Here is a 276,714-nt window from a genome sequence, read left to right as displayed (position 1 = left end):
CTCTCTCTCTCTCTCACTTCCATCGTCACCACTACTACGTTCTCCCCTTATCTTCCTCATCATCTTTTTTCTCACTTACCTCCGCTGTTACCACCACCACCATTACAACGTTCTCCCTTCTTCTTCCTCACTTACCTCATTCGCCATCATCGTCGTCACCACTGTTACATCCTCCCCCCTCCCTTTTCCTCATCTACTTCTTCCTCTCTCCCTCCTCTCCTTCTTCTTCTTCTTTTTTCTCATATTTTTTTCATGATTTTATCCGAGTAAAATCAAACAATGGAATTTGATCTTCCAACCCTACCTATTTTTCACAATTATTTTTTCATGGATTTTAAATCCCATGGAAAATCATTTTTCATGCAATCAAACATACCATAAATAAAAAGCAATACAGACATGATGGATTTCAAAATTATAATTTTTGAACCCTATTCTAACATTTGAAAATGAGCAGTCGATAAAATCATCTTAATGATGTGGCGCATCCTCAACCGTTGGATGGAGCTATAAAGGATCCGCTAGAAGAGAGAGAGAGAGAGAGAGAGAGAGAGAGAGAGAGAGAAAAGTAAGTCCGACATTGCAACAACTTTTGTTGAACAAAAATTCCACCATATGTTTACACGTTTGGATGCAATATTTCTTGTCCCCAATCATTTTTTATCTTGGAAAATTCTTCCATGGTCCATATTAATCCATAAAAAATGAGTGGTTATCTTTTCGTCACAGCTGTTGGTTTGGACCCTTATTGACCGCTAGAAAGGTCCTCTTAATTAATTAATGAGAATCTTTTCTCTAGAGTCAAGTCAGAGTGTATGCGTATGGATTCATCAATTAAAATTGACTTGCACATAGAGCTTGGCAGTATTCTTCGAGTGGAGCATTTGCCTTTTTTCTTGTTGCAAGTGGTGATTTGATTTTTTTGTCGATCACCTTCTAAGTTCAAAGGGAGTTGGACCAATCAACGATCAGATGAGGGCCCTTTTTTTTTCTCTCTCTCTCTTTGAGGTGGGCCCTTATCAATAGTGGGTCCCACACAAAGACTTTTCCCCTATAATTACTGACAATTAATTTCGTGGATCACGAATGTAACGTATTATCGGGTGAGGGTCCTATCTCCAGCTAGCTAAGATGGGGAGATATCGATTGGCCTATCTTCTCAAATTTCTTGCTTAGAATCAGCTACATTTCTTTCTTGGAAAATATTGAAGTAACATTATTGAAATTGAGATTGATTCTCACATTGCTGACATGGATGGATGTACATAGTCGTACATGTTTTTCATTGGATAAAAGTGAAAAACATCTATGGTTATGTGTGTGAAAAAACGAAGTAGAAAAATATAACACAATCATATAAAACACAAAGACCTACATGGTTTGATTGTGTGCCTACATCCACGGAATAAAATAAAAATAATCATTAATTTATCATAAGTTTTACAGTCCTAGAAATATCTATTTACGTAATCGAGAGTTATCAAAATATATAAAATTCTTTAAAGCTAAAATTCCTAAAAATAGAAAATCCTTTAAAAAAAAATTACACAATTATCCTTTTTCGTACTCTTGAAGAAATTGGGGTCATGGACAACAAAATACAAGATATTTACACAACGATGTCTGCACCTCTACATTAGCAATGTGAGAATCACTGTCAATTCTTTTCTTTTTCTTTTTTAGAACAGAGTATCAAATGAAAGAAGAAAATTAATTGTCTACTTTATCAAATTTGGTGGTTGTAAGGCACCTTTATATAAAATTATCCATTAATAAAGGATATGTTAACAGCCATCCAAGAGAAATCTGATTTATTAATAATATTTTTTTGAAGGGTTACCGGGTGAGGTTTTTTTCTTTTTAGAGTTGTGATAATAAGACTCACCAGGTGGCCTACTCAATCGACTTCTTGATGTGACAAGTTCAAGAATCGTAGATTTGTACACCTTGTGATACATAATTGCACTTCCCCACAAAAAAAGTGCATTCTGAGACGTACAAATCTATGGTTCCCAAACTTATCCAAGTCAGGGAGTCGATTGAGTATGCCACTTGAAGAGTCATAATATCCAAACTCCTTTTTTTTTTATATTATGAGGTTAACTCTTATCCTTTTACTACGTAATCATTCAATAATGTATGAACATAAGAATGCAACATGTACGAGAAATAACAAAATGATCATCAAGTAACATAATAGATAAAGAAGAATAACCACCATGCCCACTAATGAGAGCATAATGATTATATATAGAACTTATAAAACCATCTAGAACCATGTCCTCTTTACAATCTATCAAAACAACACAGACAAATAGAATCAAATCAAAACAACCTAGGGCTGACGTGGCATAATTGACAAGTGTAGGTAGTGATCAAGTGTTTTGCCAATATACCTTTCTTACTACTAAATTAACTCATCATACTCATTTAAATCAATTACTGAATATTTGTAGATAAGTATTAAAAGATAGGAAAATGTTTTACTTCCCGTGTTGGACATTGGGTCCAACACTGAATTGACCTAGTAGTGCGTAGAGAATCATTGATTTTTTAGTTTGTATCTTGAGGAAATAAATCAATGATTATTTGTGCAGTGTCAGGTCAACTTAGTGTTAGACCCAGTGTCCAATGCAAGCAGTGTAGCACAACTCTCAAAGATATGCAACATTCACCACGATCAGATTTAATGTCTATGGATCCTTAATGAGATATCTAGCAACAAAAATACCTCATTAAAACCCAATTTACAGAATGGCCAAGTCTTCAATCCTAGGTCACGTGTCCATCTATGTTGGAAATGATGAATATTTATCTCTCGAGAGCTTGGAGGCAAGAAAGTATCTATTACCTTAAAGGGATCACATTACAAGAGTTGATCGATATAAGAATCAGAACTAAAGACTCTTAAGTCACGACTGTATTATCTACACATTCACGAAAAATGATAATTTATATCATCGAAAATTATAAAAAATAGATATGGATGCATCGGTAACAAAAGAAAGAGTAAGAATTATATATAATGTAACTTTGACTAAAGTTTTACAGTGAATCTAACTTAAGTATTAGAATTTTTTTGACAAGTACTACACCTCAAAATAAGGAATTTTAAAAGGATTGAAAGTATGCACATCTCAAGGTTAATGGAAAAATCCTCCCTAGTGACCATCAAGGTTGTCTAGGGTTTGGAATTTCAAGGTTTACAAAATAATCTAATTTATATATATATAAGAATGCTAATGTCTAATACATCAGGGGGATGTTAGCATTGTCTAACATTTTTTTTTTAATAATATCCCTCTTCGTTTTGTCTTTTAATAAAAAAGACAAAGGGTGTATTTGTCTTTTACATGATAAATCTTTGTTTACATAATAAATTATATGAGCATTTAAATATTTTGAATTAAACATTTGTTTTTAGTAAATGCTTTGATAATCAATGCCAACATAATAAATACATTTATTAATTACATAATAAATGTATTTACTCTGTAAAAAACTAATATATCATTATTTTTTTCATTAAAAAACAAAATGAGAAGGTATATTATTAAGTAAAAAAGTATTGGACAATGTTAACATCCCCATGAGATCTTGGCATTCCACATATATATATATATAGAAAATGTTGAGTCATTTTGACAAAATCCTAAGTAATATTCTATACAAAATTTTGTCTTACATGACTAACAAGTTTTGAAATTGGCTGATTTTTTGTGAGAATGATCTATATAGCAAGTAGATCATCCTCACAAAAAATCAGTCAATTCTAAAATTTCTAACCCCAAGAAAAGTGGTTACAAACTAATGGTAAAAAATTGATAGTTCACAATTTTTCCACTTATATAAACTAGGGTTGGAAATTTCAGAAGTGACTGGTTTTTTTAATCATAGAGATCATCCAAAAAAATAATAATAAATAGCCCATTCCAAAATGTTTAACCCATATACGACAAAATACTTTGTCTAGAATATTGCCTAGGATTTTGTCAAAAGAACGCTAACCATACATACATATTATTATATATATAATTTTGATACCATGAAATTGGACCAAAGAGAAGAAACATGATTTTGAAACTCATGCAAAAATTCTGTTTTTTTTTTTTTTTTTTTCCAAAGCGTTGGTAAGGAAAAGGTAGGCAACAAGAAAGAAAAGTTGGGAAGAGGTGGGAGGGATGGAGAGGTAAGAAACTTACAAGGAAAAAAATGGAGTAAGGAAGAGGACGAGGAACAAGACGATGTTTAGATCCTGACCGTCAATTATTGATGGTAACGATCCATGTGGTACTTTATTATTGGTGGTTGTTATTTATAACTACTGGACTTAGCCCATATAATTACCTTTCCCGGGCTCCCATTCTATAGGCCCAAGGAAAGTTGACTCCGTCACACACACGAAATTCAATTTTTTTTTTTTTTTTAATAAAACTTGATTATAAATCTCCCATTCTAGGGTTATTAATGGATAGTGTCTGGACTCTGGATTGGATTGATTTTGAGCCAATGATATACAAAATATAAGTAAAATATATAGTATAATTTACAAACTTTGTAACATTTTATCAGATCAGGGCTATTGGATCTGGATATGTTGATTTAAAACCAATCCAATGGGCCATCAAATCCAATCCTCATAGGAAACCAAATCCTCGATCCAAATCCAAAAATATTAGATCGGAATGGATTGGATTTGAGTTCCTTATCCAATCCCTTGACGACCCTATCCAATACTACCATGTTAAAAAAATACAAAGAAGGTAAAATAGGTATGTTTAATGGAGCCCATTTTTCAACATAATGGGCAACGTGAAGAAAAAGCCCACCTTTTCAATTAAGCGATTCTCATGTTAATTATACTTAAGAACAACATAATTAATTCGTTTGCTCTCACAAAATATTAGCCGCAAAACTCTAATAATTAAATAAAAATAGGGTATTTTAGAAATACCCCATGTTAAATTGATGATATTAGATTTACCCCCTTGCCTGTAAGGCAAGGTTGTTTTTTCTTGATGATTTAATAGGTGGATTTTGATTTAGTTATTTAAATTTTTGAAGAGCATTTAAAAAAAAAATTAAAAATTTACCATTAAATCATCAAGAAAAAATGAGGTTGACTTACTGTCATGGGGGTAAAACTAACCTTGCAGTTTGCAAGGGGTAAACCTAATATCACCAATTTAACGGGGGGTATTTCTAAAATATCCATAAAAATAATCAGCCTAAAGACTTTGGAAAAAGTAATAATACAAATAAAAATCAAATTTTCTATTTTTAACAAGAGTGCTGATTTTGTAACTCAACCTGGCATGTTTTATAGGGATATGCAGAGGTGTATCTCGAGAGAGAAAATCTACGATTCTTGTAGGGTACAAGTCAGTTGAGTTTTTGAGTTACCATGTTAGGTTGAGTTACAAAATCATTACACTTTTAACAAACATATGAGAAAGAGATCTTATCATAAAAAATCAATATTTCTAGATGGGGGTCCTGATCCAATCCTATTCAATTTAATTAAATATATATATATATATATATATATATATATATATATATATATATATATATATATATATATATATATAACATTATATATAAGTTAAAAAAAAAAAAAAAACAATACACATCATGTATATGTTTCAAACACATTACAAGATCTGATCGAAACCCAAACACTTCACCCGTAGTTATTTGATTGGAAAGGATCAGATTTCAAGTCTGCTCCATTCCATTGGTAGCCCTAGTCGTAGTGTAGTATTAAAAATAATAATAATTATTATTATTATTATTACAAGTTCCTAATTATTAACTAAACTAAAATAGTCAATTGGTCATGTCACATGACCCATTCAAGAGGATGTGCCTCCATTGCCATATGCAAGGTTCCAAGCAAAGAGCCTTATCATTTTAATGGCTATTTTGTGCTATTTCAAATGTGAAAGAAAGAAAGGATAAAGCACATTCACCTTTTCCAACTACCAATAATGGGCTTTATATAAAGTAAAAGACCTATTGCAAGAGGATTCATGAATTGGGATTTATTAAAATGTTAACTAATCTTATCCCATTTCCTTGCACCCAAACATCATAAATCACTATCATCGTCGCTAGTGCTACACTTATTTCATGTCAGTATGGACCATTTGGATGGACGTCGCCCAAGCCTTATCAATAGCATAGTAAGCAACCAGGCAGCAAGTGTAGGTAAGAATTCCTCACTTTCTGCAATGATGTGAACGATTGAGTGGGGCTGTGGGAGCAAAGGAAGGGATAGATCGACCACGTTGAGACAGAAATCCATGGATGGTGGAATTGGTTCTGGGGGACCATTTTTCGTTATAAGCTGAGGAAACCTAACCAACAAACTAGTGGACACGCACACACACCATTTATTCAAGTTTATGTTTATGTTATATGTCTGTCTCATTATTTATGTACACCCCCGGAAGCCTTCAACCACATAATGCTTGTAGTTATGAAATTATGGTGGTTTGGGCTTTAGAAAATAATAGCTATTATAATGAGAATTCCTGAGATTTTGGAAAATAATGTTAATATGTTACATGACTTTAGTATGAGTCAATCTAGTTGTATGGGCCTAACTAGGGTTGTAATTTGGACAAACTCAACCTGAAATCGGTCCATGTTTAGGGAGGTTTTTGTTGCTCAACATGGGTTTGTCCATGGAATCTGAATCCAATTTGAAACTTGGATTTGAGTCAGATTGGTCTCCATCTTGACATGAACCTCGCTCATTATTGTCGTTCTAGCCCTATGGTCAACTAGGTTAATATTAGTAGCAAACTGGGTCAGGGATAGTTAGATCAGACTCGGCCCATATAATAAATCTCAGGCCCAAGTAATGTCTGGGTCTAGAAAGGTTTAAAAGATCTGGATGTGGCCCAACCCAATGTGTGTTAGATGTCAAAGACCCGAATTAAGACATTCATGATTGAGGTGGTCCCAATTCATACTACTAATCTGATTAATATTGAAGCTGGGCCTGAACCATAGAGGCATACTGGCTTGAGGATTGGATTCAGGCTCGGACCCACCGCAAGAAGTCAAAATCCGATGCCCAGGCCCAGCCTGTTAAAAGCCCCACCATATGGTGAGTGTATGCCAGTGGACTAGTCCACGTCGACGTTTAGGCCTTTGGGGTACAGAGCCACAAGATGTCCCTGTAAACCCCTTTATCCTCTTTTGGTAGGTAAACTCCTCAAAAATGTATTTCTGTCTTTTGGTACATTGATAGACATAGATCTTGGTCTATCTTTACAATGGGATTGAACAGTCCCAGAAATCTCCTCCCTCAGCCAGGTACACATCATCATAATGGAACTATTGTCCTAAAGATTTGTGATTGAACAAGAGTCATGTCTTCTGTTATTGAAAATGTGCTCATTTTCACTTTAACTTGTAAATTCCTTCTAATTGAGAATATAAATAGTCTACTTTAAACATGCCCAACCATCTAATCGATTTTCTCTTAGTTTATTGCCTATTGGAGCGTCTCTTACATTTTTTCTAACGAGTTCATTTCTAATTTGATCCTTCTTAATATCTCCACTCATCCTTCTTAATATCCTCACTACATTACATTCAATTTATACAAGTAATAAAGCATAGTTGATCTTACTTCCAAATCATAATATGTCATGCCCATTAATCACACCATGTCCAAGTCATTCATCGCCCGTGCACATCACTAATGTACTCTATCGTGGAACAAGATTGTGACACATTGGCAAATCGGAGAAGTGGTTAAATTTGATTAATCAAGAAATTACATTAAAAAAACAAAAATTAAAGGTTTATTAAAGATAAAAATGAAAAACCATAGGAGGCCAAGCAAGATAAAAACATAGGACGAACATAGTTGAAGTTGGTTGGTAGTACTCAAGTCCCAAGACAAATAATTGACTTTTTAGCTGGGCTCACTTAAGTCACGATACTGAATAAAAAGGAGAGATACCTTTCCTCATGTGGCCTCTGCTTTATGCCTTTTTTTTGCAAGAGTCGTGGTGGGGGTGACACAAGGGTGACAAAAACTTATGGTGTTATGCACATTACCGTAGATGTTTTTCTGCGAGATATGTGTAAAAAGCATCTACGATTATGTACGTGCCACCACATCATTTTTGTCACGTCTCCGTTTGTGTCATTCCAGCATTTTCCTTTTTGCAATTCCATCCAACCTCTGTGTTTCTACTTTAAAACTTTGGCCTCATGCCCACATAAAGTGTGAGACTCAGAAATCCATGGAAAAGGTCTCACTGTTTGCACCACTTCAAAATTGTTGAGAATTGTAGTTCTGGGATCTTGGGTGTGCAGTTATTTGGGTATTGGGATTTCTTGGATTTCTAAACCTCTCATTCTACTTGGATATGATACTATAGTACACCGCACTACCATTCTCAATAATTATGCCCATTGATCCCAATACTACAAACTCTTCTACTTTTGATTTTACTAAACAAAATTGTGTTCCTACATCAAAGTGGATAGGATTTTGTCGATGTGTGTCCTAAGGGCACACATTAAAGTGCAATAAATACACCTTGAGGTCTGGATTTTGTATGAAAATGCCCTCAAAAAGGATTTTTTTTTAAAAGAACTAAAAATAGCCTCAGATAATTGTTCCCAAGGTGTATTTAATGCATTTTAATGTGTGCCCTTATTTACAAGACCCATTTTGTAAAGGGTAGGGATCTAGAACGTTCGATTCCTAGCCAAAGTCAGATAGCACCCCATTTTAAGCAACGTGGCATTTTTGGAGAGTCACTTACGGTATGGATATGTGGTCCATCCATTGGTGAACCTACGCACTAAAAATCATAGTGTTTGATAACTTGTATCCATTAGATTTAAGCTCTTGAAAATGAATTTAAATCCAACGATTAGAAATCATTCTAATGACAATGCTATTATCAATAGATGCACATCACCAATCAAACTTATCTTTTGTGTGTAGATTTAGCAAGGGATGGAGCATTTATCCATACGGTCAATGGATCACCAAAAATTCTACGTGGTATAAAATGGGGTGCCACTTGACCTTGATTGGGAGAGGGACACCGTTTTGGATCCCAACTCTTTTGTAAAACCACCTCTTGTTAACTTAATTGCGTTGATATCAATTCTGACTACATGAAGCAAAATTTTCACACCGACTACGACCTGTTGTAATTTTGTTTCCTTTACTCGGACTAAGGACCACCAATAGTATAATATAAAATACTTGATTGGTTAGAATTATTTTGCCAACAGTTTTGTTTTTTTTTGAAGTAAGCAAGACTACTTGAAGTCTTGAACTCTCAAAGCTTGATAGCGATGCATCTACCTTACCTATAACTTTGTTTGAGGTCCATTTGAGTCTGTGAGTGCCATTGAATGTTGATACCATGACTTGGATTCCAAACCCGCCTTCACGTACAAGTTACTAGCCACTAATCCGTTTGTTTATTAAAAATAATTTTTATCAAAAATAAAATACTAAGAAAAATTGCAATTTGGATGCCAAGAAATATTTCTCCATTGAAGAGGATTGATAAACATTTTATTGAGTGATGCATCTTCTTTATGCTCTGTTAATTGCTTAATTTTAATTGTTCAATTAATGATTATTGTCTTTGGTTAAAATCTGGTACTAGGAATGATTGAGTCTAATGACTTCTTTCTCTTGAGATTCTCCAATGACCTCATCTGAAATCACTCCAAAGATCAAGTCAGAAGCAAATTTATGGGAGTTTAACTTTTATATAGACGATTTTGTACCTTTCTCATACATCATACATGAAATTTTATTTCCCTACTTGAATCATAGTATCATACCCTCTCCCTCGCGTGCACTTGTGTTGTTACATCACAGGATTACCCCTTCACATGAGATCGTATCTCCTACAATTGTAAACAAAGTTGACTTACCATCAAGGTGGTAAACCTGATATCACAAATTTTACAAGGGGGCATTTCTAAAATACCATTTTTTCAAAGAAAAGTAGATTATTTTGTACAAGAAAATATTACACACATAAGGATGGTTAGGTACATGTGTGATAAACAAGGAAGAAAAGAAAACTAGACACGACAGAAGATAAGATTGAGAGTGAGTGCTGGTCTAGTGGTCCAGAGACTTGGGTTGCAACCCTACTTCCCTTTATGAATGTATGAATCCACCCACTAACCTGTTCATATATAACATGACCAAAAATACTTGAATCCACTACTTAGAAGTCACCAATCATGCAAATTTTCTCCAATTAGGCCCACTTAATTAGGATGGAGAAAAGCATACATGTTAGTGCCTTACTGGGCCTGTTAGAGTGAAACTAGTGAGTTGGATTGCTACACAACAACTCCCTAGTGTACGGGATCTACACTCATTGAGAACTAGGTACCATAATTTTCATTAGTGACACAACACTAGGCCCCATTTCCTCTCCATCAAAATAAAGTGGAGAAAAAAAAAAGGCATTAAAAAGTGTCCCTTTAAGTGACTGAGATGTAGTCCCCACAGCCCACAGCGTTCCATGAGGTACACTTCTCAAGGAGATCGATGATGATGACCACTTCATACCAGTCCAAATCAGCCAACCCAAAGAAAATGGTCGTCCCCAGCCCACTTTAGAAAAATGGAAAATTACTTAAAGGACCCTCTCAAAGAGACTTCTTTCTAATTAGTCCCTAAATTTTTTGACAGTAACTTTGTAGGACATTTAGTAAACTTTTCTTTTTTAAAATGGTCCCTAAATTTATGACAGTAACTTTGTAGGACATTTAGTAAACTTTTCTAATGGTCCCTCATTATTGGCGAACTCATTGTTTTTTTATTTATTCGACGCTTTTTATTTACTATCAAACTCACCATTATTTATTGTCAAGTTCACAATTTTTCCTATCACACTCACCACCATTTATTGTTGAACTCGACGCTTTTTATTTATTGTTGTGTTCACCACTAGTAAAATTCACCCATTTTCAATTTTTTTTAATTTTTTCAACTAAAATACATGAAAAAATCGACCAAAAACTTGAGATAAGGATTTGTTTAGATGATTTCAACTTAAAAGAACTATTCTTAATTGATTTTCATTCAAAAGCTAAAAAAATTTGAAAAAATCCTAATTTTTTTTACATACATCTTCAAACTGTTTGAAAATGACTTCTTTATTATTCTTAAATCTTTGTTGATGGAATGATGTCTCCGAAACCCAATTAAGATGTCAAAAATACAAAAAAAAATTTATGAAAATGATGAGTTTGAACAATTAAGACATTCAATCATGAAAATATGGGAGATAAAGTCCAAGGACTATTAATAAAAGAAAAGTTTACTAAATGGACTATTAAGAGATTGTCCAAAACTTAATGACTATTTAGAAAGAAGTCCCGCCGCAAGGGACCTTTAAGTAATTTTCCCTTAGGAAAAAGAGTAGAATCGTCATACCCCAATTAATTAATTTAATCACTCTCACCATGGACCCATCCTTCTTTTATCCCACAAATATCATTTTCTTATTGTTCTAAAAGTGGGATAAATTTTTTTTTCCAATTGATCTGATTGAGTCTGACTGTATCTCCATGCGATTCGACAAGATCTTTAAAATGTTGATTTAAAGAATAAGTGATTTTCCCACTCTAAAAATTTGATGGGATTCGAATCAACCATCAATGCGCTCTGAATTTTATTTCTTTACTAGGAACTCTTCTCTCACTCATTCAGTGTTATTTTAATAATTGAAAACTTAAAAAGAAGTCCCATGGCCCATGTATACCATGTTAAATTAAACTTTGATTAAAATATAAGCAATGAAGCTAACTTGAAAGTACTTGCCTTTTGCCCTACCTAACATTAGAGAATAATGTTCCTTAAGTTGGTAGCACATGTCAAGATAGGAGAGTATGAGAATGAACCATGGGGGTTAGGGGGGTGGGGTGGACCCAAATAGGTTTATGTTAAATGATTACTTCTTTCTCTTATAATTATAATATAATGGGGTTACATCTCACGTGCTTTCTACTTTATGTAATACAATAATATCCTTTTGAAGGTACAAAAGTCACTAGTTGTTCATGAATCTACTCTTAATCTTGAAAATAGTGTTTTAATGCATAGGGAATGTCCCGAGTTATTCTTGAAAAACAGGTCCTACTTGGTACATTTTAATTAAGTTTTGTAATTACGATGTCTCCGTTACAAATGCTTTGTAATACTTTAGAGAAAGCGGATCCTCTATAGTGCATCTTCCCTGTAATTTCCTGTAATGATATTAGATGATTGAAAGACAGCCACGTCACATACTCATAAAATCTGTGAGGTCGTGGACGTCCATCTTCAAAGCCTTCATCAGATTCAATAAATATTAATTTTTTCAACAAAAAAAAAAAAAAAAAAAACATTCAAATCTCATCAACACCGTGATCAATACAAGGCTAAGTTATCTGATTTTATTTTCAATATTTCAATCTCTACTAATTAAAAGGTACCACAAGGAAGATGCTCTATAGAGGATCCACTCTCACTTTTAGGGGTTTTGTTAATGCGTGCCCTCTGGGCACACATTAAAATGCAATAAATGCACATTGGAAATAAGAATACGAGGGTATTTTTGTAAAAATAAAATTTTAATGGTATTTTTTATACAAAATCCAATTTTCAAAGTGTATTTATTGCACTTTAACGTGCGGAACATGTTAACAAGACCCTATTTTTAGAAAATTCTCTCAAAATTTTGGGGTTTCTCAAATTGATAGAAACACACCAAAAAAAAAAATCTTAAATAATTTTTAAGAAAGATATTATTACTTTTTATTAAATTAATTTTGTTTTTTTAAAAAGAAAAAAATACGATAATACTAGACATGGCCTATGGAATCTACTCACCAACAAATGAACTTATTTATTCCATTATATGCAATTTCAATTGCAAAAAAAAATTACAAATAGTTGTTAAAACAGACTTTGTAGTGTAAAATCATCATACTTGGTGGTCGGTCCCATATGGATGATTTTCAGGAAAGTTTATATAAAGTAAAGCTCAACGTGATCGATGGATTCTGAAGTAGAATGCGATGGAATTTTTCTGTAGAAAAATCATGGTTTTCTAAAGAGGTGAAAGTGATATTGAAAATGATGGGTTAAAGATGAGATCAAGTAGGGTAAAATTAATTTATCATAGAATTTGGACTCCTTGAAGATATATTTTAGGGAGAAAATAGAAGATTGTTTGTCAGAGGTTGAAACAAATGGTGTTTATAGGGGTGAAACCAGTTAGAGAAGACCTAAGTCAATGGATGCAATCTCATTAGTTCAAAAACATATATTTGGATCTCAAATATTGACAAAAATGCTTATAGGGCCACCATGGCGTCGGTCTTCTCTAATTCAAAATGATCCCAATACCTTCCCCTTCAACCTAAAATAAAAATCATTTGAAATAGTAGATGAGATTATTTGAAAAAAAATAATAATTTAGAGTTTTCTACAAAGGTATTTAGGTGACAAAGGTGGAGGGATTTCTTTCTAAACAACTCCTAATTTTAAACGGTAACGCCCCCTCGCCCCACCCTTCAAGGGAGCAGATCCCCTCTATAGTACGTGATCCCTACAATTCCCTGAAGTGGTCTTGGATGGTTGATTGAAAGCCATGTCACAGATAAACATAAACCCCTTTTATTAAAAAGTTGGAGTTCATGAACCGTCCATTTTCAAAGTCTTCGTCAAGCTCAAAAAGTTGTTTTTTTTTTTTTTTTTTTTTTAAATCTGATCTACACCATATATGATTCTTACAAGGTTGAGGTGTTAGATTTTCTTTTCAACATATCAATCTCAACTACTTAAAAGCCGGAAGCTGCAGGGATCACATACCACCGAGGATCCTCTCCCACCCTTCAATTGTTAAGATTGATGTCTCAAATTGTCGAAATTGACAATTCAAACCATTGAGATCAAACTTTTATCCAGTCATCAAGATCAAACTTTTACAATTGTCGATCTCGACATTTGAACATGAATCTTTATGATCAATAATTCAAATTGTCAAGATCGATATTTGTACAATCATTGGTCTCAACATTTGAACATGAATTGTTGAGATCAACTATTCAAATCATTGATCTTGATAATCTCTATTGTTGATCTTGATGAATTATCTCTACAATTTCCATGTTTTGTGTTTGTTGTTTGATGGGGGCAAAGGGGGTGCATTTGGAAAGACGTCCCCACACTCAGGGTCTATAAAGTAATTTTCCTTTTTATTAAAATCAGGTTCTATTACTTACATTGCACGTCCCGAATAAACAAAAATGATTATCACCTTAGCAATTAGGATCCATACCATTCCTTTGTTTTAGAGATTTGTGTCATATCTCATGACCAGACTGCCACATCGTGGACAACTTGGCTTGACCGCAACGCAACACTGCCAATAAAATTAAATGGAAGAAAAAAAAAAAAAACCATCTTCCCTACACTCCAACTTTGTCCCCTCCCTCATGTGCTTGGGTAATGGTAGAGAACTCCTGACAAATCAGTAAGAAATCAAATTTTATGAATTAGAAATTTAGTGAGAAAAATTGTATTCTTCTCTTACCGACACTACAGAAAATGGTGTCCTTAGTGATTTTTTCCGCATTAAAAGAGGATATTACAATAAAGATTTTTTTAGGAAAAATTATTTAAAAGACCTTGATAGAATGGTTTCTTTTTAAATAGTCCATAAGTTTTGCACGATAACTTTATAGGACATTTAATTAACTTTTTTTTATTTCTTAATGACCCTTGTTACTGGGGAACTCATCGCTTTTTTATTTATTGTTAAGTTCATCACTTTTTATTAATGTCAAACTCGACGTTTTTTTATTTAGTGTCAAGTTCGTCAAATTTTAAACTAAAAGACCGGTAAAACACATCTATTTTTAATTTTTGAATTTTTTTGATTAAAATACATGGAAAGATTGATTAAAAACTTGAGACAACGATTTGTTTAGATGATTTCAATCCAAAAGAACCATTCTTAGTCGATTTTTATCCAAAAACTAAGAGAAAAAAAAAAAGGTGAATAAATCCTTGAAAATGATTTAATCTTCTTTCTTAAATCCTTTCCGACGGAATAAAATCTCTGAAACTCAATTGAGATGTTAAAATCTAATTTTTGAATGAAACTAATGAAGCCGAATTGTTAAGACATTCAATCATGAAAAATATGAAAGATAAAGTCTAGGGATCATTTAGAAAGAAAAAGTTTACTAAATGTCATGCCAAGCTATCGGAAAAATCTTAGAGACTATTTAGAAAGAAATCCTTATGCAAGCATCTTTTAAGTAATTTTTTCTTTTTTTAATATAAAAGTTGTCATCTATTTCTTTTTCATAAACATCGTTAAATATCATTTTTAGTTAGGTATGTATCTATTTTATTTTTAGGATTAAATATAATCTGATTTATTACTTTGTAGTTCGATTAAGGTACTGTGATTTATAAGAATCAAAATTCCTCAAGGACCCAATCTAATCATATCAACTGAATTCCAATTCCACAATATTATTTGACAGAGATCATTTGGGCCACAAAAATAAAAAAAAATTGTGCAAAGATGTAAACTAAAATAAACACCAATTTTTTAAATAATTGACAATTTTTTTGACTCATTCGATTATTCACTGATTTTTTTCACTAATCCCTTTTCAATCATTTTTTTTTTCCAAATTTTTAGAAGATTCGATAAATTTGTTAAATAGAGTCTAATATCTTATCTTATCTTATCGTACTTGATCTGATTGTCTTGAATTGATACCCCGTCCCATTTGTCCCCAATCCATTGACTTCTCTACTTGTTTGCTATTAATATTGCTATTTTGCTATGTAAATCTTACGTTAAAATTTAAATAAATTAAGTTAGGAAAATATTGATTCAACAAGTGGGGACTGGGGACCATAATATAATATATATATATATATATATATATATATATATATATATATATATATATATATATATATATAGGCAACTTCCTCTCTCTTGCATGATGTCTCCACTTGCATTTCCATCAGTCTGGTTTTAGTCTCTGTTCAAAGTTCTGGATTAATGGACCACAAATTCTTTAGGTTATTAGTTCCAGAAGGAGGGGGGACAGACAATCGAGCAACTCCACACTCTAGTGATATTGTAATATTATATTCTACAATAATAAAATAAAATAAAAAGTATTATTTATCTGTTTTAATAATTATCGAAATTTACAAACTTAATAATAATTTATGATCATTTTCTTACATTCCTAATAGAAAATAGTGACGATAAGCAGTTTGTTGCGTACGTTGGTTGAGCGAACGTTAATAATTTTGTATTAGATTTAGTATTTCTTGCTTTTGGCTTTGTTTAGTATAAAATATAATGGGGTTTTAGCCTAAACCCATTTTAATTTATATAACTAATAATTTATTATATAATTAATTAATAATACCACTTCCGCACATCACACATGGCATCTAGTTTATGGCTGAGATTCCAAATTATTCCTAGGGATTCCTTAGAAAATGAATCGATAAGAAAATCTTTACTGATCCCTAGGAAACCAAAATATGTGGAGGATATTGTGTTGTTAATGGGCTTTGGGTGGGATGGGTGCTATTAGTTGTTGTCGCATCTTATGTCTCTCTCCGAATCTTGGATTGGTCAAAGTCGACCAAATTTAAAACTTTGATTTTATAGTAAAGAAATCGGATCCAATCTCTAATTCGTCACCTACTGTTAGTAGTCGGCACCAGCTTGGGACTGACAAGGTGAATCTGGATCTACTTAAGATTAAGATTTGGGTAATCTTGATCCTCCATTAGCAAACAATTTTATAAGATCAATCTGATGATCTCTTCTAGATCACGTGATTCACACTGTGCAAACCATCGAACGATCTGATGAAACACTATCATTCTCTAACACTTTATCCGTTATATGGGTGATTCTAGTGGGCTTGGTTATGGTTTTAACATTATCCACGTCAAATCACAATATCATGAAAGATGGTCGTGTACTACTTTATAATACATCTTAGAGATTGAGGGGGCACTAGAAATTTACGTACTCAGGGGGTCTAAAGTGTTAGTATACTATGCTCGAGACACAAAAGCCATATTATTAGATCATTTAGTCCAAGACAAATACTCGATACATGATTTGAAGAATGATCATGAGTGTGACATGATTCCCAAGTAAAGAAGATTTATACCCTAACTAGATTCAAACTATACCTGATTTAATTTCTTTCACATATTCTCACTCCATATATTATTAATAAACAGAAGATAAGTTAAGATCACATCCCAAGAAATAGGGGTTTTGGATTCAAATTCTTATTAGGAGTGATAGCAAGAATTTATCCCAGAAATTACTGGGTGGGGTGGGGAGAGGGTAAGAGAATACATGTGCCCTAAGAATTAGTTGAGAGTTCAAAGAGGTCTGGATACTTGATTCAAGAAAGAAAACAAAAAACAAGAACATGTCATAAGAGAGAGAAGGAATGCAAAGCTCTTGAATCATACGGGAGAGTTTGGAGAATTTATCAAGTTTAGGTGAACACGATGGACTGACTCAGAAGAGTTGGATTGAATCTGAAACAGATGTTGTTTTTCCCGCAATATTTTAAGTTACAAAACAATGGAAAATTTGATTTTATAAAATTTGAATCTTGATCAAATAGAAAATTTTAGAACACATGTAGGACAAGTTCTCCCGCTCTTCTAAGTGAAGGCAAGTCCTTTACCCCTGGGACACCCGCACATGTGACCATAGACAACGGCAACAAAAGTACATAGACAACAACTACCAAGTACTAAACTGCAAAAATATGCAGTACAAAACTTTGCAGAAATACAATATTTTACTGGCACACTTAAAGAAGAATTTAATACATGAGCAGTATTGGTAAGATAGATTAATTACACGTGTCAATCTAAAGGAATATTTTTGGTGCCAAACATTAATATAACTAATAGAATGTGGATAGTATCGCAATTCAGAACTAATAAATGCATTGTTATAAAGTAGTAATTATTAGTAGGTAAGGTACATGGGGGGAATAATTTCGAGAGTTTTTGTTTCTATTGCTACGCCAATGTTTATTAGCGCCACACCATTCATGTGCAAATCTTTAGTAATTTATATAGGAATTGGTGTGGCAATAATAACTCTTATAATTTATTACTTCCCACCATATAATTATTTCAAATATTCCACAAATTACAATTTCATCAGATGAGATTAATCATAAGATGACAAACAGATGAATCATTTGGTGAGAGTTTACGAATCTTTCTCACTATCGACCTTTTAAGACCGTTGAAGATGCTTCTTAACGTTTTATCTAATGATGAGGAATTTAAATTATTCTAATTAATTATCTCCTTAATAAGTTATTTAATAGTTGTAGTAATGTGTCACGGTCACGTGGCTTAAAAAGGCGGAAAAAGCAATGTGGTTGTGGTGTGGAGTATCCGTCGCTCCGTCCCGTTACCGTTAACGTTTAACATCTCATATCGTAGCGCACTGTTCCGTTACTGTTACATTTATCATCTCATTTCGTGGCACGTGGCATCATCACTCATGATAGTTCCCCATCTTACCCCTCTGTCTCTCTCACAACACGCATGTAAAGCAAAAGGTAAAAACTGATAAAACTGAACATTGGGACCAATTTCGTGGAATTCAAATTACTGTATTACCCTTTCCTCTCTACACTTCAATCTTCTCGAGAGAGAGAGAGAGTTAAATCTTTATCTGTTTCTTGATAAACAGAAACTTTCTATTTTCTTTTCTAAAAGAGGTGTCTCTTACTACTCAAGTATTGCACGTGATAGGTGCAATTACTAAAATATCCCCACTCTTTAGCTTTTCTTCACACATGATGATTGTATGCCAAGTCGAAAATATTCTACCAAATGTTAAAAAATAAAAACGATTAAAGTAAAAAAAATTAGACCATAATATTTGATTTTTAAACTAAAACTTTTCATATAATAATTGCTAACATTAGTGTAATAAATTCTCGAGAGAGATGTATCTTCTGTGGATGTTAATTAATGTTACTGCTAAAAATTTGATGCTTTATAATTATGTTGGCATCTGTGATGTGAAGTTCTTATAGAAATTTATTATAATCTAAAGTTTAAGATTATATTAAATAAATACATTGCAGAGATCAAAGAAATGGAGTGGGATTTGGGGTTGACCTCGGATGGGGCAATGTAACTCCCATAAGCAATTAGTTGGCGAGTCTATCCACTTGATCGAAAGGAAACACACACGAACATATGGAATGATTTTTGGAGCTCATACCACCTACCTTTCTATGGGTTGACAAGACAATGGCCCGTAGATTACATTTGCATGTTAAAACGAGAATGTACGTGCTCTGACACAATGTGATTTTCATAAAGAAAAAAATTATGAAGTAATGTGTCAATATTTCTATGAGTTATGTTACAAAACCAACATACGTTACAATCACGTGTCTTGAATCTATAAATGGATGATGAATAAATGTAAATGTATACAATTTTCATCCATTTTGAGCAAAAACTCTACAAAACTCTCATTTGACTTGAAAGTTGAAATGCTTTGTGTAAGAAACGCAACAAGTTCAGGAGTTGGATCACCAACACCAAAAGAAAGGAATAGAAGAGGAAGGATTGAGTCCTTGAAAGAACTTACATACAGTTGTGCAAATGTATTATATTTCGTTGCACTACGCAAAGCTACGATGGTACAAGGGTCAGCGGGGCGAGGGGTGAAAGGGGCAACGTTGGAGTCCTCCAGTCCAACTTTTTTAATGGGATACGAAAAGGGCAATCAAGTAATACTTTCTTAAGGATTTTATATTTTAAGGGTTTTTATTTTGAAGAGTTCTATATATTTTGGTAACTCTCGATTTTATAAATATAAATCTCTAGGATCGTTAAATTTATGAAAAATAATGATTGTTCTTGTTCTGTTCTGTAGACGTGGCACATTATTGAGCCATGTAAATCATTGTAATTTGTGCAATTGTGTTATCTTTACTATTTTTTTTACACATACATAATAAAGAGCTTTGCTAACTCTAAATAAATCAACAAATATGTTTTATGACTATCAACCCTAATGTTTATACGTACCCTCTAATAGTTGAGTTTTTTTTATACTCTCTAAAAGATTAACAAACATTCAAGACATAGGAACGGTTATGATAATGAAGTTTCGATTTGACAATCATTCAGCAAGGTTAATTTAGTTTAATTTAGATAAATCTTGGAAGCATTTGAAAAAAATAAAATTCAAGGAATATTTGGGAAAAAAATTGTAGAGATAATAAAATGATGTTTTTCTTTATAAAAAAAAAAATACATCAATTTGAAGTCCCTAAAAGTCCCCAATTAATTTGCATATATTAAATAGTTCCCTTTTTTAGATAATGAAATTCACATAAATTTTTTTATAGCAAAGAAAATTTGATTTGATCAGGGGTGGATTTAGAGTAGAGGCACTTGCTCTCACAAGAGTTTTCAAATTCTATGGATTAATGTACTATTACGATAGATTTTAATGGTGGATAAAGAAATTTACAACTATTACCCTCACAATTATTATTTTTTTCCATTCTTAGCTGTCCCGCCAACTATTTTTTTTCACTCTTAATTGTCCCCACAATTTTTTTCTACTCTTAATATCCCCACATGAGCAAAATCCTGGCTCCACCCTTAGATTTGATGGAATCTAGAGCTGACTTGGTACAAAAACTCACAAAAAGGGTGGATTTCATCAGTTTTAAAACTTACCAAGATAATGAAATTCCACTTGAGTTAACTGGTTATATCTGTCTATTTTTCAAAAATAGTAAATAAATGTATCAGCTAGTAGACTCAACTTGATTAGATATTCCAAATCTAACTGATTTCACTATTCAATTGAGTGGACTCTAATTCATAAATATATGTCTTCAAAGATTACATGGCTACGATGATCGAAAAACAATACTTCCCTAAAGAGGGATTTCGAATATCTTTCGATCTCAGCCAAATATTCAATTTTCTCCCTCAAACATTATTTATCTTTCTTTTCTTCTACGTCTCTCTTCGCTTCTCTTGTATTAAATGAAGAATTATATTTATATATTGTAATGATGTAAAATGTTTTTTTTTTTTTTAGCTGTGATTGGTTTTTGAAGGAATTTTATTTACTTTCCCGGAGAATCTGTAATTAATGCTCACATTTGGGTTATAATTAAGCAGTAAATAACTCAAAATATTATAACAAAATTTCTAATAAAATTGACGAAAACACCCTCATCTAACCCCAACTATACCCATGAAAAAGAGCTTTAGTTGGAATCCATGTGATTTGAGCAGCTTTTCCCTTCTACAAGCAGCACCAGCTCATATTTTTGTTTTCTTTTAGCCTATTCCTCGTTTAATTACGAAAGAGGACACCCAATACTTTCCTTTGCTATTTCAACCAACAACAATTGTCGGTGGATTTCGATATTTCATGCATTCATTAGGGGTATATTTGGAACGTAATACAGAAAAGGAAGGGCAAGGAACTAAAGGAGGTGTCAAGGAGAGAGAGAGAGAGAGAGAGAGAGGGAGAGAGAGTAGCATGTTTATTCATGATGAGAGCGGGAAGGTGTTCCACAGGGTGCTAAAGTGCGCCAGATGACACGTCTCTCTCTCTCTCTCTCTCTCAAACTCTTATATGAGGAAATGTGAGAGAATGAGGAGTGAGGACTGATAGTAGAGTTTCTTTGTCTTTCATTCGCTCTCTCGTTATCTCTTTGGGTCTCTCTCTATTTTTATTAAACAAGAAAACTTAATTTCTCTAGTCGTCTCTCCATCTGATTTGTTTACTTCCTTCGATGACGTTGAGCTCGAAATTTCCTCGTCTTCTTGTGTGGGTTTTGTTTGTTTCATATCACACGGATCGAGGATTGCAGGGATTAGTGTTTTTTGACTTCCATTCAAGTTTTCTGCTCTGTAAATGAATGAAATTTCCCTTAAGGTCCATCCAATCTTTCTTTAATGCCAAACCCAATCTTCTATCCTTAATAACGTAATTTACTCTACTTAATTGTTTTTGGCTGTTATGGGTCTTGCAGAGTTCTCTCGTTTATCAGGAAGTAAAGATGAACACCAGAGTCAGAACCACGTTGCAGACAATGAAAGCTCCAATGAAACATGAAAAAGTAAGCTTCTTTGCTGAAAATCAGAAACGAGTCTTTAATTTCCCTTGAAAGGAGAAGGATTGATTGGGCAATTCTGATGAGACCCCAATAATTTATTTTTATTTTTTTTCTTGCAAAAATGTGTTCTTTATTAATGAAGAAGCTTTTGAACGTTAAGTATTCCAGAAAACTCGCTAAACTTGGTTATCTCTGATGAGCATTTGAGATAGCCTTTGTATTTATATGAAAAAAAAAAAAATCAGCTTTTGTTTTGTATGGTACATTCTCTCTCCATGATTATCTGGGTGAAAGTATTCATTTTTTCATGAAAATTAGATTTTTCTTCTTCATTTTCTTAATGTTGTGGAATGCAAATTATAAAATTTACTTTTTAACTTGAAAATTTTACAGACTTTGATCAAAACCTGGAATGGGTTCTGTATATTTTTTTTCCTGAAAAGCCTGATTGTTCTTTCTTTGAATTTTGTATTTATTGAAGAAGGAAAAGATGGAGAAGCGAGGGAGCAGATTAATGGATGCCGAGAAATCAACCACAAGTCGACGTCTCTCAAGCAGAGAGAGGAAAATTGCCTTATTACAAGATGTATTTACTTTCCTCCAATAGCCAAAGATCTTTTAGATTGAATTTATACATTTTATTTGATTTGATTTCATCATTTCTTGACGAATTGTGCCCTTCTTTGACTTCTAATTTTTGTAGGTTGATAAGCTAAAGAAGAAGCTCAGACATGAAGAAAGTGTTCACAGAGCCTTGGAGAGGGCTTTTACCAGACCTTTGGGAGCTCTACCCCGTCTACCTCCTTATCTCCCTCCACAAGTGAGTAAATTTTGCAGCCCATAAGATTCCATTTGTTCTGTAATCTCTTTCTTTGAACAAAAACCTTTAATTTTCATTAAAAAAAAGAGGAACAAATGGGAGTATGGGAATTAATTAGAGTGAAATTGTTATAGCTCTGAAAGTTATTGGAGAATAATGGATGGCTTAATTTAATGAGAAACATCCGTGAGTGCACCCATGACCCAACACTCAATTTAGGAAAACAACACAATTTTACTTATACATAATTAAGAGTCTAGCAATGATTTTGATTTTCTATATTGCAGACATTAGAGCTTCTTGCCGAAGTAGCTGTTTTGGAGGAGGAAGTCGTTCGGCTTGAAGAACAAGTGGTGAATTTCAGACAAGGCCTTTATGAGGAAGCTATCTACATCTCATCTTCCAAGAAAAACATGGAGAATCCATCGGATTTATATGAAAATTCGTGTAAAAATCCCAAAAACGAGCAACCAAAATCCTCATCTCAAGTTGGCGGCAATTCAGCAACAATGATGACAATGCCTTTACCTTCTCTTACTTGTGATCCTTCAAGTGGGAAACAATCCTCAAAAAAGACCAATTCCAATTCGCCTTTATCAGAAGATGGGCGAGGCAAAGAGAATCAATCTTGCACTAATTCCACAAAGAACAATAAGCTATCCCCGAAACAGCCTGGCCAAAGAATCAGAACCCCAGTGAAGAGAGCTCCAATGGAGCATAAATCCATGGAGAAACAGTTGAATCCTCGGAAATTACGGGTATTTATATCAATCTTCATTGTTAACAATAACTAGTCTGATTTTTTTTAAATTTATAAGAATGAATTTGAACACGGGGTTCTGAAATTCCAGCTAGAATGCAGAGCAGTAGACCAAGAAAAAGCAGAAGAGAGCTCTCCGATTATTGCAGATGAAAGAGTAGTAGGAGAAAGTAATAGCCCCAACAAATTATCCGAGGATATTCTGAAGTGCCTGATAAACATTTTCTTGAGGATGAGCACACAGAAGAGCAGGGGAATGGAGTCAGAGATGTTTCCTTCCTTAATTGGATTAGTTTCTCGTGAAAACTACGAAGAAACCGGGTTTCGAGACCCTTATGGTACCTCTAAAGAATTTGGAAATAGAGAGATTGGCCCATATAAGCATTTGTGTGCAATAGAAGCCAATTCAATTGATCCCAATCGAACAACAAATTCTTCGTTTTTAAATCGAAGACTGAAGTGAGTTTTATTTATTTTAAGTTAGATTGGTCCCTCGCACTTATGTCATAAAACTGCTAATAATTATGAAGTTGCCTGAATTTACAGACTCCTCCTTGGGAAGCTTGCCTTGGTTGACTTACAAGGTCTTACTACACATCAGGAGAAGCTAGCATTTTGGATCAACATCTATAATTCTTGCATGATGAATGTATGAGTTAGATCATGCTATGCTCTTAAATATTGAAAGATTCCATTTTATTTTATGTGAATCCAAACAATTTCCATTTACCGTACTATATTCTTTCAGGCATTCCTAGAGCACAAGATACCTGAGAATCCTCAAATGGTTGTCGCACTTATGCAGAAGGTAAAATTTATCATCCTGTCCATTTTTTTATTATTATTGTCCTATAATGGTTGATAGTGACAATTTTGATTAATATGTGTAATTTATATGCATGTTCTACTTTAGAAATCAATGAATTCGAAGCCCACTTGTTCCCTTGATTTGTATATTCTACTCTTCTGGAAATTTTGAACTGGTCTACACATAAGAGGTGATCTATAGGATGTCTTATAAAGCATAATATTATTTATCTGCGACATTACGATTCATGAGATGTCCTAGGCCTAAAGTTCAACCTGTCGGACCATTTTACATATTTTTTCTCCTCTTTAAGCAAAATACCAATCTAATCCATTAATCTGAACTCTTTCCTACAGGCAACGGTAAATGTGGGCGGGCACTCCTTGAATGCAATGACCATTGAGCACTTCATCTTGAGACTGCCTTATCACTCAAAATATGTAAGTGTTGGCCATCTCCATGTTCTATATTTTTGTGTCTTTTGAGGAAACCGGTTGAGTTGGTAGGAAACAACTTCAGCGATCTTTTTATTTTTCTCTTTTTCAGAGCTAGAAATTTCTAACTACTTACCAAGTAAAACTTTTCTTTTCTTTTCTTTTTTATTTTTTTTTTGAATTCCTACCAGACATACTCAAAAGGTGCTAAAAATGACGAGACAGTGGCACGGAGCATCCTTGGACTGGAGTGGTCTGAACCGCTAGTTACATTTGCACTCTCTTGTGGAAGCTGGTCTTCTCCCGCTGTAAGTTTGTTCAAGAAATAGATCTACTTCTTCACGTCAATGGGGAGGCATCAAATTGTTCTGTGCATCTAAATTCTTCCAACAACATCTTTAAAAGCACTTTTGATTAAAATTGTCTATGATGATTACTAATATACAAATGTTGTTAAATGAAGGTGAGAGTGTATACAGCATCTCAGGTCGAAAATGAGTTGGAAACAGCGAAGAAAGACTACCTACAGGCTGCAGTTGGCGTTCTCTCTACAGCAAATAAGTTAGCGATCCCCAAACTATTGGATTGGTATTTACTTGACTTTGCAAAGGATTTGGAGTCATTGCTCGATTGGGTCTGCTTACAGCTTCCCGATGAATTAGGGAAGGAAGCAGTTAAGTGCTTGGATAGAGGGAGAAGAGAGCCTCTTTCACAGTTGGTACAAATAATGCCATATAACTTCAGTTTCAGGTATCTTTTACACCAATAAAAGCTTCTTTGTTTTTTTTCACTCTGCACAGCTTTAAGGGCTTTGGAATTAAGGGTTTGTACACAGCTATAGTGAACATAGTGAGAGTATAAATATATAAATGTTGTGAAAGAAAAGCTTTCTTCCATTGAGGGGTTTTGGGTTTGTTGAATATTTTCTTTATTTGATTTGCTTTTGGGGAGAATTTTATGTGAAAAGGGTGATTTCATTGGGTTAATCATTGTATCTTATGGTTGTAAAATTGTTTGAGCAATTAAGCTGAAATGCTAGATTGAAGTCTTAATGCATGTTTATGAGCATTCTAAAAATTTGGGGGTTGGCTAAATGAATCCTTTTCTTCTATCAAATAATCTCAATCCATTTTCTTTCAAGTCTTCTTCTAGCCCTTTAAGAACTTCAACTTGCACTTTATTTCTAGTAAACCATAAAAATAGAAAGATAAATAGGAAAAGAGTAGGAAATGGATTACGGTTGTTGTCGAGTGTGATCCCAATGAGTTATATAGGCGCTAAAAGGGTATGGGTGCATCTTGAATATAAATGTGAATGGCAATTCGCATCAAATTACATTTAGATCTTTATGCCTTGGCCAAGCCAACAGACCAGAATTGCATTGTCAAATGTGAGTTAAGAGAGCATGCACCAGAGAGTTCCATTAAGAAATTTTTGGTGCCCATAATGACAACCCAGTATTGTTTATTTGAATGATTTTGTTGTTAGCAATCTGCATGGACTACTATCACAATTAGAGTGTATAAATAGGCTCATGGATACAATTGGTGCCTGTGAAAGCAATTTGTCCTTTTTGTGAAATGAGTGAAGCCATGTCTTGCTTCTTAAACCGCCAAGAAATCAAAGAACCTCCAAGACAGTGGTATATCATCCTAAAAGAAGAGTCGTGATAATATGACGCCCCCATCACAGAACCGTCGATAATTTGCCTCAGAATATGCAGAATCACAAATCTTTTTCTTGTGTATCCCAAGGCATTTGATCTACGGTTCTGTGATGGGGGCGAGCGTCATATTACCACTGTTCTTAAAAGAAAACTCGGAAAAACAGAAACAAAAATTATTAAGGGATCCAAAACGGTTAGCCCAGACCCACTTACATATATATTAAAAAAGAAGAAGAGGAAGATAGCCCTGCTGGGATATCTCAAGTATTCTTATTAGGCCTAGGCTTCAAGAGGCAAATCAAAATTAAAGAGCCCATTTCCAAGCGTATGGGATTGTATCTTTTTTATTTACTATTGTTACGTTTCCACAAACCAGGCCCAGATCCAAAGATTTGGGTCAATCCGAGTGGTAACAAATTGAGTCGACCCATTTGCACCACTTGATAGTAATAGTAGTAGTATGTAAAGGGGACACATACTTGTGACAAGATCCTAATAGTCCTTGGATTCGAATTCTATACAAAGCAGAGTCTGGACCCAAATGGGTCAGTCAAAGGACCTGGCCCATTTACAGCCATAAAGAACATCATGAGGGCTTGGCAACTTTTCTTTTGAGAGGGAATATGCATTGCTTGTTTGGAGAGCATTATGGGAAGTGGTAGCACGTGGAGATATGAACTGGGAGATAAAGGCCAGCTCTCATTTCATGATAAAAAATGAAATTGATTAATTCTCTTAGATTCTTGGAGGAATATTACATAAGCCCCAGTAGAGTATCTATAGAGATTACATCAACCTAGATATATGGAAACTAGTCTAATATAATATTTTAGAATATTTTAATTGATATATTCTAAATATCAATAAATATTCTAGAATATCCTCCATCACAACCTTCCATTTGTGATGAGATACACTGACAATGGTACAGTGTATCTTATGTACCTTAATACAATGCATCTTGTTCTCTAACAGTCTTGACTCATGATGGAGAACTTTTGGATTGAACTTTTGGATTATCTCCTCCTTCTTCACACGTCAGTGTAAGTGTTTCTTTCAAGCAATCCATGTTATGGCCTCAATCCCATTTTTAGGATGAATTGAATCTCAAAATGATCAGATTTGAGTAAAGAAAGTCATTTTGTTCTAAAGCAAAAGATTGTAGAGAGAGAGAGAGAGAGAGAGGATAACATATTGCCCATACTTGGAATCTAACTTTATTTTATTCACAAAGAGCAAAAATAAGCAGAAGCATATATTGAAGCAAGGAACAAAGGTTCTTTCAATGTAGGACAAAGAACAAGTATTCTCTTGTGACTTTTTGATAGTTTCCATCATATTGAGATCTCATACATGCCCCCACCTCCTATTTAAGGAAATATGGATTTATTCTCTCTTGATGGATTTACAATGGATCTTAATCATCGTAGTAACAAAATCCTCCAAATTCTTTTAACAAATTTGTAAAGTTTCCCAAATAAGGGACTACCCGATTAAACCAGATTATTAATTTGTGATTTATCCATTAAGAATATGATAACATTTTTAAATTTTACCCTCAGAATTTTATTTTCTTCAATATTGAGTTTCTAGGGATCGAGGACAAGGATGATGGGTTTTAAATCACTTTTGCTAAGAAACTTTGAAACATCATTGGTAGTATATTTTCCAAAAATAGAGTAATGATTTTTTGACAACCTCCTTTAACACACAACCCCATCACAGAACAGTAGACCATTTGCCTTGGGATACGCAAAACCATAAATTCTTTTCCTATGTATCCCAAGGCAAATGATCTACAGTTCTGTGATGGGGGCGTGTTTCAGAGTAGGGGTGTCATATTGTCACGATTCTTTCAAAAATTCTCTCTCTCTCTCTCAATTTATCCAAATTAAACAAACTGAACCCTCCCCTTAGTATATATTTATCGAATCCGAACTTTATTAATACGAGACTAATATGATTTATATAGAAAATGAGGAGCATTTACAAAGCTTTGATAGGATGTATCACAATGCATCACATTGTAATAATCTAATACTATTTATCCAAGTTATCATAAAGGCATTAACATATAATGGGAGGGACCTAGTGATCACCAGTGACCCAATTGAAACTCAAATTGGGACTTTCAAATCCTATGTATTTCCCTAACCTAATGAAGAACAGATGGCCAAGATCCTAGAACACGGAGATTGGACTCCCTTTTGACAAGTGGATTGTCCAGATCGTTCACCCAACTGAATTTCAAGTTTGGAGAGACAACAATCCTATTGTGTATGAGCCGATTAGTCCTAACAGGCCAGGCCCAAAAAATCACAGAAAACTTAAAAATTATTTCTTTTTAAAACAAGATATTATATAAGGGAAATGTTCAGCACCCAACCATTTACCCAACAATTTACCCAACATATTTTGTCCTACATGGGTTATAAGTTTTGGAATGGGCTGACTTTTGATGAGGATGATCTCTACGGTTAGAAGATCATCCTCACTAAAAATCAGCCCATTCCAAAACTTCTAACCCCATGTTTACAAGTTGAAAAATTGCGGACCGTCCATTTTTTGTAAATCATTTTTGATGGAGTTAGAAGTTTTGGAATGGACTGATTTTTGGTGAGGATGATCTCCTCACCATAGAGATCGTCCTCACAAAAAATCAGCCGATTCCAAAACTTCTAACCCATGTTGGGCAAATTGTTGGGTAAATGGTTGGGTGCCCAACAGGACCCATTATATAATTAAATTCATATAAATATCATTCATACAAGTAACCCTAGATCCATGGCATATTCAAGGTTGTGTAAGTTAGAAATTGTCCAGGTTGACATATCCCAAGTTATGAAAACAATGTCAAAATGCCCCATTTTCAATTTTTTTTTTTTCCGATATAATTGTGAAGTTCCTGCTTTAATTGGAAAGTTTATAAAAATCACAATTTAGTGGGTAAGTCAAGATTAAATCATGATTTAATTGGTGAAGGAAAAAAAAAAGTAAGGATTTAATCCCCATTTTTTTCAATAAGTTGCAGAAATTGATGATTATGAGGAGTGGGTGAAAATGTCTTGGGATGGGCCTGCCACGATCTGGTTTACCAGATAATGAGGATATAATAAACAATTGAGATTAGAGTTGGATGAGAACATATTCCATAAATAAACCACAAATATGCCTAACCACTAGGGGTGCATTTGCATTGATTTGGGGCCATATCGAAACCAAATCGATTCGCTAAACAAGAATCAAAACCCAATCGACCTAGATCGGTTTCACTATCAAGAACCAAAATTGAACCAAATTGCCCATGGTTTGGTTTGGTTTGATTCTATAGGTTGCCAATATCTTATAAACTTACTTGTAAGCAACATATATTTTGATGAAAAAAATGAAAAATAAACTTGAAATATTTCATATAATAAGCTATTAATCTATGTCATAATTCCTAAGCATTCAACACAATAAATAAAAAACAATCATCCTCCACCTTTCTTCATGCTTAAGAATTCAACTCCCCATTTGGTTTGGTTCTTTACAAGCCTTGAACCTAGAACAGAACCAAATTGATTGGTTCTACATTCACTTAACCCAAAACCAAAGTGCAACCGCTTCCGCTTCCAAACCAAATCGAATAAGTCCAAAGCTATCGGTTTGAATGGTTCTTGGTTTGAACTGGACCAAGTTGCACCCACACTCAATACCCATTTTAAATTGAGCAATGATTTTCTGACGTATGTGCTAGAACCGTAGATTCTTTTTCTCGGGATACACAGCTGCACATATTTATGTGAATGTACAGTTGTGTATCCATAGGGAAAAAAATCTATGGTTCTAACCCATGCCACGTCAGGAGGCGTAAAAAAATCACGACTCTTTTAAATTTTACCATTGATGTGTCATAAGTAAAAAAAAAAAATTTCCTTATTCTTGTTTTTATTTCTATTATTATTGGGATTTCTAAAACTGGGTTCAGAAGATAATGTGTTATTTTCTGCAGACGGAGATGCAATTGCAAAGCTTGGTGAGGAGGGCCTTTTAAATAAACCAAAAACCCCTAGAAAAATCCTAATGTTCACATACGTATACCATTGCATCACCAAGAGCTCACCTGCCAATAAAACTCGACTTCATCGTGTTTGTATGTAAGAATTCTACCACGTGTTTAGCTCATTAAAAAAAAAAAAAAAAGATAAAAATATTGATTAATCTTAGAGTGCCGATAATATGACAGACTTTTGGTGGATGGACTTGATGCATGCTGACTGGACTTGATGCATGTTGACGTGAAGCACCTAACTTGTTAAAAAAAAAAGAGTTTCTCCCTCCTATCCATAGTGAAAAAAAGAAAATTTCAAATCTAATCATCTTATAACTTTCAAAATTATGATTCAAAGAAAAGAGATTGTAGAGGATAAAATTATATAAAGTTTTTATAATAAAAAAATAACAGTTATTTTTCACGATTAAATTTTACTTTCAAATGTGGGTGCTGGGTAGCCATCCATTTTTATACACCATGAATCTAGTTCCAAAAACAATTATTTTTAGTTTTTAATTTATTTTATTTTATTTTTAAATATGAATATTTTCATGAAATCTAGATGTCTCGGTCGTTGGATTGTCAATGTGGCCCAAACAATCCTTTTTAAGATTTGAAATCTAAAAAATAAATATATGAGCAGAGAAAAACGTTTTCTTCAATTTTTAAAAAATTATATATTTCCACGTCAGCCAGCATCAAGTCTGTCCACGAAGAGTCCGTCATATTATAAACACTCTTATCAAGGAGAATATATGAATTATTTAATCAAATTTGTATTGTGATGAGACCAAAGATGTTTAGTTTTTATTAAGGGGTCATATCCAAATCATTGACTCACTATGCGTCCTTCTAGATGTTCATCAATAACAAACCAATTAAATTTACAAATCCATTTCGGACAGTTGTGATTGGTTGACCAGGAACGATACTTAACTAATGGCGTTGCTTAGCTTGTAGAGGAGTTTGATGGAAAATGAGACTGTAAGAATATTTAAATAAAATAAAAACAGAGACAAATTGTTGAGAATTGAAACGTGGGCATTAGTTTTGTTGGTTGAGTGAAGTTCACGATTAGAACGATGTGTTTGTGTTCTTTTGTTGATTGGTTTATTTGTTTGTTAGTGAGCATCATGAGGAGTATAGTTTCTAACTCGTTGAGTAAACTCAAAAATGGACCGTTTTGACTCGACCCGAAAATTTTGGCAGAACCAACTCACTAAGTTACTCAGTAATTCATCGATCTTAACTCAGATGATTCACCTTGAAGATGCATTGGGTCATATCAGTAACTCCATCGACTTATTTATTTAAAATACTAAAAGATAATTTAACCAAATTTTTTATCTTTTATTTGACTCATCTGAAACAACTCACTAAGTGTCAACTTGACTCACATCATTGGAATTCAAGTCGAGCCGAGTCGAGTTCTCTAAGTTTTGAAACTATATATGAAAAGAAATATTAGGTGTTTGTTTTCTTCTCAATCATGGTTTGAAGTCCATGTTTTCCAGTCAATTAAATGGGGAGTGATAATGACAAAAGGGAATGCTTTTGTAAGGGATTTGGTAAAAGAAATGACTAAAATATTTTGTTTTTAAATAATAAATAGGGTTACGGGATAAGTGTGCCTAATCTTTACCAAAATTGGACTGTTCCCGCGTTGTCTCACGTACACTCCATCGACTAATCATAATGGAGAAAAGTACATACAAATTTTTTTTTTTTTTTTTTTTTTTTTATTATTCGAGGTGCTCTAAGCTTCTTAAAACACCTCGAGAACTATTCCTTGGGCATGTCTAGTCCCTTAGTCCCACACTTTTCAAACAATTTTGGGGATAAATCCTTGATGGCATCTCTCAAGGAGCAATTTGAACTCAACACCCCCGACTTCTTGAGGTGTGGTTTTGGTCATCTTCATTCTTTTTGGGTTCGAAATATTTCTTTTATGTCAGAAGACTGCATCTGATAATAAACACAATAGAATTGTGTCGGACTGACCTCAAGATTGGATTTTATATCGCACATCTTCACGTGAAAGTGGATAGGAATCATAGATGTTTTTCACTCATATTATGAGGAAAGGCATCTATGGTTCCCATACACTTTAACATCCCGTTGTGTGATGAGAGGTCCAATTTTGAGGTCACTTAGCATTCTTCAACACAATATTAATAACAAATACAACATCGTCACTAATGGGGAGAATTATTTTGTCAAACTATTTCCAATAATATTATGGATATATGTGTTTGTACACTTGTAATTTGTAAAGTCACATATATCTCTATTTCGCTAACATTTCTAAGAAAGATTTTCAAAGTAGATATCTTTGATGACACACGTGCCTTTTACACATTCTATATTGTTGTTAATTAAACAGAAATTTTGTTTAATACGAAATGCGTATCTTCCATGTGTTGAAAGCTTTGACACCATCCACGTACTTTCCATGATGTAATTTCGGAGAAAGTATAACTTTCGAGTGATATGGAAAGGGGTAAATATATTAAAATAATTTTAATTAATATATATGTCATTATTTTAGAAAATGCAAACCTCAAACCCACATTGAAGGTCTCCATCAAACAAATGGAAGGATATTTGCTAGGAAATTTCAAATGAGATCTCTCTCTAGATAAAACACCCACCAACCATATCTTTCATGCTATAAACACACTTTTGAAATTGGATTTTGTATTACAAATATCCTTAAAAAATACTTTTTTACCGATAGACCTTTGGATTCCAATTTCCAAAGTTTATTTATTGCACTTTAACGTGTGCCCTTAGCAAAACACTTATTTTTATTATTATTTTCATTGATATAATGTTTTACGTAAAACGATGAAAAAATCGCTTTACCCTCAAAATCACCATGTGATAGAATATAATGAATCCAATATTGACCAAAGAAACCTCTTGGTGAACCTACCTAAACACCAATGGAGTACTGATTGGGATGGATTTAGATTCATGCCCATCCAAGATGTGAGTGTTCTTTCATGTGAGTGATTGTAAAATTGAAATTGGTGCAGTTACAAGACACACTTGAACCCCAGGAGCTAGCTGAGATGGTAAAGGCGATTGAGTTTTCTCCCCAGGGTACACCTTCAAGTTTCTATATGCCCCTCTTCATAAAGTGATATATTTAACCACTGTTGTACACGTGCAGATGGATGGTACGTGCATTCTCTTCCTTACTCTAGTAAAAATAAGAGTAGGTGGGGAAAAAGAAAGTAATAAAGAGAAAAAGAATTATAAGCAAAAACAAAATTTACGTGGTTCGAAAGTGTGTCTACATCCATGGATCATAACAAGAATAATCACTATTTTCTTTGCTTAATTTTTATAGTGCTAGAGATCTCTATTTATAAAATCAAGAGTTGTTAAATGCGTTTATCTCTTCAAAAATAAAAAATCCCAACAAAACACAAATCCCTTAAAAAAATATTATATAATTTCCCTTTAATAACCCTAAAAAAAATTGGCCCGAAAGTGCTATGTGACGCCCGAAAATTCGAGTCCACGATCTGACCTATAACCTATGAGTCAAGATATATATTGGAATATTGAAGGTCAAAAAATTATAAATTATTTAATATATATAAAAAATATGTATGATTTTGATAAAAGAAATTTCACGGTTAACACTTAATTTTTTTTTATAACAAGTAATACTAGAAGTAAACATCGGTAACCTAAAATATATGATTTTATTCGATTATCGAGTTACATCGATATGGTGCATTATCTATACCGTTAGATCTTCAACTCAATTTACTTTTCATAAAAAATACAATAGTTACAAGTTATAATAGAAAATATGAGAAGATTTTAGAAAAAAAAAATTAACAAATGTGTGTTGTCCCATTGTGGATATAATAGACTTATTTTAAATAAATGGTTGATACAAATTACACGTTCAATATTTTTGCGAAAGATCGGTGGGATTGGAAAATAACACATAAACTTAAAAGTTTCGTGTTTTGACAATTTCTAAATAAAGAATATTTCTAAATGAAAAATAGGTCGAAACAGAACCCATTTGCAAAAATAACAGAAATTTAGATTCCAAGGATTTATTTTAAATATATATATATATAGGGGGCGGTTCAAGGGACGTCTTCAAAACCAAATAAGAAGCCCATGTACGAGGGGCGCTAGATTTTGCCAAAATAACGGCTGAGATGCACTCAAACGTCTCTTCCAATTCAGAAATGGAATTTTAAGATTTTATAAAAAAAAAGTCCCTCTTTTCTTTTTCATTTTTTTTAAACTCACTTTCTACTTCAAACGAATTTCTCTCACAGAAACAAAACACCCTTCTCTCTCTCTCTCTCTAGTCTCGACAGAAAATCCAATCCATTCATCTCGACAGAAAACGGAGCCAAGAAATTCTTCCTTTTAGAGTTTCATAGTGTTGGAATATCTTGGGTGGCATCGGAATGTGATGGTGGAAGTCCATCGGGTATGGTTTCAAATCGAAAATTGTTCAAATCCTTATTGAACTCGAAACCTTGAGAACTTAGTAGGCGTCTGTGATTGAACTCGGTGTTCACATAGGTGATGTGAAAGCCTCTAAGATGAAGGAATTTTGCTAGTTTGAGCATGGGAGTTATGTGCCCCTGCACTGGGTATGGGATGATAACTACGTGAGGCTTCTCAGCCAATACAGATCGCATTTTTTACTATTTGAGGGAAGTGTAATATGGTTGTGGAAAGTCCCTTGGCAAAAATGACTCCTATTTATAGTGATGAAGAGCTTTGGTGCCGGCTTATTTAATTGCTAAAAGTTAATTGAAGAGCGTGCATGGGTATGGGCATCACAGTTAAGTTTAAGTACTTGTACAGTCAAGTTGAAACTAGACTAGCCCAATTGGGTACTTATGGGAGTTTGTTTTATGTAGTCGATGATACTAACAATTTTTTGGGTTTTCTGTTGAAGGGTTCCCACCAAATCTGGGTTTTCTATCGAAATGAATGGGTTGGATTTTCTGTCGAGACTTGAGAGAGACAGAGAGAGAACTAGTTCGTTTTCGATTGATGGAGACGAAAACGAAGGGTGTTTTATTTCTATGAGTTTCTGTAAGAGAAACTCGTTTGAAATAGAGAGTGAATTTAAATATAAAAAAAAAAAAGAAAAAGAAAAGGTGGAGTTTTTTTATAAAATCCTAAAACTCTGTTTCTGAATTGGAAGAGACGTTTGAGTGCATCAGCCGTTGTTTCGGCAAATCTAACGCCCCTCATACATGGGCTTCTTAACTGGTTTTGAAGACGTCCCTTCAACCGCCCCCATATATATATATGGATGGCGTTATTACGACCCTTATTACGACTCATATTACGACACACCGTTTGTCTTATATGGGCAAAAATGTTAGGAATGAGCTGATTTTTTGTGAGGATAATCTCTGTGATGAGGGGATCATCCTGGCAAAAAAATCATCCCATTCCAAAATTTCTAACCCCATCAAAATTGATTTACAAAAATTGGACGGTCTAAAATTTTTCAACTTGTAAACATGGGGCTAGAAGTTTGATAATGAGCTGATTTTTGGCAAGGATGATCTCCTCACCATAGAGATCATCATCACAAAGAATCAGCCCATTCCAAACATTTTTGCCCATATAAGACAAAACGGTGTGTCGCAATGTGAGTCGTAATAGGGGTATACGGAACCCAACCCTATATATATATATATATATATATATCCATCCGATTTTGATGATTTTTTCCATTTTAGAAAGATATTTTCGACCTCAATAAAACCACAATGGTAGAATATTCTAAAATTAAGAAATTATTTATTAAAATTTAATTTATACCTGATCTACTCTAAACTCGAAAATAAATAGTAAATAAACACAATATCAATCCATTATTTAACGAAATTAATAAGATCAACTTAACATTCTTCTTGAATGACTCATCACATAGTATTCACAAATAAAATAAAATAAAATAAATCATCACAAGTTTATCAATGTTTCCACCATATATTTCAACATAAAACAAAATTAAAATAAGAAGATATAAAGATAAAATTTCTGAAATCTGAATAAGACACCTTCTTGAATATTTTCAAGCGTCTTTTAACTTTTAAAATTTTCAGAAAAAACCCTCCTCATTGGACTTTGCGTAAAAATAAGAAAATACCATTTGTTCAAAAATTTCTCAACTTTTAACCAATTAGGTAGTCAATATCATAATATTATTTTTAAAACGTTATTATATAATATATCATGATAAAATATAATATTATCTCAAAGTAAATCATGTAGAAAACAATGAAGACAAAAATATGTGAAGGGCAAAATAATCCAAAAATCTTCTACCTCAAAAAATTTAGAAAATCTAACATGTTTTATAAAATTATATTCTAAGAATATTTTTATATTTTTGTCAAAGTGAAATTTTGACATTTGAGAGTCTAAAAATATAAATCACTCAAATAAAAATAACAATTACGTCATAATATAAAGAAATTCTTATTTTTCAATTAGATTATGATTTTTCAGATTCAAGAGTTCATCAAACTCATGTAAAATGATAAATATTTTTTTGATAACGATATTTTTAAAGTAACTAATTTACAAAAAATAAAATTATCTTTTTACTCCTAGAGAAAAAATATATATTATAAGTTCAGAAAATGATAGAATAAAGTTTATATCTATATTTTATCAATTATATTTAATCAAACACACATATAATATTATATTTATGCACTTAATCATTTTTTAGGGTATTACATGTTATCTTTACACCCTGGTACCGTCAAATGAATATAAGAAATTACACAATAATAGGTCCAATTTTATATAATTTTCAATATAGTAAAAATCTTATAATTACCTTTTCAATGAAGTTATTTGTACTAGACAATCAATGGTGTTCGATATTTTGGGTCCAACGCCATTGAATATTTACTAAAAATATCTTAAGATTAAAGCATTTCTACCAAAAATTGTGCTCATTAATGTAGGACGCTGGCAATAATGATTTTTCTAAATAATGATTCTCCTACACCCATCAAATAGTGAAAAAACATATTTTTTTATTTTTATCATTTCCCCTAATCTAGGATGAGAATCAATTCTTTCTAGTTAATCATTTTCAATCAAACATTTTACTATTTTTTAAAAGAATAAATTATTATGGAAAAATATGCAACCTCTTGAAAAAATAATGTCTTCGAGAGAGTAAGCTTTCTAAACTTGAGGGAAGAAAATGTAAATAGTACCTGAATTTAGGAGTGTATCTTAAAAGAAAATTTAAAAAAGAACTTCTATTCCCACCCAATTTTTACTAAGAGCACATAAAAATGTGTGTAATTTTTTCGTTGATCTTATATTAGGACTGTCAATGGATTGGATCAGACTTGAAATCTGATCCCTTTTGATCCGATAACTTTGGGTCTGGATTGATGGTTTGGATTTCGATAAGGATCCGATTCGATATCTTATTAGATCAGATTTGAGTCAACCATGTCCCGATTTGATAATATATTAAAATATATATAAATTATATTATATATTTATTGAGATGCATGAAGTGTATTTAGATTTTATACATAAAATTGGATTTGACTCGAATCCGGACCTGATCTAGTTGTTAATGGATTTGGATTTTAATATTGACTTTCAATAAAATTCGATCTGATATTTATCGAATCAGTCCCGGATCCAATCTGATCCTTATTGTATCAGTATAAAGTCAAGCCAGATCCAATCCGGACCCGTTCCATTGACAGCCCTATTTTCTCATTTCCCTAATGGAAACAGCAAATCTCTGCTCTAGAAAAAGTTGGTGTGGCAATAGAATCCCTCAAAAATAAATTACGGTGCAATCATGCAAATGTAATCTACCGAAGATTTTCTTCCTTTGACTTTATAAATGACGTAACCAGATTATAACACCTCATGTTTTTTTTTTTAAATCACAATAATTATTTTAAAAAAAATTAATAAAAGACGGCTATCCATTCCTGACTCATACCGGTCAATCATCTCTGCTGCTGCTGCGCCTTCTGTCCTGTTTCCTCTCTCTTTCTTCCTCTATATTTAAAACCCTAACCACCCAATCTATCCCATCTTCCCTAATTCAGAAACACAGAAAAACTTCAAAAGCCCACGGCCGATATGGAGTTGGTGATACCAACACCCTCCATGGATTTCAACTTCGACAGCGCTTGCTCTTCCCCATACATTCCTTCCAGCCCGAAACGTTTCGGCGATTTCTACTTCAGCGCTCCTACAAGTCCCACACGTGCTTCTGCAATCTACAACGATTTTCACAACCTCTCTTCTTTGAACAATGGAAGTATCAGTAACAGAGGTGGTTCTTCTTCTGTGATCCCATTTGATTGGGAAGAAAAGCCCGGGACACCCAAATCCAACGACACCCAGAACGATGATGACGATGGAGATGAAGATTTCGAGTTCGGTTTCAATGGGCAGTTCGATAAAGTTACTCTCACAGCTGATGAGCTCTTCGATGGTGGAAAGATCCGACCTTTGAAGCCACCGCCTGGGTTACAACTCGGTAGCCGACTCGTCAACGAGTCTACGACTGGGAAGAGTCCTGTTTCGTCTCCTAGATCTCCTAGATCGCCCAGATCACCGATTGCGCAGGGGAAGAAGATGTTTCGTGATGCGTTCTCGCCGCGACAGAGGAAAGAAATCGACCCATTTGCGGTCGCAATCGAACAATCACGTATAGGAGCAGAGCAAGCACGAGGGAGAGAAAGATCTTCGAATTCGAACCGTAGAGTATCCAGATCTCTCTCACCTTTTAGGGTTTCTGAGTTCGCGTGGGAAGAACAACAACAGCAACAACAACAACAGCCACCAGAACAACAGCTACAGATCTCAAAACCGGCTTCTTTAATTACAAAAACCTCTTCATCTTCATCTTCGTCTTCAACTTCTTCTTCGTCTTTCATGGGGTACAGAAAATGGAAATTGAAGGATTTTCTGTTGTTTCGAAGCGCATCAGAAGGTCGAGCGAGCGACAAAGACCCATTCAGAAAATTTGCTGTTTTGTCGAAGAAAAATGAAGATTCGAAAAACACAAGCTTTCGGTCTACCAACAGTAACGGTTCGAGAAGAAAAGAATCGGTTTCACCTCACGAGTTGCATTACACAGCGAATCGGGCTGTTTCAGAGGATTTGAAGAAGAAAACTTTCTTGCCGTATAAACAAGGATTATTGGGGGTGTTTGGGATTCAATCCAGCCGTCCAAGGCCTCGTTAAGGGCTTTAATATGACACGTTGATACTTCAGATCTATCCATCTTATATTTCTTCGTTAATTTGTATTTTTTATTATGTACTAAAAGCTGTTTAATCTGTAAAGAACTAAAGATAATATAAATCTTCACAAAGTGAGAGTTTTGAATTTGAATTTCTTCATCTCTTATGAGCAACGGTTAGAAAAAAACTGCCTTGTTTTTATTCTATTAACTGGTTCTTTGATCTCTGTGATTTTGAGCTTTGAATCATGAAGAGAATATGGGGTCCTCGTCTCCTTGATGTTGAATTCAATCAATTACTGTGTGCTACAACTGCAACGTCATCATCAAAGAAAGATTTTCGGCTTTTTAGTCTTTTTTTTTTTTTTTTCCTTCCCTTGGTTAGTGGCTGGTGAAAGATAATTGTCTTTTTCAAATATTTGGTGATGTGAGAAAAGCAGTTGTAGGCATAATCCTCGTTTCAAAACATACTTTATGGCTGGTGAAAAAGATAGTTTCTATTGTTACACCAACTTTTTCTAACGTCACCTCAAATCTGTTGCAATTCTTTAATGATCTACATATGAATTGGGCTGGAGTTAGCAAAAGTTAGTGTGGCAGTAAAATCTCTCTAGAAAAATGGGTAAAGAGAATGTTAAAAGACTTTTTTCTTTTCATAACAAGGCATTCTTTCAAATGAGGATGGATGGTAGTAGTGGTGTTTTGATTATCTCAATTAAAATTAGTGCACTTGATGGATAGTATGGATGTTTTTTAGGACTCCACTCTTCAAGATGTGCAAGATTCTTAAATAAATCGATTCATAAGTGATCCTCCAACTTTGTTCTTGGGACTTTTGATCTTTCAATCTTTCTCCCTAGATGTGATTGACAAGGTGTATTCCTAATTTTTTAGAAGTTGAAGACAAAAGGATGAAGTTCTGGTGTACTGTCTACTAAAGATTCTTCGAAGATTAAGTTAATAAAAGATATGAAAAGTAGAAGAAATGATGGAGATTGAAGATGGATAAGATGATGAATATGAGTTGCAGGATGATTTTTTATTTCGTGTGTGTGAAAAATAATTTTTTTGAATCCTCTCTCAATCTTTGAGAAAGGGTTTTATAGTTTCAAGTCTGGGATATGTGTTACCACACTATCATTCTTAGTTCTTGTTACATGGAGTTTGAGGCAGATGGGGTTGTTGTCTCTATATTTGATTGTTGTGTCCTATCCCTCGTAAATACTAATACTTGAGTTCCTCAAGTAGTATCTCAACACATTAATTATTGAGTTGATTTAATTTTACTGTTTAGGGTTTGATGAGTCAGGAAAAATCATTGTCAATACTATTTTATTAAGTACTTGCAGATATTGCATTTAATACAAAGATTTTGGTGCATAATCTAGTTTTGACCGTTATGAATTCTTTATTTTGAAACGTTCTCTCCGTTGATCGGACTTACTGACTTCAAAGGTTTGTTATCTATTTTGGCTCAGATTATATGATTTCTAGGCTCACTCTGTGATTCTTTTGAGTTCTATAGCTTGCTCAACTAATGCTATAATACCCGTTCCATGACAATCTTCTGATCCCATTAGTTTATGTCTAATATTTGGATTAGGTCCACTGGATTAAGGACACGTGTCCTTATCCCGAAACGTGATAGAAATAGGTTCCCTAGATATTGTATAGGGTAAATTGTGGAATGAATTCATGGGTGGAAATTATAGGTCAAATGGTCGTGGAGCCTCTTTGTGAATATTTCCACACTTGATAGGACACTCGGGAGTCCTATCCGAGATCATAGATCCTAGATGGGAGTAGTCGGCATCCCAACGAGAAGTGACTTGAACACACAACCCTTTAAAAAAATTCTGAATTTGATAATAAAAAATTCTTAAGATCATGAAGAAGATCTCTATGAAGATGGGAAGGAGATGTGGTACCAGCTAATTATCACATTGAGGGAAGAGTTGAAGTGGGGAGTTATCCATGTAATGGCAAATGTGATGGACACTTGAATTTGACACTTTTAACAAGAGAGGCAATACTAAGTACCAGCTATTAAGGACTCCGTCTTTTGCAAGACTTCTTCCTTTTATTTCTCTTACTTGCTTTGGCATCAGAGGCTATTCGGCAAGTATCATAGTTCCTTAGGGATATGATAACAAGCAAGCGTGGAAGTGTAAGGTGATCTAATTGCCCAGTTAGTGACCTCGTGGTACATGTGATTAAGGGGTAAGAAATCACCACCACAATTGTCTCTTCTTCTTTTTTATTTATTACTGTAAAGATCATATTAAAAAAGAAGAGATTGAGATAGCCCCCGTATAAGAGAGGAGAGAACAAACTAAAGCAAACACAAAAAAACAACAGTTCAATGGAAACTTGTGTTACAAATAGTATCCCATTATAAACAAAGTCCTGGAAGGAGACATCTAAAAAATACCACCACAATTATCTTGATTGGGGTGAGGCTGAAAAAGTTGACATTTTAGCTATTCAACTGGAATCAGAGCCAATTGTCCTGATGGTGGGCCTGCATGTTCGGCCTTGGTCCTACATAGTTTTTAATGTATCAGAACTTGAACCCTTAAGAAATAAAACCATATAAGTATGATTTGTTTCAATTTTTAGTAACTTAAAACTTATTCTAAACATATATTATCAAATAGAATATAGTATCGCCTACATCCTATCTAAATTATTTGGTTGGCAACTTAAATCATTTAATTAACTTTTTCGTGAAGCTTCTTTTCGTTAATGGGTACTTGCATATTTTATTACTACCTCTATAAATAATAAAAAATTGTGCAGTGGTGACATAGGATTTATTGCGATTCTCACAATTCTGATGTGGAGATGCGCACATAACCATAGATGATTTGTAATCGTATCATGAGGAAAAAATCTACAGTTACGAGTGCACCTCAGGTCAGAATTGTGAGAATGGCAATAAATCTTGTGTCACCTCAGCATTAGTGACATAGATATGTACAAACATACAGAGTTGTGTGTTGGAGTAACATTAAAATTGACATCAATTCTCACATTGGTGCTGTGGAGGTGCACACATAGCCACGTACACTTTTCACTCGTATCTCGATGAAAAGCATCTATGGTTCTGTGCATACATCCACATCAATAATGTGAGAATCAATGTCGATTTAATATTAATTTAGTATTTTTCAAATATATATTAATGGGAAATATGACTCACAACAATGTTAAATGAACAAATAAAATCCACAATAATAGGATAAAGGATGGATGATGAACATGATGAATCTGATAGATTAAATAATGATTGGTCATAATTGTTTGTTTCATATGCTAAATTATTATAATAATACCCAAAGTCATAAGGATAATGTCAACCCTCTATTGTGCCACTACAATAACTAAATGTTGTTTTAATATCTATTATATAACACCTCTAAAACACTTATCCTCGTTATGGCATGATAATGCTTACATGTTGCTTATTTTCACATAATTATCTTGTTAATAGTCCAGATTTTTTTTTTGTTTTAAGCTCATTATACAATAATTCTCTTAATTGTAAGATAATCTCAAGCATGAAATTTAGTATTGGAGACTATGAGCATGATAAAGCCTAATTTGAGAGTGTGGGTGATTGTTTGGAGAGATCTCAAAGTTTATTTATCGATTATAGGATTTTAAGAGAGATATAGGGGTCCATATCTTAAAACTTCTTTAATTAGACTTATAAAGGCTCTTTAGTACTTCGTCACCATCTAATTGGAGACGGGTTATAGTACTAGATGGGTCACCAAATCCTACTTATAGACCTCTTTTAGATGTTGAGCTTATTCTCCTTCAAAAATTACAAAGAACCTATAGATTTCCTCGAGTACGACACTCTTATCAAAACAAAGAGAATGCATCTACACCATTGATCTTGGAGCTATCACATGGTAAGATGTATATATTGCACTTTAATGTGTGATCTTTAGGGCATATGTTAACAAGACCCATTTAAAAATGATTTTGGTGGAACTAATAGAGGTGTAATAAAACTTTGCTTAAATATACAAATAAAACCAATAAGAGATATGATTGTACCATAATATCTAAATCATTCAATTATACTTGAGATTCATATGAAGAACAATTTGATTTCATAAAACTAGGTAGGTCAATCCACAACCCGAAGATTATTTGATAAATCCATGAGCACTTGACCTCCAATTGTAAAATAACTCAATCCCAAGTTAGTCCCTTACTCGGTGAACTGTACAAATTTTTGAAAACTTATATATAAAAAAAAAAAGGATTACTCAATCCCAAATCTAAAGATTTCTCAGAAGAAATCAAATACACCTAATGGTGAGACACATCTCAAGTGCGTATACAATATATTACATTTTTTGATAAATATTTAACATGACTGACAAAACAACAACTAAATTAGCAAGGTACAAAACATGATTTGAGTCAAACAAGACACCCATCACTTTAGTAAGCATAATAAAATAAACTTGATTACACCTCACTTATAACCTAACCATGATATAGTAACAGGGACGGATTTACAGTGGGGGCAATTGCCCCCCATAAGAATTTCTAAAATTCATAGGGAGGTATTAATAATTTTAATTTTTTTTTTAACATTCTACTGTTTTGTCCCCACAGAAGTTTTGAAAATTTTTTTACTTGTAATTTGCCCCCACAAATTTTTTTAATAGAAAATCAGAAAATTTTTCTATTTGTAATTTGCCCCCACGAAAACAAAATCCTGGCTCCATCCTGTATAGTAATACATGATTATTGAGAAAAAAACAAAATAGTAAGAATAACAAAATATCACACAAAACACAAAAATTTACGTGATTGAATAATGTACCGACATTCATGAATCATATAAAGAATAATTACTATTTTCTCTAGAATTTTATAATCCTAAACTTCTTTATTTATAAAATTGAGGGTTATTAAATTATGTTTATCTCCCAAAAACAACCCCCTCCCTCCAAAATAAAAAAATCCTTAAAAAAAAATTACTACCCTCCACAACTTTACGTGGCACCAGCAAAATACAAGACATTTACACCAAAAATATGATGCCAACTTACAAACTTCGTTAGAGTCTACTAAGAGTCGATGTCAGGACGTGGGTTCAAATATTACTTCACCTACTAATTACTAATTAGTAACACTCTTTCAAAGATTTGATTGTGAAGTAAGATTAACAAGAGCAAGAGAGAGACAATCACGTGGGTCAATTTAATTCTCTTGAACCAACGACAGATACATAAGTGAACATGACATCTTTTTCTGCCTTGCCGTTTTCTTTGACTAAGGAGTTCACACGAGGACTCAAAAAGTCAATTTTGGCGGAGGCGGTCAATATTAATATTTGAGAGACAGAGACCGAGAGGACAATAGGCCACTCCACTTGCCCCGCCCCACATCTTTGAGAAAGACACATCCATGCAAGATTGTCATTTTACCAGTTTAAATTGATTGACAAATCACAACTGATGCTAACACTGCCATTTCATTTTTGGGGCTGTTTATTTTTCAACATTTAATATTTTAAAAAAATTAATTCAGTATATATATATTTTTTTTCATATTAACGTGTTTGTTTACTTTATATTTTCAGTATTTATGACTAAAAAAATAAGTGAAAAAAATTAAATGAAATTACATCACTTGATTCTTTTTTTTTTTTTTATAAATATCGTTCTTTTTTATATGGATAAATATATTTTTATATTTAAAAAAATATTACCTCTTGTATCCCATGAATAATTATATAAACACCCTACAAATTAATAAGACAACCCATATCATAAGCTGAATTTTTTTGTCTTATATTGATTAAAAGTTTCGAAATGAACTGATTTTTTATGAGAATTATCTCTACAATGAGAAGATCATCCTCACCAAAAATCAGCTCATCCCGAAACATTAAACCTCATCAAAACAAGTTCAAAAATCATAACTCATTTATTTTTTTTTTGGAAACCATTTCTAATGTGGTTAGAAATTTCAGAATGTGTTGATTTTTGGTGAGGATGATCTCCAGATTGTATAGATCATCCTCACTAAAAATTGGCTCATTCCAAAAAATTTAACCCATCTAAGATAAAAAATTGTTATGGTGTGGGTTGCCCTTATCACTTCGTGGAGTATTTTTATAATTACCCATTCTTTATTTCCTTTGAAAATTATTCATCTAAAATTAAATTCTTTCATCTTTGAAATAAGATGATGGGAAGCTTCAACTGTTATTATGAGATAGAAGATCGTGCGTGTTGTATAAACATATTTAAATTTGGATGAGAAAGTTATTATCTTGTAATTTAAAATTTGGATACAATGAATTGCGTACGTAATTTAGAATATCAAAACATATTATCTTTTACATTTATGTTTTATTTTTATTTTTATGTGAAATGTGAATTAACAGTTAAAATAGTCAAATAAAATATATTGTAATTGAAAATGGTAGTTATTTTATCAGCTTTCAATAGTAACTAATAAATAATATTCTATGATTACAATGCTTAATTTGAATCAATTTAGCACAATTCAAATTAGTAAACAGATAACATATTTAACACTTAAATTCAATGTTTATATAGTTTCAACAATTATAGTCTTTCAGCACTTATTTGCTCAGTTTACCAAACAGTCCCTTAATGTATAAAAATGACACTCATCAAACAAAAACAAATCACTTATTCACTCGAATTAATTATATACATATATATATATATATATATATATATATATATAAGGTAGCGTTCAATGGCAAACTTTTTAACAAACTTTTTAGCAAAACATTTTTCAAAACATGAGTTAGAGGTTTTGGAATGGGCTGATTTTTGGTGACGATGATCTCTACGGTGAGGAGATCATCATCACCAAAAATCAGCCCATTCCAAAACTTCTAACTCATGTTTTGAAAAATGTTTTGCCAAAAAGTTGGCCATTGAACGCTACCCTATATATATATATATATATAAACATGCATTTGATATCTCGATAAATAAGGTAGACAAAACCACTCTCCAATTACCTAGAAATAAGTATTTTACAACGACTTAATTCCATCAGTCATGCACACATAAAAAAACATATATATTAATTAATTAAATTAAACCCTATCGTCAACATTTTCTGATAAGAAAAGTTAGGTATAGCGAAATCATCCAATCACATAAACATTAAACCCTTGAAAAAATGGGAATCACGATTCATCTTCTTCTTTAACTTTTTCTTGTAAAATGTTGTTTAAGATTGCTCGACCAACCTTTTCAACTACTCTAGCAAGCAACTCCCTAATGACATGGGTCGTGATTTTCTAACTCAAAATTTTTCACTTCATTTGTACGTGGTAAGAGCAGAGAGCAATAGACCTGTTTTTTTTTTCAGGATACACAAGGAAAAAGATCAACGGCTCTGTCCCTTTACCACATCGATGAAAATTTCCGAGTCTGAAAATCAATAGCATAATGATCTAGCTCATCTGCCACTCCACTACAATACAAAAGTAACGGCTACCCACGATTTATTTTATTTTAATTACATTTAAAAGTTAAAAAAATTAAAAGTCTTGATTACTTCCTCTACAAATCAGTGTAAATTGCCAACCACTTCGAGTCATCCAAGATCACTCTCAATATTTTGAAAATTTCATCTGAGTCGACAGGTTTTCACATTAAACAATCAATTTTTAGTAATTTAAATGAAATGAGTGATCAATATAAAATAAGATTTTGTGATTAAACATCATTAATTGGCTTATAATAAAAATAAAATAAATTAATTTAAATCTTATCCTGGACAAGAACTCGTGTTGATACCAACCAAGGGGGTCTGAACACTATGTCAGCCCTTCAACCTCTCTAGCCACATACAAGGCGTCTACGATGCAAAACTGACAACATACCCTAATTTTTAGATTTCACCATTTCTGTTTTCTTCGTCATCAACCTTGATCCACACCTTTTTTATGGTCAAGAATCAAGATCGATCCATTTTCATTCCTTCAAAACGCTAACAGACCCACACTACCGATCTCCGGATTCCACCATCACCTTGGAAGATCCATTCCAAACCCCACCTCGCCCCTCTCTGTCTCTCTATCATTCCTTCTTTCGCTCCCACTCCCAAATTGTTCAAGAAATCCTACCCCGAGCACTACGAATCGATCAGAAAATCAACAATGATGAATAATCTCACGGGTAAAGACCAAGAAATTGATGATTCATTTGAAATAACTTCACCATCAATGCAGAATATTTTCTCAAATCGACCCAATTTGTTTTAGTTGTTGTGCGAGCCTCAGGTGTGGAGCCAGGATTTTCTTGTAGTGGGGGCAAACTATGGTTAATCGTATAGTTGAATAACTTGAAGATGAATGGTTTTACGGAGAAATTCAGAGGTTTATGATTAGAAGTTGAAGAAAAGGATATTTAGGTCATTTCCAATTAATATATAAGAAGGCCTTGTCAAGAGGCAATGTCATCATCAAAAAATTTGAGAGGAGGGGGCAGGGGGGCGCAAAAGTTGGGGGGGGGGGGGGCAAATGTGAAGAGAGGTGAACGAAGTGAGAACAAATGGGGCATGTAATTAGTTGAAAATGTAGGGCTGTCTCAAAGTTCTGTGGGGGAACTGCCCCCATCAGCTCCTTACTATTTACTGGATGTGGACACAGATTTAACATAGTTACCAGTAGGATTTACTCTTTCTTTCAAAGGAATATTTTTTTCATAATAACAAAGAGAAGAGCAAAGGGTTCGAGAAAACAAAAAATCATCTTGTGATTTCTAGCAGAATATCCTTGCTACTTAAGAAGGGAAGACATTTTATACATATTCATGTAGGTGACATGCTCGACAGACGGGGGGAATATGTGATCAAGAAAAGTATGTAAAGTATGTAAAGATTCTCTAAACAGCTTTAAAATCAACAATTTTGGTGCCCAGTTTGGATAAGAGTCGTCCCAAGAATGTAGAAGGAATGTTTTACTAATGAAAAGTTTCAGAATTAAGACATCTAGCATGCAGTGGACCATTCCATAAACAGCAGAGTTGTGCACCAACCACAAACATTTGAATCAAGGACAGCACTTATGACATTAATATACTGCAAGTATTACCTCTGATGCTAATGGAGTAGCTCCAGAATCCTTAGATATCAATAAGATTTGTAAAGACCAAGCATTGGTTTCTCTCTATCTTCCATTCTTTTCTTTGCAGCCTCCCTTGCTTTAAGTGCAGCTGCTTCCTCCTTAGACACAACCTTCCGCTTCTCGTCTTCCCTCTTTCTTTTACCGACAGCAATCGACGAGGGAGCACCTTTAACTGATCTCATAGGGTTAAGAGACGTCGGAACAACCAAACCTGGTGGGGGGCCACTTTGACATTTGATGGCACCTCTATCTTCCGCACTGGGCCCTGATTCTGAAGCTGACAATGGCTTCTGAACTGGCCCTTTTTGTTTGGGTTTTGATGAACAATGGGGTGTGATTAATGCCTCCTCTTGAGTTACCCACTTACCTGGTTCACCCCACCACGCAAATTAAAATACCAAACAAAAAGGAAATCAATAAGTAAATACAAATGTGGAGCTAGATACCTAAAATGTCAGAATAGTAGAAGCCTGAATTTGGGTCATAGTAATAGCCATTAGTTCGATTGTGGTAATACCCGGTAGTACTGTCATGCTCCCACTCTGCAATCATCTGAAGCTGTTTCAGTTTAAATAGCACCACCAATTACCACAAAACAAAGAGGATTTGTAGCCACCTAAAAAGTCAATAAAACAGGGCTATTTTAAACAATCAACCTAACATGGTAACCTCTGATAAGCAGATACAGAATACAAATAACATGGATTGAAAGTTTGATAGTTCCCCAAGTCGATCTATTCCCACATGACTACTTAACCCTCCTTTTTTATTATTTTTTTTTATAGGTAAAATAAATTTTATTAAGCATTCGAGACGAGTCACTGACAAGAAAGATGACGTACTAGAGAACCATAAAAGACAATACAAAAGCCATACTTGAAGCAAAATTCAAATAAACTACACACCCAATCCCATCTACCTCAGAGGTCCTCAAAGGACACCCTACGGGAACTCCTTAAACACCTTACACCAAGAGAACATGAAACCCAAAATCGAAATTATAATCTTACGCATAGGATGCTCCCAATCCTCAAAGATAACCAACCCTCGAACAGTGCTTGAAGCGACTTCAGAAAGCATCCATAGAGATTCCAAACAAATAAGTAAACTGAAACCAGATCTGAGAAGCGAATTTGCAATGTCTGAGCACATGGTCAACAGATTCCACGGCCTCCATGCACAAAGGGCAACAGTTAAAAGCAATAATATCCCTCTGAACTACACCATCCATCATAAGAATCTTTCTCAACACAGCGGACCAAATGAAAAAAGAGACCTTAGAAGGAACATTAGACACCCAAGCAACTACAACAGGAAATAACGACATTTGCCTCTTCTTTACCCACTTTCCATACTCTGGTATCCTTACTTTCCATGTTAAATTCTACAGAGGAAACACAACTAACCAACCTAGCAATAGACTCCACCTCCCAGTCATTAAGCACTCTTCTAAAACCAACATAGTTTCATAAAAACTAAAGAAAATTACAATGTATGAGATACCTAGACCATAGTCTACAGGACGTACCTTACCTGTCCAGTGGAGTAAAAATCAATTAATGGGCCAAAACTATTATGGCATTTTGGACCAGAAATTAATATAGTGGATATAACCATTGCAACCATCCAAGGTACAAAATTTGGGCTTTTTCGACCACTCAAAAAAAAATGTGATCAGTTGGATGGTTACAGTTATCTGTTGATAAAAGACATCTGCTAGGTAGGCCCACATGATGGGGTTCCTTGATGTCTGCTTGTGTGCTACATATTACTTTTGACATCTGGAACAATAAACAATAAATACAAGAGCTATGAATATTACCATCTTTGGAAGCCAAAGAAAAACTAGCAGTGCCTGGATTCTCCTTGTGGTCTTCTACTCTATGAGAATTTGAATCCCTGACCTCACGAACAGCTGCTAAATCCTTTTGATAGCTCCGCTTTGCTTTCTGGCCAATAGTTTAGTATGAAAGACAAAAATCAATATAAATAACATTTGAACAACAAAGTATCATTAAAATGCCATTTTTTAACATGTTCCCTCAAAATGTTCTAATAACTAGTAAGACATGTCTGCATTGACTATCATCATAAAATATGTGATCAACAACTACTAATACAATTCTCACTCAAACAAAAAAAATCTTCCCATGCAAGTGAGAAGACACCAAAACTTGTATTGGTCCACATTCTTTGACTAATGGTGAGGACCAAAACATGGTCAGTGTAGTATTTCACTCAAGCAAGAGGATCATGTGGATCACACAGACTCATGTAAAATTCATGTACAAACCTGCTCCTATGTGTATAATTAAAATAAGGTAGTCTTGTTACATATATAAGATTAAAATATGGTAGTAGCTAGACTTTTTTTTTTTTCCTCTAGATTGTCCTACTTGTACATGTGACTTTCCAAAAACAAGTACTTTCTTGGGAGATTAGAATCATCTGATGGAATTCAGTTCTTGTTTAGCATATCTCCTAGATGGAGAATGGGTTAGTTTTAGAAGTGGACCCTTGGCTTGCTCCCATTGTATGTTAGAGGTACATAGTACTATTAAAAGTATAGTGCAACCGTACTACACTGTGTCCCCGTGTACATATGAGGTACTGCAAAATTTAGCATATTACTCAGTATTTAGTAGTGTTTTACTATCTTAATATTGTAATAATTTTCTGGGCATATTATGAAAATACTGCTACCCATATAAAAAATAAAGAACAAAGAATAAAAAAAATTATAAAAAGCAGCTTATGTTTTGCTATGTTCTGTCTAAAGACTATTCATCATACTTGTATAAGTACCACCATAGAAGTGGATGCATTGGCGAAAGAAAGTAAGACTAGATAATATTAGAGCATAAGCACCCCATAACTTTCCCTAATCAAACTTCCTAATCCCATAAAAGAAAAAGTCACTCCTGAAATTAGAAAGGAGAAAAATAGGTGTAATATTCATATTGAGAAAAGATAATTACAATTTAGTTTGTTTATTCCAACCAACTAGATATTAGTTATAAATTTATAATCTGTAGATGAGTTATCCCACCAAAATATTTTGAGATTATAGAAAATCATTTAAGAACGTATAAGCCTATTACTTGAGCACCATAATTAGTAATATATATGTGGATTGGCTAAATAAGCTGTGTAGCTAGATTGTTGAACATAGGAAAAGCCCCTAGATTCCTTCCCCTTTTCTTCATAGAAATCTCTTACTTATCCCGGAAATATGGGGGGGAGGGGGAGCAAACTTAGGTGAAAATTTGTAATATGCATGGTGAAGATAGATACTTTAATTCTGGTCAACAAGGAAAGAACTTACTGCTTCAATTTGTTCAAGGGCACGAGCTGCTTCCTTTTGTTCCTTCTCCTTGGCAGCATTCTCCTTCCGCATAGAAGCAAGCCTCTTAGCAACACTATCCTTGTGACGCTGACCAAGCTCATGAGTTCTAATACTCAAAGGATTGTTGGCTATGTAGATCTTGCAAAAGTCGCACCATTTATTTCCCTGGCTAACCCAATACTGAGAACAATACACAACCAATGGGAACACTTTTTAGAAGAATGATTATTTCTTTATAGTCAACATGCATAAAAGGAAGAGAATGGGATTTTGGACTTCACAAAACTAGCCTAACCCAAATCTTAAGAAATCAACAAAAATACGTATACAAATAAATGTCAAGAACTTGACATACTAGATAAACAAAAGATTAAACAAAATGTTCAGCAACTATAATATCATGGTTTAAAATATCGGAATGTATAGGTCAATACAGATATTGGTATCACCCAAGACCAATACGAAACATTGAATGTATCGGCCGATACCGTATCAGTTTTTTCATTAACCAAAACATTCAATCGAACAACATTTTAAACCTTGTATGACATAATCTTTATAACACAATAATCAAAAGTTTACAATTATTTGTCCACAAATATGGTATAATCTTTGTAACATATTACTAATATATTATTATTGAAGAATTGTTATTAGTTCAGGGTTACGTTTTAGCTTAAGAATAAGAAAGTTGAACATATCAATTTAGCAACTTTGAACAAGAAGCTGCTTTATTCTCATAGGTGCACATGGGCCATTGCCCTAATTTAAACTTAGTATTCAAATTCTTATAACTAATTACAAGACTAGGAACACCTTGTTCAAGTTCTCCAGCATTTTCAACACAAAAATGCCATTAACTGATTTTGAAGAACTAGCTAAGGAATTAAGCTTTTCCTACAACAATTTATATCATCCCAAAACCGAGTCAATTAATGAAATAGCATCAGAAGACGAATCTTCGAATAGCAAGCAATTCCAGTTACAAGGGGCCTTGCCGCTGTGACTAATGGTGTGTAAAGTTAAGTCCTTCACCGCTTCGTGATTCTGGCATCTGGGTTTTCAAGGGTTTCATCGTTTAAGGTGGATTTGTGATTCTGGGTTTTCTTGTTTCGGGTGAAATTCAGGTATTTTTGCATCAGTTCTTTTTATCAACCAATCCAAATAACAAAAGTAGGAAAAACAACATATTTGACGAAACACTAATTACATTAAATAGGTTCAAAGAAAACAATAGAGGATTTTGAAAAGCTGTGCAACTAATAGAGATTGAGAGAGAGAGAGAGAGATGTCACCTCAGTCATATTTGCAAATTGAGGCTTCTCGAGAGGGGGAATTGCAAGACCTAATTCTTCAGAGGGCAGGACGGGAGGAGAGATTTTAGGGTAATTAAAACTTCTGTTGATCAGATCTCGAGCAATAAACCCTAACTGTTAGGGCAGAGAAGAGCTTTATGTATAAAAAAAATTCACTTCCTGGAATCCAGTCTCCGGCTTTTCTTACACTTTTTGGCCGCTGCTTTTACGAAGAAAGCAAATCAGAGTCAGACCCCCTTGTATTTTAGGAGTTGGAGCTTGGAAATTAGCAACTTGGGTGGGCCTAACCCGGATCTGGCAGGTTCAACCCGGCCTTGGTTGGGTTTTGGTTGATTATTTTTTTTATTTAGACGTGCCCCCCTCACTTTTCACTTTTTGGTAAATATTAGAGATATCCCCCTTACATGCCTCCCTTGACCTTAATCTACTTTATAGACTAGTGAGAAAAGACCCAAATGCCCTTATCTTCAATCTTTAGCCAAAAGCCCTTGTTTTCTCTTCCTTCAAACCTCGAGGAAAGAAATGATTTTTGTTGAAGTATAAAACAATGGAATTTGATATAGAAAAACTAGGATTTTCTACAATGGATTAGTTAAGACAAGGTGGAAAATTATGGATTGGAGACAAGGTTGAATAGATTAAAGTAACCATAGAGGTTGAAACTCATGAAGATAACCAGTTCAGAAAAAATAATAAAATAGGATATTTTGGGGAAGATTAAAATTATGGAATTTGTTTTATAGAAAACTCTAGGATTTTCTTCAAAGGGTTGAATGCTAAGTTGTGAATGATGAATTGAAGAGAAGGTTGAGTAGATTTCAAAAAAGGTACCATAGATATTGAAGAGTTAAAAGATGACTGGTTTTAAGAAGAAAAATCAAGGATTTTTTTTCCTAGAAATCGAAGACAATGTGACATTTAGGTATTTTCCCATTAGTTAAAGAAAAAGGCTAAGGTCAAGAGAGGCATATCATTAGTTTCAAAATATAGGAGGTATCTCTAATATTCATAAAAAAAGTGGGGGCATGTCTAAATCACCTTTTTTTTCTTTTACTTGGATTTAAGTTCATAGTGAGATCTAGGCTCTTGATGAGGTTGAGTCAACCACGCTTATGGTCGTCCGAACCAAGGCAATCAATCAATCAACAATTTTGGGCCAAGTTTGGTTGAGAACCCTAAGGAAGTGGATATACTTAGACTAGCCCTATACTCCTATTGAACTTAAATTTGCTATACTCAAAGTTGACTTTAACAGGCCTAAATCGACATCCCATCTTTTCTCTCCTTCCTCACCATCAAACAAGTTGATGAGTCGGGCATCCCTAGCTACCAGGGAAATCGATGATTTCTTTGTCATGACAAACTAGAGTTAAAGTTTCATCAAAGAGTATTTCCACGAGGTAAAACCTCCTTAGGGAATATAGATTAGGACTGCAACTTAATTCGGATTGATTCAGTTTAGGGCAAAATCAGAATCAAATCAACCTAAATCAATTCCATTAAATGAGAATCAAAACCGAAGCAAATTGCCATAGAACCGAACCAAGTCAAATTGAGCTAAGGTCAATTTGGCTTAATTCAATTCAATTCAATTCAATTCAATTCTATGGGTTGCAAATATCCTAAAAAACACCTAGTTGAAACAACAGACTTCTAAGAAAATAAAGGGGCATTAGTTATTTTCATAGAGACAAAAGATAAAGGATTATTGAAATTAAAAAACATTTTGAAGATGTTTTCGTGAAGAAAGTTACATCAATAAAAAAAAGGATACAAAGCTAAACCAATCTGTTGAGAAATGGCATCATGTGAAACTTTGGAATCAAAGTTGCTGCAACACCAGTGAAGAACGAAGTCAACCTTACTCTCAAATGAAAAGTCATATGAGCCAAGCCAACTCTGTTTAGAGAGATCAGATCACACGTGTTTTTGTTAAAAGTCTCTAACCAAAAATCAACGTGGAGTTGCTTGAGTTTAATCAAGAAAAAAGGCATGGGGCTTGAAAACAGATGAAGGGTAGAGAGAGAGAGAGAGAGAGAGAGAGATACCAAAAAGTCTATAATAAGAGGTTTAGAAGTCATAAAAGGTTTGGTTTGGTAATAACAAAATCATTAATATTAATATATGAGGTTTGATTCCATACAAGGTCTGAACTAAAAATCGAATGAAATTGATCGATTCTCCGTTTTCTTGAACCTAGAACCAAGCAGAAATTAATTCCAAACCAGTCCAACACTCTCAGTTTGGCTCAGTCCTCATCTAAATTATAAACACATGAAGATAGTGGTATTTTTGGTCATTTTTCATTAGTCAATAAAGAAGACCGAGGTCAAGCTGCATGCCTAAATTACCCAAAATATAACTTGAGGAGACGAAGACTTGAGGGAGAGATCCTCCACAGCCCATTTCTCCTGTAGCTGTTGTTAACAAACACAGACTATTCATGATTTTGATCAGCTTTTTAAAAAAAAATTATCAAAAAAACTTTTTTTTTTCCATTAATCAATCAAGTGTTTGAAAGTGGACGGTCACTGTACTCCTATATTAAAATGATTGGATGCAATCATCTTGATGACGTGGCTCATCCTCAAACGTTGATATGCACAGGAGAATCGCGATCTGCTCCCAATCAGCCGATGAAGCTTTATGGTTCGATCTTGTGTGTGAGAGATGATGGAGAAACCATTATATCCCTAATAAGTCCCACTCCCACCAAACCAACTACTACTCCATCCCATTCCCACCTTTTTTTTTTCTCTTGATCTGCAACTCCAATAATGGAAAAAACCCAATCCTCCTTTTCTTCCCAACAGTGTAAAAACAGAGAGAACTTAAAACAAAAAATTTAATCTTACAGAGAGAGAGAGAGAGAGATGGACCCATCATTCCTTGTGATGCTATCAAACCTCCTCCACCTTCACAGCCACTTGGACCCAACCACATCTCTCTTATCAGACTCTCATGCCTCCAGCACCACCTCTGCCTCCGCCACCCTCTCTTCCACCTCCGCCGCCCCTCTCCTCTTCTTCACCATAGCCTCTGTCATCTCCTACGCTGCCTCCCTCCGCTCATCCAACCCCTCCTCCTCTTCCTCCACTTCCACCTCTAACCCCAAACGTCACCACCACCAAAACCACACCACCACCACCACCACTCACACCAACAACGAATCCTCTGACCTAAGTGTCTCTGCCTTCCGCGCTCTCTCCACCGAACACATATGGGCCATGGAACCCCCTGTTCGTGACGCCCAATGGCGTTCCTCTTACGGCCTCTCCTACCCTGTCTTCGCCAGCCTCGTCGATCAACTCAAACCCCACATCCTCCAATCCAAGCTCTCCCTCCCATCCGATTACGCGGTAGCCATGGTCCTATCCCGCCTCGCCCACGGCCATTCCGCTAAAACCCTAGCCGTCCGATACTCCATCGAACCCTATCTAGTCTCCAAGATCACCAACATGGTTACCCGTCTCCTTGCCACCAAGCTTTACCCCGAATTCATCAAAATCCCAGTCGGTCACCGCCTCCTTCAGATAATTCATGCCTTCAAAGAACTCACATCGCTCCCCAACATGTGTGGTGCCATCGATGGTAGCCCCATCAAGCTTAATGTCAATCGAGTCCCTGATGATCAGGCTTATAACCCTTCTACCTACCGCTGTCGATATGGGTACCCCGCTGTTCTTCTCCAGGTTGTCGCAGACCATCGAAAAATTTTCTGGGATGTTTGTGTTAAGTCCCCTGGTGGCACGGACGATGCCACCCATTTCAGGGATAGTCTCTTGTATAATAGGTTAACTTCGGCTGACATTCTGAGAGACTCTGTGATCACTGTCCGAGGCCACCATGTCCGCCCCTATATTGTTGGTGATTGGTGCTATCCTTTGATGTCGTTTCTACTCACGCCTTTCTCTTCAAATACGACTGGAACGTTGGTTCAGAATTCATTTGATGCTGCTCTGATGAGGGGGCGGTCGATGGTGGAGCAAGCTATTGGGTTGCTCAAGGGGAGGTGGCAGATTCTGCAAGATTTGAATGTAGGGCTTAATCATGTGCCACAGACAATCGTCGCATGCTGTGTGTTGCATAATATATGTCAGATTGCAGGCGAACCTGAGCCCACATTGTGGAAGGACCCAAAGGAGACTGGTCCTCCAGCAAGGATACTTGAGAGTGAGAAGTCATTTTATTATTTTGGGGAGAGTTTGAGGCAAGCCATGGCTGATGATTTACAAGAGAAGCAGCAGCAGCAGCGAGTGAGGTAAGGGAAGGGTTATTTGGTGTTCCTTCTTATTAGAATTGTACCTTTGTTATTACTGTACTCTAACCAGATTTAGGTTACTAGTAAGGTTTCTTTTCTTTTTCGCTTACATCAATACTCTGAAGGTAATTTCTGTGGATCTATTGTAATGGGTTCTTCTTAGAATCACTGGAAAAGCTAACATTGAGGATAAGTGATTGAAATAAGAAGTCTTAAATTGGATTGACTAGTCTTGCTCATGTGATCTTAGTTAGGATATTTTTCATCAATTTATTTTTCATTGTGTTTGACCAATGTCTTTGGATTTGTGGTGTGTTCAAGATCTCAGAGTGTGATCCTTTGAGGTGAATCCTTGGACTTGGTCCGGTGGATTGATGATTTTATTATACAAATATGAGCCTATTGCATTTGCTTAGATGAATCCAATGCAATACTTGTTTGACACTGTTGTTAGACAAACTGATGATTTACTTATAAACTTTGCTAGGCTGTACATGTTCCGTAGATGTAACTCGTATAAGATTTATTTATGAAATAAAAATAGGGGGTTGAGAAGACCTATCAAATACAAAGGGAAGCAACAGAAGAAGGAAGCTACAATATAGGAAAAGTGAAACCGCAAATTTACATGCTCTCTTTACTCCAAAGGTCCCAATTAAAAAAGAAGCCTTAAAATCCTCAAAACACTTGTATCATAAGAAAATGAGACCCAAATGAAAAATAAAGACATCTTGGATGGAGAGTTCATGCTCGAGAACATCACAACTATTTCTCTCCTTCTGGATGCCCCAGCAAGCAGAGGGGATCAAACTTCATAAAATCCCAGAATTGCCAACTTTGAAAAAGAGAGAGAATCATTGCAGGGAAAGACCATTGTATGTGAACTAGAGACAAGAAGTGAGATAAAATGGTATGAGCAAATGAGCAATGAATAAGATGATTGACAGATTTGTTCCTAGATTTACACTTGGAACAAAAATAATAGAGAACACCTTGAGCCATGATATTGTTAGCAACCATAATCCTCTGTAAGAAGAACAACCTAATGAAGAAAAATTCCACATTGGAGGGAATTTTGGGACCTAAAATAGCCGAAGTTAGAAACATGAATGTTCAAAAATGAGCAAGGGATTTATAAAATGATTTAACCTAGAAAACATTACCTTGACTCAATCAAATTCGGCAATCTTCCTCCTTAGGAGAGATGGAGATGTCAGATGTTGGCTAATCAGGCTATTGATAAGTCCAAGCTCTCAATAATTGAAGTTCTCATTCTAAAATTGAAATTTCGGGAAGCCTCTCCCCCAGTTCAGACCATGAGGTTTTGACTTTTGAATAAAAGAATTCTTCTTAGATGAAATAGAAATATAAAATAAAGATTTGCAAATTGCATTTTGAAGGAAGAATTACCGCACCAACAATTCTCCCAAAATTGAATTATGTTTATTTTTCCTACTCCAAATGCAATCCAATTGTGAAACTTGGGAAGTTCTTTGAGAATGCCTTCTCAAATACCACACTAGTATGATGAATTCAGGTCCCCATTTTCCCAACCCAGGTTAGTAGAATCTTTCTTCGCCTTGATGACTCTCTCCATTGGTAGTCTTGGTCAGCAATGAACTTCCACAAGTATTCACCAAGTAGAGCTAAGTTCATAACCTGAAGCTTTTAAAAATGAAGTGGGACTAATCCTTGCTTCATGTCCATTATGAAAATTTAAGCTGAAACTAAAGAACTCTTGCTATTTTATGTTAACCTTCCGCAATATATATTGTTTATTTTTTCTACTTTGTTCATGTTTTGGTTTCCAATGGGTTGTGGCTTGGGAGGATACATTGTTTTCTGGAACTCTTCTGAGGGTGTCTCGCAGACGAACCACCCTGTTTTTCTTGACCTAGAAGTAATACTATAAATCTGGTCCTCGCTCTTCCTTTTTCTCCGAGGTTGTAAATGTTGTGTTCTAGATCTTTAGGTCTTCTTATGGGACCTTATTCCAAGTGTTACGCAGATTGGATTGATGTGTGCAGACAACACATCATTCATGGTATGCACTATGGACTATTTGATACTATGCTTATAGCTAATCTGCCTAATTTGAGATTCCTATGTCATAGGGCGTCGATGGTCTGTGTAAAATAGGCCCCAGTCTCAACTTTGGAGTTGGGCTTCTCTTGTTGGAGTGTAATTATCAATGGAAGAGGCAGTATGTGCTGCTGTAAAGGGCCCTTGGTTAAGCATTGGGACATCCTGTTGCCAGAGAGCTGGTGTGAGGGTTCTTCTAGTACTAGGTCCTTGACAAAAATTCTATTGTGGCATTTGGTTGAACTTCTGAAAGAATGAGAACTTTTCTAGCATTTCTTTTAGGTAGAGAGGGGACTTTTTAGAGTTGTGTCTTAAACCACCTCCCGAAGAAGACTATAATTTACAAGTATAGGTTAAGATGTATGTTTCATTTTGGAACTATGCAGTCAATTGATATGTGTAGATAGAGAGAGAGAGAGAGAGTGGGGTGAACCCAACGATCATTCTCGTGAAATAATGGATGGGTGAGGATTGTCTATGCATCGGAAGATGAGCTATGAATGGGATCACATGTAATTTTAAAATGACTATTTACTACATCTTGACTCGATACTTTTGCAAATTATGTTATTCTAGGATAAGGGTGTTTAAGAGCCAGCTTACTGGTTTTCTAGCATTAGGGTTTGTATAGGGTTATTCAGAGGATCTATTGTTCTCACGATGGGCAGAATAAGGTGAGGGTATCAATGGATTTTGGTATTGCTCTTGTGAAGGATAACGCAAAATTGGTTATCTAGAAATGAATGCCGAAAAAAAACAATTGGATGAGTGTGATACTTGGTAATATAATCACAACCATCATTCTTGTTGTGTTCATTGTTCCCAACCAATTCCAAGGTGGTTCCTTGGCCCTTGCAGTAACTTATTGAGGATGAAGCGAAGCCAACAAACGAGGCAATATGATTGCTTAACATCAAACTTGCCTGAGCAGAAAAAAGAAAAAAAGAAAAAAAATAAAGTTGGTCAAGTCAAAGTATTTTCAGAAGTCTCAAAATGCATTCCTTAACCAACAACTGCCCACAATAGTTGAAAGCAGGCAATTACCTCTTCTCCTAGACCATCAAACCTACATGGATGGGTGGATACATGGCACCAAAATCATCTCCAATAATCACCATGTAAGGTGGTAATCTGTGCTCAACGACTTGTTTCTATCTTGATCAATGCTACTCGATCTGAAAAAAGAAAGAGTGTTGATTTCATGAATCTTGAGATATATGCAGTTTTCTACTACTATGGACAATAGTTGAAAGCAAAGAAACTTTTAACTAGGTTACAGCTTCTACTTTACTGCTGAGGTACGGTATCCACCAATATCAACTTTGTTGCAAGAGCCATCGTAACTCCCTAACAATGATAATTTAAAAGCAGTTACTCCATAGATTAGGGATTGAGTATTAGAGCTTTCTGACTTATCGATCACTCATAATCGTGAGGCTGCTTGGCAGCCTGAGTCTTCTGGCTGCTAGGTTGTCTTCCATTGCTTTTTTACCACGGAAATTATTATATTCTGTCCTACGTTCAAATTTATCGTTTTGGAATTTTCCATATTTCGTGGATGGCAGGAGGGACCATCAAACCCTGGTTTGCAATGTATTGTAAGCATGGTTGCAGGGCTACTTCGCTATAAATAATTTATGGATGCCTTAGTTTTGCGAAGGTAATTTTTATCCCTTTGTATCCAATGTTTCTTAGTGAATTAGGTGGTTTCTTTTTGCCATCAACAATAAGGAGATGGGTGTTAAAAAAATAAAAGAAAATAAATAAAGATCAAGATTTCATCAAGCTAGTCTAACTGAAAAAATTGTTTGTATATCAATCAAAGCAACACTATTATCTCAAATATTTACAATCACTTTTCTTATTTGGCGTCATCCACCTTGATGCCCAATAAATAAAAATTGCTCTCATCATCTCAATTACTACAGGAGCCATGCCAAAATTATTAAAAATGAGAATTTAACATCTTTCATTCATAGAAATGCTTCAGTAGCTAACTCAGGTTTAGTCCCCAAAAAATAACCCTTCAAACCTCTTTCAGAGCAATTCATTTGTATCCAGGTTTCTTGCTCGTCCCAATGAAGTTCCACAACTCTCCCAGTACCACCAATGAACCGGAGTTGTCCCATGTATGTTCCCGTATTTCACCATGATTTCCTCAGTAAGCCTGGGAAACGGTTTTAGAGCCATCACCATTTACTTCTGGCACAGACATGTTTAGCCGGTGAAGAACCATTAACTTCACAAATTAAAGTCATCAAGTAACTTCAATCTTCCATCCATTCCCTCCATTGTATTGTCTTTATCTTCTATTGTGTATGAAAAATGTGCTTGGTGAATCCTTACCCCAAGAATTAAATTTTAAGATGCTCGACAAACAGCAACACTATAAGTGGCACACATTGAATTAGTGATCCGCCGTACTGTTTATCCCCCTGAAATGATTGGTTTCCCACTATTTGGAAGGAGACCATTGTAGGCCATTTCAGTAAGGACATTAAAAACAGCATCCATGTTCCCTTCTTTATGGTTTATCTCCACAAGAACTTTTTCGATCTCAGCATCATCAAGTCTACAGCTCCTCAAAACATCCCATATGACATGACTCAGTTCCTCACTCATTGCCTCGTTGAAAAGTGCTTTAGTTAGAGCAATAACAGTTACGGTATTGGGAACGAAACCAGAATGAACCATTTCCTTATACAAAGCAAATGCCTTCCGCACATTTCCACCTCTACAATGACCATGTATTATCACATTATAAGCAGCTTCGTCAGGCTTCCAATTTCTTTGAACTATTGACTCAAAGACTCGATCTGCTTCGTTCATCAGTCCTTTCATGCAAAAACCCTTTATAAGAGCCACCATGCTCTTGAATTCTGCATTGCTGCAATGTTCCATCAGTGTATCATATGTGACATCATCTGGAACAGACCCATCATAAAGCAACTTAAACAGAAGCTGTTTCGCTTCCCTTGTACGGGCTTGTTTACTCAACCCATTTATAAGCACACTGTAAGTGACAACATCAGGAAGGAATCCTTTTTGTATCATCTTGTCGTGCAGAGCGAGAGCTTTATTTACATCTCCTTCTAAGCAATACCCATTGATCATGGTCGTGTAAGTAAACTCATCGGGAGATAGACCCAGACTCAACATATCCTGGAAAAGTTCATAAGCTTCAGAAAATCTCCTCTGCTCTGAGAGACCTTGAATGAGAGACGAGTAAGTAACAATGTCAGGTAAAACACCCTTCTCAACCATCTCTTGCTTCAATTGGAATGCCTTCTCTAGATTACAATTTCTGCAAAACCCAGTTATAAGTGTGCTATAACTTACTACATCTGGTTTGAACCCTTTCAACACCATATCTTGTAGGATCCTCAGAGCTTCGTCCATTCTTCCCAAGATGCAATGTCCATTGATAAGGGCATTATATGTCACAATCGAAGGGGAGAAGCCACAATCGATCATTTCCGTCAAAACCTCCTGAGCTTCACTCAAGAATCCTTGCTTGGAGAAGCCATCAATCAACGTAGTATATGTAATTTCATTGGGATGAAGTCCCCTTACGTGCATCTGATCCATGAATTCGATGGCCCGATTTAAATTCCCACCCCTACACATGCTATTAATCAATGTAGTGTACGTTACGACATTTGGACCCACACCCTTACGAACCATTTCGGCATGTAAAACAAGAGCCTGATGAACATTTCCTTCCTTGCAGTACCCATTTATGAGTGTGTTGTAGGTCACCTTATCGGGAACTAAACCCCTACTTGTCATCTTCTCCAGTACTTGTTCTGTATCCTTCATCCGACCCTCTCGGCACAATCCATTGATGATTGCATTATAAGTTATCAAATTTGGCTCCAAATTTCTCCGTGACATTAATTCAAACAATTGGAAGGCCTTGTCAATATTCCCCACTTTACAATAAGAATCGATCAAGGTGTTGAAAGTGACTACATTTGGGGAACACCCCGTTCTTTCCATCTCATTAAAAAAACCCAAAGCCTTGTCTAATTTCGCTTCTCTGCAAAATCCTCGAATCAGAATATTATAAGAATATACATTTGGACAAACCCTAGACCTAATCATATCTCCATATAATTCCTCTGGTGTTGCAATCGAATCGCCAAACCTGAATATTGCATCCAAAACGGAATTATACGACAACACCCCTGGCATAAAACCAGAAGATTTAGCCAAATTTATAGTAATTAAAGCTTTCTTGATCATGTTCAAGTGAGTATAAGACTTGACTAGGAGATCGAAAACAGAGGAACTGGAATTGCAGAGATTGTAAGTAGATTTCAGGCACTCGAAGATTGAAGAACTGGCGACAGTGTCATCTTCATTATTGTGATTGGAGATGAGATCCTCGGCGAAGGTTTGAGCGGTCTTGTAGAGCTTAAATCTGGTGAGGATATGGAGGGCGACGCATTTGGGTTCGAAGTCAAAGAAAGGGCGTTTTTGAGCCCAATTTAGGAATTTTAGGGTTAGGGTTTGGTCGAATTGGGATTTGATGAGGAGATGAGAAGTCAGTTGTGGAGTGAAATGAGAAGATAAGGAGTCGAGTTGTTGTATTGGGTAGCGTCTGAGAAGAGTGTAGGCTTTATCTGCGAGCATAGCCAACGAGGGAGAAATGCGAGAAGTAGTGGTGGAGCTAGTGGAGAAGAGGCGTCGCAGCGATGAGTGGTGCTTCAAGGAGCTCATGCTGCTAAGTGTGTGTTCCGGAACACTTCAAAAGTCTTAAAGGAGATCAACTGTGTTTAAAATTCAGACTTAAAAAGTTTTATTTCCGTTTGTTTGATTTCATATTCCAAGTTTAAAATCGAAATTCAAAAATTTTAGAATCAGTAATAGAAGATACCGGATGAAAATTTTAAAATCTGATTTCTAATTTCCAGACTTCAGAAGTGTTACCAAACATAATCTTAGCTTGAGGGATAAATAACAATTTCAATAAGATCTCTTTTCAAAATTGAGAGATAATCTTAAATGATTTAAAATTATCTAAATTAATTAATTTGATCAGATGGAATCCGGATATAATTTTAATGAAAGTAAGATAGTTTGGATATGATCTTAATTAGTATGATCTGAGTTGAATCAGGATAAAAAAAAATTCGGCTATAAAGATAGATACACTCATATAAATGATTTGACACTATCCGACCCGAATCAATTGATTCGATCGGATCCAATTTAGATATAATTTTAATGATAGTAAAATAGTTCAGATATGATCTTAATTAGTATGATTCGAATCGGATAGAAAAAAATTGGATATAGATATAGACACATTCGTATCCAACCCAAACCTATTGGCATCATGGGACAGCAGCCTAAGAGAGGAGACTGCCATTTACAGTAAATCAAAGAAGGAAGTACGAGGAGGATGAGAAGTACAATAAATCAAAGACACAGTAGTGGTGTTGGGGCGTACAAAATGAACTTTTGAGTTTATTACTCTTAAGTCAGGACTTCTAGGGCCTGTTTGGATACCAGGAGCAGAACTACTCTTCCAAAGAACAGGAGTTGAAGTACTCTATGGAGGAGCTGGAAAAGTAATTCTGTACAGAAAGGGCGTTTGACAATCAACTCTATGAAGTACTGGCAGAAGTACTTTTGTGCTGGAAGTCTGTTTGGGAAATACTGACTTCTTATGACTTCTAGAAAAAAGACCAGAATACCCTTATATTATACTAGTTACTGTTTTTTATCTTTTAGTATCATAATATGCCTTCAAACTATACTGTTTTTGACATTTTAATTATAAATATTCATATAATATAATATAATAAATTTAATATAATATAATATAATATTTTAAATATTAAATATTATATAATGTTTAATCTATTATAAATCCTATACGCAAATTTTAAAAAAAAAATTGACAAACTGTTTTAGTGTCATAATATGCTTCAAACTATACTCTTTTGGACATTTTAACTATAAATATTAATATAGATAATATGATAATATTCTAGATCCAATAATATAATCTATATTTAACTATGAAATATTAATATAATATTTTAATATTCAATATTAAGATGTGTTACAATCTATTATACTCAAAATTTAAAAAAAAAATTGACTGACTGTCTTTTAGTGTCATAATATGCCTTCAAACTATATTGTTTTTAACATTTTAATATAAATATTATATAATATAATATAATAAATATTAATATAATATAATATAATATAATATTTTAAATATTAAAAATATAATATAATGTGTTTAAATCCATTATACTCAAAATTTAAAAAAAAAATTGACTGACTGTCTTTTAGTGTCATAATATGCCTTCAAACTATATGTTTTTGACATTTTAACTATAACTATTAATATAATTAATATAATAATTTTAAATATTAAATATTAATATAATGGTTTAACTATAAATATTAATATAATATAATATAATAAATATTAATATAATATTTTAAATATTAAATATTAATATAATGTGTTTAAATCCATTATACTCAAAATAAAAATAAAATTAATATTAATAAATGTTTCTTCATTTGATTTAAGGGCAAATGAATTAGGAATATTTCACATAGAAAATTAATAAAGTTAAGGGTATTTTGGTAAAACGAACCATTAAATTTTGACTCCCCGCAAGATGAGTTTTGAAAATAGGTTTTCTCGACTTCTTTACAAAGAGTAATTTCTTGCTCTTACGCGGAGTAACTCTTCGAAGGAGTTGTTTTATCCAAACGCATCAAAATGACTTCTAACTCCCCGCAGAGTCAGAAGTAGCTAGGAGTCCTATCCAACGCCTACCTAACTTCTTGCATTCTATATATAGAAATAGCAATTAATTTCAATAGTGAAATAAATCTCATTAGAATGCAACATAATGTGATTTCTCACATAACAAGTATGAATGGGAAAATGATAAACGTGTGGATAAAGACTCGTAAAATACTGTGGGCTTCTGTTGTTACTTCAGGATTTTTGTACATAAAAATACTGTTTTATTTATATTATTATTATTATTACATAGAGAGACGATTTTAAATGAACAAGTTTACAATTGAGAAATATTAATTAATATGGATTGGATTTATTTATATTTTGGACTCTATCGATGACGACAATTATGTTTTTAGTAAGTTTGATGAATTTTTTTTGTAAAAAAAAGGCCTGCAAAAGTTTTGTTGCTGGAAGTTTGCAAAACATCAAGGTTAGGTAAAATATAAAATGTAAAATTTATAAGGTACTGACTAGTTGTAGATAACTTAGTATCAATTGCACTCGAACAAACGGGAAAAAAAAAGAAGAGAGCTTATTTTTTAAAATTTTCATATATCCTTACTAATTGCACCTCAAGAGAGAATTTTACATCAAAGAGGGTGCTCTTGCAAATTTTACATCAAATCTATCATTAGTGGGAGCTTCAATAGATATTTACCCTACTTGGATGTTGAATCTTGTGCCATGGTTCCTCTCATTTTCAGAAAGAAGAAAAGAATAGTACAACATTTGTTTGGAGTGCAAGAGTTCTTTTTTAAGTGATGGAGTGCAACAGGCATCAGATGTGCTACTGTTTAGTCTGAGGACTGACTAGTTGCAGATCACCTACCATCACTTGGAATCCAGCCTATTAATGATAGGGGCAATTTTACCATTTTCTTCAAATATTGGATGACGTAGTAAGAAACGATCTATCCATCCTTGCAAAGGGCCAACCACCTAATGCTAGCTACATCATCATCATCATCAAAACCATATGAAAAAGACCTAAGCCTTAGAATTTGGACCATAAAAAATCTATACAAGGCATATTAAAAATAAATATAATTAACAGATGGTTAAGATCACCTAACCAGTCTAATTTTTGGTCTAAGAAGCCGTTCAATAATTATGCCCTTTGGGTTAAGGGGAGTTTTTACCCACTCTCATGGTTGATGACTTCTAATTAATTGATATTAAACATATTCTTTCTCTGTCTTACAAAGATATTCTAGGTCCAAGTTCTCTTTTACCTAAGTAAACTTAACCCATGGAACCAAATGTTGATCATTGGCATAAAATAACCATTATGACTTCAGCATTTAGGATGAAAGGATAAAAAATAAAATAAAAATGAAACAAGCTTGGGGAAATGGAATTCTTAATTCCACTTTCAAGGCATTGCAGTGGACAATAAAAAACAAGGGACTGCAATCGTGTTGGAAGTATAACAAGTACAGTAGATTCTCACCTCAATCATCCATACACACTGAACTAAAATTTGACAAGAATAACACCAAGTGGACAACAATTTTGTGGCTCTAACACATTAAAAAGGACCTCATCTGTGATACTGGATGGCTCCACTTCCATGATACTTGGCCAAACTTGTGACCATAAGCTTCTGCCACACCTGAATTTTGAGCCCAGTGGGATGTGGTTGGCCCGTGCCTAACAAAGAGCCAGTCATGTAGAACAGCATTGACAGGGACACAAGGGAGTCTAATCAGCAATAATCCGTGTTGTCTTGGACAAACAGTATAGAACAACTGGTACTTATAGGAGTTCCCACTAACTTATTGAGCCTTTGCTAGGGTCCGGCTAGACACACCATGCAACAATTTGACAAATCCAAGAAAGCTCAACTTCCCATCTGTGTGTCTTATCCAGTCATGAAGAACAGCATGAACAGGGACAGAAGGTCCAAGTCCAAGTTCCTGAAAGAAAATTATTACAAAAAAGAAAACTGTCTACGTTAGTTGTGTTTTGAAAATCAAATTCAAGTTTCCTATTTGGCCAGCTGAAAAGATATAACTAGAGTAGAAAGAAGAAACGATTGTTTAAAGATATACCCATTTTGAATAAAAATCATAAGTCACTGGAGGTTTGCACAACTTGGTTAAAAAGGAAACTAAGACATTTATGCTGAATTAATAAAAAGCGGTAATAGAGCCACTAGAGCCACTACAGAAGAAGGAAGAAAAGAACAAAATAATTTTGGTCCCACGAAATAATATGGACTCCATGGTGGGTTCTTATATGCTATGCCCTCCAGATCATTAGGATCAAAATAAAGGAATCTTGTAAGATGACATTAAGATCAGCCATGCTCTATGTATAGCGTAATGATGGGCATCATGAAACAACTTAGTAGAGATGAGGATGTTAAGATGAATGGGTAGCAAAGCTAAGAATAACAATTGGGACTGAATACATGTGAGAAAATTAGGAATAGACTCTATAGGAGATTTTTGCTTTTTTTAATAAAGTCAACTGAGATCATAGTAGGCAAGTACAACAAGCCAAAATAGGCATAGGGGAAGAGTGCTTGGATGCAAGTCAAAGGGTCCGAAAAAGGTGAGGCTGGAGATGATGTAGATGGAGGTATTAAGAATGGATATGATGATAATGATACACACACTCTTTTGTAACCCTAAGAAATAGGTTTTTGTTGACATTCATTTTGTCCAGCAATGCTTTTCTTAACCTACACCATGTGACATATCTGCAAAAAGCATCTGAAGTCATTGTAAGAAATCATAACTCCTAGGGTGCTATATGGAAAAGTGCTCATTGAGAAGAAGCAGATTGCCTAAGTGGAGAGAACCCGAAGCCTGAAAAACTTTCTCCTAAGTGTAGCCCATGCAGTGTCATTGTGTTCCTTGCGTTGCTCTCTCTGCCTCGTGATTTTGCTTACTTGTGAGAGTTTCACCTCATTTGGTGTGCATTGCTATCTTTGTATTTTCTTAGGTTGACCAGCAAGCCATCAAGATGGGGTTGTTACAAGGTGAGCCAGATAAAAGGTTTGGACAATTGGCCATGGAATGCATAATTGAAACAACTAAGCATGCCCCCCTTTAAAGAATAGCAATGATGAAAGACTTGACGTTTTTTACAATTGTCAATCTCCTATAAGAACCAATGAATATTCAAGATTCTTGTGAGCATTGCACATATTGTACCTTTAAATCTAAACGGAGGAGTTGTGATCCTCTTTTAGTTCAATCCAAATCCAATGAAGCACTATAACTCTTGTTATGTCATGAGTCCCAAAATAAAAATGCTAAATAGTGGACCCCCCGAAATGTGTTGGTACCAACAATAGTAGAACTAGAGTTCCAACCCCAGACTAGACCCCAGATTTTGTCTTTTTCCAACAAATAGAATCCAAATCATGATGATCTCTATATAATTCAGTAGTTCTTCTACAATGCCAATCAAAAAGATATGTAAACGACCAAAGGGGAATATGGAGTCACGGATTTTAAGACTATCGGGCAGTCAATGTTGGATCAAGTATGCTTTTTTTTTTTTATATCAAGTATGCTTAATCATAAAGGGGGAAAAAAATCCAACTTACAGAAGCAAGTTCTTCAATCATAATAGCTCTATTCCCATCTTTTTCAAAAAGTTCATAGGCACAACGAGCATGTTGTTCCCACCGATCAAGTGCTTCAAGCTGATGGACACTTAATGCGGCAGCGCAGAATTCTTCAAAATCCATCCTTCTGTACTGAAGAGCATTTAGCTGTCATAGAAAGGAGGCAGATAGTGAAACCATTTTCCAGTTAGAAACCAAACAAGATTGACCACACAAAACATAGTAAAGTACAGATTCGGTTAGCAGTCAAGTATCTACCGAAGCAAGAAAATCATGAACACGGGACTCCTTCATTGCATCTGTTGCATTTTTCATCAAAGCCTGTCCAGAAATAAATGGTTGAAAACATCCTTCATAATAATCCGGTAAAGAAATTTAAACAAACTACTTGAAAAAGCTAACCATCCTGATATTATCTAAGGTTATGCAATCATTTTTGTTTGGCTCCAATAGTGCATACTGTTCCTTCAAGTAAAAGAGTTCTTCCACAGTCAACGTTTTTGACAGAGCCTGCCACCCAAATGCAAATGAAACAAAATTTAATGAGAATGTAATCAATCAGTTTATCCTTCATGACAATCCAATAAATAGGTAGGAAGTTGCAGAAAGGTGTCAACGGGAATGTCATACAGCATACTCTCTTACACACAATAGAAATGTAGATATATATTTTCTTCATGAATATCACCAGATACACACCCTTAAAGCAGCCTTACGCAGAGATGATGAGCGCATGTATGCCTTCATGAGTTTGAATATTAGAATGTCGAGTGGTACTTTTACATCATTATAACTTCTAATCCAAGGATGACCTGCAAAAAAGAGGGGGGGGGGGGTTTTGCACAATTTCAGAAATATAACACCAGAAAACCAACATTTCTCTACTGAGGATGAGAGCACTCACTAAGAGCTTGAGCAGCAGTCATTCTTTTGCGTGGATCTTTATTCAATAGACGCTTGACAAAATCCTTCGCCTCAGAAGATAGTTCAGGCCAAGGTGATTCATCAAAACTTGGCTCGGCTTTTAAAACTGCCCGGAAGATCCCAGATTCAGTTCGAGCCCAAAACGGACGGCTCCCACATAGAAGAATATATGCTATTACGCCAATACTCCATACATCAGCTTCTGTGCTATAAGATCTATGTAAAACTTCAGGTGCAACATAGTATGCACTTCCAACAATGTCATTGAGCCTTTCATCTGCAAAGCACCAGAGGCATTAGAAACCCATTTATGACTCTCAGAACTGAAACTAGTCTAAAACCAACTAGCACTTGAAGTGGATACTTATCACTCAGGAATCAGGAATGACCTGGTTTCACAAAATCCGATAAGCCGAAATCTATAGCCTTCAACTGGGAGTTCTCATCCTTTGAAGAAAACAGGAAATTCTGACCCATTCAAATAGCTACTTTAAGTAACAATACAAGAAATAAACAAACAAAACAATAATAATAATATTTATCGAGCAATCCGCTGCACCCCAAAATATGCAATAACTTCTAAGATGGAAAGTCTTATTTTCCAAAAATAGAAGCAAATAAACAAGGGAATTGATCCCCTCATTTGAGTCTATATCATCATCATCTAAGCTTATCTAACACCATAGTTGATCTTCAATTGCCTCACTTCCTAAGCCAAAGCCCTTGGAATGTGGCAAGTCATTCCCAAGAGACAATGCCTTTTATGCAGGATTCACTTTCCTTGGATCTTTGCATGTTGTACAAGATTAGGACAGGATCTTCAGCCGAGACATGTCATCTTATGCAGTTATGCGGGCTCCACGTTTTGTTTGATGTGAAACCCTTGCATCAAACTTGGTTTCTTTAAAACTGTTGCCTTCTTTAGGATGCTTGGAAAAAAAGTACAAAATGTGTATTACTGTACTTTCGGAGAAATGACTAAAAATACACACATATAATAAGAAAAAAGAAAAAGCCAAAACATTATCATCATGACCACCATGAAAGCCTTATCCCAAATTTCTGGGGACAAAATACCCAAAAGCATATACTTATTTATCAAGCTTGGCAAAACAAAACATATCAATCTTCACAAGAAGAACCCGAACAAGCCATTCTTTTCTCATTAGACGAGTGATAATATCAACAAAATTCATTATATAAGAAACTGGCAAGTTTCCCTCTCTCTATTTCCCTTCTTAAAGGCCATTTAAAAATTCATAAGACAAAAGTAAAGTGCAAAATGTCTATCTTTTCCAGTTGATTAGAAAACTAAACTCAATAATAATATAAGGTAATGAACAAAATTGATTTTTCAAGGGACAAAAGGAGGGTTGGACCTGAAACTCGAACAAGTGGCTAGATGCATAAAAGGGCTTAAAAAGGGTTGGATAATTTGGCCTGCAATAAGATTTAGGTTGTGTATATGTAGTCATGTATACCAAAGTTTCAGCCTTAAGCAAATTTTTTACCCTACTTTTTTTTTTTTATAAGTAATTTTTTACCCTACTTATAAATGGGAACTCAAAATTTTCCATACGCCGAATCATTGCCTAGGGTTAAAATCATAAATCAATTTAATTAGGGCAGTAATATTACCACACTATTATAATGTGAAATCAACACCATAAGTGAATAGATGCTATACTGACAAAACCCCATTTTAGATATAGTGATTTTATAATAAAATCACTTATGGTGTGAATTCATATTATAATGGTGTAGTAATATCACAGCCCTTTAGTTATAGGTATGAGAAAAGTAATCATGGGAATGTGCTCTACCTCTGGCTTAAGATCCCGATGAACCACACCCTGTAGGTGGCAAAATGCAACAACATTCAATATTTGCACCATGACAGCCTTTGCATCATCTTCCGTGTACTTCCCACCCCTGTTCAAGGAAAGTAAGACTATCTAATTATAAATTATAGACTACTCCGAACTAAAGTGGTATCCATTCTCCAAATTAACATTTGAAAGCCTCACGAAACAAAGTTGAACTTGAACATCATTATTAAGACGAAGAAAAAATACCTTGAAAGTATTTTATCTAAAAGCTCACCTCCTTTGCATAACCTGAAATATGCATAATGAATCCATCAAACTCTGTATGCCTGATACAAGGTAAAAGGAGAAGTAATATAACACCCTTTGAAGAATGTCCATATATTCACCTATTGGGATGCCAATACATAGAACAAAGAGGTTTATTTAGGTAACATTATACACTAAACGGAATTTCTTACTTTCCTCTTTATTATCTCCCCTTTCTAGGTCTGTGTTCAATTGACCAATCCACAAAAGATGTAAATGATCCATTCTTTGTTAATTCGATCATATAAAATATCTGCATTTCTTATCTACTTGAGTACTGGATTGAACGCCTAAAACTCAAGATAGTATGTTATATGTACATCTACATCAGCTACTAACACAATTGTGGACCATGGAATTAAATTCCACCAAACTGGTGGATGCTAGCCATAAAAAAGTCATATAACAACTCGTTACTCATGTCTCCTTCAAATCATCCCCATCACTAGTGAGTGAGAACATGTTAATGTCACTTCAACATGTTAATTCAATTGTATAAAATATCTGCATTTCTTATCTACTTTACTGGATTGAACGCTTGAAACTCAAGATAGTGTTTTATATGTACATCTACATCAGCTACTAACACAATTGTGGACCATGGAATTAAATTCCATCATAATGGTGGATGCTAGCCATAAAACAAATTTCATATAACAACCAATTACACACGTCTTCTTCCAATCATCCCCATCACTAGTGAGTGAGAACATGTTAATGTCACTTTAACCTGAACATTGATATGAATAAGGGATCTGACATTACGTGGCTATTATCACCCAAAAGAAGAAGTAGCAACAGCACATGCCATTCATGCTTACGAGGACTAATTTCAAATAGCAGGATCTTATTTCAAGCTTACTCCATTACTATGTAGACATTGATGGTGTCTTCGTATGCATCATAAAATTGCACTAGATTATCATGTCCTGTCAAAGCTCTCAATATTTTCACCTCCCTTCGCACATCCTCAATGGCAATAGCCGTGGTCATCTGCCAACACAGGAATATATTTATGTTATTAGATAGGGAACCTTCAAATATATTCCACAATAAAGTAAGAAAAAAAGAAATGTCATGTACCTAGGATGCCCGAAAAAATCGACATGCCCAATATATCCATCTCAGCAGAAATAACATCTACTACATATGTACTTCCACATCACAATGTTCTCATTTCATAATTATTATTAGTTAGTTTCTTAACTCCGAACAATCGTTTTTTTAATCAACAAAACCGTGTAAAAAACAGTTATAACAATTATTTCGATAGAAACTTTGTGATATTAAAAGTTTCAAGCATTTTTTATGATGTTAACCCCAAAGGAAAACCTTTCCAATATCTAGATAAAGCAAGTCCTCAAAATGTATGATGGGATACCAATTCCAATACCTGCGATATTATCAATACTAATATCAAGTGCCATTAGTTCCCTACTCTAGGGACCTTTTAACAAGTCCAAAATGAGAAATAATATAACAGTCAAAACTCAGATCAAAAAGAAATCTAACAATAGAAATGGATTGAAAATGTAAAATAATTTGTCAAACTAGAATATCCAACCTAAATTTGAAGTAACTTTCTACCCCAGGTATCACTCCAGCTCCCGCGCCAACTTGTGCTTCATGCCACTAAAATTAAGCCTCTAACTTTGTCATTCTATCCACCAAAATATGGCCTTTCGTTTTCCTTTTTTACTTTTTAAAGGCATTTCTAGGTAAAAAGGAATTAAATAAGAATAAAAAAAGATAAGTCCTTGTTCACGCACATTCTAAACAAAAAATCTTCAACCCCCCCTTCTCCTGGACTTTCTCAAAGGCTTTACATCAAAAGAACGGAAGACCTAGAATGCCAATAATGACTTCTTGCAAAGAGTTATATCAACAAGAAATGTACAACTTAGAGGAAAGAGAAAGAGAAGATGCTAGACAATAACCAGCCATGAGAAGAATGGACTTCCCCATAAGGCACATGATAGGTTCTTAGTTTATACTACCACATTGCGCACAAGAAATAACTTGAGCCTGTTTTCTATTGCCCATTGCTACTCTCTGATGTGTTCATGCTCCCAAACAAGTGCATAAAAGGGAAATATTGTATCACCATCCACATTAAAGTATACCCATCAAACCTAGCCTCCCTTTGGTAAGCATGATTTTAGTTACCCCTATGTAGAAACTCCAATGCAACTCTCTGCCTATTCAAGCAGGAAGCTCCAAGAAAACCTTATCCAGTAAAACAATGATCTAACTAACATCAACCTTCTCCAATAATGAACCTTGTGACGATATAGGATTCATGTTGCCAACGCAGTAATTGGGATGAGGTGCAGACGATGATGCCACCATTTCCATTATTTTCCTCCTGATATAGCCAAAAGGTAAATATAAATTTCCAAGACCACTCGTTTCAGAAGGGAAACGAACTAGTGTGATCCTGATGAAGACAGTCAAAATGAAACTAACTCTGTTGTGCACAAAGAGTTTTACCGAACAACCTCTATGCTGTATCACAAAAAAGTGTCTGTTTTGACGCTTAAGTTATCCATTTTCTTTTCTTTTTTATCAATTAGAAGAATTAGAAGGAACTTTATTTATTTATTTTAAAAAGTGACTTGACTTATAACTCACATATCAAAGATCATCATATATGCTGTCTCAGTTCCCTCAATTCCTCCCCATATGGAAGTCAACTCAGTAAAATTGGACCTCCCGTATCATAAAGGCTAATTATGACCACCTCCAACTACAATTGTATTTGATAATCAATAAAACACTATTCCCTCCAAATTAAGCCAATCCACTTGAAGATATTGAGAACTTTCTTTTCCCATTACATCAGAACCCTCATGCAACAATCAATTTTACAACACAGAGTTATAGGCAACAATCACAAGCAACTCATTGCATGGTATAAAAATACGGGCACAATAATATTCATACATTTTCATCACCGGAACATGCATTCTGTAGAGAAAAACCAAATCCATTTTACAAAATTAAATTCAAACAATGGGCGCCAATAATTCACAACATATTAACCCCATGACATTCAAATTAACCCATGAATCAGTTCCAACAGACCAAGATCGAATTTTCAGACCAATCTTAACCAAGAAATCATTAATTCATAAAATAAATAAAAAATACATAGAGAAAGATCAAACCTTGGCCTTGGGGATGACCTTAACAGCAACCTGTTGTCCCTTGAGGTCCCCTTTCTTGAGCGTTGCAGCACAAGTATACCCAAAATGCCCTCGCCCCACTTCATCCCCAATCTCATACTTGTTCACAAAGTTCTTAGAAAACCCAAAACTCTTATCAAGCCCTGAAACAGCTTCAGCTTCATTCCCCTCAGGAATCGCCGCCTCATTTGGCTTCACCGATCCATGCCGCCTCGCCAAAAGCGCCCGAATGTGCTTAGCTGGAGAAGGAGGTGGGAACGGTCGTTTAAAGAACCTTCGTGGCGTAGAGTTAGAGCTCGGAGCAGGAGATTTCTTGGAAAATAAATAGTGAGCTGGACTTGGACTGTAAAAAGGGAAGAATGGAGACCGTTTTCCAACCTCCACGTCATCTTTTTGTTGCTGTTGTTGTTGCTGCTGATTCTGAGAGTGATTTTCGCTTCCGACATTAATGGGAGATGCAGAAGGCTTAGGGTTTTGGTTCCGTTGGTCTGTGGGAGTGGAAAGATTGGTCTTGGGCGAGGGTTTCGAGTTGCAGACCCCCATTTCGTCCCAACGAACACAATTGAGAAACCCTAATTCTTACAACATTTATCTTCTTTGGAACTCATCGTGTGGTTTGATCGAACATCTGGGAGTTTTTTTTTCTCTGGTTTGTCGACTCACTCGTCTTTTCTGTCTTCGGCTTCTTCATACCCGGTTAAAGTTGGAGATAAAGTTGGAATTGTAGGAATGGAAGGAGATTTGGGTAATTTAGATATACCCCCTCCCGTTTAAGTGAATATTTTCAATACCCCTAGTGTTTTCGAACTTATGACATGTGCCCCTTGACAATGAGCTTCGGTCATAAAAATAATAAAATGATCGAAATACCCTCGTTTTTTAGTTCTAGAAAAAAGAAAATCTAGATTTATTATTATTTATTTATAGAAACTCTTCATCTTCAATCTTAGATTTTGACAGCTACATCAACTTTTTCTACCCTACAAATTGATCAATTACTCATCAATCTTTAATAATTTCAATTAGAAGAAAGGGTTAGGTTTCGGTGAAAAAAAAAAAAAAAAACATGATATTAATAGTGTAAACATGAAATTCAATAATTAGGATTTATCTTTAATTTAAATATCTTTCAGATAACTAACAAATGTTGGGCACAGTGGCTAGGGTTTTAGGCAAAAGTTTGATAGTACGGGGGATTTAATAATTTTACGCTAGATCATCATAGAAGATCACAATTAATTGTTTGATAGGATTAGACCTATAACTTAGTTGGTTTGACACGTTGCAAAAAACAACTTTGAGGTTATAGGTTGAAATCCAGCTTACTCAAAAAATAAAATCAAAAGAAAGAGATTTACTGGACAAAGTTGTAATTTTATTACAAAAACTCTCTTTATCAAGTTTGTTACCGAGTCAATGTTACTTATGAATCAAATTAGCATTAACTACATCTTACTATGGGTCGTTTGGCCCACATGAACTATCAAATTCACAATCCAACATTACAATTTTCTTGATTTCATTAAAAAACTCTAATTAAAAAAAATAAAAATAAAAATCAATTTTGAGCTTGATAAGGGTGAAGCCAGGATTTTCTTGTAGTGGGGGCAAACTATGATTAGTTGTATAGTTGAAAATTTTGAAGATGAATGATTTTATGGAGAAATTCAAAAGTCTTTTGTTAGAAGTTGAAGAAAATGATGTTTACGTCATTTCCAATTAATATATGAAAAGGTCCCGTCAAGAGGCAATGTCATCAACAAAAAATTGAGAGGGGGCCGGGGGGGAGGGGCAAAACTTGGAGGGAGGTGAGAGTAGGGGCAAATGGGGAGAGAGGTAAGGGAGTGGGGACAAATGGGACATGTAATTAATTGAAAATATAGGGATGTCTCAAAGTTCTGTGGGGGACAATTGCCCCTACTAACTTCTTACTAGCTCCACTCGTGAGGTTGATCAAAGTTGTTGAAAATATATGACCATCTAACTCTCAAATTTAAAATTGAAATTCAATAATGAAAATTAATTATTATTATTATTTTTTTAATTCTTCAAATTTTATCCTTTATTACTCTGCAACATTAAATCATGTTTTTGGATATCATAAATTGATATGGTTAGGATCCACTCAAACATATGTTTAATAACAAATTAATGGCATCAATTTGAATTTTATGACGTGGAACTCCATTCCATGGTTTGTTAGGTAGCAAACTTGTTAAAGTAAGGTTTCTTTGAAGTAGTCACAATTTCAAGGGAGTTTTTGAAATAAAAATGAAACAGTAAGGTCCTCTTGGTACTCTATAAAATAAAATCACAGTCAAGAGAGTATGTAATTAGTTTGAAAATGTAGGGGCATATTAAATATTTGAAAAAACATGAAGGGGTCATCTAAATCATACTCATGAAAAAGGTGAACCGTACAGATTTAGTTCGGTTTTGCTGATACGAATTGAGTGAGACTCCAGTTAGACAAACTTTGTTCCCACGTCAAAATAGGATTTAGGATAAGAAAAGAATAGGTTTCGTAGGCAAAGAAGTCTGTTGTGTCCACTCAGAGAACCCACATTTTTTTTTATATATAATAATTTATTTAATAAATACTACATAATAATAGTTTATTTAATAACGTGAAGCGCGGGATTCACAAGAATTGGAAACAGAGCAGTCAATATCTGCATTTTATTTTTTCAATTAAGTTAATAATAAAAAATAATATAATATATTTTGTGAAAAAACAAACTTAACGACTAATTAATAAAGTTTGACGATGATGCCTTACTTGATTGATGGTGTCAAACCCAACCACAATATTTTAGTCAAAAAAAAAAAAAAAAAACAATGACGATTTCAAATGGACCACAGCCCAAGAAACCATGAAACCCACGTCATCCTACCTCATCAATCGGTATATTATGTTTGGAGACAAGGATAAAGTTGCCTTTATCAAAATTTTCAGTCTGAAATGTGGTTCATAGGTCTTAAAATTTTCATGTGGCATTGATTTTGAACTCGTTGAGATAACCAATGTTTGGCCTTACATATATGATTTTTGGAGTTTTTCATTTTTAGTGTAGGGATCTTGTGGTCAATGTGGGTTCTGTATCTTAATTGATCCCTACTAGTGGATCTTTTTCTTAGGTCAATGTTGATAATAAAAAAAATAAAAATTGGGATGCTTGATTGAACTTATACATTCCAACAATCAAATCAATTTTAAATTTAATAAGATATAGGATAATTCAATCAAGATCGTATAATTTTACTTTTATTGATTATTTATTTATAAATTCCTAACTCCTTGGTTCTAATGTATGAAACCCTAATTATAGTATTCTGAGAGATGATGACACGTGTGGAGGAAAAATTATAAGTGTCGCAGTATGAACATGTGACAGAATAGTCATCTAATCCATTGAAGAAAACACAAAGAAAGAGAGCGCAAGTCTTAAGGTTGGGGGAAGCGTCTAAGTCTAAGATTCCTAAAAATATAGGATCCTATGTTAAGTTGAACAATTTCATTTCGATTGGAGAACATTCAAGAGAAAATCAAGAAAATATATGATTTTAGATCAAATAAGGAATTTGTGGTTAGTCTATAAATAAGAGCTCAACATCATAAAGAAGGTACATAATTCTTTCTATTTAATTAGATTCTCATAACTTAAAGTTCTTACTGACTTAAGCATCAAGGTCTTTGTGGAACAGGAGAAGAAAGAAGAATTTCGAGAATCCAAGGATCAAACGATCGGTACATCACATGGTCCGGGGGCATTCATAAAAATTGCTTCTACAACACATAGCAATCGCTCAAATCTCATGCACTGTTGTATTTGATGTGGTAGTATGGTTTCATGACCCTTCAGACACAAGTTGTGTGTATTTATTGAGATGTGTAAATGTAGTTATTTGTGAAACTATCAACTCAGAGGTTGTACCCATAGTCGATTTTGGATCACGAGTTCTCGATCCCACTCCCACCTTAATTTGAGTGATGTTGGCTTGCAACTAACGGTCTCTTGGCCTGGATGTGTGGCCTACAAATAATTTAGTATGCTACCAGAATTACATATCACAACCGTATTAATTTTTGGTGTGTAACTAAAAATATCTGTCATTTAGCATTTTTAGAATCGGTGACTTTCTGGTCTTTATGCTCATGGGGGTCCCTCAAACTTACAAAGTTTCGAATGTGCTTTTCAATTGTGTTCCCTCAATAGGCCTGCGTAGTACCCACATACAAAAGCTCCGTACGTGTCTACGATCCAGCGAAGATAGCACGTGTGAAATAATACAGAGACAAGGACACATCGCACAAGCTTCCAACCCAAAGCTTTGTGGAATGGATCCAAAATCTACTAATCCGAGAGCATAGTTCTAGCACTTGCGCCACTAAAAATGCCCTGATAAGATGCAAAGAAATATATCATGTCTGGCCCAGCCTAAGCCTACACATTACCACTATGTTGAAATTCCAATCATACCCCTGTAACTTCATGATTAATTTTTAAAAGTCAACTCAACTGGGTCCCATTTTTTTTTTCCCATATACTTAATTACAAGCATGGTTTTTAAACTTGTCCGCGACCGACGTATTGCCCGAGTTAACTCAGTATCGAAGTTGAACAAAACCAACTCACAAAGTCATTTTTTTTTTTTATCGAGTTTTATGACTCATGTGCAATTTTTTGATTTGTCTCACGAGACGTCTCAAACGTATCGAAAAACTCATTCGAGACAACTCGATATCGGAGCTGAACGAGACGAGATACCGAGTTTAAAAACCATGATTACAAGGTTAAATGACTTTCAAATGTGAGTCGTGATAAGCTGACCCTCCCCCCCGCCCCCGTCCCCGTCCTCCTCTTTGATATACACTCCCAAGAACTTAAATCATTTGCTTCGGGATACATAATAAAATACATGATTTTATGTATCTTGAGATAAATAATTTACGATTCTGTGATGGGGGGGCATATGTCTGAGGGGGGAGGGGGTAGAAAATCATTATTGCCTCTCTTTACTCGATTATTTTTGCTTTTAAGTGGATTCCCCACCAAATGAGAATGAGTAAATGTGATGGCTCTCTCCCATCACGTCGAGTGGATACCAAATTTGGCCACTATCAATGAGCTTTTACGATTCGAAATCAATATTTTTTTTCTTTCTCCTATTAAATAAGTACTATTGTAAAAAAAAAAGTTAAAAAAACACCAAGAAAAGTTGAAGGTGAAATGATGTGGTTGTAAGTCATAGTTGTGGCTGCAACGCCCATGACATTTTATTCTCATCGATTGTTTTAGGGTGAATTACCAAAACATGTGAGAATTCATCTTATTTACCAAGATGGTACTCATTTCAAACTATTTATAAAGTCAGTAGAAGGGTTATTTATTTATTTATAAAAAAATTGTCAAAAGATCATCAATGAGTATCATAAATGACCAACATGATTTTGGAAATATTTTGGAATGTAAATTATAACTGTGAACTTTGATAAATTTCTCTAATGGGGGTACTCTCTTGAGTTGCAAAACCTCAATTCCAATTTTTAAACTTGGTAGAATTGAGATTTCACCCGCTCACCCACGCATGCCCCTCACGCTGACCATGCCCCTGATACTAGTGGGCACTTTCATGCCATCTTGTGATGGCCAAAGCAAACATTCCGTATCAAACACTATGATAACTCCAACTAACATGAACAACAAAAACTCGAAAAGTAAAAGTAAATTTTAGGAGTTCTGTTTAACTCTCAACTTCAATTAGACTTCAACTGCATCTTCGAAACATCAAAAATGCCCTTAAACTTGAAAACAACTACTATAAATACAGCTTGTCCACAACCCTCTGCATGCCACAAGTTACAACTTTTAATAGGACCCATGTAAAATGTCCATTTGTGCCGACATGATAAAGCTACCAAACTTTCAATGTATAATGGGTCCACCATGATGCATTTGGATATAAAGCAGTTGGTGAGTTACCTTGAACAAAACTTGTTTCTTCTTAGAGAAAGCTGTGTTGAGTAAAGATCATGGATGAAATACAGAGACCAACTTCATACGTTCGGATGTCTCATTCTTGAGCCTTGGACTATTTGAATCCTTTGATTGCAAGTATTGCATTTAGAGCAGTTTCTGGCCTAATATTTTTATTTGGCCACCAAGAACTTGCAACTAGAAAATTAAAAGGAGACATCTTTGCCTAATGTCTGCTGTATAACGCAGATTACCTCCACATCTCGACCGTATATAACCAACCAAAACCATAAAAATCATTTTTGGGTGTTAAACGAGGGGTAGTTTTGCCCAAATTGCCCGCCCAGAAAGGGGCATAAACCCATTTGAATGATCATATTTTTGCCAAAAAAGGTATCCATGTGATTTTTCTTTTATACCCTCCTTTGGAACCTCAAATAAAAGACCATTTGTACGAAATTATAAACAAGGCTATAAATAAAAGCATTCAGCTGATTTTGATTATAAAAAAAATACCAAAATGAATACACACCCTTTCTGATAAGTATTTCAAAAACATGTCACGAGACAGTACATGGAAATCTGTGTGCCCATTTTTGTACTTTATATTTGTCATTGGCTCTCACCCACAACCAACCCTCTTTACGATATAAGCTCTATTCGAATAGAGTGTTATCATTTGAAACATGTATTCAAGGATAATTTTCTAATTTTATTTTGAGGGAAGTCTGGTACACTCAATGCAGGACACTACACACTGACTGCTTAGTCAAAGTTGTCGATTCTAATTGGAGAAATTTCATCAGCCACCTTGAAATGCCCAACCAAACGAGCAAAGAACATCAACTGTTGTTCCAGTGTGAACTTTATGTTCTCAGCCTGTGTATAATACATTGGCTCAGTGCTGACAATCAGAAAATAAACAAATTTGAGAAGAATAATATGAAAAATGGCTCTACCTTACGAAATCCATGCTGTTCTCCTTCATACTCGACAAGAGCGACAGGCAGCCCTTTTTGCTTCAAGGCTGTATAAATTTTACGGGCTTGATTTGGTGTTACAATCTGAACCATGTAAAGCAATCGTTAATTTTGGAACTTATTAAAATGATGTATTGTTTTTTAATATATTAGACATTGTTGAGTTAGATGTTGCACAATATATCAAGTCAGTACATCTAAATCTAAAATCTGATAATAAATCTGAACACGCCCCTTCATTTACTTGGAGGTCCTTGTAAAAGTGGATACATCATATAAGTTTCCATAGATTTGAAGTACACCTTTGAAAGAATGGATTATCTTTAAAATTTCCAGGCTAGAGCCTCTACTTCTGGAATTTGTCATGGTAAGAGATTACCATTTTAATGTGTAAAAACGATATCCACATAAAAATCACATCTGATAGACCTTGTTTATATTCTAAGATCACTGCATGAGTTTCTAAGAAGACACAATTCATGTATGCATTCCTTTGGTTTCGCGACGAATCCCAATTACTAATCAATCTGATATTATTCCTCTTCAAATAAAAGTTTATTTGAATATTTAGCCGAATGAAACACCTTATCATACATGAAAATAGAAAAGACTAAAAATCAAAAGAACATTGAGCTGTATACCTTGTCTTCCAATCCTTGGAATAGAATCACTGGGCAAGAAAATTTATCAACAAAATTGATGGGTGACCTCTCATAAAAATCCTTTTCGGTCCCTGCAATCCAAGGAAAGTATGAATCTCACAAACAGACAAATCAAAGGATTTCAACTAAACATATGAACATTTTAGTCATTACCAACAAGATTGTTGATATAATGAGATTCGAATTTAGGCATTTCTGCTTCCAAGGAATTCAAGTCAGCTATCTGTTCATCAAACAATAAAATGATGGTTAGTTTTCTATTTCATAATGGATAAATCAAAATGTTAATCTTTTTCACTAAAAAACATTTCTATGGTATTATTAAGCAAAGGTGTCAAAACGAAGCATTTTACACAGCACGTCCTATCTATAAGTTGCTATGTAACCAAAAGTAACATACTTGACCATGAAAACTTAAAAAGAGGTTGGTTTCAACCACCTCTTAATAGATAAAATCTATTCCAAATTTAAATTTCACAAGCATTCTATTCAAATTTGAACTTCTGCTCCATATAAAACCTTCATGCCGGTTCAATGTATCAGGGAAAAAAAAAAAAAAAAAACTTCATGTTGGATGATTTGTAATTTAAGAAAGCTTCCTCTTAAAAAGGGTAAGATACATACTACAAGAAGTATAGAAGAACATTGACTACCAATGCATTGCCTAAAACTTGAAGAGTTGATTAACAGGAATGCCATGCAACATTTGCTTTAAAAAAAGAAAAAGAAGTTTGATTGTGGAAGATTAAGCAATGTACTAGTGTTGTCCAACACTGTCATAATACTGGGCTGAACGTCTGTCCCATATCAACTCTGCTATTACTATTACTACATTATAAATTGATTTTTGAATTATACAGAGAAATTATCCTAGTACAATATTGGACTCAAAAGAAAATCTTTTAATAACAAATATTAGAGAAGTTTCTTGATTCTTAATCAATCAATTAGTAGCAGGGACGGGTGAGTGTGTGACAACAGGCTCCATTCATCACTGGAAAAGCTAAGGAGAAAATCTCAAGGTTGATATAAAAAATAAAAAATAAGCATGAATTCAAGCCATTTTGAGACTATGTATCATATTTCACAAAAATGCAGGATGGGCCACTTACACCAAACAAGGAAGCCCCAGCCTTGAATGTTTGTCTGAAAGCAAGAGAAGCTAATGTCGTGTAACCACCAGCAGACTTTCCAGTAATACAGAGACGTTCCCCATCTACTTTTCCACTTTCCACCTTTAAAAAACCAACTCTTTCTTATTAAGCGAATAATTGCATTAGCATGCCTCTCTATTACAAACTTGGAAGGAGAGAGAAATTTCCAAATAGTACCAAAAATCTAGCACAACTGCAACAGTCATCAACGTCAACAATACCCCAATGTCCCAGAAGTCGTTCTCGATATTCCCTGCCATAACCTTCAATTTACATTCAAGACACTTTCAGTACAAGATGCAATTCATGAATGCTGATGAAACTGGTCATTCAATGTGTCTGGGTGAATTAAGAACCCAAATTATTTGTCAGCAAGGCTGCCACTTGCACCAACATGAACTCTTGTTGGTACTCGAACACTGCATAATTGTTATATCAACCTAACCATGAAACAAATAGTCTAAGAGTCAGGATCCAGAACAGTGTCCCATTCCCATAGCATAAGAACCGTGTGTACGTGGCATGTTTTGGTAAGAGTTTAACACATTGTGCTCCTAACCAAGCCGTTTTTCTGCATGGCACACAGCCCAATGTGTTTTTTTCCAATAAACACGTGCCACGTAGACACAGTATTTTGCTACAGGAACGGGACACCGTTCCGGATTGTGACTTATAATTGAGTCTTATAAACCTGGAAGCTAACAAGTAAAACCACATAAACTAAGTTTGAGAACAGACCGGTACTTCCTCCATAATTAACATCCACAAACGCCCAACCTCGACTAGTCCAATACTGAATATTAAGATCTAATATCCCACGAGATTCAGCTGTAGGCCCTCCTGCACCATTTGCCCAAAATAATGATATTAATCTGATTGTGGTACTGAAGTTAGACGTTCATTTCATTCATAGAACGCTATTAAACTGAAGCCCTTAATATATGGTTGATGAATGGATTACAGCCCACAGTTCGAGTCCCAAGTACACTACAAACACAAACTCAGATCATAGGATGACTTTATCAATGAGGTGCCAGATATGATAGAAAAGCTACCAAACAGGGAAGCACCCATTAAAACATTACTAGCTACGCAAGGATAGAACAGTCCATATTTTTCAATAGCTCTTCATCAGGTTAAGAAACTCATAATGGATAGAAATTTTGTAAGGTCTCCAAGATATGTCCAATTCACTCAAAGGTTGGATCATATAAAATGATGTTCACATGGCCATACAACAGGAGTAAGTATAGACTAACTTGAATATGCCATATGAATATTGAACAATCTAACAGTACAATGGATCCTTGAAAAAGATCAATTCATATTGACAGTCCTAACCTCACAAACAGTCGATTTGAACCTTAACAATTTTCTCTCAATAAATTTCTTTGTGTAAAAGAAAGAGGTAAGACCAAAAGGCTGCTGCTATGTTTGTGCTATTGATTACATGTTGGAATTTATGGTCAAATATAACATTAAAAGAAATTATTATCTTGAACATTGTCTTATTTTAAGTAAATCCAATAGCTTAGAAAAGTTTCGCACAAGACAAATACTAAGCATCATAAAGGGAAAAAACTAAGCTAATTCTGAAAATATTTCAGGAAAATAGTAATTCTTAATTAACCGAAAAAAGGGTCATGCTTGACATATGGAAATAATCATCCAGTACCATGGCTTTTTAATAGTAAGGGAGGCTTTTCTTCCAGACTAGCTTCATATATGGGGTTGGACGGTGGATAGAAATATGCATAAGCAGTCTGACCAGCGAACTTTGTTGGGAATTCAATTAATTCCGGCACACTAATATATGATCTGTACTTCACAGCGTCATGAGAGGAAGACCAAATAATTGAGAAATCAACTGCATTTAATTTGCTATCGTCTAAAGGAACCTGCTTGCACAGAAAGTGGAATGTCACAAAGCATGAGAGACTAACCAAAGATTATTCTCTACAGTATCTAACAGTTCTCAGAACTCTGCTACTAAAAGATTTAAAATATACAGAAAATTGACGTGGTAACACCTTTGCTACTGATAATGGATGAATTGCTGATGCTCCTTCAATGAACAGGCAAGAACATCCAGAGATCTGTGCACGAAAATATATAGATTAAACCAAAAAAATCACAAACCTTTGTGTGATTTGTGCTGCTATATGATTTCAAGTGACTACTTGAAAATAATTAACCGACCAATAAAAAAGATTTTGAACCTACAATGTTATTTATATCTGTGAAAGGAACATCAAGCACAGATAAAGAGTTCTGACAATCATCAAGGATTCCGAGATATGATCTACCATTCTGCCTGCATGCCATCATCCAGAATCTTAATTACAAGCAACATATGAAAAGCAGGATTGATTTGGAGATGAGTATCTCAGAAAGACCTATAGTTGCATGCAATTAAGTCGTTCCCATTTCTCTGAATAAAATCATAAGAGCTCACGCCAAAAACCCATAGTGGTTTTGTGAACTCAGCATCCAAGGAATAAATTGCCACGACCTCATTGTTGTGTTCAATCTGTGTTGAATAAAAAAGAAGACAATATGAACAGAAAGACGAGCTGAATATGCATGGGTATTTTTTTTAGTAAAACGGAAGTCTCATAAGTATAAATCACCTCGTCATCCACTGATTTTTTTTTGCCAGTCATATTTGGAATGCCTTTTTCACCCAATTTGATATCTTCTTGATTTTCGCTAATCACATTTTGGAGCTTATTGCATGTTGGCTGATTAAATCCTCTTCTCTAACAAGGGAAGTTCTCTTTGGCAACAAAAAAATGAGGTGATATTGAGAATTAAATTTCTTCCGTATGACTGAATCTCCAAATCCGATGAGTTCAAAAGCATCTGCTTTGATGGGTTTTTTTTTTCATTGAGAAAATATTGTCCAAGGGTTATTGTTTTTTTTTCCCAGGTATTTTTGGTTGTTTTTTCCTAGTTCCCCTTTCCTTCACTGGTACCATGTATCCTTTAGGTCTTTGCAAGTCCCTCTCTCACTAAACCTCCCCTTTGGGTCCTGTAGGCCCTTTTTCTTTGATAAATTATCTATAACCAAAAAAAGAAACATATTGTTTCAATTCAAGATAAAACAGATAAATGTAGAATATGAATGTACCCATTTATAAAGATTCCAAAATCCATTATTCCTATCCGTAACGAAAAACAATTCTCCTGCATAACAGCAAACAAAATAATTTTAAGTCTGGCCCCTGAGATCACTAAATCTACAAAGTGTTTACTAAAACTCATAACCAAGCCACCATAGTAGCATTTTGACATTGTAATAAATAAATAATATATGCTCCCTGAAAACAGTAACGCCAACACTTTCATATAAGTATCTAAGGAATGATTAATCAATTGAAGAAACAGAATACCACAGAGAAGAAGCCCAAGAGTAACAAACATGAGCAATACCATAACACACACTAGGGGCTGGCATCTACAAGGAATTGTCTCTCAATCCATGTTTGTCAAATAGGCTATAGGTATTGAGTATGGAAATGTTTTAGTTAGATACATCTGTTGCCTCCTAAGGATGTTAAGCATTTTAGTTTGACTCTTGTCAAGAACTGTCAATGGAAAGCATCCTTCATGCATGGGAAGGTTCAAAATCCGATTTGTCGGGTTGCCCACCCTTCTTGCATGCTTGTCCTCAATTATTAGTGCTGACACACACTCATGCTCGTGTTCTAAACATAAAGCCAAACAAGCATAGCTAGGGAAATAGGATGTCTACAATGTTGGTATCTTCTTTTACAATTTTGTAGTGCAAGTATGTGAATGTGTATGGGGGTAGCTATAGGGTCAACCATGTTAGGCTCATTCAATCTTCATGTTTGGTATAAACAATAAATCAAGTTACATTTCCACATCTTAGTTCAGAAGAAATAAGAAAACAAATATTTAAGGCGGGAAATGGAAACACTGATGTACACTACTTTTGGAGCAATTGAAGATTGGTTGATATCTAAGAGACCCTATTGTATATCTAAGTCAACAATTTCACGGACTTTTTATCACTTTGACCATAATGACTATATTCAACATTATAGGAAACAAACCAAATATTACATTTACAATGCATTAACGATTGCAGAAATGGTCCTTCAAGTAGTAATGGAAACAAAACAAGTACCTTTGGAGGACCACTTGGGCTCAGTTGGAGACTCTATTAGTTTAAGATCACCACCAGCAACGCAGATGCGTTTGTCGACATCTCTGCACAAAAGCTTATATTAACATAACTTACCAAAAAAAGAAATTGGTAATGCAAGATGTGGTTCAGTGGAACATAATTTTCATATGGGATCGACTAGTTGCAAACCACTAATTGTTGGTTGCACACCAACCGTTAAAAAATTCCTTATTTTTTTGTTTTTTATGACCACTTTTTTAACCTAGTGATTGCACTTCAATACATAACCTCTTAGGGTTTATTCATCTTCTCGCAGCTTTGTATTCTCTACTCATGCTCTACTTTGTTTGCAATCTCTACTCGTGCTCTATTTTCTCATGATTTATTTCGCTCATGTTCTCTTTGGAACCAAAGTATTTCTCGGAAAATGTTTCGAAACACGCAACTTTGTAAACATGGTTTAGAAATGGCCAAGTATTCCTTGCAAAAATTACCAAACGAACAAAAACTTCTACGAACATGGTTGAGGAAGAAGAAAAATTGGGGCGAAAAAAAAGAGTGCAACATTTTTTAATTAATTTTGGAGTGTAAGCATCCAAATGGAGTGCAAAGGACAATTTTTAAGTGATGGGGTGCAATTGGTAATGGATGGTGTGCAACTAGGCGGTCCCTTTCATATAAGCATAAAAGGGAAGATTACATTTTAGAGAAAGCATTGAGCAAATAATCTAAAAAGATTGTAGTCAATGAAATTAAATGGAGTCAACTCACTCAGTCAAGATTCAAGACTTACAGTTTAAGAAAATTTTCCAAACAGTTGGTCAAGATCAAGTAATAAACGGGAACTTGGAAAAGAGGGTTAACTAGTAAAATATTATTTTCTTTTTGATAATAATAATAAAAGTAGGAATATTATTATTATTATTATTTTTAGTTATCAAAAAGAAAAGTAAGAATCTTTTAAATAACACCTTGACTACTGGCCTAAAACTACATAAAAAAAATCAAAACTCAATTATTAAAATAAAATAAAATTGAATGACACTCAATAGACCCAGCACAGTTGACCATGGCTCAGACAAATAACTTGATCCGTGGCCAATCAACTCAATCAAGTATGTGGTACATTATGTTAACAATCACTAAAAATGCACATAAAAGTAAAATAAAAAATGAATAATAACAATAAGAATGATGATGATGATGAACTATAACGTTAAATTGTGTCCCATGCACACCAATATTTTCCTCTAATAATTTATACCTAATTATGTACTATAAAAATTTCTTGAGGATAGAAAACCCAATCATAAACCATAACAAAAAAATTAACTTCTCCATCATTACTGTACAAATAAGAATATAGGAGAGCCCGATAACATGTAGCATAAACAAGAAATCATACCCACCCATTCTCAGAAATATAACCAACCCAAAGTTCTGCTTTGTCCCAGTGCATGTTGGGGTGACCCCATTCTACCCATGCAAGTCGCTCTCCCTTTGGATCCACGCGTGGGAAGGCATAGAAGTCATTGCCACCAACTAATACTTTTGGTTCTAAATGTTACAACATCCAAAATGAACAAACAGATGAACAACAGAATCCCCCATTATCTCTAGAATTATAAATACCTTTAGAAACTAAGCAATTAAGTAAATTATTTGTCTAGAAATATTTACCCTGAATATTTTCACATTTGAGACTCACGGCTACAATTGTTGTGGTTGGATTTAAGCTACTTTCACGGTGATCTACCAAAAACGATGGGGAGAATGATTAATGAGAAGCACAAAATACAACAAACAACTAATTAAGATCAGAATAGTATGCACTGAAGAGGTTCAACAGTTCATAAATAGCTTACCTTCTCTTACAGTGATGTAACAATTAAAGCGTGAATCAAACACTCCATCTGCGTATCGAAGTACAGGTCCACCGTAATCTGGCGTGAGTGGAATTGGAGAGGGATCTGCTAATCAACACACACACACACACAAAGTACTTGGATATTAGACGAAAATAACGAAAATTGGGGATGAAAAATATAAGGAATAAGAAGTAAACCTCCAATTAATTGTTTGTAGAGTCTCTGATCATTGTAATTTGAGAAAACGATCGTATCTCCGGAAACTGCAAATGCCTGACCTCCATATTCTTGGGCTAGTGTCCGTACAGCGAAATCTTTGGGTGTGATATCTATATGTTCATCACCTGGTTTCTCTCCTTCCCTAACAAGAACTGCTCGTCTGAACTAGTTGTATCGAATCATAAATATCAGTAAATCAAAATAATTATTACCACCAAAAATAAATTTAATTCACAATTTCACATTGAGTGATTGATGAATCATATAAACTAATAAAAGTATTGTTGTAATTGGGGTTTAGGGTTTAAAGTGTACCCTGCTTCGTTGGGGCGAGACTCGACCCAAAGGAGGCGGCCATGACCATCGAGAGAGATGCCTCCCAAGCGTTTCTCTGCACTGGTCACGACATCAGCAGTGATGGACGATTTCCAAGACCCATAAGGAGCTGTTATCTTCTCCTCTTTCACTACTTCAGTTGAACTTGATGATACTGTTGATGCCATCCTCTTCAGGCACAGTTGCTTCTGCTGCCGTTGATTGCGTTTGATGGAGAAACTACGGAGATAGTTGTTTATCTTTAAGCCACTTAAGATGTACGAGATCGAAGACGCAGACGAAGCACACCTGCTCAGTTGCGTACTTATGACCCATATAATAGCCATTTTGATTTAACTTAAATTTAGGTCCCAACCTTTTTAACGAGCCAAAATTATAGGTTTACTATTGGCACCCCAATTCCTTAAATTATTTATCACACCCCCAATTAAAGATTAAAATACACCGTTCAAACACTAAAGCTTGATATTGAAGTTGTTACCTCGACATTTCAAAGCGTTAGAACAGTTGTCTACAATAACGATTAGGCTCATTAAAAATCCTAATTTTAACAAATGGATATCTAATCTAAACTAAAAAGAGAGAACGTTTTAATTGAAATGTAATAAGTAAAACTTAGGGTGACAATAGCTCTAAAAAATTATCCATTTTTGGTACGAATGGTGTCTATGGTAGGACCTTTAAAGTGACTTCACTCTTACTAGTAGGTGGCTTGTGAAAACCAATAGCTTTGGATTGGTTTTTGAATAAGTTGTGGTTGGATTTTGAGTTGAAAAAATCAAGAATTAATCAATTTGATTCAATTCTCGATTCAAGGCTTCTATAGAACCAAATCTTAACTGACTTGCTACTTTTTAGGTATTAGGACATTGGATTAAAGACTCTTTTTATGGATAAATTAAAAGATTTTTTTTATATTATTGATAGATTAATGACTTATTTTATGTTCATTATTTATTTATTTTTCATTCAAAATATATTACTTGCAAGGAAGTTTATAAAATATTGACAATCCAACGAACCAAGCCGACTTCAGTTTCATTCTGATTTGGTTTGGTTCGGGTGCTATTACATTATAATAGTATTAAACAGCTCAAATATTAAGTAAGATGATTTTATAGATAAAATAATAAAAAATTATATTTTTATAATTTAAAAAAATTAAAAGTAACTAAAGTGGTTACAGGAGACCATGGGATTAGAAGTCATCCCTTTGAACGAAGAAAAGGTTAAAAATGTAAAAGTGGGGCATTTTGGGTATTTAAAATTTTGGTGTGAACAAATACCAATTCAGCCTTCTCTTATTATAATAGCAAAGATGTCATTATTTTATTTTAAAAAAAAGATGTATTTATTTTGAAACTCCTACAAAAATGAAATGAGTCGTGATAATATGACCCCATCTCTAACATACGCCACCGTCACAGAACCGTAGATCAATTGCCTCGGGACACACAAGAAAAAGATTATGATTATGCATATCCCGAAACAAATGACCCACGGTTCTGTAAGGGAGGCATGTATGATATATATACATAAGGAACGGATCAAGGGACATATGTAAAAACAATGTAACATTAATAAGTTTTTAAAATATGGGTTAGAAGTTTCTATGATGGGAAGATCATCTGGAAAAAAAAAAAAAATCAGTCCAATCCAAAACTTCTAATCCCATTAAAAGTGATTTAGAATGTGGACCATTGATTTTTTGCCAATAATTTGTAAATCACTTTTGAAGTTTCAGATTGAGCTGATTTTTTGTGAGGATGATCTTCTTATCATAATGACCATCCTCGCAAAAAATCAGCTCAATCCAAAACCTCTAACCCATATTTTAAAAAATCATTGTTTTTACATATGTCCCATGAATCACCCCCTATATATATATGGGAAAACGTTCGGAGGCCCTGAAGAGAACCAAACATTTTTCAAAATAAGGGTTAGAAATTTCTGAATGAACTGATTTTTTGTGAGGATGATCTTTATGACGAGGAGATCATCCTTACCAAAAATAACCCATTCCGAAACTTCCAACCCATATATTGAAAAAAATGCTTGGCTCTCTTTAGGGCCTCCGAACGACACCCATATATATATATATAACTTTGATGTTAAATTGTAAATGTGATTGTGGCAAATACTCATTTAAGAAAAATAGATAAATACAACAATGAGTAGAGTTAAAGATTTTATTTTACCAATGAATGCTCATGAAGTCGTGAACATCTCCATGTTTTTTTCCTATTGTGGCATTGGTGGCAGTTTAGTTGTACCAACAGGTCAGGAACCAGTATAACCCAGCCCCAACCCAATTACCAGTCCAGAAGATGGTCCTGAACCCAGCCAAAAGAACTGGTTCATCTCACATTTGAGTCAATGGAACCTAAAAGAAAGAATGGGGACCCAAATCATTAGGTTGTAGACTGTCAGATAATCAGGTAGCCTGATACCCCTTTATACAGCAAAGCAAACAATGGTTCAATATGATGCGTCTTTCACAGAACAATTCTCACTATCCAGAATTTAGTGCAAGCAACAAACCAGACAAGAAAGTTGAGAACCAAGAAAAAAAAAAAAAAAAAAAAGATGATTTATTTGCACTAAAGAACCCGATTAATAATCCCGTTAGCTCTCAAGGTCATGGTAATAATAATTGACCATTAATTTCTCTTAGAAAATATGAATCAATTTGCCATTGAAAATATCAATTTTATTATTCCAGAATAGTTGATTATAGTTTTATTAATAAACCTGGTTCCTACCCAGGCCAATGCAATTAGCTGCCAGAATGTTTATACCGCCAATCATTAGAAATGAACTTCATCACACCAATTTGAATCAAATCCTTGCAGACTTCCGGAGGCATACTATATGAACTAACCAGAATTCTTGTCACCTCCAAATGCATTCTTGAGAAACCCAGTTTCACTCAGATGGCTCACATCACCTCTCACCTTTACAACCCAGTTCTCATCTGACAAGTGAAATATGTTTACTGATGTATTCAATATCTTTCCCAGAGTTTTTCCCCTTGGTTCAGCTCGCTTGTAGAGCACTCTCACAACACCCCCATGCGTAACCACCACAACACGTTCTCCTGCAATGAAATAAACCACACCAAAGAAGAAATTGAGGTTGTCAGTATTATTCTCTATGTAACCAGCAGCAACAACCAAACACATGTATTAATACACAGACAATGTAAACTTCCTAATCTTCGAGACAAAGAAGCAATGGTTTGCTGCTGCCCTCTATTTTGAAGAATGTAGTAGAGAATTCGATTAGAACCAGAAACTTGATAGGCTTTTCAATTAAGAAAAATTACTTTTTATGAGATGAAAGGAAACATGCAATCATGCATGATAGATTTGGTTGGTTGCATTGCAATAAAGTAGCTTGGCAACATTATAAGTTTGGGTAACTTGAGGAATGATTCTAAGGGTGCCCTATATAAACTAAAAAACTAGCAAAATAATAGTATACTAATAAGTTCACGGTATAGGGGGTGACATTTTTGAAAGATTAAAAAAAGGTGGTAAAATGATAAAATTTCACAAAGGGTCTGTTTCTCTATATATAGTAGAGATGTGTAATAAAAATTGAGTACGAGGATACTATGTTAACACATGTAGTAAAGAAATGTTTTCCAACAGTGTAGTCATCAGCTAGATGACCATAAAATTCCAAATGCAGGCACTGGTGCAATGGGCACACAATCATGGAAGGATAATCTGCAGTGACTTTATGATCAACAAGATGATTTTCGACCAACTAAATGATATTCTGTTCTATTACATTTATAATACCTTTATGCTTCCTGCCAATTCTTTGTAACGAAGATGTGCATCGCTGATAAAGTTGGGCACGACTTTCTCCTCCACCCTGAATGTCAGAAAAAAAAGGACTTGGGATGATTAGCCATAATTATGGTAACTGGTTACTAACATAAGGAAAACTGTAAAAGCTATTTCCAGTACACAGAATGGTTCCCAGAAAATATTCAATACATAAGATTCTGAGTTTTAACTAAACTAGAAGAAAATCCAAGAAAGATTTCTGGAATGTGACATTTGAACTCAATAGAGGAGCAATTATATACTTGGCTACTCTGGGCTTGTGCAATGGCCTAGGGATCACATGCCATCCAAGCATCAACATATTATAGCAGGTATATCTTAATGCATCTAGTAAAGCCTCTTGGAGAATTAAGGAATATATATATTATATTGCTGAACCAGTCATCAGTGATCTGATAAAAAGCAACTTGTTGAATGTAAGTAAATGTTTGAACTATTTTAAGACACTCATTGGAGACATGTCAACTTCTCAACAAAGTATTTGACAATGCACCCAGGTCCAAAACTAAGAATTCAAATCCGGAAAGAAGACAATAACAAAGACCTACATTGATCAATTCTGGTGTGCGATGGCATACTACCCAACGCTCAGAAATATGACCGTTGTACACAGATTTTCATTTTTTTGTGAGCTTAAATCAATATTCTCTTATAAATATCTCACTTCTACCCCCCATACTCCTTTTAAAACATCTCTTCTACCTTCTAATCTCATTCTTACTCTCACAAAGCCTCCAACTCTTAAATCTCACTACATTTTCTACTACATTTTTACATAATTATAAATATTCTCTAATCTCTACTCTACACTATTACTCTCAAAGTTCAAGTCTCAACTCAAGTCACTCTCTCACTCTAAACTCTCGAGACTAAAAAGAAAAAAGAAAGCTACTCAGGAATCAAGATTTAAACATTTTATGCATTTTTTTCCTTCTTGCAGCATATGCCACCGCATATGCTATTTGCGAACAGCACGTGCTGGTTGCATATACTATTTAACAACATTGACTGTATAGCATATGTGACCGCATTTGACAACACTGCTAGTATTTCACCTTCTTCCCTCACCGTTCTGCATTAGAAGTTCTTATTTAGGAAAACTAAATTAGCTGGAAATGTACAAGGTTGCCAATATAAATAAAATATTCCAGGAACATCTCTTTCACTCCATGAGAATATGTAAAAATCTAATACCGTACCTTCCACAACCCCACTCCAAAACTAAAGACTTTCATACTCATCTAACCCCTAGCACCCTTCTCCACACCTCGACACAATAATCCCCCTCAAAAGTCTACTCTTGCCGAAAATTTCCACAACCATTTCCTGAAGAGAGCAATATATAATAGCTAAGAACTTTAATCTCCATATCTGCTTTTTCTTTAGATAAGCAAGCCACCTTCCAAGTAACAAGATGGATAATGCCAATATTGTTTTTTTTTTTCAAGTATAAAAAGTTTTTTTTGATCGATAGTATAAAAAGTAACATTCATTCGTGGCTAATTGTTCAACCTATCAAACTAAAATGGCCCAAGTGTTCAAAGAACGTGAAATTAAAGTGGGTAGAAAAGAAGTAGAATGGGGATGACTTACTGGGATTTCTTGATCTGTTTTGGGAGATATAAATGCTTGATGAGCATTAGGCTTAAGTTTGGCTGCTTCATGCAATACTAGACCTTGAAGATCCCCAAGATGTCTTTCCCTCAGCTCTGGATCTTGTATAACCTGAAATAATAATAAACTCACTACTGTGAAGAAATAGAATAAATAAACAAATGGCTCCAGATGCCCCCTTAAAAAGAAGAAGAAGATGAAGAAGTTAAGGTTAAATCTTTTTCTTCTTCTTCTTCTTCTTTTTTAAGGAGGGCTCAGGTGACATAAGATCTGGATCCTTTCCATCTTTCTGTCAAAGAAAATAAAAGTAGAAGAGTAGCTCTAAATCACAAAAACATTCACAAAAGCATACCAAGAAACTTCCAAAGATAACAGTTCTTCCACATTACCCAAGTGACTTACGTTCTTTAATTCTAAATAAAAAACCCACACTCTTCAGAAACTCAACAAGACACTTTCAAGTTATAAAACAAAATATTTATTGGACCATGCCACAACCAACTTGTATTCATGTGAGAACTGATAGCTGGTCTGATAATTTTGTTTTTTCTTGGCTTTTAGGATTTAGGAAATGCCTTAGATTGAGAAATAAGGTGACACTATATGGAGGTTAACAAAGGAAAGGTAAGAAATTTTCTTCACGTTTCTTTGATCTCATTTTCCACCCCTTCAAAAGTTCTTGAAGTACTCTTTGATCTCATTTTCCACTGAATGTCTACATCACCTTTTCTCATCCCAACTTCCACGTTCACGTAACTTTCTTATTGATTCTTTATTTATTTATTTATTTATTTTTTTTTTTTTTGGGGGGGGGGGGGGGGGGGATAAGTATAATTTTATTAAAAAGAGAATAGAAGAAACAAAAGGACGAGCTGACCCCCATACAAAGCAAAGAAGAAAAAGAGAAAACAAGAACAACAAAGAAATCCCCAAAAAAGAAAAAAACAACAACGCCCGACCCAAATTACAAAAGACATAACTCTTCCCACTTGAACACAAATCTTTGAAAAACTTAAAACTCTTTGTTCAACTTGCTCCAATAAACTCCTTGAAACTATTTCCATTTTACTTGGCCACATTGATTCAGAAAATCCTCGTCTGAAAGTCAATATTAAACTTTTCATATACTAGGGATAGCAAAACCAATTAGCAAATGAAATATAAGTGTAGCTAACAAGTTACACAAAACGTTGAATGATAAACTATTGAACTCAGTGGGCTGCATTTGAGTAGGAAATGCAAATATTAAGAATCAAACTGAACCATCGATACTGCATGAGAAATCAAACATAATCAAGAAAAGTATACCAAAGATCTGACCAAGATATTTTTCTGATCTTTTAGATCTGATCAGGATCATCATAGTTAATAAATAAAAGAAATATAGAATTTAGTTTAAGTATAGAAGAAAAAGGTAAGACTAAGACGAATCCTATTTTTATACCTCATTACTTTTGCAGTAAAAAAACACTATAAACATCTATTTAGTTCGCATATAATTGTGCCCATCAATAATAAACCAGAAATAGTAGCTCAAGCAAACTCCTTCATGATTCATACCTTAGGAATACCACAACTGCTTGCTATTATCTGTGCAGTCTCATGAGCCCGCTTTAAATCAGATGAGTATACGGCTGAAATTTTAGTTTCTTTGGACAGCCGATCAGCCACCTTTAAGAAAATGAGAGCATTAATCAAACACTCAAGCATTAGAAAAGAAAAAAGTATACCAAGAAAAATCTAAACCTACCGCGGCTGCTTGTTGTCTTCCAATCTCATTTAGGTCAACATCCAGATGTCCCTAATAAATGAAAGGAAGTTATTGGAAAACCAATGTGCATACCAAAAAAACGTAATTGAAATATACAATATGAGATGAACAATTAATTACAAAATATAGAAGAGGAATGGGTATGAATGTTTGAATCTAAGGGCATACAATATAGTACCCAACAAACTGCAAAAGATAGAATATGGACGCGGCAGTTTACTTGATATTTGTTTTTTGTTGGAAATGAGAACTGAATAGTATCAATATAAGATTTCATTACCTAAAATAAATATGTGTTGATCTGTAGGATTAAGAGCTGCCTATCAAAAAAATTATAGGATTATGAATTATATTACATCTATTAATCTATATAATAAAACACAATGGTGGATCCTACTCCTTTGTCTCAAGATTTATTTCCCATAAACAATATATCTCGAGGACGGTTGTCTCTCCTCTGTCTTCTCTTCTTCCCCTTCCCAAGAATACTCTCAACTTTATTGTCTTTTCTCTTCTACACCTTTTCAAAAACTCCTCTACAACTTTCTATATTGCTTTTCTTGTTTTCCTCTTTTCCAATAATACCCTTCCAAATTTATTGTTTTTCCTCTTTCACCCCCTAAACCCCAAGAGGGTGCCAGTGCCACATCTAGTATTATAATAGTTTAGAGCAATTGGTGCACATTGGATAGTCTTTGTATGGTTATATACTTAATTGTTATAGGTATCTCACAAACAAGGGGTGCATATTTTTTCAATCAAAGAATGTAAGACATAGCAACACCAATATTCATACATAGTTAAGAGAATTTGGCGAAGTAATCGTGTGTCATGGAATTTCCCAAATAATGCAATTAAGCTGACCAAATTAGTCATCATAAATAGATCATTATTGGCACTCTATATAATCCCAACTTCACCCATTCGATCTTGAAACAGTTACTATCATCAAATCCCAAGCAAACCACATCACATTGGATTAAATTGAATTGGAATCAGGTTTAATTGTAATAGTTAACACATAAAATTCGACAAGAATGGATGCAAATTACAAAAACAATCAACAGAAAAATCAAACCTGAATTCTTCCATCAGCATTCCACGATGTTTCCCCATGGCGCACAACAATAATCTCCGCATAATCAGAACCAATAGAATCGCATGCAACATCACCATTGCAATCAGATTGAGAACACATGCTAATCAGAAGAAATACAAAGTTCATTCAATCAGGTCCAAGGCTAACATTCAATAACAATAAAACCCTAATTTCGGGATATGAGATCGTACCTGGAATCGGAAATTTTAACAGTAGAATCGGCCATTTTGAGAGCGTGAGTTGTGCGATGGAGCAGACAGAATCGCTTTTTTACCTCTCTGTTGCACTCGATATTTGCTTTTTTACCGAATAAGTTAAAGCATAGTGGATTTTGTGCCGAAGAGACCGAAGAAATGCAGGGTTTTACACTACGCATGGTGCGTACTGCGCATACATCCTTATTCCTTGTGGTCTTTCACTTGCTGTGAAATCGCTACACAGCGATTTGACTCGTCCGATTCATCTTGTTCTTAGACGAGTTGAATCATTTTAAAATTATTTATTGTTATATATTTATGTTTAAATATTTATAATTTTTCCGGCTTGGAGGTAGATTTGTAGATGCTTAGTCAAATCTTAGTTTTATACCTAACAAACATTTAACTCACTAAAAATTAATTATGTTACATCAAAAACATAAATTAAATTGACTCAATCGAATTTTCATTGACTCGATTGATGTTTTCATAATATCAAACAATTCATTTTGGATCTCAGACGAGTAAACATGATTGGTGATTCATAATTTCATATCAATTATCTCTGAAGGTGGCCTCAATTTTGGGATGACTCACCCAAGTTATTTCTGAGCGAGTTTTAAAATTGTGGCAATTACTTATGAAAATGTTGAAGTAATATTAAAATGCACATCAATTCTCACATTGTTGATGTGGATGTATGTACGAAACCATAAATGCTTTTTCATCGAGATACGAGTGAAAAGCATCTATAGTTATGTGTGCACCTTCACATCAACAATGTGAGTATCGATGTACATTTCAATGTTACTCTATCACGACTCCTACTCTATACATCAAGGACATTAGAGATTGCTTGAAAATTATGAAAAATGCTAAATTGACAATTTAGGACACTGCGTTGACATGTCACATGGCATTGTATAGAACTGCATAAGTTTTTTGGTTGAGATATGAGTGAAAGCATCTATGATTTTGTGCACTTCGCCACGTCAACGTAGTGCACTAGGATGTCAGTTTAGAACAACTCCTAATATGATAGCTAAAGATCAAGAGAAGATCTTTTTACACCAACTTTCATTTATAACACACCAATATTTATAATGCACCTACCAAGAATATGATCCATTAGAGCCAAGAGTTCATTAAATCTCAGCACAATAGAGAAGAGAGAAGCTAAGACAAAAAACTCCATCCCTTTAAAGTAATAAAAATTGCCACCACAAAATCCAAATGATATGATTAAGTATGTGTGAACACTTAAGAGTTCATGTGATTGTACATAAAACATTTTCAAGGAAAATTGAATTTCAATGTTTGATTGTGCGAAAATGTCAAAAGGAGGGTTTTTTAGTTTGCAAGGTGAGGATAACCATGAGAGAATATATCGTTTGGAAAAATCATCTTCTTTAGAAAAATATCATTTGAAAAAGAAATGAATTCCCCAATTAAATTCTCAATTATACACATATAGGCTCTATATGTCAAACCCTGATTTTCATCTCAATGATGATGTCGACGACATCTTTATCAATTTTGACAAAGGTTCATAGGATACAACTCATGATTTGATGGGCTCTATTGGAATTGTCATTTTGGAGGAATGAAGTGGCATTGGTTTAGGTTTAAGTAGCTTCTTTTGCTTTGTAAGTTGTTGCCATCTTGTCCTCTTTCTTCCTTGCTAATAAATTTATACTTATTAGGAAAAAATAAATAATAGGCTTTGACATATTTACCCTCATTTTCACTTCAAGCTAAAGACCTTTGATTTTTCTCGTAAGTATCTCATCTTGAAAAATTCTTCAACATCTGACAATTATTTTTAATCAATTTGATCTCGATCTATCCATTATATTCAACCCCACCTTAATCCCCCGTAGAAAACCCTTGATTTGTCTATCCAAAATTTTAGTATCTTTTGACTTCTCAAAAAAGCATATATAACTTTTGATATTTGAATGTTGACATGACGATAAGATAGAATCTCTAGATTGGGGAGTTGCAGAAAAACATCAAAATAATTTTACTACAAGTTTTAGACAAAGGTAGTTAACGTATAACATATTTTCTCTCAATTTATTAGGGGTAGATAAGGGTTTTTAACATATTTTTTTATTATTCTATTAGGGTAGACTGAAGTCAAGAGTCCACATCATCTATTCGAAAACAAAGTGGTATCTCAAATATTCACTTAGGACATAAGATTACGTCTGAATCACCTTAGGGATTAATTTCATTTGAAAACATATTTTTCTTTGGCTACCTTCATGTGACAGGCATGTTCTTGTCGTGACAGTGCAACGTGTAGGTCACGATGATTTGACATCAGACATAAAAGAATCAGCAAATATTTGCAACACATGGAGGACCCTACTCCAGTGCACGAATCGCATTTTCTTACCACTAATTGATTTGTGGGGTCCATCCACTAGGAAATGCCACGTGTACTGAAAATACCACTTTTGTACACGAGGGATAGGGCTACCCGTAGAAATCATCTATCCATTTTTACCTTCAATAAATTTTGAACATAATAATTTTTTATTTTTTATATATAAGATCAGGATCCTGTGTACATACATATTTACTCATATATTTACAAAGTGTTTTGTCCTATGTGGGCTAAAAATTTCAGTTTGACCTGATTTTTGGTGAAGAAGATCTCAATGATGAGGAGATCATCCTCATCAAAAATCAGTTCAACCTAAAACTTTTAACCTTGTATTTATGAGTTGAAAAATTGTGGACCGTCCATTTTTTATAAATCACTTTTGATGAGGTTAAAAGTTTCAGATTGAATTGATTTTTGGTGAGGATGACCTCATCATCATAATGTACACATATACCTACTCATATAGTTACAACGTGTTTTGTCTTATGTGGTTAAAAATTTCAAATTGAGCTAATTTTTGGTGAGGATGACCAAAAGTGATTTACATGAGAATGGATCAAAGGATATATGAGAAAACATATGTAAAAACAATGTAACATTAATAAATTTTCAAAATATGGGTTAGAAGTTTTCGATTGAATTGATTTTTTTGAGGATGATCTCTACGATGGGAAGATCATCTGAAAAAAAAAAAAATCAATCCAATCTAAAACTTCTAACCCCATTAAAAGTGATTTAGAATGTGGACCGTTGATTTTTTGCCAATTTTTTATTAATAATTTGTAAATCACTTTTGATAGATTTAGAACTCTCAGATTAAGTTGATCATTTGTGAGGATGATCTTCTCATCATAGTGACTATCCTTGCAAAAAATCAGCTCAATCCAAAACCTCTAACCCATATTTTGAAAAATCATTATTTTTACATATGTCCCATGAACCGTCTCGTGTATATATATATATATAAAAAGTCAATCAGAAATTTTACAGAATTTTTTATAATCAAGCACACAAAATCTAATGAGAGTAATTTATAATTTAGGATGCCTTACTACATACGGGTTTATGTGATTATTTGAATCCAGATTTCATAAAATCCCAGATTAACTTTTCAGTGAGTAAAAAAATTTTACTTGAAAAAAAGAGTTAAAACTCTATAAATGATTAATTCACTTTTTGCAAGACCATGGGGCATGGTCACCCACAATTCAATCAAAGGTGATAAGATCTATTTTGCCTTAATAAACACGCAAGGAATGTTGGTAACAAAGTATTATGCTATAAATAGAAACATTGAATAGTGCCGGAATTGGGCCAACTGGTAGGGCTGATGTAGAGCTACCATGTAAGATTGTCTTTTAGGCTCACTTACTCACTAATATCTTTCCCACTTTTTGGTGGACCCACACCAAATCATATGTGTTATTAATGATTTTTAGCTGTGGTTTCAATCATGTTTTGTAATGGAATTTATGAACAAGTGCATAGAAAGATTCTAAACTCAGATTAGAAAATACTTAAGTCCAAGAAGAAAGGGAGGAGGGGCAAATAGGGAGAGAGGTGAGGGAATGAGGGCAAATGGGGAATGTAATTAGTTGAAAATATAGGAGTGTTTTAAAGTTCTGTGGGGACAATAGCCCCTACCAGTTCCTTACTAGCTCCACCCTTGATTCCCTCAAGATTGAAATACGTTCACGAAACACATTGATTCCTCCATTAAGAGAAAATTTGTAGTTACAGATTACATATTTTCACTATATATATATATATATATCCCAAGAAAATCTAACTAGGTTTTACATAATACCGATGAAATTACAAAAATAACCTCGAAAGCTTCTTTTGCAGACTTGTGTTGAATGATGAACAATACTCTTTCCTAGCCATTATCATCAGGCTCCACAAACCATAACATTAATAAGACTTGATAAATTCTTGTATGGAGTCCTTTTTGCTAAAAAAATATCAATTATGAACACTTGCTTCAAATCCCATGTAAAACAGTTGGATGAGAAATTATATGTTTGTCGAAGACTCCAATTAAACATTAACAACCTCCAAAAATAGTTTTTTTACATTTTCACTAATTTCTTTTATACAAAATTGCCATTTTTATACTTATCATAGAATCTTTACTTTTTATGAATTAAAAAATAAAAATTATTTTTTAATTACAAATGTGGAAAATACATGTTTGTAGAGATTACTAAGCTCCCATTAATTAAAATATATTAGAACATCAACTCTCCCCATGCATGCGCATGGGTTTGTCCATGCTTCTGACATGTAACTTATTTAATTTTATCTAACAAAGATCAGTTAACAAAAGTTGATCTAAAATAATCATTCAAATAAATGTTTTGGATTGTGAAACTCAAATCAATTTTTCATGATTTTGAAAATTGTGAGAATCCCTTATCAAACATGATATTCATATAGGCCTTGGTATAAATAGAAAGCAAAATATTATGAATCTAACCATGAATCTTATCAAGGACATCTCCATCCATGACTCAAATTTTAGTAAAAATTTCATTTGATATATAAAGAGTACTCTAGTGGCAAACCAAATTTTTTACTAAAATCTTTTTTAAAAACTTCCATTTCCTCCCAAACATCTATTTTTTTTTTCCACCAAATTGTTACTCAAATGTGATCATTGAGAATTTGGGTAAAGATGTGAGTCTCCTCTGATTTGGTATCAGTTTGGATAAAGGAGTGGAGCTCCTTTTTTTAACTCTTTCAATTCAAATTAAAATTTGAATATGAATGTGAGTAAGGGCTGAAGATGCTCAATCTACGGAATTCTTGTAGGGACCTTCTTTACAAAACCAATGTAAGGTTGGGAGCCGAAAGAAGTGCTTGAAAGATGACATGTGGATAATACGACGCTAAAGTTGGATTATTTGACAACAACGAAGACTGAAGGTTCGTTCTCCTTCACATATACTTCTTCGAGGAGTCTCTTTCGTTGCTTAAACTAAAGCATGAAAGGAACATGCCATGATAGGTGATCATCCTCAGCTCCTTCAAGACTTTCTAGAGGAGTTTAGATTAAATTATTAGGTGAAGTGGTGCTCTCTTACCACCTCCACTCATGACGCTTCATGATTTATCATCCATCACATTGTTGGAAGGTTGGCCCATGCAAATACGCTCTATTATTGGAGAAAGATCAATCTCAACCTTTGACAAATCAATGTGTTATCTATTATCAATTTTCGTGATGTTATCCACATATAAAAGCAAAATATATGCCGGGAATTTATAAAATAATTTGTAAATCACTTCTTTTTTTGGGTCTTGAAACATTATGTTATATTTGTGTCGTTAAATGGGATCTTAATCCAATGGTTAGGAATTAGGATAGACACTTTGCATGCACCCACAAAAGGGTGTATTGAAGTCTTTGTAATGTAGGCTGTGGGATGGGTCAAGCAACCACAAAGATTGAAAATTATGTATTAATCTAAGTGTGTAATATTTCAATTTCAGTTTTCTAAAACTATGCCCAATTTTGAGGATTTCTATCCATCCTTTTTTCTTTTTTGATCTTTTGCAACTGTGTATAAGTTCGATAAATTATTTGATTTGCAACCAAACTCCATTACATCTTGGAGTCAAAATTGCTACGTAATTTAATTGTTGTACAAAAGAGGTAAATATGCTCTTAAAGACAACATTAATGCGCATGATAACTTAAAACCATTACCAGATGGACTTTGCTTATGTTAACTTCTTTTAATATAAGTTGTTTTGATTCCGAGCATACATACATCAATAATTCAGTTGTATGAAAATGATAGTGAGACTATTACTACCCATTTGCTTTATAATAAAGCTATATTTATGGGTCAGGATCCCTTTACTAATGAAAAAAAGCACACATGATCCCAACAATTTAAACACAAAATCGAATGATTGAGATTTATGCTTGGGATAAGTATCTCCAAGTTTTGTATCTCCAATGGACCCCAACCCTTTACGGGCATAAAGATAAATTCACCAAATTGTTCGGCAGTGTCCATGGATCAGATAACCATTTTAATAATATAAAATTATGAATTTTGGTAGATGAGATTTTTGCAAATATTTAAAAAGCATAACTGGAAAAAAAGAAAAAGAAAAAAAAAAAGAAAGGAGGATCACCAACTTGCTAATGGTGGTCCCGATCACACCACTACTTAAAAGTCCTTTTTCTGGGATTAATATTTTTCAAACTTCAAACGTGATTTGCTGCACGACACCAGACATAAGAATGAGATAGGAGGAAAACCATAGTTTACCCAGTGACCGATCGGTACATGTTTCGTATGATCCATTTCATTTGGGCATCCCCAGGGAACATCGTCTTACGTACACTTGTATATAAAAAATGATCCCTATCATTGAAACGGACCCGTTATCGCCCTGACCTAATTGCTTTTTCCAAATTGACAAATGGGGCAATTTATTGATGTGACCATCTAAGTATAAAGGAAAAGTAAAATACTAATCTCGAATAATTTTAGAGACATAATATCAAACATACAGTTGGGATGGAAAACCATTCATAGGGATTTCAATGGAAAACATCCCTACGAAATCCGTAGCAGATCCGTTTCATTTTTAAGGGTAATTGGGGATTAAGGCAGATCCCCAATCTTTCCTTAGTATAGAGATCGAAAAATTGGCTATCCTGTTAAACTCTATATAAATAAATATGAGTTGGGCACCATCCAACATAATCATAAGCCTCTACAAATACTTGACCCATCTCAGTGGAATAATTGATGCTCGGTCTCAACATCATGTGAGGTAAGAAAACTCAAAATTATTAACCTTACACATTTGCTCGCCTTGTTTGGTGCGCCTGTGAATCATACAGATCGAATTAAATAAAAAATTTGAAGTAGTTCAATACTTGATTGCTTATTTGCAAATCCACACGTTTTTGTCGGTGCATAGTGCTTCAAATGTTGAAAAACATCATAATTAGTTTTTTCCATTAGCCCACATTGTTTTCCCCTAAGACCTCCCATAAAATTGTGCCTCATGACTGAAAATATTGTAGAACTTTGTGGAATTGAAGAGATTTTCAATGAAAAACAAGATTCCAAAGATGGGTCAGTGAGATCTCTCATACATTTTTTTAAATTTTTTTTGAGGTATGGGGTGTACAGATGAGCTGCACCCCAATAATTAGTGAGTGAGTTTGGGATGAGATGGGGAAAGCATAATGTATGTGATGTTGTTTTCCCATGTAATGATCAGAGAGGCACATGCCAAACTAAGAAAGCAGATTTCTCCTTTTTTACCATCTTTTTCTTCTCTCCTTCCCCACAACTTGTGGTCCAATGTCCCAAACCTCTCCCTTTCTCATCTTATCTCATTCACTCACCTTTCTTTCCAACACCAAACTTGGTCACATCAAACTTTAGCTTTCTCTCTGTTAACCAACTTGAGGCCATCTACCTTCCCCGACTTCAAAGATTCCAAACACCCAATCAATTCTCTCTATTTTTCCACCTCAACCCCATATCTCTCTTTATATACAGCATATGCTCTTAACAATCTTTTACAACAAGAAGCCTTTCTTTGCCATTCACTTAGCACCAACTTTCACCGAGCAAACCCAGTAAACACAACAAACCATCTCATTCATGCCGTATCCGCAATCTAGCCCATTCAAGCCAATGGAGAATCAAGCGTTGATGTCGTTGCTCACACAAACTTCAGGTAAGAAAAGGTCGAAGATTACGGGTGGGATCTTTGGCATGTTCAAGCTATTCCCTCTATTGAGCTCAGGGTGCAAGATGGTGGCACTATTGGGTCGCCCACGCAAGGCATTACTCGATAGCAAGGCCACGACGGGAACTATTTATGGTTATCGCAAAGGTAGGGTGAGCTTAGCCATACAAGAGGATCCTCGGTGTGTGCCCACATTTGTTATAGAACTACCAATGCTCGCCAATGCATTGCATAAGGAGATGGCCACGGGCTTAGTAAGGATCGCTCTAGAGAGTGAAACAAAGACTTCAAAGAAGAAACTCCTTGAGGAATATGTGTGGGCTGTTTTTTGTAATGGTCGTAAGACGGGGTATTCTATTAGAAGGAAGCAAATGTCGGATGATGAGCTTCATGTTATGCAACTGTTGCATGGAGTCTCGATGGGGGCCGGAGTTCTTCCTCCCCCATCCGAGAAGGACGCAATGGATGGGGAGTTGACATATATGAGGGGTCGATTCGAGAGGGTGATTGGATCGAAGGACTCTGAAGCATTCTACATGATAAATCCCGATGGAACAAGTGGGCCTGAATTGAGTATTTTCATTGTGAGGGTCCAGTGAAGTTCATATGCCACTTTTTTGTATATAAATTATATGTAACCTCATTAAGTGCCATTGAAAATCATCCCTTTTTTTTCTTTCTTTCTTGTTAATTTTGATCAGACATACACTTTCTGAATACTCGTCTTCATACAACAAATCTTCAGCGTTGGTCACATATATAGAATTACATTTATTGTTAATTGGAAGTAATTGATGTTAATAGGTGACGAAATTTTTACACCGACTGCCAACCTAACGTAACAACCCTACTCCTTTATATGGGTTTGGGACCAGCTGACCAGATGAAAAACTATTACTCATGCAGATTCTTTTTCTTTTTGCTTATAGTGGGTATTCCCGCCCTTCAAGTGCGACTAGTCCCACGGACACAAGAACCACCCCCTCGGAAAGTCCTACATGCAACTGGTTGAGTCGAGTGTCATTACTTCATGGGGTTTCGAACTCTTGACCTACTCTTCCTGAAGAGCTTATCAAGGCTCGGCTTGCCACTAGGCCAACCCCTTGGGGACATGTGGAATATTTATTTGAAGGTAATTAACAATTAATTAATTTTTTTAAAAAAATTATCATTCTCATCCACATAGCTCTATTTTTGGAAGGGATATCCCAGCTTGCCCACTCATAACTAAAGGAGAAAATGGAAAAAAATATCATTACTACATAAATTTATACTTATATATATATATATGCCTACTTCTTGTTTCTACTATCACTTGTGGGGGTCCAGATGAATAACATTTTGAGTGATCCAACCTGACATTGAGTTATTGTCAACACGATATGATTATTGTCGGCAAACTGTCAAAAAATTTGAACTTCAAGGCAGGCTTTCATGAGGCTAATAATGTACAAATAGATTGTACTAATTTTGTGATGATGGTCTACTAGGCACGGAAACTTCACGCATGGATTTACCTTTATAAATGTATAGAAAAAAAAAAAAAAATCTAGATTCCCAACATTTCAAGAACAAATTCCGTTATATTGGAAACTAGAAATGGAGGATCAACTCAATAGTAGAGATGTAAAGCCTTTCCTAGGGGCTTTCATAGAAAGTTGATCTTTATGATGCTATGTACTAAAACCTAGGAAATCTGTTTTTCTCTTCCCTTTAGTATGTGTAAAGAAAATAAGTGTTTTATCTCGACCATTGGATTTTATGTTTTATTGATGGGTTGCGATACGTAGACTTATGGAAATGAAGTCATGTTCACACACAATCTGTGTAAATGTGAAAGAATAATGATTTTCTGACTCCCCCCTCTAACATACTCTCCCATATTCCCTTGACATAGCATGTGCATAGATATTTTTCCTCAGGATGCACAAGTGCACATATTTATGGGGATGTGCACTTGCATATCCCAAGGACAACATGCCACGACAGGAGAGTATGGGGGAGCATGTCGGGGAGGGGGGAGGGGGGGGGGTGTCAGATTATCACGACCTGGAATATCTTTTATCAGGAGCATTGAATTTCACATTTAGTACATGACTAGGATTGTGCGTGAACATTTGAGTTCCTTTTTTATGAGTCTAGGGATCCCAATCCTTTATTGATTGGGATTGTATGTTTCTTTATGATTTTTTTTTTCATAAGTACAAAACTTGATCCATCTTCCGTAGGTTAATTTGTATTTTTATTTATTGTAAAATTGTAACTTGACCATTCTTGCAAGGATTACAAACATTCTCAGGAATATTTAATTATTCCTAACAGTCACAAACTAGGAAAATGACCATGTAAACGTCAAGAGTAATGAAATTTTAATGATTATTTGATGAGTATGACATGGACCCTTACGTGGTTTTAATACGACTCATGCTAAACCTAACACTTTTTATCAAAATATGATGTTTGTAACACAATGCATCTCATCTCTAGCAGTACTTACTGCTTACCCTCAATTCCATGGTTAATAGACGAAGTAACAATGGATGGTTGAAATCATTAATTTGATTGTGCTTTTTGGTGCTTGTCTGTAAAATTCATTATTGTCGCATTCTGATTTTTTTCGCCCTCATTTAAATTGTTAAGAGTCAGTAATATTCTACTAGATCAAGATGTACCATGTGCTCTGGTATAAGTTCAACAAGCACTCAAATTTCTTTTCACACTATGCTTGATCTTGGTTAGTGTTGGGCTGTTTAGTTACTTGGCCTAGGTAAGATACCTATTTTTTTTTATATATTTTTTTTAATTTGAGAAAACAGCTTGATCAGAACCAATCTCGAGACTCTCATTCTTTTATTTCTAGTCGTTCAAAAAGAATCCACAAATGGACACTTGAGATTTTTAGAGTTATCTGAAACATAAATCATGGAACGACTAACTTCTCTCAGGGTTTACGAATAAGAATCTGATACAAAAATGTTATTATTATTTTGGATTTATTAATACATTTGAAATAATCTAATTATAATAATATAAATTAGAAAAATATTTTTATCTTGTAAAATTTTCTTAGTTAGTAACAAATTATGTAATGTAACAAATCCACAATTTTGAGGACTTAACCATCACAACTGACGCTCCATAGATTCTGACACAAACCAAATGTTGGCAATTGGTTCCTCCTTGTGTTGTTATGTATGTATAAACTACATAAAGAATTAGCGTGGATTATATGCAAATCTCTCTCATTTAATGATCAAATGTCTCTTTGAAGCTTAGCAACCATATACAGTCTGGGTGCTTGGACGTAAGAGTACCAAGTCCAATGATATCTTAAGGTTTATGATTGTTTAATTTTCATTTTTTTAATTATGGGTTTCGACTTGTTGCCCCAATTAATAGGGGTGAGACAACTAACCTTTTAGAGTACCATATCTCGCTCAAATCCCTTGAGTACATGCAATACCCCACAAACCACACCCACACATATAAGGTAAACCGGGAAAAATCCGTATGGGTGGTCAACGACTATTTCTATATATATATATGGGTCAGGTTCAAGGGCCATGTGAGAAAACATGTAAGAAAACTTTCGTTTTTCAAAATAAGGGTTAGAGGTTTTGGATTGAGCTGATTTTTTGCAAGGATGGTCACTATGATGAGAAGATCATCCTCACAAAAAATCAGCTCAATCAGAAACCTCTATATCCATCAAAAGTGATTTACAAATTAGTCATAAAAATTGAAAAAAAATCGACGGTCCACATTCTAAATCACTTTTAATGGGGTTAGAAGTTTCAGATTGGGCTGATTTTTTTTTTTTGGATGATCTTCCCATCATAGAGATCATCCTCACAAAAAATCAGCTCAATCTAAAATTTCTAACCCATATTTTAAAATTTTATTTACCGCCGAAAGTTTTCTTACATGTTTTCTCACATGGCCCTTGAACCTGACCCTATATATATATATATATATGGATCAGGATCTAATGACTCATGAAGAATGAGTCCTGAAAAAACACATGATCCCAACCGTGCAAACACAAAATTGGGATTTATATGTATCCCAACAATACACATCTCGGAGATACTTACCTCGACGATAAATCTCAACTGTTGAATTTTGTGGTCCAATGATTGGGATCATGTCTTTTCCATCAGTCATTGAATCACGGGCCGTTGACATTATGTGTATAAAAGCTTTTCATTTATATCTTAAAGAAGATAAGTTGTATGTTCTTTGTTTGGTTCCCGAACCCAATGACAAAACTCTACAATCCGAAATAATTGAATTTGCAGGCAAATTGGCTAGTACAAGTTTGTTGTATTCTATGAGCCCAATACCTATTTTACTGGAAACTTATTAATTTCATACTGGTTCATGATTCAAAGAGTAGAAACTACTCTAGTAAGATAGAAAAAAGTGGGATTCTTCATGGAGAGAGGATTCCCAACATTTCAAGAACAAATTCCATTATATTGGAAACTAGAAGTGGAGGATCAACTCAAAAAATGCCAGGTTACCCCATCATTAAACTCAAAAGTTGGGACGAAAGTGACAACAAAAAAAAAAAAGGAAAAAAAATTACGCATATGATTGAAATATCGTCTCAACATCTAAAATAGTACTCTCATTTATTTATTTTATATAGTTTTTGTGAATATGGATCGTATGCACACAGGATGAGGATCGAAACCCTCCTCTCACATCCAATACACGCCACATAAGTGGTAATCCAAGGAAATTTTTAAAAAGAGATATTTTAAGATCTAATTCCATAGATTATGGCTTACGTGATGTGTATTGAGGTGTGGGAGGAGGGTCTCAATCTTCCATCTTGGGTGCATGTGATGTGGACTCATTTTGTAAAGCATATCTAAAATGATACCTAAAATGCAAGTTTTTAACATAGGATACCTCATTTAATTGCATAAATCATTGAAATTATCTAATTTTATATATGAGTCATGAGGCACTAAATCAACTCTCTTGACGTGACAAATTTGGGAATCGTAGATCTATATATCTCTTGATACTTGATTCATTTGGGATACACATTTTTATGGGCAAGTGCAGTTTTGAATCCCAAGGCATATAGAGATCCTCAGCTCCTAGACTTGTCATGTCAGGAGAGTCAATCGAATGTGCCACATTTAGATTATCACAATTCTTTATATATTTATCTCCACATCAATATGATTAGAAGACATTAGGCCACCACTTGTTGGAGTTGATCATTGGCGTCGGCTGCCTGTGCAAATCACGACCAAGAAATTGAAATTTTAATTTTATAGGGGCCAATTTTGTACACCAGGCCGTTGGGTCGCTACCTAACTCCAGGCTTCTTATGTGCCACTTGGTGCATTTCGAGGGGAGGAGCTGAGGGGATCTAATATTTTGACTACTGTTTTGTCGACCAAAAAATGATTGTTGATCTATGGTGTGTACATCCACCAAATGCTGCACCAAATATTAAAAAACTAAAAAAAAAAAAATGATATAAATACCTTATTTTTATAAATCATTTGTGGGAAACCCTTGTTTTTTCTCCTTCAAACCAAATCTGGATTGTACCCTTGTCTTCAAAATCCTAATTCTATGTCCTTCAACTTTTAAACATCATGGATTTTGGGGAAAAAAAATTAATAATTTTCTACAAAAAGTTAATAATAAGATTGAGTACGATGGATTGAAAATGAGATCGATCAAATAGGTTTAAAATTATTTACAGAAAAGATCAACGATCTTGATCAAGACAATGCGTTTTTTGGGAGAATAAAGGTTGCTTGGTTAGAGGTAGTATAAGAGGGCATTTAATATATATATATATATTTTAATTACTCTCCGGGAAGATCATGGTCAAATGAGTAAGTAAACATGGTGGTATCTTAAATATTCACCAAAACCTAAGGGGTATTTCTAAATTACCCCCGAAATAAAGCACTTACACTAACAACAATCAGAGAATCAGGCCCAATGTGCTTTACGGCCATAAACTTACTCTTTGGACCGGATCTTCTTAGCTGTCGGTCCCACTTGGTTGACGCTAATAGTCTTTGGACAGATCTCGATGATCATCCATTGGTCTAGAATTTGGAAAAGACTTGCAAGGATAACGTATCCTTACTTTATCTAAAGTGAAAATAATGGCATCGGGACATAAAGAGGAAGAGACGTCCGTAGGCCCAGCCCAGTCCATTGTGGGACGTGTATTCTCGAGAACCATTCAATAGTCTTTATCCCAATCGCATAAAGTGAGTGTGACGTCACAGTAGCTTACATCACATGGTGATAGAAAAATACTTTCCCCACCAAGAAAGGGCCGTTGAAGGCAAATGGATTGCCAAATTGGCAAATCCGAAACTGTGCCCTTTAGATTTCTTGGAAAAACTCAGATTCAGAATTTTTTTTGGGTTTGATCTAATGTTTTGAAAATGAGAAATTACAAAACTCTCAAATTTAATATTAAAATTTAATGATAAAAAATAAATTTTATTTTTTAAGGTTCGTAAAACTTTTTCCTCTATATTCTTGTGGCATGAGATCATTTTTTTTTTTTTTGATGTCACAAGTTGAGCTAGGCATTAATAAGTTTTGAAATCTTACTAAATTAGTAAGGCAAGCCTTACTCTTCTTATTAATTGGATATTTTATATATTTTTTTTCTTAACTCCTATGACTTGGATAATGAAATGTATTTCATATACCTCACTTACTTAATAATTGGATTTACTTGCTTAAACTTTTGTCCTTGAACCAATAAATTTTTTTGGACCATCTTATCTTGAATGATACTCAAAATTCAAATGACAGAACATTAGACACTAAGTTAAGATGGGAAGAACAATGTAGGTCGTCGTTCGAGGAAGAGAAAGATCCCGACGAACTTGATTCTGCAGGTTTCATCTCTAAGTTAGAGGAACATCCTCAACTTGATATGAAAATAGAGTTGTGATAATGTGAAGCTCTTTTTCTCATATGCCCCCATCACAGAATTGTAGATCCTTTGCTTCGGGATGCACAAGAAAAAGATTTATAATTATATAACTGTCCTGTCAAAGAGTATAAGGGGCGTATGAAAAAAGAACGCCAAATTGTCATTGTACACGATAGATAAACAGATCAATGCTTATAAAATGAAGTTGAACGAAAGGAAGAAAAGTGGAATGGGATTTCTCAGGTCTACCTAATGATGGGACAAACATCTATGATTAAGTGAACTAAAGAGTATTCATGTGTGATTTTTTATGATAGATTGATAAGGAGTAAACTAGTTATCCAACTTTTAGGCGTACAAGATTGAGAACTTCGGTTGTGGTGGAATATTTCAGTTTCATGGGGTCACTCAAAAGTTTTTAAACATGTCACTTATATTATTATTATTTTTTAGTAGAAAAAAAAAAACATAACTTCTCTACTTACATTATAATTGCCAAATATAATATGGTTCAAAAGAAATGCAGCCCTTAAGCTACTTTTAAAAGAAAGATACCAAGAAAAAGAATAAAAAAAAACCGTGATTTACACAAGATGCTTTAGGGATAAACATGATGAGTAGCAAATCAAACATAAGGCCTCTATTATTATCGACATGAACTTTCCAATTATAAATAATCCGCTCTAAAGGTCATTTTATTGCACATTATCAACTACTATACCACATTTCTTCCCTCTTCTGTGTTCTAAGTTCATTAATACTTCCTCAATTAAGTTAAGCTGTTCCTTCACATCAATGGCAACTCCAAATCTTCCACCTACAGCAGGTAGGATCATTACAGTGTTGAGCATCGATGGAGGTGGCGTAAAAGGCATAATTCCGGGAACCATTCTCGACTTCCTCGAATCCAAGCTTCAGGTACTATATCTTATCAATTAATTAATTAAACTTTTTCTCAACTGCATGCCAATATCCATGCATATAAGGTTTTATATTAGTTAAGGAGGCTAAATTAACATGTTTTTGGGTTATAGGAACTTGATGGACCAGATGTGAGAATTGCCGACTACTTTGGTGTCATCACGGGGACAAGTACAGGGGGACTGATGACTACTATGCTTACGGCTCCTGATAAGATTAATAATCGCCCGCTTTATGCTGCCAAAGACATCAATGATTTCTATTTGGAGCATTGCCCCAAAATTTTTCCCCAAAATGGGTAAGTGAAAGTAGTTGTCATTCTTTATCCTATATAGGTTTGTACTATTTCAAAAAGAGTAATGATCCAAAACGGTGTCCCTATATCAACAAACGGTGTCTATGCAGCGCTTGTAGGTTGGAGATATGTTTAATGCTCAATGTGTCTCAAAGTCCAACCAAAACTTGCCACTAGACCAATCTGGATCTTGATCCTTTCAAAAATATTGGGTTGACACCATCAACTTGGAATGATGACTTTATGGTTTAATTGGAGACACACCTCCAACTCATGGTTTTAAAACTCGTCCAAGACCGAGATATATTGCCCGAGTTAACTCAGTATCGGAGTTAAACGAGATCAACTCACAAAGTCACTTTTTGACAGTGATTTAGGACTTATGTTCAATTTTTTGATTTGTCTCACGAGACGTCTCAAATGTATCGGAAAACTCGTCCGAAACGACTCGGTATTGGGCTTGGATGAGACAAGACGCGAAACCGAGTTTTATAGCCATGCCTCCAACATACAATTGAGATGGAAGGAAAAAAAAATAAAAAGATTCCCTGGGGATCAATATAGGATTTTTAGGATCTATTTTTTTTAGAAATCCCTAGGATATGATTATCCTTCCATCTCACTCATTCATTAGTGTGAGGCCCCTTTGGACACTAGAATTTGCTATTGAGTCGTGATAATCTGATTATCTCACTTGGCATACTCAATCGACTCTCCTGACATGACATGTGCGAGTATCGTACATCTGTACACCTTGGAATGTACAACTGCACATCCTCATAAGGTGCAGTTGTGTATTCCGAGGAGTACAGATCTTCAGTTCTTGGACATGTCACCTTAGGGGAGTCGATTGAGTATGCTATGTGGGTAGTTAGATTATCACGATTCTTTGCTATTTTTATCATAGCCTACAAAGGTCCAAGTTTTATAATATTTTTTTTTGGGAGTGATGGATATATGAATTGGTGTTCCCCCTCAAAGCAGCACAGGTTTGTTGGGTTGGACAAAGAACTTGTTGAGTGTGGCTACAGGACCCAAGTATGATGGGAAGTATTTGCGGTCCTTAGTACAAAACCTGCTAGATGACACCACCATCAAAGAAACACTGACAAACATTCTCATTCCAGCTTTCGACATCAAACTCCTTCAGCCCACAATCTTCACAACCTTAGAGGTATTCTTTCTTTCTATAATACAAAATATCTATTAATTTTTTAATTCCTAAAATTTTCAATCCAACAACAATTTGATGTCACAAATTTAAACAGGCAAAAGCCAATGTCTCCAAAAATGCTAAATTATCAGATATCTGCATCAGCACCTCTGCAGCTCCCACTTATCTCCCAGCCCATTATTTTGAGACCAAAGACTCCGATGGAAGCCCTCGGAGCTTCGACCTCATTGATGGTGGGGTTGCAGCGAATAATCCGGTAGGTCTCATGAAATCATACGATTTAATCATCAAGAACAATATTATAATTTTATTCCACAATGACTGAAATTATGATAAGGTATAAATTATTTTCCTCCACCACAAGATTTGTGGCACAAACAATAAGGAACTTTGTGTCATTTTCTCCGTACTATTGATAAATTCTTTTAAGATGCCACAAATTTTACTAGAAGACCCAACGTAGTTCACAATCAGTAAAAGCTTAGTGTTAAAGTAATTGCATACACAGTAAATCAGTACCTATCTCTAAAGATCACTATGTGAAAATTGGAAAATTTGACTAGAAAATTCGACGGGCCAGCACCCACGAATTTTATGAACCGAATTTTGACGGTCCAAGGCCGTTGAAACTTTTTATGCTCCCCGATTCGATGGCTTAAAGCAATCAAATTTCTCTCATCCTCCATTAATTTGACGGTTTCAACTTGCTGGAAAAAAAAAATTCTACAACGAAAAATTCGATGTCTTGGTCAGTCAAATTTTATGAAATTCAACGGCCTTGGACTGTCGAATATGGGCTTTTTTCACGTTGTGGATTAATGCTGGAGTGACCTCAGTGGGGGACATTTTGATGTGGTGCCACGTGTATGCTTGTAGATGGGTTTTATCCGAGATACAAGTAAAACACATCTACGGACATGCGCAAGTCACCACGTCAAGGTGTCCCCCACTGAGATTACTCCAACATGACTCATCTGTAAAATATTTAGGGTTTACCTCTCATCACACCCATTCGTCCAAGGAAGAGTCTCAAACTTTTTTTTTTACGTAAGAAACTAATGTCCCTCTTTCTATTAGTCCCCACCCGTCGAGCCCTTAATCAATTCAATTATGCTCGGTAGTTACCATGATTTCAGAGATTTGATATAATCCTTCTCCATTAAGATTTAGGGGTCGTACTGATGTCACAGATTCAATCTGCACTATGCATGTGTGACTATTCAATGCTCGGGTCTCAATCCCACACCCGACATAGAGTTGGATTAAACTTCATTGAGATGCACAACATAAAAAAGCCCATATTCGATGGCCCTAGGCCATCGAATTTCATAAAGACTAGAACCGTCAAATTAATGGAGGATATATGGGAGAAATTTGATGGCTCTAAGCTGTCGGATCTGGGGAATATAAAAAATTTCAACGGTCCTGGGCCATTGAATTTTGATTTTTAAAATTTGTGGGTCTTGACATGGCGAATTTGCCAATTTTTACATAGTGGTGGATTTAGACTCGAGAGATTAAGATTGGAGATTTCAATGTAACACATGTCCTTGGGGATTATTGATCCTCACAATAACTATGTATGTTCTTCGGCTTGTCCAAACATCGAAACGAAATTTGTTGATTTTCGAAGTAGACAATTAACATATGGGGCAAAATGTTGGCACACAGTTTTCAATTTGGTCTCATATAATCAACTAAAATTAACCAAAACTGCAGACGCTATTGGCCATGGGCCATGTTGCCGAGGAGATTTTGAAGAAAAACTTAGATTTCTCCTGTATTAAGCCAATGGATTACACCAATTACCTAATCATTTCCTTGGGGACGGGGACAGCTAAGCGTGAGGTGAAATATAGTGCGGCTGCAGCCTCCAAGTGGGGTTTGCTTGGATGGTTGTACAATAAAGGTAGCACACCATTGATCGATGCTTTCAGCGATGCTAGCTCAGATGTCGTAGACATTCATGCTTCTGTTCTCTTTCAAGCCAATCATGCCAAGAAGAGGTATCTTCGCATTCAGGTACCTTTGACAGATCTACATTTTTTTAAAATTGAAGTAATTGTTGAACCAATTTTTTTTTCAAATTCATTGGATTAATTTATAAGTACTTAACATTTATAAAAACAGGAAATAATCTATTTCCAATAGAAAGTCCCCACTCTTTTCATTAAGAGAGGCTAAATAAGTCCTCTAAAAGAATAGAGACAAAGCATGAGGAACATTAATCAGTTCTATAGCAATAAACTTCTATCAAATTTGTTGTTAAGTAATTGTCTTGTAGTTCTTGACACGATTCCTTGTGATGGATTTAATAGGATGACACATTGACGGGAGACGCCTCATCGGTGGACATTGCAACGAGGGAGAACCTACTAAATCTCGTGCAAATTGGGAAGGATCTCCTGAAAAAGCCAGTGTCAAGGGTAAATTTGGCGACAGGCAAGTTTGAGGAGGTTAAGGGAGAGGGCACCAATGCGGAAGCCCTTGAATTCTTTGCCAAGCAACTCTCTGGGGAACGAAAATATAGGAAGGACAATGTATCTCCCCCTTGACAAATTTGCTGATGTAAAATAAACCAAGTGTGCAAATTTTATTTGAGCTTATAATTTGTCTCTCAATTAAGCTTAATAGTTTGTGTGAGTTGATTTGTACTATTTGCCGATTGGGATACTATAAGCAATCTAGCTGATAGATACTACTTAAGATGTTCTTTCACATCTTTTCGATTTGTACAATTTTCTCAAGCCTCTATGCCTGTATTGATGTGCAACCACAATCAAAAAATTCTCTAAATTTATACAAAAAGTGGGAAAATTCCCCAAATAAGGGACTAAGCAATTAAAACGATAAATTGGCAAAAGTCTACTATTACCAGATGTCTAGCTAGTATTCCTAAGTTGGGTTTCAAGAGGCTAAATGAAGAAAGGGATCTTTTTCATAGCGTCGGGCCTCAGCTCGTAGAAGGAGGAAAAGGACCAAATCATGCAACCCGATTGGCCCATGTGGGGGGTTCGAGGGCAATGCCCCCAAGACGAAAATTCCTAGGTATTTATGTATATACTTTTGGGATAGGATTTTGTAAGGACTTTTGATTTATCTATGAGGTTTTTTATGGCAAAAAGAATTGCAAAGATTTGATGGCTTGTAACCAATCATTATCTTTAATAGTAGATTAATCTCCTCTTTTTCATGGACGTAGACAATTTTTCAAATCACGTAAATCCTTGTGTTCTCTCTGCATGTACATGTGTGTGTTTTCAGTCTAATTCTTGTTCTTATTTTGCTTTCCCAAATGTGCAATATTTCTAAAATTAACTCTTTACTTTATCAAATTATCGACGGACTTAATCATTGGAGTGTCATCATAGGTACACCAATGAGGATTGAATGAGAAGCTTGATCTTGTTGGAGTAAAATCTCTAAGTTTAATGGTGGAACAAGATACAACGTACAGGTCTACCTAAGGATGGGCCACACATGTGAGAGTGGACTGAAGAGTGTTCGATGTGCTTATTATAGATAGGAAGTAAACTAGCTATTCAACTCTTGGTTTTACAAGATCAAACAATTTTGTAGGCACATTGGTATAGATCAGTATGATGGAGTCAACTCAAAAAGTCTTTAAAGATGTCACTTTTAAATCATTAAAAAAAGGTCCTATTTCTCAACCAACTTGTATTTGAATGCAATTCCAAAACTTTTATATTGCTTGAGTGACCTTAAGATTGTACCTCATAACGCACTTTTCTGACGTGGAAGTATATAAAAATCGTAGATGCTTTTCATAAAGATACAAGTCAAAAAGCATCTATTATTCCTATACACTTTTACACAATTTCAGATCAAGATGTGCGATATGAATAAGGTACAATCTTGAGGTCACTCCAGCACGACTCCTTAATTAAAGCATGATGAGCACCTCAACCGTAAGGCCTCTTATTACATGGACGTGAACATTCAATCATAAATAATTGTACCATCAAGTGTTAACTACCACACAAATAATTCTTCCCTCCCCTTTGTTCTAAGTTGATATTACTTCCTCAATTTAGTTAATTTGCATCAATGGCAACTCCAAATCCTCCACCTGCAGCAGGTAGAATCATCACAGTGTTGAGCATTGATGGAGGCGGCGTAAAAGGCTTAATTCCTGGAACAATTCTCGCCTTCCTTGAATCCAAGCTTCAGGTACCATATATATATATGGGAGCGGTTCAGCAGCCCTAAAGTTTGCTAAACATTGTGATCTCCTCACCAAAAATCAGCTTATTCCAAAACTTCTAACCCCATCAAAAGTGATTTAAAAAATTGGACGGTCCACGATTCTTCAATTTGTAAACTAGGGTTAGAAATTTCAAAATGAGCTGATTTTTGGAGAGGATGATCTCTTCACTGTAGAGATCATCCTCACAAAAAATCAGCGCATTCCAAAGCTTCTAACCCATGTTTTGAAAAATGTTTGGTACAATGTTTGGCAAACGTTAGGGCTGCTGAACCACTCCCTCTCTCTCTCTCTCTCTCTCTCTCTCTCTCTCTCTCTCTATCTATATATATATATATATATATATATATATATATATTTATTGACTATGTTAATCAAGGAGGCTAAAACCGTTTCTTGGGTTGCAGGAATTGGATGGACCGGATATGAGGATCGCAGACTACTTTGATGTCATAGCAGGAACAAGCACAGGGGGACTGGTGACTATCATGCTTACGGCTCCCAATAAGAAAAATCGCCCACTTTATTCTGCCAAGGACATCAATGATTTCTATTTGAAGCACTGCCCCAAGATTTTTCCTCAACATGGGTAAGTTAAAAGTTGTCATCATGGTTTAGAACTTGTATTAACTCTCATCTTGTGACCCACTGATACCGAGTTTACTCGTGTATAGAGTAATATATATATATATTTTTTTATATAGTTCTAATTTTCATATAAAAAAATTGATTCAATAGACAGAGTTTTATTAAATCGTCCCACAAGTTATCCCGAATCTTGGATGAGTCGATATGAAGGACGAATCACACTGATTTTCTCCTTAATCAAGAAGGATATCAAGATTGGTTTCGGACGAATTTAAAACCATAGCTGTCACTCATATTTTTCTAATTTGAGGAATTTGGCGAACATGAAATGTATCTCCAAATGTTTTACTTTGAGGACTTCTTTTATCCTTCCATGTTTGAGGCACAACCTCCAATGTACGGCTGTGATGAATGGGAAAAATGTGGGTTCTCTAGGGATCAATATATATTTCTTGGGAGTTCATTTTCTTTTTATAAAAAAATTAATTCCTAATAATATCTTCCCATCTCAACTGTACATTCGAGGCTGTGCGTCCACCATCATTGGAAGTTAGAATTTACCTTTTAAACTGTAACCAAAAGTCCCAATTTTTATTAAAATTCTTGGGAGTGATGGATAAATTTATGTTCCCCCCATAGCAGCACAGGTTTGTGTGGTTCGATAAAGAACTTGTTGAGTGTGGTCAAAGGACCTAAGTATGATGGGAAATACTTGCGATCCTTGGTACAAAAGAAGCTTGGTGACACCACCATCCAACAAACGCTGACGAACATTCTCATCCCATCTTTCGACATCAAACTCCTTCAGCCCACAATCTTCACAACCTTAGAGGTGTTCTTTCTTTCTATGACACATAATGTTTATTAATTTCTTATTTCTTTCAATTTGCAGTTCAATTAACGTTTGCTGTCACAAATTTATATAGGCAAAAACCAATGTCTCCAAAAATGCTAAATTATCAGATATCTGCGTCGCCACCTCTGCTGCTCCCACTTATCTCCCAGCCCATTATTTCGAGACCAAAAACTCTTATGGAAGCCCTCGGAGCTTCAACCTCATAGATGGTGGGGTTGCGGCGAATAATCCGGTAGGTCTCATGAAATCGTATGATTTAAACATCAAGAACGATATCATAATTTTATTCCACAATGACTGAAATTATAATAAGGTATAAATTATTTTCCTCCACCACAAGATTTGTGGCAAAAAACAATAAGGATCTTCGTGTCATTTTCTCCGTACTCTTGATAAATTCTTTTAAGATGCCACAAATTTTACTAGAAGACCCAATGTAGTGCACAATAAGTAAAAGCTTAGTATTAAAGTAATTGCATACATAGTAAATCAGTACCCATCTCTAAAGATTGCCGCTGGAGTGACCTCAGTGGGGGACACATGGGGGACATCTTCATGTGGTGCCGCGCATATGCCTGTAGATGGGTTTTATCCAAGATATGAGTAAAACACATTTACAGACATGCGCATGTCACCACATCAAGGTGTCCCCCGCTGAGGTCATTCCAGCACAACTCATCTCTAAAATATTAATGTTTTTCCTCTCATGGCAACCATTGATCCAAGGAAGAGTCTCAAACTTTCTTTTTACGTAAGAAATTAATGTCCCTCTTTCTATGAGTCCCCACTAGTCACTTGAACCTACACATTATCCGTCGTGCTCTTAATCAATTCAATTATGTTCAGTAGTTACCATGATTTCAGAGATTTGATATTATCCTTCTCCATTAAAGTTTAGGGGTCATATAGATGTCACAGATTCAATCTGCACTATGCATGTGAGATTATTCAATGCTCGGGTCTCAATCCCACACCCAACATAGAGTTGGATTAAACTACATAGAGATGCACAACATGAAAAAATCCCATATTCGACAGCTCAAGGCCATTGAATTTCATAAAGGCCGAAACCGTCAAATTAATGGAGGATATATGGGAGAAATTTGATGGCTCTAAGCCGTCAAATCTGGGGAATATAAAAAATTTCAATGGTCCTGCGCCGTCGAAATTTGATTTTTAAAATTTGTGGGCCTTGACCCGTCGAATTTGCTAATTTTCACATAGTGATGCATCTAGACTCGGGAGATTAAGATTGGAGATTTCAATGTAACAGGCCCTTGGGGATTATTGATCCTCACAATAACTTTGTATGTTCTTTGGCTTGTCCAAACATCGAAATGAACTTTGTTGATTTTCGAAGTAGACAATTAACATATGGGACAAAATGTTGGCGCCCAGTGCACATAGTATTGCTGTTTTCAATTTGGTCTCATACAATCAACTGAAATTAACCAAAACTGCAGACGTTATTGGCCATGGGCCATGTTGCCAAGGAGATTTTGAAGCAAAGCTCAGATTTCTCCCGTATTAAGCCAATGGATTACACCAATTATCTCATCATTTCCTTGGGGACGGGGACAGCTAAGCGTGAGGCGAAATATAGTGCGGCTGCAGCCTCCAAGTGGGGTTTGCTTGGATGGTTGTACAATAAAGGTAGCACACCATTGATCGATGCTTTCAGCGATGCTAGCTCAGATGTCGTAGACATACATGCTTCTGTTCTCTTTCAAGCCAATCATGCCAAGAAGAGGTATCTTCGCATTCAGGTACCTTCGACAGACCTACATTTTTTTTTTTTTTAAATCGAAGTAATTGTTGAACCAAATTTTTTTTTTTTTTTTTTTAATTTGTTGGATTAATTTATAAGTGCTTCACATTTATAAAAATAGGAAATAGTCTTTTACCAATAGAAAAAAAAAAGGTGCAATAGATCATGCGTAAGGGCTATTTAGGCCCCACTCTTTTCATTAAGAGAGGCTAGTCAAGTCGTCTAAAAGAATTGCAGACAAAGCATGAGGAACATTAATCAGTTCTATAGCAATAACCTTCTATCAAATTTGTTGTTAAGTAATTGTCTTGTTGTTCTTGACACGATTCCTTGTGATGGATTTAATAGGATGACACATTGATGGGAGACGCCTCATTGATGGACATTGCAACAAAGGAGAACCTACGAAATCTCGTGCAAATTGGGAAGGATCTCCTGAAAAAGCCAGTGTCAAGGGTAAATTTGGAGACCGGCAAGTTCGAGGAGGTTCAGGGAGAGGGCACCAATGCAGAAGCCCTTGAATTCTTTGCCAAGCAACTCTCTGTGGAACGAAAATATAGGAAGGACAATGTATCTGCCCCTTGACAAATTTGCTAATGTAAAGTAAACCATAAGTGTGTAAATGCCATTTGAAATTATAATTTGTCTCTCAATTAAGCTTACTGGTTTGTGTGAGTTGATTTGTACTGTTTGGTGATTGGGATACTATAAGCAATCTAGTTAATAGATAATACTTACGGTGTTCTTTCACATCTTTTCAATTTGTACAATTTTCTCAAGCCTCTATGCCTGTATTGATGTGCAACCACTGTCACATGTCTAGCTAGTATTCCTGAGTTGGGTTTCAAGAGGCTAAATCAAGAAAGGGATCTTTTTCATAGCGTCGGGTCTCAGCTCGTAGAAGGAGGAAAAGGACCAATTCGTACAACCCGATTGGCCCTGTGTGGGGGGTTCAAGGGCAATGCTCCCAAGACAAAAATTCCTAGGTATTTATGTATATACTTTTGGGATAGGATTTTGTAACAAGTTTTCATTTATCTATGAGGCTTTCGATGGCAAAAAGAGTTGCAAAGATTTGATGGCTTGCAGGGGCAGATTCAGAGTGGGGGCACTTGCCCCCACAAGAGTTTTCAAATTCTATAGATTAATGTGCTTTTGTAATAGGTTCTAACAGCGGAGAAAGAAATCTGTCACTATTGCCCCACAAATTTTTTTTCACCCTTAGTTGCCCCCACAACTATGTTTTTAACTCTTGGCTGCACCCACATGAGCAAAATCTTGACTCCGCCGCTGACGGCTTGTAACCAATCATTATCTTTAATAGTAGATTAATCTCCTCTTTTTCCTGGATGTAGACAATTTTTCAAATCACGTAAATCCTTGTGTTCTCTCTGCTTGTACATGTGTGTGTTTTCAGTCTAATTCTTGTTCTTATTTTGCTTTCCCAAATGTGCAATCTTTCTAAAATTAACTCTTTACTTCATCAAATTATCGATGGACTTAATCATTGGAGTGTCATCATAGGTACACCAGTGAATATTGAAAGAGAAGCTTGATCTTGTCAGGAGTGTAAAATCTCTAAGCTTAATGGTGGAGCAGATACAACGTACAGGTCTACCTAAGGATGGGCCACACGTGTAAGTGGACTGAAGAGTGTTCAATGTGCTTGTTATAAATAGGAAGTAAACTAGCCATTCAACTCTTGGTTTTACAAGATCAAACAATTTTGTAGGTACATTGGTATAGATCAGTATGATGGAGTCAACTCAAAAAGTCTTTAAAGATGTCACTGTTAAATAATTAAAAAAAGGTCCAATTTCTCTACCAACTTGTACTTGAAATGCAATTCCAAAACTTTTATATTGCTAGAGTGACCTCAAGACTGTACTTCATAACGCACTTTTCTGACTTGGAAGTATGGAGGAATCATAAATGCTTTTCATTGAATTAGAAGTCAAAAAGCATCTATGGTTCGTATACACTTTTACACAATTTCAGATCAAGATGTGCAATATGAATGAGGTACAATCATTCCAGCAAAACTCTTTAATTAAAGCATGATGAGCACCTCAATCATAAGGCCTCTTATTATATGGACGTGAACAGTCAACATAAATATTTGTACCATCAAGTGTTAACTACCACACAAATAATACTTCCCTCCCCTTTGTTCTAAGTTGATATTGCCTCCTCAATTTAGTCAATTTGCATCAATGGCAATTCCAAAACCTCCACCTGCAGTAGGTAGAGTTAAGGGTGCACATTGGATTGGGTAAATTCGAGAACTGATCCAATCCATAGTCTTTTGGATTGGATTGATTCGGATTGAGTTTTATTTGGTTAAGGTACGGATTGTATATAAAAAAATTCAATAGATTTAGTTTGATTTCGGATTCGGGGTATAATAGAACCAAACCAATCCAAGAATCGAACTAATCCGAAGTATATATATATATATATAAAACTCTCTTCTTCAAGTTTGAAAAAAATTTAATCACGTTCGTCTCCCTCACCTCGCCACGTCGTTGAAAAACGAAAAGATAACCCATCTCTTTCTCTCAACTATGTTAGTATGTTATGAAGAGGTAACTCATCAAAGTCTTCAACTTTATCTCCTTTATTTTTTTCGAACAAAAACTCATAAAAAAAATGTACACAAATCTTTCTCTCGCAACTCTCAAATTGATCAATTTATTTATGGAATTTTTTTTTCAAAGAGTTTGATTCCTTATTTTTTTACGAAAACTTTTATGTTGTGTTTGTTAGATGAAATATACTATATGAACCTAGGCTTGGATTCATTAATCTACCATTTATGGATTAGTTTCCTCGCTAATCCATCCAAAAGACCAATTTTAAAATTGTAATTTTTTTTTAGTTTCATTGAGCTTCCTCTAATTTTCAATTTATAAAGATTTCAATCAAAATTTAATCATAAAATCATTTTTATTTTTAAAATAGGCATTATTTATGATCTGATCCAAATGGTTCTTTTTTTGAAAGAAAAAATACTAGTTTTTCTATTTTGAAAATATGAGAACCGATCCGAACCAAGGTTAGTTTGGATTGGTTCGATTCTATAGGGTAATTGGATTGGTTCGATTCCAAATTTGTAGAACCAATCATGTTTGGTTCGGTTCCAATTTTGCCAAAATCCGAACCAATCCGAACCATGTGCACCCCTAGGTAGAGTCATCACAGTGTTGAGCATTGACGGAGGCGGCGTAAAAGACTTAATTCCTAGAACAATTATCGCCTTCTTTGAATCCAAGCTTCAAGTATTATATATATCGACTATATTAATCATGGACCGGATATGAGAATCGCAGACTACTTTGATGTCATAGCGGGAGCAAGCATAGGGGGCTGGTGACTATCATGCTTACGGCTCCCGATAAGAATAATCGCCCACTTTAGTATGCCAAGGACATCAATGATTTCTATTTCGAACGGTGCCCCAAGATTTTTCCTCAAAATGGGTAAGTTAAAAGTTGTCATCATGGTTTAGAAATCTCATCTTGTGACCAACTGACACCGAGTTTATTAGTATGGATTAATATATATTTTTATATAGTTATAATTTTCATATATAAAAAAATTGATTCAATAGACAGAGTTTTATTAAATCATCCCACGAGTTATCCCGAATCTTGGATGAGTCGATATGAAGGACGAATCACACTGATTTTCTCCTTAATCAAGAAGGATACCAAGATTGGTTTCGGACAAATTTAAAACCATAGTTATCACTCATATTTTTCTAATTTGAGGAATTTGGCAAACATGAAATGTATCTCCAAATGGTTTACTTTGAGGACTTCTTTTATCCTTCCATGTTTGAGGCACAACCTCTAATGTACGGCTGTGATTAAAGGGGAAAATGTGGGTTCTCTAGGGATCAGTATATATTTCTTAGGAGTTCATTTTTTTTTTCAATAAAAAAATTAATTCCTAATAATATCTTCCCATCTCAGCTGTACATTCGAGGCTGTGCGTCCACCATCATTGGAAGTTATAATTTACCTTTTAAACTGTAACCAAAAGTCCCAATTTTTATTAAAATTCTTGGGAGTGATGGATAAATTTATGTTCCCTCCAAAGCAGCACAGGTTTGTGTGGTTCGATAAAGAACTTGTTGAGTGTGGTCACAGGATCCAAGTATGATGGGAAATACTTGCGATCCTTGGTACAAAAGTTGCTAGGTGACACCACCATCCAACAAACGCGGACGAACATTCTCATCCCATCTTTCGACATCAAACTCCTTCAGCCCACAATCTTCACAACCTTAGAGGTATTCTTTTTTTCTATGACACATAATGTTTATTAATTTCTTATTTCTTTCAATTTGCAGTTCAATTAACATTTGTTGTCACAAATTTATATAGGCAAAAAACCAATGTCTCCAAAAATGCTAAATTATCAGATATCTTCGTCACCACCTCTGCAGCTCCCACGTATCTCCCAGCCCATTATTTTGAGACCAAAGACTCTAATGGAAACATTTGGAGCTTCGACCTCATTGATGGTGGGGTTGCAGCAAATAAGTACCTTAATTCAACAGACCTGTGTCTTAAAAATCAAATTAATTGTTGAATTGATTTTATTTTTTAAAATCAGGGGAATTAATTATGGGTGCAATAAATCACGATTGTTGTTATGTAATTGTAAAGTTGTAGTTTGTTGTTTTTTACATGATTCCTTGTGATGGATTTTATTAGATGACACATTGATGGGTGATGCCTGATCGGTTGACATTACGATGAAAGAGAACCTGCTAAATCTAGTACAAATTGGGAAGGATCTCTCTAAGTAGCCAGTGTCAAGGGTAAATTTGGCGATGGGGAAGTTTGGGGAGGTTGAGGGAGAGGGCACCAATGAAGAAGCTCTTACTCCCTTCGCCAAGCAACTCTCTGATGAACGCAAGCTTCGGAAGGCCAATGTGTTTGCTCCTTCACTAATTTGCTTATATAATATACCCTATGAGTGTGCAAATTCCATTCAAACTCTATGTCTCTTAAGCTAAATGGTCAGTGTGAGTTGATCTATACAAACTTTACTATTTGTTGATTGGCATACTCGGAGCAATCTAGCTAATAGCAAAGACAGTAGTTATGATGTTCTTTTACATATTTTCGCTCTAAATCATTATCACATATTCTCCAAAAAAAAAATTTCAAAAATTTGAAGAAATTTCCCGAATAAAGAACCAATTGATTAAATTGGTGAATCCACGAATTAATCACTGAATAGGGGAGAAAATTCCCTTCAACCTCAACATTTTATTTTTTCCAACCTTCAAGGAGGTTGAAGATGAAGATTATTCTTACTCCGAGGAGGGGGGAACAAACCCAAAAACATCATTTGTATAATCCTTAGAAATTTCTCGATATATTTTTTTAAACTTTTACAAATTAACTGAATTTATCCTCGTCGAATAATTGTCGAGTCCAAACTTGGTTACTGTCCTCTGAACATTGGCAAGAATGGGCCAACACGGTGTGCACAATGAAATTTTGGGCTTGCATCATACATACATACAAGCTCACACATGCATGTTCATAGACTGGGCCCTCCATACGGCCATTTGGTAAACTAGTGTGGATTAAGTGCACATTTATCTCCTTATTTAATGGTCAAATGAGTCTCAAAAACTTAGGGTAGTTAGAGTGTGTATGGGTGCGATAGCGTCAAGTTCTAAAATTTCTCAAGGTGCATGTATAGTACTTTCAGAACACTACTCACAAACTACAACCATCTTATCAATCGATACATATAACAAAATATAATTGTACATCCTACTCTGCTACAGTTTTGTAAGGGATAAATGTCCCATTTTGATACAATGGAGTGGGTTTACACTATATATTTTACTTTATTGTTTTTCCTCTTCTTTCCTTCCTCTTTTTCAATAATATCCCTATAATTTTACCATCTTTCCTCTCTTTACCTTCTTTTTCAGTGATGCGTCCTTTAACTAAACTATTTTTTCTCTTTTACGACTTTAACCCTAAAGATGATTATTATAACCACTCAAACTCTACCATCTTATTCTTTACTCTCCTTCCCTCTAAGCATCCTCTAGTATTATTATAAATTACAAAAATTTAATTTACTTCAACAATTTAAATTTCTTCTTACTTCGAAAGTTTTTACGAAATTTTATAATTGTAACAAAATATTAATTTTCTCCATCATGCACTATTATGGTATTTTAATTGTAATAATCAACCATCTTTCATTACAATCATTGCTTTTGAAGATACAAATAATCAATATATGTTAGTAAAAAAAAAAAACTTAATATGATGAATAAAGGAGATTTAACGGAGAAAGGGTACCAATATTTTAATGATAATGGTTCCATTATTTTGGAAGTGAGAAATGGATAAGGATCAGCTTCTCACTAAACTCACAAGTTGAGAAGAAAGAGACAAAATAAAATAGTAAAAAAAACATATTTTATTAATGAAATGTGATCAACAAAACATCTAAAATATATCGTACTTATTTTCTAAGCTAAACATATAAAAAACAGTATTTAAATTAAATAGAATATATTTAACATAGGATATATATTTATTGAATTATCTGATGTCAGAACTAGTGTGATTATCTAAATTAAGAATTATATATGAATAATGATGAAGTTTTGGTACACGGTTGACGTGACAAGGGCACAGAACCACACATCTTTTTCTTGTGTATCTCAATGGAAAAGATCTATGGTTCTATGCACTAACCACGTCAGCCGCTTACCTAATCATGTATCAAAATTGTGTGCATTTGTCACGACTCTTTATATATTTGTTTCCACCTCAACATCATTGGAAGCCTTGTGGAAAGGCACAGCGATGTTCATGGATCCGAGGCTCTCCTGAGAAATAGTAAGACCAAGAAATCAAAATTTTAGATCTGTACTCCAGACAGTTGGCACGCTGCCTAATTCAACTCCCAAATTTTATTTTATTATTTATTTATTTAATGAGTCTTTCCAAGGAAACGTGGGGGCAAACAATATTTAAATCTCTTTCATAAGAAGAAATTTGTATAAAATAAAAAGGTGATTTGGAGATACCTCTCTGCGCTTTTGTAAATATTTGAGATACCACCTTTTGTTTTCATTCAGATGACGTATCTCTGAGACCACGGTCTTGTCTAAAGGACAAACAGAAAATTACTTAAATGTCCATTTCTTCAATCTCTTGCAAAAGCCCTTGGTTTTTCTCCCAAAAATTGTTGGCATTTTTTACCTTCTCTTCAACATCTAGACTCTCTCTCTTTCAAATCTAGTGAGTCCGACTTTCAAGTGGGCAGCCTGCTTCAAAATTTTGAAGGAACCATCTTTGCACTATGTGACACGTGGATTTTCATATTTAATTCACATCCCTATTTTTTCATCAATATTTGGGATGATATATGCATTTTTGGTATTTTGTGAAGATCTATCTGATAGTGTATTGTTCTTCGTTTGTCATTCATTGTCACAAATTGTTGGAATGGACCAAAAGTTGAGCTTAATTTTCAAAATTTCAAGTATTTTATTGTTTGTTTGTCATCCTTCTGTCCTCACTTTAGAACAAAAACTCTGAACCATCTAGGATCAAGTCGGATTCAAGGCCTTGGTTCCCGACAATTTGGAGTTAGGACAAGATTATGTGTGCCTAGAAATCCCTGCCAAGATGGTTGTAGATTAACGATAATAAATAGATCACTAACGGTAAATGAGACTAGAACCAAAGGAAAAATATGCATATAATCTTTTCTAAAATTACGACATCACTCTGTCGGATTGTCTATTGAATTGATCTTCAAACCGTCAATGCAAGTACATGGTTGAAGGTCAGATGAAAAGCTTGATCTTGATGTCCAAGGATATAATCTCAAGGTTCCTAAGCAAAAAAAAAAAGATTAGATAAAATAAAAATCAAGAAATATATACTGGGGGCATACCCCCTATAGACTAAGGATGGAGCAAACATCTTTGGGTAATTAACTAGCTATCCAACTCTTAGGCGTACAAGATTGAACAATTTTGGAGTCAACCAAAAGCTTTTAAAACTCAACCCACTTGTATTATATTAATAAAATTAAATCTCATAACTTATCTACCAACCTGTTTATTCTAACGTTATCCTGAATTTAAGAGAACTGCAATTTATAATCTTTCAAATTATTTAATAATATGAAGAAATTTTAAATATATATATATATATATATATATACCATGATTTAAATGAGATGCTTTAATAATTTAATTAAGAATGATGAGCACCTCAACCGTAAGGCCTCCATTATTATCGACATGGACTTTCAATTATAAATGACCGCCTATACAAGGCTCTTTTATCATACAAACTTGATATCACTTCCTCAATTAAGGAGTCCCTTTGCATCAAATGGCAACTCCAACTCTTCCATCTGCAGCAGGTAGGATGATTACAGTGTTGAGCATCGATGGAGGCGGCATAAAAGGCTTAATTCCAGGAACCCTTCTCGCCTCCCTCGAATCCAAGCTTCAGGTACGTACTATCTTAATTACCCCATATGCATGCATATATAAAGTTTACGACGACGCTAAAACAACTTCTTGGGTTACAGGAATTGGATGGACCGGATATGAGGATTGTGGACTACTTTGACGTCATAGCGGGGACGAGCACAGGAGGATTGGTAACTACTATGCTTACTGCTCCCAATAAGAATAATCGCCCACTTTACGCTGCCAAGGACATCAACGATTTCTATTTGGAGCACTGCCCCAAAATTTTTCCTCAAAATGGGTAAGTTGAAGAGTTAATTTTCTTTAGAATCTGTAAGAATATTTCTTAGTGATGGATATATTCGTCGGTGTTCCCTGAAGCAGAACAGGTTTGATGAGTTCGGTAAAGAGCTTGTTCAATGTAGCCACCGGACCCAAGTATGATGGGAAGTACTTGAGGTCCTTGGTACAAAGGATTCTAGGTGATACCACCATCCAACAAACATTGACAAATATCGTCGTCCCAGCTTATGACATCAAACTGTCTCAGCTCACAGTCTTCACAACCTTAGAGGTTTTATTCTTTATCCATAACACACAATGTCTACTAATTTCTTATTTCTTTCAATTTTTCAATCCAACAATGGTTCATGTTTACAGGCAAAAGCCAATGCCTTCAAAAATGCGAAATTATCAGATGTCTGCATCAGCACCTCTGCAGCTCCCACTTATCTCCCAGCCCATTACTTCGAGACCAATGACTCCAATGGGAACACTCGGAGTTTCGACCTCATAGATGGTGGGGTTGCAGCCAATAACCCGGTAAGTCTCATGAAATGCGATTTATAAATCAAGATTAATAATCTGATCATAAGTTTTTCACTCCCCAAAGACCATATTTAAGGTATAACTATATATATTTTTTGGATAGATTTCAGAGTAGATGATCTAACATATATGGGTCGGATTCTGTGGACTAATTTCTAGACTAATTGTTTTGTCCTATTTAAAAAGTTCGGAATGACCTGATATTTTCTGAGGGTAGTCTCTCTGGTGAAGAAAAAACCATCCTCATAAAAAATCCGCCCCCTCTGAAAATTTTAACCCTAGTTTATAAGTTGAAGAATCGTGGACCAACAATTTTTTACTGTTGGTTTGTAATCACTTTTCATGGTGTTAGAATTTTTGGAATGGGCTGATTATTTTGTAAGGATGATTTCCTCACCATAGAGATCATCCTCACAAAAAAATCAGCTCATTCTGAAACTTTTTAGTCATATAAAACAAAACTTTGATTAGAACGTTGTCTACAATTGATCAAACGTGCAACTATCTTCAGCATTAGCCTCTTTAATAATATAAGGGTGGGGCCCTCTAAAGCTCCAACTTACCGATAAAAAAAAACATTGTCTACAATTTTATTTTCAGACAATATATATATGAGAAGCGTTCGAAGGCGCTAAAGAGAACTAAACATTTTTCTAAATAGGGGTTAGAAGTTTTGGAATGAGCTGAAATTTTTTTTTTTTTTTTTTTTTTTGTGAGGTTGATATCTATGGTAAAGAGATCATCCTCATCAAAAATCAGCTCATTCCGAAACTTCTTGTTTACAAGTTGAAGAATTGTGGATCGTCTAAACTTTGTAAATCATTTTTGAGGGAGTCAGGAGTTCCGGAACGAGGAGATCATTCTCATAAAAAAATTAGCTCATTCCAAAACTTCTAACCCACACATTAAAAAAATGTTTGGCACAATGTTTGACTCTCTTTAGGGCCTTTAAACGCCACCATATATATATATATATATATATATATATATATATATATATATATATGGGTTGGGATCTGTTGACTCCTAAGCATGACTCATGAAAAAAGCACATGATCCTAACCCTTTAAATACAAAATCCAACAGTTGAGATCTATGAGTATCTTGATAACACAAATCTTGAAGATATTTATCCCAAGGATAAATCTCAACCATTCGATTTTGCTTTAAAGAGTTGGAATCATGTGTTTTTTTTTTTTTTTTGGTGAGTCATTATTAAGAGTCAAGGAATCATAATATATATATATACTCACAAGGTTCACAAAACATTTGTCCTATGTGGCTTAGAAATTTCAGATTGGACTGATTTTTTGTGAGGATGATCTCGATGGTGAGAAGATCACCCTCACCAAAAATCAGTTGAATCTGGAATTTTTAAGTCCATCAAAAGTGGTAGAATTGTGAACCGTCGATTGTTTACTGAAAATTTGTAAACCATTTTTGATGGACTTAGAAGTTTCAGATTCGATTGAATTTTGGTGAGAATGATCTCATCCCACAAATATTATCCTCACAAAAAATCATCATAATCCAAAACTTTTAAGCCACATAGGATAAAACTTTTGTGTACCTAAGATAACTATCATTTTTCAAAATATGGGTTAGAAATTTCAGATTCAGCTGATTTTTTGTGAGGATGATCTCTATGATAAGAAGATCATCCTAAAGAAAATCAGCCGAATCTAAAACTTCTAACCCCATCAAAAGTGATTTAGAATGTGGACCGTCAATTTTTTACCAATAATTTGTAAACCACTTTTGATGGATTCAGAAGTTTAAGATTCGACTGATTTTTTTGTGAGGATGATCTTCTCATCATAGAGATCATCCTCACAAAAAATCAACTCAATCTGAAACTTCTACCCATATTTTAAAAAATCATTGTTTTTACCTATGTCCCATGATCCACCCCCCATATATACACATTTATGTGTGAGAGAGAAATTTTAGGTGTGCAGTTAGCATAGTGATGGTGTTTTTCAATTTGGACTCCGTAGAACTAATTAAATAAAATTAACTGCCATTGCAGACACTATTGGCCATGGGCCACGTAGCCAACCATATTGACCAGGGCGATTCAAATTTCCTTTCGATTAAGCCAATGGATTACAGCAGCTACCTAGTCATGTCTCTAGGGACGGGTGCAGCTAAGCAAGAGGAGAGATACACCGCGGCTGCCGCCTCTAAGTGGGGTTTGCTTGGATGGTTATACAATAATGGTAGCGCACCCATGATCGATATTTTCTCTGATGCTAGCTCAGATGTGGTAGACATCCATACATCTGTTCTCTTTCGAGCCAATCAATGCATGAAGAACTATCTCCGCATTCAGGTACCTTCGATTTACCCTCTTTTATAAAAAAAAAAAATCAAATTAATTGTTGACAAATTGGTTGGATTAATCAAGCAATACTATAAAAATTTGTTAAATAAGAAAATTTGGTATAATCTCAATAAAAATATGAGAATTATTTTGGCCAAAAACGTTGTACCTCAAAATCAATATGCAAACCAAGATTTGAATGACATATAATGTAACCCCAAGGTCATAATATCGATGTTAGGACTGTTGAATGAGTCCAATATTCATGGGGCTATGGCATCAGTCTTGCATCATTAATTAGTGTTGATTGTAATTGTAAAATTGTAGCTTATAGTTTTAGACATATATGATGGATTTGATAGGATGACACATTAACGGGAGACACCTCATCAGTGGACATTGCAACAAGGGAAAATTTGCTAAATCTAGTGCAGATTGGAAAGGATCTCCTTAAGAAGCCAGTGTCGAGAATAAATTTGGTGACAGGCAAGTTGGAGGAGGTTAAGGGTGAGGTCACCAATGAAGAAGCCATTGCTTGCTTTGCTAAGAAACTCTCTGATGAGCGCAAGTTTCGAAAGGCCAATGTGTCTACTCGTTGACTAATTTGCTTATGTAAAATACATCTTAAGTGTGCAAATTTCATTCAAACTCTCTTCCTCTCTAAAGTTTAATAAACAGTGTGAGTTAATAAAATCAGTATTATTTTACCACTTTTCGAAAACATCATTTGTATAATCCTTGAAAATTTTACATTTGTTTTGAAACTTATCTGAATTTATCCAAATTAATCAAACAAGCCCCAAAACCAAACTTGGTTACCATACTCTAAACCTTGGCACCACACATGATATTTTGGGTCTCCATTATACCACATCTTAGGCCTCTAGGCTGTCTCATGAATTAATCTGAATTTTGATGAGGGTTTGAGATGGAATAAACCAATGCCAAGGTTGTCAATGGATCAGATCAAACCAAAAATCCAATCCAAATTTGGATTGAGGATCTGGGTTTCGATAATGATCAAATCTGATACTATCAGATCGGTTATGGATCAACAATGTCTCACATCAATAGGGGACCCAATTTGATAAAATATGAGGAACCATGTAAATTATATTATATATTTTGTTTACATATATGAAAAAATATGTGGATTTTGTATATCTAATTGGATTTGATCCAATCCAGACCATTGATTGGATTTGAAACCTAATATTGAGATAAACCTAACTAGTTAGGGTCCAATCCAATCTTTATTGGATTAAGGATTGGTCCCAGATCAACCCTAACTGATGCAAACCCAATCCATTGACAGTCATCCTAGCCACTATCAACCAATCCTAAAATCCAATTCTTAAAACCATGTCAATAATCCGGATACCTTAATGTTGAGGGTCATAGGGATTCATACCACACAAAAACATAAAAGACTATGGTCAGTATCTAAGATTGCCTATGCTTATATATGGGCCAAGCTTTGGTTTAGCCCTAACGTAACCCTAAAGAGGTGGGCTATACCTTAGACAAAACTTATACCCCTGTCAGCCCTAGGTCATTTAAGCTCAAACTTGACCTTAATAGACCCGAGTCGTGCTCTTTGATTTTTGAATTGTAAAAAACAAATAAATTCATGCACCTTTCAAGATCAATGCCACCCTTGTTTTATTCATGCGGGTTGGATTGGGTTAGCCTAACCAATTAACATCAAATCTTGCTTGGCTAAAATACATTCATCTAGGGAAGGTTCTTTTGTGTACGACTTGAATGATTTTAGGGCCACCTTAATACAAGTCGAGGCCCCTAAGTCTAAAAACAATTAAATAAGACGTCTTTTATATTTAATATATTAATATAAATAATATTAATTAACTCTCTATATAATAATGAAAATTTATTTAAAATCTATTCTTCTTATCTTTGGAGATGGAAATGTACTAATTAAATTTTTATATTCAAGTTTTCAAATATATTATTTTTAATAGGTGATATAATTAACATACTTAATCTTTTTTGCGACATAGTCAATCTTAGGTAGGATGTCATAGCCAACCTTCAAAGAAACTCTTACTAAAAATATTTTAGAAGAAAATTCAATTTTGAATTAAAAACTCAACACCAAAAATAATAATAACATAAATGGAAATTAATGACATGCTCACACATGTTTTAGTAAATATTAGAGATGCCGACATTTGTTTTGAAACCGACAACATGCCTCTCTTGACTTTAGTATTCTTAATAGACTAACAAAAAAAGATCCAAATTCCCTCGTCTTCAACCTCTATTAAAAAATCATTGATTTTTCTTTTCAAAATCAATCATCTACTTCAACCTCAAGTCAAGATATAATTCTCTACTGTAGTATAAAATGATGAAATTTTAAATAGAAAAATCTAGGATTTTATACAATGGACTAAGGTAAGGTAGAAAATGATGGGCTAATTGCTTTTGGATTTTTGGAGAAGTAGTAAATAATATAATTTGGGTAGAATAATCTAGGGCTTTTGATAGAAAAATCTAGGATTTTTTTTGCGAGTAGTTGTTGCTAGTTTGAAAACGATGAACTAAAGATAAAACTGATGAGATTAAAAAAATATACAATAAAGATTTAAGAGCTTGAAGATGCTTGGTGTTAAGAAAAAAAATCAAGAATTTTGACCCAAGGTTGAAGATTAAGTTATTTAGGTTTTTTTCCATTAGTTTATTAAGAAGACTAAGGTTAAGGGAAATGTGCCACAAGTTTCAAATTACAAGGGTGTCTTTAATACTCATCAAAACTGTCTAAATAATTTATTTTCTTTAGATTATTTTCAACGCTTCGAAATTTATTAGGAGAATCTCATATGGATTTGAATATGAGATATTTATCTAGAGGATTTTTTTTTTCTGAAGTTGTGTTGGATTGACCTTGTAGACACCCAAATTTGAGCGGGCCCTCGACGCAAAATGCCCCAAAAATTGAAAAAAATTGGAATGGGCTTTGAAGTCCAAACCTACAAAAATCCAATAAATTTTGTCATCTTAATTTCAATAAGCGGCCCAAGGCTTCTCACGTGGCCCACGAACTAAAATTCCTCACTACCTTCTCAACCCAATATAAGCCCAAATTTATTATTATCCTACACTTCTTAACCCAAACTAAACCCATCACCTAAGCCCATTTAAATTAACCCTACTCATCAAAACACCAAAACCCAACTTACAACCTAAAACTCAACCATCATTTAATCCAATCCATTACCAAAGCCCAAAGCCCAACTCAATACCCAAATTCAACTCAACCCAATCCAACATCACAACCAATCACCACAATCATCAAGGTGTGACACATGTCATTACCCCCTTCCACCTCCCTCATCTAATCAACCAACCAACTCCATTACTTCTCTCCAAAAATTAATTCAACCCATAACCCTACCCTAACATATCCTACCCATTCTCTCAAATCAAACACTTATAACCTATCACCCTCCCCTAATCTACCCCCATTATTCCCTACAAAGCCTATCTCTACAACCTAAACCTACACCTATCCTCTCAAATCAAACATTCATCCTTTCCTATCAACTCATCTCAACCTTTCATTTCCACCCACTTTGACACATGTCATCATCTCCCTCACCCTCCCAAAATATCATCAACCACCTCATTAAATCCTCTATTCTCTTAAACCAAACATCATTTAATCACAACCACCATCTTAAACTCACTTCACCAAACACTCAACCCAAATGGATTGGGTTGGATCCAAACCATTTGGGTCAAAACTCACCCATTTAACCCTCATTCCCTAAATACCCTCCAATCTCCTCTAAATTACACTTACTTCTCTCTCAAACTCATAATCATTCTATCTTTTTTCTTCACTTCACCCCATTATACCCTTAAAATAACCCCACAACCTCTATAAAAACCCCATCACTCTCAACTCTCAATCACTAATGAAAAATCCCATATCTAACCCTCTAAAAGATTAAAAAAAAATCACTCTCAACCTTTCTCTCTTAACCCATTCTACTACCTCTACTCTCAACTCATCTCAACTCTCAACCTTCTCTCAAACAAGTCAAGCAAAGAAAAAGAAGACTCATCAAAGGAAGTCAAAGGAAGTCAAGGAAGGTCAAGGTGGGTTTCACAAAAAGACACCCCCCAACTTCCCTCTTCTACTCACCAATTTCCTACACATTTGCACACACCACTATGGTTTAAATCACCAAAGGGCCCCTTCTTCATAAGGGTGCCCTCAATGATTTGAACCAACATCGAAGCCCCTCACACTTGAGGGCACATATCGAATCTTTTTTCAATTTTATTTTCTTTTTATTTCAAAAAATCGAATCCGAGGTTACCACATTACGTGGATTGAGTAGGGTGCCTAACACCTTCCCTACTCCATAAACGGACCCCCTTACCTTTGAATCAAAGGTTGGACCATGCATCTTATCCTATGAGAGTCATCAAAAAATGTCAAAATGACATATTTTTCAAAAATACAACTTCGAGTGACCATTCACACCCATTTCCAAAAATGAATGGTGGCGACTCCAAAACACCCTAAAGTGGAGGGATGTTTCAAAAAATAATGCAAATCTCATGTCCACAGACCTCATTTCATACTTTCCTGACGTGGAGGTGTGCATAAAACCATAGATACTTTGCAAACATATCTCAATAAAAATAAAAACATTTATCGTTCATACACCCCTCCACAAAAGTGCGAAATGAGGTAAATCTTTGAGGTCACTTCATTATTATTCTTTTTTTTATAACATACATTGTGTTCGATTCTTAAGAAGGACCTATTTTAAAAAAAGAAAAAAAAATTAAGGGTTTCCCATTATGTCATATATTAATAATCTTTCCATGGATGGACGAGGACAAGCACAGTTAAGTAACGGTCGTTAACGACCGTAACAATAGCAATTTTGGCTGGCCACATGTTTCTCGTGGAGCAGTCCCACAGATCGCGACATATCGGATGGCTATAATCACAAACTAGTGGGTGGGTCCCACGTATACTCATTAAGAAAAAGTGAAGCCTTATGCCTTGTTTCCTTGGTTGAGTGAAAAAGAGGAAAGTCGGTTGTGGGGACAGAATGGAGTGATTGCTAGCTGTCGTAGCTGGTACGAAGAAGCGACAAATCGGTTTCTTCTGCCCAACTGCCCAACTGCTTCCGGTTTTTAGGAAAATATTGAATCTTGAAAAAGACCCAAAAATTTGCAATTTCAACAAAATATATATATAATACAACGTTGAGCCTTAGATTGTCGTCATGAGATTTATAAAATCACGTGAGATTCTTCCAGCTTGATGTGGGCCCATCTGTCGTGGAACTTTTGTTCCGCTTAAATAAAAAAGTGTATTTCTATAATTCTATGGGGCTACGGTTGATTTCAGCCGTTGATTAGGACGACCGAAAGTATGGATTTGGAGCAACAGCTGTAACTCTGAAAGATAGTCAAAAAGGATAGGCCCTAAGATCCCCACTTGTTGATTTTATAAACGTTTGTTAAACAACTACTCTAAATACCACCGAGAGTATCAAAATATTATTTTTATTTAAAATAAGTAAGTATCCTTCTTAGATGGTTACAACTTACAACTGTGAGTTCTTCTGCTATATGTTGAGGTTCCCTTGTCATTGAGATGTTGGTGGGCCCAACGAAGTATTATAATCAAATTCATGGAAATTTTAATTTTAATAGTGTGTTAATTAACTTAGAGTAGCAAAGATTGCATATCATTTGTATTTGTTTATTACTTATTTATAGAATTGAGATTTCTAACTGTAATACATGATAATATATATGAAGTGATATTAGGATAAAGAGCATAGATTTTTATTTTATTATTATTATTATTTTTAAGTGGTATAAAGAGCATAGTTAATTCACATAAAATCACAAAACTATGCGCGAGCAATCAAATGGTGGGCTAAGGTCTTGTCATTTTGCAAAGGATTAGGGAGAATTAGCTCAAAAAGGCACTTTCGTGTGTAGGGTGTTGAGTTTCTTAAGGCTTCGTACCAATCACTCTAGTAGATAGGTATTCAAGACTTCCCTTGCTGTATGTTTTTCCCACAATAACTATTTGATAATTGATACACCACGTTTATCACAAGGTTAGGAGAAAGAATGTCAAATTATAATAGACAATTAAGATAATGCAAAATGGTTTATCTTAAAATCATTAAATTAAAGAGTCACGATCCCATGCCAAAAAAAAAAACACTCTAAATTCACTCCATTTAAATTGAAAAGAGAGAAATTTTTTTTTTAAATTTTTAATAAGTTATGTGCTTTCACGTCAGCGTACGTCAAGTCCTTCCACAAAAAATCCATCATGTTACCAGCACTCTTATAAAAAGTAACATTTACAAATTGGAGCAACTCGTTTCCAAGTTGTAAAAACAAATACAGGGTGCGCATTTAGCCACCCGTTCTATTTAGAAGGAATTAGAAAATAGAAACTCGTCCAGCTCATAGGACGCTAACCTCATGTCTCTACTCTATATATGTATAGTGCGCTGAGACTATGCTATCAAACGCCTATAGGTTCACTTCACTCACACACACATACCACCGAACGAAACGAACCTCTCAGTCTCATCTCATGGAACCAACTAAAGCGTTTCCTTCTTCGTCTTCTTGTACATCGTCTTCTGAGTCTGACTCTTCTTTGTCTCGTAAACTAACAAGAAACATACTGAACATGAAGCCCATGAAAGGGCCTTGGAGTGCCAAAGAAGACCAGATCCTGACTCAATTCGTTGACCGATACGGTGCCCGAAACTGGACCTTGATAAGCCGTTACATACCGGGTCGATCTGGTAAATCGTGTCGGCTTAGGTGGTGCAACCAGCTAAGTCCAACTGTCGAGCACCGTCCATTCTCTTCTGAAGAGGATGAAAAAATCTTGGCCGCTCAAGCAAGATATGGTAACAGGTGGGCCACCATAGCTAGGCTACTTCATGGTCGGACTGATAACGCTGTGAAGAATCATTGGAACTCTACACTTAAGAGGAAACAAAGAGAAGATATATTGGAAGGTCAAAATATGGGGTCTCTTGGAGCATCTTTGACATCGTCGGAATCTGACCCACTTACTAATTTGACACTTGCAACGCCGGGTGGAAGTTGCTCGGAGAAATTCCCTGTTGGATTTTTGGATATGTTGAGAGATGTTGTTAAGAGAGAAGTTAGAAATTACGTATCGTCGGTTGCGTTATCTGAAATGGAAGAGGTTTTACCATAGTTAAAGACTAATGAATCGTTAGTCTCTCTCACTCAACTCAACAGGCTTTTGTTTCATCAGTTGTTTATAATAGGGAAGATTCTCAAGAAGAAAAGAAAGAAAGACAGAAGCAAATTTTGTGTGAGTGTGTGGGTGTGTGTTATTTTCTGTCGAAATTAGTGGAAACTTTTTAAATTAGAAAAGTAGATTTCAGGTTTCAAAATATAAAAAATAAAAAAATTGTTGTGTAGTTTGTGGTTCAAACTGTTCTAGTGTTCTTGAAGCAAGTGATCATTTGAATTTTAACTGGTATTCTAAAAAATTTATGAGTTTTATATTTGCCACACCAAATTTTGTTTATAACACATCGAAATATAAAATTAAGCATGGTGTTTGTGGGTGTTGATAACCACTTCATTTCTATTCTCCAAGAGGCTCGTGGATTTCAACATGTGAGAAAACCTCTTCAAGTTTTAGAAGGATTAGTTATGCTGGTGGGAGAGTGATCTAGTAAGAAATCGAAGATTGATATTGTTATTGGATTAATGTCGCATCTGCCCATGTCATCTTTATTTTTCTGCGTTTCTCTTGTAATTCTTCTATCATGATATGTTTATATTCTTAGTTATTAATTTGATATGTTATATTTAATTTCATTAGATAGTTTTTTATAAGAAAAAGTTGGAATGAGAATATAAGCTCTTAAAATTTGTTTAATCTTTTATATATATATATATATATATATATATATATATATATATATATAAGAACAAACCCTTGATATTATGATATAAGTAGGATAATTACCCTCACATCTTTTGGGTGAGAGTCATGCCAAGTAGCTGTGAATGAATTTTCTTTTCTTTAGCAGCACACCCGGATATACACGTGCCAATTATTTTTGGTCAACCAACTTATCGATCTTTTGCCCATGGATTTACACAGCAAAATTCAATCTGATGGTTCATTTGTAATTGTTGAGTGTTAGCATTTATATATTTTGAACGTTTTTCATGCTTGGGGATGGGAATGCCAACATTCCTTAGGATTCCCCCAATAAACAACTATACTCCTCTCAATCAATCACATAAATATATAAAACACAAAAGGAGGAAGAAGAGAAAGAGATAATAACTCAGAGAATTTATTAATAAGGTTGGTCGCAAATCCGACTATTACATCCCCAGCTGAGACCTGAGAGCCAATCCATTATTTTTCACACTTATACAATGATTACTCTTTAGGTATTTTTCTTGATCCTTTTGTCCTCTTCTACATGTAGCAGAAAATATCTTTTAATAGCCCCTTGAAGAGACTCAAGAACTCTCTTCGATAGAGATTTGTTACTTGATTGAGAGAAGTAATTGACGGCATTTTATTATCCCATATGGTTTCTGGATGCATTCCAATCTGACTGAGATTTACAATAGAAGAACGATAAGATTCGATCTCAAGATACATGTAATTTATAAGTGCCATGTGTTTGACTTAAATTAATAAAGCAAAATATTTTGCATCTTAGATCAAAGAAAATCACCCCCGCACAATGTGAAAAAGGCTCAAATTTGATGGCCTCGGGCCGTCAAATTTCATAAAATTCGACGGACCAAAAGGTCGAATTTTTCATTGTCAATTTTTTTTTTTTTTCAACAGGCTGAAACTGTCAAATTAATGAAGGATTGGAGAAATTTGACAGTTTTAAACCATCAAATCTGGGAATATCAAGAATTTCGACGGTCCTAAACCGTCAAAATTCAGTTTCTAAAAATTGTAGGCCTTGGCCCATCAATTTTTTTTGTCGAATTTTCCAATTTTCACGTAGTGCTGGCCCATAACTGTCCCCTCTATGGGTTGGATCAAGATTGGTCTAAGTGAGATCCTCCTTTAAGAATATTAAATATCTTGGTCAAATAGTACATTGGTTTCTTTGGGCAGCAATTTATACATCACTTATAACAAATTGATCACATGTGTATGAGGAGTGCCATTCAATCTTTAACGAGTTAATCATTTGTGTAGGAAAGGAGTGTCCTTTAATTGTTTGATCGTTCCTGCTTACTTGGATAGGAAAGAGCATTCTTCGACCTTGAGCAGGGTTTGTTTTTCTTCGTTCTCCCATGTATCAACTTTTAATGGGTTGATCATTTTTGGCACACAAAGAGAGAGTCAGGGATCCCTTGATTCTTATCATACGCATTCCCAGTCCACAAACTACTTTGCACTAGCAACAGTAAATGTCTTGAAAAACACTAAATGGTGCATACATCTATGGCATGATATTGACATGATCCAATCAAGTTGATCTTTTATTAGATTATCAAAAAAATTAGATATATCAAGATGGGGAGCTAGCAAAAAAAATTAAATTAAAGGAACCATTTTATTCCCAGAAATTGTTCTTTTATCATTATTGAAACAGATTCGATGATTCTTTACAGTATCTGGATAGGTGTCTGATTTCCTTGGAAAATTGAGTGTTGGATGAATGGAACAAGATGAAAGCAGAATCATATAAATTGGAAGGTAACACACCATTGCTGTCATATTAACGGAGCATTGAGTTTTTGGAACGTATCATAGTTGCCTATAAGGAGTTCAAAAATGTTATTTTGGAGAACTCATGAAACTTCCTGATTTTCATTTTATTTAAAAGTATGTGTAAAGAGTTGGGGGGTGGGGAGCAAAATTCTGGAACAAAAATGACAGGATGATATAAAATTGAACTGTGATAAACTGAAGCTCTCAAACTTGATGCCCTTTGTATGCTCCCTAACGTGGTAGTGCATAGAACCATAGATCTTTTTCCTTGAGATACACAGAAATTATCTATGGTTCTATGCACTGCCACATCAGGGAGTGTACAAAGAGTGTGATCAGGTTTGAGAGCATCAGTTTATCATTATTCCATAAGATTCCTACTTTATTTTGTTGATCCGTAAGCCTGTTTTTAATGAGATCAATAATTCAATAATGGTCACAATTGAATCCAGGTCCACAGTATCATCATCCATAGACTTTACCAATAAGCCAACTAGCCAACACTTTTTTTATGGAAGATTCCTTCAACTACGCAAGGACCGTTAAAAGGATGATATAAGATTGAGCCATGATAAATTGAATCTCTCAAGCCCGATACCCCTTGTATGCTCCTTGACGTGGCAGTGCATAAAACCATATATATTTTCCTTGTGATAAACATATATGGTTTTATGCACTGCCACGTCAGGGAGTGTACAAAGAGCGTGATCAGGTTTGAGAGCATTAGTTTATCATTAATCCATAAGATTCCTACTATCACAAGGAAAATATATATGGTTTTATGCACTGCCACGTCGGGGAGTGTACAAAGAACGTGATCAGGTTTGAAAGCATTAGTTTATCATTAATCCATAAGATTCCTACTTTATTTTGTTGATTCAATCCAAGTTCAAAGTATCATCATCCATAGACTTTACCAATAAGTCAAATAGTCAACACTTTTTTATGGAAGATTCCTTCAACTAAGCAAGGACTGTTAAAAGGAAGTGAGATTTAAAATGATATAGAGCTTTATATAAGAAAATAGAAACTGGACTTCTTATTACATAAAACTATACGCCACCAATACATTTATTCAGATATCAGCCTCTCAAATCTCTCTCTAAAACCTATATATATATGTAGTACCCCAAATAAAATAGAAACAAACATATAGATATCTTATTGTGTGTGTGTGTGTGTGTGTGTGTGTGAGAGAGAGGAGAGAGAGAGAGAAAGAGAGAGAGGGGCTAATAAGCAGCAGCACGACATCTTCCCTGGCCTGCCTTTCTAATCACGGGAAAAAGGAATAGGCATCACAACAAACTTCATTAATCCGGCCTTGCAATGAGTCCCATCACGCTCGGCGCAAACAAAGTAGTAAGGCTGCCACTTATCCAACACAAACTTGAACCCTTCGCCACCTCCTTGCGTCACATCAGCCACCAGCTTCGCTCTCCTCATGTCACACCTCAGGTAGCTCAAGAAGTTTGGCAGCAAGTAAACGCTGTGAGGAAAGGTGGTGCTGTTGGGTGGATCATATTTAAAGACTGTAACAGCATCACAAACAATTTATTACTTCATTAAGATCTTATATATCTACAAGATTCTTGCACAAATGTAGCACATAGTGCCATGGGTTTCTTTCCAAGTTGGTCGGTGTAGTATATGTCATGTACTACATGGTTTAAAGTTTTGTATGGTCTTGAAATATTTCGATCAAAATAAAACATTAGAAAGTTTCAAATTATCTTGGAATACCTCAATTGAAGCGGTCTATCTAGATTTAACTTACTCCTAAATGAAGCATTACTTTGGGACAAGATTTCAAGTCCTGATGTAGTGCTTAATGAATCAAGTTGAAGTTAGTAGTACTGACCTAGAGTGTCATTCAGGTAAAATGGACCATTTCGAAAAGCCCAATCAGTGTAATTGAAGCCGAAGCGCCAGTTTTCAGACCCTCCGACATTGATAGTGTCTGCGAGGCTAACTGTCAACAATATGGAGACAGTTACAAGAAGGATGAGTCCTTGTGCATAATTAATCCCACATCTGAAAGCCATAATCTGCTGTTAGAATACCAAAATAGAGCTCAATTAGGAGTAAGATGTGAAATGAGATGGTGAGAAGGCAAGACTATACTGGGTTTATATAGGGAAAGAGAAACACAAAGTAAACATTATGTTCTTACTTTGGTAGGTAAGAGAAGGAAAAAAGAGAGCAGAAGTCTTAAATATTAGTTCCATAATTTGTCGATGGTAGGCCTCTCGAAGGTCTTCCCTTCTTTTATCAACAAAGATCAATCGAAAATGACACCAAATGGTACTAACCTGGTTACTCCATTAGGAGTACGAACTTGTTATCAAATCCCTATTAGTCCATATTCCTAACTTCTTCAAGATTCAATTATTTTATTTTCCCAACCCTTTTTTTTGTGTGCTTATCGTGGCTATCCTCACCCTTCGGGTGAGACTAATCCCAGAGTCACACGCACTGCCCCCACAGAGGTCCTACGTGCAATTGGTTGAGTCTTGGGTCAACTGAACCCTGGAGGGTGGCCCCAAGTTATTCATTAGTTCAAGGGGTTTCAAACACTTGACCTACCCTTCCTAAGGAACTTATCAAAACTCGGCTTGCCACTAGGCCAATCCCTTGGAGTTCTTTCTTTGCTCAACTTGTGAGCCAAATTATAGCGGAAAGTGATCTTATCATACCTCAAAAACTGATGAAGCCATTGTGAACCTTGTTGATCAAGGTTGTGATCATCGAGTATGATTTATGATCATTGAATGTAGGAAACCTTATAAATGAAGGTGAAACTAAGGGGGAGAGATATGTGATTTTACTTGTTGCAAGGCATAAATTGGTTGTTAATTATTCTTAACTTGATTTGAATGTTGAAGTGGAATTGACAAATATTCCATTACTACAAAGAAAATATTGGTGAATCTAAATTTTTTATATCAATCATCTGAGGTATAATTGATAAAAGTCCCCCACAGTTACTAACTACTAAGTCAATGAAGTGGTGGGTCTAGTGTCATCAAGTACATTGAAGAGTCTTTGGCAGTTTTCCATTTAAGCAAACAAAGGCTGCTATGTGGGTTGTTGGCCGGTTGAGAGAATTTCTCAAGGACTTCAAGGCTCAAGCTTGTGTTTTTAGAAGTTTGAGACTTCAACGGTCAACCTATGGAATTCTCTTATTCTGTTTTGGAAGATGGCCTGGTAAAAGAGGGAGAAAGGTGACGCAAGGTTACATACTTAACATCCATAGTCCTAATTGTATTAAATTGGATGGTTATGATCATCCATTAGGGTTCACTAATGAATCATCATGCATCAGAGTCATAGTATTGGAGCTTAAAAACAGAGCCGTTCTACACTGACTTCCTTGGACATTACATTCAACACTGTGCTGACTTGGCAGTGCTGTTTTCCAGACCATTGATTTTTTTATTTACATATGAAGAAAAAGCATCTATGGTTTATACACACTCAGTGCAGTGTTGAACACAGTATCCAAGAAGTCCGTTCAGCATTTTCCTCAAAGATATTGAAATATTTAATGTGTATTTTTGCAAAAATGGGCATGAACTAAATAAAAATAAGGGAAAATTATGGAAAAAAAAATTATTTCTTAAAAAAATAAAAATTATGTATAATTATAATGAGGTTACTAATTCGGTCATTAAACGGCCGGTCAAATTCTTTCTCTTTCCTTTCTCTCTCCTCTTAATTTTTTTATAAAAAATCAAAAAATTTGACCCGGTCAAATTCTCTCCTCTTTATAATTGTCTCTCCTCCTTTTTTCTCTCTCCTTCCATTTAAAAAAAAACGAAAATATTATATTCGGCCATTAAATGGCCTGTCAATTCTCACTCCTTTTAAAATTCTCACTCCTCCGTTTTCTCCCTCTGTCCATTTTTTTTTTTTAAACGAAAAATATATTCGGCCATTACATGGACGGTCAAATTCTATAAACATCTACCACTTCTTTTCATAATATATTCGACCATATTTTTTCATAATTTCTCCTATTTTATAAACATCAACATTTTAAGATGATCTAAGATCTTGATCTTGTGATCTTAATTTTATGATCTTGATCCTAAGATATTGATGTTGCTCGTGATCGTGATGATCATTTTTTTCATATTTAAATCTATTTAATGTGATATTTGGTTTAGTAAGGTTTCTCTAAATATTATTTCAATGATAGATTTACTGGTTGTATGCGATTTTGTTTACTAGTTGTTTTCATTTGTTTTTTATAAGAAATTGTGAAAGAAAAGTGAATTTGACCGGCCATTTAATGGTTGAATATAGGGGAAATTATGGAAAAAAATCAAAAAAAAAAATTATTTCTTAAAAAGAACCAAATTTATTGATAATTATAATAAGGATACTAATTCGGCTGTTAAACAAAATCGTATACAACCACTAAATCTATCATTGAAATAATATTTAGACAAACCTTACTAAACCAAATATCACATTAAATAGATTCAAATGAAGAAAAATCAATTTTAAAAAATTGATCTTGATCACGATTTGATCTTGATCATGATCACGATTTGATCTTGATCATGATCACGATCTTGATCTTGATCATGATCACGATCTTGATCTTGATCATGATCAACATCAATATCTTAGGATCAAGATCACAAGATCAAGATCTTAAAATCGAGATCTTAGATCATCTTAAAATCTTGATGTTTATAAAATAGGGGAAATTATGAAAAAAATGGTCGAATATATTATGAAAAGAAATGGTGAATGTTTATACAATTTGACCGGCCATGTAATGGCTGAATATATTTTTCGTTTTTTTTTTTAATGGAAAGAGAGAAAAAATGAGAAGAAAGAATTTTATAGAGGAGAGAGAATTTGACCGGCCATTTAATGGCTGAATATAATATTTTCATTTTTTTTAAATGGAAGGAGAGAGAATTTTAAAAAGGAGAGAGAATTTGACCGGTCGAATTTTTGTTTTTTTTAAAAAAAAATTGAGAGGAGAGAGAAAAGAAAAGAAAGAGAATTTGATCGGCCGTTTAATGGCCGAATTAGTATCCTCATTATAATTATCAATAAATTTGATTTTTTTTAAGAAATAATTTTTATTTTTTTCATAATTTTCCCTAAAAATAACAAAATTGGTCTCTTTGCTTTCTTATATATATTATATATATATATATATATATATATATATATATGGGTCAGGTTCAAGGGACATCTGAGAAAACATATGTAAAAACAATGTAACATTAATAAATTTTTAAAATATGGGCTAGAAATTTCGGATTGAGCTGATTTTTTGTGAGGATGATCTCTATGATGGGAAGATCATCCTAAAAAAAAAATCAGTCCAATCTGAAACTTCTAACCACATTAAAAGTGATTTAGAATGTGGACCGTCGATTTTTTGTCAATTTTTATCACTAATTTGTAAATCACTTTTGATGGATTTAGAAATTTCTGATTGAACTGATTTTTTGTGAGGATGATCTTCTCATCATAGTGACCATCCTTGCAAAAATCAGCTCAATCCAAAACCTCTAACCCATATTTTGAAAAACCATTGTTTTTTCATATGTTTTTACGTATGACCCTTGAACCGCCCCCTATATATATATGAGAAATGTTCAGCACCCAACCATTTACCCAACAATTTGCCCAACATGTTTTGTCCTACATGATAGAGATCATCCTCACCAAAAATCAGCCCATTTCAAAACTTCTAACCCCATGTTTACAAGTTGAAAAATCGTGGACCGTCCATTTTTTGTAAACCATTTGTGATGGGGCTAGAAGTTTTGGAATAGGCTGATTTTTGGTGAGGATGATCTCCTCACCATAGAGATCATCTGAGGAGATCATCCTCATCAAAAATCAACCTATTCCAAAACTTCTAACCCATGTAACACAAAACATGTTGGGCAAACTGTTGGGTAAATGGTTGGGTGCCGAACGGGACCTTATATATATATATATATTGAGAGCACTACAGGAAAAAAGTTTTATAACAACAACTTTTAGTGACAGTCTGATTGTAACCGTTGCTATAGTCATTTAGTCGCACAAAATTGAACTTACTCGATCTTTGTCTCTCGTCTCAAACTCTCACTCTCGCTGTCTTTCGTCTCCCATCTCAAACTCGAAAACAACCTCTCCACTATGTCATAAAAGGCAAATAGCAACATCTAAATAGCGGTATTAATGACTTACCAAAGCAGTAGTTATGCAACGACAGCCTTCATTTGTTGTCCCATGAAAGATGACTCTGTTTTCGTTCAATTGTGTTGTTGTTATGAAAGACAAATGTGAAAAGTCATTTTTACCCTAATACGCACGATCGAGTGAAGTTCAAGGTTTTCCTCCAAGATCGTCACTCCAGGTACGTTTCTCCTCAACATAGGACTTTCTTTGAAATTCTTCTCTAATCATATTTTTCCCTCACTTTATGGATTCAGTCGTCGTCTTCGCCTTCTCCTTTTCCTCCTAATCTTCGAATCAAACTCAAGTGAGGATTTTATCCTTTTAGGATTTTTATTTTTCCTAAGTTCAAAAAATTGTTCGAAAAGAGAGATCTATCATTCTATTTCCCACCTTAGAGAGAGAGAGAGCACAAACCCTAACACCATGGATGGATCCTGAAGAAATTGTGGGTCTTTGATCTTGTTAGCAGTCATTCTCTGTGGTAAATCTTGTTGTTTTCTCAAATCTTATAAATCCATCTTGATTAGTAATGGTTTTGAGTATCAATTTCCTCATCTTCGATCTATTTATATTTCTTCCTTGTTTTTCTTCGATGATAAAGATTCTCTTTAGGTCAAATGATTATGATAATAGGATTTTGATCTTTTAGGATTAGATTATAATAGGTTCAGACCATTTTTGAACTGTGTTAATATGGAATTCGTGGGAGCTCTCTTTGTGTTAAACTAGAACAAAGATCCATTATATAAAAATTCGATAATTTTAGGGTTTCTTTTGAACTCCATTTCTCTTGTAATTTATATTGTTTTGAAACAATGTAGGTTGGATGGATCTATACTATATGAATCTGTACAGTTGATATATGATATTCGTAGGTTGAAAGGTTATTTGATAAACGCATTGTACAATATGGCAACATAGATTACTTGATTGGAATTTAATGTAATTGAGAGTGCATTTGATGAGTTTTGGGAGAAGTTTTGGAGAGATTGTAACAGAAAGATTGACAGATTTGGAGTTCTTGAGTTTGGGTTGGGGATTGATTTGAGTTCAATTTCATGACTTCAAAGCCAAACTCCATTTTATTTCAATAAAGATTCTGATTTTTCCCCCTTTTTCCATTGTTGAATTTAGGATGTTAGCAATGGTGACTTAATCTTTGATGTGCTGGTGGTGTTTGTGATGAGAAACCTCACCATTAATTTATCAAACCCTAATTTTGAGTCAAATGTAAGTATCATTTCCTTACAAGTTGTATATTGTTCCTAATGGTAAGTAAACATTTCCTTCCAGTATTACATGAGAACTTACGAAGTTAGAATTAGATGCTTAAGTTCTACCTTTATGATCATCAGAACCTTATCCCAAAAATCCGAGGTCTATAAGCCTTCACCTAATCACTTTCATATTTAATCAGATCATTGGGCTACAAAATCCTAATCACTTTTGCTTTGCTACATATTATATTACAACAACATAAAATTTGGTTAAGTTGTCTAAAAGGACCAATCATGGTTAAAGGGGAGAAAAGGAGAGGCATGATTTTGGATGACAATCCCACTCAAACAAGATCATTGTATTGTGTAGTTTTTGACTGAATTTTAAATTATGGATACTTAATTGTAGTTGACTTCATGTTTTTTGCAAAGTAATATCTCACTAAAAAATCACTAACAAGTGCTTGTTGGTATAATTGTCGATGTTTCTCAACTGCCCAAGTCTGTATTGCGTTTTCTATGGATTTCTATTCTGATATTGGGATGACTTTAAAGTTTCACACTTAAATAATATTTGTATTATTTCTAATTGTTATGCTTTGAGTCTCTCTGTGACTTTTGTTGGGTGTATTTCAGGAATAACAGAGCCTATGCTTTACATTGGTATGCTATTCAATATGTTCGAATGGCATGTGGAAGATCACTTCCAGTATAGGTAATAATAGTCTCTGTGGAGTTTCAACATCTATTCCTAATTTTTGTGTTCTTTGTGTTGAGTGTGCATTTCAACCTGGCAGTATAAATTATCCGCACTATGGAGCTTCAAAAACTTTGTACGGGATTGGTCTATATTTTTTTTATCTATGTTTTATCCTTAGTGGAAAGACCTTTGGTTTATATTTTTTAATCTATGAGTTAATAAGGTTTATATTTTTCCTACTTTTAAACACCTTTTAAGTCCAATTAAGCAGCGGAAATTCATGGTTGCAAGCCCTTGGAAAATGCTTATCTAAGTTCCACCAAGGATTGGAGGATTTTTCTTTGAAGTGTTTTAATGAAGGTGTTGATGGATACAACAAACTAGACTTCTTGACAAAGCTTAAACTCTTGAATTTTCTATGCGATGAAGCTCTTAGCACCCCGTAAATGATAAAGGATTAATTTACCATCTAATCGGGTCTTTTTTTTTCTAGGAAATACCATGTCTCACATTTACCACCCAGATGGGGAGGATGATCCCATCCTTACTCCTTGCCAATTTGAGCTTCCGTGTGTACTAAATGTTGTTGTTTGTGATGTTTTCTCTTTTTTTTTCCTCACAGGTTCCAAAATGAGCATACAACGTAGCATTCCATCCGAGTATACCCGTATGATGTTACTTCTAGCTGACAAAAGGAAACAAGCTTCTGAATCAGTTGGTATGCAAGAGGTATGCATTCATCTAAATTTTTATAAACATATGCTATGCTAGCTAAAATTCCTGCCATAGTTAATAGTACTCAACCAAGTTCTAAGTTCTTTTATTGGAAGTGAGTTCATATCCTCTTTCTCTATCACAAGGAAAATATCTATGGTTTTATGCACTGTCACGTTAGGGAGTGTACAAAGAGCGTGATCAGGTTTGAGAGCATCAGTTTATCATTATTTCATAAGATTCCTACTTTATTTTGTTGATCTGTAGGCCTGTTTTTAATGAGATCAATAATTCAATGATGGCAGGAATTGGATCCAGGTCCACAGTATCATCATCCATGGATATACCAATAAGTTAACTAGCTAACACTTTTTTATGGAATTTCTTCGACTAAGCAAGGACCGTTAAAAGAAAGTGATATTTAAAATGATATAGAGCTGTATATTAGAAAATAGAAGCTGGTCTTCTTATCACATAAAACCATACGCCACCAATACATTTATTCAGATATCATCCTCTCAAATCTCTCTCTAAAACCTATATATATATATATATATAGTACCCCAAATAAAATAAAAACAAACATATAGATGTCTTTATGTGTGTGTGTGTGGTGTGGTGTGAGAAAGAGAGAGAGGGGCTAATAAGCAGCAGCACTACATCTTCCCTGGCCTGCCTTTCTAATCACGGGAAAAAGGAATAGGCATCACAACAAACTTCATTAATCCGGCCTTGCAATGAGTCCCATCACGCTCGGCGCAAGCAAAGTAATAAGGCTGCCACTTATCCAACACAAACTTGAACCCTTCTCCACCTCCTTGTGTCACATCAGCCACCAGTTTCGCTCTCTTCATATCACACCTCAGGTAGCTCAAGAAGTTTGGCAGCAAGTAAACGCTGTGAGGAAAGGTGGTGCTGTTGGGTGGTTCATATTTAAAGACTGTAACAACAACATCACAAACAATTTATTACTTCATTAAGGTCTTATATATCTACAAGTTTCTTGCACAAATGTAGCACATAGTGCAATGGGTGCTTTTCTTTCCACGTCGGTCGACGTAGTATATGTCATGTACTACATGGTTTAAAGTTTTGTACCATCTTGAAATATTTCGATCAAAATAAAACATTAGAAAGTTTCAAATTATCTTGGAATATCTCAATTGAAGCGGTCTATCTAGATTTAACGTTCTCCTAAATGAAGCATTACTTTGGGACGAGATTTCAAATCTTGCTGTAGTGCTTCTTTAGGGACCATAATGAATCAAGTTGAAGTTAGTAGTACTGACCTAGAGTGTCATTCAGGTAAAATGGACCATTTCGAAAAGCCCAATCAGTGTAATTGAAGCCGAAGCGCCAGTTTTCAGACCCTCCGACATTGATAGTGTCCGCGAGGCTAACTGTCAACAATATGGAGACAGTTACAAGAAGGATGAGTCCTTGTGCATAATTAATCCCACATCTGAAAGCCATAATCTGCTGTTAGAATACCAAAATAGAGCTCAATTAGGAGTAAGATGTGAAATGAGATGGTGAGAAGGCAAGACTATACTGGGTTTATATAGGGAAAGAGAAACACAAAGTAAACATTATGTTCTTACTTTGGTAGGTAAGAGAAGGAAAAAAGAGAGCAGAAGTCTTAAATATTAGTTCCATAATTTGTCGATGGTAGGCCTCTCGAAGGTCTTCCCTTCTTTTATCAACAAAGATCAATCGAAAATGACACCAAATGGTACTAACCTGGTTACTCCATTAGGAGTACGAACTTGTTATCAAATCCCTATTAGTCCATATTCCTAACTTCTTCAAGATTCAATTATTTTATTTTCCCAACCCTTTTTTTGTGTGCTTATCGTGGCTATCCTCACCCTTCGGGTGAGACTAATCCCAGAGTCACACGCACTGCCCCCACAGAGGTCCTACGTGCAATTGGTTGAGTCTTGGGTCAACTGAACCCTGGAGGGTGGCCCCAAGTTATTCATTAGTTCAAGGGGTTTCAAACACTTGACCTACCCTTCCTAAGGAACTTATCAAAACTCGGCTTGCCACTAGGCCAATCCCTTGGAGTTCTTTCTTTGCTCAACTTGTGAGCCAAATTATAGCGGAAAGTGATCTTATCATACCTCAAAAACTGATGAAGCCATTGTGAACCTTGTTGATCAAGGTTGTGATCATCGAGTATGATTTATGATCATTGAATGTAGGAAACCTTATAAATGAAGGTGAAACTAAGGGGGAGAGATATGTGATTTTACTTGTTGCAAGGCATAAATTGGTTGTTAATTATTCTTAACTTGATTTGAATGTTGAAGTGGAATTGACAAATATTCCATTACTACAAAGAAAATATTGGTGAATCTAAATTTTTTATATCAATCATCTGAGGTATAATTGATAAAAGTCCCCCACAGTTACTAACTACTAAGTCAATGAAGTGGTGGGTCTAGTGTCATCAAGTACATTGAAGAGTCTTTGGCAGTTTTCCATTTAAGCAAACAAAGGCTGCTATGTGGGTTGTTGGCCGGTTGAGAGAATTTCTCAAGGACTTCAAGGCTCAAGCTTGTGTTTTTAGAAGTTTGAGACTTCAACGGTCAACCTATGGAATTCTCTTATTCTGTTTTGGAAGATGGCCTGGTAAAAGAGGGAGAAAGGTGACGCAAGGTTACATACTTAACATCCATAGTCCTAATTGTATTAAATTGGATGGTTATGATCATCCATTAGGGTTCACTAATGAATCATCATGCATCATGAGTCATAGTATGGAGCTTAAAAACAGAGCCGTTCTACACTGACTTCCTTGGACATTACATTCAACACTGTGCTGACTTGGCAGTGCTGTTTTCCAGACCATTGATTTTTTTATTTACATATGAAGAAAAAGCATCTATGGTTTATACACACTCAGTGCAGTGTTGAACACAGTATCCAAGAAGTCCGTTCAGCATTTTCCTCAAAGATATTGAAATATTTAATGTGTATTTTTGCAAAAATGGGCATGAACTAAATAAAAATAAGGGAAAATTATGGAAAAAAAATTATTTCTTAAAAAAATAAAAATTATGTATAATTATAATGAGGTTACTAATTCGGTCATTAAACGGCCGGTCAAATTCTTTCTCTTTCCTTTCTCTCTCCTCTTAATTTTTTTATAAAAAATCAAAAAATTTGACCCGGTCAAATCTCTCCTCTTTATAATTGTCTCTCCTCCTTTTTTCTCTCTCCTTCCATTTAAAAAAAAACGAAAATATTATATTCGGCCATTAAATGGCCTGTCAAATTCTCACTCCTTTTTAAAATTCTCACTCCTCCGTTTTCTCCCTCTGTCCATTTTTTTTTTTTTAAACGAAAAATATATTCGGCCATTACATGGACGGTCAAATTCTATAAACATCTACCACTTCTTTTCATAATATATTCGACCATATTTTTTCATAATTTCTCCTATTTTATAAACATCAACATTTTAAGATGATCTAAGATCTTGATCTTGTGATCTTAATTTTATGATCTTGATCCTAAGATATTGATGTTGCTCGTGATCGTGATGATCATTTTTTTCATATTTAAATCTATTAATGTGATATTTGGTTTAGTAAGGTTTCTCTAAATATTATTTCAATGATAGATTTACTGGTTGTATGCGATTTTGTTTACTAGTTGTTTTCATTTGTTTTTTATAAGAAATTGTGAAAGAAAAGTGAATTTGACCGGCCATTTAATGGTTGAATATAGGGGAAATTATGGAAAAAAATCAAAAAAAAAAATTTATTTCTTAAAAAGAACCAAATTTATTGATAATTATAATAAGGATACTAATTCGGCTGTTAAACAAAATCGTATACAACCACTAAATCTATCATTGAAATAATATTTAGACAAACCTTACTAAACCAAATATCACATTAAATAGATTCAAATATGAAGAAATCAATTTTAAAAAATTGATCTTGATCACGATTTGATCTTGATCATGATCACGATTTGATCTTGATCATGATCACGATCTTGATCTTGATCATGATCACGATCTTGATCTTGATCATGATCAACATCAATATCTTAGGATCAAGATCACAAGATCAAGATCTTAAAATCGAGATCTTAGATCATCTTAAAATCTTGATGTTTATAAAATAGGGGAAATTATGAAAAAAATGGTCGAATATATTATGAAAAGAAATGGTGAATGTTATACAATTTGACCGGCCATGTAATGGCTGAATATATTTTTCGTTTTTTTTTTTAAATGGAAAGAGAGAAAAAATGAGAAGAAAGAATTTTATAGAGGAGAGAGAATTTGACCGGCCATTTAATGGCTGAATATAATATTTTCATTTTTTTTAAATGGAAGGAGAGAGAATTTTAAAAAGGAGAGAGAATTTGACCGGTCGATTTTTGTTTTTTTTAAAAAAAAATTGAGAGGAGAGAAAAGAAAAGAAAGAGAATTTGATCGGCCGTTTAATGGCCGAATTAGTATCCTCATTATAATTATCAATAAATTTGATTTTTTTTAAGAAATAATTTTTATTTTTTTCATAATTTTCCCTAAAAATAACAAAATTGGTCTCTTTGCTTTCTTATATATATATATATATATATTATATATATATATATATATATATGGGTCAGGTTCAAGGGACATCTGAGAAAACATATGTAAAAACAATGTAACATTAATAAATTTTTAAAATATGGGCTAGAAATTTCGGATTGAGCTGATTTTTTGTGAGGATGATCTCTATGATGGGAAGATCATCCTAAAAAAAAAATCAGTCCAATCTGAAACTTCTAACCACATTAAAAGTGATTTAGAATGTGGACCGTCGATTTTTTTGTCAATTTTTATCACTAATTTGTAAATCACTTTTGATGGATTTAGAAATTTCTGATTGAACTGATTTTTTGTGAGGATGATCTTCTCATCATAGTGACCATCCTTGCAAAAATCAGCTCAATCCAAAACCTCTAACCCATATTTTGAAAAACCATTGTTTTTTTCATGGTTTTTACGTATGACCCTTGAACCGCCCCCTATATATATATGAGAAATGTTCAGCACCCAACCATTTACCCACAATTTGCCCAACATGTTTTGTCCTACATGATAGAGATCATCCTCACCAAAAATCAGCCCATTTCAAAACTTCTAACCCCATGTTTACAAGTTGAAAAATCGTGGACCGTCCATTTTTTGTAAACCATTTGTGATGGGGCTAGAAGTTTTGGAATAGGCTGATTTTTGGTGAGGATGATCTCCTCACCATAGAGATCATCTGAGGAGATCATCCTCATCAAAAATCAACCTATTCCAAAACTTCTAACCCATGTAACACAAAACATGTTGGGCAAACTGTTGGGTAAATGGTTGGGTGCCGAACGGGACCTTATATAATAATATATATTGAGAGCACTACAGGAAAAAAGTTTTATAACAACAACTTTTAGTGACAGTCTGATTGTAACCGTTGCTATAGTCATTTAGTCGCACAAAATTGAACTTACTCGATCTTTGTCTCTCGTCTCAAACTCTCACTCTCGCTGTCTTTCGTCTCCCATCTCAAACTCGAAAACAACCTCTCCACTATGTCATAAAAGGCAAATAGCAACATCTAAATAGCGGTATTAATGACTTACCAAAGCAGTAGTTATGCAACGACAGCCTTCATTTGTTGTCCCATGAAAGATGACTCTGTTTTCGTTCAATTGTGTTGTTGTTATGAAAGACAAATGTGAAAAGTCATTTTTACCCTAATACGCACGATCGAGTGAAGTTCAAGGTTTTCCTCCAAGATCGTCACTCCAGGTACGTTTCTCCTCAACATAGGACTTTCTTTGAAATTCTTCTCTAATCATATTTTTCCCTCACTTTATGGATTCAGTCGTCGTCTTCGCCTTCTCCTTTTCCTCCTAATCTTCGAATCAAACTCAAGTGAGGATTTTATCCTTTTAGGATTTTTATTTTTCCTAAGTTCAAAAAATTGTTCGAAAAGAGAGATCTATCATTCTATTTCCCACCTTAGAGAGAGAGAGAGCACAAACCCTAACACCATGGATGGATCCTGAAGAAATTGTGGGTCTTTGATCTTGTTAGCAGTCATTCTCTGTGGTAAATCTTGTTGTTTTCTCAAATCTTATAAATCCATCTGATTAGTAATGGTTTTGAGTATCAATTTCCTCATCTTCGATCTATTTATATTTCTTCCTTGTTTTTCTTCGATGATAAAGATTCTCTTTAGGTCAAATGATTATGATAATAGGATTTTGATCTTTTAGGATTAGATTATAATAGGTTCAGACCATTTTTGAACTGTGTTAATATGGAATTCGTGGGAGCTCTCTTTGTGTTAAACTAGAACAAAGATCCATTATATAAAAATTCGATAATTTTAGGGTTTCTTTTGAACTCCATTTCTCTTGTAATTTATATTGTTTTGAAACAATGTAGGTTGGATGGATCTATACTATATGAATCTGTACAGTTGATATATGATATTCGTAGGTTGAAAGGTTATTTGATAAACGCATTGTACAATATGGCAACATAGATTACTTGATTGGAAATTTAATGTAATTGAGAGTGCATTTGATGAGTTTTGGGAGAAGTTTTGGAGAGATTGTAACAGAAAGATTGACAGATTTGGAGTTCTTGAGTTTGGGTTGGGGATTGATTTGAGTTCAATTTCATGACTTCAAAGCCAACTCCATTTTATTTCAATAAAGATTCTGATTTTTCCCCCTTTTTCCATTGTTGAATTTAGGATGTTAGCAATGGTGACTTAATCTTTGATGTGCTGGTGGTGTTTGTGATGAGAAACCTCACCATTAATTTATCAAACCCTAATTTTGAGTCAAATGTAAGTATCATTTCCTTACAAGTTGTATATTGTTCCTAATGGTAAGTAAACATTTCCTTCCAGTATTACATGAGAACTTACGAAGTTAGAATTAGATGCTTAAGTTCTACCTTTATGATCATCAGAACCTTATCCCAAAAATCCGAGGTCTATAAGCCTTCACCTAATCACTTTCATATTTTCAGATCATTGGGCTACAAAATCCTAATCACTTTTGCTTTGCTACATATTATATTACAACAACATAAAATTTGGTTAAGTTGTCTAAAAGGACCAATCATGGTTAAAGGGGAGAAAGGAAGAGGCATGATTTTGGATGACAATCCCACTCAAACAAGATCATTGTATTGTGTAGTTTTTGACTGAATTTTAAATTATGGATACTTAATTGTAGTTGACTTCATGTTTTTTGCAAAGTAATATCTCACTAAAAAATCACTAACAAGTGCTTGTTGGTATAATTGTCGATGTTTCTCAACTGCCCAAGTCTGTATTGCGTTTTCTATGGATTTCTATTCTGATATTGGGATGACTTTAAAGTTTCACACTTAAATAATATTTGTATTATTTCTAATTGTTATGCTTTGAGTCTCTCTGTGACTTTTGTTGGGTGTATTTCAGGGAATAACAGAGCCTATGCTTTACATTGGTATGCTATTCAATATGTTCGAATGGCATGTGGAAGATCACTTCCAGTATAGGTAATAATAGTCTCTGTGGAGTTTCAACATCTATTCCTAATTTTTGTGTTCTTTGTGTTGAGTGTGCATTTCAACCTGGCAGTATAAATTATCCGCACTATGGAGCTTCAAAAACTTTGTACGGGATTGGTCTATATTTTTTTTATCTATGTTTTATCCTTAGTGGAAAGACCTTTGGTTTATATTTTTTAATCTATGAGTTAATAAGGTTTATATTTTTCCTACTTTTAAACACCTTTTAAGTCCAATTAAGCAGCGGAAATTCATGGTTGCAAGCCCTTGGAAAATGCTTATCTAAGTTCCACCAAGGATTGGAGGATTTTTCTTTGAAGTGTTTTAATGAAGGTGTTGATGGATACAACAAACTAGACTTCTTGACAAAGCTTAAACTCTTGAATTTTCTATGCGATGAAGCTCTTAGCACCCCGTAAATGATAAAGGATTAATTTACCATCTAATCGGGTCTTTTTTTTTTCTAGGAAATACCATGTCTCACATTTACCACCCAGATGGGGAGGATGATCCCATCCTTACTCCTTGCCAATTTGAGCTTCCGTGTGTACTAAATGTTGTTGTTTGTGATGTTTTCTCTTTTTTTTTCCTCACAGGTTCCAAAATGAGCATACAACGTAGCATTCCATCCGAGTATACCCGTATGATGTTACTTCTAGCTGACAAAAGGAAACAAGCTTCTGAATCAGTTGGTATGCAAGAGGTATGCATTCATCTAAATTTTTATAAAACATATGCTATGCTAGCTAAAATTCCTGCCATAGTTAATAGTACTCAACCAAGTTCTAAGTTCTTTTATTGGAAGTGAGTTCATATCCTCTTTCTCTATCACAAGGAAAATATCTATGGTTTTATGCACTGTCACGTTAGGGAGTGTACAAAGAGCGTGATCAGGTTTGAGAGCATCAGTTTATCATTATTTCATAAGATTCCTACTTTATTTTGTTGATCTGTAGGCCTGTTTTTAATGAGATCAATAATTCAATGATGGCAGGAATTGGATCCAGGTCCACAGTATCATCATCCATGGATATTACCAATAAGTTAACTAGCTAACACTTTTTTATGGAAGATTTCTTCGACTAAGCAAGGACCGTTAAAAGAAAGTGATATTTAAAATGATATAGAGCTGTATATTAGAAAATAGAAGCTGGTCTTCTTATCACATAAAACCATACGCCACCAATACATTTATTCAGATATCATCCTCTCAAATCTCTCTCTAAAACCTATATATATATATATATATAGTACCCCAAATAAAATAAAAACAAACATATAGATGTCTTATTGTGTGTGTGTGTGTGTGTGTGTGAGAAAGAGAGAGAGGGCTAATAAGCAGCAGCACTACATCTTCCCTGGCCTGCCTTTCTAATCACGGGAAAAAGGAATAGGCATCACAACAAACTTCATTAATCCGGCCTTGCAATGAGTCCCATCACGCTCGGCGCAAGCAAAGTAATAAGGCTGCCACTTATCCAACACAAACTTGAACCCTTCTCCACCTCCTTGTGTCACATCAGCCACCAGTTTCGCTCTCTTCATATCACACCTCAGGTAGCTCAAGAAGTTTGGCAGCAAGTAAACGCTGTGAGGAAAGGTGGTGCTGTTGGGTGGTTCATATTTAAAGACTGTAACAACAACATCACAAACAATTTATTACTTCATTAAGGTCTTATATATCTACAAGTTTCTTGCACAAATGTAGCACATAGTGCAATGGGTGCTTTTCTTTCCACGTCGGTCGACGTAGTATATGTCATGTACTACATGGTTTAAAGTTTTGTACCATCTTGAAATATTTCGATCAAAATAAAACATTAGAAAGTTTCAAATTATCTTGGAATATCTCAATTGAAGCGGTCTATCTAGATTTAACGTTCTCCTAAATGAAGCATTACTTTGGACGAGATTTCAAATCTTGCTGTAGTGCTTCTTTAGGGACCATAATGAATCAAGTTGAAGTTAGTAGTACTGACCTAGAGTGTCATTCAGGTAAAATGGACCATTTCGAAAAGCCCAATCAGTGTAATTGAAGCCGAAGCGCCAGTTTTCAGACCCTCCGACATTGATAGTGTCCGCGAGGCTAACTGTCAACAATATGGAGACAGTTACAAGAAGGATGAGTCCTTGTGCATAACTAATCCCACATCTGAAAGCCATAATATCTTCTGTTAGAATTCCAAAATAGAGCTTAATTAGAAGTAAGATGTGAAATGAGATGGTGAGAAGGCAAGATGATACCGGGTTTATATAGGGAAAGAGACACACAAAGTAAACATTATGTTCTTACTTTGGTAGGTAAGAGAAGAAAAAAAAGAGAGAGCAGAAGTCTTAAATATTAGTTCCATAATTTGTCAATGGTAGGCCTCTCGAAGGTCTTCTCTTCTTTGATCAACAAAGATTAATAAAAAAAGACACCAAATGGTACTAACCTGGTTACTCCATTAGGAGTACGAACTTGTTAACAAATCCCTGTTAGTCCATATTCCTAACTTCTTAAAGATTCAATTATTTTATTAGCCCAACTCTTTTTTTTTTTTTTGTTTGCTTATCGTGGCTATCCTCACCCTTCGGGTGAGACTAATCCCACAGTCACACGCACTGCCCCCACAGAAAGTCCTACGTGCAACTGGTTGAGTTGAGGGTCAACTGGACCCTGGAGGGCGGCCCCAAGTTATTCATTAGTTCAAGGGGTTTCAAACACTTGACCTACCCTTCCTAAGGAGCTTATCAAAGGTCGGCTTGCCACTAGGCCAACCCCTCTGAGCTTTTTCTTTGCTCAACTTGTGGGCCAAATTATAGCAGAAAGTGATCTTATCTTACCCCAAAAAATGATGAAGCCCTTGTGAACCTTGTTGATCAAGGTTGTGATCATCAAGTATGATTTATGATCATTGAATGTAGGAAACCTTATACAAACTAAGGGGGAGAGATATGTGATTTTACTTGTTGCAAGGCATAAATTCGATGTTAATTATTCTTAAATTGATTTGAATGTTGAAGTGGAATTGACAAATATTCCATTAATACAAAGAAAATATTGGTGAATGTAAATTTTTTATATCAATCATCTGAGGTATAATTGATAATAGTCCCCCACAGTTACTAATTACTAAGTTAATGAAGTGGTGGGTCTAGTGTCATCAAGTACATTGAAGAGTCTTTGGCAGTTTTCCATTTTAGCAAACAAAGGCTGCTATGTGGGTTGTTGGCCGGTTGAGAGAATTTCTCAAGGACTTCAAGGCTCAAGCTTGTGTTTTTAAAAGTTTGAGACTTCGACGGTCAACCTACGGAATTCTCTTATTCTGTTTTGGAAGTTGGCCTGGTAAAAGAGGGAGAAAGGTGACGCAAGGTTACATACTTAACATCCATAGTTCTAATTGTATGAAATTGGATGGTTATGATCATCCATTAGGGTTCACTAATGAATCATCATGCATCATGAGTCATAATATTGGAGATTAAAAATAGAGCCGTTCTACACTGACTTCCTCGGACATTGCATTCAACACTGCTGACTTGGCAGTGCTGTGTACAAGACTATTGATTTTTTTATTTACATATGAAGAAAAAGCATCTATGGCTCTGTACACACTCAGTGCAGTGTTGGACGCAGTATGCAAGGAAGTCTGTTCAGCATTTTCCTCAAATATATAATGAAATCTTTAATGTGTATTTTTGCAAAAATAGTCTCTACCACAAGGGAATCATCCTAGACAAATATGGACTAAAAGTTTCTGAATAAACTGGTTTTTTGTGAGGATAGACTCTATAACGAGGGAATCATCCTCACTCCCAATTTACAAGATGAAAATCATGGGATCGTTTATTTTTACCGTTAGTTTGTAACCACTTTTCATTAGGTTAGAAGTTTTAGAATCGGCTGATTTTTTTTGGAGTGATCTCCTCATCCTAAAGATCATCCTCACAAAAATCAATCCATTTTGAAACTTTTTTGCCATATAGGATAATATATATATATATATATATATATATATATGGGAACTGTTCGGAGACCCTAAAGAGGGTGTCAGACATTTTTCAAAATAGGGGTTATAAGTTTTGGAATCAGATGATTTTTTGTGATAATAATCTCTATGGTGAAGAGATTATCCTCTTTCTTCACCAAAAATCAGCTCATTCTCAAACATCTAACCTTAATTTACAAGTTGAAGAATCGTGGACCATCCGATTTTTTTAAATAACTTTTGATGGTGTTAAAAGTTTCAAAATAGGTTGATTTTTGGTGAGGATGATCTCCTCATCATAGAGATCATCATAAAAAAAAATCAGCCCATTCCAGAACCTCTAACCCATACATTGAAAAAATGTTTAACACAATGTTTAGTTCTATTTAGGGCCTTCAGATGCCACCATATATATATATATATATATATATGGGAAGCATTCGGAAGTCCTAAAGAGAACCAAACCTTGTGTCAAACATTTTTCAAAATTGGGGTTAGAAATTTCAGAATGAACTGATTTTTTGTGAGGATGATCTCTATGGTGAAGAAATCATCCTCACCAAAAATCAGCTCATTCCAAGATTTATAACCATAATTTACAAGTTGAAGAATCATGGATCGTCCGATTTTTGTAAAAAAATTTTGATGGAGTTAGAAGTTTCGGAATGGGCTGATTTGTGATGATGATCTCTACATCATAGAGATCATCCTCACAAAAAATCAGCCCATTCCAAAACCTCTAACTCATACATTGAAAAAATGTTTGGCTCTCTTTAGAGCCTCCGAACGCCATATATATATATATATATAAATTACTAAAAGATGATTAAATATTTTAATATTTACAAAAAAATCTATTTTTTCAAAAATTATCAAAAATGAATTTAAATCGCTGGACAGTCCAGTGTTTTAGTCTCACTAGCGTTTTAATGTGTTAAATATATTGTTTTACAAAAAATGCCTTTAGAATGAATAAAATGCTAGACTTTCTAGTGTTTAATAACTTGCTTTAATACCCCAACAATTTAGCATCCATTTAAAACGTTGGACAGTCCAGCTACTTAATTCTTTTTTGATAATTTAAAATATACATATATTCTTTTTACATTAAGGGTATAAAGGTAAGTTTAAATATCTTGTTTGTACTTTGTACCTTGTGAATTTACAAATATAATTTCAATAATTATGTTTTAAAATGGTTGCCTTATTGTTTATTTTAACATTAAGGACATAAATATACCCATATTATTTTATTTTTTAAGTTATTACGAAAAATTAGTATATATCTGTTTTTGTAAATTTTTTAAAACTTTATTGCATTATGTAATTTTCTAAAAAGTGATACCATTTATATAAGGAAATTTTGAACTGACCCCGTTCATCATTGCGCTCACCACTACACTGGCATGGTAATGTGCAGAAATCATAGATTTCTTGCCTTGTATCTCAAGGAAGAAAATATATGTTTCTTTCCACACTAACAAGTCAACACTGCATTGACATGGCAGTGGGCAAAAAATCTCTTGTATTTCAAGGAAAAAATCCATGCTTCTCTCCAGATTGTCACTAGGACTGTCGATGGGTGAGATAATATCCGTCTACCCGACTCATTCGACCCGAATAAATTGGATTTGGGTAAAATTCTTCAACTCAATGAAGAATTCAAGTAATATTACCCGATACCCATTTACCCAAAAGTTTTGTAGGGTCAAATACAAATATACATCATATCCCACCCGATCATCCGTTTATCGGACAACAAAAGTATAATTTAATATTATATATATAAATAATTAGTTTTTTATTATATATTTTTTAGTATATCATATCAAGTCAACACTATATTGACTCGGCAGTGGGCACCTAAATTAATGGGTGTGAATAAGCACTTGAATTTATTTTTTAGAAAAATCATTTTTATGACATTGTAGTGACTCTCGTTCATGAAAGAGGGTATGGTCTACTTAAAATATAAGAAAGGGGATTCAGTTAAAAAATGGAGAAAGTGTTAGGTACCTCATTTTATCCACCTAGGGTGGTTACCATTTTAGATTTAGTCATTTCTTTGGATAGTTGAAAAAAAAAAATAGCAAATGCATGAGATGCATGAAATGGGTATATACACATGGTAGAAATGTACCTCTTTGAAAGAGAATTTAATGTTACTGTTAACATGTAAAAACATCATATAGGAAAAGTTATCCCATGGAGTCATCACATTTTACATGTTAGAATGTTGGTTTAGGATTTTAAAGAAATTTCATGGATGAAGTTCCCTTAGATCTATTACTTTGATGTATGCATGCTTGGCTGAAAACTTAGTGTTTCAATCTTACTAAGAGAGTTACGTATTTCTTCATCATGAATAAGTATGTGTGGTATGTATGTATAGTTTATTATGATACTTGAGAGATAAATGGGTGAAAAAAGATTTTCAACCTCCATCATTTCGACCAAATCACCTCAAACATTATATGCCCAAACTTGATATTTAACCTACTCGAAATGAATGAGAGTTTTCCATTACATCCTAAATGTTTTATAAAAAGAAAAAATAATAAAGAGGGGTAAAAGAAGAAGATGCAAATACTTAAAATAAAATTAAATCCTAATAGTTTTGAATGAGATTGTTTTGAGTATAAGAACTTGTATGTTAAGAGTTTTGGCTAAGTATTAAAGGTAAGAGATGAGTGATGGTTTTTGTTTAAAAAATAGAATGTTGGGAGATGAAAGCTTGAGTTGAGTAGGAATTTTAGTAAAATTTAAAGTTGAGAAATGGAGGGCTTTAGAGTATGAAATGTTCATAGGAAATGAGATTATTTATAGAATTTTTGAAAAAAAAAATTTGGAATAAAGTGGTCTAACCCTAAAAATAAAGAGAATAAACATGAGGTTTTTGTTATTTCTTTTAAGAATTTATATCTTTATGAAGGTAAATGTGAAATTTGTGAGATGAAATCTTAAAAGCATTTTTGGTCTTTGATTTTTTTAATAAATAGAGGTTAACAAAAGTGATTTTAGAATGATGATTAGAATAGTGAAATGTGTAAAGGTGAAGTAGTAGATAAAAAGTAGACTTTGGTTCTTTTGTAAATATCCTCAAAAGCAAGGGGTAAATATATATTTTTGAAATGAACTAATGGGAGAACGTCATGTATGTACTTAAAGATTCATAATTTTTAGAAGTAAGATTGGAAGTTCTCTCAACTTTTGGGATTTTTACCAAAGACTAAAGCACATTTTTTGTTTGACCTCACTTTTTAAGAAAAACATTCTTCGATTTTCTCAAGAGAGTTGACTCTCCAATTAAGTTGGAGCAATGGACATCAAGACTTATAAGTTACCACCATGTATCCTCTTTTGAAGGGAGGTGTAAGACCATGGACTTAAAATGGACTTGATATGGGCTTAGACGGGGCTTGACTTTGGATTTTGATTTTGAACTTGGGTTATAAATTTAGGATGGTTTAGGTTTAGATATTTGGACTAAGCTTGAACGTGGACTTGGTATTGGGTTAGGATATAGATAATATATTGGTTAATGGAGAATTAGTTCGAATTAGGAAAGTGAATATGAAATTAGGTCGAAAATGGGTTATGGAATTGGATCGAAAATAAGTTATGGAGTTGGATGGGGTTGGACTAGGGACAAGGTTTGAGCATACAAATTAATATAAGATGATGCATGTGTGCACTTATACATGAAAATATGTGTTAAGTGACAATTATTATGCAATGTGGGCTCATTGACCAGTTTTAAGGTTTTAATCGAAATCAACTTGAGATTTTTGTTTTTTCTAATGAATTTATACAAATTGGAGTGTCTACAGTATCTTAAGGAAAAAAAATATATATGTTTCTCTCCACACTACCAAGTCAACACTACACGGACGTGGGAGTGTATAGAAAATCATAGATTTCCATCCTTATATCTCAAGGGAAAAAATTTATGCTACTCTCCACACAACCATGTTAGTTGAATGTTAAGATGTCGAACAAAGTCAGTTTAAAACAACTCTTTTATTACTTTCCTTATCTTTCCTAATACAAGGCTATAATGCGTTAAACAAGAGTAGGATTATTAGGGTTTCAAAGAGAGATAGAAAAGACTCATCATCCAAGAAAAAAAGGACTCTAGAATCGTGAGATATTCCAACACTGGTTTATAAGTGCATTAAAGAAACTAAATTGGGTTGATAAACAAAGTTGTTGGGAGTGGATCCCTTGTAATGGGTTTTCTCTATAGTCCCTCGTAGTGGGTTTTCTATGTAGTTCCCTATAGTGGTACTTGACAACTGAGGGAGAGTCACGTCACCAATCCACAAATATCTCCTTCGTTAAAAAAATTGGAGGTCATGGACCCTCCATTTTAAAAGCCTTCATCAGACCTCCAAATTTATCATTTTTTGAAAAAAAGAAAATTAATCTGATCCAAACCATGATAGGTATTAGATTTGTTTTCAAAATGTAAAATCTCTACTACTAAAATGCACTAAAGAGAAAACTTACTAAAGTGGATCCACTCCCGAAGTTGTTTGATAACTTTACAAGATTAAAAGAACATTAAATGATTAGTATACAGTAGTTATTTTAAAATCAATGGTGTTAAAAATAATTCAATATATATTATAAAATAATGGGTCAAAATCTGAATTTGTAGCACGAAGTACTGTTGGTCAAAAGATTTAAGATTAGAAACAAGAAATATAAAATTAAAGCCAAATCAGCTTCATTCTAAGAAAATAAATTATTGATACTATATCTTCTTATTTAGATATATAATTAAGGCAGATTTACCAAAACATGCACAACTTTTCGTTTATTTATCAAAATGGTACACTGTAGCAATTAATTCCGAAAATAGTAAATTTATCATTTTCGGAATTAATTTTTTTTACCAAAACGGTAAAAACAGTAAAATATATTTTTTTATACCGAAAATGCCCTTTTTCATTTTTTGACTGAAATTACAAAAATAAAATTGATTTCGATAAAAAAAAATTATAAATACATATGATTGTTGGATTACCGAAAGAGAGTGAATCTTTTTAATTGGATTTTCATTTTTTTAAGGTTAAAATTGTAAATATATATGTAAAACAAAAAAAGGGCATTTTCAGTATAAAAAATATATATTTTACTGTTTTTACCATTTTGGTAAAAAATATTAATTCCGAAAACGGTAAATTTACCGTTTTCGGAATTAATTGCTACAGTGTACTGTTTTCGGAATTAATTTCAAAAACTCTACCGTTTTGATAAATTATTCTATGTAGCAGTTTCAAAAAAAAAAGCAAATAACAATTTTAAATATATGTTTAACTCAAAACATGTGACAGAATCCATGAAGAATAGATTTAGTAGGTATTTAGAAAAGAGATAGGATCCAGTAACGATGTCGGTTGAGGTACAATGTCTACATGGCACGTTCTTGTTGATGTTTAAAACACTTAAGACTCTTAATCAAGCAGTGCAAGCAACCCGATGTGTTTGAATTCTAATAAAAATGTGCCTTGTAAACACCATACATTATTATAGGAATGGGACGCAGTGCTGAACTGTGAATCGAAAAGAGTTGGGATCACAACCCTTTAGAAAAAAAAATAGTTAGTCTGTTATTGTTATTAAAGATATTTATATTGTAATTTTAACTAGTGTTATACGAAATTGAGGTGACAGAAATGAGATTCTTACCTAGAATGGATTCCACAAGCTAAGGATGTCCATTAAGTTTATAGACTTTGCATTGCTATGGATGGATTAACTTCTCAAATTGAAGGAGATGTCTAATATTATCTGTGTTATTTGAGTATTATTTTTTTGATTATTAGACATTTGGCTCCATAAGGCCTATTTGGTCTTATTGGCCTAGTTATAAAATTTTCTTTTCAACTAGATTGAAAAATGTGGTGGTTTCATCACACTCCAAATGCATTCCTCCACTTTGATTGACTAAATCCAATTGTATAAGCAACACATGCAGTAATCTCCCTATAATTATTGATAATAGAATCAATAAATATAAAAATGAAAATGGTTGTTTTAAGTGTTCTATTAACAGTGAAAAATCATTTAGACTTCCATTTTAATATAAAAATGTTACATAATCTGCAAATGGCATGTACTAAACATGATTTTAAAACTTGTCTGAGACCGAGACGACTCGTCTAATACATCTTGATATCGTCCACAAACAAGACGAATTGACAAGTCAAACATATCGGACGAAATTTAAAATTCAGGTTCATTTTTCTCATTGTTGAACGAGACATTTCTAACGTATCAAAATACCCGTCCGAGACAACTCAGTCTCGTTCACGGACGAGACTAGACGTCAAAACAAGTTTTAAAACCTTGGTACTAAAGAGTCCCTTCACCGAATGTAAGAGAGCTCATTTGTCCAAGTGTATCGTGCATGTGATAGTATTCTATCATTTTTTTTTCTCTTTTATTCAAGAGAGCTATTATTGGCAGCCCAACTTTTAGTTATTACACCTCTATTTATTAAATTATATCACTTCCCAACTACGTTTGGCTCAAATTATACTCAACATTACACAATATTATAATTAAAAAAAATATATAGATGGTTGTTAACAATAATATTAGACATAAAATTCTAAACCCAAAAATGAAATCTTTAAAACAAAAACAAAAAAAAACCAGAAAGAGCTTCTATTGGCACTCCAACTTTTGCTTATTCTCAAGCATTTACTTATTATTTTTAATTAGGATGTAATAAGTAAGAATTGGGCTGCCAACAGTAGCTTTTATTCAATTGCAGAGCTTTGCTGGTAAGAAATGGGATTCAAACGTTCAGGAAAAAAAAACGATTTCGCGCGATCTCTCACTGTCTGACTGAAGAAGCAAACGAGACGACAATGGGGCCTTCGAAGAACGCCCGTACGATCTCACAAGAAGCTTTCGAGGGATTGGTGAGAGAGAACATGGACGATCTTTGCATGGATCCTTCTGAAGCACTCCAAGACGCCATCGAAACCCTAACCCTTCAAGGCGTCGACCTCTCTGGTCAAATTTGAAATCTCTCTCTCTCTTAACGCTTCAATTACAAATTACAAACCTAATCTCAACTAAAATTATCTGTTTTTGTTCTTTCTTTATTTTCTTTTTTTTTTTGGTGAATTTTACAGGTATTGTTACCTGTATTCCTGGTTTCAGTAGCGTCAATGACAATCCTGTTATCCAGACTTTAGATCGATTGAAAGAAATCGATTCCAAGTTGAAAGATCAAGGTGAAACGTCAACAAGTGGATTCAGTAACAAAGATCTCGAAGTAATGGCAGAGATTTTGGACAATCTCTGTGATTTGTGTTCTGTTGAAGGATCTGGAAACGCATCCATTGCTACAAGAAACGGAGGATTGGATCTGGTTATATCTATCTGTTCTAAGCTTCAAGTTCAATGTGAACGGCCTCTTGTTTCCGCGTTAAAAGCAATGGCTGCATTGCTTCAGGGTAATGAGTATTCTTTCGAACATGTTTGAATTTTCTTTTAATTGTGAGTAAGATTTATAATTCTGCTTAAATCGGGATTAAATCACGATTTTAATAGTTGTCAATTAAATCTGATTTTTTCAAAAAAATCGCGAAGTTTTGAAGAAAAAAATCTTTTATTTTTCAAAAAATCATGATTAATTGTGTTTTAATCGACGATTTTCTCTATTTTTAGCATTTTTTCAAGTGTTATTTTATCATTTATTATGAAATATTTATTATGTTTTTTATACTTAAAATAAATAGTTTTTATTTTTAAATGTACCCAATGCTTTTCTGACTTTATCAACTTTTGCTGGTTTTTTCCTAAGCTTTCTCTTACTGAATTATTCCCAAACCCCAACTTTGTCACTATGGATGTTAGAAGTTCTTGGAAGTTTGGTTTTTGTGATGGAATTGGCAAATTCTTGTTATAGTTTTTCTAAACTGTGCAAGGTATTATCTTCTCATTATGCAGATATTCAAAGCACCGAAAAATTTCGAGAGAGTGGTGGACCTAAGATTGTTATGGCTATCCTAAACGATAGTTGTCAAAACATAAAAATCTTGAATAGTGGTTTCGCTGTTGTTTCTGCAGCTGCTACTGGTAATGAGCTAGTGAAAGAATCATTCATGGACTTAAAAATCGATACGCTTCTTGTTCAGATACTGAAGGGAAAGACCAAAGGCAGTATCCAAGGTTCATATGAGGCTATACGTGTCTTGTTAACACCTGATGATGGCCGTGTCTTGGCTTCTCAAGTAAGTTTAGGATTCGTAGAGATTGTTAATCTTGATGGTGACCATGTTTAGTTGGTTATTGATTATGGGTGCAGATTAGGGTTTAATAAATGAATGAATTGATCCTAGATCAATATATGTGTGTGAAACGATATGCCAATGTTGTCTTCTATGAGCCATATCCAGTAATTGTTGAAATTAGTGCTGTAAAATTTATGAAGAGTTAAGATCTTACTGGGGTTTAAGTATGAACATCATATCTGTGTTTTCTTCTAAATTGGCTAAACTGAGTGAAGGTTGTAAGATTTCATCACTCTTTTGGGGCCTAAATTTAGTTGCAATCATCCAAAGTGAAATGTTGTTGGAGTAATTGATAAATGTATGTGAAATCCAGGTTTATGGGTATGCTCGCAAATTTGCTGAGATTGGAATTGCAGAAGCTCTTGTGGGTGCACTTCACGAAGGACTTGATTCACCAGACCTAGTTTCAGCGTGCATTGCTTTGAAGACTGTTGCTGTCAATGTATGTTCATTTATATATTTTGAGATTTTTCATAATGGTCACCATTTGGTAGTTCAAATTTTCCTATAATACATTGTGGGGGTTTTTTTTTCCCCCTAAGAAAGCTAGTTATGAATCGTATGATGAAGGCAGGTTTTGAACCCAGCTCGCAGTATCAACACTCACAGACTTTAACCAACATGGCAAACTGGTTTTTTTTTAATTTCTCACTGCAACTTTTTTGGGGGGAATTTTTTCTTTTCTTTTTTTGAAAAATTAAAAATTATTTGCTCCCCAAAAAGGTTTTCTCTCAATCTAATTTGTTTTTGCAAGGTACATTTTTCCTCTCTTACTAAGGAGAGTACAAACCATTGATACAAATAAGCATTATCTGCAACTCTGTTTTATCTTAGTCATTTGAAAAAAACAATTGAACCACTACAGCAACAACAATTGAACCACTACAGCAACGTTTTTCATTTTTCATTTTTCATTTTTCATTTTTCATTTTTCATTTTTCATTTTTCACTTTTCAGTTTTCATTTTTCATTTTTCTTTTTTCATTTTTCTTTTTTCATTTTTCATTTTTCTTTTTTCTTTGTTCTTTTTTTCTTTTTTCTTTTTTCTTTGTTCTTTTTTTCTTTTTTCTTTTTTCTTTTTTCTTTTTTCATTCTTCATTTTTTATTTGGAATTTTTGATTATTTGACTGCCCATAAGCACTTCGTCTTTCTACTTTTGTTTGTGGAGACAATTTCTCTTTTTTAGTTACGGTGAGTATAACAACTACAAACGAATGAACCTAGTTAAGGTGAGTACTAACAACTGGAAACAAATGAACTATCTCCAATTTTATTTTATGGAATCCATCTTACAAAAAATAATCGAACCATTGAAAATGTTGCTTCAAGTACACATAGCTTATTCTTATTTCAGATTTTAAGAATTTTTCCAACTTTTTGTTCATGTTCTGCTTCTAATGTGCTGCTTTTCACTTTCTTTTTTTTCCTTAAAATGCTATAATGGCCATCCATTCATTTCATATGTGGTTCCTGGAATTGGTTAGTAGTTCTTCGAGGTGCAAGCATCACCGTCATTGTTTATGAAGCGAACAATTGATGTGGAAACTTGTTTCTTCGAATTTTTAGTGGGAGATATGCATTATAAATGTGGTTACCAAGTTCTGGAGTAGAATTTCATACCACTCACCTTAATGAAACTAATCATGCACATGTTACGTTAATCCTTTTGTGTTCAATCATCCTTATGCAATTATGTCGAGTATTTAGTCCGTACCCTTCTGGTCAGGTGCTGAAGATTGTAACATGTTAGGCCCAGATGTTTAGAAAACAATGCTTCTTAGCAAATTCTAATAAGAATTCAATTTTTTTTAAGTGTAGTGTTTGTTTATGTTGTTGATATAGGTAACAGTCTAGTAAACTCGGGTTTGATTTACTTGGAACTTTGTTCTCCCACCGTAATTGTTTTACCCCAATACTTAGTTGAATTGCCTTTCCAGTTACTTGTAGAGTTTAGAATACTTCACATTATTGTTGGATGACCATCAAAAATGAAAATTATCATTGTTGGTTGCATTTTTCTTTGACTCTTCAGCTCTTTTCTTGGTGCAGGATGAAATATGCAGATCAATTGCTGACAATGGTGGCATTGACACAGTTCTCAAGTGTATAGATGACAGTGGTGAACAAAACAACAAAGCTGTTGCTAAAGCTTGCTGTTCTTTGTTGTCTCAGGTTTGAAGTTTGAAGTTATTATTTCATAAGTCAAGTCTCGCACATCATGACCAGTAGTTCGACTTCTCAGTGTAAATGCATGCTGCAGTGTTAAAACCATCCTAATTTTTTCTTTCGAAATCATTTAGTTGGCAGGAAGCGATGCTAACAAGAGTGCTATTGCCAAGAAGGGTGGAATGGACAAGTTAATCAAACTCTCATTCCGATTTTCTGAAGACCCTTCAGTTTTGCAAGAGGTTTGTTATTGCAAGTCTTGTATTCACCAAATACTTGTGCAAACTTCCCAAACCTATTTTTATGAACATATCATTGTGGATAGTCTACTTAGTGTCCAATGGATTCTATTGTTCATGCACGCTAGTGATTGTAGGCTTCATCTTCCTTTTTTTAATGATCCTTCGTATTTAACGACATCTTTTATGATACAGATTATGTCCATTATCTGTGCCCTATCCTTGAGATCCCCAAGTAATGCTGCACTCGCCATTGAAGCTGGAGCTGGAGATTTTGTAGTCCAAGCAATGCAGAAGTTTCCTGCCGCACATCAGATGCAAAAGCAATCCTGCCTCATGATCCGCAATCTTGTGGTCAGGAACCCGGAAAACAGGCAAGCCACTCAAAATGCATAATATTTTCATCACATTTTTTGTCGTTTATGAATCCTCAATTGATTTTTTTTCATTTTAACCAGTATTTCTTGTACTTTATTTTTTATTATTTCTTTTAAATGAAATTTGCAGAGTTATTTTGCTTGGTAATGGTATTGAAAAGATCATAAGGAAGGCTAAGGATCGCCATGAGAATTGCAAGGATGCTGCTACTGCTGCACTGAGGGATTTGGGACTAGATGATTACAACTCATAATCTATATGGCTCTACTCTTTGTAGGTTTTATTCCCTATTATTCTTTAAACCTCTTATTGAATGTCCCAATCTGTTTTATGTTAGGTCTTATCTCAACAATAGGACTGAAGTCAGGATTGCAGACATGTTCAATGTGTATTTAGTCCAGATTTTCTGCATAATAGTAAATTTTTTGAGTTGAGCACGAGAATCCCCAACAAAACTAGCAGTATTTGGCCTGCAATCAGAAGAACTTTTTTTTTTTTTTTTTTGCTAGGAATACGAGATTAGTGGTTAGTAATTAGAAGGTGAAGGCAGGTTTTGAAACCAGGTCGTGGTATCAACACTCACAAGTTTCAACCAACTAAGCAAGCTGGCACCTTCACAATCCTAATTCCTAACTGTTTGGGGTATGTTTGTTACAGATTCCAGCTTCTGCTTCAAAATTTTATGTCTGGAAAAATAGAAGTCCAGAGTCAGAGCCTGGGAAGCTACATCCAAGAGAATCTTGTTTGTTATAGAAGCTGACAAAGTAGTAGAGCGAGGCCAATTTGATTTTGTTGTTTGATCGATGAGTCACGAAGAATGAGGGGTGAAATCATCATTTCATCCCATACATTTTTTTCGTTGGTTTTTCATAGTGGCTCGTGCGCAAAAGCAATCCCAGCAAGGTTTCTCAAAAACGTAATTTTGGGCTTCTCGCAAAAGTTATTGGAGCAGAAGTCGTAACCAACAAGCATGCTTTTCTGGCTCAAAGCATCAAAAACTACTGGAAAAAAAAAAAAAAAAGATTCATAACAAACATACCCTTAATCAACAATAACTTCAAGGGGATGATAGTTGTGTGTAACCCCACCTTAACCATTCGCCATGTTAAGGGAAAGAAATATTCAAACCCCATAATCTATCATCAATTCATTCAATATTTTTCCCTTTTAGAAGAAAATTTTTCCAAGTTTTGGTCCAATAGTCCAAATGACTCTCAGTAGTGGCTAGCTGCAAGCAAATTGAGTTCTTTTTTAATTAAAAGAATTAAAAACCAAAATGGCTTGCATTCGTGATATTGAATTTCCCTTTAGCCCCACAATGGTGGTTGAAAAGATTGGAAGTAAAAAATACAAAATCAGTAAAGAAGAAACTATCATTTTATACAAATGTAAAATCTCCTTCCCAAAAAATCTGTTATAGGAGAAACATAAGCCCAGAGTCTAGGAAGCTACGTCCAAGAGAATCTTGGTTGTTACAGAAGCTGATGAAGTAGTAGAGAGAGGTTGAATTGTTTTTGACGTCCAAGAGAATCTTGGTTATTACAGAAGCTGATGAAGTAGTAGAGAGAGGTTGAATTGTTTTTGTTGTTTGATTGATGAGTTAAGAAGAATGAGTGAAATCGTCATTTCATCCTATGCATTTTTATCAATGTTAACTTTTCCTAGTGGCTCACATGCGAAAGCAATCCCGGCAAGACTTTCTCAAAAACACAATTTCAGATTTCCCACAAAAGCTATTGAAGCAGAAGTCTTACCAACAAACTTGCTTTGCCAGATCAAAGCACACAAAACTACCGAAAAAAAGTCATAACAAACATACCCTTAATAATATGGACCATGGACCTTAGCCATTCGCCATGTTAAGGGAAAGAAATCAAATCGAAATTTTGTTCTTGTGAATCCGAGGTTTTCTGGAATTCAAGGACCATGGACATTAGCCATTCACCATATTAAGGGAAAAAATATTCAAATCTCATAATTGATGATTGATTCATTCGATATTTCCCTTTCTAAAAGTAAAATTCTACAAGTTCTGGTCCAAGATTAAAGTCAAAACCAGTCAAGAAGAAACTATCATTTTATACAAATGTAAAATCTCCTACCCAACAAAATTGTTTTTGATGACTACACAGATGAATTCATCATTATAGCAATCCAGTGACTGTCAGCCTCAAATTATTGAAGTTCCTAATTTTACTTAAAATCAAAAATTGGTTCAAGCCTCTCTGAGTCTGTATGATTGTAATTGCTCTTAAGGGATCTGGTACATTCCTACTCTCTTTATCAGAACCTGCAAATTAAAACAAACTATTACCAAATAGTATAAGAGAATAATTTTTATTTTCTATACACAATTTCAACATTGTAAACCAGAAGTACGGAACATGATTTTTACGATCATTCATGTTACAACTATTCAGGGGTAGGGCACACAATTTGATGTTTTCCCAAAATGGAGATCGGAAGACCGAAAAATGATTAAATCCAAAAGAATAAAAACGATGGAGTTTCATCGGGGAGTCTTGTGTGATTGTTTTAGAAATTTCAAATAGATATGCTAGTATTATAACTTGTGTTATTAATGAAATGCAAGGGTAATTTCATAATTTGAAAAATTAACTAACATGAATTTAAAAAATGCTAACATTAACTATTGATTATAATATATAATGTGGGGATGTTTTTAAATATAAATTTGGTGTTGACAATACTCTACTCCGCCTTTTTTCATTAATAGAATAATTCCTGACATTCCCTCAAAATTATCGATGCCTGCAACTGGAAAAAGCCTAAACCACTTGACTCCTTGTATCCTTAGAATGTACATATAGAAATGTGCTGTCAGCCACAGCCTGTATCTTAAATCCCAAAAGATACCAATTTCAGTTGCAACTTGGGCAGGTTAAACCCGAACCCATCAGGTTCAACCCAACCTTGAGTCAGGTTTGGGCACAGTTTGCAATGGCTCATGCTCGAGTTTGGGCAAAAAAAGAAATTTGACCAAATCAAATCAGGTTGGGTTTGAGCAGACATCAGGTTGCCCGATTTGCTCAAACCTGAACTTAATATTTTTATAATTTAAAAATATTTTTAAATATCTTTGGAACTTTCTCATTCACAATTCACAATTGACATTTCAAACTTTAGTCAATCATCATCATCTTTTTCTTTACCTTTGCTTATAATTTTACGTATGTGAGCTTTGAAATATATTTTTAGGACAAATAACTGCAAATTTTGTACAAGCCATTATCATTACTAAATTATCTAGTATTAATGAGGAATGAGCCAACCCGTCTTGGGTTGGGCTTGGATTGAGCATTTCATGCCCAAAGTCAGGTTGGGGGTGGGCACAGGTTGGTGGTTGTTGCAGCCTAATTTCGATATCAAGTTATTCTAGAGCAAAAGTGATGGAGAAGTATCAAGCATACCGAGGACTGCATGAACACTACTGGAACATCTTTGAAAAAGCCTTTCTCTCCTTATCACGTCTCTCGGCAATCTGTAACCCATTTCAGCTATCAAAACCCAAGTACAAATAGACATCTATAGCTCCAAAAAATTTCAAATTTAAGTGAATCTACTGACCTTCTTCCTTGCAGCAGCAAGCCCCTTCTTTATTCCCCCTGAAAGACGCAAAATATTAACATAAATGCATAGTAAAGAACTTAAAATTCACAGCAATGTGGAATTTTTTCTTTTTTCTTTTTTTCCCTTTTTTGATGGCTAAGCACAACTCGAACACACAACCTCAAACTTGCATTGTCAACAGATTTATGGGTCTCCAAGTCCACAATGTTAAATAAGTGGCTGATCAACTTGGAACTTGGCAGTGAAAAAATATCATGCCATACAAGTAATGTAAAGTAAAAAATCAAGGTTTTGAGGGAGTTAACTAGAATATGTAACATGTGAAAAAGGTGGTCAGCACAACTAAGACATTTGGTATAAAATTAGAATGTCAAAAACTTGCATACAGATAAGGTCCCAAAAGAGAGATCCTTAGTCGAGTTCAAGTTAATTCAACTTCAATTTCCATATTATGACAAAAGTATGGTTAAAAACTAAATGTCACCAACCATCATTTGGCTCCAATTCCGATGCCTTCTTGAAACTTTCAACTGCAGAGTCTACATCATTAAGCGCCATGTATGCCTGAAAGATCAACAGGAAATCACAGAATACAATCATATGTGGCTTACATGATAGTGAACCCCTCAAAAGGGTGTTAAAAGAAAGGGGAAAAAAATATTGCCAACAAAGTACATAAAGACTTGAAGCTTTAAAGCCTAAGAGAGTTTGGCACTTTAAATGTAATATGTTCGAGAACAAACAAGCAGTACATAGCACACCAGAGAGATTTAATAAAGAGAATCCAGACAGACCTCACTTAAAAAAAAGGTAGGCTCTTTTCTCATGCAACCATTGCAAAGTGAGAATTAGTAGAAACAAATCTTTATATTGAAGATTATACAAGAGTGAAAGGAAAGCCCAAACAAATATGGATTGAGATAACGAAAATGGAGAGGAACTTGCTTTCAACAATAAATCATGGCTCAGGGCAGGGAATTGGATGGAGGGATAGATTCATTCGGCCAACCCCAAATCTTGGGATAAGGCTCTGATGTTGATGAATCTTTAAATTTGGGTGTATGCAAACAGTTACATAACAGAAAAAACATAAAATAATGAAGCCTCCATAAACTTGCGTTTGAAAATAGCTCAGGTTCCCAGTAATTAAAATTCCTATTGATGGAAGATACCAACCTGACCTTGACGGAACAGGGCTTTCACATTAGCCTCTCCATCCCGCATAGCGAAGTCTGCATCCAACAATGCCCCTTTCAAATCTCCTAACTTCAGCTTGCCAGCCTAAAGTGTACACATCATACATCATTAGTTAATAAATAAATAAAACTAAGAGAGTGATATCAGAATCCAATGCTCGAGTAGTAGATAAGCTAAGATAGGAAAAGATGTACAACTCAAAAAAGGACCATGTCTTCTAAAGTTTATATTACCTGGACACTTCAAAATGGGAGCCATATCCATGTCCAGCATTTTTAACTTAATCCTGTTTTTCTTAAAGGCGTGTTTGATTGCACAGCCAACTCTAAGGAAAATAGTACACCGTGGAAAACTTAAATTTAACGCTGTTTGAGTGCAAAAAAAAGAAAATTTGGAATGACCAAAGGTTATAAAACAATGCAGGTCTGATTTCACATTACTGACGAAGGATGGCAAAATAAACATTTTAGTGCAGATATTTTGCTAAAGAGAAAAAGAGATGTGCAAGAAAATAATCATTTAAAAAAAGGCTAGTTATAGCAATTACAGATGTTAAAAAAGATTAGACGGGAAGCCAATATATAAGGGTGATGCAATTTTGAGTTTCTTAAAACCAGGCTTTAAAGACCTGGGGTGGTTGAAGTATGAGATGGAAGCAGGCAATGGTGTGTTTCATTTGTTGCGATCGGGTTTTGATATTAATAGGTCAGCTCGGACTTGAATTTGAAAGACTCTTGTATTGTGTGTATCCTTTCATTTATACTTCAAAAAAAAAATTCTTTTTTATCAGTGAAAAATGTTAAGTAAATATATGGAAATTTAGATAAAATTAAGGAAATAATTCACATTGCACAGCTACAAAGTATAATGGAGATGGTCCTCGGTCCTCACAATTCACAAATACTCAGCTAACATGTTCATCACATCCATCAAATGGTAAAAAGAAAAACTTACAGAACTGTTTGTGAATATCTGTGACTTTAACGTCCTTAGATGTGAATTCTTTTCTGCATAATCACAAAAACATACAAATAGGTAAGGAACTAAGGTATGGCAACGTTAAAATTTAGCAATGTAGTCACCAGAAAGATTCAGATCAGAAACAATATTATTATGAGAAAGTAGGAGGTGCACCTTCATCAATGTCTTCTTTCTCCCAGCAGTCATCCAAGTAGCGCAAAGCCTTCCGATATTTTCTAAGAGCCATCTTATAGTCTTGCTTCTGTGTGCACCAATGATTAAGTTAAACTAAATAGAAAATAACCAAAGAACGCAAAATAGACAAATGAATATTCAAAAGCATGTTACGAGGCAACACGTGATCTTGTCAGATAAGATGATGTAATTAAATGCATTCTGCAGAAAATATTATAGATCCTTGGTACCCAACATAGAAAACTAATGAAACCAAAGTTGATGAAGTGAAAACTAATTGAATAAAATCACATATAAAAACTTGATTTTAATACAAATACCTTGTAGTGCTCATTTCCAAAAGTTTTGGCAGAATCAACAGCATTTATCCACCACGAAATTTCTTTCGGCTTCTTATCAAGGTCAGCTGGCCAATCAGGGTAAGGATCACCATCTTTAAAAAAATTAGAAATCCCATCATCTGCCCCCTCTGGAATTTCCCCACAATCCGCAATTATAACATCAAGAGTGGGACAATCACCATCACCAGTGGTCACATGTTCAATGGAACGAACCACACCCATGCCTTTGATTACCTTTCCAAATACAACATGTTTTCCATCTAGATGAGAAGTTCGATTAGTAGTAATAAAGAACTGAGACCCATTGGTGTTAGGGCCGGAATTGGCCATCGATAACATTCCTTTCCTTTCATGTTTCAATTCAAAATTCTCATCTTCAAATTTCAAACCATAAATGGATTCTCCTCCTGTGCCATCTCCAGCAGATATGTCTCCACCTTGAATCATAAAACCTCTAACAATGCGATGAACACAAACACCCTGAGATGAATATTCAGCCATTATTATTAAAATAACAAGAAAAATTAAAATGGCAAACAGAGCCAATGTGATAGAGATAAGTACAGCCCTTTACAAGAATTGAAGTTATTCAATCCTATCTAATGTAAAAGATTAATGCTGGAGTGACCTTAGTGGGGGACACAAGGGGGACATCTTGACGCGGTGGAGCGCACATACCTACAGATGTGTTTTCTCCGAGATACAAGTAAAACGCATCTACAGACATGCACGCGCCACCATTTCCTGGTGTCCCCTGTGTGTTCCCCACTGAGGTCACTCTAGCACGACTCAATGTAAAATGCTAGAGAAGGCATTAGTATCTACGACATTAAAATAAAAATAAAAATTTGCTAATATCATGTGTTGTGAAATTTTCCCAAAAAAGTATTTTCCTAAAATAGATTTCTTCATTTAAAAATAAAAAACTCCAAAACAGTACAAATTTCTTTAAGAAATGTTTTCCATAAAAGGGTATAGACATTACTATAAAATTAGATATCATGGGTTAGGTTTCAATGATGTGAGGAAAGGAAAAGAATCCACTCAAGAAGAACCTCTTCATGCGAAGGAAGAGACTGTCAAGTCAATTGTCCGAGTTGAATGGGGTGAATGGCTTCTGATCTATGTAACAAAGACACAGCACTTCTTGAGATTTTTGTCATATCGACACACATCATATCGCATAAGGTAGTGTCAATCTTTGTTTTAAAGATTTTCAACAAAAAATACTTTTGAAAGAATTTTTTGTAATTTATCCTCCAAACACTAATTTGTTAAGCTCCTAAGAACAACCGTGGTTTGATATTATGGTGTCTAGAAATATTTTCTATCACCTTCATATATTTCTTTCCTTATTTTTTGTAAAAAATAATAATAACAATAATAATAATAATAATTTAAATGTTAAATCTAAATAAAATGTTACATTAGAATACAGGTGTGTGAATGTGTTGGCATTCAAGCTCTCAAACATGGTTTTAAATCTCGTCCGAGACCGAGACGACTCGTCTGATACATCTCAGTATCGTTCACAAACGAAACGAATAGACAAGTCAAGCGTATCAGACGAAATTTAAAACCACAATTCATTTTTCTCTTTGTTGAACAAGACAACTCAAACGTATTGGAAAACTCTTCCAAGACAACTCGGTCTCGTTCACGGACGAGACGAGACGCCAAAACGAGTTTTAAAACCACGTTCTCAAGACACCGAGAATTAAAGTAATCGCTTCTCGATTTGCTTCAGTCCACAATTCTTAACATATAATGAGGCTACCAACAAAAAATGCCACAATTACTATCTTTCTTTCAATGATGATTATGCATTCTTGAGTTAATAAATTTCTCCTCAATTAACATGAAATTTGTTTGAACGAAACCGATATGCATTGTGGATCCCACGGTGACTTTGCTTTAAATTGTGCACTGAGAAATCAACGAGATACTTAAATTTCCATGCTCAAGTTGCGTTTGCATTCCCCAAATAGTTTTTTGTTTTTTTTTGTTTTTTTTTTTTTTAATTCTACAACTTCAAGAACTTTTAATAAAAAAAATTAAATCAAAACTAAATAAACGCTCAAAAATGTCAATAGAGAGTTATAATATGATCTTAAAATCTCATATAAAGAACTTTATTTCCAACACGGAGATGGCTACGAATGTTACAAGAACTAATTGATACGTAAACCTTAAGTTCATTGATTCCTAAATAAAATATGATTTGGAAAAAGAATTGAATAATAGCAACAAAGAAGACGAAAGATATGGAAATACTAAGAGATTGCCATGGACATCGATGATTTAAACCAAAAATTTCAAAGGCGTAAAGTCATTGACTTACAAAGACAGAAATACCCTTTTGTTTAACAAAAATTATCAGAAAAACAAACAAATGAAGATGTGATTTTCAGAATAACGAAGGGTATTGCAGTCTTTCTGTACAAAAGAAACATGGTAACTTTAGCCACAAATAGAGAGAGAGAGAGAGAAGAGTGGAGACCTTGTAATGGAGAGGAACAGAAGTATTAGGGCCAATGCCCTTCTCTCCAGTGCAGAGAGCCCTGAAATTCTCTGCAGTTTTGGGAACCACATCGCTGTACAACTCCACAACTATCCTCCCTTCAAGCTCTCCTCCTATACTTATGTCCAAGAAACACCGTTGATTCACCATCTCTCTCTCTCTCTCTGTATCGATCTTCTTGTTCTTCCTCCTCTGATCTATTCTTGATTCCTGTAACCTCCGCAACAATGTCTAAAACCCTAACCCTCTTTTCTTTGAACCCACCGAAGCGCGAGAAAACCTCTTTGATTTACCCACCCAACACTCAACTATTCGATTTACTTCAAACTATCACTATTTATGTTGGTTTCTTGCTAAAATACGCCGTATAAGACAGTTACATTTGTTTCTTGTTTATTTTTTAATATTTTTTTAAGGATTGTAGGCACTGAAGGTGTGGGTATGGGGGTCCGGTCATCAGTATGGGTTGGGGGATTTGGGTTTGTTGACAGCTTTGCCTCGAAAACGTAGTAGTTGTTAAAAGGAGATTTTCCATCGTACATTAATTTTAAAAAAAACATGAATATGATGTGATGCTGATGTACTACACATACTGACACTATGTCGCGCAGCGGATTACACGTCATTTCATTTCATCAACAGCGCCACATAGTCGTTTTGCATTTGTCGATACAGTTTGGTTGTTGTTCCGTCTGTCCATCGTATATATATAAAATAAACGAAGAAGGAAGGACGGAGCACCAAAAGTAGGAATTTTATCTGTTATTACAGACAATCTCTTTTATCAGTACAAATTTGTGTTTAAAGTATAATATATCAACCAATAGCACGATGCCACGAGAGAGTTGAAACAACAATCTTGAGAAAATCCATATAAGTGCGCAGCTTTTGCAAAAATTTCAATTTTTTTTTTGTAATGTTCATTTTAGTTCTGAAAATATGCTTTCTAGTGAAATTGCAAGTAATTATTCTAATTTAAAGGGATGATTTTACTGATAAAAAGTGACGATCTCATTAATAAATTATTAACTAGATTGTAGGTAATTTTAAAGAAAAATATCCTTGATATGTTAACAACAAGATCGTAGGTATAATTTCAACGAGATCACTAATTATAAAAGTGACGATCTTACTAGAAAACATGTTTTGGGAATTAAATGAATAGTGTACTAAAAAATTGAAATTTCGCTATATTCAACGCATGAAATGTTAATAACACTTCAAACTTTATCATTATAAGGAGAGGGGTATTTTTCCATTGAATAATGGTGAATACACATAATTGGGTATGCATCTAACGTGGCAAGGGCACGGAATCATACATCTTTTCTTGTGTATCATGATGAAAAAGATGTATGGTTATGTGTCATTGTCACGTCAAACGTGTACCCAACCGTGTCATTCATCACGATTCTTTTCTATTTTGTTGATGCAAATTTATATTAGTTAATATTTTTACATTTTAAATTTTCCTTACTATACATTTCTTTAAACTTTTGTTTTAATGAAAAAAAAAATAAGTCATGCTACAGTAACATTGAATTTGACATCGATTCACACATTGTTGATGATGTGGAAGTGCGCACATAACCAAAATGCTTTTCATACATATCTTGATGAAAAGCATTTATCGTTCTATACACACATCCATGTCAGCAATGTGAGAATAGATGTCAAACTCAATGTCACTTCAGCATTTTTTTTTAAATAAAAATAAAAAACATTATCAATGCAAAATTACATAATTATTTCTTTCAGATTATAAAAACATTCTTACATTATTAGGTTGAACATCTTACCTCTTATAAACGAATAAAATTATTCACTTCAATTTTCAACAAGTGCCTTACTTAGAAGGATTGAACATCCATTGCCTTTATTTAAGCAGTCCCATTGAGGAGAACAATTAGGTCAAAAGTCAACTTGATTACACTATTTCAATCATTTTTATCCATAAAAATCATTTTATCATGAATTGGGTCTATCTAATTTAAAGATAAGATGGTTGGTGGATCCTTATCCATCATATTTTTCTTATGAATCGTGATGAAAGCACGCGATATTAATATCTGGCTGACATGGTAAAGACACATAATCATACATCATTTTCACCGGGATACAGAAAAAGATATGCGATTATGTGCCCTTGTCACGTCAGCCATGTACCAAAACTGCATTCATCGTTCGTTTCTTATAGATTGACATCACTCACTTATAATGCCAAGAGCACAATGATAATCTTAATAATTGAGTGATGTAAGCCCAACTACCGCTTAAACCGCTCATGGTTGATTCCAGCCAGGATGACAAAGAATGACCTACAAATAACCAATGGGTATGAAAATAGGACACCCCACCATTAGCTCCTTAGTACTGAAAAAATCAATGGTACAAGAAATAATCCAACGCAATGAAAGGAAAATGAACCCGTTTGAAATGTTTATTTTATTTTATTTTTAGAGAAAAGGAGTTTTAAGTGGGAAGTAACCTCAACACCACTAACACCCACATAATACTACTTAGTAATCCATATTGGTCAATACCTACCGCACCACACTATTTCATACAAATGCGCATCAAGGGCATCTTTAATAGGGATTATCAAGTTAGTTAAAGTTTAACACGAAAAGTCATAAACTGCTCGATAAATAAAGTGGGTACGACGTTTTGGTGCACAAAAGAATCTTTTAGTCAGTCTGGCATTCACATTAGAGGAATGAAGGGCTTCATTCATTTTCCTTCCATTTTATTGCATTAAAATAATATTAAATAAATTACGACTCGTATCATAGCATGCTAGGATATGGCGAAGGTTTTACATCATCTGCTAATTAGATGTAACCCTACTCTATTCGGGTTTGGGATCAGAAATGTGAGGTATAATAAACACTACAAGTCACTCATCATAAATTAATAAATAATGTATATCAATGAGTTAATGGCACGTAAGGACCTTGGCTCTTCGAGTATTTTTATTGGAACCCGTTATTCTAAACTTAAAAATTGTTGATATCCAATATTAGAGGCCGACTTTTGGATCACCAGAGCCCGCGGCTATTACTCCCATCCCGCCTCCTTGGTCTAATGTAACTCCTGCTTTTTCTTGATTATCCAATCCCACAATAGCAACTTTGTCACCATCAAACTTCTGTACAAGTTCATCGATTTTGCGGAACTGATACGGCCATCTTGCATTGTAGAGAAACTGGCGAAGATCGAATCTGTTGTCCTCTGGTGAATAACTCTGCACAATACCAAAAGGGTATAATTTTTTCTAGTAATATCAGTATCAAGAGAAGTTATCAACTCTGAAAGATGTTTAGTTCAAATGAGGATGAGATAATTAAAATACCTCAGCATGATAGGAAGGTGTTAATACAGTCATCTTGTGTCGATTGATTGAGTAGTACTTGAAGAAGTGCTTCACTTTATCGGCTATCTCTGATGGGGATAACTTTCCACCCCATTTATAACAGAGATTCTGCAATGAGGGAAAAGCATTGGGCACGATATATTCAATTAGCATTCCTCAATAGCACATGAAAATATATAGTAAATTCTACCACACTAACAAAAGTGTGGCCGTCAAGATTTTGGTCTTAGATCATTCAATCAATAGTCACCTTTTGAATGGGTCGTATACTGAAGTTCACACAAACCAAATGATTCTAAGTTTAGGTCGTCACTAATTGAAAGTTTTGAACCAAAGTGTAGTTTGATTTGGTTGTGGTGAACTGCAGCTCAAAGGATGAGAATGAAGAGGAGATATCAAAGGGGTTGAGATGCTTGAAAGAAGAGTGTATCAGCTTTGGGGGTAATGTGTGAAGATGAGAAAGAGGAGAATCATAATCATGATTGGTGGAAGTTTTGCAACAAAAGAAAATGATTGATCTGATTGTTAATCAGTCTTGACAGTAACCCATCCCAATAGGCAGACCATTGATTGAATGGTTCCGATTGATGGCTTTGTCCAGCAATAGAGAAAAAAGAAACCAGGCTTCTCCATCAACGGTGGGGGAGCTTCCCTGAGACAGGGTAGGGTAGTGAGACCAACCTGAAACATTGATACAGGCCCACAGCGGAAAATTTTACGCAATCTTCCATACACCGAGAGCTCCTCATATGTCATTCCCATGTCAACTTCATCCAACTGTTCTACACAGAAAACAGATATCATGCATTATAGTGTTTCTCTCTCAACTATAGCTTCTTGGACTCAACAAGAATTAAGAATAAGGAATCCCAGACAATATATTCACATATTATATAATGAAGAAACGTGAGTTGGATCAATCAACCCAAAGAAACTTACAATAAGCCTAAGTAATACCTGGCTGTAATTGGACCGTATAGGTTCCAGTTCGGCTGTTGGAGGAGCTGCTTCTATTTCAGCCAAAGAAGAATAACCAAGATGGATGGCAGCCCATCGCAGAAAGGCCCGAAGATCCTGCTTACTAATACTCCCAATGGGATTTATATCTGCCGAGCTGCAATCGTACTGTGCCGAAAAGATAGAAACATGAGTTCTCATTACGATTTAATTAGGTCAACTTACTACAAAGATAATAGCTATTAAATTCTTAGTCATGTAAACAATTCCATTGCAGATTTATTGTAATATTTCTACAAAAACAGGAGTTCAAGAATTAAAAATTAGGAAAAAGAACAAGAAAAAACACACTAGGTTACTAAGCTCAATCAAAGCACAAGTCAATTCAAACCAATACTAAAATTTTCAAGTAAGAAATCAAAAGACCTGCCTCAAATCGACTCGACTTTATAAAGTCTTGGGGTCAGTTTAATGAGATCAATGAGTTAATCAGAACAAAAGAAGCAACTTGGCCAAGTATTTAATGATTTGGAAGGATTGTCACTCTAGAACCTCGACTGCAGCTGAGACGAGGAATGTTGGATCTTTTCCCACATCAAGATTTGCAAAAGGGGGATGCATACCAATACAGTCAGGTATCCTTTTTGTGCAAACCCCCTGGTGAGAAAGGATAAAGTGGTCCAAGGCCCAACTACATTGTCTTCATACTGTCAAACTTTTTAACTCAGGAAATAAAGAAACAGTAACTGTCATGAAACAGAAGGAAAATTTTAATAATACCTTTGTTAAATAACCACGCAATCCTTCATCCACATTGGAGCTACCCAATACAAGATAAAATCCGGGATTGTTGTGAACCCAAGGCATGAGTGATGCTAGCATAAAGGCTAGCACCATTCTTATTCGAGCTTGAATATTTTGCAACCCTAAGTTCTCAGTATTTGATCCCCCATCAACCTGTGCACACAAAAAAATATGGTTGAACCACTAGTGAAATAAAATCAACTATTGCTGAATTGCTATGGTTTATGGCCATCAAGATTTGCCTTGTAACGTGGACGTTTTCCCGTAAGTGTTTGGAACAAGGAAAGCAAGGCAGAAATAACACTATCTATGCAAACATCAAGGTGCCACGAGCCAATCTCATCTGCTAGCACCTTCGCCCGCAACTTTGTGACTTCTGAACTGCAAGGAAACCATAACAAGGGCTGTCATAGATCACTTCAAATATGACAAAGTTGAAGCAATTGGTAATGCAAAAGCGAGTTTCACATAAAAATTGACAAAGTTTCTTAGAATAAGTCATGAGAAGAAAAAGAAAAAAAAAAGTAACCCTATCAGAAGTCTCTTTTGTTAAATTTAGATCGATTTAGTAGTCAGAACCTTTCCTCGAGAATCCGCATGTTTTTCAGGACCTTTGTTATGAACATAAAAAACTTCCACATTAATCTTGTCTATCTAATTATTAGGCCCTGTGCAATAGTGAGACAATACTTTTAGGCACTTTTAGCATGCTGGCATATATCAGCACAGATGCACATGTCAAAACATAACACCACAAATCATGACACTTTTGTCTGTGACCCTTTATTTTAATGGTTTCTTGTTAAAAAAAATATTGTTAAAGAGATTGCTGGTGCATTCCATCCTCCACACCCTAATAAGTAATCAAAAAACCAACACTTTATCACGTTTCCAATAGCACCAGCAGCTCTCGCTGAAATAATTGTAGCATCTTTGGAATCTATTGATTATGCATCATCGAACATTCTTTCTTTCTTTTTTATGATGGGTGTCCGGACCTATAGGCTTGACTAGCAGGGGTAAAGCAACTGGCATCTTAGAACACCATATCTTGCCCAAATCCCCCTGGGTACATGTAATACCCCACAAACCACACATACCAGGTAAGCCGGTACATGCTATAGCCCACAAACCACAACTCCGGGGCATCTCATCCTTTCACTCATCAAGGACTGATTTTTTTTCTCCAGGGAGTTCCAGCTGTATGCTCTGTTATGCTATACTAGTCTCCTTGTTGAGATGAAAAGGGAACCAAGTTAATGGAGGAGCCATCGTATGCCTATGCCCTTCACACATATAAATTTACTTATATTTTTCTTAAATGTAACTAAAATATTATATTATAATACATATGAATGGGCACATCTATTTTGAGCTTCTTGAAAGCAGGCTACAGGTACTCCTATTTGTACCAAGCACCAACAAGCCATTCATGTCGCTGTTACACAGTCAACTCCATATAATTTCAGTTGCCAGACAATCACAAGTCTGACAAAGAGCTAAATCAGGGACAGCTGAAATAAGGGAAGCAAGTAAAGAAAATAAAGATGAATGGTCGGGAAAGGGAGAAAAGGTATAAGTTGGATCTTAGAATTATCCAATCGGGGAGAATTTTGGACTGTTGTCAATTTGCGAATCTGCACAATAATAAAATCCTTGGCTGAATATGATCTGCCTAAGTTCAAATTGTCTTGCTCTTACCAATCATAAAATAAACAAGTAAAAAAAAAAACCAGTGACTTCCTCTTGAGATGAACATCCTCCAGATATTGGTGGCAATATAAAACAAATTAGGTCAAACTAACAAAATTAAAGAAAAGCACAAATGTTAATATAAATCATTTCAGATGCAAACCAATAGAAAAGTACTAGAAAATCATATGGGCAAAAAATGTGTCAAACATGTTATTGAAAGAAATTCCGATTATGGATCCAAGTCTTGCCTATTTTCAGATCCCATGAAGACGGTGTAAAATATGCGTTTGGCAAATTCTTTGCTGTCAGTAGGAAACTTCCCATTTGTGTAGCGACCAATTCGTATTGCATCAGCTTTTACTTGTTCATCCCCATTTGCAATTTCTGCAAATATATACGTGTGTGTGTGTGTCATCAACCATTGAATGAAATAAAAAGTCACAAAAATTGAATAATTCAGTAGAGATATACAAAGAGGACGAAGACAGTCCTGCTGCTTCTACCATACAGGTAGCACACATGGAGCTTCCTTGGACATTATTGTCCAAAATCTATTATGAAGGTCGCTGTTTCCTCTGCCAAAACATACTTCTGCACTGGGAGTGGATCCGAAAATGTTGCAAGTGCAGTATAAATTACCAAAATCACATTGCAGATAATCCAAGCATTAGGTTTTCCCTTGAATGGGCCCTGGCTAGGTCCAGGCCTTCCATTCAAGAACATTCTTTTGAAAGAAAAATAACTTGCATGGTTCCAATTTCCAAATGATGAATAACCATTGATTAAAGACAATATTTCAGACATAGACAACCATAGAAGTGATCCATCAATTCATCAGCATATGATTCCAAGCTATACCATGCGGCATTGCATGCTTTGAATACACTCCAGAACCTAAGTATGGCGGTCTCATTCACAATCCTGCTGCCCCCGCTTTTGGGCATGTATATTGGGGTATACCATCCAATGGGTCCACCAAGAGATCTCCTAAGGAGAAATGACTCAAATTGACAATCCTTCAGCAAAAAAATAGTGAGTGCTTGTCCGGAAGAAAATTTTGCGAATGGCATGCTTTTTTAAAGAATATTTTATCAGTGGGTCCTGCCCACCGCACAGGTGTTCAGATAAACAGGAATGCAGAAAGCCTTCTTCCCAGTCTCAAAATGAACTGACTAATAAGTTTGAATCAAACAAACAAACTATATATATATGGACGTGTTCGGGGGACATCTACAAGTGACTACTATTTTTACATCTCTCTGATGCCATCCATTTTACAAGATCCAAAGGCATCGGGCTGTGTTGCAGAAACATTGAAAAAATGGACAGCATCCAGATGATTGATAAAAATAGTTGTCAGTTTTAGATGTCCCCCGAACACATCCCAGACATATATATATATATATATGATATGTGTAGGAACAAAATATACAAAGATATAGTTCTAGAATAATGTAACAATATTTGAATACCCGTACGACTGACCTCTTACAACAAGCTGGCACATGGAACCAACAATAGCAGTAACAGAGGAGCTATCTGCTCCACCAGAAAGTGGAAGCAAAAATCCCGAAGCACCACTTCTTCGTAAATAGTCCCATAACCAGCAACCAGGTCCAAGGGCTATCTCCTCTTCAGGGGAGTGATACCTAATCTGCATATCATGAAGGATACTTAGTTGAGCATAGATGACATATAAGGACACAACTTATCTAAAGGTATATCGTAAATCAAACAACTGATAATTGATCTATTGTTATCAATTGGGAAATATTTTCCTTAACCTAATCCAGATCTACACCTTGTACTTTTAAACTTTCTCAGACAATCTCCTTTTCTTTCTTTTCGAAAGATAAAAAATCTAAAATAGAACAGAGTGATGGTCGAGGTGACCATCACAATGAAACAGTACACAGAATCACTGCTCTCACTTATAAACTGAGTCCCATCAGAATAATAAATCTTGAAAGAAGACGCCATTAAACTCCTCGAACATCTTAAACCAAAAGAAAACAATACCCAGAATGCTAATAATGATCTCCTAAACTGATTGCTCCTATCCTTTGAACACATGGCTGTTCCTCTCCTTCCAGAGGCCCCAACAGACTGCAATTAGCATTAGATGCCAGAGTATATTTTCCCTTAAAGGCCTGCCAATTTCCATCTCCTTTTCTTCCATATATAGAGTGTGGATAGAGTGTGATGGTAGGGTTTTGGTCCCAGGTCTCTATTACCACACACAGACTTTCCCATCTCACCAATCATTTTTTGCTTGAAAAGAATGTCCAGCAAAAATAACAACATATTTTTCCGGTCATACACATGCCAACACATTTTCGAACAAAACTAAATAATGCTTAGCAAACAATAGAATTCCCGGGGCACACATGTTCTCTTCTATATAGAAGAATATACCATATAGCAGTGGTGTATTTGCACACAGTGCACCACGCTGTGCCAGCTCCAGCATAGATAGGTGGAGAATATGGGAAATTAATTGACCTTACAGCCTAAACAACTAACCTTCAATGGACTAGAGAGGGATGTTTGCAAGTTAAAAGACTGGCAAAGCTTGTATGCTACTTCCACCGATGAAACCAATGACTTGCAACTTGCTTGCTCTTGAAAACTACTAATGGATCCCCTCAGACTAGCAACCTGCCAATTAGAAATAAGGAATCAGAGATATCAAGACATGGCATGAGAATATAAATGATGAGCAATCATTCTAAAATACCACAAAATGAAATAATAAAATGAGTGTAAGTTGAATTAATGAGCAGGTAAGCAGGTGTGTATGCCTTGGCAGATAGATCCATATGTTTAATCGTCTTAAGCTTTCATCGTAACTAAAAAGTTCATGGTTTGAATCCCTCCCATACATATAAAGAGAATAATGGAGGTAATTGAGCTTCTCTGCCATATCAGATTATGACCTCTAGGTATTCAAAGAGGGAGATGGAGGAACTATTGGATTTTGGTTCGATAAAAGAAGTACTGAGGTTCTTGTGGTTTAGTACTTATTGGCATCTTGAAGAAGTGGAAAACCTCTTAACGAGGTTGTGGACTAAATTGAATCAAGCACCTCAGTAATCAAGAATGTCTTCAGCACCGAGAGAGCGAGCATAAAACGGATGTGAAGGGTCTAAAGTAATTAGAACATTGACGTTGAATTTTACAATATAAGGACATCATCATCGAAGCAGTCTCTCAAAATTTTGGGGTCGGCTCATTTTCACACTAAAAAGACATAAACAGGATAAAGTTCCATACGCTCATTTTTAGTCATTTATTGATCATTTATGAATAATTCTAATGAATTTAAGATCAGCTATGGTAGCTTCTGAAAGTAGAGAAGGTTAGTTTTCCTTAATCCTTATTAGTTATTACTACAATAAGAAACAAGATCAAGAAAATGAAATCAAAGCTTACAGCGTCTAGGTCTACTTGAGCAACCAGAACCTCAACATCCTTCAAAGAAAATTGTGATCCTTGGGCAACAACATCTCCATTTATGACAATGCAACAACATCCATCTGCCACAAATAAATATTGAACGATTCAAATGAACACTAGAAACACCTAGTATATAACCACAATGAAATAAACTTCATTAAGTAATGCTTGTTCAAATAAGTTCATTTTAATACCATAATAAAGGCGGCCCCCATCACATCCTTGGTGATTGCTATACATGTAAACCCCTCCACGAGTATGGGTAGCACCTGTAAAAGCACGAAGACGAACACCAAGCTTTCTTAGTTGGTGGTGACTTCCACTTGCATTCATAAACACTTCAACGCCATTCAACGCAAGCTCGGCATGAGGAGGGACGGGGGTAAAAAGTTCTTCACAAATTTCAGCAGCAACAGCTCTGACAAGAAAATAAACACCTTACAATGAGCAGTTCATTACAGCCTCACAAGAGTGAGGAACCAACAACAAATCATGATTAATACACAAAACGAACCCACCAAGAACACAACTCCGGAAAAGATACCCGAGTATCAACAAAATCGATTCACATGAATCTCATCCAGGTATCCTAATATTTTTTACTTTTTATAAAGTATAGAATACTACGTCAAGAAGAAAAGGTATAAAAAGTATTAAATAACCTAATAGGCCGATTTGACCTGCCAAGGACAAGATTAAGAGAATACAGACTTCCCCACCCCATTAACACTAACTTCCCATTGAAAAACGAAATCCTCGAAGAATATAAGACCCTAAACTCCATAAGAACTGAAGACCAATTATAAAGGTCTTTAACCGAGAAGAAAATCCAGATAGCATCGACTTCCTTCCCCACAAAGATATTCTTGTTCTTTTCCTTCCAACATGCCACGAAAGTAAGAATCTCCATAGTAATCCCCACTAGAAGAATACACAAGGTACAACAACAAGTATTGAGGCCCCGATTCATAGGCCTCAACATGATCCAACAGATCCCAAACTAGAAGGAAAAAAGACTCCAAATTTTGTGAACCAAGCTACAATGAAGTAGAAGGTGGTTCACTTTCTCAGCGTTGGTTTTTCACATAAAACATAACTCAACAATATTCCAATTTTAAGTAATCGCATCATTGATGCGTAGAATTCAATTCAAAGAAGTTATACAAAAAAAAAGGCAGTATTGAAAATAGGTCATTCAAACTCCAAACCCACGATTATTTGAGGAAGAAATAAGGGAATAAGCCAGCTAAATTACCCATTCCTCTATAGTTCAAATTTCTCATTAAACCGAAGTTTCAATACAAACCCTCTCCTATTTGTATAATGAACTTCTAGTATGTGCCTTCTTTCCTCAATGAGAAAGAGAAAAGAACCAAAAAACACCCTATTTAGGCGAAGAATCATCTCACCTAATGTCTTCCCAAAACCTGATAATGTTCCCCTTACCCACCTTGAACCTAATGCCTATCTCGAAATCCAAATGAACCTTCAGGATTCCTCTCTATATGCTACAACCAAATAGAATCCATGTAACTCCAATATCCCATCCTAGATTTATTGCACCTATATTTGAAATAAATAAACATATGTGAGCATACTTAGAAGGAATGTACAAGTTTAAGGTTCTAAAAGAGCAAGACAAAGACCCAAAAGAACATGGATTCATGTAGTGAAAGCAAATATGAAAACATTTTCAATAACAGAAGACATGGTTTTGGACGGGATCAAAAATGGAGGTACAAGATTCATTGAGCCGACCACAAATCTTTGAGATAATGCTTTGATGACGATGATACTAAGAAAAATATAAAAAAATGGCCCTCCTCCAGAGATTATTGGTTTCATCTCTAAATCTCCAAAGCCACTTCCCAACAAGTGTGGTATTCATATCCACAAAGCTTTTTATCCCTAGGCCACATTTACTCTTAGAAATGCAAATAATGTCCCTATTACCCAAGTGATATTTAAAGGAAATTGTCATCAAATTCTCCTATTAATTTAATGCATGCTTAGCTTCTACAAATACTTATACACCAAGGATACAACATTTACAACTCACACTTTCAGCACTTACGTGTCTAGAAACTGAAGGTATCCGTAACCAAAAGGTACAGATTTCTGCGACAACGCCTCCGAAATGTCATTTGAGAGTTGGAAGTCCACAAGCTGATCTTTCTGTTTCCAAGCCGTAAACCACCGAAGTTCCCTATAATTTCCATCATTCGCTAACCACATCTTGGGACGAATCATTAGTATTTTTCGATTTAAACATAGAACTTGACAATTGTAACGCTCTGATCCTTTAATTACAGGCATACCAATGCTGCACAATATACTATCAGTCCAATCACCAAGTAAAATATCTTTCAAGCACTCCCACCTGCATTCAAATCGCATAATTTGGTACACCATATCGATTCAATATCAAAGTTTTATTAAATATCCCTTTAATTTAATTTGAAAACCTAAAATTCTGATTAAAAAATTTTTGACTTACGCGTGAGATACGGTATCGAGCTCCAAGAAATGATCTTCGCAGCCATAACCAGTAATTTCGAGCTCAGGTCCAAGCCGAATCACTGCGCCTAATTCTTTAGCCCTCGTTATGGATTCCTTAATGTTCCGCAAATTGGAATCGAAATCCATAGCCCATTGATTCAGGTTGCAAGTTGCAGCCTTCAGCAACCTCATTTTTTTTCCAATAAATTATTTTATCTGCACTGTATCCAGTAAAATTAACAAACAAGATTGAATTTTTATAAGGTTTTTTGACAATTAAAGGTCGATGACACAAATTATGAATGATGTTTTTACCGGGATCAACTAGGGTTGCAGATTGTAAGCAGTTTTGCTGATCTGCCTCTGTAAATATATGAGACACTTGTACGTTTGATTTGGTGTGGTTTAGCTTTGAAGTTCGAAGTTCAAACTGAGTGGATGGAACAGGGATAAGTGGACGTGGATGTGTGCGTGTACGTTACTTCAGAAAGACGACACATTTTCTTCTGGGTTCCATTCTTTCGTGGACTGAAGACCAGTGGGCTTGCTTTCTATATTCTACGTAGCATACAGTGTTTCCTTCATCTATGACGTGGCGTATGGGTTGGGATTTTGATTCTCATCTTCTTCTCCACCTTCCACGTTGTTGGGATTTGGGACTGGATCCTAAACAAAAGGGAATGTATGGAAAATTCGATTGGAAAGAATTCATATTTAGGAATCTAGTGATTGGTATTTGCAAACTAGGGCTGTAGGTGAAGGGTAATTATAAAAGCACCCCCCACAAATTAATAAGGGCAACTCACTCCCTAGTCATAAGGGATTTGTTTTGTTACAGAGATCATCTTCACCAAAAATTAATTTATTTCAAAACTTTTAACCCTATTAAAATAAATTCAAGAATATTAAATTGTCCATTTTTTTTTTATGTTAACCAGTTTTGATGAGGTTAGAACTTTTAGAATGATGCTTTTATAATTTGATTATGTGTGAGTTGCCCTTATTAATTCTTAAGGTGCTTTTATAATTACCCTTAGTTAAAATGAGCTTTTAGTAGAAGAAAAAAAAATTGGATCAGATTGGGGTTAATCCAAAATTTAATTGATTTTAAAATTTCGACCTGAATCCAATCCGAAAATCTAAAAAATGTGCTCTGAACCTTATTTTTTACATCGAATATTGGATAAAAATCAGATCATTGCCAATCCTAGAATTGAGTTTGGATCAGATCCAGGTTGATTTGGTAACAATCCGATATGACTTGTATTGGATATGGAATTGGTCACATAAGTAACGGATTGATCTCTTAACAGAGCCATTTTTGTTAGAGTTCGATATGAATATCCAATAACAATTGAATTGGACCAAATCAAATTTGATGTACAGAATCTATATAAACATCTTGTATTTAAACAAATATATAATAGGCAAATTTTATTGACATGTCAAAAATTACTAAGGATACATTGGAATTTTTTTATTTATTTTTTAAATTTGTTTTGGCCCTCCATGTCAAAGGACACATTTAAATTTTTTTCATTTTTTTTTTTTTAAAGTTTTAACTAGTCTCTATTTCCTTTCCAACTATTTCAACAACTACTCCATTATATCTAACAATTCCAACGGCCATGCATGTCGGCAATAATTATTGTTGAGTTCAACAATAATTAAAACTTATGAGCTCAATAATAAATAAAACTGGTGTGTTGACAATAATTATTAGTGCGTTCAACAATAATTAAAAAGAATGTCATCCTCGACAATAAAAAAATATTGAACTTAAAAATAAAAATTGACGACTTTGACACTATAAAACCACCCATTTTCATTTTTTCGATTTTTTCCAACTAAAAGACATGGAAAGGTCAACTTAAAACTTGACATAACGACTTGTGTAAATTATTTCAAATCAAAAGAATCATCCTTGATCGATTTTTATCTAAAAATGAAATAAAAGAATTGAAAAATCCTAATTTTTTACATACATCTTCAAAATGCTTGAAAATGATTTTTTCTTCATTTTCAAATCCATTTTATCGAAATGGAGTCTCTAAAACTCGATCAAGTTGATGGAAATCCTTGTTTTCTTTTTGGACAAAATTAGTGAGTCTGAATGGTTAGGAAAATTTTAACATTTTTCAATTGTGAGAAATTCTAGATTGGGTTCATGGACTGTTTTGAAAACAGGGATTTACTAAATGTACTATTTTGATAACTCTCAAAAGTCAAGGACTAAATTAAAAGAAAAGTTAGCATCAGGGACTATTAAGCAATTTTTACTTTCTATTTAGGAAAATGACACATGTGGACATACCATTTGTGAATATTTGAAACACCTTTAATATTTTTAAATTGATGACATGACCCCCCTTGACCTCGACCGTCTCTTTCTAAACTAAGAAGAAAGTCTTAACCCGATCAATACTCAACTGACGTGGCAAGGACACGGAACTAGGGGTGCAACTTGGTTTGGTTCAAACTGAGAATCGAACCAAACCAATGGCTTTGGGTTGGTTTGGTTTAGTTTGAAACAAGTTGCGATTCAGTTCTGGATTAAAAAAATGAAAAACCTATCACTTTGATTTGGTTCTCAGTTCAAGACTTGTATAGAATCGAACTCATAATAACTTACTACATTTTTAATGATTATTTAGCACATAAATTAATGATTTTACTTTATGAATAAATGAATGACATTTTTTATGGAACAATTAATGATTTATTATATAAAATTTCAGATTCATTATTTATTTTTATTAAAAATATGTTGTTTTCAAGTAGAATTATAAGATATCAGCCAATCATAGAATCGAACCAAACCAACCCAACTTGGATTGGTTTGATTCGGTTCTATGAGCATTTCAATTTAGTTCTGGCTCTTATTTAGTAGAACCAACCTATATTGGTTCGGTTCCTATTTTACCACAACCCGAACCAAGTCGCACCCCTACATAAAATCATAGATCTTTTTTCTCAGGATACACAATTGCATATCTTTTATGGGGATTGCAGTTGAGTACCCCGAACTGAAAGATCTATGGTTCCGTGTCCATGCCACATCAGCCAAGTATTGACCGTGTGAAGACATTCTAGTTGGAAAATCAGCACTTTTAAACTAACAAAAAGTGACTTCAATACCCACTTGTCATCAACGTTGCTGTCATCATATGCTATGGTGGTGCCTACATTGTGCACCACCACATCAGAATCGATGTACATTTCAGTGTTACACCAGCACGACTCATATATATATATATATATATATAATATATATATATATATATAAGTCATTTTTATTAATCTATCAGAGTATGCCACTAATTTGAAAATACAAGAGCGCATATCAAACATTCAAAATATGCAAGGGACAAAATAAAATTACACTTTTTTGGCTCACAAGTGACAAATCCTTATCACTTAGCACCTAATTGGAAAGTGAGGCTAGCTTCCCTCTAATATTTTTCTTGTTACGGGATTTGCCTACGAAACAGAGTCTATAATGCCTGCCGTCAGTATTATTTTGTTTTGGGATGAGATGATCCGTTGTGATTGGTTGAATCTTAAAACAATAGAGAAATGTCGTTTCCTCTTTGGATTACACGTGGTGTATCAGAAAGGTATCTCAAATATCAATATAAAAAAAAAAAAGAGTGTGAAATAAATACGAAAAAACACGAGTTGAAAGAAGTTACTTGAAACACTTTTGAGGAAGAAAAGGAGACTAGACCTGATCATTAGCTTGTAAACACGAGTTGAAAAAAAGTAAAGTCCTTGAAACACTTTTGAGGAAGAAAAGGAGATTAGACCTGATCATTAACTTGTAAGACTAGTTAAAACGGTCTACTTATTAGAGTATTGAGTTCAAAATTTGTTTGTATGTGCACGCCACGCGTAAAGTGGGAGAGAAGATAAAGGTTTAAAAGACAAATTAGATAAGGATATTATTGAAAAGAAATGTGTTGAAAAATGCTAACGTCTTCACACGATCTCGGACATTATTGCAACAGAATTTTCTTTTGTGATCCCTATTAGATAGAAAATATAACCAAAGATATGATATGAGATATGTGTTAATCTTTTTCATTATAAAATCCAAAGTGAGCCGCTAAAAATTTGCATTTTCTCCAGTGACAAAAGGCTAAAATCTGTAGTACCCATAATAAGATTTCTTTAGCACACTAATCTTTAAAATTAAAGAATCCTATAAGACGGAATTCTAAAAATAAATAAATAAATTCTATAGAACTTATTTGGATACTTATCAAAAGTTAAAAATCTTGTTTGGATTCAATTTAGTACTTAAAATAGGGGAAAAAATATTATTTTATACTTTCTAAAAGTTACTTTCTTCCAATGTTGATATTTTCTACCCAAATGGACCCTATTCAAAAAATTAAAGGAAAGAAAGAAAGAAAACAGTGATAACTTAGGATCGTCTTCACTTGCTCCTAGATGAGTGTGCATGTACTTACCTACAACAAACTCTTAACACTGCAAGCACCAAACAGAAGCTCAGATTGCCCGAAGTTACTGGTCTAGAGTCCACAAGTTAGATCCATGCTCACTCATCAATACACATTGGTCTGTCTGAATGTTCAAATGACATCTTAACTAAGCTTATGATAACATGTGGATGCAATATGAGTTTTATATTACATCAATACAAGTCTACAATATTTTGAAACTATCCATTCTCTTTGGTAATCTTCATATTCGGCTAGTTAGAAGGATAACCTGCAAGGGATTGAAAGTTGGGACAATTTGAATTCAGCGAGAGAGGCAATAACTAGCATGGAATATCACTCCACCCATGATGATGGGTTGTAATGTAAGTGTGGGACATGTGATTTGCATCAAACGATTATCTAACTTTTAGTCTTGATGATTTTGAATAACACTCATTTCAGAAATCTATTTTTATTTAATCAAGAAGATGGCCTGTTTATTAGAATTAGAAGATTATATAAAAAAAAAAATATTCTCTAAATTTAACATTAATATAAAGAAAGAAAAACATTATGACTCACCCCAACTTGAGAGAGGTATCGGAGCTATCATAATCTTGAGGAGGACCAGCAGAATTGCAGATGTTGGTGACAGACTCTGATGACTGTCCTTCTTCAAAGACTAAAGTCTCCGAGTCGGCCACAACATTGTGTCTTTGGCCTTTAGACATCTCCATCATCTAAAACTCAAAACTTAGAACTGTCAATGAGGAAGTAGGAACCTTAAAAAAAAAAAAAAAAAAAAAGTCACTCACTTGTTGCCTTAATCGTGCATTCTCTTCGATCAACGCCATTCCCTGCATTGTTAATTGAAAATAAGAAAAAATGAATAACCTACACACGTTTACCAACATAGAAAACAATGATTGAAATCAAATAAACAAATTATCACTTGTTTATATCTTAGTCAGTTCACCTATCAATGAATTATTATACAATCTATAATAAACACAGATAGGAAACATGTTGCTCCCTTCAATTACGTCTAAAGTATCTTCTGTTAAGGAACGGCATGCTATGGACTTTAACATGCATGTTGTTTCTAAGTTGGGTCTGTTAAAGGTCTTAATTACATATGACCAAACCATCTCAATCGATTTTTCCTTGATTTATCACCTATTAGGGCTACTACTACATTTTCACTAATGTGTGGCACACGACCATGCATATCGTGTAATTCTTGTAAACCTCAAATCTTGAATCTCTGCTAGATTTTCCATTAACTTTTTTCTTTATGAGCCTTTCCTAAGCTAAATCTTATCTCTCAACCTGACACTGCTCTAGAATTGATTGAACTCCAAAGTAGATCATTAATTAGAACATTATCGCTATAAACTGATGGTCTTAAGTTGCCATGTCCGAGGTCCATTTACAAAGAACCACACTAAAATACTTTTCCAGTATGAAGTTAATTTTAATTTTCGGTTCTTCAAGTAAAGTCATAATGAGGGATTGCAATTTTTAGATTCTAACCTTTCTTTGAAGGGTACCAATCTCTTCCATAATCCGTTCACCCTGTAATCCATTGAAAGTTCCATTAAAGATACATCCAAGTCAGAATTTTTAGAAAAGAAACCAATACAAACCTTAGTTTCTAGAACGCGGCTCAATCCTGCTTCGAGGGATTTCTCTAGTTGCTGCAACTCTTCTATATTTAATCCTTGGAGCTCTTCTCCCCTCATCTTCCTGTTATATATAAATGGAATAATATCACCTGTTTTATTGCACTACATGAAGAAATCTTACCATTAGAGGCAAGCTTATACCTGAGTTGATGGCTTTTCTCTGCAACTTCCTTGCTCAGTCTGGCGTAGTTGCTATTCTCCAGCTAAAATTCCAATAAGACATAGACAATCAAATATATTGTTCAGAATGAATAATTATCTAATGTATAGTCTTATTACATGTTTAAGTAACTAAAGGGAAAATTAATGCCTACATGCTGAAGTTGGTATTATTCTACTATAAAAATTTGTTCGATAAAACCAAAGTCATGTACAAATTGCTCACTTAATTAGAAAGACTAATGGTAAATTAACACAAAATAAATTAAACACATGGGTGGTGAAAACCATGACAAACAAAGAAAGGGCTATAAAATAAGATGATGCTATTGAAAGGAAACTAGGGTATCGTATTATGAATTCTTGCTCCAACATTCTTTAAACAACCTCACTAATGTATTGTATGTATTCTAAAAGGAGGGGGAATTTTCAAATTTCTCATCTTTAAGTACAGGTTTCTTGCCAAATTTCTGAGGTTCCATTGAATTGGTACTTGGTAATAGAGAGTTTTCCTACAAAATTGTTATTTCGGTAGCCCTATCCATGACAAAAATGAAAGAGAAAATAAAATAGTTTGGGATACAAAGTCGTGTACCATGTATGATAGGTCAGACAAACTCTGCATGAGTAAGGTGCAATGGAAAAAAAAAAAAAAAAGCAGCCTGAACAGCTTACCTGCAGCTCAAGAGATGGTTGGTCAAGTTTGTTGAGGTTCTTCGAGTGTAAATTGTGTCTTTCAATAATCCCCTTTGTACTTCAGAAGACAACACGTACAATGACAAAGTTACTTTCTACCGTGTTTCGCAGTTACAAATGAAAAGTGATGTTCTATTTATTGATCTAATGGAGTACAAAGATAAGTAGCAATGAAGTTTCAACCATAAAATAACCGAATTTATGAGGCCAAAAAAAAAAAAAAAATTGTCATCCACTCATTCAGCCTGTAAACAAGCATATATGAACATATTGAACATCATGTGCAAGGAAGGGCTGGGATACAGTTTCAATTTTCTGTTCATATTCAAATGGATAGTGTCTGCACTTTAGTTCAGGGATGTTTACTTGTTCTGAAAGCGAAACGAAGAAGAAAAGAAATTCGGGATCTCTTCGTTCAATTGGTAGAACCTAGCAGGCAAATATACAGCACAAGCGGAGTCAAGTGTGGGGACTTCAATGGCCTAAGGCGCCACAATAAGTCTCATGAACATGCCTTTTTATACTAAATTGATAAATAATAGAATAGATTAAAAATTAATAATGAAAATGTTGATCTTTTCAGTTGGTTCAATGCTTCAATTCAACTTATTCAAAATTTGAAATAAACACCTTGATGTTTATTTCAAAAGAGAGAGAGAGACTTGAAATCTAGAAGTTCCATGTCTCCTTTGTGCACCACATTGCGCAATCCTTGAGGCTCATTGACCCATGAATGTTTGACCAACCCTTTGGCTGTTAACACACCAAAGATTTGCTTGATCGGCGAATCCTAGCTGTTCGATCTGAGCAATTTTCATCATGAGCTTTATGAACAGACCCATGGGGTAGGCTCCAAGACCGTGATGACAAAATGGTCAAATCCAATCTAGAATTCAGAAACCAGGCTTTGTCAAACTAATTATGGACAACATATCCATGGATCAGAGGGCCTAAAAGAATCTGTCCTTAAAACACGTGGTTGGTACGTACCCAACTCCAGGAGTACATCCAGATTCTCTTGCTTTTCCCTCCAATGGGTGTCATGTCATACAAGAGGAAAATCCTATCAATCCGAACTGTTTAATTGACCCCAAGCAAGAGGCCTCTTTGGGATGATTTAACCATCCAATGTACCTTGCTAAACCAATGTACCTATCAACCGAAAACCTTCTTATGTTAGCCTACAAGTTTGATTACCCATAGCCAAAAAACTCACATTACTTTGAAAGATTCTAACCATATGGTCTTTACATCACTCACTCGTTTTGGGCCATTAATTATCATAATATGAGGTCACCCCATTGGTTCACCAACATCCCCAAATTCACATTGTTATGGATAACAATAACAGTCCAATCAAGAGAATTTGATTGTCCAAAAAATATGCATTACCTGTATCTTTATTGATGCACGACGATGCAAACTAACCTAGAATGATGAATCCGAGATCATGAATAAGTTACTAAGAACAAATTAAAGGATAAAATAAGTTGAATTTCCTACAGAAAATATTTTAAAAAAATCTAATAGGTAAGTAAATTATGATCACAGGCTAAGTTATAATCCTACAGGGTCATTCCTAAATCAGAAAAATGCCACAAAGATAATAATGCCTAGACCAAATCATTTGAAGGCCTTAATCCTTTCTTATTTGGGTCCTAGTTTAGTTTTAATGCTTTTATTTTATTTTAAGAGTGGTAAGTGTTATTCACTTCACTTTTCTTTAGGCTTTATTTTCAATGTTCAAAAATTATCCTATTGATTTTCATGTCATTTGCAAGATTATTCAGCTATCGAACTGTCGAGCCCAAGATTTTCAAAATATGATGTGTTTTGAAAGAGTCGTTACCAAAATATTGGTAGACTATAAGTTTATGATGAGGTTATGGTATAAGTTTGTGATGGGATTAATATCTTAGGGTCAAAAAGTCAAAGTTTAAATTGTGTTAGGATTAGAGTTTGAGTCTAAAATATGAGAACCTGTATATATAAATGGCTATCGTAATTGATTTCCTCAGTTTATGGAATAAAAAAATGTTTACAGCTTCTCTTTGACAACTTATATAGTGATTGGATTTAGCATGATGCCAAGAACCTGTAGGGTGATTCTAACTTACTTATCTCCTCTTCTTCTACATCTTCTCCATTTTTATCTTCTTTCTAATTTAAAACTTCAAATTTACAGCCCTAGACCTGACCAAATCTCCCATAAAACCCTAATTCCAATCCATTAAACCCTGCTGAAATTAATTTCAGCATATTTCTACCCTACCAAAATCCTAAATCACTAAGTGGAAAGGGGGTAAATTCGACACCAAGATCCGTCGAATTTGGCACCAAGGTCTGTCGAATTTGGTAGTATTTAGCCAAATTCAACAGACCTTGGCGTTGAATTTACCCCTTTTTCACGTGGTGAATCCAGCCACCTCTAAACCCTAACCACAGCCCCTACCATCCCCATTAACCTTCCTAAATCCTTCCAAATTGTTGTCCCACCAAACCATATAAATCCCATTTTAGTCCCAAGCAAACCGCCTCAACCCGTCCCAACCTCAACCAAATACCCTAAACCCTTCCCCATTAAGTCAATGTAGTTTTCACTTTGGAAAATTATTATTATTGTTGGGTTATTAAAATGTTTTCATCTTACCTTAATTGCAAAATTTTGTAATTACACTCATATAGCCAATTGGCTTTGTTGGCCCTCCACAATGACCAATAAAATCCTTTGGGCTTAAGCGATTCTTAAATCCTAGAAAGGATCAAAATAATTCAAATTAGCTATTGGATTGAGATCCTAAGTTAGATTGGAAGTTCCATCTTCCCTAGGATCCTTGACTTTATTGTTTAGTAATTAATAGACCTGTAGGAATGTTGTCACCAAGTCCAACCTAATCAGCTTTACCTAGTTTCTCATGGGGATTCTACCAATTCAATTAAATCCCATCATTTTTCTTCAACCTCTCTAATTATTTATTTAACCTTTCTAATTTTTATTTATAGATACTAAAGTAGGAGGCATTGAAACCAAGAGAAAGAATCTATTGAGCAAGGAGAACTATATACCTAGAACTATTTTGATAAAGTTTAAGGGTTGAGTGTGTATGTAAAAGTTTTTTTTTTCTTGGCAGCACATGCGTGTAAAAGTATGTATTTAAATATTTGATCAACAAATACAAGGATGTGAAGATTACCAATATCATGAAAGCATTTTCATTCAAAGTGATTTACTCTAGCATGATGTGGCAGGGAAGAACCATGGAACCTCACTAGGAGAGAGAATTGACCGGGTTAGTCTTCGTGGTATTGCAGCATATACAATCATTGTTTAAAATATCAGAATGTATCGGAAGATATGTATTGGTATTGGCCAAGACCAATACGAAACATTGACCCCGAAACATAGAATATTTTGTGAATGTATTGGGTCTGTATCGGCCGATACTGTATCATTTTTTTCATTAACCGAAACATTCATTCAATAAGATATTTTAAACCATGTATGCATTGCAATTTGATATAATTATGGCTTGTTCGCAATCTAGAGAAGAGTAAAGTTCACTAAAACATAATTGTCTTATATTTTGGGTGTGGGGTAAATGATGCATTAAACTAATGTTATAGAAAATGGTCATCCAAGTTCATTTTACAACCATCCCATCCCCATTTGGAGTGAACACATGTAGTCGATCTTTGATTTCCAATGTATTATGTATTTCATGAATCGAGGAATTGAACATGTTGAGAATGAATCAGGTGACCCAAGCCTCGGAACTATCTCTATCAAATTTATTTGGGGTGTTATTGGTGGCCTTTGTTTCTTTTCTTTTTTGTGAGGAGTTTGGTGGCCTTCTTTCTTATTTGGAAGCTGTAACCCTAGGCCTTATAATCATGTTATCTTGCATATCATTGCAGGCCTATGTAACAAGAACCCTCCATTTATTCCCATGCTTTCTTGTATATTATTGCAGGCCAATGTAACAAGAATACGCCATCTATTGAAAATTTTCCATGTCAGACTGTTCCATTCTTGCGTTTACACTCGTTGACACTCTTTTGCATTCAAATGAGAGCCTCGTGTGTTTCATCCCCATGAAAAAAAAAAAATTTATTAAGTCTTCCAGTACAATAATCATTGTTGAATAGACTTCCCTCTCATAAATCTATTAATGATAATTATGTAACTGAATCTCTCTGCAGTATACATAGATAATTTATTTTACTTTCCATGTACAGGTTATTTTTATATTAAAGATACATTATTAAATTTTTAATCAAAATATTCCATAACGTCTCCAAAACATTCTTCTCAAAAACATTATACAAATGCCTAATATATACATCCAACACAACAACACGTTGACACAAGACAATAGCCAACATCAAATTTGATGAAAGTCAACCTAGGGTTTGATGATGACGAGTTGAATATAGATTTTATGGCTCAAATTGAATTGACTAAAACGGTTTATGGAATTGAATTTTAAGGTTTTATGGGCTGGAAAGTGAGTTTAGTACTAATTAAGGTTCGTGGTGGGTGATTTCTAACAAGATAGAGATTAGAAGATTTAATTTATAGGTTGGTTGAATGAATCAGGGTTTTAGAATTTTTCTTGTTGTTTTGGGTAGAACAAATAAGGGGAAATGGTTAGTGAAAAATGAAGAAGACTCACAACACTTACTTAACTACTTGTATTGACTCTCCCCACACAAACAAAAATTAGCATACCAGCCAAGCACATTTTACATTATTCATTCCATCTAAAAGAAAAGACCACTATATATATACATGCATGCCTTAAACCAACCACCAACTTGCAAAATGCATAGTCACCATCGTCATCACCATCATCATCATCAAAGCCTTATCCCAAAGTTTTGGGGTCAGCTAAAACTTGTAAAATACATAATCTCCTAACCTATTAAACCTAACAACTGAGTAACCATTTTTTCGTAGGCATTAATCAAGTAACTATTAAAATCCTAATTACTGACCACATTAGATGCATGCCTTAAACAAACCAATAGTCGCCGTCGACATCATCATCATCATCATCATCAAAGCCTTATTCCAAAGTTTTGGGATCAGCTAAAACTTGTGAGATACATAATCTCCCAATCTATTAAACCTAACAATTAAGTAGTCATTTTTTTATGAGCATTAATCAAGTAAATATTAAAATCCTAATTATTGACTAATTAATTTATTAAATTAAAACCTTACCAAACAAGACTGATATCTCTAGAATTTACTTAAAAAGTAAAATGATAATTTATTATAAATTGTAACCTCATAGTGAATTACTATAAATATTAAGACAGAAATTGCTATAAAAACTGAAATTTTAATTGCTATAAAATTAAGGTTGTTAGAAATTGAAATATATAAAATCTAAAATGTCCCATCAGTACAGAAAAAAAAATCTAACATAATCTAATTTATCTAATGAACCCTAGCTAGTTGATGTTAACTCAAATCCTTAAGACATGAAAGGATGCATCGTAGCAACGTTGCAGTCCATCTCTAATTACAGAAACTAACATCATAAATTTCTACTATTTCATGGATGAATCACATTAGAACATCTACCACAGATTCCGACAAATAACAACACCAAATGCACGAGACACCAGACACATTGAGGACTTCAATACGACTTGTCAATGACTTGAGAGACATATTACTGTTTGAGATCAATACTATTAAGTTTGCTAAATAAGATCTCTAGATGTAATAACGTCCACTCATAGCTACCAACCCTACAAATAGAGAGAGATAATCATTGACCCTTATTCAACACAAACCTACCTCTCTCTCCATCGATTGAAGAGACCCATTTCTTACTTGTGTCTTCTCAACAAAAAACAAACTATTAAAAAAAAAAAAAAATGACGATGTGGGAGAACAGTACTTGTGTTTCAAAAAACAAACAACAAAGCAGCAACGTTAGATTTGAGATCTTCTTCTTCGGGGACCCGAAGAATCTTATCACACCAGATTCGGTGCACCATAGTAAATCCCATCCTTTATGTAGTATTAGAGATTTCTTAATCACAGATCAGAAGCATGGGTTCTCTCTCTCTATCTCTCTCAACACAAAGTAAAACAGCATAGTAATACAGAAACAGAAACACGAGAGAAAAATACCTCGAACTGGAGTATTCAAAGAGCTTTCCAGTTGCAGAGAAGATGATGAGAGCCACGTCAGCATCACAAAGAATAGAGAGCTCTTCAGCCTTCTTAAAAAGCCCTCTTCTTCTCTTGGAGAAAGTAACCTGTCTTGCAGTAGTGTTGTCGATCTTCTTGATCTGAATCTTCTCCCTCGCCATTCTTGATCAAAATCACTAAGTCAATCACAAAATCACTCTTTTACACACAGATATCAAACCAAAACGCTTACAGACTCGAAGATATAGAGATGGGTTGTTTATAAAAAGAGCGGTAATTTTCCAAATTAGGCGAAGAATCTAAAGCAAACCCTAAAAATAACTCATTTCTAACGTAAGTGAATAAAAACTTAAAAAGAAAAATAAAAACAACACTGATCTTTAGCTCAGTTGACGTGAGAGGGAAGAAATTGGATTGGATCGAATCGTTTCTTCTTCCTTACCTGATTGGGTTGGTGTGTTTCTGACGATTCGTCGGCTCTGAAAACCAGCCAATGGCAGAGAAAGTATGTGTAAGAGAGGGATAGCTAGGGAGAAGTAAATCGTTCAATATTAAAAGAAAGTACCTGATATAGCAAAACAAGACTATCCTCTCCTCTCTCTCGCTGCTCTCCACTTATATTTTCTCTCCAAAGACTTTGGCATTTTTGTCTTATAAAAGAAAGAGTTATTTTAAAAGCAAGGAAATAAATAAGTAATTTAGATGCAGCCCTCCTGATTTTAGTGTGTATTTGAGATACCTATGTGTTTTTCAATGTGATCACGTGTGCCCCCTGGTCTTCTCTATCTATTTTTGGCAATAAATCAATTATCTTCAACCCCCTTAATAAAAATCACTTTTAGAATAATCAACTTTATCTTCAAACACAAAAACATTTAGATATTACTTTGCAAATATCCATTATACTCTTTTGTTCTTTTTATCTACTTTTTCACCTCTACTCCTAAAAATACTCTTGATCGTGTGGTGGTGCCCACTCCAACTATCAAATCAGATGAGAATTCAATAAAGTTTTGATTTAAAATAGTCGAGATGGTATATCTTTGCCTTACAAGTACTTATTTATAGGACCCAAACAAGAAAAATGCTCATTGAAAAGTCAATTAAAAATTTTACGTTTTCTCACACAATGACAAACTAATCGCATGAGCCTATGTGTATTTAGCGCATCCCCTATTTACAAAAATACCCTCATTAAGTTTCATGTGATTGGTCATCCAAAATTATGTAAAATTTCAAATTGATTTTTTTGAGATGAAAAAATATTTTATTTATAGACTTGAGTCCTTGGTTGTAAGCATATTGACTTAGTCATATAATTGTAAAAATTATAACACGTGTTGATAGATGCTAATGTAATGTCAAGCCATATGCAATACTAGTACATGATCTTATGTCAAGTCAACATATATTTTTTTATGACGAGGGTGTCCAAACCCGTAGGCTCAACTAGTGGGTGAGGCAACAATAAGCTTCTTAGAACACCATATCTAGCCCAAATCCCTCAGGTACATACAATATCACACATACTATCATTTGACATGTATTCATCAATCCTTAAGATACGATCATTTAACATGTATTTTTCTATTCCAATTAATGGATTTTTCCTCTCATGACTTGTGAAGTGCTCTACATCCGATATAATCTTATTTAAACCTTGTGTTGAGTTCAACGTGATTTTTTTTTGCTTTCACATCCTTGATTTTCTCAATAATCTTGAATGTATTATTCTTATTAGGTTGTAGGAAATAATCTTGAGAGATTGAAGTTGAGGGAAATTATATATATATATGGGTCAAGTTCAAGGGCCATATGAGAAAACATATGTAAAAACAATGTAACATTAATAAAATTTTAAAATATGGGTTAGAAATTTCGGATTGAGTTGATTTTTTTTGTGAGGATGATCTCTATGATGGGAAGATCATCCGGAAAAAAAATCAGTCCAATCTGAAACTTCTAACCCCATTAAAAGTGATTTAGAATGTGGACCGTCGATTTTTTACCAATTTTTATCACTAATTTGTAAATCACTTTTGATGGATTTAGAAGTTTCTGATTGAGCTGATTTTTTGTGAGGATGATCTTTTCATCATAGTGACCATCCTTGCAAAAAATCAGCTCAATCCAAAACCTCTAACCCTTATTTTGAAAAACCATTGTTTTTTCATATGTTTTTACATATGGCCCTTGAACCGCCCCCTATATATATATATATATATTTATTTAGAGAGGAATACTATTTTCTCGACTTTTGTGGGCCCTCCCTTCTTTTTCCACTATTGCTCATTTTATCGTTGTGGAGATGATTTGTATGTTATATTTGAAGACAAACATTGTTTTTTGAACTTTTTTATGTTGGATAAATATCCAACCCCATAGTGTGGTTCATTTTTTCCTAATCCAATGGCAATAACCCGTTCTTGAATAAACTTACAAACCAAAAATCAAATTGATTTGTGATTTTTTGGACATCGGATTTCCAACCAGTTGTGTTTGAAATCCCACTAAGGACATATTTATATAGTTAATGATCCAAAATTGTCGATTCCACCGAGGCTATCGATGGATTGGGGTCTAGATTGGATTTGTGTCGATTTGGAATCAACAAAAAATTGATTTGATATAAATATTAAATAAATATAATTTGATATACAAAAGATAAATATGTATACATTTAAATAAGGGGAATACTAACGATCAAGACCTCGTGGGGTGTTAGCATCCTCTGCCACATTTTTTAATAATATCCATATCCATTTTGTCTTTTAGTGAAAGAGATCAAAATATATTATTAAATAAATTTTACATAATAAATGCTTAATTACATTAATTGACAAATAATCTATTACAAATAAAACATTTTAATTTAAATATTAAATACCATCAGTATTTATTATGTAAAAAGATTAATATACCATTATCTTTTTGACTAAAAGATAAAACTGGTAAAAATATTATGAAAAAGAAAACGTGGTTGAAAATATTAATGTCCTCATGAGTAGATTTGTCGATGGATCAGATCACCCCTTAAATTCAATTAGTTTCAATCTAAGAACTTCAATTTTGGATCGATGTTCTGGATTCCGATAAAGTTTCAACCTTACGTCTTATTAGAAAGGATCTAGATCAACTATATCTCGATTTGATAACATATTAGAAATTATATTATATATTTGTTAAGATGTATAAAATTTATTTAAATTTTATATATAAAATTGGGTTAGGCTTCGATCCAAACCCAATTCGACTGGTAATGATTTGCTTATGAATCTTAATATTAAATTTCGATAAAATCCAATCCAACAAGGATCCAATCCGATCCTTATTGAATCTAATACAAAAACAAAGTTATTGCCTAGGTGATAAGGTCCCAATTATTCGATTTTGGGATCACAATTGCATTAAGATTACCATTGCATAAATGTTAGTTCATTTAAATAATTGAAAATTATTTTATTTATCCAAATTAATAGAGCTAATGATATATTAGTGTTAATTGTAGCGCACGTGGAAGTTATCAAATCGCGGAACAATTACGGTTACAATACACGAGCCGAAAGGAAGCATCCAGAAAAACCTCAATCGATTTGGGCGCCACGTCACCGCGCCGCGACTAGGCATGACCGCGCCGCGGTCATCTCGAGGAATTTGTCCTTGAGATTTTCATAGAAGCTTCCAATTACTTCGGTGGTTGTAACTGAATTGGTCGTTCGAAGCGAATCATCCGAAAAGTTGACCCGATTACCCGAATACGAATGTTATAAATTGGAGGGTTGATTTTAGAGAATGGGTCTTCTCCTTGCTCTCTTCTTCTCTAATTTTTTGATTTTTCCTCCCTTTAATTCTCTGTAATTTTCTATTGAGAGAGCTCTTGAGTGTAGTGAGAACATCAAGAGTGCTCAATTCTTTATCTTTGTAATTTGTTGGAGAGCTATAAATAAGGATTTTAGATTGATCATCGTCTTCTTCACCCATGTTCTTCATTCTGTTATTAATTTCTGCAATATGAATCTTGCGATGATCGGCTAGACTCTCCGTAGAGAGGTCAAGAATGCCGGAGCAATTTCATCCTACTTATGTTGTTTTAAATTCTTTCTTTCTGCTTTATGTGTTAATTATGAAATTTTTCTTAGAACAAGACTAGCAAACTTATACATTCAAATCAAGCTTAGATGATTGTTACTTAGATAAGCTCAAGAACAATCATGCTATGTGAAGAATTGAAGTATAAGTCAGCTACACTTGTTTGTAGTTGGAATTCTCATGAATACTCTTTGGTTACCATCAATGTTTAACTCGATTTATCTTCCGATCCACGAGCAATGACTTGCTACGTGAATCGAGTTATAATTAGAACAAATCCGCATTTTGGATGAATTGCAAAGGTTGAATTGACCTCTCCAAGCCCTCTTTCTTATATCCTCAATCTCTATTTGTAGTTTTAATTTCATTTACAAATTAGTTGTTAATTTCTTCTCTATTTTTAAACAAATTAATTTTGTTTTTAAGAAAAATCTGTTTTCCAATTCTGTTTTGGACTGTTTATCCGAATGAGTTTTTGAATCTAAATTGTCCCTGTGGAACGAATTCGAATTGTCTAAAGTTTTAATTCACATCTCTATCTCTACATCTATTTAGCAAGCTTTACAACTGATCACTAGGAATGTGTTAAATCTCAAGTGTGATCCCATCCCTTGACATAGATACAACATATGGGTGACCCGGTAACATTTTCCATGAGGTTGAGTTGATCAAAACACTTAAATCAATAAACAAAATAATTTATTATTAAAATAATTATTTTTTAGTAGACGTTTACTTTTCGTACATACAGGTTATGACCATGCGGAATCCAGTGCGGACCATTATTACTCATTTGTACCCGACTCGTTCGTCTTGTCCCACAATTTCTCGCGATAAATTTATTATATCAAAATCTCATAAACTGGATAAATTACTCTCGCGTGGTTCGATGTTTGTTTATTGGATACGGTTGGTGGTGTTTAATCTATTTTAATCTCATTTAAAAATGTTAAAGCTTCGTCACGAATCGTTGTTTGGTTTGAAAATGGTAATTTTGATTTTAGTAGAGCGGTTACGTATGGCCCTCCGTTTTTTGTGGAATATTTGAGATGCCCCTATGTTGTACATTAGTCCAGCTGATTGATTTGACTGGGATTGCCCTATGACATGCACTCATTGACTTTAGTCTGAATTATTTATAAAATGACGTAAATACCCTTATTCTCAACCTCTTAATTAAAACCTTCTTACCATTAATTTCTAAAATGACTTAAATGCCTTTATTCTCAACATTTTAATTAAAATCTTTTTACCAATAATTTATGAAAATGACTTAAATGCCCTTATTTTCATCCTCTTAAGTAAAAGTTTTTACCATTGTCTCAAGCCATAAAATTCAATCTGCACACATCAAGAACGTGGTAGAATTTTAAAAATTTAAATAAAATACAAGAGAATGAAATATGGGGAAAATTTTGGGGTAAGGGAGATATTTAGAAGTATGAATAAAAGATGAGGTTAAAAATAATAAGCCAATTAGTCTTGTTACCGCAACCTAGATTCAGAATATGCCTTCACTTACTAACTATACTCAGGAGCTCGTTTTTTTCTCATTCAAGTTAAGGTTAAAATTTTGTGGTGTTGGTTGAAGAGTTTGAGATCAAATGGATTTACAGAGAAAAGTAGTAGTTAAAAAATTTGTTAAAAGTCGAAGAAAAGACCGTTTAATTAAAAGGTTGAGAAAAATAGCCAATTTTTTATTGTTAAAATCATTCTTCATAGTCTATAAGAAAGCTGAAAGTTCAAAGGGACGAGTCATCACTTTGAAAACACGAGTATCTTAAACATTCACCTGGAATGGAAAATATTTTGTTTTTTAATGATATAACTAAATTTTTTTGTTAAAATATTTGGTTTCTACAGATTTCATATGTTTTGACTATATATATTACTAAATTTTCGAAAAAGTTTCATCATTTTATATGAAAATTACTAGAAATACAATTTTGCACATATAAAATAAAATTTTGAAAAAAGTAAAAAAAACAACAACAATAACAATAAGAGTCGTGCTAGAGTGACCTTAGCCTAGAACCTCATATCGCACTTCTTGACGTGAAGATGTTTTTTCACCCAATGAAAAGTATCTATGGTTCCCATACACTTTCACATCAAGAAGTGCAATATGAGATTTCAGGCTGAGATCATTTCAACGTTATTGAAAAAATAAACCTCAAAAACTATATTAGGACAAAGGCAAAGTCATCCAATTTCTTTCTAAATAACCTTGTGTTATTCTATTTGTCAAAGCATAATGGCAAGGTCAACAAAAATGAAGTCTGACTACCAAGATCAATAAGAATGATGGATACAGGATAACCTAAGTTATATTGTACAATTGTACCCACATATAGAAAAAAAACGATCAGATAATTTAGTTTTAAATTGTATTGTGTCTTATGTAATGAGAGGAACGTTTATGATTTGAAATTTTAATTTATTTACACATCAGTAATAATAAGACGGGCTATCTTGGAAGGATGGGTATTATCGACTTAAATCCACATGGTTACTGTTAGCCTTTTTATTTTTTATTTCAAAAATGTGTTTGCATTATATTATTGTAGGCATCGAAATTTTGAGAAGCTCATCGTAAATTTCACAAATCCATTGAAAGTCTTTAAAATTCGTAAATGGGTTCCACACATCCAAATTGAGCACATTTATTGTGATAGGCCTTTTAAAGATTGGATTTTGAATTTTCGTAGATAAACCTCGTGATTCTAACAAATTCAAGTGATCCACATTAAATATTGTGTTCTATACTCAAACAGATAAGTAAAGTCCACCATAAATCCATAGATTCCTCCAAATTGGAATTAGATCAAATTAACTTTTAGACGCATTAATCAAAGTTCATTAAGTCGGGTATAGTTGGGAAAGTTATTTTATCCTAAGTTTATAAATATTAAAGCCTACTTCATTTGGGGATCCTTTTGTCACTTTCTTTTATAAGACAAAAACTCTCTCTTTAGAGAATAAGAAATTTTCAAGCATTTCTCCAAAGATAAAGTAAGATTCTTTAGAAGAGACTTGGACTTCGATTCAAGAGAAGATCAAGTTTAAAAACCTTTTCCTAGAGTCAATAAATCGTTCTTAGACAATCAAGTACAAAGTTCGAAGAAAATAAACCAACACATATCCACTACAGAAGATCGGACACAACAAAGTCACTATCTACAAATCAAAATAGCGTTCTTAACCGATCAAGTACGAAACCTGGAGGGAATACAACTTCACATCACTATTTTCACGGTTTTTTTTATTATAATTGATTGCTAATCAAATGATAACACTTTGTTGATCGAGTTGTATTATAATTTTATTATAAAAAATCAATAAAACTATTTATCATTTTATTTCAAGAATCTCGAGGTACATCGTGAAATTAGTTGTCGATAGTTATTTTACTATTACAATTACAATAAGAGGCGAATGATCACTATTCTCAAACAAAAAGTTAAAGGTGGTTATCACCTATCACAAGGAGTTTGGTTCTGATGATAAATTTATAAATAAATAGTTTAATAAAATATATGTGAAACATCACACTCGCGCTCATCCATTCATCAAACCAACAAGTGTTGGGTCCAGTGGTCAAGGCATCCCTCTAAAGAGGGAGAGGTTTTGAGTTTATGCCCCCTCATTGGCCACTCACAATGATTTATCTTGCTTACTTGGCATATGTGGTTTGTGGGGCCCATATGGTGCTCTAAGAGGTTAGTTGTCTCCCTCTCACTAGTCGGGTCTTCGGGTCCAAAACCCCTGTCGTCAAAAAATATATATGTGACACTAAAGTTTGCCCTACCTACGAACACGAGCATTATCTATATGTTTAAGGGGGTGGGAGGGGAAAGACAATAAAATTTAAAGAGTATTATTGAAAGATAAAGATAGTAGAGGAAATACAATAAAGTTGGAGGGTATTATTGGAAAGGAGAGTAAAAGAGAAAATAGTTAAAAAGTTATTCTCGAGATTTGCAATGAGACAAAATATCAACCCTTTGTCATAAAAATAAAAAATCTCAACCCCTCTTTTTGGAGGATAAAAGGAGTGGGTCTCATCTTCGTGTTTTATTATATTGATTTCTACGACGACTATTTAGCTTGCCTTGCCTTTTTGCTATAAAGCTTTGATAACAATGAGATGATCATAAGTCGACAATGACGATGGAATAAATTAGTAGTATGATTTGAAAATAATAAAATTAGAAATGAAAACATCTCAATAAATGTACGAGAGAGCCTAACAAATAACAAAAAATCAATAAAAAATCAATTAAGATGATTTTGTCATATGCAATGAAAACCGATAACTATAGTAGCTAAAAATAACTTAAAAGTTGAAGATATGAAAAACTTGTAGACAAGAAATGAAGGGATTTATATGGTAGGAGCAGGTATGATCACACATGGATAAAAAAAAATGCATTGTTTTAAACATAATTGGATGGAAGAAAATAGATTATTCGATAGACCCTTAAATTTTTGTCTGAAAACTTTGAAAATGACGATGACAATGAATAGTTATGTAGAATCTGAAGAAAGCAATATATCAACGTCTATAATTTATGAAGTATACATTTTTTTCAGATCATTATCGATAGTGCATGGGTAATCCAAGTTTAAGGGCTCAAGCACCTTACACATCTAATCTATGGATAAAACTTTATCTGAATATTTTTTTCTTGCACAAGTAAACAAATGACCAACCAACTCGTGCATGAGTTTTTTTTAAGCAATGCAAAAAAAATTACAACTAAATCAGTTTGTGCAAATAACTAATTATCTCGTGCTTGGTGTATCTTTAAGCATTAGCATACAAGTTTTGGAATACTATAGATTTTGGGCGATTGTGCGCTACATTGCCAATGTATTAAGGATTAAAAATCTATTTTTAATTATTAAAATATGTAGTACTAGTGTGATGATAAAAATGTGAGAAACGAAAATACCCTTTAGGGTGAATTTGATAATCGAGTGTTGGCGCGAGAGTTCACAACCCGTGCAATTTGCAAAAAATTCGGTGTTTGAAAAGCTCAACTCACGCAAGTTTGGAACTCGCTCAATTCTCCAACTTGCGATTTTTTAAGGTTTTCAACATACATACGAAATGATGAATGTTGGCAACTCTCGCACTTGAATCTCGCCCCAACTCCAGGTACTCTCTCTCTCTCTCTCCTCCAACTCGTGCTCTTGCTCCCTTCACCTCCTCTTCTTCTTTCTCTCTCTTCTTCGTCCCCAACCATCATTTCCTTATTCTTCCTCAACACCAACCCCGACCATCTCTCTCCTTTTTCTTCCCCAACACAATCCTCAGGTATCTCTCTTATTTTTCTTCTTCCCAGCCCCAATCATAGTGAATGCCTTGCTCAACCCTCACTCTCTCACTCCCTCTCCATGAATTAGGGATTTCTGAGATGAAACACTAATTCGAATCCTTTACCCTTCATTCATTCCTAACTATCAAGATCTACCAAATGAGAATGCTAAAATCAACCCTCGCTGTGAACTTTCGATAGTTGAACTTAGAGGGTTGAACTCTTGAAAGTTCAACTCTCACTTACTAAACACACTCTTAATTAAGTCTATCGAATTATAGAATACCCTTGGATATATCCAACGAGGCATTCAAGACAATCTAAGCATAACAATAACAATAATTTAGCATATCTATAACTTATAAATTCTCTCGACAATGATAAAATGTGATTGCATATCAAATGTCCATTCCCCTTGTGGGTTATGACAATTATTTCATAATTTATTTTGTATGTAACTTGTGTTATAAACATGTATGTATTTCTACGAATTTAACAAAAATCTAGCAATATTTTTGTTCCATTATAGTGCAACTACTACAAACTATTTATCATTCATGTTATCTTATTTTTAAACCCAGGAGCATCTCCAACCCAAGTCTTCAAATTAGCATCTTCTTCAAATTTGAAAGTTCTAAATCAATTTGAACTCCAACCATCCCAATCTTTATATCACTATTCATTTTCTAAAACACTATTTACTCACTTGAAAGAAACGAAAAGGGGAATATAATAGGTAAGAGACAAAAATACTAGTTAAAACATGTTTCAAGAAAATAGAAAGTCAAAAATGACCGTTATGGAAAAAAGGGAATATAAAGATATTTAAAGAAAAGATGAATTGTAATAGAGACACTACGTAAAACTTGAAAATTTTGACAAGAAAATTCGATGGCCAAAGCCTGTAAATTATAGAAACTGAATTTCGACGGCCCATAGCCGTTGAAAATTTGGATGTTCCCCAATTCAATGGCTTGGAGCCAACAAATTTCTCCCATCCTCCATTATATTGACGGCTTCAATCTGATGAAAAAAATAATAATTTGACAATGAAAAATTCGATGTATTGATTTGTCAAATTTTATGAAATTCGATATCCTTGGGCCGTCAAATATAAGTTTTTTTCACGTAGTGAGAGAGGGCCATAAAAAATTCTCTCTCCCTTTCATATTTGATGACATGAACAGTGATATAGAAGGGGTATCTTCATTTTGAAAATCGGTTGATGTTTGTTTGAGAAACCTCCATCTCTACATTTAAAGATTTGAAGACCAATTGGAGTTGCTCTATGTATGTCATTGGAAAAGGTGTACAAGTACTTATTAAAGTGCTTACATAGGTGAAATTATGGGTCTTCTTAATTTTCGTTTTGCAAAATCGAAATAGTATTGTTGTCTAAGCCATATCCCAAAATTTTGGCGTTGACCAAAATTTCCATGTAGTCATGTTTTTTTGTTACTTTAAGTGTGTTCATGTATAATTTTACTATGTCAATTCATGTCAATTTAACTTTGAGTTGCGATCCAGAGTAGTGTCTCATGCCTATAACAACATATGGCATTTACGTGACATGTTTTGACCGGAGATTAAACACATTGGGCTGCATGCAAGGTAAAAAACATCTTGGTTAATAGCCCGATGTGCTTTAAACTCCCACTAAAATGTACCAAGTAGACATTGTTCCTATTCCATAGGAACAAGACACCAGTATGGATCTTGATTCTTTAACTATTCGCCTTACCTGTCACAACCTTTGGTTGGATGTTCCTTCCATCTAATTGTAGTAATGACCAGCTTTCATTATGTGTAACCAAATGCTCAATGAACATTTTTTTTTAATTCATCTCTATTTGCGCTGCTTATACCTTTTACGTACAAATCCATTCATTTCTTTTTACGTGTCTATTACTTTTTCTACTCTTCCCTCTCAACTTTACCATGCCCTTTGCGTTCAATCTATTAACTTGGCTTTGGGTCATCCAACATACCCTATCGTACTAACCAAGAGTTTACTCTCATCTTATAAAATTTTAATTTTCATATAATTGAGACAAGTTAGGCAACCGAAATGCACACGAAGCACACACACAGTTTAACCATCCATATCAACATTCGTCTCCATCTCTTGATCCTTATCTATAATATAACCGATGTAATGAAATTAATTACCCATGCATCGGTTATTTCTAAAGTTGCACTCCATGCATTTGGCATTAAATACATCGACTATCATTGCAGATGGCATTATACAACAATGGATATGCTCTCGAATACAAATAAATAATAATGCCAACCATTATTAGAGCACATTAATAAAGATTCAAGACCAATCTTTCTTGTCTTAATCATACATTAGATTTCTAAAAATATTTAGTAAAATAAACAAAATTACTAATTTTTTTATTCAGACGCACCAAAACCAATCCAAACTAGTCGACTCGGCATTGTCAAACTGGATCCATTTTAATAGTGTCCTCCTAAGTCCTAATCCGTAACGAATCACCCGAGTCAAATCGGAATAGGTCGAGCCATAAAACCATGCATGTCCGATCCTTATCCTCGAAAGACCAAAACAAACCAAGGGATCGTAATGAGAGCGAAGCGGGAACCAATACAGTGCGCACAATTTTTGTGAGTGGAAAGGCTAAAGCGTGGCCTAGTTGCAAACTTTTGCGGAGAGATTTGAGAGGTCGTGCACTTCGAAGTTCGAACTAGAAGAAAATAATGAGTAGTTAGCTTCACTTCAAGAGAGAGAGAGAGTTTATTTTTCGGATTGTTCGAGATCTAGGGTTTTGCGAAGAAGGAAAGACAATGGCGGAGCAGAAGAACAGGTGGAACTGGGAGGTTCCTGGATTCGAACCAAGGAGGTCAATCGAACAACATGAGGATCAAAAGACCGCACCTTTGCATCGAAGGTATTCTGTTTCAGCGTCTTCAATTCCACCACAATCCGAGCTGTCAACGCATGTTTTTTCTACAAAAGTTCAAAAATTGAAGGACAAAGTTAAGGTTTGAGCTCTGTTTCTCTTTCTCATTGTTCGTCTGGATTCTATTATTACCGTTGTTTATGAGAAACAAATACTGGGAAGGAACATTAAAGGTGAAAAATTTGGGAGCTTATTAGTAGTGATTTTTTTACAATAAAATGTGGTAGTAGTAATTAGTAGAAACATTTTCAAATTGCTCGAAAAAAGAACCTTTATAGATATAAATCAATAACACATATCAAGTTTCTGTCAATAGTTTTGCTAACATTTATGCAAAATCAAGTATACATATTGTGTCTGTTTGATGAAAAATTTCAATTTTTTCTTCATATTTTCTTCTATTACTAATATAAAGTTGGTAGTTGGAATGGTAATGCCAGTCATTAGGAAACCTCATATAAGAATTGCTTTGGAGTTAGAATTTTGGTTTCTTTCTCACGTTATATGATTTTGTTCCTGTGGTTCATTCGTTTAACCAATTATCTTATGTATGAATTTAACAAACTTCTGACATCTGAAACAATCTTGTTACATCTGTCGATAGCATGCAAAAGAAGATTACTTGGAGTTGAGACAAGAAGCTTGTGACCTGCAAGAGTACTCTAAAGCAAAACTTGATCGAGTTACACGCTATCTGGGTGTTCTTGCAGATAGGGCTCATAAGCTTGGTAAGCACTTGAAGTTTAGTGTATAGTGCACATCAAAGACTTCAGCAATATATTTGTTTAATTTGATGTACATTCTTCCTTTTTTTTTTTTTTTCTGAAATGAAGTTATACTCATAAAAAAGAGAGTTTTTTAGCCTATATATATATATATCATGTATTAGAGATAACATTTACAATTTGACAAGTAATAACGTTTTCGTCAAGAAGGGAAGAACCCAAATTACAAAGAAAAAGGATGAGCAAGATTCCTGTCCACAAAAATAACTTAACAGATAGATTATGGTTCATGTACATTCTCCTCCCATTGGTACACAAAATCGTCAAATCTAGGATCCTTATACAATGGAAGAATAGAGGAAATACTAGAGCTTTGTTTACTAAGATTAGTCATCACTTTTTGATCCTTTTATTACTTCATATCTTCTTTTGCTAGATAGATGGTGATGCTATGATATGACGACACTTTCTTTTAATGATAGATGAGTATTAATTATTGGCATTTGGAACTATCTTTCTTTATGTTACTCTACCATTTCTATCAATGTTGGTATAGCCGTTTTTTTCCTATTTGTTAAGAAATTCAGGAATTTTCTATGTCATCTATGGCTTTCCCTGCATTTTTATTTTGGATAAGTACTTCCCCTGCATTTGTATGTGTAACTGTGGATACTTGATTCATTTACTGGATTTCTTCTGCTGATTCGACTGTCTCTGTCCCTCACCTCATACTTCAAAGCCATATGCACTACATGTGTTCTCTTTGTATGCCCTTGTTGTTCCTTGTTTTGGTGGATTAGCAGGATTAAATTCTGCAGAATATTTTTGCTAATTTTGAATTGAATCACTATCTAAGCAGTGTCTTCCTTTCTCCCAATAATTCAATGTGAATTCCTATGTGCTTGCACACCAAAATTGATTTAGATGAAGTATTATCCTTGATTGAAGCTTCTAGGAAGCACATATCTTGGCTTTAGCTCTCATTGAGTTTTGCTTTTAATCCCTGATTGCAACTAATTCATACTTGTGTGCGCACTCAATTTTGTAGCCTTTATAAGCACCATGTATTATAATCGAGTCTTAAGATAGCTTATCGCCTTACATAATTGTTATTCTAAATAGTCTTGTGTTATTTGGTCCGGTAACTGAAGTATTTTGACCATGAAATAAACATTATCCAACTTTCAGATCAAGTTGCTCTTGAAACTGAGGCTAGAATTTCTCCACTCATCATCGAGAAGAAAAGGTTGTACAATGATTTGTTGACAGCAAAAGGTACCTATATTGTCGGCAAGCTTGCCTTGCCCTTTTCAGTTCAGTGTCAAAAAATATTTTTGTTTTTTACACCATATAGTTCATTATTTATAATATTTTTTTTGGGGGTGGGGGGTTGTTATAGTTTTTAAGCTTAACCGAGTGCTTGTGGTATGGAGTTGTAATTTCAGGAAACATAAAGGTATTTTGTCGTACAAGACCACTATTTGATGATGAGGGCTCATCTGTGGTTGAATTTCCTGATGATTTCACCATCCGCCTTAGCACTGGTGATGATTCTGTTTCCAACCCAAAGAAGGATTTTGAGTTCGACAGGGTTTATGGACCTCATGTCGGACAAGGTGAGATAACATAAGTTGCCTGTAGTTTCACTCTCTTTGCTACTCCTTGTCATACTCGCATTATGCTTGATGGATAGCAAATAATTTATATAGGAATTGGACAGTTAAATTTGGGAAGAGAAATCCCTATATAAAAGAGCTATTATCTATAGTATCTTCTGCCAACGAATCATTCAAATCATAAAATGTGAGAGGAGGTGATGGACTATTCTCTAGCCAACTCCTTTATATGCTCCAGAGGTTCTTTGTTTCTTTTGGTTTCTTAATTAGTATTTTTACATTTTTTTATGATAAGGTTTTTCAATCCCCATGATCCTGACCTGAAGAAGTGCTTGAACTTCTGGCTAATTGGAATTTACTGCACCAGTGAGACCTGAAAAAAGCTTATGAGCTCCTATCAAAATTAGTTTTATTATGGCTCTTTGTGGGATCTTAAAAATTGCTTCAGCATTGCCTGTTGTGCACTCGCACTTGCATATGTGGTTCTTCTAAGGAACTAAATTTTGATCTTTTACCTATCAATTTTTTTTCCTGCATAATTTTTTTACTGTATTCCTCACATTCTCCTTATATGCAATGCAGGGGAGATTTTCCATGATGTCCAGCCATTTGTACAATCAGCGTTGGATGGATATAATGTTTCTGTCTTTGCTTATGGGCAAACTCGTTCTGGAAAGACACACACTATGGTCTCTCCTTTCTCACTCTTTCTCTTTGTTTACGCACATAAGTATTAACCTGCCCCAACTCTCTGTGTACATTCACTTGTAATTGTTTCTATTTCTCTCGTGTTGAGAAATCATCATGTTTTGAGTCGATTTTATGTACCCACATTCTTACGTTCACATGTAAGCCCTCCAATCTTCACAAAAAGATTATGCATACTTACTACTTTGATTGTTTCTATACATTATATTATATTATATTATATTGAGAAGGCATTGTATTTAAGTCCATTTAAATGGATTTATTAATTCTGATAACTTTCATAGCTGTAACATATCATCACCAAATATATTATCAGATTGACATATGCCCTTGAACTTCATGAGTAGTTTAGATTAATTTCTTAGATTCTGTTACCACTATTGAGGTCTTGTATTTACAAAGTGTCAGTTCATATCACTATGTGTATGATGGATGCTTCATTAAGTTTTCCCTTTTGAAACAAGGGTTGGTTGGCCACTCCGTGTGTCTGGGCTTAAACAAAGATTTCAGTTAATTTGCATTTAAGATTTTATCTAACTTCAATTTGTTAACCTAAAGAACACTTCTCATTGAAATGCACATTTTTTAATCGATAAGCCTGTTTTTGATGAGATTAGTAACTCGGTGATGGCGGGAAGTCTATTGTGTCATCACTTATAGACTTTACCAATTAAGCTAGCTGGCACCTTCATTGAAATGCACTTTTGTTAAGGTGTTCAATATTAAGAATTGGGCGTTCACAATTGTGTCAATGTGCATTTATCAATTTGATTCTATGCAACAAGGGGCACCGTTTTTTTTTTTCTCCTTAAAATTTATACGTTGGACAATAACTTTTGTGCTGTATTCACGTGTCTGAGTATGGAAATATAAGAGATTGATGGGCTAATTGGTGTATTTAGGAGGAGATTGTCCTTTAGGTTTTGGTGGCTTCATCATGACATTTATTGGGACTGTTGGAATTTGATATAAATAACACTTCATGGTGATGGTGTTGGAGTTCCAAAGAAAGGGTTGGTAGAAAGGTCTAGTACAACCTTCTCCCAGATAAAGCATCAAGAAAAAATGCTAGAACTCCTGGCTTGATAGCTTTGTTGGTACTGCATAAGAAATATTTGAGATCCCATGACACTTTCATCAATTCTCCTCCTTACTAAGGTGCTTGCTTGCTTCTTCTTCTTTTAATGTGTGATGCGTTTATACACCAAGATGGTGATTGACTGTAAAGGGTTCATTCATAAAATGCCTACAAAAGCCATATCTTCTATCATTTCAAATATGTTCTTAACTACTCTCAGTACTCATTTCATATCCGCTTTGGTCTTCATCTCTCTCTGTCTCTGTCTCTCTCTCTCTTAGAACATTGAACTTGCATGTTCCTTCTAATTGGGGTGATCTTCATTGCATATGGCCAAATCTTCTCAATTGACTTTCCCTTATTTATCACCTTATTGTGTTTACTCCTACATTTTCACTAATTTCCTTACCGATTTTATCTTTTTTAGTCTTTCCACTCATCCATCTCACCATCTTCATCTTGGCTACGTTCAATCTATGAATATGTTGTTTCTTAATTGTCTCACATTCAGCTCCATAAAACATAGCTGACCATAATGACATTTTAAAATTTTCCTTTTCCTTTGATTTGGACAGGCTAGTCAAATAGCACTCCCAAAATACACCTTCTCATGAACCATTTATATCCTTCACTATAAGAGAAACTCTGGAATATATTATAATCTTCTTTCAAGTTATAACCCGAGTTAATGGTTTCAACAATTTAGACGTGCGATATTGTTTGAATAATACCTGATACTAAATCTATCTTTTCTCTTTATAAGTTAAAAATAATGATATCAATGAAGTTAAGGGGAAAGCCCCCAAAGTTCAACTGAAGAGATCAAAGGAGGTGAATAGAGGTAGTAAGGAAGGCCCTTACTAATTGATTACTACATATATATTCCATAAAGTTTAGGTATCGAAAAACAATCACCTCTCGCCTAAATACAAAATCCTCAAAATAGACTTTGAACTTGATTAAGCAGGAAGCCCAAAAAAGATTGTGGCTTTATTCATGATAACTAAATAAAAAACATTGACCTTGTCTTGAGTACGGTATTTCTTTCTTTCTAGATTGTCCAATAATGGCAAACGGAAGTAGCCTCTAAAGAATTTGACCACGTTGATTTTAAATGCCTCAAAGTACAATCCAAAAAAGTGATTGGTCACTTTTGATGGAATAATCTGGCATCGAGGGACCAGAGTGTATTAGATTGTTCTGGCCTACTTGCACAGGAATGCTTTGAGTTGTTTTTTTTTTTTTTTTTTTTTGGGGGGGGGGGGGGGGGGGTGCAAAACTGCTATGTATAAGCAAATGATCTATTGACTCCTTAATGGCCTTGCAAAAAAATTGTTGACATTATCTTTTTCCTATCAATCCAACTTCCCAAAAAGAATTTTTTTTTGTGCATTGTTGTCCAAACAAAAAGTGCCACTTTGTTGGAATTGGAGCCTCACTTTAATCAGTGAGCATCCTTTGGACTTCCACACTCCACTGGCTTCATCAACTTATGCATGCAATTCGTTTAATCTAGTTAAGAAAAAGTTACAAATATCTCGACTCCTATTCACTATTGTTTCTTCTTAAGCCCAAATTACCAGACGACATCTTTTATAACTAACAAAGTATGAATCGGTGGAAAAGTGGATTGGAGGGAATTTTCCCTGCAAAAGGTACCCTCACAAACTCGTATTTTGTCCTCCTGACCAACATGCTTTTAGGAAACCATCTTAAACTTTCAAAGTACCTTTTCACACACCATGTCCATGTTAAGAGTTAACAAAGTTGCCTACCGGAAGCACTATTTTTTTTTCATAGCTAAAGGCTTAGTGGTTGGCAAGGGGAAGCTAGGTTCAAGGGGGTGTGAAGCTAGGATGTGGGAACAACATTCTGCATGCCTTACCAACTTATCTAAGTTGGCACTTCAACGTTCCCTTGATTTTTTTTAAAACAAGTAAACTCATCATAAATTGCAGTTCCAAACGTACAATTTTGACCCTCCTCTTCCTAAGAGTATAGGTTCCTTCTCCATTTCACCGCACAAGACACTCAGTTGCCCAGGAAAATGCTGTTCAAGTCCCCACACCCTTCTCTAGTATGCGCATCACAAAGTGCTCCAATTAATAGGACTTGTAGGCATTCTGGTACCCTTCCCGAGAAAGTCCCTTACCAGCCTTTCTAATATATTTCTGTTTGTTTGTAAGTTTATTTTTCCTAAAATCTGAAATGATTGATAGGAAAATAGAAGGCATTTCAGTAATATGGGAAAAATTAGTGGCATCTTATTTAGTATGATGGAGTGGGGGGTTTAAAAACCAAGAGAGGAAGTTGTTGGGATTTTGTAGATTGATGATGCAAAAAGTGAGTTAATAATCTAAATTCGCTGCCTCACTGGTGATGGGAAACTGATGAATAATAAATGTGGATCCATGAAGGATAAATCTTCTTTGCCACATTGCTTTGCTGAAATACGACTGCCTGTGGGCCATAAGAAAATGTTTCCCATTACAAATTGAATTATTGGTACTCTCACGTTTGTTGACTGCTCCCCAGGCACTCCATTAGTTTTCTTTCTACCTTACTCCTTACATATTTCCGATTCCATGAAATTTTCTGTGGTAAGTTTCTCCTCTCTAATTTGCATCCATTTCTTGCAGGAAGGATCTAGTCACGAGCGTGGTTTGTATGTCCGATGCTTTGAGGAGCTATTTGATTTATCTAACTCAGATACAACTTCTGCATCTCGATTTAACTTCCATGTCACAATATTTGAGCTCTACAATGAGCAGGTTCTATTAATGCACACCTCATCTTTGCAGTACCTCTGTCCATTTTGGGCATGTTGTTATTTGTGTTGCTTTGTTTTCAAGTATGCTATTTTGAATTTAACATCATTGCTATTGGCTGATGGTGATTTCTGGTCCTGGCTTATAGGTACGGGATTTGCTTTCAGAATCACGAAACAGTCTACCAAAAGTCCATATGGGACCACCGGATTCTTTTGCAGAACTTGTGCAGGAGAAAGTTGAGAATCCTTTGGACTTTTCTAAAGTTCTAAAAGTGGGGCTACAGAGTCGGGGAACTGACATAGCAAAATTCAACGTCTCTCATTTGTATGGTCCAAGTCCTATGTGCTGATAATGAGTGTTTTTATTTTTTGTGTGGCTTATTCTTGCTACCTATAATGTGTTTTTTTTTATATTGTCCAAATGCTACCTTCATTTGATGGACAAGTTTCTAGTTAGTCTTTGGTTTGGTTTATTTACAGTTGGGCTTTATTTGGTTCCTGTTTTTTTTTTTTTGTCTCTTGCTGCGTGGTGGTATGCGAATGCAGATCTGCTTCTTCCACTCTGTAGAATGGTTCCTAAATACTTGGATTTGTGCAAAAACCAACCAGGATTGAAAGCTTATTCTATTGAAGTCCATAAAAAAACTTATTCCTCCTTTTAATAGATGTGTTGAAGGTAAAATGGACGAAAGTTGATCCTGGTAGCCTATAAATTTTCATTGAGAATTTATGCCCTTGTTACACTGAATTTTCTGGCCAATTTTGAGTAATTCATGCACGCTGTAAAATTTATTCATCTTTCACCTATGGTTTATAGTGTACAAAACATTTGAAAATGCTGTTTGACATGGAAAGCATAGTTGGAAATTACGACCGTTACCATTCCGGGCTCTGTTTTCTCATATTTTATGTTTTGGTGTTGTGGGCTATGTTTTTTCGCAGGGTCATTACAATTCATATACACTACAACAATTGGATCACTAGGGAAAATTTGTACAGCAAGCTTTCTCTTGTTGATTTGGCCGGAAGTGAAGGTTTGCTCGTGGAAGATGTTAGTGGAGAGCGTGTAACAGACTTGTTGCACGTGATGAAATCACTTTCTGCGTAAGTTTTGTAGTCATTATTAGATTTTCCCTTTCTGCAATCTCAGCAATATTTGATGCTTGGTTGGAGAATGCCTTTTACTTTGAAAGCTTCTTCCTTGATAATTATCTCCAAAGATTGGCGTTAGCCTTTCAAGTACAATATTCGTGTCTCTTCTATTAATTAGAAGTCTCATAATGACTAATTCTTAACATTGAAGTTGAAAATTCAGCAATGTGGTAAAGTCCGTGTGTGGTAATACGACATACTTGGGATCAAAACCCTGCTTTCACACTTAACCTTATAAAAACAAAATACAGAAAAGAAAATCTTAATGTGCAATGGGAAGTCTCAATCATTGCTCCATCCACATAGACTTGAATTATCTTCCAGAAAGTTTGCTGTTTGTGTAGCTTTTGATTCTTTTCTTCCATTTGTTGGTAGTTCCACCATCTTCTTAAATTGCAGGACTTTTGTGCTCCTAACGATTCAAACTGAACATTTACAGCCTTAATATGTTTGAAACATTGGATAGTTCCTTTAAAAGGGTCGAAAAGAAGGAACAAAGGCAAACAAAAAATTAGACCTGCACGCAAAAAAATAAGCAAACCATGCTCTGACCACCTTGTGTTCACCAACTGTCTCTCAATAAACTAAATGGTACTTGTTTGAGTTACCCATACTGTACCGCAACTAGTTCTCCTTTCAAAAAGTAACCCTTTTCCCAAGATACAGATCTTCTAATCTCTGAACCTCTGGCCTTCAAAAAGATCAAACGCACGTGCTTAGGAGAGTAAGGTATAAAGTAGGAAATCGTCGCACTTGCAGTGAAACTTGTGGCCATCATTGTTATTTTATGCACTTATTCAATTATTTGAGTTGATAGACATGCTATTATTGAAAACTGTCTCATCTTATATTCATAGTCTGCACAATGTCAACCATTTGTAGCCATCTATGATTGTCTTCTTACTGCATTTGAGTTTCTACTTATAGGCTGGGAGACGTTTTGTCATCCTTGACTTCAAAGAAGGAGATTATACCTTACGAAAATTCAAGACTTACAAAAATACTTGCAGATTCTCTAGGTAATCAGTCCCCTTCTCCATATGTATGAAGCTGTTCTTGACATTCTTGCATGGTCATTGCATTGCAATCAAGAATAATTTGTTTACCTTATTCTTTATCGCTGCATGTCATATGTAATTGCTATTCAAATATTTTGAAGTTATCCCACTTGAACTGATATTATACCAAACAATTTAACTAATTATGAAAAAATATGGTTTTCCTTTGTGCTAATTAGTTGTTTGGCCCAACTTCTTGAAAATGGAACTTTATTGATATTCTTTGATGATAATATATATTAACTTTTTTTTTATAGGTAAATGATAATATATTAACTTTCGGTGAGTTTATATGGTAAACTACAAAAGCCAAACAGGGAAGAAATCCATACCTAATCTTGACTTTCCCAATCTACTAAATATCATTCCCAATCTCTACCACAACCTTCCATACATCACTACTTTCTATTATGGATGAGATACATGGAATATGATTCAATATATCTCATGTGCCATATTATGTTGCATCATATACTCTAACACCCACCTGCAATTGCATGATCCTTTGAAAAAGGAATGTGCAATTAGTTTCATTAAATAATTTCTCATGATCTCATTCGATGACATGTTCATGGATCGCAAAAGTTTCAATCGGGCTTGCTGGTGGTATCTGTGTAGGGCTTAAAACTGGTTGGGTTCGAGCTGGATATGTGTATACTCATATCCATGTCCGGATTTTTAATTCGAGTCCAAATCCGGATCCGGCTCGGATCCTACGAGCTCAAACCATATCCGATTTTTTTATACTTCCATTATACCCATATCATGATTTGATCCGACCGAATTAATTGATTCGGGTCGGTCGGGTTGGATAATTTTAAACCATTACAAAGTGATTTATTAAAAAATGTGGCTTAAATGTGATTTGAACTCAAGACCTCTCCACTTTTGAAAAGAAGCTTTGACCATTACACCTAATACACATTTGTTGATGAATGATAGACTAAAAAATATACAAATATAGCATATACAACATACAAAATAATATATCATTTGGATATAGGGATGGGTCCCTATCCGACCCGTATTCAACTCGGTTCAAGATACATCAACCCATATCCGACCCGTATTTTAATTTGGATATGCTTGAGAACCTAAATCCGCTAAAAATCGGATTCGAATCACTCGGATTTCGGATAAAATCAGACCCATTTTAAGTCCTATGTCTATTAAGTCCCATCATTGTCACATCCCTCTCTTTTTGAGTCTGTCGGAGCCAGTGGCTTACTAGACCATGTTTGTCATAATCTCTCCTAGAAGCATATGAATTTGGATTGTGCGAATTAAGCAGAAGAACTGTCGTTGGAGAATTTAGATTAAAGGAAACCATAGATCGTGATACTTGATGGTGTGGAGTAGGGATGTTTTAGAAACATAAAAGATTGTGAGATTTTTATTGGAAGAAAGTGCAATACTAGTGAAGTGAAAAACAAGATTTAGGTCCACCAAGATCGTGCTCTAGATGGAGCTTAGGCTTTGATACTACGAAAAAGAAATTTTATTGATGGATTCTTGGATGATAATATGTAACCCTTGGTGAGTTTTTATAATAAACTACAAAAGCAAAACATGGAATGATTCCATACCTAATCTTGACTTTCCTAATCTTCTAAATATTATTCCTAATGTCTACCACAACCTTCCATACATCACAACTTTCCATTATGGATTAGATACCTGGAATATGATTCAATGTATCTAATGTACTATATTATGTTGCGTCATATACACTAACACTTCTAACATTCAATCATTGACTTATTATGCTCTCATATTCTGTGGCAGAGATTTATCATAAATTGGTATTTACTTTGGCAATATACAGCATCTTACGAGTGTATTAGTTCTTTCTCAAACCTAGTTTAATTTATCATATATCTCACATTTATGGCAACATCAACCCTTTTGCAGGTGGAAGCTCCAAAACTTTGATGATTGTTAATGTGTGTCCAAATGTTTCAAATCTCTCTGAGACACTATCAGCCCTTACTTTTTCTTCAAGAGCTCGTAATGCTGAACTAAGTCTTGGAAATCGAGATACCATTAAGAAATGGAGAGATGTTGTTAGTTCCTCTGATTCTTCATTTATATATTTATTTATTCATTTAGCTTTTTTATTTTTTTTTAAACTTCCTCAACTGAGTGAGCTTGGTTGAGATGTTGATATTAATTTGGACATCTTTATGGCAAATACCATGTCATTGGCTGAAACTTGTATGTGAGGGTCTTGTAGGCAAATGATGCACGAAAGGAATTGTATGAAAAAGAGAAGGAAATCCATGATCTAAAGCAAGAGGCTTTGGGACTAAAACAGGCACTTAAAGATGCGAACGACCAATGCATCCTTCTCTTCAATGAAGTCCAAAAGGCCTGGAAAGTTTCTTTTACATTGCAGGCAGATCTGAAGGTTTTAACTTTATTTTCGTTGTCATCTTCTTTTCTCGTTCTGTCATGCATAATATCTACAGATGCTGGTTTAGCATTTTTGTTTGGAGTTCTTACGTACAAGTCTCAAGTGCCGACTTTTCTTTTCAAAAGTATAAGTAATATTTATGCAAGTTGCATATGCTCAGGTTAAGTATATTCTTCAGCAAATATTCTCATACAAGTGAAGAGCTGAGTTCTGTGGTTCACTCAGGCATGGCACCACATTTTTATTCTTGTCTGTGAACACAATAATTAAGCCATCTCATTTACTTATTTTATTCCAGTCAGAGAATACAATGCTAGCGGATAAGCATAAAATTGAAAAGGAACAGAATGCCCAGCTTAGAAATCAAGTTGCTCATCTTTTGCAACTGGAGCAAGACCAGAAAATGCAGATACAACAACGAGATTTGTCAATTCAGGCCTTGCAGGTTGGACTTAAGTTAATTTGTTCTGATCCCTAGTGGTAATTCTTAATTTTAACCACGTGGCATGTATGGTTGGAAAAAAATGTTCTAGTACTGTTTTCCAAAATTTTCTCTAATCTTTTTTCCCATATTATTGTTATATTTCCTAATTTTATTACTTTATTTATAATATTAGATGTTATCAGGTCCATTGTTTTCAAAAGCGTGTGGAGCGTACAAGTCCAGGCGCGCCTCAGGGTGAGGCGCACTGAAGTATATCTCCAATCCCTGGAACAACCAATCAATTTGCATTCAAGAGAGCTAAAACCTTCCGCATGTGCCTAACAAACTCTATCGTTGTTCGAAAAATCAAACATTTCTATTATGTACTTGTTCCAGATGTTGATTTCTGGGCATGTTCATAAATTGACTTTCAAAACAAACACCATTTTTCAGCTAGATCTAGCTTGGTTAAGTTCATTAGTTCATATGAATGGAACTTGGATTTTCCCATCAATCATACTAAAGTATCACCTAAGAATGTCATGTTTGTTACTAAATAGCTCCTTTTTACCCAATTTATGGATTTGGATAGTTGGTAATTTCATATTAAATAATTGTAGGATGGTAAATTTACACGGTTCGATTACCGAGCATTTTGGTTTGATACTGCTTCACACGCCAAAAGAAGCAAGCTACATCTGAGCTATGCTTGTAGATAGAAATGAAATAAACTTTGACTAAAACCAAACAAAACTCAAAGAAATTCTTTTAGATTTTTATGGCTCAATCAATCCAACTCAAAGTGAAGAACTGCAACTTTCAAGCACCCAAAAGAGTGCTCTATTCGCAGTGTGTTCTTTTTTATCATTTTTAATAGAAAATTTAGTTTAAACTAAATTTATTCCTTACATCAGCTGACACCCTGGTCAACCATATCACTCAACCGGTTTGAGCCAGCCCTTCCTCTCATCCACCGGGTTGGTGGCCAGTCTGGGTTTGCAGCCCTATTTATATAGAAATATAGGATATGTTTCAGATTTAATGCTTCTTATTTGACTTTTAATTTTCCATTATCACGAATGACTTGCAGCTTGTGGTCAGTTGGTGTTGTACTGTACCGACCTACTTTGCATTTTTCATAACCTCAAAGTTAAATGGTTTTTAATATATTCTTTTTACCCATAAAAAAAAGTTGAATGGTTTTAGGATTTTCTTTTTAGAATCCATGATATTTTTCATGTTTGATGTTGCTCTAAGCCTCAAACAACTTTGAATTGAATGCTGCCATGAAGTTTATCTTTTCTTTTGTGATAATGAATCTGTCGTTTGTGCCTAAAAAATAAATGGATCTGGAAATATGAAATTCCAAGATCATATTTTTTGACCTGGAATTCTGTTATAATTTTTTTCTTTATTTAAAATTCTTTTTTTTCTGTTCCAATGTAGGCTAAAATTAAGAGCATCGAATCACAACTCAATGAAACACTCAATTCTAGTGATGCTAGGTCAGCTGTTGGTTCAGAGTCTGGGTCGGTTGGGGTTCTATCGAGTTTGATGACAGCTGTGGATGGCCTAGATTCTTCACCAGTTACCAAGAAACTTGAAGAAGAACTCTCAAAACGGGATGCACTTATTGAGGTTTGCTACACATTCTTCAACTTCTATTACAGTTACTTTATAATTAAAATTGAATATTTTGGTAATGATCAAGGAGAGTACAAGCTGTGTATATATTTTCCCAGGCTGTTTGAGTATAGAGAACACTTGATGTAATATTGTTGTAGTTTGTGTGCTTTTTGAAACTAGGTATGTTATGTTTTGTTGTTGGGAAAATATAAGATAGTTTTTCCTTGTCTTTTTTTTACTTCATTTACATGGCTCAGTGGTTTTAGTAAGCATTCGTTTAAGCTTACATTATGAAGTCTATTAAGATATTGCTGTTGGTCAGGATTCTCAACCATATACTAATATTCTATCGATTAGTAGCACTACTACATAGGATTCATATTTTTATGATGATGATAGTCACCTGTAAGTCTAATATGCTTGAAATCAGTGTCGATTTGGCCTGCATACTCATCCTTTCCTAAAGTAAAACATTATTTCCTCGTGTAATATGTCAACCCAGTTGCTATTGCTTACAATGGTAGCTACTGGTGAGTCTAATATGCATGAATCAATGTTAACTTAGATTGGCCCTACACAGACAAACTTCCCTATTAGCATATTATATCCTGATTTATTATGTTTTTCCACTTGCCAAATGCTTTTCTGCTTCATAGTGTCTATGCTGCTTTTATTTTAAGCTTTAAGAAACGACAGAGTAAGAGAACCCACATTTGCTAGTATTCTATAATTCAACGTAAAATAAAATAAATTATGAGTGCCATTATTCCCTCATCTACAATGATTTTGTGTATTTTCATTTTGTTCCGCCACTGTGTGGTGTAATGTGGCTCCACAGTGGTTTATGTTACTGACTTGGATATATATTTTGGATGTCCCTTTCATTTCTTTCTGCACTGCAATATATTGATGCGTTGTATCTGCAGAGGTTGCATGAAGAAAATGAGAAGTTGTTTGATAGATTAACAGAGAAAGCTTCATTTGGTGGATCACCCCAGGTCATCATCCTTTTCATTAGACTAAACAGGTCATTTACTTTCATGATATAAATGTTTTTTATTGTCCAACAGATGTACCATGTAATTTCTGGAGTTGTGGTGGTGGTGGTGGTGGTGGTGGGGGGGGGGGGGGTGGTCTTGACATGGAGCAGCTGAGGTGGCTGGCCCAAAAGGGCACACACCTTTTCCCACACCATTATATCTTCATTTGTTGAGTTTCTGTCCAATGGCACCCAGTCATGTGGGAAAAGTGACATGTTTCAATTTTAAAATTTCCCTTTAAAAATGTAAAATTCAATGATTGCTCTTCCTAGGGGAAAGGTTAATACATGTGGAACATATACAGGATGTAGACGAGAGCACTATCCACATGATGACTTGATATTCATTTATTATGGTCTGGATCAGTCACATAAGCTTCTCCAGTGTGAAGTGCTTAATACCACTTCCTTATTATGCGTGTTCTGAGTAGAAATTCATAAGCATCACAAATTCACATAAAATTTTACTTTGATTTTAATTTTTAAGTGATATTATTTGAATTCATTTTATGGTTCCAAGGTCACTTAAAATGGTGGTGAATCAGGAATTGAGGAGTTTCCTTTGCCAAGTCTTTCTATAATTCCTTGGTTCTTGACCCATCCTCCCCATTACCTGATATTGCTATCTGGGGGCCAAAAGTCCCATCCAAAATATCCTTCTTCATCTGGTCAGTCTTGTTGGGGAAAATTCTTACCATGGATAATCTAATGGCTAGGGGATTTATTTCTGCCAATCGTGGTCTTTTGTGGAAATCGAATGGGGAATCGGTCAATCCCCAAAAAAAAACACTTTGGCAACAGTGGCTGCAATAGTTTTTTTCTTAGTTGAATGAATTTACTTCTGATGATATGCTCTTTTTTTTTTGCATTGTGGGAGCTTATACAAGATTTCCAATTTTTTATAAACTTTTTTAGGTCTCAAGCCCATCTGCCAAAGGATTGGTTAATCGTCATGTACGAGACCCGAGCAGGTATACAGTATAACCACATCTTATTATTGTGATTGTTTTTTAATTAAATTTTACCGTTTCCATATTTCTCATAGTTTCTCTATGTACTGCCTGTGCAGGAGTGATGACAACAAAGGACATTCTGTGGATGTGCTTCCATTGTCTTCAGCCTCGGATAAAACTGATAGCACCGTTGCTCTGGTTAAATCAGGTCCTGAGAAAGTGAAGACAACCCCAGCTGGAGAATATCTGACTGCAGCGCTCATGGACTTTGATCCCGAACAATATGACAGCCTTGCCACAATCGCTGATGGAGCAAACAAGCTTTTGATGCTGGTATACTTGTGACTTCATTGTGTTATGATCTTACTAGACTATGATCTTATCTGACTTTGCAGCATGTATTACTAGACTGAAACTTTCTTATCATATATATTAGGCTTGGTTAACTAGACGGCGAATCATAATGGCCATATAGCGTGTTTGTTTAGTTAATATTTTCCTTTCCCGTCTGGGAAAGAAGCCCCTTCGGCATATTATGTTTATTTGATTGAGAACTCATTATAAAACTTTTTTATTGTTGTTGCCAGAAAATATTTTCTTTTGTGATTTGCTTCTTAAAACTTCACCTGACAGTGTTGACTGAGAGAGTTCTGTTAGATTATGGATGAGGATGGCTTTATGTGATTTTTAAATTATTTTTCTTTTAAATTATTTTTCTTCTAAATTCTAGTCATATGTCAACATTTCGTCAAAAATTTCATTATGTTAGAATTTATGGTTTTTAACCATGCCAGTATAATTTTTATGATATTCCCAGAAGAAGCAGAGCTTTTAGAATGCCGTGCGTAACCAGCAGGCTTAGGAACTTTCTGAATATTGAAGTATCAAAGATACACTTTTGTATCTTGTTTTTTGGACACTGGAATTATTTGTCCATGAATGTTGAATGTTTTAGACCCACTCATTCAGATAATTTTGTTATTATGTAAAACATGTTTTATAGTATTTTTAAGGAATAACATTGATCAGAATATTTCGGTGCTACTTGCACATAATAGCTATCTTCCATGCACAACTTACTATCGTTTGAATAATTTTGCTTAAAACTCATGATGGAAATATGTCCAAGTTTTTTCTGGGAGCATTATCTTTTGTGTGGCTGAAGAAGTGGGCCATTTCCTTTTCTTTCTGACAACAATGAGGACGGAAAAAATAAAAGATTAGACGAGAGGGGATCTTAGACCACAGAATGGGTTAGTGTCGGAGTATCCTGGTTTTAATAATCAACTAATTAATATTACAGGTTTTGGCTGCTGTCATTAAGGCGGGAGCTGCGAGAGAGCATGAAATTCTTGCTGAAATCAGAGATGCTGTTTTTTCGTTTATCCGTAAAATGGAGCCAAGTAGGGTAATGGATACCATGCTTGTTTCTCGCGTTAGAATTCTGTATATCAGATCTTTACTTGCTAAATCACCTGAGCTCCAATCCATCAAGGTAATGAAACTTTACATGTTACCTTTGTTTATTTCTTCCTCGAATCAATTTGCCTTCACACCGTCTTTAGGTGGATGGGGGAGATTGGTTTCACTGCTAACCTCCTACACTATAGGTTTCTCCTGTTGAACGATTCTTAGAGAAGGCTAGTAGCGGTCACAGTAGAAGTTCCAGCCGGGGTAGTAGTCCTGGAAGGTCTCCAATGCGTTATGATTCAAGCAACAGGACGGCTCTGGTTGATGAGCACATACATGGCTTTAAAGTGAACATAAAGCAGGAAAAGAAGTCAAAATTTTCTTCTATAGTATTGAAACTTCGAGGAATTGATCAGGTGCCTACTGTAAATTTTATTGTATTCTTGCTGGCTTTGCTCGTTCCCCCATCGCCTTTTGTTTTTCATTTCTCTTTCTTCCCTAATTGTTTGTATACTACACAAGTTGTGTTGACTTTTCTCATCATTTAAAAAAAAAATTTTAACTGGATTATTATCCATATTATTCTGCACTGCATCCTTCATCATTAGGGATTTCATTTGCCTAGGTGTTCTGTTCATTGAGCAACTTTTATTTATTTCTTATACTATCTGAATTAAAATGGGCAGGAGACTTGGAGGCAGCATGTAACAGGTGGAAAGCTTAGAGAAATCACTGAGGAAGCTAAAAGTTTTGCGGTTGGAAATAAGGCTCTTGCAGCTCTTTTTGTTCATACGCCGGCTGGTGAGCTGCAGCGCCAAATCAGATCATGGCTTGCAGAGAGCTTTGAGTTTCTTTCTGTTACTGGAGGTGATGCTATAGGGGGAGCAACCGGGCAGTTAGAGCTTCTTTCAACTGCTATCATGGATGGATGGATGGCTGGTCTTGGAGCTGCAATTCCACCAAACACTGATGCTCTAGGACAGCTTTTATCCGAGTACTCAAAACGGGTATACACATCTCAGTTGCAGCACTTAAAGGTATTGCCTTGACATATCTGGATTTATCTCCTAAATTTATTGTCCTGAACTGGTATATTCATTTGTTTGTGTTTTGAGCTACTTTCAGTTTCAGATTTTCCTGTTTATTAGTCAAGTAAAAAGCCTGGAGAAGAGAACACCAAGAACAGATTACTCTTTGCTTCATTTCATCCTAAAATATTGCACTTCTCAGCTTTGTTTTGCTTCTGAATTTGGTTGCTGAACCTCTGATAAAGCTCAAGAGATTTTCATTGTCGTTTTTTTTTTTCTTTTAAATCGTAAAAGATTAATTGCATTGTGAGTCCTATTCATGGGATTTAGTTAATTGTTGTTAAATTCGTGAGTCTACCTCACAGGATGAAGTTCTGGTAATAAGTGAGTTGCATCTTGAATTGAAGTCTTTAATATAGCTTCTACAGACAATGACCTCCAATTTCTTCCTGCACCTTTCACCTTGAGATGGTGATGTAGTGGAAGCGTGTAAATCAATAGATTCGATAGATTGTGTTCAATGGAACACTTAAAATCAATTTGAATTAATAGATTCAATTGATAAACAAGCAATAACTTGAAATAAAATAAAGCATAAAGCTAAAAAATAATTAAAATAGAAAAGATAATTGAATTGATTATTGATTGATTATTAATTTTCGGATTTGGAGCTCCTTATATAGATAACTCCATCATAACAATTTGTAATCCTACTAAAATACTAAAAATTAATATTCCTAACCTATCTATAACATAATACTAACTTTCTAATCCTATTAGAACTCAAATTAGAGACTTCTAAGTACTTCTAATTATAGTCTAAATAATAAAAACGAATTTAAAACAAATTAGAAACTAACAAAGAATTGTACTCCTGACATAACTATAAAATAGAAATCCTACTAGAAGTAGAAATAGAAATCCTACTAGAAACAGAAATAGAAATAGAAATAGAAATCTAACAGAATTAGAAAACTACTTAGAACTGTAGATGTCCTACATCAGATGGGAGCCATTGTTTTGCTCTTTTCGAACATTCTATTGGAAGTGCACATGTTTGATTTGATTTTAATGCTGTAAGATGTAAGATTTAGTGTTTTTTCTTTTGGAAGTATGCATTTGTAGTTCTCCATAAAGGTCTTCTTGATATCTACCATGGTTGTTGATTAGGATATTGCGGGTACACTAGCAATGGAAGAGGCGGAAGAGACGGCACAAGTAGCTAAGCTGCGTTCAGCCCTTGAGTCTGTTGATCACAAGAGAAGAAAGGTAGTCATTCATACCCGTCAAAGTTTTCAAGATGTTTAAAGTCCTGGAACAATATATGTATACCTACATTTTCAGTTACTAATTACAGACGTTGCACCTTGCATACTTGCCTAATTTACCAACACGACAATCATGTTATGTATTTTTTTTCCTTCATATCCAAAATTTTCAAATGACTGCCTTCTAGGCCTATTAGTGAAGGGTTATTCTATCCAAGCAGGATCTTATTGCTCATGTATGATTCTCAATGTGAAGATTTTTTTTTGGATCAATATTCTCAATGTGAAGATTAGTGCATCTAATATACTAGTTGCATTTTACTATGAATGTACTGTGCATAAATATTTTATTTTGTCAAGATAACATCATAATGGTGCATCAAATATTACAATGGGAAATCTTATGAGTGTTCAGTGGAATCTCTACCATGGGACATTTTGTCATCATCATCAAGCCTAGTCTCAACCATTTGGGATGCCTGTACCGTCCTTTTTCTTGACTACTTTGATCCATGTATTTTGGTCTTCACGTCCTCTTAGAGCCTTGAATCTACACTAGTGCGGACTCTTCAGTGCAATCAATGGACATTAATTACTATCTTGATTGTGTAGCGAATCACTAGTTGTGTCCATGTTAATGACTAGTTGTGGGGGAAGGGGGAGAGTTTATTCTTTACTGTGGTCAGTAGCTTCCCCTTCGTATTAATGTTTACTTTGTGCTTGTTAGATGCCCTATGCTCGTGCTGGTAAAATCAATTGAACTTCTTGTTCTCATTATACTGGTCAATTTCCCAGATTCAATTGCTCAGCACTTTTGCGAGCTTATTCGCTCATTCTCTTGAAGGAGATGATGAAAGAACATGGATATGATTGTGGGCTGGTCTGTTCTCCGTCAAATATTTTTTTGCCAGTTCCAGACATCTGTCCTCTATATTTACATGTCCGAGTCTTCGTTTCCAACAATTTGGGGAACAAGATTCCCGGCAAAGGATCTTTAAAAAAAAAAATAAAAAAATAAAAAAATAAAAAAATAAAATTGTTGTTATGTGGTCTACCGTTCTGAAAGAAAATTCTACCTATGGTTACATCATCTCCAGAGGGCTGGCTCATCCTTGTAAGTCATTGTCCTCTGTGCCTCTCCATTTAACTTTTCATTGGCAACCTGGAGTCATTTCATGTCTTTAGTCATCATGGATATTTCCCTTTCTCCGTTCTTTTATTGTGTCAAAGTTAGTCATCTAGAGTGTTTTCGGGAAGAGAGAGAATCCTATGGTGGTTAAACTCCATTTGTTATTTGTTGGGGCTTTTTGAGGGATAGGAACAAGTGTGCTTTTGACGGGAAGTCAGGTTCGATACAAGAGGTTATCATTAATATCTTGGGTTTTTTGTATTTCTGGTGCCTAATGCTCATGGACTTCAAGGGTGTTTTCTTTGAAGATTTTGTGTTTAGATGGGATCTTTATGTAAAGGGGTAGGGTAACACAGATAGTTTTGTTGTTGGTTATGGTGGTCTTCATGGCTGCCTCCTCTTTCATAATAAAATCTTTTTACCAATTTAAAAAAGGGTTGATCATGTCATACATCTGTCATGGTGATCTTTACAAATTTTATTTGCTATATGCTTCAGTAAAGCGGTGGATTGGAAATAATAATAATGGACCAATTTTTTCACCAATTTTGTGGAATATATCACTATAGACTGCATTCTGAGCCATTACTGCATGTTTGCTTATTAACATCTTTGAACCATAAAATATCTTTCTAGCATGCAGTGACATTGTTTGCTTTATCAGATTTTGCAACAAATGCGAAGTGACACAGCTTTGCTAACAGTAGAAGAAGGTGGTTCACCTATCCGGAATGCTTCGACTGCAGCTGAAGATGCACGACTGGCATCTCTCATATCCCTTGATTCCATATTAAAGCAAGTCAAGGTATTTTCCTGAACAATATGTTCCTTTGGGTGCCAATATTATATTTAAATGAGTCAAAAACATAAACCTTTTTATCTTCACAGGATATAATGAGACAAGCCTCTGTAAACTCACTAACCAAAACTAAGAAGAAAGCGATGCTTGGATCTTTGGATGAACTGATGGAACGGATGCCTTCTCTTCTTGAAATTGATCATCCATGTGCTCAGAGGCAAATAGCTGATGCTCGTAGTGTACTACAGGTATGCTCCAAATCTTGTGTTTTGCAGTTGGAGATGCACGGGATTATTATGTGCTTTATGATTTCGAAAAGTTATTTTTTTTTTTAGTTTCTTTTAGTTCTCACTCTTGAATAACTGCAGTCAATTCCCGAACAAGATGACAATCTGCAAGACGAAGGACGTGCTTTCCAGCCATCTTCAGATTGGGGTTCAGGTACAGAGACTGATGTGACTCAATGGAACGTCTTGCAGTTCAACACAGGTTCAACGACCCCGTTCATCATCAAATGTGGGGCAAACTCCAATTCGGAGCTCGTAATCAAGGCTGATGCCCAAGTCCAGGACCCAAAAGGCGGGGAAATTGTTAGAGTTGTCCCAAGGCCGACTGTTTTGGCTAATATGAATTTGGAGGAGATGAAACAATTATTTACGCAACTTCCCGAGGCTCTGAGTTTACTAGCCCTGGCAAGGACCGCTGATGGGACTCGAGCCCGGTATTCTAGATTATACAGAACTCTTGCGATGAAGGTTCCATCATTGAGGGATCTAGTCAGTGAGCTAGAAAAAGGGGGAGTACTGAAAGATGTGAGGTCATAAGTGCATAGGATTTGCTTGGTTTTGTTGGTATATCCTTGTATGCTTTGTAAAACAGTTGCTCTTTATCTATTTCTCCTAAGTTATTCTTGGGTTTGTTAATATCATTTTGTTGGTGCAACAGTAGTCCACTGAAATTGGAACTGTAATGATATTATTTGTTGCTTTGGCTGAAAAAACTCCTCTATCCTAGAATTATTTTATTCCAAACAATCTAAAATCTGATTGGCATTTATTTGGTTGACGTCGTTGAAATTAGTTGGATTCACCGAGGCATCTACTCAACCCAAATTTTTTGGTTCTAACCCAAGCCGAGCTGAAAATGGGGATAAAGAGTACCCAAAAGGCTGAAACAGTGCGCATTGTGGCAAAAACTTTTCATTAAGAATTGACACCATGAGATCAAGAATATTTGAATTGGTCTTTGAGTTCTCATTTGTTTGCTAGTAGTAATCTTTCATTTTAACAAGGCTTGTGAATTGTTATTCCTCATGAATTAAAATTCTCAAAACTACATCAGTGTCTTTTAGTTGTGTCTGTGTGGTTACCACCAAGCTATGTTGGTGTGAGAACCAAATTAACAACAGTTCATGCCTAACTCTTCATTTAACTCCTGTGAATCATATCGTTTTTCTCAGTAAATCTTAATTATTAAAGAGTCTGGAACATAAATACCCAGGGAGGAGGTTTGAAATCCCACCTCAAATCTGCGCAGGACATTGCGTTCAATACTGACACTGAGATGACGTGTAGATGTGCACCTCACTGTAGATGCTTTTCACTAGTATCTCGAGGAAAAGCTTCTATGGTTCCATTCACACCTCCATGTCAGCCCAGTGTCAAATGCAGTACCCGCACAGTCACTTTAGCCTTTCCTTCTTCAAAATGCAACTTTAAAGAAAGAGAAAAATATCTGATTGATAATTGAACCATTACCAGCCCAATAGTTTCCATCCATGTATTTAATAAACTATAAGAAATATAAGACACTTGCAATCATGCAGGCTTTGTGAGATACAATTCTGTGTAGTCTGATTTTTGTCTTGTTTCGATGGATCAAAATTTCAATGAAAGAGAACCAAACAAAAAAGCAAAGTGAGGTCGAGAATATCTGCTTTTCATGGAATCTATTTGATACATTTAAATATGAATACATTTCCTATCAAAAATGCCCTTAAAAGATTTTTTTTTACTAGAAATACCCTCAAATGCTTATTTCCGAAGTGTATTTAATGCACCTTAACCTGTGCCCTTAAGGCACATGTTAACAAAACTGATGAAAAATATAGGGTACCATGACATTCATTTGGGTATAATTAATTCAATTGAAAAAGGACCTGAAATTTGGTCAAAGAAACGGGGAAGATAGAAAACATCCTAAGGGTTTTGTTAGCTCCTTGATAAATTGACTTAAAAAAAAAAAAAAAAAAAAAAAACTCAAACATACTTAACTGATGTGGCATGCACACAAAATCATAAATTTTTCCTTGTGTATCTCGAGGAAATTATGGTTTTGTGCGCATGTCACATTAGTTGAGTATTTTTGTTTTTTTGAGTCACAATTTGTTTTCTTGACATGTGACTTAACTTGCATTAAATTCACATTGGAAATAAGCATTTGAGGGTATTTTGATAAAAAAATATATATTTGAGGGTAGTTTTAGGGAACATATTAGCGAAACCCATATTTACATTTTCTTGACTAGCATAGTGAAAAAAGAGGCCTTACAAGTCTCGAGATGTGTAAATAAATCATCGATATTTATTATGAATATCGATGACTTATTTACGAATCTCAAAGTCTTTTTTGACAATGGATGAGACTTAGTAAGGACTTTTCCCCAAAAGAGGCCTTACAAGTCTCGAGATGTGTAAATAAATCATCGATATTTATTATGAATATCGATGACTTATTTACGAATCTCAAAGTCTTTTTTGACAATGGATGAGACTTAGTAAGGACTTTTCCCCTCACTATGCTAGATTCTATTTGTAATACATTTTAGTCTCTGAAGAAGTTGGGGAAGAGAGTGGCAATTAAACCCTGTAATCATGTAGTAATCATAGTCTTATTTTTATGGGAGGAGGGGGTCCTTTAAAAACCAAAGATAGAAGAAATGTTTGATATAATCATTAATCATTGAATTATTATTATTATCTTTTAATTTAAGATTAGGGACAATGTTAACCTCCACCTTATTAAATTTGTTAAATTGATCACACATGTTTTATGGCAATCATGTACATAAAATCAAACTTTTGAGATTTATCATAAAGATATGTATTATCCGGATACATATTGTTGAGTCACATATAATATCTTGCCACATGTTACTCCTTTGCTTTCTTAAAAAATAATTATTTTTCTTTAGATTTTATTTATTTAAATTAATTGATTTGCAATAAAGATTGTTACGTTACTAAACTCTTATAATATAAAATTAGAGAGATTCTATTATCACACCAACTTCTGCTAATGTCACCCCGATTCATATGTAAATCACAAAGAATGAGATAAATTACCTTTGCAGAACATGACAAAATTCCAAGTCTGGTACATTACTCATTTTTAATTCTCAAAATGTGTTTTTATCATTGAGATCGTTACTTTCTTATCAGTGAAATTGTTCAGAAAACATGTTTTGAGAATTAAAATGAACAGTATATTAGAATTGAAACTTTTGCAAAAATTGCAAATCTTCTCGAAAAAATCTCCAAAGAATTAGCACACATCTTGGGGTGGCATTAGAAGCTCTCTAAACTTATATAATCATGCACTCACATATATATCCACTAGAGTTAAATATTCAAATTACTTCCTTCCTTTAACGAGTGAAGCAAAGACTAGAATGAGAGAGAGATGAAACAATGACTGGACTCTGGACCCTTCCATAGTACTTCTGTACAGGCCGACAGTGTAAGACAGAAGGTTGATATCTCATCTGGTGGGCCCCCATGAAGAATATAGGAAGACAATGTCAGATTTGGGGACCGTCAGTCCTCTCTCTCTCTCTCTCTAATTTGAAAAAAAAAAGAAAAAAAACGGACCATCACAGTGTGCGAATGTGTGTCGCTGTGCCTGGAATCATGACTGTTTCTGAAATAGAAAACACGACAATGTCTTTCACAGAAATGGGAATTTTCTGCTACTCTGATGCTGTACGAACTTACACTTCCCATGCTGTCGTGGTATGCCTTGATATAATTGATTACGCTTTTTGCTAAAGTTGTCGGGTCCACCCAATTGTACTCGGATGGGTGATCATCTAATCACCGTTAACAGCACTTGGTTTGGTGCTTTGTTGGGATATGTGATCCTACTCCTACAGTGATCGGATGCTCATCTATGATTTAACCACGTGGCATGGTATATGTAAGTGAGGAATATATGTCTGGATCGTATACACCTAGAGGAGAATTGAAACCTACTCTCACACATTAAATCTTGGCCGATAGATCTCTCAATTAACATTGACAGACTATCCAATAATTGAGGATCAAGATTCCTCAAGATAAGGCTATCTTTCAATTAATTGAGAATTTTTTTTTTTTTTTTTTTTTTCATTTTGAGGTTTTTTCCAACCTAAAATAAGACCTTGTTTGAATTTTATCAAAATAAGGTTAATCTTATAAAAAAAGAAAGATAAGTAGAGTAAAAAGGTGAATATTATTGATTAATATTTACATTAGATAAATATTTTAAAGAAAAATAATATTCTGGGATAAATTTATTAATGAATTTGATATAATTTAATTTATAATGGAAGAAAATAAAATAATACTTCTTCTATCTTTCATAAATTTCCGGATAATTAAAACATGTGCAACAAAAAGATTCTGTAGTTTTGAGGAGCTTTTATCATATAGCTAGGGTTGTAGCTAGAACGGTTCAGTTTAGCTTGGTCAAACCTTAACCAAGTCCTAAAGAGGGGAATTGTACCTAAAGCCATCCCTCTACCTCTATTGACCCTAAGTTGGCTAAGCCCAAGCCCATACTTAACTAGTCCAGACTACGCTTAAGTTAATTTTTTGATTTTATAAGAATAAATTAACTAAAATTCAAAAATTGACTCCATACATAAGGGTGGCAATCTTAAACACGACACGAAATTAGTGGATTTAGGTCATAATAGTATCAATTTGTGTATGGTATACTTATTTATAAAATGGATTGGATTTGGGTTTGGTAAATTTTCATAATACTCTTACTTCAACACGACACGATTGTTAATGGCTTAGAAGTAGATTTTAATATTGAATTTCGATACAAAACCAAATTTGATGGAGTCTGATCCAATACTTATCAGACCAATCTCGAATCTGATCTGATCCTTATTGGATCAGTACCAAATCAACCCCAATCAAATTTGGACCTGATCCAGTGACAGCCCTAGGAGGGAGCCAGCAAGATAAATAGCCCACAATTATCAAATAGGATCTAGGATTATCCAAACCAAACCCAAATATTTGATCCAAATCCAAACTTATCATATAGGAATGGATACGGAGCAAAATTGTAAAATAAAATATTTGTTTTATCGATTTTTAGAGAAAGAAAAAGAAGCCACGGACACATATTTGGACATAAAATTCACTGTTTAAGTGTTCATCTTTCTTAAATGGTAAACCACACCGACCCCCAAAACCCTTTAAACACATCCCCAATGTCATCCCTAAACCAGGGACTCAAGAGAAAAAAGAAGTAACCCAACTCAGTCAACAACATTTTTTTTTTACTCCGTAAATTAAAATTGAAAGCTAGAAATCATTGGTGTTTGGTGATGAGTTGGTGTTGGTCAGAGAGACGTGGCCGCTTATTCCCCAGCAACACCTGACCCGAGTCTGACACCACAGTTTTCTTCTCAATTACAGCCTTCAATGCTCCTCCAAGATCATGACGACCAAAACCCAACTCCTCATCTCTTTGTATCACCAACACTATCTTCGTTCGTCCCCCAATTGTAGCCATCTCTGCCTTTAACACCGTCCCTCTTACTGACTTCACTGCTTCCCTCAAATCCCACATCAACTCCTCTCTATCCTCACAACTCAAAGACACTTTTATCTTCGAAGTCTCTCCTCTGTAACAATCTAACGTCACCTCGTCCTTCTCCCCTGGAAACAACGACCACCACTTCTCCTCCTCTTCCTCTATCTCCTCTTTATTACCACCAATATTGCTGCCTAGTTTTCCTGCCACGTCAGCTGCTACTCCCTTCAGTTCCTTCATGTGCTGTACCACCTCCGCTAGCAACGAAGCTTTATCTGTCTGCAAGTGCAAACAAACAAATCAACATAATGTATTTGCATAAATGCCCCCTCCCCCCCTAAAAGATCAAGAAAATAACAATCAACCCCCTTTATTAAAAAATAAATAAAAACTTACTTTGGTTGTGTTTGGAAGAAGAGTGCGAAGGGTGGAGAGATGACCGTTGATTCGCTCTCTGCGTCTTCTCTCTGCTTCCTTGTGACTCTTGCATGGTTTTGCAACCTCTGTTGTTGATCTTGATGAGCTGAAAGTCGCATGTACACCAATACCATCCATCATCGTCTCAGCTGAACCAAGTTCTTGAAGACATACGTCTCGACTCGAACAATTACTCCCCTCGAAACCACTGTAATAGCTTGGAAAAGGAAGCATTTTCTTTTGTTTTGTATCTAAAACAAAACAAAGAATATTAATATTATAATTGTGAAAATGATTCACACAAGTCAAAAAAGCTAATATGTACACTAAAGAAAACAAAGTGTAAGTCAGTAGTTCACATCTCGTGATCTTATTTTAGAAAAAATAAATAATTAAAATAAATTGCAAGTGTTCAAGACCAAACGAAGACCCTGATCAGAGAATCAAAAACCCATATCTTCTTGACCATTAATAAACAAGGAACGATGATGGGTTTAGGTTCGAATGTAATGGAGAGACCATGAAACATTTCCTATTAGTAAGTAGTAAATAATTTTCAAGCATAAAAAACGAACCTCGATTAGATTTCTTATCTTTGAAGTAAAGATCCAGAAAGCCAATATACAACTATTGTATTCTTCTCTAGCAAATCGAATTTCCAAAGACCCTTTTATTACGAAGAGAAGAAGATTCTTCGAGATCGAGGACGAGTAGCAGTGATGGAAACAAGATGGGATTTTTATTCTTACTGCGCAGGCAGGGTAAAAGTGAATTTCTTTCTTTTTTTTCTTTAAAAGGGTAAAGTAAAGTAAATAAAGTGGTAAGAAAGCGAAATGTGGCGCAATTAATTGAAGGAATGAAGGAGCATTACGGCGGTGTGGACGGCTTTTGTGTAGAATCAAGAAGAGGAAATTTCGATGATAAAATGATGACTTGTGGAATAGTTTTCACACTTGAAGGACTCCTAACCGTTCAATCCAACAATTTTGATTGGTGAATTGTGACCTTTATTAGACCAAGAACAAAGGGCCATCGAATGAAGTTATTTTTCAGATGGGTGCCCCATGGTTTTTGTTTCAATTATTTCCACCAAATTTGGACTGTATAGCTTAGGGGTTTTGTTAACATGTGCCCTAAGGGCACAATGTAAGATGCATTAAATACACCTCAGCACTTTCTTTTTCTAAAAAAATGTTTTTTTTTTTTTTTTTTCTGTTCCTCACACACCCTCAAATGGTTATTTCCAAGGTGTAGCGAATGCATCTTAACGTATGCCCTACACAAACAAATGAACAATGCATATAGTTAGTCACCTTGAATTGAAACTCGACCAAGTTAACTCATCTCTGCGGAATTTCAAGGTACCTTTGTGCATCTTGTGAGCTTTCAAGTTGTACTATTACTTGAGTTCCTGTTGCTTATTATTCTTTCATGGATATTTCTTAGACAAAGATAAAATGTCTTCCAATAAATAACCATCATGTATAAGAAAATAAAAAATTAGGATACCCATCTTGCTATCTGACAAGTAGACAAATTTCTTTGTGATGAAGGAATTTGGCTCGTTTTATCATTGAGATGCAAGTTCATACTTGAGTAAGGAGCGAATAATGACGGCGATTTCATACCCTTGAGATACAAGGAAAAAAAAATCTATGGTTCTCTGCACACTGCCACATCAGCACAGTGTTGAGAGCAGTGTCAAAGGAAGTCAGTTCCGCATTTTCCTTAATACAAATCAATTGTTTGTGAACAGGAAATCTCTACTTGAAAGAAAGAAAGGATTAATAAAAAAAATTCCGTGAAAAACGTGGGAAACCAATCATACAGAGCCGCTTCAAACACAAGGTTGGCCCAGTTGAAGACAATTGATTTATCTTTATCAAGAAAGGGAATCCATAAACAGTCTGATAGCACAGTCCAATTGGTGGGAATTATACCATGGCCTATCCAAGAAGTTGGCCCACCAATTGGTATGTCCGCATCTACGAACAAATATGTAATAAATAATTGAATAACGAAATGCCTAAAATGAAAACAAATATACATATTTTTACAATATTTACATGTCAGGCCAGTTGAAAACTGTGTGCGTTCTACAAAAACATGACAAGCAATACTCAATCTCCAGGCCACATTATAACCCAATTACGCACTCAACTTGAGACGGTCTCATACCTGAGTGATTTGAAGGATAACATGGTTGCCCGTCCTGATGAAAGGAAAAAACTTGAGCACCTCCGAGTCCATAAATGAGGAAAACTAAGAAGTATCGGTGAGGGATAGGATCACTTAAACCATACTTTTAGTGCTTGTTGAACACAATTTGTCTGCTGCAGTTAGACTTGATTGCATTCTCCAAGCTTTCAACCCGATCATAATCCACTCTGAAACTAATGGCAGTGACACCTTCTTTACCCGTGTCATAATCCTGCTTGATGTCCTCAACTTGAAAAGACTGTAGCTGTTAACCATAGTTTAGTGCAGAAGTAAGTGGATGGAATGCAATGAGAATATAAAAGTTTGGTCAAAACTTGTCATAATAAGAGGATATGTCTATTGATGCAAGTGGAGGCCATGACTTATTTCGTAAGGTTTATCTTTAATTTTCATGTAGTATGTTGGGTACTAAAGGGTAGTTTAGTAATTTTACTTTCCTTGGTTAAATCCCTACAAAAGGATGGGTTGGAGAGAATAAAAAAAACTTTGGTTATTATGTTATCATGGTAAAGAACATTTCTTGCTAGAGAGAGTCCGGGCTTGTATACCCCTTATTATTTTTCTCTCTAATCCTCCTTATTCTCTTTCTCTTTCTATTTGTGTGTACTTCTCAGATTTTACCGTTTGCGTCATATATCAGAGACATTAATAGTAAAATATCATACTCTCTTTAACATACTACTCTAAATGGATCAGAATCCAAGCTAAATGTGATTTCCCAGCCTTCCTAACGTAAACCTTTAGTCATACTAAGCTCCTTTGCTTTACAAACCAGAAAAATAAGGCCCTCAACTACAATAATGAAGAGAAGATGACAAAGAAGATCTCCTTTCCTCAGATCCCTGTACTATTAAAGAAACCCTCCCATGCGCTGTCCACAAGAATGGAAAATGAAGCGTCCATAGGCAAGTCATACCCATTTACCTCCATACTACCCAAAAACCATCCATTCCATTCGATAAATTCAAAAATTACATTCCATGTAGTCGTGGAACTTTTCACATTATAACTTTGTGTCATTACCAAGCTTTTGAATTGATACATTTGCCAGCTCTCGAAAGCCTGTCCAAGATTTGACTTCCTTTGATGAAAGCATGTTGATAAGCCCTTACAATATCATTCACCACTTCTTTCAACCCAATTTGGTCCTGTATATCATCTATACCTCTTTCATGGAATTCTTCGAAGCCTTCATGAGATATTTTTTTATGATGTTCTAACATGCCTAAGGAATGCCAAAGAGAAACCATCTAGGTGCCGGATTTTTTATTTTATTTTTTAATATAAGAATAGATTTTATTGAAAAAGAAAGAAATTGGGATACAAAGAAAATAAGCGAGCAAGAGGACTCACCAAAGAAATAAAAAACAAGAACACTATCCAACATCATTTACAATGCAATCCCATTTGTAAACAAAATCATCAAAAGCTAACCTGTTCAATTCAAAGATAAATTGGAACAATTGAAGCTTTAATATAAAGGAGAATGTCATGAAAATCCATTTTCTTGCCTTCAAAGATTCTCTTATTATCCCTCCTTCCAAAGGTCTTGCAAAGGAAAGAAGCATACATATTAGCCTTCCCCTAGGAGAAAATATCGTTACCAAACTGGAAAAGAGCTCTAGAAGAGTAACCCAGCTTATACAGAATTGAACAAAAAGGGATCCCCAAACATCTATAATTTAGGTCACTACGAAGAAGATGGTGACATGTTCACCTTTAGCTCTGCACATAGGACAAAAATCTACAATAATTCTCATACGGTTGATTAAGTGATCGGCCGTTAGGATTTTATCTCAGAAGCATGTTAGGATTAGTGATTGTGTATCATTTCCATATGGTACGAGTCTCTGTTAGGTTGTTTTTAATAACAAATTCTGTTGTAACCATTGGTTCCAGAACCTTCTATCCTTCATATATAATGAAAGAGATACCTCTCAGCTGTTTAGAGAGAGGGAATCATTTTTCTCTCAAATGTCTTCTTCCTTATGGTATCAGAGCCCTAGACCAATGTCCTTCTTGCCTCACCTCCATTAATGGTGGTGAGCTTCCTTCAATCCAACAGCAGGGAGCATGGTCCCTAGCTCCACCCCTACCAAATCGCAACATCATCGGCTGTAGGTGGATATACAAAATAAAAACATGCGGCAGATGGCTCGATTGCTCGCTACAAGGCGAGACTTGTCGCCAAAGGTTATGCTCAGGAGGCTGGTCTTGACTTTCAAGAGACCTTTAGCCCAGTTGTTAAACAAAGTATTGTTTGTATCATCGTCTCTTTGCCTTTGCATCATGGCTGGACCATCTCTCAACTTGATGTGAGCAATGCTTTTTTACATGGTTCCATTCATGAAGATCTATTCATGTCTCAACCTCTTGGTTTTATCGATGTTCAATTTCCAAACTATGTGTGCAAGCTCCACAAGGCTTTATATGGCCTCAAGCAAGCTCCACGGGCTTGGTATGGAATTTTTTCTACATTTCTTCTTGATCGAGGATTCACCACTAGTAAAGCAGATTCATCGTTGTTCGTCCGACGCACTGCACATAGCACTACCATACAATTAGTTTATGTTGATGATATACTTCTCACTGGTAGTGATCTGAGTGTGTTGACTAATCTGCAACGCGGTCTTCACTCAAGCTTTAATATGCGATCTTTGGGTGAGCTCAATTATTTCCTTGGCATTGAAGGCAAGAAAAGTGGTCGAGGTCTCTTTCTTTCTAATGCTAAGCATGCTCGTGATCTATTGTCTCGTGCTGGAACGAGTGACTGCAAACCATATGCGACTCCTATTCGTTCCAAATCAAGCATTGTCTTGGATTCAGAACCTCCATTTTTGGATCCTACACATTATCAAAGTGTTGTAGCCTTGTAGGTGCACTTCAATATCTAACTATTATGCGTCCGGACATTGCCTTTGCTGTTAACTCTGTTTGTCAAATTATGCAAACTCCTCTAGACTCGCATTTCCAGGCAGTCAAGCGAATCCTCCGTTACATTCAAGGAACTCTTGATTATGGTCTGCATTTCAAACCTGGCCCACTTACTCTCACTGTTTACTCAGATGCAGAGTGGGCTGGGGATGCCACTGATTGACAATGTACAAGTGGTTACTGTGTTTTCTTGTGAGACAATCCTATTATTTGGAGCGCTAAAAAGCAGCCTACCGTGGCTTGGTTGTCAACCGAATCAGAATATCGTTCTCTAGCTTTCAGGGCAACCGAACTTGCATGGCTTCATACTTTGTTTCAAGATCTGCATATAACACTTCCGTGGACACCCATCATTTGGTGTGATAACACCTCTGCGATTACATTGGCGTCTAATCCTGTTTTTCATGCCTGAACCAAACACATTGAAGTGCATTACAACTTCATTCACGAGAAAGTTGTTAACAAGGAGATTGACGTTCGACACATTTCAACCTTGGATCAGCTAGTGGACATATTCACTAAGTCACTCCCCTCTAACAGGTTTCGGCCATTGCACACCAAGCTCATGGTGGATTCTCCCCCATCAGCTTGAGGGGGCATGTAAGGATTAGTGATTATGTATCTGCCTCATATGGTATGAGTCTCTGTTAGGTTGTTTTTAATAACAAATTCTGTTGTAACCATACCAACAAAAACACTTTGAACGGATTTTAAACTCCCAAGCAAATGCTGCAGAAAAATCTAGTCCAAGGATAAAACTCAAATGATGGTCAGATTTAGGGATAAGGCTCCAGGACACCTGAAGTACTAATGACTTCCTACACCTCTCTCTTCAATCTTTTTCTTTTAACCACCTTGATTTGCATTCTCCAATAAGGAAGATCAAACCCATCTAGAGCTGGTTTGTGGAAGTTCTTTGGTGAATAGAGCTTTGCATATTAGTGGATAATCTCCTTATCAATCGTGGCATCTTCATCCATCATCTTAACCCCAACTTTAAGTGCACTTATACAATTCCGACTTATTGTATATGCAAACAAATGGAAAAACTTAAAAAGTTTAATATCCCACCTTAAGTCATTGAATATCTAATTGAGTGCTGATTTTGTAGCTCGACTTAACAGCGAAATTCAACGACGTAGAGTGCACATTCTTAGCAGATGATACTTGGCATACTAATCCACGTCATCATCGTTTAGAATCTCTGAGATTGAGTCTAAGAGATTTTTTTGTGTTAAATTTGTTTTCTTTAATATTTGTTTGGAATATAGGATATGGAAGAGTTATCGTTGAACAATGATAAAAAGAAAGAACTTGTACTAATTGAGTTGAAAGAAAGTCCACACAATTTGGGTGAAGATGACATAAAGCCGCAAGAGGGAATATGTTCAATTCAATGGAGGGCACTTACAATTTTTATAAAAACTATGTTATAAATATAGGATTTGAAATTAAATATAGAAGCACGTGGCGTGATGAAGACAACAAAGAAGTGATAAGATGCACAATGTCTTGCGTTGGGGAGGGTAAACGAATTCCCCAAAGCCTTTCTTAAATGCAACACACGTTTTATTGAGAATAGGATGCATAGCTAAGATTAATGCAAAAGAGATTGATCCATAATGGAGCAAACAATGTTCAATTACGTCTACAACTTTTATAAAGAAATACAATCCAATGCAATCATCACAATATTTGTCTTTCTTCATGGGGTTTTAAACACGAGTTTAAAGATAATCACACAGGAAGGATTGTAGCAGAAACTATAAGAGTCCAAATTTCACAGCCAAATCTCATGATAGTTATTACCTAGCGATTCTAAAATTGACATCTCTAGAAAATCATAGCCAGAAAACCAAATTATTGTATGATATATCAAATATAGATAAGTCTCAAAGTGAAAGCTACAAAAAATATTCTCTTAAGATGATTGACCAATCTCACCTGATGATAAACAACTCCTAATAGATCATATGAGACCTCCAGATCAATTAGAACCTGAAGTAAAGAATAACATTTAAATGACTTAGTGAATATTTGGGAACACAACAACTATAATCACAATCTCCAACAATCCTACATTCGTCGTCATTCACAATGCCTTATTCTATAAAGCATATCCATAATTAATGTGAAAAATTAGTAATTTATGCGACATTGCAATTAGTTCATTACTTTGGATTTCACAAGGCAAGTTGATGCATTTTTCATGCATTCCGAGGCAACTCCTCCATATGCCCTGACTAATCCTCCAGTACCCAATTTTATACCTCCAAAGTATCTGAAGAAATTAAGGCAAGCAGATGATCTACCTTTAATTAATAATTTTTAATAATAATTTATAATTTAGATGCCAAAAGCTTATTAAAAAAAACAAAAATAAAAGAAACCTGATCACAACCACCATCACCCTATCGACACCAGATGAACCAATTGCAGAATATATCGGTTTGCCCGCTGTACCTGACGGTTCACCATCATCATTGCACCGGTATTGATCTCCCAACTACGAGTAATTTAAAAGAAAAAAACAGTAAGCAAGAATTTGTTGGTGGAATCAATTAAAAGAAATTTAATAAACTAATCCCCAAATGTACCTTATAAGCCCAACAATTGTGAGTGGCACGCGGATCTCTGACCTAATTTTTTCAAAAAAAAAAAAAAAAAAAAAAAAAAAAAGAAAAAGAAAATATACCTAAATCATGATTTCTGATCAAGAGAACAAACAATGGGTTTTCTGTAATTCAAATATTTCCAACAACAAAGCTTAAAATCCTAAACCCTAATTGAGAGATTCAAGAAGAAATGAAATCAAAGAAGAGTGGAGTCTCACTTCGGAGAGAAAGGAATTTGCAGATTGTCCGTCGGATATGGGTCCGGCAATGGCGATGAATTTGCTCCGCTTGATTTCTCGTTCGAAGGTGACTCTCTCTTTGATCGTGGTGTAGGAAGATGAATCTGGAACGTTGGTGGTGACCATGGTTTTCTTCGTTCCAGCGATTACGAAGAGAGATGCAGGGATACGTGGACTCAGTTTGAGGTGAGTTGTTATGCTCACCGTCATTTGGGTGTGCAAAGCTCTCAGTCAAAGGACCTAACTCAGAGTCACTCACAAGTAATCTAATTGTGGAGAGGAGGTGAAGTTTTAATTTGAGATATTTGAGCTGAAGTTTTATATGGTTTATTTGGGTATTATCTTCTTGGCCCATTGTTCTTGACCCACTACTTTTCCCTCTCCAAGAAGCCATTCGATGAAGTTCACAGATCATCAATTGGTTTGGATGGTTATATTTGGATTTTGGATAGTTAGAAATATGGTTTTAAAACTCGTTTCGACATCTCGTCTCATCCCATCCATGAACGAGACCGAGTCATCTCATTCAACCATGAGAAAAATGAAGAATGATTTCAAATCTGGTCCGATATGCTTGACTTGTCTATTTGTCCCGTTAGTGGACAATATCAAGATGTATTGGTCAAGTCATCTTGGTCTGGGGAGAGATTTAAAATCATGGTTAAAATCTGATTATTGAAATTGATTTTTCAAATTCAACACTCGTGTCAGTTGGGGGTGTCAACAGGTCGGTTCCTATGATACTTATAACCATACCCATTATGTTTATTTTGGATTTCGATTCTTGTTGAAACACTTATAAGGTGTAATTTATCCTAAAAATTCATCCAACTCCAGTTGAATTTTAATTTATTCTACAAGAAGAACAAAGAAAGTGAAATTGGTCTCACAGACAAATCAGTTGGAATTGGAACACTAATGGCATGGTTATCAATTGGTTCAAATGCTTCACAATCTAGTAAATTATCTTGGATTACTTGGTAATAACTTTCCTACATTACAATAGGTAAGAGATTTATATTTTTTGAGGGGCATTTGTTTCTTTAAAAAAATAATGTATATGTCAAGGAGAATAAAGAACAAAGTTAATGAAAATGGATATAGAAATAATATTGTGAAATTCAAGAGAGAATATGTAAATGACATCATATTTGGGCTCTGTCCACTCAAATACTTTCCTTTATTATTTCTTAAAACCAATGGTTTCTCTAGCAATTATTTCTAGATTCAGTTGCACTAAATCTAGAAATAATTTCCTTTTATTTTTAAAACTATCTTGTTTTTTATCATCCTAATGTAGTCCTATTGGATATTTCTTCCACAAAATGGAAAATTGCATTTTTAAACTCTTTTTTCTATTAAAAAAAAAATGTAAAATAAATAAAAGAATGATAAATGGGAAATAAAATTAAGATTAGAGCGAAAAACATTTTATTTTATTTTTCATATTAGGGAGAAAAGTTAATACTTGACCATAAGTCTGACCCAACATTCAGAAAACAAAGGTTGATACGCTAGGCCCAACAAATGTAGATTCAAATTGTCCAACCAAACATGGGCTAAATCTGGGCCTAAATGATTTAGTTTTTGGGCCAAGCCATGTTTTATGTTAGCTCGAACTTGAGTTTTAAACAGAGTTATAGGTCCAAATGCAGGATCAAGAAAACCCATAGACTTCGTAGCTAGCTGCGTCTCGGATGTGAGCAAACTTAGTCCCCATGAACACTCGAAAGACCTTTACAAACTTAGCCCCAATCTACCTCGATATCCAAACTCCCCATGATGATTAGAAGTTGGGCCATACTTTTTTTTAGAGTTGCGTAAGGACTAGTAATAGTTATTAAAACTCATTGGGACTTTTTCGGAACTTTGTGAAGGTTTTTATTAGGCTTGATTTCAATTAGAACATCTAACTTGGTTGGCTATAGCTAATAACATCTAACTTGGTAATGAGTTGAGAGACCTTGGAGCTTATAAGGAGAGAGACAAGGCAATGAGTATTTGATGTGGGACTAAACTTAACATGTCCTTATACGTGTGGGTTGACCTAAGTGACGTGGAGGAGAGAAGAGACAAACTCTGATACCATGATAAATATGGGTGTCTAACTCAAAACCAATTGACAATGAGTGGAGAGGCCTAAGAACTTCTGAGGAGAGAGACAAGGTAATGAGTGTTCGATATGAGACTAAACTCAATAATATTAGTTGAGTATATGTTAATTCCACTTCGAAGTTCAAGTCAAGATTCAAGTCCAGCTTACCCATAAAAAAAGAAAAAAACAATTGGGGAGCCTGAACTCATATTTGGCTACTTTGAGGTTAGTGAACTAAAGTCGAACCTATTGAAATGGATTTGGGTAGATCTCTTTTATAGTTATTATTTTAATTTAATTTGTATAATAATATTTAATTTAAAATTACTTTTTGTTTCTTTTGTTAGAATTTTTATTGTGAGATATTCCCTGTTGATTCGAAATCTAGTTATGAATTTTTGTGTTTTAATAACAAAATAGAGACATCAAATCATGTATATCATATTGTAATAAATACATAGTAGTAAGAGATTCTATGTACAAAGAAACACAGTCAGGCATCATTACACAAGCTGAATAAACATATGATAGTGAATGATTTTGTTGAATAAACTACCACTTCCATGATGGGAAAAAATCCATGATTCATGGGAGAACATGAAAAAGTCAAAAGACTAAAAAGGTTAAAAAGGAGGTTAAATATTACTTTTAAGGGAAATAAGATAAACAAATATTTTTTAAGTTTATTTATCTTTTTTAACAAGAGAGAGTGAAAAATAAAACCCTTATTTCAAATGTGTGGTCATTTGCACACATTGAAATTGTAAGTTACACTCATTTTCATGCCATACCCACCTTAATTTTAAAATAATTATTTATACACACCTATTAAATGTAATTTAGTCTAAATTACTTATTTCACCCATCTAAAGTTATTGAACTATTTTTCTTCCTCTTTCTCTTTTTCTCTCTCCCTTTTTCATTTATTCTTCTTATTATTTTTTATATCTAGAAAGATTTCAATGAGAATTTTAAGCTTTAATCTTATTATTTTTTTTTATTCTAACACTTTCAATCGAATTGAAGTTGTTCACTTGAGAAAGTTTTGTTCAATAGGTACCTATCAAATCTATTTTGTAAGTAGTTAGGTACCTATCGAATTAGTTTTGTAATATTCGATAGAAAATTTTGTTTGGTAGGGTATCTACTGAATTTGTTTGATAATATTCAGTAGGTACCAATCAAATGTGTTGAAACAGTTTGATTTGAATCTACTAAAAAATTGTCAACAAATCTTCGATGGTTTAAATTCAAAATTAATGTTTTGAGATTTTAATAGTGATTTTTATATCTTCTTTTGATGATTAAATACAAAAAAATAAAAGAAATTTCAAAGAAATAAAATAATTAAATTTTTTTAAAGCCTAATTCTCCATTGATTCTACCTCTAACAAAAGAGATAAATATGAAAAAGAAGAAGAAAAATGGATTTTAATTTTTTTTTCCCGATAAGTGGTGGTGTGTGCAACGAGTCAAAATAAAAGGGTAAAATGATAATTACATTTTAAAAAATAAAATAAAAGTCACTTAAGTAGGACAACGTTGTTTTGGTGTGTGTAAATAAACTGACTCATTTCAAATAGATGGAAAACAATTCACTCTTTAACATTTTTTTACTTGTACCCTAAGAGTGATTTTTGAAAAGAGGATTTGTAAATGAGTCCACCTAGTCTTGTTAAGTTAGTAAGGATTTTACATTTACTAAAGATCCTTCGATTCACTTCTTGGCATCTGAAAACATGATTCAATAGTTCAAAATTGTAGAAGGTGAACTTCTATGAATTTTGAAAAAGAAAAAATATTAATTTTTATCATTGAGTTTCCTTTTAAGGGTTTGGGAGATATATATATATATATATACTTTAAAGCTGTTTAAAGCTGTGGTAGGATTTCAATTAGTAAGGCTCAAAATCTTACTTAAGTAAGGAAAGGGTTTCACTTTTTAAATCAAAGCTGTATCCATCAAACTTGCAGCCAAACGAGGCAAGTTAGCAAAGTCAAAAAGAGATGAATCCACTTGGCAAAGACCAAGCCATAGTACCGTATTGATGGCAACCCATTCCGACCCACCAACTACTCCAAGAGGACAAATCCAATTAATGGACAAGACATTCGTTGGACGGACTTGTTGTCCATCATAGACATAGACATGGCCTGCCCCTTCAAGTTGTTGAAGCTAACATCCACGCACCATCCCCCGATCCGTTATTATCAACGTGTTTTATAAAGGAATAATGATGCCAGATTTGGCAGAATGTTAGTTTAGGGTTAGCGATGGAATGAAAGAGTCGTGTGATGTAAGCTCACTGCCACGTGCACATATATGATAATGAGTCCCTCTTTAAAATGATTCCCAACAAGGCAAATATAAAGATCACTCTCTCCTTCTATTTATTGAATCTTTGCTATCATAATTCAAAGGGTACGACTAGCCTTACTAAAATTCTCCACCGTCAAAAAGACCTTAAAATTCGTAAAACAAGTCTTTAATATTTATTAAAAATCTCGCGATCTTTTTGACGATAGATGAGACTTAGTAAGGCATTTCTCCACTCCTTCAAAGTAAGGAAAGGATTTTTCTTATTCAAAATATTCATCTTTTTTCACATAACTCCCAAATTTAAAATTAAAATTCAACGGAGAAAAATAATTATTTTCAAAGTGCATATAATTTTATCCAAATCATGATTTTAGATGTCACAAGTTGAGTCCAAGGACTTTTAGTGAGGGTGAAATCCTTACTAACTTAGTAAGGATCGTTATTAGACTCTCTTTAATACTCTAGTTGGGGGATATCACCTAGCACTTATAAATCCTACTCTACCTTGATTTGATATGAGATTGATTCATTGCAAATGAGTTGGTATCAATTGCATTTCTCACTAAAAATACCTTTCTTTACATTTTGTTGGTATGATTTCATTTCAAAAAGCAAAGAAAAAATTAATTTGTATCTCTTTCAAAACTCATATCATATATAACACTATTTTACTTTCTTTGAAAGTAGCACATCTTCTTTTAAAATTTATTTATTTTTTTTGTTAATTGAGATTATGCAACAAAAACACAGAGAGAGGGGTAGAGATTATTGAAGTGATGTGCAATTGATATAAATTTTTAAAAAGTAAGAATAAAAATGTATTTTTGTAAGATTGGAGTGAAATTGAATATTTGTGACTTAGAAGTAGTCGGTTCCTTATTTAAAATGAATTTCGAGATAAGCATCAATCAAGATTTAAAAAGATAAGGCCTATCCAACAATTAATCGAAGAGCGAGACATGATTTAAAATGATTTCATGACCCAGATTCAAAAATTCTCAATCCAAAATAAAAATATAATTTATTGTGAGAATCTTGAAAATGTTAACTAAGTGAGTGAGAAAGGCGACGCACTAGTTTCGTTTGATCAAGTACCTATAGATTGTTAAGAGAAGGACTATCAAAGGAATGCAAAGTGGGACAATCTTCGAAATTGGATTATCAATAATTGTAGGTCACATGCCTCTATGCATTGAAAATGATATTTGATCCCCCCTCACATTAACCATATCTAACAAATAAGAGTCTTGATTTGTTAATGTCCCTCAAACATACACCTCCATACACCCCTTGATGTGGCATGAGTTAGAACCATAGATTTTTTTCTTGGGATACACAATTGTACATCTCCATAAATATGACAATTGTGTATCCCGAGAAAAATAATCTATGATTCTAACACATATCATGTCATGTATGGGGGCATGTGATAGAGGGGGGGGGGGGTCAGAAAATCATTATTCAATCAAAAATTCCTCAAGATTTATAAATAAAGAGGTAACCCATATAAAGTTATGTCAAGCGAATAAAATGGCTAGTGATACATTGACATTAAAAAAAAGGGTATCTTAAGAAGTATTTGAAAATAGTAAGTAACGAAGGATTGAGTAAGAAGAATCCCGAGGGATTTTCAGGGTTGGCTCAATGATAATTTTAAACCTACACATGATTAGTGCCCGTAGATCATTAGTTCAATACTTAATATGAACATTAATTCTTCAGGACCACCCACAAGGGTGCACCCTCACTTACTTGGTGTGTGTTGCAAGTGCCCCGTTATCAAAAAAGGATTGAGTGAGAAGATTCTGATCAACAAACCAATTATTGCACCCAATACTAAGTCAAACATGATTATGATGATTTAATTTTAAAGTTTAAACCAATATTAAACTGTGTTTGTATTTTCCTAGATACTCATTAGAAGAAAGCTTATGGAATCAGATTGCAGACAAATATGAAGTTGTCATCAAATCAAGTTGTTGGTCCACCTCATGAACCCGTGAAACAATACTCCATACTTCTACGCTAAGTACAGTATCTCATATCCATCCATAAAACAGGCCCACCAATATCTATACTCCATTAAGGAGATCTCCTTCGGGTCAAAGTTCAAGTTGATTGAATAATTGAACCATCTAACCAACCGCATATGGGAGAGCCCATGACTCTTGACACGTGTTTTCTCATTATTTGTTAGTGGTGGTTAGAAAAAAAAAAGAGTCAATCATGGCGTATAATAGCGGACACACGTGCCGCACCATCTCTTGTCGAGGTGTCGAACAAATTAGCTACACATGTAGAGTTCTACATCTATGATCTCATCAAGAGAACTTTTGGTCTAAGAAGAGATCATGATCGTAGAATTGGACAAAGCTGGGAGGCGGTGTGAGCATGCACATAAAGAAAAGGAAATAATGGTCGGCTTCACCAACTATCACAATGATTACCTTCTATGTATGAAACGTCACATATTCGCAGCAGCGCCGCCACTCGGCTTTTAATGAGTCCACCCCCACCACCACGTCCGTGCAAACCTTGAACAAGCTTCACTTGGATATCCCAAGGAGGAATAAGTTGACTAGTCATGTATTGGATATTGTTGTAATCGGAACAGATACTATATGGTTCATCAATTTGAATGTGTGTCTGAAATTTTTTGATTCACTATTTTAGAACAAACCTGGTTCATAGGGGTTAGTAAAGATAACCATATCATATCGTACGTAAATCCAGCGATTGAAGTAAATAATATATTAAGGTTGAAGATAACTATGTTGTGGACAGCTTTTTAGGCTTGTACACTTTGAGATGTGAACTGATCCTCGATGAAAAATTAGATCTTGATCGATGATTTTTTTTTTTTTTTCTTGTTGATGGTGATTTTGAGGTCTTTATGCTCCTCATGCTTAAGAAAAGATAAGAGGATGAGGTCCTGATGTAGTGTCTGCTAAAAGTCCTTCGAAGTTTAAGTAAATAACAATGAAAAATAAGTGAGAAATTAGAGAAAATGATGAACAGTAAAATTTCATAGAATGAAAATTAAGGAGAGTAACTTTTTTTACGGAAACCTTTAGTATCTTTTTTGAACTCCTTAGATTCTGAACCCCCCTCCAATTTTGAGAGGAGGTTTTATAGTTGAAATGCAAAGATAAGTGTCACCACATGGTTGATCCATGCATGATGCCATGTAGAATGTGAGTTGGATGGTGATTACTGAATTTTCATCGGTGGTGTGCCCACATTTCATTAATGTTTTTAATCGAGTTAGTGTGATTTTCCTGTTTGGGGGTGGATGAGTCACATCATGTCATATTCACTCCTAATTTAGTGCATGGGAGGAGCTCAGATCATCATTAATGTTTTATCTTATATCTGAGGCTTTGAGGTTGATCCCGTGAATTCACTGATCTAAGAATTGATTTGTACCTCCCTTTTGAATGTCTCGATATAAGAACAGTTATGTCATTCGTTCGATCTATTTCCCTTTGGGGAAATGTTGAATGTTTGGTTTGTACTGTGTCGACTAGGGAGTTTGAACATGTAGGAGTGGGATTAGGTCTTATTTCTTCTAACCGTGCTCAATTTTAATTAAGTCTCGCATTTGTCCATCACTTCAGGTGACATGTGTCTTAATCTCAGGGTGGGACAAAAATGATCTCCACAAGTCATGATGAAAAATCAATAGATGAATATGAAATATGTTGAGCGAAAAAAAAGTTGATTTTGGACTATATATAATTGAGCAATTGAGGATATTCAGGTTATTTTATTAGTATTAGAGAAGAGTGAGATCAACTTTGGCATGTCATTAATTTGAAGAAGATACAACTGATTCATGATTTGTTCGTTGGAACGAATCTGGCAATACAAATCTCAACAGTGATCTCCAACTATTATTTTTAGAGAGCTTCTATTGGCACGCCAATTTTACTAAGAGCGCCCCAAGATGTATGCTAATTCTTTGGTGATTTTATATGAATTGGGGTATTCTGAGCGAAAGTTGGTGAGGCAATAGATTCTCTATTTTTATTATAATCGCAATTAGTGGATTAGAAGTTGTGACATTTTACAAAAAAGTTTCAAGATCCCTTCACAAGTTATGAAATTTTGTTTCCATGTATACATTGGGAGAAATGCACATGTTGCCTAGATAATAGCATTGATTAACATTTTATTAGCCAGTAGAGATTTTTGAATTAGAAGAATTTTTGGATAAAAATAATATAAAATTTACTAGAAAGGTAAATGGATGGATAGTGTGGATTCAGTCTCCCAGTGAGATCAAATCTTTCTCCCTAAACTAGAGTGTTGTGTTTACGATTTTACTTTGATCGATAATTAAATCAAGGAAAATGCCGAAGTGATATTGAAATTTACATCGTTTCACACATTACTAATGTGGATGTGTAAGAAATCATAGATGTTTTTCATCGAGATATGAGTGAAAAAGAATCTATGATTCTGCGTGCACGGTGCACCTCCTCATCAGCAAAGTGTGAAACGATGTAAATTTTAATGTCACTCCAACACGAATCTTAAATCAATTCATAATCTGCAGTGCAATGAGAAGATTTCTAAGAGATTGTACAACTCTGCCATCAATCTCTCAGTCTATTGGAGACACGTGTCCTCGCATAGGCTCTGATTAGGATTACATGGGGGGCACGGTTGATCCAAAATCATTCTCATTGATTTTCAAATCGGGTCCTTATCAGAATCTATATCCTCAATCTAGATAAGAAGGTATAGGATTAATAGTGAGCCTGATACGATCCATGGTATGACCTCATCTTCTAATTGTAGGAACATAAATGGCTGAGCTACCTTTAGTGTCAGATGGTAATTACATGGGTCCTCCAATTGATCACATTCGGCTACTTGCACCATTATTTTGGCATTTGGTATCTGCATTATGGTGCCATGGGGGGTATACCAAACGACATTGTAAAGTGAACAATAATGTGACATGGGGCTCTGTACTTGGCATTTTAATGGAGCTCGTGCGGGCTCCATCATAATTGTATGAAACTATGAATGTAGTGGCTTTATGGCAAATCGGTTAGACAAGTACTGTGCCCAAGACAGTACCCCCTCCACTCTCTGGTAATATTTGACATACAAATCCTTAGATGATATACTACTTGCTCAATCTTCAATTGTGATTGTCCTAACCCAAGTTTGACTATTACTTAGACAAAATTGAAAGAAAGTTTGAAGATAGGGATATAAACATGTCTCCCTTATCAAGAATTGAGAGACATCTCAAGTGCTAAATGTATAAACTATTTTAATTTTGATAAAAACATGACGATATGAGATAAAGCATGTGAATCAATTTTACATATTGTATTCATTATTGTAAGTATGTTTGTTTTATCCACTTATAATACTCATTGCATTGAGCATCCTTATTTGATTTTGTTTATCCACTTACTTTTAATATACATTAGATTAAGAGCATGAGCACAAAGAAGGGAGGACCAAACGGGAATGGGAGACAAAATCAAAGTTACATGTATCACAAAATTACTCTAATGAATGAGTTCTCACAACAACCATTTGAGCAAGGAATTCATAAAAATAATATGTTCTTATCTCTTTTCTTTTTATGTTAACTTATTGTTTGTTGTTGCAACTATGTGTTTTGATTTGTTGTGTATATTCCTTAAAATCCTAATTTTCTCGATGAATCTCAAGAAATGGAGGTATGATTTTTTTTATCACAACCCAATGGTTGTTTGACATGTGGTGCAAATGACTTTAGCAATAGAGAGAAAATTTCTCTCTCCTGCCCGCACATCCTTTACCGACAAATTTCAATTTTAAGATTTAAAATCTTAAATGGGTCATTGAGTCCACGTCAATCTAATACCACAATGTTCTAGATTTTATGAAAAACTCATATTAAAAAAAAAAAAATTTTGAGCTTGATCCATGGAATTGAAAATGGATTGCTATCGATTACCCAAACTCAAAATTAAAATTTAACGGTAAAAAATAAAGTTTTTTTGTGTGTGTGTGTGTGTGGAAATATGTAGAATTTCTTCCTCTACAATCCCATGGTGTCAAATCATGTTTTTGAATGCCACAAGGTAAACTGATCAAGAGATTTCCATTTTCCTCTTTAGACAAGAGAGAAATTTCCTTTCTTATTATTAATGTCATTTGTACCACATGTCAAATAGTTATTGGATTAGAAATAAATCTTTTGTCGTGTTTTTTTTGCTGTAGCACCCATAGCTCTTCTTTTACAACCCACAAAATATCATTTAAAAATAATAATAATAATTATTCAGATCTCTTGTACTAATGTTTTGAGTCAAATTTAAATTTTTTTGTTATTTAAAAAAAAAAAAAACTTTTTTAACATGATCTGTAACAATGAAAGTAGACAGTCACTGAACCTCCAATTTTCTAATATTTTTTAATGGTGTAATTTAAATTCATGATTGACGTGGCAGTCTCTTAATCGTAGATGTACATCACAAGAGAAAAAAAAAAAAAGCGCCCGAAATTAAAGAGTTGATTGAAAATTTTGCGCCATAAATTTAGGACTATACCAACTATCAAATAATAGTGTAGTCTATAAAGCAATTTATCTTGGTAGGGCGTTGGACTCCGGACCTGAAATTAGTCAAGACCGTCTTACCTTTTCTTGTTGGTTTTGGTTGACTTTAGAACACACCACAAGCAAATTTAATTAACTTTATAATAATAAAAAAATGTTAAAGTTCTCTAAAAAAATTAATTTAAAAATAAAAAATAAAAAATAAAAAACGAATAATGCTAAAGTGAACTCAAAAGATTGGACTTCATATCGCACATTCTTTTATATACGTAAAAGTGTAATAATCATAAAAGCTTTTTCTCGAGATACGAGTGAAAAAATCATTAATGGTTACCATCTACTTTCACGTCAAGATTTACGGTGTGAGGTCCTATCTTGAGCACGACTGAAGAAAACCGTTGAATGTCAGGAAAAATTTCAAAGCTTTCTTCCACATAAACGACAAAACAAGAACCCGGATTTGAATTCACGCCATAGATGAGGTGTGATGGGGACAAATTGTCCCCAAATTAAATGATTTGCACTTATAGTCAACTTTGTCCGACAGAGTGCCCAAACAATTTATTCAAACTTCACAATTGGGCAACTTTTTTTTTTTTTCTTTTTCACTTGAATATATTCGTGCTCGAGTGACCTCAACTTGTAACCTCATATCGCACTTCTTGATGTAAAAGTAGATAAGAACCTAGATGCTTCTTCACTTGGCTGCATTTATATATATGATACCAAGGGACAAAGGCCAAATACTCAATGAACAGTGAGTCACCAAATGAGACAAGCGTGTTCTGCATCAGACAAAACGCATGACCCATGGAAAAGGATGCTTATTGATTAGTCCTTTTTCAGTGGTTGTATCAGTCACCTAAATCAGTTGAACAAATGTCTCTAGCAACTCATAAGTGAAAAATAAAGAGATTGAGAAAAGCAATTCAAAAGGATCACGGAATCTAAATGGTAGAAGAGAATGAAAGGGAATTCGCTGAAATTATGAGAAAGCCATTGGTGTTAAAGACTAAGTTGTTAAAAGAATAAACATAAGAATTTTATAAAAATGAATAACACTAACAAAATATCAATACCAATCCCCTTACGTATAATTTAGTTTTACATTATTTATTGTCTAACTTGAGTTAGGGGTGTACATTTGGGTTTACAAGAACCAAAATTTTCGGTTTGGTCTGGGTTTTATCAAATTCAAAATCAAACAAAACATTTCGGGTTCGATTTTGGTCAAGGTTTTGTTCCAATTGTAGGAATCGAACCAAACCAGTATTGTCAGGTTCGAAATCGGTTATGGGTTTGTTTTCAAGTGGATGACTGTTGTGGGGGAAAATTTTTTCCTCAAAAATTGAGTTTTTACAAGTTCAATTTAAGTCTTGGATTCTGTTCCGAGTATTCTATTCTCCATTTAGATCGATTTGATTTTTTGAGGTGAAAATTGAACTTGAACCCAAAATTTTGATTTCGATCTGATTGGTCTATTTGAATTTTGATCTCGATTAGGGTCCATATTTTCAGATTAGATTTTGGGTAAAATGTACACCCCTAACTTGAACGTGGGAGGTATCTAATAGATAACTATGTGGACAAAATATAGGAGTTGTAAAAACTCCAACAAAAAAACTCTCCTCTAGTTTTTTTCCTTTAGACTTCTCCTCCCCCTTGGAATCCTATAGTTTCCTTCACCTGAAAAAACTTCAACGATTAAGCATAAATTGACAGAATTTTGATTAGAACAAATAAAGATTTCATACTTATTGGGAGGTTTTTTTATTTAAATATTTGATTTCTTCTTTATATCGCACCTTCTAACAAACAACATTCGTATCCTAACATCATATCTCAAGAATGCCTCTTTATAGACTAACACGTGCCAACACGACAGTTTGGTGGTTTACAGAGGTAGATCTTTCTTAACGTAATCATTTAGTCTTGATTACAAGAAAATCTTTTTGGCTTACACATTTTGTTATTGCAATCCCTTGAAATCCTTTTGCGGATTGTGGTGTCATATTATTGAGATGGTTACTACGCATGTTGCAATATGTGTCGAACAATGTCAATTTATCAAGTCACACATTACTTTGATGATGTTTTCTTTTACTATTCATATGGTGTGATGTCACTCTTCAGCCCTGTTCCCTAATATCCGTTGACACACGTTAAGTGGTGTCTATTAACAATCAATCTTCATTATGATCTTGTATCTTTAAGCAACTTAACAAGCTAATAGCTACTATTAGGGTTGGTAATGATCCAATTTTTTTGGGATATCTGATCTAATATGAAAAAGTAGTACTTGGATAAACATTTTTCATTTTCAGATCGGATTTGGGTTGAAATCACAAGATCCGATAAATTTTTTGGATTGAAATCGGATCAACCCCAATCCATACAGAGGCATCTTGTATTTTTCTCGCAAATTTTTTTTTAGATAAAAACATTTTTTTTTCTCCCAAATTACCCTCCCATATTTTTCTCTTTATTAAAAAAAATTCCTCAACTATTTATTCTTTGTTTCAAACCTAAAAGATCATAGGTTTTGAGCAGTCAAAATCCACCACCTCCTCTAAAACCTCAGATTTTTTCAGGAACCTTGCTAGAAATCAGCCATCATCTTCAATTGAAAACTCTAAAACCCCATCTTCTTCGATTTACAACATGGAACAGAAAATATCAGATCCTGAGTTCTTCGAATCCACTGGTCTGGAAAATGGAGTATTTGATAATGACTAATTAGGTGGGGAAGAAAAACAAACAACAAATTTGTAGTTATTTCTGCTTCAAAACCCATCATCTTCAATGGTTTATTCTCCTCCATGGCTCCACCTCGCTCTCTCTCTCTCACACACACACACACACACACATGTATGTTGTTTTCTTCCACTTAAAATCCAACGTATTTCTTTGCAAAACCCATTGCCTTCAAGCTTCACTTCGGATCGTCCAGCCATTTTTGACATGTCTCCCAATTTCGAATTTGGTGCTTGGATTAAGACAACTCTTAATCGGATCGAATTTAGTTCACATATTTATTGATCTGATTGGTTTTGAACCATTACTCTATTGCCAACTTTAGCCACCATTGCACTTCAAACCTCGATATACAACAATAAAAGAAAAATGGGTTGTACAACTTGTAAGATAAATCTTAGGGATTCCCAAAATTACCTCCCATCTCTTTCTCATCCTTACATTGAATTCTGCACATCGAGAGATTTTTTTTGCATACAGACTTTTTCCTCACAGATTTCACAAGATCCACTGCATGACACATCCAAGTCTAGTGAGGTTTGTTTTTTAAATTGGGGATGTCATTCAATACACGGGCTCATGTGATTGGCCAATACCGGATTCAGTGAGACCTATGAGAAAAAAGTCTAAATACTATTTTTTTTTTCCTTGTACATCAAGGATCCTTATCTAGTGAAACCTTTTCTGTTTTGTTGGGCAAGTAAGGGATCACTAGTTAATGCTGGTGAAGGTGAGTTTGAACCTCTGCAGATCCAAAGATCTACTCTCCTAAGTGGCACCTTCATTATCTAGAGAAACTTGCCAAAACCTTAAAATTATCAAAATAAAATGATATTTACAGAGAAGTATATATGATTTGATATTTATTAAAATTAAACTAATTAACAGCAAACGATGTTAATATTTAGTGATTGGTCTTTTCATTTGTGAAATTAAAAAAAAAAAAAAATCCTTTTGGTTCTACTCACATAGATTGATGACATAAAATGTGACAATTTAATGGGTTGTTTGCTTTTCACATAGATTAGAAAATATTTATTTATAACTTTCTTATTTAATTTTATCTTTTTTTACTGGTTTAATACGAATATTATGAAACACTGGGTCATACAGATTATCTTCAAAAATAGTAAAAAAGAATAATGATTGTTCACTCTTTAAGGTAGATTGGTCAAAAACTCGATTACTTCTTTCACTTTTACCCTTTTTATTTTTATTTTTAAAAGGATAGTGAAGTTATCTACCCTCCACAACACAACATAATTAACTACCTACCTCAAAGCAATACAAACTTCTTACTCTTCTTGTTCTCTCCTCTCCTCTTTATCCAATTTTTTTTTTCCACCAAGTTTAGCTTGAAAATCAGAGCTCCCTTTGCAAATATTTCATCCTAAAATCCAAGTTATAGTCTGGAGGAGACGAAGATAAAGCTAAAAGTAATGGGATAGAAATCTAGAAATGAGATCCAAACCAAAAGAATAAAATGGGATTAGCACATTTGGCATCAAATTATCTAAAGTGTCGAAAACGATGAGTTATGCGATGTTTATTCTCAAACATAATCAGAAGTTTTAGGAGTTAATCACAACCGTCCAAACAAAATCATTGCTAGCTTCCTTTCAAGAAAAATAAAATAAAGAGATAAGAACCGAATCAAAGTACGCCAACCTTTTTTCTCGCTCTCTCTTTCATTTCTTTGTCAGAAATCAGAATCGAGAAGAGACCAACAAAGATACAGCGCCAGTACAGACTACTGATGGACACTAGATAATAAAGAGAGGAAAAATAGATATCAATTTAGTGATTTTAAATTTAATAGATATTTTATTTTTCAAGTGCACAATAAAAATAAATAAAATAAAATTCATTCAAATTAAACTAATGTTCTCTGATTCTCTATCCAATCTCATCTCACATAAATAAAATCAAACCTCTCTCACTCTCTCTCCTGTAGTTTTCACTAGTGGACGCTGGCTGCACTGTGAAATCTGGACTAAAACCATGTTCTCTTTTCTGAGTCTATCCTCTCTCAATAATTCAAACCCAGAAGAAGCCA

At 34.6% G+C, this 276,714-nt stretch overlaps 23 protein-coding genes, 1 long non-coding RNA gene and 2 pseudogenes across 33 annotated transcripts in view; 12 read left to right on the top strand and 14 right to left on the bottom strand.

Annotated features, from left to right (window-relative positions):
• Nucleotides 1-21,635: 21,635 nt before the first annotated feature.
• On the top strand, nucleotides 21,636-26,092 carry LOC147409150 (uncharacterized). Its single transcript, XM_086425916.1, has 11 exons — nucleotides 21,636-22,037; nucleotides 22,135-22,221; nucleotides 22,700-22,804; nucleotides 22,922-23,038; nucleotides 23,326-23,796; nucleotides 23,890-24,257; nucleotides 24,345-24,447; nucleotides 24,547-24,606; nucleotides 24,963-25,046; nucleotides 25,232-25,348; nucleotides 25,504-26,092. The coding sequence occupies exons 1-11, from the start codon at nucleotides 22,017-22,019 to the stop codon at nucleotides 25,807-25,809; spliced, it is 1,839 nt and encodes a 612-aa protein (XP_086282042.1). The 5' UTR covers nucleotides 21,636-22,016; the 3' UTR covers nucleotides 25,810-26,092.
• A 12,660-nt stretch (nucleotides 26,093-38,752) lies between these two features.
• AR781 (DUF1645-domain containing protein) lies at nucleotides 38,753-40,150 on the top strand. The gene is given in 2 exon segments (XM_086425905.1): nucleotides 38,753-39,958; nucleotides 39,960-40,150. Coding segments are annotated over 2 exon segments (1,134 nt in total). The 5' UTR covers nucleotides 38,753-38,887; the 3' UTR covers nucleotides 40,023-40,150.
• Nucleotides 40,151-48,958: 8,808 nt separating this feature from the next.
• LOC147409148 (C2H2 and C2HC zinc fingers superfamily protein) lies at nucleotides 48,959-54,042 on the bottom strand. The gene is made up of 5 exons (XM_086425896.1): nucleotides 53,791-54,042; nucleotides 52,475-52,675; nucleotides 50,972-51,098; nucleotides 49,596-49,691; nucleotides 48,959-49,516 (listed from the first exon to the last, which is right to left on the bottom strand). The coding sequence occupies exons 1-5, from the start codon at nucleotides 53,797-53,799 to the stop codon at nucleotides 49,155-49,157; spliced, it is 795 nt and encodes a 264-aa protein (XP_086282022.1). The 5' UTR covers nucleotides 53,800-54,042; the 3' UTR covers nucleotides 48,959-49,154.
• A 2,224-nt stretch (nucleotides 54,043-56,266) lies between these two features.
• LOC147409147 (PIF / Ping-Pong family of plant transposase) lies at nucleotides 56,267-58,301 on the top strand. Its single transcript, XM_086425889.1, has one exon. It carries the CDS (start codon nucleotides 56,685-56,687, stop codon nucleotides 58,074-58,076), a length of 1,392 nt encoding a protein of 463 aa, XP_086282015.1. The 5' UTR covers nucleotides 56,267-56,684; the 3' UTR covers nucleotides 58,077-58,301.
• Nucleotides 58,302-61,904: 3,603 nt separating this feature from the next.
• EMB2745 (Tetratricopeptide repeat (TPR)-like superfamily protein) lies at nucleotides 61,905-65,049 on the bottom strand. Its single transcript, XM_086425880.1, has one exon. The coding sequence runs from the start codon at nucleotides 64,874-64,876 to the stop codon at nucleotides 62,582-62,584; it is 2,295 nt and encodes a 764-aa protein (XP_086282006.1). The 5' UTR covers nucleotides 64,877-65,049; the 3' UTR covers nucleotides 61,905-62,581.
• A 3,232-nt stretch (nucleotides 65,050-68,281) lies between these two features.
• On the bottom strand, nucleotides 68,282-77,469 carry LOC147409145 (CDPK-related protein kinase-like). Its single transcript, XM_086425867.1, has 11 exons — nucleotides 76,745-77,469; nucleotides 74,440-74,570; nucleotides 73,518-73,559; nucleotides 73,266-73,374; nucleotides 71,832-71,910; nucleotides 71,423-71,719; nucleotides 71,218-71,330; nucleotides 70,921-71,028; nucleotides 70,777-70,839; nucleotides 70,498-70,665; nucleotides 68,282-68,854 (listed from the first exon to the last, which is right to left on the bottom strand). Exons 1-11 carry the CDS (start codon nucleotides 77,303-77,305, stop codon nucleotides 68,714-68,716), a joined length of 1,812 nt encoding a protein of 603 aa, XP_086281993.1. The 5' UTR covers nucleotides 77,306-77,469; the 3' UTR covers nucleotides 68,282-68,713.
• Nucleotides 77,470-83,214: 5,745 nt separating this feature from the next.
• On the bottom strand, nucleotides 83,215-92,453 carry LOC147409144 (alpha/beta-Hydrolases superfamily protein). The gene is made up of 18 exons (XM_086425846.1): nucleotides 92,092-92,453; nucleotides 91,755-91,936; nucleotides 91,555-91,659; nucleotides 91,370-91,441; nucleotides 91,099-91,246; nucleotides 89,690-89,772; nucleotides 88,667-88,722; nucleotides 87,933-88,066; nucleotides 87,760-87,850; nucleotides 87,567-87,632; nucleotides 87,212-87,434; nucleotides 86,275-86,376; nucleotides 85,714-85,799; nucleotides 85,495-85,617; nucleotides 84,536-84,605; nucleotides 84,362-84,453; nucleotides 83,700-83,804; nucleotides 83,215-83,619 (listed from the first exon to the last, which is right to left on the bottom strand). The coding sequence occupies exons 1-18, from the start codon at nucleotides 92,436-92,438 to the stop codon at nucleotides 83,506-83,508; spliced, it is 2,199 nt and encodes a 732-aa protein (XP_086281972.1). The 5' UTR covers nucleotides 92,439-92,453; the 3' UTR covers nucleotides 83,215-83,505.
• Nucleotides 92,454-94,792: 2,339 nt separating this feature from the next.
• Nucleotides 94,793-100,843, bottom strand: LOC147409143 (Phosphoglycerate mutase family protein). The gene is made up of 7 exons (XM_086425856.1): nucleotides 100,645-100,843; nucleotides 100,433-100,553; nucleotides 99,334-99,384; nucleotides 99,144-99,254; nucleotides 97,563-97,694; nucleotides 95,919-95,994; nucleotides 94,793-95,209 (listed from the first exon to the last, which is right to left on the bottom strand). Exons 1-7 carry the CDS (start codon nucleotides 100,827-100,829, stop codon nucleotides 94,989-94,991), a joined length of 897 nt encoding a protein of 298 aa, XP_086281982.1. The 5' UTR covers nucleotides 100,830-100,843; the 3' UTR covers nucleotides 94,793-94,988.
• Nucleotides 100,844-108,269: 7,426 nt separating this feature from the next.
• Nucleotides 108,270-109,448, top strand: LOC147409142 (MIZU-KUSSEI-like protein (Protein of unknown function, DUF617)). Its single transcript, XM_086459147.1, has one exon. The coding sequence runs from the start codon at nucleotides 108,685-108,687 to the stop codon at nucleotides 109,369-109,371; it is 687 nt and encodes a 228-aa protein (XP_086315273.1). The 5' UTR covers nucleotides 108,270-108,684; the 3' UTR covers nucleotides 109,372-109,448.
• Nucleotides 109,449-116,427: 6,979 nt separating this feature from the next.
• Nucleotides 116,428-120,823, top strand: LOC147409141 (patatin-like protein 3). 2 transcript variants are annotated; one of them, XM_086459138.1, is made up of 6 exons: nucleotides 116,428-116,627; nucleotides 116,744-116,928; nucleotides 117,907-118,099; nucleotides 118,194-118,355; nucleotides 119,819-120,121; nucleotides 120,418-120,823. In XM_086459138.1, exons 1-6 carry the CDS (start codon nucleotides 116,505-116,507, stop codon nucleotides 120,652-120,654), a joined length of 1,203 nt encoding a protein of 400 aa, XP_086315264.1. In that variant the 5' UTR covers nucleotides 116,428-116,504; the 3' UTR covers nucleotides 120,655-120,823. The 2 variants fall into 2 exon arrangements, with proteins under 2 accessions (XP_086315264.1, XP_086315267.1); XM_086459141.1 differs by having other exon boundaries at nucleotides 117,910-118,099; nucleotides 120,418-120,820.
• Nucleotides 120,824-122,098: 1,275 nt separating this feature from the next.
• On the top strand, nucleotides 122,099-126,189 carry LOC147409140 (patatin-like protein 2). Of its 3 annotated transcripts, none has more exons than XM_086425830.1 (6): nucleotides 122,099-122,198; nucleotides 122,732-122,913; nucleotides 123,552-123,744; nucleotides 123,839-124,000; nucleotides 125,232-125,534; nucleotides 125,885-126,189. In XM_086425830.1, the coding sequence occupies exons 2-6, from the start codon at nucleotides 122,750-122,752 to the stop codon at nucleotides 126,119-126,121; spliced, it is 1,059 nt and encodes a 352-aa protein (XP_086281956.1). In that variant the 5' UTR covers nucleotides 122,099-122,198; nucleotides 122,732-122,749; the 3' UTR covers nucleotides 126,122-126,189. The 3 variants fall into 3 exon arrangements, with proteins under 3 accessions (XP_086281956.1, XP_086281948.1, XP_086281942.1); XM_086425822.1 differs by having other exon boundaries at nucleotides 122,105-122,290; nucleotides 123,555-123,744; XM_086425816.1 differs by having other exon boundaries at nucleotides 122,105-122,290.
• Nucleotides 126,190-127,749: 1,560 nt separating this feature from the next.
• On the top strand, nucleotides 127,750-130,132 carry LOC147409139 (patatin-like protein 2; annotated as a pseudogene).
• A 3,757-nt stretch (nucleotides 130,133-133,889) lies between these two features.
• On the top strand, nucleotides 133,890-137,847 carry LOC147409138 (patatin-like protein 2). Its single transcript, XM_086459131.1, has 6 exons — nucleotides 133,890-134,058; nucleotides 134,138-134,319; nucleotides 134,403-134,592; nucleotides 134,679-134,840; nucleotides 136,876-137,178; nucleotides 137,532-137,847. Exons 1-6 carry the CDS (start codon nucleotides 133,936-133,938, stop codon nucleotides 137,766-137,768), a joined length of 1,197 nt encoding a protein of 398 aa, XP_086315257.1. The 5' UTR covers nucleotides 133,890-133,935; the 3' UTR covers nucleotides 137,769-137,847.
• A 5,935-nt stretch (nucleotides 137,848-143,782) lies between these two features.
• Nucleotides 143,783-144,424, top strand: LOC147409137 (transcription factor MYB1 pseudogene; annotated as a pseudogene).
• A 3,724-nt stretch (nucleotides 144,425-148,148) lies between these two features.
• Nucleotides 148,149-149,023, bottom strand: LOC147409136 (blue copper protein 1a-like). The gene is made up of 2 exons (XM_086459121.1): nucleotides 148,800-149,023; nucleotides 148,149-148,470 (listed from the first exon to the last, which is right to left on the bottom strand). The coding sequence occupies exons 1-2, from the start codon at nucleotides 148,981-148,983 to the stop codon at nucleotides 148,211-148,213; spliced, it is 444 nt and encodes a 147-aa protein (XP_086315247.1). The 5' UTR covers nucleotides 148,984-149,023; the 3' UTR covers nucleotides 148,149-148,210.
• Nucleotides 149,024-156,394: 7,371 nt separating this feature from the next.
• Nucleotides 156,395-157,914, bottom strand: LOC147409135 (early nodulin-like protein 2). Its single transcript, XM_086417496.1, has 3 exons — nucleotides 157,894-157,914; nucleotides 157,060-157,246; nucleotides 156,395-156,710 (listed from the first exon to the last, which is right to left on the bottom strand). The coding sequence occupies exons 1-3, from the start codon at nucleotides 157,912-157,914 to the stop codon at nucleotides 156,451-156,453; spliced, it is 468 nt and encodes a 155-aa protein (XP_086273622.1). The 3' UTR covers nucleotides 156,395-156,450.
• A 3,387-nt stretch (nucleotides 157,915-161,301) lies between these two features.
• Nucleotides 161,302-164,599, top strand: LOC147409134 (uncharacterized). Its single transcript, XR_015182955.1, has 3 exons — nucleotides 161,302-161,576; nucleotides 163,249-163,328; nucleotides 163,937-164,599. It is a non-coding gene; the product is annotated as an uncharacterized LOC147409134 (long non-coding RNA).
• A 112-nt stretch (nucleotides 164,600-164,711) lies between these two features.
• Nucleotides 164,712-165,534, bottom strand: LOC147409133 (blue copper protein 1a-like). Its single transcript, XM_086459114.1, has 2 exons — nucleotides 165,320-165,534; nucleotides 164,712-164,971 (listed from the first exon to the last, which is right to left on the bottom strand). Exons 1-2 carry the CDS (start codon nucleotides 165,501-165,503, stop codon nucleotides 164,712-164,714), a joined length of 444 nt encoding a protein of 147 aa, XP_086315240.1. The 5' UTR covers nucleotides 165,504-165,534.
• Nucleotides 165,535-174,097: 8,563 nt separating this feature from the next.
• Nucleotides 174,098-179,390, top strand: LOC147409132 (ARM repeat superfamily protein). 3 transcript variants are annotated; one of them, XM_086425794.1, is made up of 9 exons: nucleotides 174,101-174,340; nucleotides 174,463-174,786; nucleotides 175,283-175,566; nucleotides 175,940-176,068; nucleotides 177,676-177,798; nucleotides 177,927-178,034; nucleotides 178,227-178,405; nucleotides 178,539-178,682; nucleotides 179,067-179,390. In XM_086425794.1, exons 1-8 carry the CDS (start codon nucleotides 174,193-174,195, stop codon nucleotides 178,660-178,662), a joined length of 1,419 nt encoding a protein of 472 aa, XP_086281920.1. In that variant the 5' UTR covers nucleotides 174,101-174,192; the 3' UTR covers nucleotides 178,663-178,682; nucleotides 179,067-179,390. The 3 variants fall into 3 exon arrangements, with proteins under 3 accessions (XP_086281924.1, XP_086281920.1, XP_086281912.1); XM_086425798.1 differs by lacking the exon at nucleotides 179,067-179,390 and having other exon boundaries at nucleotides 174,098-174,340; nucleotides 175,403-175,566; nucleotides 178,539-178,846; XM_086425786.1 differs by lacking the exon at nucleotides 179,067-179,390 and having other exon boundaries at nucleotides 178,539-178,846.
• A 1,004-nt stretch (nucleotides 179,391-180,394) lies between these two features.
• LOC147409131 (peptidyl-prolyl cis-trans isomerase CYP40-like) lies at nucleotides 180,395-187,702 on the bottom strand. Its single transcript, XM_086425806.1, has 9 exons — nucleotides 187,194-187,702; nucleotides 184,673-185,173; nucleotides 184,332-184,419; nucleotides 184,152-184,204; nucleotides 183,177-183,281; nucleotides 182,489-182,564; nucleotides 181,998-182,035; nucleotides 181,841-181,911; nucleotides 180,395-180,699 (listed from the first exon to the last, which is right to left on the bottom strand). Exons 1-8 carry the CDS (start codon nucleotides 187,362-187,364, stop codon nucleotides 181,858-181,860), a joined length of 1,086 nt encoding a protein of 361 aa, XP_086281932.1. The 5' UTR covers nucleotides 187,365-187,702; the 3' UTR covers nucleotides 180,395-180,699; nucleotides 181,841-181,857.
• A 2,220-nt stretch (nucleotides 187,703-189,922) lies between these two features.
• Nucleotides 189,923-200,678, bottom strand: LOC147409130 (carbon-nitrogen hydrolase family protein). Of its 2 annotated transcripts, none has more exons than XM_086425774.1 (14): nucleotides 200,314-200,678; nucleotides 199,997-200,219; nucleotides 199,574-199,879; nucleotides 197,694-197,917; nucleotides 197,476-197,579; nucleotides 196,567-196,701; nucleotides 195,529-195,697; nucleotides 194,292-194,427; nucleotides 192,591-192,729; nucleotides 192,325-192,501; nucleotides 191,545-191,712; nucleotides 191,269-191,364; nucleotides 190,567-190,695; nucleotides 189,923-190,458 (listed from the first exon to the last, which is right to left on the bottom strand). In XM_086425774.1, the coding sequence occupies exons 2-14, from the start codon at nucleotides 200,188-200,190 to the stop codon at nucleotides 190,234-190,236; spliced, it is 2,202 nt and encodes a 733-aa protein (XP_086281900.1). In that variant the 5' UTR covers nucleotides 200,191-200,219; nucleotides 200,314-200,678; the 3' UTR covers nucleotides 189,923-190,233. The 2 variants fall into 2 exon arrangements, with proteins under 2 accessions (XP_086281900.1, XP_086281892.1); XM_086425766.1 differs by having other exon boundaries at nucleotides 199,997-200,214; nucleotides 200,314-200,677.
• A 3,805-nt stretch (nucleotides 200,679-204,483) lies between these two features.
• On the bottom strand, nucleotides 204,484-213,732 carry LOC147409129 (MADS-box protein SVP-like). Its single transcript, XM_086425756.1, has 9 exons — nucleotides 213,595-213,732; nucleotides 213,132-213,328; nucleotides 206,963-207,041; nucleotides 206,270-206,331; nucleotides 206,090-206,189; nucleotides 205,977-206,018; nucleotides 205,259-205,300; nucleotides 205,026-205,183; nucleotides 204,484-204,732 (listed from the first exon to the last, which is right to left on the bottom strand). Exons 2-9 carry the CDS (start codon nucleotides 213,311-213,313, stop codon nucleotides 204,720-204,722), a joined length of 678 nt encoding a protein of 225 aa, XP_086281882.1. The 5' UTR covers nucleotides 213,314-213,328; nucleotides 213,595-213,732; the 3' UTR covers nucleotides 204,484-204,719.
• An 11,407-nt stretch (nucleotides 213,733-225,139) lies between these two features.
• Nucleotides 225,140-247,608, top strand: LOC147409128 (kinesin-like protein KIN-14B). The gene is made up of 23 exons (XM_086425744.1): nucleotides 225,140-225,571; nucleotides 226,094-226,217; nucleotides 227,403-227,489; nucleotides 227,660-227,830; nucleotides 228,413-228,519; nucleotides 232,256-232,387; nucleotides 232,533-232,711; nucleotides 233,329-233,490; nucleotides 234,466-234,557; nucleotides 236,508-236,659; nucleotides 236,830-237,003; nucleotides 237,308-237,454; nucleotides 238,880-239,071; nucleotides 239,986-240,057; nucleotides 241,014-241,069; nucleotides 241,168-241,384; nucleotides 242,355-242,546; nucleotides 242,662-242,877; nucleotides 243,148-243,498; nucleotides 244,660-244,758; nucleotides 246,551-246,691; nucleotides 246,775-246,933; nucleotides 247,054-247,608. The coding sequence occupies exons 1-23, from the start codon at nucleotides 225,374-225,376 to the stop codon at nucleotides 247,507-247,509; spliced, it is 3,876 nt and encodes a 1,291-aa protein (XP_086281870.1). The 5' UTR covers nucleotides 225,140-225,373; the 3' UTR covers nucleotides 247,510-247,608.
• A 4,475-nt stretch (nucleotides 247,609-252,083) lies between these two features.
• Nucleotides 252,084-255,218, bottom strand: LOC147409127 (transcription factor bHLH30-like). Its single transcript, XM_086425731.1, has 3 exons — nucleotides 255,092-255,218; nucleotides 252,893-253,164; nucleotides 252,084-252,775 (listed from the first exon to the last, which is right to left on the bottom strand). The coding sequence occupies exons 2-3, from the start codon at nucleotides 253,145-253,147 to the stop codon at nucleotides 252,272-252,274; spliced, it is 759 nt and encodes a 252-aa protein (XP_086281857.1). The 5' UTR covers nucleotides 253,148-253,164; nucleotides 255,092-255,218; the 3' UTR covers nucleotides 252,084-252,271.
• On the bottom strand, nucleotides 254,937-261,360 carry LOC147409126 (ribosomal protein S5 domain protein). 4 transcript variants are annotated; one of them, XM_086425705.1, is made up of 7 exons: nucleotides 260,901-261,342; nucleotides 260,665-260,706; nucleotides 260,458-260,573; nucleotides 260,243-260,348; nucleotides 260,012-260,065; nucleotides 255,217-255,377; nucleotides 254,937-255,125 (listed from the first exon to the last, which is right to left on the bottom strand). In XM_086425705.1, exons 1-6 carry the CDS (start codon nucleotides 261,129-261,131, stop codon nucleotides 255,219-255,221), a joined length of 708 nt encoding a protein of 235 aa, XP_086281831.1. In that variant the 5' UTR covers nucleotides 261,132-261,342; the 3' UTR covers nucleotides 254,937-255,125; nucleotides 255,217-255,218. The 4 variants fall into 4 exon arrangements, with proteins under 4 accessions (XP_086281831.1, XP_086281840.1, XP_086281824.1 ...); XM_086425714.1 differs by having other exon boundaries at nucleotides 254,937-255,371; nucleotides 260,901-261,360; XM_086425698.1 differs by having other exon boundaries at nucleotides 254,937-255,377; nucleotides 260,901-261,339.
• Nucleotides 261,361-276,507: 15,147 nt separating this feature from the next.
• LOC147409125 (AT-hook motif nuclear-localized protein 28-like) overlaps nucleotides 276,508-276,714 on the bottom strand; it is a 1,599-nt gene continuing 1,392 nt past the window's right edge. Inside the window, exon 2 of the mRNA XM_086425688.1 lies at nucleotides 276,508-276,714. This exon is cut by the window's right edge and continues 16 nt beyond it. Coding sequence (XP_086281814.1) covers nucleotides 276,696-276,714 — 19 coding nt within the window. The 3' untranslated portion in view covers nucleotides 276,508-276,695.

The sequence above is a fragment of the Akebia trifoliata genome, chromosome 2 (assembly GCF_017979445.1).
Source record: "Akebia trifoliata isolate Shusen 1 chromosome 2, ASM1797944v1, whole genome shotgun sequence".
In the NCBI taxonomy this organism is placed as follows: domain Eukaryota; kingdom Viridiplantae; phylum Streptophyta; class Magnoliopsida; order Ranunculales; family Lardizabalaceae; genus Akebia; species Akebia trifoliata.
The sequence above is the reverse complement of the archived record's forward strand: the minus strand, read 5'-3'. Positions and strand labels throughout refer to the sequence as shown.

Excerpts from the sequence above, each read along its gene's own strand:
- LOC147409150 (XM_086425916.1), top strand. The coding sequence starts at position 22,017 with ATGAATGAAATTTCCCTTAAG. Across the intron at positions 22,222-22,699 it reads CTCCAATGAAACATGAAAAA|AAGGAAAAGATGGAGAAGCG; the intron begins GTAAGCTTCTTT and ends TATTTATTGAAG. Across the intron at positions 24,607-24,962 it reads TTGTCGCACTTATGCAGAAG|GCAACGGTAAATGTGGGCGG; the intron begins GTAAAATTTATC and ends TCTTTCCTACAG.
- LOC147409148 (XM_086425896.1), bottom strand. Across the intron at positions 51,099-52,474 it reads CCCTTGAACAAATTGAAGCA|AAAGCAAAGCGGAGCTATCA; the intron begins GTAAGTTCTTTC and ends ACTATTGGCCAG. Across the intron at positions 49,692-50,971 it reads TTCTTTGGCTTCCAAAGATG|AGTGGGAGCATGACAGTACT; the intron begins GTAATATTCATA and ends AGATGATTGCAG.
- LOC147409147 (XM_086425889.1), top strand. The coding sequence starts at position 56,685 with ATGGACCCATCATTCCTTGTGATGCTATCAAACCTCCTCCACCTTCAC.
- EMB2745 (XM_086425880.1), bottom strand. The coding sequence starts at position 64,876 with ATGAGCTCCTTGAAGCACCACTCATCGCTGCGACGCCTCTTCTCCACT.
- LOC147409145 (XM_086425867.1), bottom strand. The coding sequence starts at position 77,305 with ATGGGGGTCTGCAACTCGAAACCCTCGCCCAAGACCAATCTTTCCACT. Across the intron at positions 73,375-73,517 it reads TTAGATAAAATACTTTCAAG|GGGTGGGAAGTACACGGAAG; the intron begins GTATTTTTTCTT and ends TTCCTTGAACAG. Across the intron at positions 71,029-71,217 it reads TGCGTAAGGCTGCTTTAAGG|GCTCTGTCAAAAACGTTGAC; the intron begins GTGTGTATCTGG and ends TTTGGGTGGCAG.
- LOC147409144 (XM_086425846.1), bottom strand. The coding sequence starts at position 92,438 with ATGGCTATTATATGGGTCATAAGTACGCAACTGAGCAGGTGTGCTTCG. Across the intron at positions 91,442-91,554 it reads TTACATCACTGTAAGAGAAG|ATCACCGTGAAAGTAGCTTA; the intron begins GTAAGCTATTTA and ends CGTTTTTGGTAG. Across the intron at positions 84,454-84,535 it reads TTATATCAACAATCTTGTTG|GGACCGAAAAGGATTTTTAT; the intron begins GTAATGACTAAA and ends CTTGGATTGCAG.
- LOC147409143 (XM_086425856.1), bottom strand. The coding sequence starts at position 100,829 with ATGCGTAGTGTAAAACCCTGCATTTCTTCGGTCTCTTCGGCACAAAAT. Across the intron at positions 99,385-100,432 it reads ATGCTGATGGAAGAATTCAG|GGACATCTGGATGTTGACCT; the intron begins GTTTGATTTTTC and ends TTCATTTATTAG. Across the intron at positions 97,695-99,143 it reads GCAGTTGTGGTATTCCTAAG|GTTATACAAGATCCAGAGCT; the intron begins GTATGAATCATG and ends TTATTATTTCAG.
- LOC147409142 (XM_086459147.1), top strand. The coding sequence starts at position 108,685 with ATGCCGTATCCGCAATCTAGCCCATTCAAGCCAATGGAGAATCAAGCG.
- LOC147409141 (XM_086459138.1), top strand. The coding sequence starts at position 116,505 with ATGGCAACTCCAAATCTTCCACCTACAGCAGGTAGGATCATTACAGTG. Across the intron at positions 116,929-117,906 it reads AAAATTTTTCCCCAAAATGG|CAGCACAGGTTTGTTGGGTT; the intron begins GTAAGTGAAAGT and ends TCCCCCTCAAAG. Across the intron at positions 118,356-119,818 it reads GGGTTGCAGCGAATAATCCG|ACGCTATTGGCCATGGGCCA; the intron begins GTAGGTCTCATG and ends CCAAAACTGCAG.
- LOC147409140 (XM_086425816.1), top strand. The coding sequence starts at position 122,168 with ATGGCAACTCCAAATCCTCCACCTGCAGCAGGTAGAATCATCACAGTG. Across the intron at positions 122,291-122,731 it reads TCCTTGAATCCAAGCTTCAG|GAATTGGATGGACCGGATAT; the intron begins GTACCATATATA and ends CTTGGGTTGCAG. Across the intron at positions 125,535-125,884 it reads AGAGGTATCTTCGCATTCAG|GATGACACATTGATGGGAGA; the intron begins GTACCTTCGACA and ends TGGATTTAATAG.
- LOC147409138 (XM_086459131.1), top strand. The coding sequence starts at position 133,936 with ATGGCAACTCCAACTCTTCCATCTGCAGCAGGTAGGATGATTACAGTG. Across the intron at positions 134,320-134,402 it reads AAAATTTTTCCTCAAAATGG|AACAGGTTTGATGAGTTCGG; the intron begins GTAAGTTGAAGA and ends TCCCTGAAGCAG. Across the intron at positions 137,179-137,531 it reads AGAACTATCTCCGCATTCAG|GATGACACATTAACGGGAGA; the intron begins GTACCTTCGATT and ends TGGATTTGATAG.
- LOC147409136 (XM_086459121.1), bottom strand. The coding sequence starts at position 148,983 with ATGGCTTTCAGATGTGGGATTAATTATGCACAAGGACTCATCCTTCTT. Across the intron at positions 148,471-148,799 it reads TTACCTGAATGACACTCTAG|TCTTTAAATATGATCCACCC; the intron begins GTCAGTACTACT and ends ATGCTGTTACAG.
- LOC147409135 (XM_086417496.1), bottom strand. The coding sequence starts at position 157,914 with ATGGCTTCATCAGTTTTTGAG. Across the intron at positions 157,247-157,893 it reads TGGCTTCATCAGTTTTTGAG|ATTATGGCTTTCAGATGTGG; the intron begins GTATGATAAGAT and ends TTCTAACAGCAG. Across the intron at positions 156,711-157,059 it reads TTACCTGAATGACACTCTAG|TCTTTAAATATGAACCACCC; the intron begins GTCAGTACTACT and ends TTGTTGTTACAG.
- LOC147409133 (XM_086459114.1), bottom strand. The coding sequence starts at position 165,503 with ATGGCTTTCAGATGTGGGATTAGTTATGCACAAGGACTCATCCTTCTT. Across the intron at positions 164,972-165,319 it reads TTACCTGAATGACACTCTAG|TCTTTAAATATGAACCACCC; the intron begins GTCAGTACTACT and ends TTGTTGTTACAG.
- LOC147409132 (XM_086425794.1), top strand. The coding sequence starts at position 174,193 with ATGGGGCCTTCGAAGAACGCCCGTACGATCTCACAAGAAGCTTTCGAG. Across the intron at positions 174,787-175,282 it reads AATGGCTGCATTGCTTCAGG|ATATTCAAAGCACCGAAAAA; the intron begins GTAATGAGTATT and ends CTCATTATGCAG. Across the intron at positions 178,406-178,538 it reads GTCAGGAACCCGGAAAACAG|AGTTATTTTGCTTGGTAATG; the intron begins GCAAGCCACTCA and ends TGAAATTTGCAG.
- LOC147409131 (XM_086425806.1), bottom strand. The coding sequence starts at position 187,364 with ATGGTGAATCAACGGTGTTTCTTGGACATAAGTATAGGAGGAGAGCTT. Across the intron at positions 185,174-187,193 it reads CTGTTCCTCTCCATTACAAG|GGTGTTTGTGTTCATCGCAT; the intron begins GTCTCCACTCTT and ends TATTCATCTCAG. Across the intron at positions 182,036-182,488 it reads GGAATTGGAGCCAAATGATG|GGGGAATAAAGAAGGGGCTT; the intron begins GTTGGTGACATT and ends TGCGTCTTTCAG.
- LOC147409130 (XM_086425774.1), bottom strand. The coding sequence starts at position 200,190 with ATGAGGTTGCTGAAGGCTGCAACTTGCAACCTGAATCAATGGGCTATG. Across the intron at positions 190,696-191,268 it reads GGCCTGTATCAATGTTTCAG|AATCTCTGTTATAAATGGGG; the intron begins GTTGGTCTCACT and ends CCCTCATTGCAG. Across the intron at positions 190,459-190,566 it reads CACCTTCCTATCATGCTGAG|AGTTATTCACCAGAGGACAA; the intron begins GTATTTTAATTA and ends GGTATTGTGCAG.
- LOC147409129 (XM_086425756.1), bottom strand. The coding sequence starts at position 213,313 with ATGGCGAGGGAGAAGATTCAGATCAAGAAGATCGACAACACTACTGCA. Across the intron at positions 205,301-205,976 it reads TTGGTACCCTTCAAAGAAAG|GGAATGGCGTTGATCGAAGA; the intron begins GTTAGAATCTAA and ends TTAACAATGCAG. Across the intron at positions 205,184-205,258 it reads ATGCACGATTAAGGCAACAA|ATGATGGAGATGTCTAAAGG; the intron begins GTGAGTGACTTT and ends TTTGAGTTTTAG.
- LOC147409128 (XM_086425744.1), top strand. The coding sequence starts at position 225,374 with ATGGCGGAGCAGAAGAACAGGTGGAACTGGGAGGTTCCTGGATTCGAA. Across the intron at positions 242,878-243,147 it reads AACTTCGAGGAATTGATCAG|GAGACTTGGAGGCAGCATGT; the intron begins GTGCCTACTGTA and ends TAAAATGGGCAG. Across the intron at positions 243,499-244,659 it reads CTCAGTTGCAGCACTTAAAG|GATATTGCGGGTACACTAGC; the intron begins GTATTGCCTTGA and ends GTTGTTGATTAG.
- LOC147409127 (XM_086425731.1), bottom strand. The coding sequence starts at position 253,147 with ATGCTTCCTTTTCCAAGCTATTACAGTGGTTTCGAGGGGAGTAATTGT. Across the intron at positions 252,776-252,892 it reads TTCTTCCAAACACAACCAAA|ACAGATAAAGCTTCGTTGCT; the intron begins GTAAGTTTTTAT and ends TTGCACTTGCAG.
- LOC147409126 (XM_086425705.1), bottom strand. The coding sequence starts at position 261,131 with ATGACGGTGAGCATAACAACTCACCTCAAACTGAGTCCACGTATCCCT. Across the intron at positions 260,707-260,900 it reads CAAATTCCTTTCTCTCCGAA|GTCAGAGATCCGCGTGCCAC; the intron begins GTGAGACTCCAC and ends TGAAAAAATTAG. Across the intron at positions 255,378-260,011 it reads TAGGAGTTGTTTATCATCAG|CTACAGTCTTTTCAAGTTGA; the intron begins GTGAGATTGGTC and ends TATGGTTAACAG.